Source organism: Hyla sarda, chromosome 5 (genome assembly GCF_029499605.1).
Source record: "Hyla sarda isolate aHylSar1 chromosome 5, aHylSar1.hap1, whole genome shotgun sequence".
In the NCBI taxonomy this organism is placed as follows: Eukaryota; Metazoa; Chordata; class Amphibia; order Anura; family Hylidae; genus Hyla; species Hyla sarda.
This window is the reverse complement of record NC_079193.1, coordinates 151,808,117-152,096,474: the sequence shown is the minus strand read 5'-3', so window position 1 is coordinate 152,096,474 and position 288,358 is coordinate 151,808,117.

Genomic DNA, 288,358 nt, shown 5'->3' with positions numbered 1-288,358 from the left:
GGCTGATTGGGACTATCGTGATAAAAACACAATGTCCCGATCAGCTAGGACGCGATCGGAGGTCCCCCTTACCTGCCTCCATCGTGTCTGATTGGCGATTGATTGCTCTAAGCCTGAGATCCAGGCTTGAGCAATCGACCACCTATAACACTGATCAATGCAAAGCTATGGCTTTGCAGGGATCAGTGTAAAAGATCAGTGTGTGCAGTGTTATAGCACCCTATGGGAGCTATAACACTGCAAAAAAAAAGTGGAAAAAAAGTTAAGAAAGGTCATTTTATTTGAATCACCCCCTTTTCTCATTTAAAAAAGCAAACTGTATAAATAAAAATAAAAATAAACATATGTGGTATCGCTGCGTGCAGAAATGTCCGAATTATAAAAATATATTGTTAATTAAACCGCACGGTCAATGGCATACGCGCAAAAAAATTCAAAAGTCCAAAATAGCGTATTTTTGGTCACTTTTTATATTATGCAAAAATGAATAAAAAGCCATCAAAAAGTCCGATCAATACAAAACTGGTACAGATAAAACTTCAGATCACGGCGCAAAAAAAAAGAGCCCTCATACCGGCCCGTACGCGGAAAAATAAAAAAGTTATAGGGATAAGAAGATGACAATTTTAAACATAAATTTTCCTGCATGTAGTTATGATTTTTTTCAGAAGTATGACAAAATCAAACCTATATAAGTAGGGTATCATTTTAACCATATGGACCTACAGAATGAAGGTGTCATTTTTACCGAAAAATGCACTGCGTAGCAACAGAAGCCCCCAAAAGTTACAAAATGGCATTTTTTCTTCAATTGTGTCACACAATAAATTTTTTTCAGTTTTGCCGTGGATATTTTGGTAAAACGACTAATGTCACTGCAAAGTAAAATTGGTGTTGCAAACAATAATCCATCATATGGAATTTTAGGTGCAAAATTGAAAGCGTTGTGATTTTCAGAAGGGGATGAGGAAAAAATGAAAACGCAAAAACTGAAAAATCCTGCATCCTTAAGGGGTTAACATATTATATGGATTTTTTTTATGATGGTCCCTTCAGGTATAAATAATATTTAGTATAGGCATGGCACTTTTTGGGTAATTTTGTTCTGCATATCATCTGCATACCAATGGCCAGGTAGAGAGGATGAATCAAAATTTTGGGTGATTACCTTCGTCATTTTGTCTCCGCATGACAGGACAATTGGACCAATTTGTTACCATGGGCTTAATTTTCCTATAACCACAGGGACTCTGAGTCTACAAAAAAAAACGCCAACATAAGAAGAAGATTCACTCTGATCTTCTCTCCTGGGGATAAAGTCTGGCTGTCTGCTTAATATATTCGACTGAAGATCCCCAGCTACAAACTTGGTCCTCGGTTCCTGGGTCCTTTTACGTCAAATTAACCCGGTCTCTTACAAGCTCTGTCTCCCTCCTTCTCTTTGTATACCGAATTCCTTCCATGTCTCTCTCCTTAAACCACCAGTCATCAACCATTTCTCCCGAGGTGAAGTCTCTGCTACTCCTATTTCTGGTGCAGCTGATGTCTTTAAAGTTAAAGAGATTCTGGCCACCAAGACTGTCAGGGGGAGATGGTACTTCCTCATTGATTGGAAGGATTTTGGTCCTGAGGAGAGGTCCTGGGAACCTGAGGAGAACATATTGGATCGGGATCTGGTACTCAGGTTTCTCCAGCCTAAAAATAGGGGGAGACCTAAGGGGTTAGGAGTCGCGCCACGGACAGACATGCTGGCCAAGGACACACTGGTACACTGCTGCCTGGTGTGGTCTGTGCTGCGATTTGCATCCCGCAATGCGATTACGCCCAGCCCACTGCCTGTTACCTTCCCCTTCGTCCCCGTGTCTCCTCTGTTCTTCCTGCCGACGTGCTTCCCTGCCTCCTAGAGCACGCGTGCTCTGGCTCTCTGAAATTTAAAGGACCAGTACTCCACTAATTGCTCCTTGTTGTTTCCTTCCCCTTTATATGTCTGCACTTCCTTTAACCCCTGCCGGATCTATGTGCCTTGCTGCCTTAGAGAAAGCATACCTCCTGTGTGTTCTGCTATTCCGTGTACCAGTTCCTTCAGCTCCGTTCCCTTACCATTCTCCAGTGCCGCCTGTCCTGACCTTCCAGCCTGTCCCTGACTATGAGTTTGCCCCATCCTTCCTGTACCACGCTACACCTTGGCAGCCTGTGTGGACGAGTCATATCAGGGGTAGCGACCTGGGTGCTGCCCCCCGCTGCAAGTCCATCCCGCTTTGCGGTGGGCTCTTGTGAAAACCAGTGGCACCATAGACTCTGCCCGCTGGTACAGCCCACCCCATCATCCACACAGGTTCAGCAGATCCACTTCACTGCGATCACGCCCCCCTCTATTCACTTCTATGGGAGGAGGAGTGATGGCTATGATATAGCCGTCACGCCTCCTCCCATAAAAGTGGAATGGACAGGGCGTGGCATCATGTACATGGAAGCTGCAAGCTTCCACGTTTCTGACACCACCGCTGCCGGCACGGAGATTGTGGGGTCCCCCAGCGGAGGGATCCCTGCTGTCTAACATCTTATCACCAATCCTTTGGATTGGGGATAAGATGTTTGCCAGTAGAGTAACCCTTTAGGTTTTTCAGAGCCATAATAGGTGCCTGGGGACAGATACCTGACCTTATTATATCTCTCTTTTCATTAGAAGCTTTTTATGAAGCATTCATTCAAAATCATTCTTCTACCTATGGTCTCTTGTGTGCCTAAACTCTTCATCTGGTCTGAGAGCCAGAGATCTAACACTGAGAATGTGAGCGTTCACTTTCTTTTGTTACTTTGCTTCTGATTTGATCACCATTTTACCGTGTTCTAAATAAATATACATTCTAGTTTGTGGATGTGAATATTCAATGCTGAAAAAAAGGACATGGAGAAACACAGATCGACATCAAAGAGCTTTGACTTGATCAGAGGTTCAGGCATCAACCTCACACAGTGTATGGAACTAGGGCTTCAGCCATTTAACTTTGATCTGCTTCAATCATCTTGACAGCTTTCTCCTCTGAGTGATTGCCTGACTCTTGGAAAGTATTTTGTTTTTCTTTAGCATGCTGTGCTTGATTATTAAATACCACAAGCATAAATAATGCCAAGTAAACCATGTGTTATGCAAACGCTAATAAAAAATACAAATAAAATTTCAAATATGTCTTAAAAAAACATCAATTTGATAGTCATGTTTAAACCCTGGTTTCCACATTTGTTGTAAGGAGTGCCTGACTGCTGAATGTTAGAGTAGAAATACAATATTTACTGTTAGCTTTAAAGTGGCTGTTACAGTTTGAATATATATATATATATATATATATATATATATATATATATATATATATATATATATAATCTATCCATTCTCAAAGGTTTGGTCACTCACAGTGCTTGCCTGCCACCTTGAAACTCATAGCCCTCTAGGCAGAGCCATGGACATGGAAAATAATTCTCAGTTAGAATGGTACAGTAACAAATGACCTTCTTTATGCTGTTCTTGTGTTATATTATGTTATTCTAGTAGATCCAGTAACACACCAAGCATACCACATTTCAGCTATTGAACCTTTCTTTCTGTAGACTTTCTGTTTTGCTCATTACAGAACAAATACCCATTGAAACCTTCACTTAAATTACTATAAAAAATGGCCCCACAAGTATCTTTGCCCAAGCTCACAAATTCAAAGGGCCCTCCCCTAAAACCTAGTATTACCAGCTGTGGGGAATGATTCATATGTGTCTGCTAGGAGTAGCCAAGTACTAGATGTTAGTTGTAGTCAGAGGTTCTCCTTACAAGGTGATTTTCACCAGTCTTCTATGTCTATGTAAGAACATGAAGAGGAAAGTGCCAGTGTCCTAGGAGCAGGTGGACATTTATACCAACACCAAGGGCAGGATAAGCTCTGTTAGGCTGAGTTCATATATGTCCGGCATACGGCAGGGGTGAACTCAAATCTTAATGCAACTGATGCCCCAACTGATGACAATATGTATCAGTTTTCATCAGTTGTTTAGCATCCGGTGTCCATTGTTTTTGTGTTCAACCGGCATGTTCAACCATCTGGCGTCCAATTTGAGATGCAGGATGATTGTGAACTGTCCCATTTAAATGAATGGGATCAGCTCTAGCATCAGTTTTCCTCTGGTGCACGTTGGAGGGAGACTCTGCCAGACAACTGATGTATGTGAAGGGGGCCCTAGTGTCCAAGAAAAAGGATTTCAAGTGCTCCTTAATATCTTAATATCAGGTTTAGAATTTAGTTGTTATCACCTTTGTCCACTAATTCTTATTGCTTTCTTTGTAAAGATTAAGGAGGGGGAACCCTAGGTGCCCACCTTTTTTGCTTACCTTTTATTCCATCCCTGAGCAACCCTGAATACTATCATTCATACTAAATCAGCATCAAAATGAAGGCAGTGAGACAGATTGGGGGTATGTAAGTAAAGGTTTTTTTTACCCTGAAGTCTCAGCAGTGTATTCATTTAGGAAAACATTAGGAAAAAAAATGTTTAAACAGAGAGAAAGAGGAGGCAGAAACAGGTCTCAATATTAATAATAAGGTAAAGGGCATAGTTTTTCAGTGGCTTTCTAGTGATGCCCTCATAATAACAGTTTAGATCTGGTCCAAAAGAAGAATTTATGTACTTTGTTCATTTCTCAGCATAAACAATGATTATCACTACAAAATTACCGTATTTTTCGCCCTATAGGACGCACCGGCGTATAAGACGCACCCAATTTATAGGTGCAAAATCTAAAAAAATAAAGATTTTGAACCCAATAGTGGTCTTCAACCTGCGGACCTCCAGATGTTGCAAAACTACAACTCCCATGCTGGGAGTTGTAGTTTTGCAACATCTGGAGGTCCACAGATTGAAGACCACTGCATAGGAGGTAATACTCCCGTGTCCCCGCCGCTCTGGACCCGTCACCGCTGCCCTGGATGTCGCTCCATCGCTGTCGCCATGTCGCTCCGGAACGTCTCTGCTGCCGGACGGGTATCCTCGCTCTCCGTCGCAGCCATCACGTCGTTACGCACACCGACGCACGTACGCGACGACGTGATCACGAGGAAGGAGAGCACCGGCCATACAGGGGATCCCTGAACGGAGAAGACACCGAGGAGGCAGGTAAGGTCCAACCCTGTGTCCTGTAAGCACTAACCCGGCTATTCAGTCGGGCTGTTCGGGACCGCCGCGGTGAAATGGTTATATAACTACACCCATCTGACTTACATTGCAAGGCACATTTAATAATGTTTTCACGATAATGCAAGTTGCAGGTTTTGTTAGGCTGGGTTCACATGTAATAAAAAGAGGAGTTGGGGGGCTCACAATAATATTTTGAATGAAGTGTATGCCGAGGTTTCTGCGTTACACGTAACCCCACGTGTAAAAAGTGAATACAATAAAAGAAAAAGGGTTGCAGACCTCAAGGTATATATTTACTATATGTAGAATGGATCACTGGGTTTTTAATAAAAGTATATAGTGGTTAAAATGGGATATATGTGTAATGGAATAGAATGTGCAGACTAGTTGTATAGATAACCAAAAAATGTTTATTGATTAATTAGTTACATAAATGGTCTCAGCAGGGCCCTTGCTAGAGACCAGTATTAAAAAACAAAATAGTATTAAAACAATGATGTAAGATAAAATAAAATAATAGTTTATAGCAGCCACCTCTGTACAACTTGGATTATATTTGGTCAAATCCAGCCGTTTCTGTTATCTGATTTGTATTATCGGCAGTCTTAGAATAACAGTAGCAATTAGAATAACAGTAGCAATAGGTGTTGTAATCCAGCAAATATTGTAACAAGTATGGATCCAGAGATACTGTAGCAAGTAATGATTGTTGGTGCTACTGCACCACTCACCGCTCCATTTGGGTCAGAATGGTAGCCCCTGGTGTGCTGGGCTCCTCATCGCAGGCTGGCTCGGATGGGCAGCCGGCACAATAGGTGTGTCTGCGCAGTGTCTCCCGAACCTCCTCCGGTGGGACACAGATGATTGCTCGGTCTTACGGATGGAATCACGGCAATCAGGCAGGTTGGTGAGTGGCTGCAGGTGATGCTTGTATGCACAGCAGTGTGCGCACGTCCTGAACAGTGGTCTCGGCAATGGGTGGTTCCAGCTGTTGCCAATGTTGGTAGTGGGTAATAGTTCCAGAGGGGGTCTGTGTGAAGTAGGTGCAGGGCTAGACGCGTTTCGGGGAGACCCCTTTTTCAATAGCTGGGTTCACATGTAACAGTTGTCTGACATAGTTTCCCTTCGGCGTGCACTGGAGGGAAACTGATGCTAGAATTGATCTTATTCCTTTGAATGGGACAGTTCACAATCATCCAGCATCCCAATTTTGAAGAAGGATGGTTGGACACGCCGGCCAGCATTGGACAGGGGAACGCAGCTTGCGGTGCCAGAAACAATGGACGCCAGATGCAGCACAACTGATGACAACTGATGCACGTTGTCATCAGTTGTGGTATCAGTTTTGGCAAGATTTAGGTTCACCTATGCTGGTTGCTGTAAATATGTAAACCCAGCCTAACACCTCCTTCCTTAAAGGGGTATTCCAGGAAAAAACGTTTTTATATACATCAACTGGCTCCAGAAAGTTAAACAGATTTGTAAATTACTTCTATTAAAAAATCTTAATCCTTTCAGTACTTATGAGCTTCTGAAGTTAAGGTTGTTCTTTTCTGTCTAAGTCCTCTCTGATAACACCTGTCTCGGGAAACGGCCAGTTTAGAAGAGGTTTACTATGGGGATTTGCTTCTAAACTGGGCGGTTCCCGATACACATATCATCAGAGAGCACTAAGACAGAAAAGAACACCTTAACTTCAGAAGCTCATAAGTACTGAAAGGATTAAGTTTTTTTAATAGAAGTAATTTACAAATCTGTTTAACTTTCTGGAGCCAGTTGATATATATAAAAATGTTTTTTCCTGGAAAACCCATTTAAGTTGTCTCTGTCAATTTAAACAAAAAATAAGAGAGATATCCAAGTTTCGATTGGTTGGGGTCTGAATTTTCCTACTACTATTGATTATTGGAATAAAAATGGAGAAGCATGTGGCTGTGAACTTCACTCCCCAGGTCACTGCAATCTTTGTCTAGTTGCATTGGACAGGCACCATTATAAGTCTATGCACAGTGGGGGTATAAATATAAACTGACCAAATAAAAATAACAGGGTCACTTTAGTTAAATTTACAGGGACACTTTGACTTTTTAATAGGACTATGAGCATTATTTATATATAAATACACAGAGCTATTAGGAATATCCACATTCTTAGAATGATACTGTATTGGCCTTTAACGGTAGTATATTTTATCCAGCCATACGATTTTAATTAAGAACCTTGAGATTACAAATGTTTTTGAACATTTCTCCGTAAAGAAACTTTATAAATAGTTAGTTTGTAACACTTCAAAATTTAAGACTCATAAAAGACATATGAATGATCAGTCTATTCCATAAACATTAATCTATAAAGATTTTTTTTAAACTACACAGGTGGGAAAAATCCCACTTCTTCATATTTATGTATGCAAGGGAGCCAGCAGGGTTCTGTGATTCATCTCAAATTTAAATTGACATCCCTTAAATAAGTTTTATTCAGAAGTAATGTGGGTGTCTCCAGAACATTTATAAAATTTAGCAATGCTTTGGAAGGATGACTCATGTATCTACCCAATATTATGCCAGCAGCAAAAGTATGAAAACACCTAAGCTTTAAGCAAAAATTTTAATATGCATCATCAAAGAAGGTCAAAACTATACAATGAATATAAGTCATTAATGTTGTTAACTTCAAAGGTAGAAACTTGCAAAGCTTATATTTTTTATATTTAGCACTGCATATTAAAGAGGAGCTATTGACACTGCAGATGTCTAAATAAGGATATTCCTTCAAGGCTTTAAGAGATAATTGCCCAGAAGTTTCCCCTACCAAGGAGTTTCCACCCCTCTAGCATTTGTTAGATACAAGATAAGTGAGTGTAATACAGATTATTACATTTTAAGGGGTTCTCTGGTGCAAAGCAAATGTTTTCAAATCAACTGGTGCCAGAAAGTTAAACAGATTTGTAGGTTACTTCTATTTGAAAATCTTAATCCTTCCAGTGCTTATCAGCTGCTGTATGCTCCAAAAGAAGTTGTATAGTTCTTTCTAGTCTGACCACAGTGCTCTCTGCTGACACCTTTGTCCATGTCAGGAACTGTCCAGAGTAGAACCAAATCCCCATAGCAAACCTCTTATCAAACTAAACCTTTTGCTCTAGACAGTTCCGGACACAGACAGAGGTGTCAGCAGAGAGCACTGTGGTCAGACTGGATAGAACTATGCAATGTTTTCTGTAGTGTAAAGCAGCTGATAAATACTGGAAGGATTAAGATTTTTAAATAGAAGTAATTTACAAATCTGTATAACTTTCTAGCATCAGTTGATTTAAAAAATAACAATTTCTCCAGTCCCCAAAGATGGCAATGCATTTCTGAGCAGATCTCCCAAAAGATCTACCCAGAAATGCATTGCAGTCTATGGGGGCAGCAATGCAGTCTGCTCGGTCCTAGCGCCGCCGGCTCGATCTCCGGCAGAAAGTGAACCAAGCCTAAGGGTCTTTTGACATGGCAGAATTTCTGCTACCAGAATTCCGCTTCACATTAAAGCCCATAGACTTCTATGGGATTCCGCACTCCCATTCACACTTCAAGCGAAATTCAGAAGCGTGAATGGGAGTGCGGAATCTCATAGAAGTCTATGGGCTATGATATGAAGCGGAAATTCTGACATGTGAATAGACCCTACGATGGAGACTGAAGGCTTTTCTGGCATCAGTTTATCTCTCTGAGAACAATGGGGTCAGGTGGTTAAAATGATCTGTTTGGGGGGGAGGAGGTTAGTCGGAAGGACTCCACACACATTGGTGACTCAGCTGAACCCACTAAATTTTCACAATGTGTATACACCCTGTTCCAAATTATTATGCAAATTCTATTTAAATGTCACAAAGATTAAAAATTTCAATTTTTAGTTTAACTCATGGATGGCATCGTGTCTCAAGGTTCTTTTGATCACTGAAAACAATCTCGGACACCTGTGATAATAAGATTGCCAGGTGAGCCCAATTTAAGGAAAAACTACTAAAGGTGGGTGTTCCACATTATTAAGCAGAGCACCATTTTCAAGCAATATGGGGAAGAAAAAGGATCTCTATGCTGCCAAAAAGAGTGAAATAGTTCAATGCCTTGGATGAGGTATTAAAACATTAGATATTTTACGAAAACTGATGTGTGATCATCGCACTATTAAGAGATTTGTGGCTGATGCAGAGCACAGACTGGTTCATCAGATCAAGAAAGCAGCTTCTAAAATACCATTACATAGCAGCAAACAGGTATTTGAAGCTTCCAATAAAGGGAGTCACTCACCAGTGTCACAGTGTCACAGAGAACTTTACTGGGGATGCAGTTTCACATGGTGCAAACGCGGACGTTGCATAGGGAACACAGCTTGTCAGCAATGAGCGGGATAACAGCTGTTGTGCGTGCGTCAGCATTCTTCGTCAGACGCCCCTCATGACATCACACCACACACCCTCCATGCATGTCTATGGGAGGGGCGAGACGGTCACCACGACCTCTCCCATACACATGAATGGAGGGGATGTGACGTCACGAGCAGCATGGCCTTGAAGTCACGATCACGACTGCCCACTCCAAGCATTCTGAACAAAATGTTCAAAATACTGGGGCACGGGAATATCCCTTTAAGCTCCTTTTAGTCAAATACAGGCTCCTGTAATAGGAATACTGTTACGCCGAGCGCTCCGGGTCCCCACTCCTCCCCGGAGCGCTCACAGCGTTCTCTTATTCACAGCGCCCCGGCCAGACCTGCCGACCGGGTGCGCTGCGATAATGTTCCCAGCCGGGATGCGATTCGCGATGCAAGACGCGCCCGCTCGCTATGCGCATCCCGATTCCCTTACCAGACCCGTTCCCCGTCTGTGCTGTCCCAGCGCGCGCGGCCCCGCTCCTTAGGGCACGCGCGTGCCGGGTCTTTGCAATTTAAAGGGCCGGTGCGCCACTGATTGGCGCATGAGGTTTTAATCAGTACCTTCACCTGTGCACTTCCCTACTTATACCTCACTTCCCCTGCACTCCCTCGCCGGATCTTGTTGCCATTGTGCCAGTGAAAGCGTTTCCTTGTGTGTTCCTAGCCTGTGTTCCAGACCTCCTGCCGTTGCCCCTGACTACGATCCTTGCTGCCTGCCCTGACCTTCTGCTACGTCCGACCTTGCTCTTGTCTACTCCCTTGTACCGTGCTTATCTCAGCAGTCAGAGAGGTTGAGCCGTTGCCGGTGGATACGACCTGGTTGCTACCGCCGCTGCAAGACCATCCCGCTTTGCGGCGGGCTCTGGTGAATACCAGTAGCAACTTAGAACCGGTCCACCGACACGGTCCACGACAATCCCTCTCTGACACAGAGGATCCACATCCAGCCTGCCGAATCCTAACAGTATATCATGCCATGGATCTCGCTGAGGTCCCGCTGCCAGTTGTCGCCGACCTCACCACGGTGGTCGCCCAGCAGTCGCAACAGATAGCGCAACAAGGCCACCAGCTGTCTCAACTGACCGTGATGCTACAGCAGCTACTACCACAGCTTCAACAATCATCTCCTCCGCCAGCTCCTGCACCTCCTCCGCAGCGAGTGGCCGCATCCAGCCTCCGATTATCTTTGCCGGATAAATTTGATGGGGACTCTAAATTTTGCCGTGGTTTTCTTTCGCAATGTTCCCTGCATTTGGAGATGATGTCGGACCAGTTTCCAACTGAAAGGTCAAAGGTGGCTTTCGTAGTCAGCCTTCTGTCTGGGAAAGCCCTGTCATGGGCCACACCGCTCTGGGACCGCAATGATCCTGTCACTGCCTCTGTACACTCTTTCTTCACAGAGATTCGAAGTGTCTTTGAGGAACCTGCCCGAGCCTCTTCTGCCGAGACTGCCCTGCTGAACCTGGTCCAGGGTAATTCTTCTGTTGGCGAGTATGCCATCCAATTCCGTACTCCCGCCTCCGAATTGTCCTGGAATAATGAGGCCCTCTGCGTGACCTTTAAAAAAGGCCTATCCAGTAACATTAAAGATGTGCTGCCCGCACGAGAAATCCCTGCTAACCTGCATGAACTTATTCATCTTGCCACCAGCATTGACATGCGTTTTTCCGAAAGGCGTCAGGAGCTCCGCCAGGATATGGACTTTGTTCGCACGAGGCGGTTTCTCTCCCCGGCTCCTCTCTCCTCTGGTCAACTGCAATCCGTTCCTGTGCCTTCCGCCGTGGAGGCTATGCAAGTTGACAGGTCTCGCTTGACACCTCAAGAGAGGACACGACGCCGCATGGAGAACCTTTGCCTGTACTGTGCCAGTACCGAACATTTCTTGAAGGATTGTCCTATCCGACCTCGACGCCAGGAAAGACGCACGCTGACTCCGCACAAAGGTGAGACAGCTCTTGATGTGAACTCTGCTTCTCCACGTCTTACTGTGCCTGTGCGGATTTCTTCTTCTACCTTCTCCTTCTCAGCTATGGCCTTCTTGGATTCTGGATCTGCAGGAAATTTTATTTTGGCCTCTTTCATCAACAGGTTCAACATCCCGGTGACCACTCTCGCCAGACCCCTCTACATCGCCTCTGTTAATAATGAAAGATTGGACTGTACTGTGCGTTACCGCACGGAACCCCTCTTAATGTGCATCGGACCCCATCACGAAAAAATTTAATTTCTGGTCCTCTCTAACTGCACTTCAGAAATTCTTCTTGGATTACCGTGGCTTCAACGCCATTCCCCAACCCTTGATTGAACCACCAGGGAAATCAAGAACTGGGGTACTTCTTGCCACAAGGACTGTCTTAAGCCTGCTCCCTGTACTGTCAGTCAAGACCCTGTGGTTCCCCCGTTATCTGGTCTCCCCAAGGCCTATCTGGATTATGCTGATGTTTTTTGTAAAAAACAAGCAGAGACTTTGCCTCCTCACAGGCCTTATGACTGTCCTATTGACCTCCTCCCTGGTACTACTCCACCCCGAGGCAGAAACTATCCTCTGTCTGCTCCGGAAACTCAAGCCATGTCAGAGTACATCCAAGAGAATTTAAAAAAGGGGTTTATCCGCAAGTCCTCCTCCCCTGCCGGAGCTGGATTTTTTTTCGTTTCCAAAAAAGACGGCTCCCTACGCCCTTGCATTGATTAACGCGGACTTAATAAAATCACTGTAAAAAAACGCTATCCCCTACCTCTTATCTCGGAACTCTTTGACCGCCTACGAGGCGCCCACATCTTTACCAAGCTGGACTTAAGAGGTGCATATAATCTCATCCGCATCAGGGAGGGGGACGAGTGAAAGACTGCATTTAACACCAGAGATGGACACTTTGAATATCTGGTTATGCCCTTTGGCCTTTGCAACGCCCCTGCCGTCTTCCAAGACTTTGTAAATGAAATTTTTCGTGATCTTCTATATACCTGTGTTGTGGTTTACCTAGACGATATTCTGATTTTTTCTGCTAACCTAGAAGAACACCGCCAGCATGTCCGCATGGTTCTTCAGAGACTTCGGGACAATCAATTTTATGCCAAAATGGAAAAATGTCTCTTTGAATGTCAGTCTCTTCCCTTCCTAGGTTACTTAGTCTCTGGCCAGGGACTACAAATGGACCCAGATAAACTATCTGCCGTATTGGATTGGCCACGCCCCACCGGACTCCGTGCTATCCAACGTTTTTTGGGGTTTGCCAATTATTACAGACAATTTATCCCACACTTTTCCACTATTGTGGCTCCTATCGTGGCCCTAACCAAGAAAAACGCCAACCCTAATTCCTGGCCTCCTCAAGCGGAAGACGCATTCAAACATCTCAAGACTGCCTTTTCTTCTGCTCCCGTACTCTCCAGACCTGACCCATCTAAACCCTTCTCATTGGAGGTAGACGCCTCCTCGGTGGGAGCTGGAGCAGTACTCCAACAAAAAAATTCTTCCGGGCATGCTGTTACTTGTGTTTTTTTTTCTAGGACCTTCTCTCCGGCGGAGAAAAACTACTCCATTGGTGATCGAGAACTACTGGCCATTAAATTGTCGCTTGAGGAATGGAGGCACCTGCTGGAGGGATCCAAATATCCAGTTATTATATACACTGACCACAAGAATCTCTCTTATCTTCAGTCTGCCCAACGGCTGAACCCTCGCCAGGCTAGGTGGTCGTTGTTCTTTGCCCGTTTTAACTTTGAAATTCATTTTCGCCCTGCTGACAAGAACATTAGGGCTGACGCCCTCTCTCGTTCATCGGATGCCTCTGAAGTGGAAGCTTCCCCGCAACACATTATTCCTCCGGACTGTCTGATCTCCACTTCTCCAGCTTCCATCAGACAAACTCCTCCAGGGAAGACCTTCATCTCTCCACGCCAGCGCCTCAGGATTCTCAAGTGGTGACACTCCTCTCACCTCGCAGGCCATGCTGGTATCAACAAATCCATCCAACTCATCTCTCGATTTTATTGGTGGCCTACCCTGGAAACTGATGTTGTTGATTTCATGCGGGCTTGTACAGTCTGTGCCCGGAACAAGACCCCTCGCCAGAAGCCTGCTGGTCTCCTCCATCCTCTGCCTGTTCCTGAGCAACCATGGTCTCAGATTGGTATGGACTTTATTACTGACTTACCTTTATCCCATGGCAACACAGTTGTTTGGGTGGTCGTTGATCGATTCTCCAAGATGGCACATTTTATCCCTCTTCCAGGTCTTCCTTCGGCGCCTCAGTTGGCGAAGCAATTTTTTATACACATTTTTCGCCTTCACGGGCTGCCCACGCATATCGTCTCGGATAGAGGTGTTCAATTTGTGTCTAAATTCTGGAGGGCCCTCTGTAATCAGCTCAAAATCAAATTAAACCTCTCATCTTCTTATCATTCCAAATCTAATGGGCAAGTAGAAAGAATTAATCAGGTTCTGGGTGACTATTTGCAACATTTTGTTTCCTCCCGCCAGGATGACTGGGCAGATCTTCTACCATGGGCCGAATTCTCGTACAATTTCAGAGTCTCCGAATCCTCCGCTAAATCCCCATTCTTCGTGGTGTACGGCCGTCACCCTCTTCCCCCCTCCCCACTCCCATGCCCTCTGGTTTGCCCGCTGTTGATGAAGTGACTCGGGACCTCTCCACCATATGGAAAGAGACTCAAAATTCTCTTTTACAGGCTTCATCCCGGATGAAAAAACATGCCGATAAGAGAAGAAGAATTCCCCCCATTTTTTCTCCCGGAGACAAAGTATGGCTCTCCGCCAAGTATGTCCGCTTTCGTGTCCCCAGTTATAAACTGGGACCACGCTATCTTGGTCCTTTCAAAATCAAGTGCCAGATCAACCCTGTCTCTTACAAACTCCTTCTTCCTCCGTATTCCCAATGCTTTCCATGTCTCTCTCCTTAAACCACTCATCCTTAACCGCTTCTCTCCCAAAGTTGTTTCTCCCACTCCAGTTTCCGGGTCCTCTGACATTTTTTCGGTGAAGGAAATTCTGGCATCCAAGACGGTCAGAGGTAAAAAAATTTTTTGGGTTGACTGGGAGAATTGCGGTCCAGAGGAGAGATCATGGGAACCTGAGGACAACATCCTGGACAAGAGTCTTATCCTCAGGTTCTCAGGTTCCAAAAAGAGGGGGAGACCCAAGGGGGGGGTACTGTTACGCCGAGCGATCCGGGTCCCCGCTCCTCCCCGGAGCATTCACAGCGTTCTCTTATTCACAGCGCCCCGGTCAGACCTGCCGACCGGGTGCGCTGCGATAATGTTCCCAGCCGGGATGCGATTCGCGATGTGGGACGCGCCCGCTCGCGATGCGCATCCCGATTCCCTTACCAGACCCGTTCCCCGTCTGTGCTGTCCCGGCGCGCGCGGCCCCGCTCCTTAGGGCGTGCGCGCGCCGGGTCTTTGCGATTTAAAGGGCCGCTGCGCCACTGATTGGTGCATGAGGTTTTAATCAGTACCTTCACCTGTGCACTTCCCTACTTATACCTCACTTCCCCTGCACTCCCTCGCCGGATCTTGTTGCCATTGTGCCAGTGAAAGCGTTTCCTTGTGTGTTCCTAGCCTGTGTTCCAGACCTCCTGCCGTTGCCCCTGACTACGATCCTTGCTGCCTGCCCTGACCTTCTGCTACGTCCGACCTTGCTCTTGTCTACTCCCTTGTACCGCGCTTATCTCTGTAAGCAGTCAGAGAGGTTGAGCCGTTTCCGGTGGATACGACCTGGTTGCTACCGCCGCTGCAAGACCATCCCGCTTTGCGGCGGGCTCTGGTGAATACCGGAACCGGTCCACCGACACGGTCCACGCCAATCCCTCTCTGGCACAGAGGATCCACCTCCAGCCAGCCGAATCGTGACAAATACCTTTAATAGATTCTTACTCTTTACTTGCATTCCTTGTCTCTGTGCCTTTGCTATTGACCAGACCTCCTGTGACCTGACCCTGTGCCTGTTTCCTGACATTGCCTTTTGCCTACTGCTTTGTACTATGCTACTCTTTGCAATTGTGTCTTTGTAGTATGTTGCCCTTTTTAGTCTGACTCCTGGCTCGTTTATGTTTACTCTGTGCCTGCTGCTTTTGTACCATCCTGCCTATATATGATTTGATCTGGACTCTTTGAATATTTTTGATGCCTCATTGGACTTAGGCCAATAAAGAGAATGTTTCCACTGGGTCCACTGTTTAAGACGAATCTTACAAGTTCATAGGGAATTGTCACGATTCGGCTGGCAGGAGGTGGATCCTCTGTGCCAGAGAGGGATTGGCGTGGACCGTGTTGGTGGACCGGTTCTAAGTTGCTACTGGTATTCACCAGAGCCCGCCGCAAAGCGGGATGGTCTTGCAGCGGCGGTAGCAACCAGGTCGTATCCACCAGCAACGGCTCAACCTCTCTGACTGCTGAAGATAGGCGCGGTACAAGGGAGTAGACAAGAGCAAGGTCGGACGTAGCAGAAGGTCAGGGCAGGCAGCAAGGATCGTAGTCAGGGGCAATGGCAGGAGGTCTGGAACACAGGCTAGGAACACACAAGGAAACGCTTTCACTGGCACAATGGCAACAAGATCCGGCGAGGGAGTGCAGGGGAAGTGAGGTATAAGTAGGGAGTGCACAGGTGAGAATACCGATTAAGCCTGCTGCGCCAATCAGTGGCGCAGCGGCCCTTTAAATGGCAGAGACCCGGAGCGCGCGCGCCCTAAGGAGCGGGGCCGCGCGTGCCGGGACAACACAGACGGGGAACGGGTCAGGTACGGGAGCCGAGATGCGCATCGCGAGCGGGCGCGTCCCGCATCGCGAATCGCATCCCGGCTGGGAGTAATATCGCAGCGCACCCGGTCAGCAGGTCTGACCGGGGCGCTGCGAATGAGAGAACGCTGCGAGCGCTCCGGGGAGGAGCGGGGACCCGGAGCGCTCGGCGTAACAGTACCCCCCCCTTGGGTCTCCCCCTCTTTTTGGAGCCTGAGAACCTGAGGATAAGACTTTTGTCCAGGATGTTGTCCTCAGGTTCCCAGGATCTCTCCTCAGGGCCGCAATTCTCCCAGTCGACCAAGAAGAATCTTTTACCTCTGACCGTCTTGGAGGCCAGAATCTCCTTCACAGAAAAGACGTCAGAAGATCCGGAAACTGGAGTGGGAGAAACAACTTTGGGAGAGAAGCGGTTAAGGATGAGTGGTTTAAGGAGAGAGACATGGAAGGCATTGGGAATACGGAGAGAAGGAGGAAGAAGGAGTTTGTAAGAGACAGGGTTGATCTGGCACTTGATTTTGAAAGGACCAAGATAGCGTGGTCCCAGTTTATAACTGGGGACACGAAAGCGGACATATTTAGCGGAGAGCCATACCTTGTCTCCGGGAGCAAAAATGGGGGGAGTTCTTCTTTTTTTATCAGCAAATCTTTTCATCCGGGATGAAGCCTGTAAAAGAGAATTTTGGGTCTCTTTCCATATGGTGGAAAGATCACGAGTCACTTCATCCACAGCGGGCAAACCAGAGGGAAAGGGAGTAGGGAGGGGAGGAAGAGGGTGACGGCCGTACACCACAAAAAATGGGGATTTAGCAGAAGATTCGGAGACTCTGAAGTTGTATGAGAATTCGGCCCATGGTAGAAGATCTGCCCAGTCATTCTGGCGGGAGGAAACAAAATGCCGTAAATAGTCACCCAGGACCTGATTAACTCTTTCTACTTGCCCATTGGATTGGGGATGATAAGAAGAAGAGAAGTTTAATTTGATCTTGAGCTGTTTACAGAGGGCCCTCCAGAATTTAGACACGTATTGGACGCCTCTATCTGAGACGATATGCGTGGGCAAACCGTGAAGGCGAAAAATGTGTACAAAAAATTGCTTTGCCAACTGAGGCGCTGAAGGAAGACCAGGAAGAGGAATAAAATGTGCCATCTTGGAAAATCGATCAACGACCACCCAAAGAACTGTGTTGCCACGGGATGAGGGCAAGTCCGCAATAAAGTCCATACCAATCTGTGACCAAGGCTGTTCAGGAACAGGCAGAGGATGAAGGAGACCAGCAGGCTTCTGGCGAGGAGTCTTATCCCGGGCACAGACAGTACAGGCCCGCACGAAATCAATAACATCAGTCTTCAGAGTCGGCCACCAATAAAATCGAGAGATGAGTTGCAAGGATTTTTTGATGCCCACATGGCCTGCGAGGTGGGAGGAGTGTCCCCATTTGAGAATCCCGAGACGCTGGCGTGGAGAAACGAAGGTCTTCCCTGGAGGAGTTTGCCTGATGGAAGCTGGAGAAGTGGAGATCAGACAGTCCGGAGGAATGATGTGTTGCGGAGAGACCTCTACTTCAGAGGCATCAGAAGAACGAGAGAGGGCATCGGCCCTAATGTTCTTGTCAGCAGGGCGAAAATGGATTTTAAAGTTAAAACGGGCAAAGAACAACGACCACCTAGCCTGGCGAGGGTTCAGTCGTTGGGCAGACTGGAGATAGGAGAGATTCTTGTGATCAGTGTATATGATAACTGGAAATTTTGATCCCTCCAGCATGTCCCTCTATTCCTCAAGCGCCAATTTAATGGCCAGTAGTTCTCGATCCCCGATGGAATAGTTTCTCTCCGCCGGGGAGAAGGTCCTAGAAAAAAAAACACAAGTCACAGCATGCCCGGAAGAATTTTTTTGTAGAAGGACAGCTCCAGCTCCCACTGAGGAGGCATCTACCTCCAATAGGAAGGGTTTAGATGGGTCAGGTCTGGAGAGCACGGGAGCGGAAGAAAAGGCAGACTTGAGATGTTTAAATGCGTCTTCCGCTTGGGGGGACCAGGACTTGGGATTGGCATTTTTCTTGGTTAAAGCCACGATAGGAGCCACAATAGTGGAAAAGTGTGGAATAAACTGTCTGTAATAATTGGCGAACCCCAAAAAACATTGGATATCACGGAGTCCGGAGGGGCGTGGCCAATCAAAGACGGAAGAGAGTTTATCTGGGTCCATTTGTAGTCCGTGGCCAGAGACCAAGTATCCTAGGAAAGGAAGAGATTGACATTCAAAGAGACATTTCTCCATTTTGGCATAAAGTTGATTGTCACGAAGTCTCTGAAGAACCATGCGAACATGCTGGCGGTGTTCTTCTAAGTTGGCAGAAAAAATCAGAATATCGTCCAGATAAACCACAACACAGGAATATAGGAGATCACGAAAAATTTCATTAACAAAGTCTTGGAAGACGGCAGGGGCGTTGCATAGGCCAAAGGGCATGACCAGATACTCAAAGTGTCCATCTCTGGTGTTAAATGCGGTCTTCCATTCGTCCCCCTCCCTGATGCGGATGAGATTATAAGCACCTCTTAAGTCCAGTTTGGTAAAGATGTGGGCACCTTGTAAGCGATCAAAGAGTTCCGAGATAAGAGGTAAGGGGTAGCGTTTTTTTACCATGATTTTATTAAGTCCGCGGTAATCAATACAAGGACGTAGGGAGCCATCTTTTTTGGACACAAAAAAAAATCCAGCTCCGGCAGGAGAGGAGGACTTGCGGATAAACCCCTTTTTTAACTTCTCCTGGATGTACTCCGACATGGCAAGAGTCTCTGGAGCAGACAGAGGATAGATTCTGCCCCGGGGTGGGGTAGTACCCGGGAGGAGGTCAATAGGACAGTCATAAGGCCTGTGAGGAGGCAAAGTCTCAGCTTGCTTTTTGCAAAAAACGTCAGAATAGTCCATATAAGCCTTAGGAAGACCGGATACAGGGGGAACCACAGGGTCACGGCAAGGAGTACTGGGAACCGATTTAAGACAGTCCTTGTGACAAGAAGTACCCCAGTTCTTGATTTCTCCTGTGGACCAATCAAGGGTTGGGGAATGGTGTTGAAGCCACGGTAATCCAAGAAGAATTTCAGAAGTGCAGTTGGAGAGGACCAAAAATTAAATTTTTTCGTGATGAGGTCCGATGCACATTAGGAGAGGTTCCGTGCGGTAACGCACGGTACAGTCCAATCTTTCATTGTTAACAGAATTGATGTAGAGGGGTCTGGCGAGACTGGTCACCGGGATGTTGAACCTGTTGATGAGAGAGGCCAAAATAAAATTTCCTGCAGATCCGGAATCCAAGAAGGCCGTAGCAGAGAAGGAGAAGGTAGAGGAAGATATCCGCACAGGCACAGTAAGGCGTGGAGAAGCAGAGTAGACATCAAGAACTGTCTCATCTTTGTGCGGAGTCAGCATACGTCTTTCCAGGCGGGGAGGACGGATAGGACAATCTTTCAAGAAGTGTTCGGTACCGGCACAGTACAGGCATAGGTTCTCCATGCGGCGTTGTGTCCTCTCTTGAGGTGTCAAGCGAGACCGGTCAACTTGCATAGCCTCCACGGCGGGAGGCACAGGAACGGATTGCAGAGGACCAGAGGAGAGAGGAGATGGGGAGAGAAACCGCCTCGTGCGAACAAAGTCCATATCCTGGCGGAGCTCCTGACGCCTTTCGGAAAAACGCATGTCAATGCGGGTGGCAAGATGAATAAGTTCATGCAGGTTAGCAGGAATTTCTCGTGCGGCCAGCACATCTTTAATGTTGCTGGATAGGCCTTTTTTAAAGGTCGCGCAGAGGGCCTCATTATTCCAGGATAATTCGGAGGCAAGAGTACGGAATTGGATGGCGTACTCGCCAACAGAAGAATTACCCTGGACCAGGTTCAGCAGGGCAGTCTCAGCAGAAGAGGCTCGGGCAGGTTCCTCAAAGACACTTTGGATCTCCGTGAAGAAGGAGTGTACAGAGGCAGTGACAGGGTCATTGCGGTCCCAGAGCGGTGTGGCCCATGACAGAGCTTTCCCAGACAGAAGGCTGACTACGAAAGCCACCTTAGACCTTTCAGTTGGAAACTGGTCCGACATCATCTCCAAGTGCAGGGAACATTGCGAAAGAAAGCCATGGCAAAACTTAGAGTCACCATCAAATTTATCCGGCAAGGATAATCGTAAGCCGGAAGCGGCCACTCGCTGCGGAGGAGGTGCAGGAGCTGGCGGAGGAGATTGTTGCTGGAGCTGTGGTAATAGCTGCTGTAGCATCACGGTCAGTTGAGACAGCTGGTGACCTTGTTGCGCTATCTGTTGCGACTGCTGGGCGACCACCGTGGTGAGGTCGGCGACAACTGGCAGTGGGACTTCAGCGGGATCCATGGCTGGATCTACTGTCGCGATTCGGCTGGCAGGAGGTGGATCCTCTGTGCCAGAGAGGGATTGGCGTGGACCGTGTTGGTGGACCGGTTCTAAGTTGCTACTGGTATTCACCAGAGCCCGCCGCAAAGCGGGATGGTCTTGCAGCGGCGGTAGCAACCAGGTCGTATCCACCAGCAACGGCTCAACCTCTCTGACTGCTGAAGATAGGCGCGGTACAAGGGAGTAGACAAGAGCAAGGTCGGACGTAGCAGAAGGTCAGGGCAGGCAGCAAGGATCGTAGTCAGGGGCAACGGCAGGAGGTCTGGAACACAGGCTAGGAACACACAAGGAAACGCTTTCACTGGCACAATGGCAACAAGATCCGGCGAGGGAGTGCAGGGGAAGTGAGGTATAAGTAGGGAGTGCACAGGTGAGAATACTGATTAGGCCTGCTGCGCCAATCAGTGGCGCAGCGGCCCTTTAAATGGCAGAGACCCGGCGCGCTCGCGCCCTAAGGAGCGGGGCCGCGCGCGCCGGGACAACACAGACGGGGAACGGGTCAGGTACGGGAGCCGAGATGCGCATCGCGAGCGGGCGCGTCCCGCATCGCGAATCGCATCCCGGCTGAGAGTAATATCGTAGCGCACCCGATCAGCAGGTCTGACCGGGGCGCTGCGAATGAGAGAACGCTGCGAGCGCTCCGGGGAGGAGCGGGGACCCGGAGCGCTCGGCGTAACAGGAATGGAACAGTGGTTGGGGTGAAATTCGGGTTTGCATTGTCCTACCCCAGACGTGACAAAATGGTCCAACAGATCATGGAAGCGGACAATGAAAAGATAAAGACAATAATTAGAAAATTGCTTGGTTGTTGAAGGAATAATGCCTCTCTTTGTGCACCCACACAATAATTTTGTCCCCTTTGTGTTAGGTATACTCTCCCCCACTAATAATGCCCCCATTTTTTACTAAGGAAGCGGATACAGCTGAACACAGAGTTCAAACGGGGGACCTGGAGAAGTGCCTTAAACTTTTGATACCTCTGGAAGATCCCCTTTACTGCTCAGCCAGAACTTAGTTGTTACATAACTTTTAGGGGGGGGGGTGAATGGAAACTCAGCTGCAGTGAAGCATTTTAAAGGGGTACTCACCTGGAAAAAATAAATGTAATCAACTGGTGCCAGAAAGTTAGACAGATTTATAAATTACTTCTATTAAAAAATCTTAATCCTCCTAGTACTTATCAGCTGTTCTATGCTCCAGAGGAAGTGCTTTTCTTTTTGAATTTCCTTTCTATCTGACCACAGTGCTCTCTGCTGACACCTCTGTCCATTTTAGGACCTGTCCAGAGTAGGAGCAAATCCCCATAGCAAACCTCTCCTGCTCTGGGCAGTTCCTAAAAGGGACAGAGATGTCAGCAGAGAGCACTTTGGTCAGACAGGAAGGAAATTCAAAAATAAAAGAACTTCCTGTGAAGCATTCAACAGCTGAAAAGTACAGGAAGGATTTTTTAATAAAAGTAATTTACAATTCTGTTTAACTTCCTGGCACCAGTTGATTTAAAAAAAAAAATGTTTTCCAGGGGAGTACCCCTTTAAGCTAAAAATCGGTAGCAATGGCAAACTTTACCTGTCATAATAAGGCATTGCATGATTAGATGTGAATATATTATGATTCTTCTAAGTTAGGATACAATATTCAGACACACATGCTCAACTGCTGCCAAGCACTTCTGCCAGTTTTGAGGAATGAGTTAATGTAGCCAGGCCATTTTTATCATTTGTTTCTATCGCATTCAAGATGTTTTAACTGGATGAACTGATTATAAATTTTCTCTGAAATGTTTGTAAATGCTTTCTGTAAGATGTCTTATTTGCACAGTAAATAATGTACATATGGTAAGCAATAATACATACAAACAATTTTATAGACTTTAAAGGGAAAGTAAAAATGTATGTTAACCCCTTCGCCACCTTTATACAGCGGATGACATGATTTCTTTGCTTATTCCACCGTATATAGGCAGCTTTCATTTAATGCTCGCTCCTGTGGCGCTGCTCAGGTTAATTAGCTAAAGACCACTCCCGACTAACACCCCTGGACCCCGTTTGATTAACCCCATCAGCCATCTGGTTTGCAGGGGTGGCGGATGTGTGGCGGGTGTGCGGTGAGATCGGTGGGTTCGGCGGGCACGCGGTGGTCTGGTGGTGACGTCCACGATGACGGGGGTAAGTGCCCTTCCCCTTACAAGTTGCAAAACTACAACTCCAAGCATGTCCAGACAGTCTGAGCATGGTGGGAGATGTAGTTTTGCAACATCTGAAGGACCACAGATTGGATACCACTGTGTAGTGGTCTCCAAACTGTGGTCCTCCAGATTTTGCAAAACTACAACTCCCAGCATGTCCAGACAGCCATTTTCTGTCTGGGCATGCTGGGATTTGCAGTTTTGCAAGATCTGGAGGACCACAGTGTGGAAATCACTGTGCAGCGGTCACTAAACTGTGGTTCTCCAGATCTTGCAAAACTACCAGCATGCCTGGCAACAAGCAGCTGTCAGTACATGCTGGGAGTTGTAGTTTTGCAACAGCTGGAGGCACACTGGTGGGTAACCACTGAGCTAGTCTGTTACCTAATTCAGAGTTTTCCCACCAGTGTGCCTCCAGCTGTAGAAAAACTACAACTCCCAGCATACACAGTCTGTCAGTTCATGTTTAGAGTTGTAGTTTTGCAATCATTGGAGGTTTGCACCGTAACCCCCCCCCCCCCCACCCACAATTTGAGTGAGTTTCACAAAGCAAGTTTGAGCTGCGGAAAATTTTCCACCGCAACTCAAACTCCCAGAGGGGAAACTCACTGTAAACCCCCACTGTGTGAATGTACCCTAAAACACTATCTACACTACACTACACTACCACAAATTAAAAGTAAAACACTACATATACACCCTTACACAATTACCCCCCCCCCCCCCCATAAAAACGTGTTTCCAAAACAGAGCCTCCAACTGTTGCAAAACAACAACTCACAACATTGCCGGACGGCCATTGACTGTCCAGGCATACGAGGAGTTTTGCAACAGCTGGAGGCACCTTGTTTGGGAAACACTGGTGTAGGGTATTTTTGGCGGCAGAGGCAAGAGTAACGCTTGCAACCGTGTATGCCCCTATGCAAATCCCTTATTTAGCCCTCAAATGCGCATGTCGCTCTCTCACCTCGGAGCCCTGTCGTATTTCACAGCAACAATTTAGGGCCGCATATGGGGTATTTCTGTACTCGGCAGAAATTGTGTTACAAATTTTGTGGGGCTTTTTCTCCTTTTATCCCTTATGAAAATGAAAAATTGGAATCAAACACCAGCCTGTTAGTAAATAACAAAGTTCTAGTATTATGCAAAAAAAACTCCCTTGTGCCTTTATGACACCCATAAGGGAGTGCAACAACTCCTGCCAAAAACAGGGGAACTCAACACATAGAAATTGTATACTTGAAAAGATATGAGTTCAAACAACACCTTGGAAGAAAAACAGGAAAAATCTTTATTAGAAATATTTTCTTTGAAAAATATATAGTATGCAGAGATGGAGAAATAACATAATGGGTATCCAATGCAAAAAACTGTTTTATAACTGGTTGTTATATAGTTGTGACACACCGTCCGAGCACCCAAAAATCATGTTTATTAAGTAATTGTGATATCCACCACATATATTATATCAATCAGAATATTCATTAAAGTGCATAAACCGAATACAAATATCTACCAATGTGAATCACCTATTCATGTAACATATAATAAGTAACGTTCAGATAATACTAGAGCAATACAGTATCATATAAAGAGCAGGTGCCTACATATTGAAAGTGAAGAGTAAATGCAGATAAATGTGCGGACAGTACATAGTAATTTCAATATGGTACAAGTATAACCTTACCCATGTGGGATAACAACCCCGACCCCTACGATCATTTCGGTTTCCCTTTCTCAAGAGGTACTGACTATGTGAGTGATCACTGGGCTACATATGGTTATTTAATGAAGTGAATTACTTACAGCAGTGTGGAATCATGGCGACGCCTGCGTAACACCTCGCCGGAACTAATGTTGGCCCACTTCCGGCGTCTCCGGCCCCAGGAAACTAATTTCCGAGTGTGCGCCTAGGGACCCAGTCACGTCGGAGGGCCGCGTCACAGGCGGTGAACGCGGCGCAGGCGCACTAAATGACAGTGCTGCGTGATACGGTATATCTAAGAGCTGTCTGCATTTACTGTGCTCATTTCCACATGCATGGAGGCAGATGTAAAGTGCAATTACAGTGCAGTCAGTGAGAAACAAATCAAAAACATATATAACAAATTTAGGAGTGCTAATCACACAAAAAATATTACAAAAATCTGAGAAATAGATTATAAACATTATGCAAATGTCGGTATCCTATATAACCCCAAAAAAAAAAATGTGAAGCAGTGTTATATAATTTAGGTAGATACACCTTTGTGATTTACAAACGTGCATTACCTCTATCAGTGTTAAGGTTATGACTGGACTGTGATACGTACATAATTGATGGAGATATATGTACTATTGCCATATACTCCATATTATAAAACATACAGATTCATAAGTGAAATGATCTTATCCACCAAACATAATGGGTGAGCCCTGTGACATGCATACATCTCTGTTCTAATTCCCAAAATTTTACTCAATAATGAGTAGAAAGATCTTTATCAATTTACCATTACAAAACCCCATGTGATATAGGATCCTGAAAAACAAACTGAGAATGCTCATTAAAGAGATGACTCACTGTTAAAAACAAGGTTATAAACCAATCATGGCATAAAATTTCAAACTGGAGACAGATGGATCCGACAAGCTAGGGCATTCCTTAAATATAAGAAGGGGATCCGCTACACAAGAGAATTAACCTAAATTGAACAGGTATTGCAAACTATTGTCAATAGAGAACAACTTCCTAGGAAAATTGTGGATTGTAGATCTATTCACTGGTGGATAACTCATTCTCATGTGATGTTACCCATTTCTTAAAAGATTATGACCGATTATATAACTAACCCCAACAACCCGCTAAAGCTACAGGCTAAGAGAGAGAACATTGTAAATTATCAGACTTCACCCCTACAGGGATATAGAGGTGTTGTTATCTGGATCCAATATCAATGGAGCTTACAGGAAGGGAGAGAAACTGAGTTGTTCGTTTAATCCGTTAGGAATCATTGTGTCTAACACAACGATCCAACGGCATTCTTTTTGTGCCAAGATTCGTTTCAAGTTTCCCCCATGCATGCCACCCTGTATTTTCTCTATCCTCTCACTTTTAACCCTTTCGGATAACATCCATGTTTTTCCCTAAAATGTCTAGGCAGTGTTAAGGTCGAGATATCAACACGATTTTTAGCCGACAGTATATCCCATGTATGTCCGCGTACACGGATACATAATTGTCTCGATGTTAAACCAATATAAATTTTAGAACATTCACATGTAGCATAATAAACAATGTGTGTGCTACTGCACGAGATGTACTGTCGGATTGTGTATTAGTAGTAATAATATTCGAGTTGGAGCAGGCTAGACAGTCCCCACAGGGGTAACACCCCACTCTTGGTGTTGTTTCTGTCAATGGATGGGAGATTTAAGGCTTTTAACTAAAAGATCTCTCAGGTTCTGGCTCCTTTGTGCAGTCATAGGAACCCTGTCTGTTACTTTGGTTGCTAATACTGGATCCATTTTTAAAATTCCTATATGTTTTTATATAGCATCCCGCATTTTCTGCCATTGACAGTTCAATGTAGAGATAAATCATGTCTGTTCTCAACCCCTACTTTCCTGTTTCCATTTTTCCGTAACAAGGAGTTTTTCCCTGGGGGTATGCCTGGTCCCTCTCCCAGTATCCCAGAAAGAGGTTGGCGTATGATGGAGCGCAGGATGTGCCCATGGCAGTGCCGGGTTTCTGTAGGTAGTAAGAATTTTTAAAAATGAAAAAATGATGTGTTAACACAAACTCCAATAACTGCAAGATCAATGTAATCAAATCTATTGGACTATCACTGGATTTTAAATAAAATCTAACAGCTCTTAATTTGTCTGAATGTGCAGTACACGTGTACAATGATTCCAAGTCTGCAGTGACAATCAACATGTCATCTTCCACTAAAATCCCATTGATCCTCCCAAGCATGTCCGTGGTGTCTCGTATATATGATGGTAAATAAATAAATATATCAATAAATTTACAGGTAAGGTCACAAATACCTTCTATTCCTGACACAATTGGAGGGCCGGGAGGATAGAGGTGATTTTTGTGGATCTTAAGTAACAAACTGTCAGTGTTTTGCAACCAATGTGCCTCCAGCTGTTGCATAACTACAACTCCCAGCATGTATGGCCTGTCAGTGCATGCTGGGAGTTGTAGTTTTTCAACAACTGGAGGTTTGTGAATTTACAGGGTAGTACAGTGAACGTTTACAGCAAGTTTTCTGCTTAAAGTTTGAGATGTGGCTAATTTTCCGCCGCAGCTCAAGCTCCCAGCGAGAAACTTACTGTAAACCGCCACCCATGTGAATGTACCCTAAAAACACTACACTACACAAAATAAAAGTAAAACACTACAAATACACACCCTTACACAGTCGTCGTCCCCCCCCCAGTAAACATAAAAAGCGTCTTGTACGGCACTGTTTCCAAAACGGAGCCTCCAGTGGTCTTTTCTTCTTTTTCCCCTTGTGAAAATCAAAAATTTGGGTCTACACCACTATGTAAGTGTAAAAAATACGTTTTTTCATATTCACAGCCTACTATTCCAAAAATCTTGGCATCACTTGTGGGGTGTATAAGCTCACAGTACTTCTTATTAATTTCTTTATGGGGTGTCACATGTGTGTGTGTGGGGGGGGGGGGGTGGGGGGGTCCCACTGACCTGGCCCCCTCACCTCCATTCAAGCCCATTCCACTCTCTAAAAGCCCAATGTTCTTCCTTCACTTCTGAGCCTGTTGTGCACCCACATAGCACTTTACATTAACATTTGGAGTATGTCTGTACTAGGGAGAAATTGTGTTACAAATATGGGGCTTTTTATCTTTTTTAAATTTGGATTTCAGCTCACATAGCACACAGTGCAGATAAGTAGGCACATTTTTGAATGAAGACCTAAGGAGAAACATTTTTTGCACCATAAAGTACAAATTAAGATAATGAGAAATACTTTCAAAGATATCCTTAAAGGGGTACTCCGGTGGAAAATATATATTTTTTAAACTGGTGCCAGAAAGTTAAACAGATTTGTAAATTAATTCTATTAAAAAAATCTTAATCCTTCCAGTACTTCTCAGCTGCTGTATAATACAGAGGAAGTTCTTTTTTTTTTGGATTTATTTTTTGTGTGTTCACGGTGCTCTCTGCTGACACCTCTGTCCATGTCAGGAACTGTCTAGAGCAGGAGAGGTTTGCTATGGGAAATTGTTCCTGCTTTAAACAGTTCCTGACAGGGACAGAGGTGTCAGCAGAGAGCACCGTGGACAAACAAAAAAGAAATTCTTTATTATTGTTATGATTCGGCTAGCTGGATGTGGATCCTCTATGTCAGCGAGGGATTGGCGTGGACCGTGTCGGTGGACCGGTTCTAGGTTGCTACTGGTATTCACCAGAGCCCGCCGCAAAGCGGGATGGTCTTGCTGCGGCAGTAGCAACCAGGTCGTATCCACCGGCAACAGCTCAACCTCGCTGACTTCTGAGAAGGCGTGGGACAGAAGGACAAGGCAGAGGCAAGGTCAGATGTAGCAGAAGGTCGGGGCAGGCGGCAAGGTTCGTAGTCAATAGCAATAGCAGAAGGTCTGGAAACACAGGCTTTGGACAACACTAAACGCTTTCTCTGGCGCAAGGCAACAAGATCCGGCAAGGAAGGAAAGGGGAAGTGAGGTTATATGGACAGGTGCACAGGTGGAAGCTAATCAGACTGATTGGGCCCGGCACCAATCATTGGTGCACTGGCCCTTTAAATCTTAGAGAGCTGGCGCGCACGCACCCTAGAGAGCGGAGCCGCCAGAACGTGACAGCCGGGGACCGGGACAGGTAAATGGCTTGGGATGCGATTCGCGAGCAGGTGCATCCCGCTATGCGAATCGCATCCCCATCGTGAATGTCAGTGCAGCGCTCCCGGTCAGCGGGTCTGACCGGGGCGCTGCAGAGAGGAGAACGCCGCGATCGCTACGGGGAGGAGCAGGGACCCGGAGCGCTCGGCGTAACAGTACCCCCCCCCTTAGGTCTCCCCCTCTTTTTGTCTCCTTGTCCCTTCAAATGAGATGAGAACATAGGGGGCGCCTCTTGAGTTTCCTTCCGAGGCAAAAAGAAGTCCTGGGTAGCTACATCAACAGCCGGTAGTCCAGAAGAAGTGGGGAGGGGGGGCAGAGGGTGAAGCTTGTCACGGGGCAGAGTGTCACCAGGATGGGGGCTATGAGGAGGCACGGCACAGTCCTGATAGGCCTTGGGGAGACCAGGCACAGGAGGAGACACTGAGGCCCGACAGATGGGACTGGGAGCAGACGTGAGGCATTTCTTGTGGCAAGCAGGACCCCAATTCTTGATCTCCCCGGTGGTCCAGTCAAGGGTGGGAGAATGATGCTGGAGCCATGGCAGACCGAGGAGGACTTCAGAGGTGCAGTTGGGCAGGACAAAAAATTAAATTTTCTCGTGATGCAGTCCAATGCTCATAAGCAAGGGCTCTGTGCGGTAACGCACAGAGTGCAGTACAACTTCACTCCGTTGACCGAAGAAATGTAGAGTGGCTTGATGAGACGGGTCACCGGGATGCAGAACCTATTAACCAAAGAGGCCAGAATAAAATTTCCAGAAGAACCAGAGTCCAAGAAGGCCACAGCTGAGAAGGAGGAGTTGGCAGAAGGAGCAATCCGCAAGGGCACAGTGAGACGTGGAGAAGCAGAATTCACACCAAGGGACGCCACTCCCATTTGAACAGGGTGCGTGCGTGCGTTTCCCAGACGTGGAGGACGAATAGGGCAATCCACCAAGAAATGTTCGGTACTAGCGCAGTACAGACATAAATTTTTATCTCTGCGGCGAGTGCTCTCTTCATGGGTCAGGCGAGACCGATCCACTTGCATAGCCTCCTCGGCGGGAGGCACAGGGGTAGATTGCAAAGGATACTGGGAGAGAGGTGCCCAGAGATCAAGGTCCTTTTCCTGGCGGAGCTCCTGGTGTCTTTCAGAAAAACGCTTGTCAATGCGGGTGGCCAAAAGGATAAGTTCTGACAGGTTAGCTGGAATTTCTCGTGCGGCCAGTACATCTTTGATGTTGCTGGATAGGACTTTTTTAAAGGTCGCGCAGAGGGCCTCGTTGTTCCAAGATAATTCGGAGGCGAGAGTACGAAATTGGATGGCGTACTCGCCTACTGAAAAATTACCCTGGACCAGGTTCAGCAGGGCAGTCTCGGCAGAAGAAGCTTGGGCTGGTTCCTCGAAGACACTACGGACTTCAGCGAAGAAGGACTGGACTGTGGCTGTGGCAGGATTATTGCGGTCCCAGAGTGGTGTGGCCGAAGACAAGGCCTTTCCAGACAGAAGACTAACTACGAACGCCACCTTAGACCGTTCTGTAGGAAATTGGTCCGACAATATCTCCATATGTAGGGAATATTGAGACAGGAAGCCACGGCAGAGTCTAGAGTCCCCATCAAATTTGTCCGGAGGCTAGGAGCGGCCACTCGCTGCGGAGGAGGTGCAGGAGCTGGCGGAGGAGATGGTTGCTGCTGTAGCAGTGGCAGAAGTTGCTGCAACATGGAGGTCAACTGCGACAGCTGCTGTCCTTGTTGGGCAATTTGCTGCGATTGCTGGGTGACCACCGTGGGTAGGTCAGCGAGACTTGGCAGCGGCATCTCAGCGGGATCCATGGCCGGATCTACTGTTATGATTCAGCTAGCTGGATGTGGATTCTCTGTGTCAGCGAGGGATACGCGTGGACCGTGTCGGTGGACCGGTTCTAGGTTGCTACTGGTATTCACCAGAGCCCGCCGCAAAGCGGGATGGTCTTGCTGCGGCGGTAGCAACCAGGTCGTATCCACCGGCAACGGCTCAACCTCGCTGACTGCTGAGAAGGCGTGGGACAGAAGGACTAGGCAGAGGCAAGGTCAGACGTAGCAGAAGGTCGGGGCAGGTGGCAAGGTTCGTAGTCAATAGCAGAAGGTCTGGAAACACAGGCTTTGGAAAACACTAAATGCTTTCTCTGACACAAGGCAACAAGATCCGGCAAGGAAGGAAAGGGGAAGTGAGGTTATATGGACAGGTGCACAGGTGAAAGCTAATCAGACTGATTTGGCCAGGCACCAATCATTGGTGCACTGGCCCTTTAAATGTTAGAGAGCTGGCGCACGCGCGCCCTAGAGAGCGGAGCCGCGCGCGCCAGAACGTGACAGCCGGGACGGGTAAGTGGCTTGGGATGCGATTCGCGAGCGGGCGCATCCTGCTATGCGAATCGCATCCCCATCGTGAATGTCAGTGCAGCGCTCCCGGTCAGCGGGTCTGACCAGGGCGCTGCAGAGAGGAGAACGCCGCAAGCGCTCCGGGGAGGAGCAGGGACCCGGAGCGCTCGGCGTAACAATTATATAGCAGCTGTTAAGTACTGGAAGGATTTAAAAAAAAATTTTTAAATCCACCTGAGTTCCCCTTTAACCTTAAAATGGGTTTTCCGGAACTTTTTGATCAAGGGTTTATCATAGGTCATCAAGCACTTATTTCCTATTGATATCAAATGGAGTCAAGCTGAAGTTACCCAGTGCCACCATGTTACAATGCATGCCACAGGGCTTCTGGTTCTATTCATTGTATAAGGTGGGGCACCACACAGCTGATCACCAAGGGTTGTGGCGGTCCGCACCCTACTGGGTATTGATCTGTCCTGGGAAAACCCTTTTAAGCTTAATGAGGACTGGGACTGCAGGGATTGCATTAAGGGACTGCAGTTTGCTCCATCTACAATTTTACTTAGAGCCCTTGAGGTCTGAAAAGTGTTTTAAAGGGATTTAAAAAATTAGTCAAATGGGCATGTACTTTATGGAAGGGGGGGGGGGGTGGCTAGAAAGTAAAAACACCCTTAGAACCAGGGCAGCCAAGAATATATATATATATATATATATATATATATATATATATATCCACTCCAAAAAACGAGAAGCCGCAGCACTCCAGTAAGGTGAATAAGATTTATTGACCCAACATCAGGAACAACGTTTCAACTGCCCAATTGCAGTCTTTCTCAAGCTCGAGATTGAGAAAGACTGCAATTGGGCAGTTGAAACGTTGTTCCTGAGGTTGGGTCAATAAATCTTATTCACCTTACTGGAGTGCTGCGGCTTCTCGTTTTTTGGAGTGGATGTCTATAGGACCCTGGACCTGGGACCTTTACCGCTTGCACCCATCGCTCTCTTTGGAGGTTGTGCTGCTCTACCCCTTCTGCTCGTCTATATATATATATATATATATATATATATATATATATATATATATATATATAAATAAATTGTATAATATATATATATATATATTTATATATATATTTTTTTTTTTTATTAAAATTTTTTTTTTTTAAGGATTATTTGACATTGAAAACTTAAAATGTCTGTCAGTGTTTAAAGGGGTACTTCACTGCTCAGCGTTTGGAACAAACAGTTCCAAATGCTGGAGTCGGGAGCTTGTGACATCATAGCTCCGCCCCTCATGTTGCCACGCCCCCCATAGACTTACATTGAGGGGCGGGGCATAACACCATGGGGGGCGGGGTTATGATGTCACAAGCTCCCAGCACCTTTCTCCAGCATTCGGAACAGATTGTTCCAAACGCTGAGCAGCGGAGTACCCCTTTAAAGGCTGTCAGGATTTTTATCAGATGAAGAATAGCTGCATTAACAAATATAACCAGATATTATTCTTCATATAGATACATCAATTTTTTTAATGTATTTTTTCTTACATGAAACAAACATTGTCTCAGTAACGGCTGCAATTAATTATCTTACAAAAAAAGTCCGAACTATTTTAGTTATTCATCGTGAACATGATCCTCTGAGGAGAATCCAAAGAAATTGGAAGGAAAGATTTGCAAGGAAAGCTTCTTAGATCCACCACATTTGTACGGAAGAAACATCAATCAAGGTGTACCATATAACTAAACCCTGTTATAAGAGCTCCTTCAGAAAGATCTGGAGAAATAGTTAGCAATGAAGGTTTGTACCAAGAGCATTAGACTAATCACTGAACTACTCCACAATATTCTTATTCTAGTAAAAAAAAAACTATAAAGCAATCTTTAAGAAGCAGACTTCTGGCAGGTAACTAAATCATACACTTTATTGGTCACACATGTGAACAATTGTCTGCCAAATTTTATGAATACTGTGAAAAATCTGGTACATCTGACTCAAAGGTGGCAATTATATGGGTGGCACAAACATTTTGCAAATGATGAGTTAGAATTTTCTATTAATAGAAAAAGTGCTGAATTCACCAAACATGTATTACTCAGAGGCCCATAGTAACTAAAACTGTCTTATTTTTAAATAAACACTGCCAGAATAAAAATCTTTAAAGAGTACCTGTCTCCAAACTAAACTTTTAATATATTGGGGAAGATTTGTCAAAACCTGTGCGGAGGGAAAGTTGCCCAATTGCCCAGTTGCCCATGGCAACCAATCAGATTTCTTCTTTCATTTTTAACAAGGCCTTTGCAAATTGAAAGAAACAATCTGGTTGCTATGGGCAACTGGGCAACTTTTCCTCTACACAGGTATTGATAAATCTCCCCCGTTATTCCTTATGTTATTATAAGACACTTTGCTATTTTCTTGCTGTTAAAATTCTCAACCTTTATATGTTTTTAAAGGTTCCCAAACAGTTAATTTGGTCTCCACCCAGACTTGCAGAAGTCCAAACTCAGGAAGTGTGTGCTGGGCATGGCACAGCTCTCGCAGGCTTCAGTGACATTGCCCCTGCTGGGGAACACCCACTTTCTCCTTCCTGGAGCTCACACTTTATGAGCAAGGGGAAAGGTAAGATACAGATATTTTTAAAGCTCGAAAATTCTTTTTTTTTAAAATTTTTAGCCTAAAGTCTATGTGCATGTTATACGCCAATACACCCCCAGGAAAGGCCGGGGGAGAGAGGCCGTCGCTGCCCGCTTCTCTCCCCCTGCCTTTCCTGGGGTCTAGAGCGCTGCTGCCGGCCCTTCTCTCCCCCTAGCTATCTGCGCCGCTGCCAGTTCTGTCCCCCTGACTATCGGTGCCGGCGCCCCATTGCCGGCGCCGATAGCCAGGGGGAGAGAAGCGGCGCCGACAGCCAGGGGGAGAGAAAGGGCAGCGGCACCCATTGCCGGCGCCGCTGCCCCATTGCCTCCCCCCATCCCCGGTGGCATAATTACCTGGGTCGGGTCCGCGCTGCTGCAGCCCTCCGGCGTGCGTCCCTGGCGTCGTTGCTATGCGCTGCACGGCGCGGCGCATGACGTCAGTGCGCCGCGCAGTGCATAGCAACGACGCAGGAGACGCGCGCCGGAGGCCTGCAGCAGCACGGACCCGACCCAGGTAATTATGCCACCGGGGATGGCAGCGGCGCCGGCAATGGGTGCCGCTGCCCTTTCTCTCCCCCTGGCTGTCGGTGCCGCTTCTCTCCCCCTGGCTATCGGCGCCGGCACCGATAGTCAGGGGGACAGAACGGGCAGCGGCGCCGATAGCCAGGGGGAGAGAAGGGCCGGCAGCAGGGCTCTAGACCCCAGGAAAGGCAGGGGGAGAGAAGTGGGCAGCGACGGCCTCTTTCCCCCTGCCTTTCCTGGGGGTATATCGGGGTATACACGCGCACACACGCACCCTCATTTTACCATGGATATTTGGGTAAAAAACTTTTTTTACCCAAATATCCTTGGTAAAATGAGGGTGCGTGTTATTGGCCGGTGCGTGGTATACCCCGATAAATACGGTATATATTGATTCACATATACAATATGTCTACTTCATGTATGCATCATAATGTTGAAATGTTTTTACTTTTGGAAGACATCAGAGGGCTTCAAAGTTCAGCAGCAATGTTCCAATTTTTCATAAAATTTTCAAAATCGGAATTTTTCAGGGACAAGTTCAGTTTTGAAGTGGATTTGAGGGGCCTTCATATTAGAAATACCACATAAATGAACCCATTATAAAAACTGCACCCTCAAAATATTCAAAAGGACATTCAGTAAGTGTGCTAACCCTTCAGGTGTTTCACAGGAGTAGCAGCAAAGTGAAGGAGACAATTCAAAATCTTCATTTTTTACACTCGCATGTTCTCGTAGAGACAGTTTTTGAATTTTTACAAGGGGTAAAAGGAGAGAAATCACCCTAAAATTTGTAACCCAATTTCTCTTGAGTAAGGAAATACCTCATATGTGGATGTCTGTAGGTGCACTAGAGGGCTCAGAAGGGAAGGAGCGACAATGGGATTTTGGAAAGTGAGTTTTTCTGAAATGGTTTTTGGGGGGCATGTCACATTTAGGAAGCCCATATGGTGCCGTATGGAGAACAGCAAAAAATAAAAATAAAAAAAACACATAGCATACTATTTTGGAAATTACATCCCTCAGGAAATGCAACAAGGGGTCCAGTGAACCTTAACACCCCACAGGTATTTGACAACTTTTCGTTAACGTTGGATGTGTAAATTCATTTTTATTTTCACTAACATGCAGTTTTTTCCCCAAATTTTAAATTTTTACAAGGCGTAATAGGAGAAAATGTCCCCCAAAATGTGTAGCCACATCTCTTCTGAGTATGGTAATACCCCATGTGTGGACGTCAAGTGCACTGTGGGCATACTACAATGCTCAGAAGAGAAGGAGTCACATTTGGCTTTTGTAAAGCAAATTTTTCTGAAATGGTTTTTGGGGGGCATGTCGCATTTAGGAAGCCCCTATGGTGCCAGAACAGCAAAAAAATTAATAAATAAATAAATAACCCACATGGAAACTACACCCCTCAAGAAACGTAACAAGGGGTACAGTGAGCCCACACCCCACATGTATTTGACAACTTTTCGTTAAAGTCAGATGTGTAAATGAAAAAAAAATGTTTTTCACTAAAATGCTGGTTTTTCCCTAAATTTTACAATAGGAGAAAATGCCCCCAGAATTTGTAACCCCATTTCTTCTGAGTATAGGAATACCCCATGTGTGGACATCAAGTGTTCTGCTGGCGCACTACAATGCTCAGAAGAGAAGGAGGGCCATTGAGCTTTTGGAGAGAGAATTTGGTTGGAATAGAAGTCGGGAGCCTTATGCGTTTACAAAGCCCCCCATGGTGCCAGAACAGTGGACCCACCCCCCACATGTGACCCCATTTTGGAAACTGCACCCCTCACAGAATTTAATAAGGGGTGCAGTGAGCATTTACGCCCCACTGGCATTTCACAGACCTTTGGTACAGTGGGCTGAGCAAATGAAATATTACATTTTTCATTTTCACAGACCATTGTTCCAAAAATCTATCAGACACCTGTGGGGCTTAAATGCTCACTGTTCCCCTTATTACATTACATGAAGGGACTAGTTTCCAAAATGGGGTCACATGTGAGGGGGGGGGGTCCATTGTTCTGGCACTATGGAGGCTTTATAAACACACATGGCCTTCAATTCCGGCCAAATTTTCTCTCCAAAAGTCCAATGGCGCTCCCTCTCTTCTGAGCATTGTAGTTCGCCCACAGCTCACTTTACATCCACACATGGGGTATGTTCTAACTCAGAGGAAATGGGGTTAAAAATTTTTTTTTTTCGTATGAAAAAAATTAGGGTAACACCAGCATTTTAGTTTAAAAAAAAATATTTTCATTTTCCCATCCAACTTGAAAATTCGTCAAACACCTGTGGGGTGTTAAGGCTCACTATACCCCTTGTTACGTTCCGTGAGGGGTGTAGTTTCCAAAATGAGGTAATATGTGGGTATTTATTTTTTTGCATTTATGTCAGAACCACTGTAAAATCAGCCACCCTTGTGCAAATCACCAATTTAGGCCTCAAATGTACATAGTGCCCTCTCACTCCTGAGTCTTGTTGTGTGCCCGCAGAGCATTTTATGCCCACATATGAGGTATTTCCGTACTCAGGAGAAATTGCGTTACAAATTTTGGGGGTCTTTTTTTCCTTTTACCTCTTGTGAAAATTAAAAGTATGGGGAAACACCAGCATGTTAGTGTAATTTTTTTTATTTTCTTTTTTATTGTTCATTCACACAGGCGGGGGTTTCCCGCTAGAAGTTTGCACTGCGGCAGCTCAAACTTGAAGTAGGAAACTCACTGTAAACCTGTCCATGGGAATGTACCCTGTACATTCCCATGGGGGTGCAAACCTCCAATTGTTGCAAAACTACAACTCCCAATACTGCTATCTATATATCATATTTATATCAATGATGGAGCGCTTAAGCCAGGGGAGGATAGAGACAGCAGAGGGCCCCTGTGCAAAGAATGTGCCTGGGCCCCCCAAGACATTGTGCTGCCTGGGTCCAAGAGTGAAAAAAAAAAATTAGGTAGCATAGTTTCCCCACATTAGGTAGCATAGATTCCCCACTTTAGGTAGCAGTTTCCCCACATTAGGTAGCATAGATTCCCTACATTAGGTAGCATAGATTCCCTACATTAGGTAGCATAGATTCCCTACATTAGGTAGCAGTTTCCCCACATTAGGTAGCGGTTTCCCCATATTAGGTAGCATAGATTCCCCGCATTAGGTAGCATAGTTTCCCCACATTAGGTAGCATATATTCCCCACATTAGGTAGCATATATTCCCCACATTAGGTAGCATATATTTCCCACATTAGGTAGCAGTTTCCCACATTAAATAGCATAGATTCCCTACATTAGGTAGCATAGATTCTCTACATTAAGTAGCATAGTTTCCCCACATTAGGAGGCATAGATTCCCCACATTACGTAGCAGTTTCCCCACATTAGGTAGCAGCGTTTCCCCACATAAGGTAACAGTTTTCCCCACATTAGGAAGCATAGATTCCCCACATTAGGTAACATAGTTTCCCCACATTGGGTAGCATAGATTCCCCATATTAGGCAGCATAGATTCCCCACATTAGGTAGCAGTTTCCCCACATTAGGTAGCATAGATTTCCCACATTAGGTAGCATAGATTCCCCACATTAGGTAGCCTTTCGGTAGCAGTTTCCCTACATTGGGTAGCATAGCCCCCCAACACACAGACAGACACACAGACACACACACAAACACACATAGACACACATACCTGGCCTGCGCTACTTACATCTGCCTGTGGGGACTTCCTGGCGGACGTGCGCGCTATAAGTGACATCATCGCACACGCTGTGCAGGATGACGGTGTCCCGGCATGGCGCCTGCGATGATGTCACTCACTGTGCGCACCTCCGCAAGGAAGTCCACGCAGGCAGATGCATGTAGCAGTTACTTACTAGCAGTTAAGTGACGGGGCAAGAGTGGTTGCACCATCATATCTGAATTTCTTCTGGCATTTAGCGCGGCTTGCCCAAAGCAGGGACAAATGCCTGAAGAAATCACCTGCCTGGCACCCAGAACTACATGTGCCGGGCGTCGGGCGATACAAATTCCACATACCTGCAAGGTGTCCCATGGTAGGGACGGCCCAGCGTGTGAGGGAGCCCGCTGCCCTTTCAAAGGGTGGCAGGGCCCCTTACACACTGGGCCCCTGGGCCGCTGCACAGGTGATATGTCTGCCCTTGGCTACAGTGCTGCTAGGATATTAACTTTACAGAGATATCATTGTACCAACTCTGCATCCATCACCATAGCGCTATCAATGCATTCATTTCTATCAAATACTAGTTGTCACTAGCAGTTTGAATCTTCAGATAAATATATTGATCTAATGCACTACCCTGCAATCCCTAAGTACAATAAACCTTTGTATCTTCTCTGAGCGTTACATTACATTATAATACATCACTCACCCGCTCCTCTTCTGACACCTGTCATTTCCATATCGCTCACTCACTTCTGAACAGTGCAGGCTCCTCCTGCCTCCCAATTGGCTAGTCACAGCCAGCTGTCATTTGACACGTTATTTCTTGGGCTCCAAATAATAAATATTAATAGCTACATATGTAACGGATCAGCTTCTTACCCCCGTTTATCAATATTGGAATATCGCTACACTAACATATTCTTCATGTTCTTCTCCTGCGCTCCACGGGTGTCTAAATCTACACCTCACTTCCACTATTTGTTATTCAAGCCTTGCTCTCAACTTTACGAACTTTCTTAAACATCTTATTCATTGCGATCCTTTTACCTATAGTACTATACATTAATGTCTACTACGCTGCTTTTTTAAAATTTATGTTGCCATTCATTGCTATTGATAAAGGAAGAATATACTCCTGAAACATGTCTTGCTCCTGTTTTTTTTTTTTTTTAGATGTGACAATAAAAATACATGATGCTATCCTTAATCTGACGCCTGATCTGTAGTGGTAGCGCCGGAGCAGTGCAAGTTTCTCCTATTTTTATTTAATTTACTACTGGCTCCATGGGCTTCTGGACACCAGATGCTAATACTGCTAGCCTGCAACCCAGGATCGCTTTGTACCCCAGGCACTTTGGAGTGAACCCAAGTGTCATTCCAGGTGAGAGACAAGACTATTTTATCACCTTACCAATATTCCTCACGGAATTATACGAGGTGCTGCCCTCTTGTTCTTTTGTTTTTATATATATTTATTGTCCAGCTGAAGCAAAGACTGGGAAAAGTCCAGTAAGTGAGGACAGGTTCCTCTGTGCTCACTGTCCTGTCTATTAGACTCTTGTCTGAAAACATAGAGGAAGGGGTTATAGAGTACCGTGTAGTGATTGGATGAAGAGACCCAGCACTGCACAGCAGACTAAGGGCAGAAATGAATGCATTGGGGGGGGGGGGACTCAATGCTTGCCTGGGACATGCCTGGGACATGCTCTAATGATGGCCCTTCATGAATACCGTATTTATCGGGGTATACCACGCACCGGCCTATAACACGCACCCTCATTTTACCAAGGATATTTTGGTAAAAAAAGTTTTTTACCCAAATCTCTTTGGTAACATGAGGGTGCGTATGTGGGCATGCATGTGACGAGTGACGTCGTTGCGTCTCGCAGCGCATATCAACAACGCAGGGGACGCACACCGGAGGCCTGAAGCAGCGCGGACCTGACCCCGGCAACAGGTAATTATACAACTGGGGATGGAGAAGGCAACAGGGCAGCGGCGCCGGCAATGGGTGCCGCTGCCCCTTCTCTCCCCCTGTCTATCGGTGCTGCCCCATTGCCGGCGCCACTCCTCTCCCCCCGATAGCCAGGGGGAGAGAACGGGCAGTGGCACCGATAGCCAGGGGGAGAGAAGGGCCGGCAGCAGTGCTCTAGACCCCAGACAGGCAGGGGCAGAGAAGCCGGCAGCGGTGGCGGTCTCTGCATCTGCAAAGCCGCTGCAGTTCATTGATTTAAAGCGCCTGCGTATGTACCGGCCTATAACACGCACCCTCATTTTACCAAGGATATTTGGGTAAAAAAAGTTTTTTACCCAAATTTCCTTGGTAAAATGAGGGTGCGTATGTGGGCATGCATGTGACGAGTGACGTGGTTGCGTCTCGCAGCGCATATCAACAACGCAGGGGATGCACACCGGAGGCCTGAAGCAGCACGGACCCGACCCCGGCAACAGGTAATTATACAACCGGGGATGGGGGAGGCAACGGGGCAGCGGTGCCGGCAATGGGGGCCGCTGCCCCTTCTCTCCCCCTGTCTGTCGGTGCCGCTGCCCCATTGCCGGCGCCGCTCCTCTCCCCCCGATAGCCAGAGGGAGAGAAGGGACGGCAGCAGTGCTCTAGACACCAGGACAGGCAGGGGCAGAGAAGCCGGCAGCAGTGGCGATCTCTGCATCTGCAAAGCCGCTGCAGTTCATTGATTTAAAGCGCCCGCTTTAAATCATTGAACTGCAGCGGCTTATCGGCGTATAACACGCAGGTAGACTTGAGGCTAAAAATTTCAGCCTAAAAAGTGCGTGTTATACACCGATAAATGCGGTACTTAGCCACCTCTGAAGTGATTTAACTGCAAAGGGAGAGGGGCTCAGAATTCATAGTGGGGTGTTGTTAGAGGAGTGGCTGGCAAGCCGTACCAGTGCACCTAGAAGACCCTTTTTTTTTTTAGTATCTAGAATGGCATGACATGTCTTGTTTTGCACAGTGATACAGCAAACGGTGATACAGCAAACTTTCCGATTCTCCTAGACCTCCGCAGCAATCCAACGATCTGATAAAGGTCATTCCAAGTGAAACGTTATAAATTTCTGTAACCAATGGATTGTTAATAAAATCTACGCATATCGTCATTATGAGTGCCAAGTATTTTGTATGCTAACTTTATCAAACGTTACAAAAACCCGTACAGAATGTTCAGAACACGTATTTTCCTCTTAAATGATGTTCCTTACATTCCCATGTGTGTATTTTAATCCACATGAATCATTTAGTAAGTGCTACCCCAAATCTGCTGCTTTACCTTCATGTAGGTGACATCATCCAAGGTTCTGCCTCCAACAATCTAGTTCTGTAACATTAGACAAGAGGCAACACATCTCATAAACTACAGTCAAGCACTAACCCTTCATACCTCAGCCCTCGGTTCCATGATCTCATGCCGTGCAGGATGTCTGTTTATTTAATGCAGCAAAACTAATTGCCTGAAGAAGCCAACATTTCACTGAAATGATAGAAAAGGTCAGTGTTATAGAAATAAGATTTGGGCACCATTTCAAATTATTTAACTTGTGAAATTTGCTGCTAACTTGAATAACATGGCCTTGCACTGACAATATGAAATATGACCCACATTTCTAAAGTTAGGAAAATAGATATTACATTGTAATTACAAGTTGAATAAGACGTTGTGGTGAATAAAGGAGAGAAGGTGATGCAGCCAAGAATTCAGCTTATCAAGGTGTACCTATCAATCTTACAAAGAACTACTTGCGCAGCATTAAAGGGGTATTCCAGCTTTATACATCTTATCCCCTATTCAAAGGATAGGGGATAAGAAGTATGATCGCAGGGGTCCCTCCGCTGGCGCTGTGCCAGGCGCTGGCTCCGAGACGAGGACGTGACATCACGGCCATACCCCGTAGTGATGTGACGCTGTGCCCTTCCATTCATGTATATGGGTAGGGGATAAGTTTTATAAAGCTGGAATACCCCTTTAAAGGAAAACTGTCAGTGGAACTGGTTGGTAGTACGGGGGAAGCTGATCAGTTTGATGCTTACCGTGCCCGGATTCGCCGTGCCGTTCGGCCGTAATCTTCGATTTTCGGTATATGCCAATGAGGTGCTAACTTGCACCAGTCGGGCTAACTGGCACTCTGACGTCAGCGCCGCTGGCTGCAGCGCCGCCCAGCTCATCAATATTCCTCCTCTCTCTTCATTACAGAGTGGGGAGAAGAGGGAGAGGCAGAGGGAGGGGAGGAATATTGGTGAGCTGGGCAGCACTGGGGCCAGTGGCGCTGACGTCAGAGAGCCAGTTAGCCCGGCCGGTGCCAGTTAGCACCTCATTAGCATATACCAAAAAATATACCAAAAAAGATCAAAGATTTCAGCCGAGCGGCGCAGCGGATACTGGCACGGTAAGTATCAAACTGATGAGCATCCCCCGCACTAACAGGCAGTACCGCTGGTTAGTGCCGGGGGAACAAGCTGACAGTTTTCCTTTAAAAAACAGTTTGTCTAGGTATTTTAAATATTAATAGGTGGAATCTTACTTTACAGTAGTATTGATGTACTGTATATCATATAGGACCTGATTACTAGTGTTGAGCAAACTGAACCCGCGAACCTGGATTTGGTCTGAACTTTGCAAAAAAGATTTGTCATGAATACAAACCTTAGGTGGTTTATTTTGACCACACTAGCTTACATGCAGTAAACTAGGGATGCTTTTGCATTGACAGCTTCCTGTAAAAAAAAAATCCTCAAGCCTGGCGCAGTGCATCCAACCCAGCCTGTTTAACTTTCTGGCACCAGTTGATTTAAAAAGAGTACCCCTTTAAAGTTAAGCATCCATAACTAAGCTGGGGTTTAGCATTAGCCAGCAAAACGGCTAATGCTAACTCCCTTCCCCATTATTACCCCAGTACCCACCAGCAACAGGGGTACTGGGAAGAATTGTGGTCTGTGTATGGAGCAGGTTGGTATCAGCCAAAACGAATTGCCCTTGTCACCCTGGTAATGCCAGACTGATGCTGGTTGATTTAGTACCTGCAATTGGTTTCCAGGGTCGGGTGCAGTGCAGTGCCAAAATATAGTAGTTGGGTCACAGGGAAACAGGGACTGTCAGGATGGTTGCAGTCCCATAAAAACAAAATGGTACCCATGAAAACTAAAGATCACAGTGCCAAAAATGAGCCCTTGTTCCGCTCCATAAATGAAAAAAAAATATGGCGAGAAAAGGATATTTTTAAGCATTCACATTTTCTTACAAAAGGTTAATATTTTTTTTAATTAGTAAAATAAAACAAAAACTATATACATTTGGTATCACTGCAATCATATGGACTAGAGATGAGCGAATCAAAGCTGACAATCCAAAGTCATTAAGAATTTCAGGAAAAATTTGATTTGCAACAAATGCAAATATCGCAGTGATTCGCTTCATTAAACTCCATTTAGTGCGGTCCATGCTCTAGGGCATCTAAAATGGCGGATCCACATGTGAGGACATGGGGCAAGGGACTCTGGAAAGGCGGGAAATCAAGGTGGGAAGGCGGGTAGGCGGGATGACCCAGAATCACATGCAGGATGCAGCCTATCAGCAGCCAGTCACCCCTGTGATGTCACAGCCATATATAATCGGCAGCCATATTGCGACCAGTCACTTCATTCATTACGCTGCAGAGAGATAGGACGGACAGCCTGTGTGTGTGTTACACAGAAAAGCTTTTTCCAGCAGCGTTTCACCCCCTAGTCACATCAGCGTTCTGGTGGACAGAGAGCATTGCTTTTTTCCACTGAAAATGATTTTTACTGCAGCCAGTAACCTCCCAGTCACTTTCCACAGCATTGTATTACAGAGATGGGAAGAGAGTTGTGTGTTGCCTCATACATTTGAACAAGCTGCCTCAACTTCATAAACCTTAGCAGGGGAGGCAGGAATAATTTTTCAGTGCAATTCTGTGTCTTTGATCCACAACAAATCATCTGCTGGTTATACTCGTCTGTAGACAGTATAATACCCAGCAGTCCATTCCTAATAGTCATTGACAGAGAGCAATTTTGGGTTTAGTACACAGTCCTTGAAAGGCATGAAAGGTCAGGCAAAAGAACTCACCGGCTGGTGTTGTACTTAGATACTTTTTTAAGCATACTGTAGCACATTTTTCTTCCCTCATAAGTGCAGACCACATACCTACATCTCAGTAGTGTACTATTTTGTACCTGTTAAACTCTGAAACTGTGAAAGGCCAGGCAAAAGTACTCACTGGCTGGTGTTGTACTCAGATACTTTTTTAAGTGTACTGTAGTGCATATTTCTGCCCTCATAAATGCATGCCACATACTTACATCTAAGTAGTGTACTATTTTGCTCCTGTTAATCTGTCAAGCACCTAGATACTGTGATAGGACAGCCAAAAGTAGTCCCTGGCTGGTATTTTACTCCAATACGTCTTTTAAGCGTACTGTAGCACATTTTTCTGCCCTCATAAGTGCATACCACATACCTACATCTAAGTAGTGTACTATTTTGTACCTGTCAAAATCACAACGGCCTAGATACTGTGAAAGGTCCAGCAAAAGGACTCACCGGTTGGTGTTGTACTCAGATACTTTTTTAAGCATACTGTAGTACCTTTTTCTGCCCTCATGAGCGCATACCACAAATGTACATCTAGTGTACTATTATGTACCTGTTAATCTGTCAAGGGCCTAGATACTGTGAAAGGACAGCCGGAAGTACACACCTGCTGCTGTTCTAGACAAATACTGTTTTAACCCCTTAAGGAAATAGGGCATACAGGTACACCCTGATGTCCTGGTAGTTAAGGACACAGGGCGTATCTGTACTCCTGTGGGAATTTTGTTCCCTCCCGCATGCCGGGCGGGGACCGGACCGGAATGCCGGCTGAAATCATTTAGCAGGCACCCTGTACAAACCCCTGGGGGAGTGCCGAGACCCCCATGTCGGCGATCGCCGCTAATCGACGGTCAATTCAGACAGGCGATTTGCGGTGATTCCAGGTCAATCGGGTCTCTGGTGACCCGGTGACCCAGAAAAAAAGGGTGAATGGGGCTGTCCGAGATAGCCCCATTCACCCTTACCCAGCAGGAGTGAGGTGGCATGGGTGCCACCTGTCGATCACGTGATTGGTCGGCCGACTACCCTGCTAAGCGGTGATTGGGGCATTGATTGGGGTGGTGATCAGGGCCGGCGGGGTCTGATACCTCTCCATGGCTCGGCTGGGGTCCCCTCAGAAGCGGCGGCAGCGACAGGAGCGGCAGGAGCGGTGGCAGCAGCGGCAGTCCTGGCGGCAGGATACAGCAGAATGTGAGGCCTGTTCACCTGCTGTTGCTTAACAACAGCTCTCAGCATGCACAGCCAAAGGGCATGCTGGGAGTTGTAGTTTTGCAACAGCTGAAGTTCCAACTACAACTCCCAGCATGCCCTTTGGTAGTCTGTGCATGCTGGGGGTTGTAGTTATACAACAGCAAGAGGCTGCAGCTTCAGAACGGTATCCCCCAACATAGTCTAATTTGCGACGTTGCCACACGTTGGAATTCCACCCTCCAAATGTCGGACCAACTATACCAACAGAGAAAAGCCAATCTCCGATTTCTTGATGATCCAAGCGGAAAGGGGGACTCCCCTGTGTAACTTCAATGTCAACCAGTGGCAGCTCATACGTGACACCTGCCCTTTGCTCAGGCCCTTTGAGGAAGCAACATTATTAGTCAGTCGCCAGGATTACGGGATGAACAACGTCATTCCACTGCTTCATTTCCTGCAACACGTGTTGGAAACGATGGCTGGTCAAGGCAAAGGAGACATGGCGCCTACATCTCACGGCCACATCCCTGTGGGGGCTGAACTGGAGGAGGAGGGGCACAGTGGAGCACAGTTTAGGTTTCGTGAAATGGGCAGTTTTTCTAGTCATCTGACAGGAGAGGAGGAGCAGGAGCAGGCAGAGGAGCTAAATGGTTATGAGGAAGGCGAGACAGAGGACCTGGACACACTGTGGCAGTTTGCAGTGGAGATGAAGACAGAGAGTCCCTTTGAGTCACTTGCACATATGGCACAATGCATGTTCACTTGCTTGCGTAGTGACCGCCGAATTGTCAACATTCGGCAGTGGGATGACTTCTGGCTCCCCACCTTATTGGACACTCACTACAGCCACAAAATGGGGGCCGTTTTCACACCCACAGAGAAGGAGGACAAACTGACCTACCACAGACACATCCTACGTAGTCAGTTGGCTGATGCCTATCAGCACCATCGTCAATCCTTTCGCAGGTCTAACTCGGGGGGCCCTCTGCGCTCACCTTCCACTGTCATGGCTCCTGGGGAGGGGTGGGGTGGCAGGAGCAGTACCAGCTCCATCAGCAGCAGCCTGAGTCTACAGTAGCTTATGAGTACCTTTCTTCACCCATATAGTGAAGCAACTCATTAGCAGCAGGTAGACCTGGAGCAGGACCTGAACCAGCAGGTGGTGGCATACCTTGACATGCCCATACCAACACACCTTGAAGATCCACTGGACTTCTGGGCAGCCAAACTTGATTTGTGGCTGAACTAGCAGAGTTTGCCCTGGAAAAGCTGTCCTGCCGGCCAGTAGTGTGGCATCAGAGCGGGTGTTTAGTGCGGCCAGGGCCTTAGTCACCTCAAGGAGAAATCGTCTGTCCACAAAAAATGTGGAGAGATTGATCTTTATGAAGATGAATCAGGGATGGATCAGCCAGGATTTCCACCCGACCAATGCCTGATGTATAAGAGCCACACCAACACTTCACAAATATGGATAGTTGCTGCTTCCAAGTTACAAACATTCCTCCGCCCGCATGAGACCTTTTTTCACCCACCTTCGTCATCGGGTACTAATTTTTTCCACCCACCGTGCCACTCTGTCACCGGGTCACTTTCAGGACTCCTGATGATGCTGCTGCCACCTTCAGACTGTCTCATTCAGCCACTATATCGTCTCCTCATGCTTTAGCCAACTCCAGGCTGTGCCATTTTGCAACTATATGGTCTCCTCATGATTCAGCCCCCTCCAGGCTGTGCCATTAAGCCACTATATGGTCTCCTCATGCTTCAGCCACCTCCAGGATGTGCCATTCAGACACTATATGGTCTCCTCATGTTTCACCACCTCCAGGCTGTGCCATTTAGCCACTATCTGGTCTCCTCATGCTTCAGCCAACTCCAGGCTGTGCCATTCAGCCACTATATGGTCTCTTCATGCTTCAGCCAACTCCAGGCTGTGCCATTCAGACACTATATGGTCTCCTCATGCTTCAGCCACCTCCAGGCTGTGCCATTCAGACACTATATGGTCTCCTCATACTGCTACAAACTCCAGGCTGTGCCATTCAGCCACTATATGCTATACTCATGCTACTGCCAACTCAAGCTCTGCCATTCAGCCACCATTTGTTATGCTTATGCTGCCGCCAACTCCAGCCTGTGCCCTTCAGCCACAATATGGTCTTCTCATGCTGCCACATACTCCAGGCGGTCATTCAGCCACTATATAGTCTCCTCATACTGATGCCACATCCGGGCTCTGTCATTGTGCCACCATGTGACATGTGACTCCTTGTTAGATTTGGTCCTTAGTAACCACACACTGGGGCCCGGGACATTATAACTTGGGAGTGTAATACTAAATTTCAATTTCAAAATCTTCAATTTCAACTTTAACCCCTTAAGGACCAGGCCCATTTTCGCCTTAAGGACCAGAGCGTTTTTTGCACATCTGACCTCTGTCACTTTAAGCATTAATAACTTTTGGATGCTTATACTTTTCATTCTGATTCCGAGATTGTTTGTTTCATGACATATTCTACTTTATGTCAGTCGTAAAATGTTGTTGATACTTGCATCATTTCTTGGTGAAAAATTCCAAAAGTTGAACATTTCTAATTTTGCATTTTTCTAACTTTGAAGCTCTCTGGTTGTAAAGGAAATAGACATTCCAAATAAATTATATTTTGATTCACAAATACAATATGTCTACTTTATGTTTGCATCATAAAGTTGACATGATTTTACTTTTGGAAGACATCAGAGGGCTTCAAAGTTCAGCAGCAATTTTCCAATTTTTCACAAAATTTTCAAAATCGGAATTTTTCATGGACCTGTTCAGGTTTTAAGTGGACTTGAAGGGCTTTCTTATTAGAAATACCCCATAAATGACCCCATTATAAAACCTGCACCCCTCAAAGTATTCAAAATGCTTCAAAATGACATTCAGTAAGTGTGTTAACCCTTTAGGTGTTTCACAGGAATAGCAGCAAAGTGAAGGAGAAATTCAAAATCTTCATTTTTTACACTCGCATGTTCTTGTATACCCAGTTTTTGCATTTTTACAAGGGGTAAAAGGAGAAAAATCCTCTCAAAATTTGTAACCCAATTTCTCTTGAGTAAGGAAATACCCCATATGTGTAGGTCACGTGTTCGGCAGGCGCAGTAGAGGACTCAGAAGGGAAGGAGCGACAATGGGATTTTGGGGAGTGAGTTTTTCTGAAATGGTTTTGGGGGGGCATGTCACATTTAGGAAGCCCCTATGGTGCCAGAACAGCAGAAAAACCCCACATGGCATAACATTTTGGAAACAACACCCCTCATGGTACGTAACAAGGGGCCCAGTGAGCCTTAACACCCCACAGGCGTTAAAGTTGGGTGTGTAAATGAAAAAAAAAATTTCACTAAAGTGCAGTTTTTTCCCAAATGTACCATTTTTACAAAGGGTAATGGGAGAACATGCCCCCCAAAATTTGTAACCCCATCCCTTCCAAGTATGGAAATACCCCATGTGCGGACGTAAAATGCGCTGCGGGTGAACTACAATGGTCAGAAGAGAAGGAGTCACATTTTGCTTTTGGAAAGCAATTTTTACTGAAATGGTTTTTGGGGGGAATGTCACATTTAGGAAGCCCCTATGGTTCCAGAACAGCAAAAAACAAAAAAAAAACACATGGTATAGTATTTTGGAAACTACACCCCTTCAAGGAACGTAACAAGGGGTACAGGGAGCCTTAAAGGGGTACTCTGGTGAAAACCTTTTATCTTTTAAATCAACTGGTGGCAGAAAGTTAAACATATTTGTAAATTACTTCTATTAAAAAATCTTAATCCTTTCAGTACTTATTAGCTGCTGAATGCTACAGAGGAAATTCCTTTCTTTTTGGAACACTGATGACATCACGAGCACAGTGCTCTCTGCTGACATCTCTGTCCATTTTAGCAACCATGCATAGCAGATGCAGAGCAGATGTGTGCTAAGGGCAGCATGTTGGCTCAGTGGTTAGCACTACTGCCTTGCATTGCTGGGGACTTGGGTTCAAATCCCACTAAGGACAACAATAAATAAAGTGTTATTGTTATTATTATAACGTCAGCAGAGAGAACTGTGCTCGTGATGTCATCAGAGAGCATTCCAAAAAGAAAAGAATTTCCTCTGTAGTATTAAGCAGCTAATAAGTACAGATTGATTTAAAAGAGAAAAGGTTTTCACCGGAGTACCCCTTTAACAGCCCACAGGTGTTTGACGACTTTTTGCTAAAGTTGGATGTGTAAATGAAAAAAAAAACATTTTTTTCAGTAAAATGCAGTTTTTTCCCCAAATTTAACATTTTTACAAGGGGAAATAGGAGAAAATGACCCCCAAAATTTGTAACCCCATTTCTTCTGAGTATGGAAATACCCCATGTGTGGACGTCAAGTGCTCTGCTGGCGCACTACAATGCTCAGTATAAGAGGAGCGCCATTGAGCTTTTGGAAAGAGATTTGTTTGGAATGTGACCCCACATGTGACCCCATTTTGGAAGCTACACCCCTCACAGAATTTAATAAGGGGTGCAGTGAGTATTTACACCCACTGGCGTTTGACAGATATTTGGAACAGTGGTCTGTGCAAATGAAATATTACACACCTGTGGGGCTTAAATGCACACTGCACCCCTTATTCCATTACATGAGGGTTGCAGTTTCCAAAATGGGGTCACATGTGGAGGTTCCATTATTCTGGCACTATGCGGGCTTTAGAAACACACGTGGCCTTCAATTCCGGAAAATGTTTTCTCCAAAATCCCAATGGCACTTCTTCTCTTCTGACTGTGGGGCGTAAATGCTCACTGTACCCCTTATTCCATTACATGAGGTTTGTAGTTTCCAAAATGGGGTCACATGTGGAGGGGTCCATTGTTCTGGCACTATGGGGGCTTTAGAAACACACGTGGCCTTCAATTCCGGAAAAAAAATTCTCCAAAATCCCAATGGCACTCCTTCTCTTCTGAGCATTGTAGTGTGCCAGCAGAGCACTTTGCATCCACATATGGGGTATGTTCTTACTCAGAAGAAATGGGATTTCAAATTTTGGGGGCTTTTTTCCTATTTTCCCTTTTGAAAATGAATAATTTAGGGTAACACCAGCATTTTAGTGAATTTTTTTTTTCATTTTCCCATCCAACTATAATGAAAATTTATCAAACACCTGTGGGGTGTTAAGGCTCACTATATGCCTTGTTACATTCCGTGAGGGGTATAGTTTCCAAAATGGGGTCACATGTGGGTATTTATTTTTTTGCGTTTATGTCAGAACTGCTGTAAAATCAGCCACCCCTGTGCAAATCACCAATTTCGGCCTCAAATGTACATAGTGTGCTCTCACTCCTTAGCCTTGTTGTGCGTCCGCAGAGCATTTTACACCCACATATGGGGTATTTCCGTACTAAGGAGAAATTGCGTTAAAAATTTTGGGGGTCTTTTTTTCCTTTTACCGCTTATGAAAATAAAAAGTATGGGGCAACACCAGCATGTTAGTGTAAACATTATTATTTTTTTACACTGACAGGCTGGTGTAGCCCCCAACTTTTCCTTTTCATAAGGGGTAAATGTAGAAAAAGCCCCCCAAAATTTGTAGTACAATTTCTCCCGAGTACGGAAATACCCCATATGTGGCTCTAAACTGTTTCCTTGAAATACGACAGGGCTCTGAAGTGAGAGAGCACATGCGCATTTGAGGACTAAATTAGGGATTGCACAGGGGTGGACATAGGGGTATTCTATGCCAGTGATTCCCAAACAGTGTGCCTCCAGCTGTTGCTAAACTCCCAGCATGCCTGGACAGTCAGTGGATGCCCGGAAATGCTGGAAGTTGTTGTTTTTCAACAACTGGAGGCTCCGTTTTGGAAACATTGCCGTACAATCTATTTTTGATTTTTATTGGGGGGGGGGGACAGTGTAAGGGGGTGTATATGTAGTGTTTCACCCTTTATTTTGTATTCGTGTAGTGTTTTTAGGGTACATTCGCACTGGCGGAGGTTTACAGTGAGTTTCCCGCTAGGAGTTTGCGCTGCGGCGAAAAATTGGACGCATCTCAAACTTGAAGCAGGAAACTAACTGTAAACCCACCCGTGTAAATGTACCCTGTACACCCGTGCATGCTGGGAGTTGTACTTTTGCAACAACTGGAGGCACACTGGTTTGAAAACCTTCAGTTAGGTTCTGTTTCCTAACTCAGTATTTTCCAACCAGTGTGCCTCCAGCTGTTGCAAAACTACAACTCCCAGCATGTACTGATCGCCGAAGGGCATGCTGGGAGATGTAGTTATGCAACAGCTGGAGGTACGCAACTACAAATCCCAGCATGCCAAGACAGCTGTTTGCTGTTTGGGCATGCTGGGATTTGCAGTTTTGCACAGTGATCTCCAAACTGTGGCCCTCCAGATGTTGCAAAACTACAAATCCTAGCATGCCCAGACAGCAATCTGCTGTGTGGGCATGCTAGAAGTTGTAGTTTTGCAAAATATAGAGGGTTACAGTTTAGAGACCACTTCACAGTGATCTCCAAACTGTAGCCCTCCAGCTGTTGCAAAACTACAAATCCCAGCATGCCCACACAGCAAACAGCTGTCTGGGCATGCTGGGAGTTGTAGTTTTGCAACAGCTGGAGGGCTACAGTTAAGAGACCACTGTATAGTGGTCTTAAACCTTAGCCCTCCACATGTTTTTAGGCAACTCACCAGCTTCCATAGGATCCAGGGAGCCGCATCGCTGTCCTCTTCTGTTGCCGACCACTGCCGCTGATCGCCGCCCATTGCCGCTGCGGATGGGTAAGTGGACCTTCGGCGCTGGTCCCTGTTCCCATTCTGCCCAGCCTACTGTGGGTGGGCAAAACGGGGGAACCGGAAGTTAACCCCCCCCCGCCTCCGATCTGCTATTGGTTGTCGCTTCTGGACGACCAATAGCAGGGATAGGAGGGTTGGCACCCCTGCCACCTCACTCCTGTCCCTTCAGGGGGATTGTGGGTGTCGCAGACAACCCAGATCCCCCTTTTTTTCTGGGTCACCGGAGACCCGTATGACCCGGAATCGGCACAAGTTGATGGTGTGATTTCACTGGCGATTTGCGGCGATTGCCGACATGGGGGGTCTAATGACCCCGCTGGGCACAGGGTGCACAGGGTGCCTGCATATATATATAAGCAGTCACCCCGTTCTGGTCCCCGCCCGGCACGCGTACAGGTATGCCCCTGGTCCTTAAGTACCAGCGACCAAGGGCGTATCCATATGCCTGTGGTCCTTAAGGGGTTAAAATTCATCTTTTAATCTTAGGGATTGTGAAGCCCTATTGTCTACTCATGCTGCCGCCTGCTCCAGGCTGTGCCATTCAGCCACTATATGGTTTACTGATGCTTCTGGGCCTGGGACATTACCTAAAAATATTTTATGGTAGCACTAGCTACCATAAATCTTCAATTTAAATTTTAAATTTCACCTTTTCTTAGGGATTGTGAAGCCCTATTGTCTACTCATGCTGCCGTCAGCTCCAGGCTGTGTCATTGTGCCATCACATGGTCTCCTTATGCTGTTAGCACCTTAAATTAAACTTTTAAAATTTTTATATATCTAAAATCTTCAATTTAAAATTTCAAAAATATCTTTAATCTTCTCTATTGCGAGGCCCTATGGTCTTGTCAGGCTGTTGCCACCTCCAGACTGGGTCGTTCTGCCACTATATGGTCTCCTCGTGCGGCCGCCAATTGTAGGCTGTGTCATTGTGCCAGATTATGGTCTCCTCATGCATCTGCCACCTCTAGGCTCTGTCATTGTGCCGCCATGTGACTCCTTTTTAGATTGGGTTTTGTGGTCATACAGTATTAGCTCAAAGTAAACACCGGGGCATTAAACTTGGGAATCTAATATAAATCCTAAATTTTAATTTAAAAAAATGTATGTAATCTTTTCAAGACTAAGGCCCTATGGTTGTCTTCATCATATTACCTGTGTAATTATCACAAGAATCCAATGAAACAGCTTGGTGCGATAACAATGAACCATAACTGATTAAATTAAACATTCACACTTTCATAGTCAGGGGGGCGCTGAAAGACAGGGGTTGGAATAGGTGGTTTATCGTCTGGCAGAGGAATACCAGCTCGATGCTCACCAGAATGGGTACTTAATTTTTTTTTCTATAAATTCAAATTAAATTAAATTCAAATTACATAAAATATCTCTTTATTCTCTTCAAATTTTGACACCATATGGTCTCCCTGCTGCCACATTGACGCTCTGCAGCAGTGATTCTAATAGCAATGCCTGTAATCTGCATTTCATACTGAATAACAGTATGATTTTACTAACACAGCACACTCCCTATGCGTGTTAGACAAGGCAAGTCGGTCCGAAACAAATTTTTGGGGAAAATTCGGCGAATCGTCCAATTCAAATTTTTCAAATGTTCGCTCATCTCTAATATGGACCTACAGAATAAATATGTTTAATTTTTACTGAAAAGTGCACTGTGTAGAAACAGAAGCCCCCAAAAGTTGCAAACATTTTTTTATTCTTTTTTTGTCCCACAAATAATCTTGTGGTAAAATGAATGTTTTATTTGCAAAGTACAGTAGGTGTGGCATAAAACAAACCCTCATATGGATCTTCAGGTAGAAAATTGAAGAAGTTATGGCTATTAGAAGAGGAGGAGGAAGAAATGAAAATGCTAAATTAAAAATGTGCTTTGTCCTTAACTATTCTGCTGGTGATTAGTGTTGAGCGAAAATATTCGAAATAAGCATTTTTACCACGAATATCGGCACTTTATGATTTTGTGAATATTTGGAATATAGTGATATATATTCGTAAGTACAAATATTTGTTTTTTTAATGAGAATTTATGCGAATATTTATGTGAATATTGGCACTTCCAGACTGGACACTGATCCCTGCCTTCTATTAGGTGAGATATAATTTCGCATGCACACCATGCAAATTTCATTTTGAATTTCCGCATTTAAAAAAAGAGAATGAACATAGCGAATATGCGAATTTCGCGAACATAGGATGAATATTCGTCCATTTATTCATGAAATATAGCTAATTCGAATTTGGCCCCTGCCACTCATTACTACTGATGAAGTCACTGTGCACATTCATTACGTTACTTATGCTTCACTGGTCTTGTGTTACATCCAGTATTATACTCCAGAGCTATACTCACTATTCTGCTGGTGAAGTCACTGTGCACAATCATTGCATTACTTATCCTGCACTGGTCTTGTGTTACATCCAGTATTATGCTCCAGAGCTGCACTCACTATTCTACTCGGGAAGTCATTGATCACATACATTACATTACTTATCCTACACTGGTCTTGTGCTACATCCAGTATTATACTCCAGAGCTGTACTCACTATTCTGCTAGTGGGGTCACTGTGTACTATTACATTACTTATCCTGTACTGATCTTGAGTTACATTCTGTATTATACACCAAAGCTGCACTCACTATTCTGCTGGTGGGGTCACTGAGTTCAATTACATTACTTATCCTGTATGATCCTGAGTTACATCCTGTATTATACACCAGAGTTGCACTCACTATTCAGATGATGGGTCACTGTATACAGTTACCTTACGTATCTTATACTAATCCTGAGTTGAATCCAGTATTATACAGCACTCACTATTCTGCTGGTGCCGTCATACTGAATACTTAGGAGGTGAGAGCATCAGGGTGCCTGGGAAGATGGGGAGAGAAGCAGGGGGTCTGGGGAGAGGATTCGGAGTAATGAAAAGCATATAAATTTGAAATAACAGCAACTATATCAATTACAAATATGTCGCTAATATGGGGGGTTGTACAATTTTTGGAAATGGGCTGTCAAGGGTTACTCTGGCAAAAACGGCTGGGAAGCACTGTAATAACACTTCAATTTCCATAGGAAACTCAGTCTTGTTTGTATAAGACTCAATAATTGCTGTAATTATTTAATGGTTTTCTGCCTATAGTTTCCTCACCTTTGGAACAATGCTCATTCATAGACTAGAGTAATATTGGCAATTGTCCAGTCATCTGGTACCCATCCTGACTCTAATGAGAGGTTACATTCTAATCTTATTACAGCAAGAATTTCATGTGTAATTTCTCTGAGATGCCCAGTTGAATATCATCTAAGATAGGTGATTTGCTAATGGTTTTCGTGTTAGAGCTTACATATATCCGAATGCTTGATTTCTCCTATTTTGTTACTAGGAAATTTAAACATCTACAATGCCTCCAGCAAAATAATTAGTCAATAACAATATACAATAGAGACAAACCAGTAACAACTATATAATACAAATCAAAATGTTGATCCTTGTAATCCTGCAATTGATGAAATTATAATAATTGACCATAGTCAGTGATTTTTTTGTAAGCTATCACACAATAGTGCACTGAATACCACTAAATACCAATAAAATAGCTTTACCAACTAGGGGCTTCTACTACTATTGAATATATTTCACATTGTTTAACCAGAATTTGAGCTAGGGGCTGTTATTTCAGAAAAATTGGGGGCGCTCTACTCAAGGTTTTGATAACAGGCCAAAATAACTGACATAGCTAAAATGGCTTTGCATTACCAGTTCAGGTGGAAGTTATAGCAGCGGTACACTTTCAAATAGTTTGTCAAAAAAAATATTTTACAACTAGGCCACCAAGTGTGCCTTACCCTTACCCCCTTAATAGTGTAACAAACAGCTAAGCACTTATATCTTTTCCCAGAACCCTAATTTCATTTAGAACCAAGACCAGATCTCTAACTTATTAGAGCCCAGACCAGATCTCTAACTTATTAGACCCCAGACCAGATTCTTAACTTATCAGATCCCAGGCCAAAACCCTAACTTATCAAACTCCAGAACAGATCCCTAACTTATCAGACTCCAGACCAGATCCCTAACTTGTCAGACTCCAGAACAGATACCAATTTAACAGACTCCAGACCAAATTCCTAAATACTCCGGCCCCCAGAAACCTAATTTTACCCCAGAGCAGACCCCTTAAAGGTAATGTTTTTCCTTCCTTTTGTAAATGGAGCAAGATACTTAAACATGTATCTGCCATTTCTATTTTTAGATTTTTTTTGTAATTTTTTTCTATTTTTTTGTATCCTATTATGGGGTAGCTATCTTGCCTGAGCTGTTGTTTACAACCTTTAGAGAGATGCTTTAGGGCGAGCCATATAGACATAGGCATCAATAGACTGAAGCTTTTCCAGTGGCTCCAATGGGAAAAGTGTCTGGATGTGATCTGTGACCTGTACAGAGGAGGAGAGGGAGACTGATCTCTGTGCAACAGTTATTGAGTGTACATTTGTTATCTATGCACTTTTACTGTGGTCCTGTCTGTGGTAAGAAGGGTACTGCTAGGAAGTGATCAGTACAGAACAATAAGTCTCAGCATAATTGTAGGCCTAATGACCAGAATGGAAATTGCAAAATTTTGGGATTATTTGAGGAAAAAAAACTTGGAAAAAAAACTCCATAAAAACTATTTAAACAATAGGTCATTTTATGATGACACATTAACTTTTAAAGGGAATCTATGAGCTCATATTTATGGTAAGAGCTGCAGAGACTGCTGCAGGTGACAATACAAATATAGTAAGCATACCTTTGTTAGTGCTAATGGGCATGCCCAATGGGGTTGTCTTTTAGACATGCCCAATTCTTGGAAGGTTTTATTTGTTTCATAACATTGTAGTTGCTCTTGTAGTTTTTTAATATCAATGCGGGTATTTCTCAGCGCCTCCTCCTCAAATTCTGTAATAAGCTTCATTAAGCGTAAGGAGGAATCCGTTAAAATATCATTCCATCTTTGGATAAAAACATCTGAATAGATGGTAGTGGGGATTCTCTTTAGGCGCAGACCTCTAGGAACTAAATTATGTTCAATGTATTTTCGGGTCATACTGTTATGAAACAAATAAAACCCTCCAAGAATTGGGGATGTCTATTAAAGATAAGATTACAGAAATGGAGGATATTATTGTAAAGGTGAAAACCAACAAATTTGAACGTGACAAATTATGAGTGGGGACGATGGGAAAAATTCCAACCAAGATCAATCCTCAAACAATCAAAAAGTCTATGTAAAAATTACAAAAAAATCACTAGTCAGAAAAATTTTACTTTCAGTCAAACGGAAACTGAAGATGACTCAACAAATGACCATAGTCAAATCTTAGATGTATCCACAGACAATTAAGTTAATGGAAAGAACATGAAATCGTTGTCTTATTATTCTAAATCTAAACCTAAATATGTGAAGAAAAAAAAAAAAATAATAATAATAATAAAAAGCCTTAAAAAACGCACAAGACGAGGAGGCCGAAACACTAAAAGAAGATACTCCCAACATGTGGAAGGCAAATACAAACATAAATGTGGTCAACCTGTCATCTTACATTATATCCGATGCCAAAGTTAATTTACTTTCCAAAGGACTTTCCTATGTTCTAACTTATAATTTTGATCTTTAACATACCATTAAAGATATCAACCGGTTTTCTAGGCTCCTCACTGTAAAGAGAAATTTTTTTGAAGAAAACACACAGGAAACGCAGTCAGTCCCTTTACTATCTGAACTCTCTCCATAAATAACATCACTCTTTTTTCAAGATTGTATTGTGTTGAATACTTTATTGTCTTTGAATGATGAAGCACCAGATGAAGATAAAATAGAGAATCGAGTGATGGGTTTTAAAAATCTGGCGTTCTATCCAATACAGTCCAGGTGTGAGGCGTTAGATCATTTTCATGAGCTTATATATGACGAACTTGCTATACTTTATCGAGAGATTAAAAATAACACCCAAGAGAGGGAACAACCCAAAGGAAATGTATCTAAGGCGGAAAAAACGCCATATCTGAATTGAAAGCAAATGATGATCTGCTAGTAAGATTGTCCGACAAAGGCGGAGCCTTGGTGTTGCTAAATAAGGAACTTTACATCAAATTAAATTAAGAAATGCTGAATGATGAAAAGACTTATGAAATCCTTCGGAAAGATCCCACCATGGACTACCAACTTTGCTCTCTTGAAAGGGCTTTGCATTAGCCGTGCTTACCCAAAAAGAAGTTGATTTTTTGTTTAAAGTTACTCCTGTAACACCCATTTTTCATTCTTTGCCAAAGATTCATAAGACCAATTCCCGCCACCTTTAAGACCTATTATGGCAGGGATTGGCTTTTTAAATGAATTTTTGTGCGAATGGGTTGACCAATTTTTACAACCTCTCGTTAAATGTACTTACGGGTACATCAGAGATACTAAGCATTTGCTTGGTAATCTGGATACTGTACAATGGCAGTCTCATTATAATTGGTTAACATGTGACATCGAAACTCTTTATACTTGCATTCCCCATAACCTTGCTCTGATAGCTATTGAGTACCACGTTGACAGATATTCCAGCTACACCCCAGATCTGAAAATGTTCATTCTTACAGTTATTCAATATTTGTTAACACATAATTATATTATGTTTAACTCTAAATATTATTTACAGCGGGTGGGAGCTTCTATGGGTGCCAAATATTCTCCTTCTTTAGCTATTCTTTTTGTTGCATGGTGGGAGGAATTATTTTTGTTTGATTCACTTAAAGGGGTATTCCAGGCCAAAACTTTTTTTTATATATCAACTTGCTCCGGAAAGTTAAACAGATTTGTAAATTACTTCTATTAAAAAATCTTAATCCTTCCAATAGTTATTAGCTTCTGAAGTTGAGTTGTTGTTTTCTGTCTAACTGCTCTCACTCATGTCCCAGGAGCTGTGCAGTTCCTATGGGGATATTCTCCCATCATGCACAGCTCCCGGGACATGACATCATCATTGAGCAGTTAGACAGAAAACTTCAGAAGCTAACAACTATTGGAAGGATTAAGTTTTTTTAATAGAAGTAATTCACAAATCTGTTTAACTTTCCAGAGCCAGTTGATATATATAAAAAAAAGGTTTTGCCTGGAATACCCCTTTAACCCTTTTCTGTCTGACATTTTGTAGTATGGCCACTACATAGATGATATCACCATTATTTGGACATCTGATGTGGTGGCCGTACCCCAATTTGTACAGTATTTAAACAGTAATCCCTGTGCATTAAAATTCACTCATGATTTTCACCCTACTATGATTAATTACTTGGATGTTAAATCAAAAGATTGTCACATCTACATTTAGGAAGCCTACTGCGGGTAATTCAGTATTGCATGCCAACTCTTATCATCCTAAACATATCATAAAAAATTTGCCATATGGAGAATTTATCAGAAGCAAAAGAAATTGCACTTCAGCTGATCTTTTTGAAACCGAAAGTGTTAAATTGTCTGAAAGATTAAAACAAAGAAATTATCCTGAAGGTCTGATAAATTCTGCAATTGACAAAGTATGTGCAATTAATAGAGAAGATCTCCTTCGAGATAAAAAAAAACACCATAACAGAAAATATAAAATTTACAATGCCAGTAAAGGGGTACTCCACCCCTAGCATCTTATCCCCTATCCAAAGGATAGGGGATAAGATGCCAGATCGTGGGGGTCCCACCACTAGGGATCCCTGGAATCTCCGTAGCAGCACCCTGCTATCATTACTGCACAGAGCAAACTCGCTCTGTGCGTAAAGACCGCCCATACAGGGGCCGGAGCATCGTTATGTCACGGCTCAGCCCCCTCATGACGTCACGGCCTGCCCCCTTAATGCAAGTCTATGGGAGGGGGCGTGATGGCTGCCATGCCCCCTCCCATAGACTTGTACTGAGGGGGCGGAGCTGTGACATCATGATGCTCAGGCCCCTATATCGCCGGTCATTATGCACAGAGCGAGTTTGCTGTGTGCAGTAATGATAGCGGGGTGCTGCAGCAGGGATCCCTGGGGTCCCCAGCGGCTGGACCCCCGCGATCTGAAATCTTATCCCCCATCCTTTGGATACCCCTTTAACAACGATAATAATAGATCTAAAGAGTCAGTTACTTTTGTTACTATATACAGCAAACAATATAATAAAATTAGGAACATTTTCAGCTAAACGCCCACCCAACTTGCAATCTATATTGGCACCTTCACATGTACAAGAAAACAATACCAATAATATTTGGCTTAACATGAAAGGCTGTTTCAGATGTGGCGGTAATCGATGCAGTTGCTGTGCGTTTATGAAACAAACTAAAGAATTCAATGAAACCATTGCGGGTACTTCATATATCATTTCATCCTTTATAAATTGCAATACTACTTGGGCTATTTACTATATACACTGTACTATTTGCAATTTAGGTTATGTGGGTTGCACAAGCATAGACTTAGAGAACACATCCTTCATAGACTTAGAGAAATCCTTCAAATGTCTCACATGCAGATGATGTTAGTACCCTCACAATCACTGGAATAGAAAGGGTTACTAAGCCACTACATGGAGGAGATAGACGTTCAAAATTATTGAACCAAGAAGGTTATTGGATACTAATGTTTGATACCTCATATTCGAAAGGCAGAATCATAGGCTTGATCTGGTTATGAGCTCTTGAACCTTTTTCTTTTCTTGATGTTTTTTTTTTATGTATTGCTTTGTTTTTGCTGATTACATTTTTGCCACTCCCAATATGGGTGGAGCTATATGCTCCTTAAAGGGGTCCTCCGGTGCTTAGACATCTTATCCCCTAGGATAGGGGATAAGATGCCTGATCACGGGAGTCCCGCCGCTGGGGACCCCCGGGATCTTGCACATGGCACCCAGTTTGTAATCAGTCCCCGAAGCGTGTTCGCTCTGGGTCTGATTACCGACGACCACAAGGCCGGCGTATTGTGACGTAACGCCTCTGCCCCCTTGTGACGTCACGCTCCGCCCCTCAATGCAAGCCTATGGGAGGGGGCGTGACAGCTATCATGCCCCCTCCCGTAGGCTTGCATTGAGGGCCGGAGCGTGACGTCACACGGGGGTGGAGGCGTGATGTCACACGCCGCAGGCCCTGTGGTCGTCGGTAATCAGACCCAGAGCGAACACAAACGGGGTGCCACGTGCAAGATCCCGGGGGTCCCCAGCGGCGGGACTCCCGCGATCAGGCATCTTATCCCCTATCCTTTGGATAGGGGATAAGATGGCTAAGCACCGGAGAACCCCTTTAAATACCTGGCAGTACTATCCCTTGTATCCATGATTAAGGCCCGGTAGGGCGGAAACGCATCAGAGGGGGAGGTTTTTTTACCGTGAACATGCCGGTGTGCACCTTTTTGTATCTTGTAGATTTTAAATGGATCTTCAATAAATGAATGGTTTTACCAGTGCTGTGAATCTTTGGACTTTTCATTCTGGAGACAGTGAGGGAGGACTGACTGCACCTGCACGGAGGAAGTGAGTGCTTTCCAATTTTTATTTTTATTGCCTATAACAACTCTTAGGTCACAGCCAGAGGTCAAGTCCTGGGAAAAAAAAGTGTGGGAACTTACCCAAGAACACTCAAGGGCTGGTCCTGCAGGACTCCTACTGTGGGAAAAATGCAGGGACTCCGTTACCATGCGATCCTGCTGGACTTGAGCCCTGATTACAGCAAATGTAAATAATGGTGCACTTTTTCTTAAAGGGGTTTTATGGACTTATACAATTGATGGATTATCCTGGAATGCCAACACCCAGCATCCCTATTGAAAGTGAGTGGTGCTGGAAGCATTTGGCTAGCTCTCTGTGCACTGGTAGTGCTCAGTATCAGGCTTCGCATAAGCATAGGCCATTAAATGAATTGACCTGAAATATTTCTTTAACCCCACCAGGATCAAGGGCATACAAGTACGCCCTCGCATCCTGGGACTTAAGGACCAAGGGCATACCTGTACGCCCTGGTCCCAAGAACATTAGTGGAGAACAGGTTAAACCCAGAGGGTCCCAGCCAGGACCCACGGCATGGCATTAACCCTTTAGACGTCGTAATTAAAGTGGATTGCAGCATTTAAAATGCGGGGTTAACAGTGTCGGTAGCTCAGTGGAGCTGATCGGGACATCCGCGGCGACACCTACCTCTGCGCCATCCGATCTGTCTACTGCTGCTTCTAGCCTGCTATGCAGGCTAGAGCAGCAGAGCGCCAATGACACTGACCAATGCTATGCTATGGCATAGCATTGATCAGTATATGCAATCAGACGATTGCATGTTATAGCCCCCAATGGGGGTTAAAATAAAAGTGTTAAAATAAAAGTTAATAAAAGTTAATTAACCCCTTCTCTATTGAAAGTTTAATCGCCCCCTTTTCTTATTTTTTAAAATAAAATAATGTAATAAAAAATAATCATATGTGGTACTGCCACGTGCATAAATGTCTGAACTATTTAAATATAAGGTTAGCTAAAGTGTACAGTCGACGGCATACATGTACAAAAATACCAAAGTCCAAAATTGTGCAATTTTGGTCACTTCATATACCATAAAAAAAACTAACAAAAAGCGATCAAACAGTTCCTATAAAAAAACTAATGGTACCGCTAAAAACTACAGACCACGGCACAAAAATTTGCCCTCATATAGCCCTGTATGGGGAAAAATAAAAAGTAAAAGGGGTCAGAAGATGAGAATTTTAAACAAACTAATGTTGGTGCATGTAGTTAGGATTTTTTTAAATTAGTAAAATAAAATAAAACCTACATGAATTGGGTATCCTTGTAACCATATGGATCTACAAAATAAATATCAGGTGTCATCAGTTACAAAATGGCGTTGTTTTTTTTTTTTTTTCAAATTCACCAGACAAATATATATTTTTTTGGTTTTGCTGTAGATTTTGTTATTAAATGATTGATGTAAATAAACAGTACATTTGGTGGCGCAAAAAACAAGCCCTTATATCGGTCTGTAGGTCGCAAAATTGAAAGCAGTATGATTTTTAGAACGAAAGTGCTAAAACGAAAATAAATTATATATTGATTCACATATACAATATTTCTACTTTATGTTTCCATCATAAAGTTGACAGGTTTTTACTTTTGGAAGATATCAGAGGGCTTCAAAGTATAGCAGCAATTTTTCAGGTACCAGTTCTGTTTTGAAGTGGATTTGGAGGGCCTTCTTATTAGAAATACCCCACAAATGACCCAATTGTAAAAACTGCACCCCTCAAAGTATTCAAAATGACATTCAAAAGGTTTGTTAACCCTTTAGGTGTTTCACAGGAATAGCAGCAAATTGAAGGAGAAAATTCAAAATATTCATATTTTACACTGGCATGTTCTTTTAGACCCAGTTATTGAATTTTTACAAGGGGCAAAAGGAGAGAAATCTTCCTAAAATGTGTAACCCAATTTCTCTCGAGTAAGAAAATACCTCATATGTGTATGTCAAGTGTTCGGCGGGCGCAGTAGAGGGCTCAGAAGGGAAGGAGCGACAGTGGTAATTTGGAGAGTGAGTTTTTCTGAAATGGTTTTGGGGGGGCATGTCACATTTCGGACACCCCTATGGTGCCAGAACAGCAAAAAAAAAAAAAACACAATGCATACTATTTTGGAAACTACACCCCTCAAGGCACGTAACAAGGGGTCCAGTGAGCCTTAACACCCCACAGGTGTTTGACGACTTTTCGTTAAATTTGGACGTGAAAATTATTATTTTTTTCACTAAAATGCTAGTTTTCTCTCAAATGAATTTTTTTTACAAGGGATAATAGGACAAAATGACCCCCCAAAATCTGTAACCCCATCTCTTCTGAGTATGGAAATACCCCATGTTAGGATGTAAAATGCTTTGCGGGCAAACTACAATGCTCAGAAGAGAAGGAGTCACATTTGGCTTTTGAAAACCAAAATTTGCTGAAATGGTTTTTGGGGGGCATGTCCCATTTAGGAAGCCACTATGGTTCCAGGACAGCAAAAAACAAAAAACAAAACACATGGCATACTATTTTGGAAACTACACCCCTCAAGGCACGTAAAAAGGGGTCCAGTGAGCCTTAACACCCCACAGGTGTTTAACGACTTTTCGTGAAAGTTGGATGTGTAAATGATTATTGTTTTTTTCCACTAAAATGCTAGTTTTCCCTCAAATGTAAAATTTTTACAAGGGGTAATAGGACAAAATGCCCCCCAAAATTTGAAACCCCATCTCTTCTGAGTACGGAAATACCCCATGTGTGGATGTGAAGTGCTCTGCTGGCGCACTGCAATGCTCAGAAGAGAAGGAGCGCCACTGAGCTTTTGGGGAAAAAAATTGTTTGGAATGGAAGTCAGGGGCCATGTGCGTTTAAAAAGCCCCCCGTGGTGCCAGAACAGTGGACCCCCTCACATGTGACCCTATTTTGAAAACTACACCCCTCACAGAATTTAATAAGGGGTGCAGTGAGTATTTACACCCCACTGACGTTTGACAGATCTTTGGAACAGTGGGCTCACTGTACCCCTTATTACATGAGGGGTGTAGTTTCCAAAATGGGGTCACATATTGGTATTTATTTTTTTGCGTTTATGTCAGAACCGCTGTAAAATCGGCCACCCCTGTGCAAATCACCAATTTTGGCCTCAAATGTACATGGTGCGCTCTCACTCCTGAGCCTTGTTGTGCGCCCGCAGAGCATTTTACGCCCGCATCTGGGGTATTTCCGTACTCAGGAAAAATTGCGTTACAAATTTTGGGGGTCTTTTTTTCCTTTTAACGCTTGTGAAAATAAAAAGTATGGGGCAACACCAGCATGTTAGTGTAAAATTTTAAATTTTTTTACACTAACAAGCTGGTGTAGCCCCCAACTTTTACTTTTCATAAGGGGTAAAAGGAGAAAAAGCCCCCCAAAATTTGTAGTGCAATTTCTCCCGAGTACAGAGATACCCCATATGTGGCCCTAAACTGTTTCCTTGAAATACGACAGGGCTCCGAAGTGAGAGAGCTCCATGCGCATTTGAGAACTAAATTAGGGATCGCATAGGGGTGGACATAGGGGTATTCTATGCCAGTGATTCCCGAACAGGGAATTTCCCAGCATGCCTGGGCAGTCAGTGGCTGTCCGGAAATGCTGTGAGTTGTTGTTTTGCAACAGCTGGAGGCTCCATTTTGGAAACACTGCCATACAATATGTTTTTTAAATTTTTATTGGGGGGGGACAGTGTATGGGGGTGTATATGTTGTGTTTTACTCTTTATTATGTGTTAGTGTAGTGTAGTGTAGCGTTTTTAGGGTACATTCGCACTTGCGTGTTACGGTGAGTTTCCCGCTAGGAGTTTGCGCTGCGGCAAAAAAATTGCTGCAGCCCAAACTTGAAGCAGGAAACTTACTGTAAACCTGCCCGTGTGAATGTACCCTGTACGTTCACATGGGGGGGGCAAACCTCCAGCTGTTTCAAAACTACAACTCCCAGCATGTACTGACAGACCATGCATGCTGGGAGTTGTACTTTTGCAACAGCTGGAGACACACTGGTTGGAAAACCTTCAGTTAGGTTCTGTTACCTAACTCAGTATTTTCCAACCAGTCTGCCTCCAGCTGTTGCAAAACTACAACTCCCAGCATGCACTGATCGCCAAAGGGCATGCTGGGAGATGTAGTTATGCAATAGCTGGAGGTACGCAACTACAACTCCCAGCATGCCGAGACAGCTGTTTGCTGTCTGTGCATGCTGGGATTTGCAGTTTTGCAACATCTGGAGGGCTTCAGTTTTAGAGAACACTGCAAAGTGATCTCCAAACTGTGGTCCTCCAGCTGTTGCAAAACTACAAATTCCAGCATGCCCAGACAGCAAACAGTTGTTTGGGCATGCTAGGAGTTGTAGTTTTGCAAGATCTGGAGGGCTACAGTTTAGGGACCACTATATTGTGGTCTCAAACTGTAGCCCTCCAGCTGTTGCAAAACTACAAATTCCAGCATGCCCAGACAGCAAACAGCTGTCTGGGCATGCTGGGAGTTGTAGTTTTGCAACATCTGGAAGGCTACAGTTAGAGACCACTGTATAATGGTCTTAAACTGTACCCTCCAGATGTTGCTAGGCAACTCACCGGCTTCCGTCGGATCCAGCCGCACGTCATCGCCAACCGCCGATCTCCGTCGCCCGCAGCCTCCGTCGCCTGCCCGGATCAGTAAGTGGAACTTCGGCGCCGGTCTCCTTTCGTTCCCTGTTCTGCCCCCCCTATTGTGGGTGGGCAGGACGGGGAAAACGAAAGTTAACCCCCCCCCCCCCCGCCCCCGATCTGCTATTGGTGGTCACGTCTAGACCACCAATAGCAGGGATAGGAGGGATGGCACCCCTGCCACCTCACTCCTATGCCTTCAGGGGGATCATGGGTGTCTTAGACAACAGCGATCCCTCTTATATTCGAGTCACCGGGTCACTATAGACCCGTAATGACCCGGAATCATGCAAAACGCAAGTGTGGATTCACTTGCGATTTGCCGCGATCGCCGACATGGGGGGGTCTGATGACCCCCCCTGGGCGTTTGCACGGGATGCCTGCTGAACGATTTCAGCAGGCATCCCGGTCCGATCCCTGCCCGGCGCGTACGTCAAGGGTCCTTAAAGGGTTAAGGTGAAAATGGGCTTGGTCCTTAAATGGTTAAAACACTACTTTGTGTTGTTATTCTGTTAGCCCTACTTGAAATGTGTGAATATATTAACAACTGTAAGTGACAATTTTTCATGTCAATAATTTGGAATAGATTTTAAAAAGACATGTTAAATGAAGTTAATAGCAAGGTAAGCCGGGCGTGCTACTCCAACTGCATAGCATGCCGCTGACGTCATGTTAACGGCTGCTTTATCTGTTCAGTGCATATATCTTCTTACATGCATGGGAAAACTAGGGAAATAAATCTTTTAACATAATAGTCTGTTTAGAAAAGTATATAACGTAATAAATGTAAAGAAGAGAAACATTGAAGATGAACATTTTTTACACAAGGTGCTTTGTAAAATGTAAGTTATCTGTTCTGTGTAGTATTGTCAGTCAAACGTAAAATAATATAAACAACTGAAGCAGAAGCTGAAACAGTTGATGTCCACAGAAATGCTACAAAGTAAAGGTATTTATTTAGTTAGTGGTCTGCGATGAAATTCCTTACACAGCCTGTCTTATCTGTGTACAATATGTTGACCATTCTAAATAAATATCTCAACCACCCTTTTCCCCCCTATTTTTTTTACTGCAGCACATCATTGATTCTGTCACATACAAAGAAAATGTTGTATAAAATACATGAGGGAGATTTATCAAGGGGCTTAAGCAGCTTTTTTGCTTACAAAAGTCACACAAAAAGTTGCACGTGCGCCTAAGCAATTTTTTGTGCGACTTTTGTGGGTAAAAAATATCAATCTGCCCTACCTAAGCAAAATTCAGTTTTTACTTTGCAGTGGTCCAGGTTTTATCATTGTGAAAGTCGCACGTAAGCAAATAAAAGTCACAAGAGTAAGCAAGGTCAGACCTTGCTTACATATCAGTTTCAGAGTCGGCACTCGTGTAAAGTCGTGGTGCACGCAGACAATTAAGTCAATAGTATAAAGGATAGGTCTCGGCACTCACTGTTCTTTGCAATTCTTTGTGTTTATTCACACATGTAAACGGTTTATAGACAGGACGCGTTTCGGCTAGCACGCCGTTATCAACTGTTATGTTCACAGGTCGATATACAAAGTAATTTATACAGGTAGAGACCAGCCCCTTCCAGTTGGCTACTCATTAGTCCTAATGCTATACAGGTAAATCTCTATTCTAGGTGAGAGATAAAGGATAGACACCCTATCTACTAATATATACAAAGCAACTAAAAAGAACATGAAAACCTGTACTCCAGGTCACTGCATCTTGACTGTATTTTTCTTATATTATTCTCTACGTTGTATCTAAAATAAAGGATACATTAAATATTCGTAACTAGACCATCATAAATACATCATGTTTACAGTATATTGTATTAAAGAACACTACACCAATCAAGGAGAGAAGAGGGAATAATTAAGATATCATTTATAGTAACTGGGTTATCTCATAACCACGATTCATGCCCCTTGGTTCCCCCGTATCCAGCTTATGAATCCAATAAGCTTCTTTTTTTAAATAAATTTCTTTAAATCTCCGCCCCTCCTCGGGAGCTCCACCTTATCTATAACCTGGTATTTTAATTGGGAGATGTTATGCCCTGCTTTTTCAAAATGATGGGGGATCGGATATAATAAATTTCTACACCGTATGCTTGAGTTAGGTCGATTTATGTGGTCTCCTACACGCTGGGTAGTCTCCCCAACGTATAGGAGACCGCACGGACACTTGATTGCATAGACTACGTTCTTAGAGTCACAGGTAGCAAAATGTTTTATTTTAATTTCCTCTCCGGCACAAGGGGAGCTGGGGCACTAGGAGATCACATCAAAATGCTAGAGTACTCCTTTAAGTATAATTTGGAAATAGTATGGTGTCATGTTTAACTGTATATTTTTACATTGTGATTATTAAAATTAATAATACAATTTCTATTATTCATTAATTTGTAGTAACACACTACATATAAATAAACACTAATAACTACACATATTTCTTAATTTGTAACTATGTGCATGTTTTGGGGCTCTCAAACATCTAAAGTATTTTTGATGTGGCTTATATGTTGTGCAAATTTGGCCAAACCTAAATTAGGTGATACATTCTCTTTGATGATAGCATACTGGCTACCTGCAGCCACCACTTTTAGTGCCTTAAAAATAGGCATGCCATGAATTTCCCCTAGTGGCAGCTGGAGGTGTATAAAAATGTACCAGTTAACTCTATGGATACAGTGTATATAAATAGTATTATACATACATTTCATGAGATACAGTGTGGACTACATCATTGATCAGGTACTAGTACCCAGAAGCTTGAAGGTCTCTGAATGCTCACTTAGATTTTTTTTAATAAAGTGGTCCCTCAACATATGATGATAATCCGTTCGAAATGGACCATCGTTTGTTGAAACCATCATATGTTGAGGGATCCGTGCAATGTAAAGTATAGGACAGTGGTCTACAACCTGCGGACCTCCAGATGTTGCAAAACTACACCACAGCATGCCCGGACAGGCGTTGGCTGTTTGGGCATGCTGGGTGTTGTAGTTTTGTTTGCCACATCTGGAGGTCCGCAGGTTGTAGACCACTGTTAGAGGAAGTTGTACTCACCTGTCCCCGCTCACTGCTCGTCACCGCTGCCCGGGATGTCGCCGCCCATCGCTGTCGCCGCGTCCCCGGGGTGTCCCCGATGCTCCAGCAAGGCCTCTGCTTCCCCGGCATCTGCGCTCTCCGTCGTCGCCATCACGTCGCTACCCACGCCGCTCCTATTGGATGACGGGACGGCATGCGCAGCGACGTGATGACGTCGATGGAGAGCGCTGATGATGCAGGGGATCCCGAAGAGGACACGCCGGAGCCCCGAGGACAGGAAAGTGATCGTCAGCGGACCACACGGAGCACCGTAAACGGGTATCCGGCGGCAGCTGAGGCAGTCAGCGCTGCCAGATAGCCGTTTATGCGATTGCCCCGACATACAATAGCATTGTATGTTGATACTGCCTTCAACATGCGATGGCCTCTGAGAGGCCATCGCATGTTGAAATTATCGTATGTCGGGAAAATTGTAGGTCGAGGGGTCACTGTATATGTAAAATATCACACTGACAGTTCCTACAGTACCTGATACAGTATACATACATACATAACTATACTGTGTAATCCACAACCCACAGTTAATTTACTAGTCTCAGACATTTACACATAACATTTTAACCTTTTTAAACCATATCTAGTGATCACACCTCATCAGCTATGAAAAATGTATGATTATTATTATATGAGCAGTGATGTCAGCTGTATTAAGAAGTTCACAGTAATCTTGAGTTAATGCTCTCCTCCTACACTCCACCACCAACCCCTTAGGGTATTCCTGTGTCTCAAACCACGAACACATGGTCTCAAGTCATTCCTTGACCATGTCATTGTCCGTCACTATTCTACTAACCCTCATAAGCTCGCTGTGAGGGAGAGAATCCAACATATTCTTAGGATGTGAACTATGAAACCTCAATATGTTATTACAATCAGTTAAAATACAAATCCATCAACAAGCAACCAACTCTTAAAAGAAACCCTTAAAGAGCTCACCAATGTAAATTGTAGTTTCTAATAGATATAGATGTAGCCATGGTTATCTTGAGAGCTTAACCTGACACAGTAATATGTTGTGTTGGGATATCCTAACGCACCAGGGATCAAGATAAGGCCAGTGATTGAGGAGAAATGTTAAACTCAGAGTTTTGAAACACATTAGGGTGACTTATCTTAACTTCAGGAGTGCAGTACAATTTCTTAATGCTCCAGGGATCAGGTGGAGTAACACGATCACTATGCAAAGGAAGACAATAGTGTATGGACTGGTGGGTGATTGAAGTACTCTGGAAGCTGGTATACCCCTCACAAATGGTACAGGTATGAAAATTGTGTGATGTGTGCAAACATAGGGGGTGAATTACTAAGATTGGCGTTTCACATGCCAGACTTAGTCAATTTTGGCGGCTGTAGTATTTGGCCTATTTAACAAAAGGCTGCAGGTTCCTATAGAATTAGGCATTGTATTCTGCACAGCAGACTTTGAAATTTGAGCCTTGATGTTTCTACACCTTGATTGGAGTTAATTTAGTTGATTGGACAGGATTCAGAAAGGTCTTATAGCTTGAAATCCAAATCAGAGCAAAAATCTAATCATGAGGAGAAAGGACTGTCTGTAAAGCTCAGAGACAATATTGTGTGGAGGTACAGTTGGGGTATAAAAGATTTCTTCTGCACTGAAAGTCCCCAAGAGCACAGTGACCTCCATAGTTCTCAAATAGAAGAGGTTTGGAACAACTAAGAGACTTACTAGAGCTAGCCGCCCCACCAAACTAAGTAATCAGGTTAAAAGCACCATGGTGAGAGGTGACCAAGGTTATTCCAGCTGAGCTCCAGTGATCCTGTGTGCAGAAGATCAGCCATCACTACAGCACTGCACAATATGGGCTCCATGGCAGAATGGAAAGAAAGAAACTCAGTTTGTAAAAAGCACCTAAAGCGATAGATACAAGATTCACTGGTCTGATGATACTAACATTGAACTTTTAAGCCTCAGTTCTAAGTGTCATGTTAAATGGAAACGTTCGGTGTCCTGTTTGAGAGACATGATTAGGACCGTCCACCGATGGTGGCCCCATCCAACCTGACAGAGCTTCAGGGGATTTGCAGAGGAGACTGGCAGAAAATCCCCAAATCCAGGTGTACAAACCTTCTGGTATCATACACAAGTAGATTGGAGGCTGTAATTACTCCAAAAGGTGCTTCAACTGAGTACTTAGTAAGACTTTGTTATGACATTATTCTGAAACATCGTTGTTACTTATGTGATGTTTGTGTTCAATGACAACACCACAATTTACAATGTATTTAAAAGTGGATAGATAATAGATAGATAGATAGATAGATAGATAGATAGATGATAGATAGATAGATAGATAGATAGATAGATAGAAATGAGCAGTTTTCAGAGTTATGTGATTTGTCTGGGTATTACATAGGGCCCACAGATGACAAGAACTCTGAGTAGTATTGTAAAATACACTTCCTCTGTTCTGATTCCAGATAAATAATTGTGTCTGTGTTATGTTTCGAGAAAAACATTTATTCACTTATTTTAAGAACAACCTATATAATGAACCTGAATGAATTGGTATAGTTCCATAGAATGAACAAAACCTCTCATCAAATAAAGTCCATTAGAGGCACTCTAGGCGCAGATGCATCGCTTGCATTATGTCTAGCCCTGTATTTACCCTTTTTTTCCATGGCATACTTGAAATTACACAGCTATCATTCCTATCAGATTGCTGGCAGTGACTTTGGCACCAAAGAGACTCAACAACAGATTTTAGCACATAATGACCCCACATAAAATAGCAACTCCTATGTGGCTAAGCTCATGGGAATGGACATTTAGAAATAAATATTTGAAGGTCAGTGTCTTTATAAAACAAACCAGTAGCTTAAAAAAAGTCTGGCATGCTACTGGTATTTGCAATGCTACAGTCCTAGCAAGTCTTTCTCTGAGGTGAGTACAATGAAATAAAACATAGAATATTAAACAACATTTATATTCATGATAAATACATTGTCATGTGGTGAAAAGATAGAATACTATTCTATTTGTGAAACAAAACAAGTATTTCATTTACATAAAACACTCCAACAAATATATCTTCTTTTGTCTCTGTTTATATATATATATATATATATAAAAAAAAAGCAGGGTGGGCTGCACCTCAAAGGAGTGTGAAGGTAGGTGCACGCAGCGGCTGGTCCCAGGTCCCGGGTCCGTATCGCTAGAAGAACAGATTTGCTGCAGCACACAGAGTAGTGACAAGTGGTTTATTTCATTCCAATTGCTACGTTTCAACCGCACATGCGGCCTTTTTCAAGCACAAGTGAACAGTGACCATAGAACAAGTTATATATGGTGTTCAATAAAACATCAATTACATAATTAAGTGTTACAAATATAAAAAAAAAACTTACAAAAAAAGTGTACAGGAGATACAATACATATGGTATCATAATTAAGTGGGTATATAATATATGTACCCATAAAGTGCATAACAATATATATAAAATATACATATAAAGTGCATAATAAGTTAAATAGTGCACCAGGTGAAAAATAATTAATCAAACAAATGCAGGAAGGAGAGTAGGCGGAATCTCGAGGCACTCACCCAATCGGAAAGAAGGACGTATAGATATCCTATAGACATCATCACACCCGCATGAGAAGCAGCGTGGTATAATGTATATACAGCGGCATTGCGGCGCAGCAGCAGCGCGCGCTTGTCGCTGTACTTCCGGGAATAGGGCGGCAGCCAATGGGATAGCGCCACGTAGGGCCACATGATCAAAAGAAGGATGACGCCCCATGAAGTCACTTGACTAGAGAGATGTTCACGTGACATACACGGACGCGCCTGCGCACAGCAAAGAAAATAAAGCCTAAATCTAGTAAGTAAACAGGCGCCATCTTGTAAATGGGCAAAAGTAAGGGCAAAATAGAATTACTAAAAAATAAAAAATAAAATGTGGAGGGATGATATAAGTTATATGTAAAGTAAAAGGGGTCAGCGCTTTAAATGCAGACATAGTAAAGCAACAGTCATTCCTGCACATAAGCCCAAAATATCCCGTGGGACTAACACTCCCAGCACACCTCGTCATCTACTTACATGGCGACAAATGTGTCACCCGTCGGACCCCCCCAGGTCAACTTAATGTACCGCAGGACAGTCCAACAGGTGGGAGAGAGTACCACACCTGGGACAATAGTAATCTTGAGGGCTGTGCAAATGCAGAATCAGTCACACACACAATAGCGCATAGACCCAGAAGTTGACTTATCAAGTCAGAGAGTATCTTTATTGATAACAAGTATTACTCCACACGAAAGGAGAGAAAATAAAATAAATAAAAAATAGGGAAAAAGATTTTTTTTAAAATAAAAAAGTTTTAAAAAAAAGTAATTTTCAAAAACATTTTTTGTGGCTCAAACGCGGGAAAACCATTGGCTGTCGTACATAATCCGGAAGTAATGAGTAAAGAACTACAATATGGTTTTAAACAGAGTGAGGAATACGGGTGGTGTCTTCTTAATCCGTCGACTCTCCATTACTGCAAAATAAAAAGAAACAAAAAAATATTAATACAAAGCAAAAAAAAAGGTCACATTGTACTGATCAAATAGAGGATAGCCGTACTATAGTATGACAGGGAGAGTTTATCTAGCATTATAAATGTCATTAGAAACCGTATAGTCTACATTGAGGCCAGTTGGACATAAAGATTTTAATTTAAAAATCCATTCCAGTTCTTTTCGTTTTAGTTTGCCCACTCGATCACCCCCTCTTTTTAATGGGGAGATGTGGTCGAGTAGGGCAAACTTGAGGTCTCTTTCTGTATGGTGAGCCTCCGTAAAATATCTAGAGACAGGAAGATCAAGTCTCTGCTTCCGTATTGTGTATCTGTGGTGATTGAAGCGTGTCTTGAAGTCCCATGTCGTCTCCCCCACATAGAGGAGGCAACATGGGCACATCAAGACATACACCACAAAGTCTGAAGTACACGTAAGGTAATGGCGCAGTTTAAAAATCTTGTTAGTTGCAGGGTGTACAAAGGTCGGACCCTTGAGCATATGCACACAATTTATGCATCGGCAACAAGGGTATGATCCTTTATTCTGAACAGATAAATATTTCTGGGTAGGTCTACACAAAGATACATCTGATTTCACAAGTTTGTCACGCAAATTACCAGCTCTGCGGTATGAAAGAAGAGGGGGACAATGAAATTCAGGTATGTCTGGATGACTACGTGTTAATAATTTCCAGTGTTTGTTGAGAACACTGGAAATTCGACCAGACATATTTCCAAAGGTGGATACAAAGGCAATGCGTGAAGAGGTATTACGTAGTCTCTTGTCATAAATCAACGCATGTCTATCCATAGTAAGTACTTTCTCTTTACTTTCTTGAAGAAGGGGCAAGGGATAGCCCCTCCTACGAAAATTGTTAACCATCGTGTTCAAAGTTGGTTCCAAGTCATCAGTCTCAGAGATGATGCGCCTTGCCCGAATCATCTGACTCGTGGGCAAGGACCGCACCATCGATCGAGGGTGGCAACTGGTATAGTGGAGTACAGAGTTAGTATCAGTCGGTTTTACATAGAGACCGGTGGTCAGCCTACCATCCCTAACATAGACCATTGTGTCCAAAAATTGTACATTGGAGGTTGAGGAGGTAAGAGTAAATTTGATATGGGGGGAAATAGAGTTCAAATAATCAAACAAAGCCTGTAACTCAAGATCAGAACCAGTCCAAATCAAAAAAATGTCGTCTATGTATCTCCACCACCCCAGCAAAAAGCTGGAGTGGTGGGACACATAGACGAACTGTTCCTCGAGCACAGCCATGTACACGTTGGCATACGTGGGTGCCACATTCGTGCCCATGGCCGTGCCCGAGGTTTGTAGATAATAAACATCATTGAACAAAAAATAGTTGTTGCGTAAAATTAAATTAATCAATGTAATAACAAAATCAACTTTGTGAGGGGATAATACACCAGTGATGGTGGAGGCAGTCAGGTCCCTTGCCCCTTCTTCAAGAAAGTAAAGAGAAAGTACTTACTATGGATAAACATACGTTGATTTATGACAAGAGACTACGTAATACCTCTTCACGCATTGCCTTTGTATCCACCTTTGGAAATATGACTGGTCGAATTTCCAGTGTTCTCAACAAACACTGGAAATTATTAACACGTAGTCATCCAGACATACCTGAATTTCATTGTCCCCCTCTTCTTTCATACCGCAGAGCTGGTAATTTGCGTGACAAACTTGTGAAATCAGATGTATCTTTGTGTAGACCTACCCAGAAATATTTATCTGTTCAGACTAAAGGATCATACCCTTGTTGCCGATGCATAAATTGTGTGCATATGCTCAAGGGTCCGACCTTTGTACACCCTGCAACTAACAAGATTTTTAAACTGCGCCATTACCTTACGTGTACTTCAGACTTTGTGGTGTATGTCTTGATGTGCCCATGTTGCCTCCTCTATGTGGGGGAGACGACATGGGACTTCAAGACACGCTTCAATCACCACAGATACACAATACGGAAGCAGAGACTTGATCTTCCTGTCTCTAGATATTTTACGGAGGCTCACCATACAGAAAGAGACCTCAAGTTTGCCCTACTCGACCACATCTCCCCATTAAAAAGAGGGGGTGATCGAGTGGGCAAACTAAAACGAAAAGAACTGGAATGGATTTTTAAATTAAAATCTTTATGTCCAACTGGCCTCAATGTAGACTATACGGTTTCTAATGACATTTATAATGCTAGATAAACTCTCCCTGTCATACTATAGTACGGCTATCCTCTATTTGATCAGTACAATGTGACCTTTTTTTTTGCTTTGTATTAATATTTTTTTGTTTCTTTTTATTTTGCAGTAATGGAGAGTCGACGGATTAAGAAGACACCACCCGTATTCCTCACTCTGTTTAAAACCATATTGTAGTTCTTTACTCATTACTTCCGGATTATGTACGACAGCCAATGGTTTTCCCGCGTTTGAGCCACAAAAAATGTTTTTGAAAATTACTTTTTTTTAAAACTTTTTTATTTTAAAAAAAATCTTTTTCCCTATTTTTTATTTATTTTATTTTCTCTCCTTTCGTGTGGAGTAATACTTGTTATCAATAAAGATACTCTCTGACTTGATAAGTCAACTTCTGGGTCTATGCGCTATTGTGTGTGTGACTGATTCTGCATTTGCACAGCCCTCAAGATTACTATTGTCCCAGGTGTGGTACTCTCTCCCACCTGTTGGACTGTCCTGCGGTACATTAAGTTGACCTGGGGGGGTCCGACGGGTGACACATTTGTCGCCATGTAAGTAGATGACGAGGTGTGCTGGGAGTGTTAGTCCCACGGGATATTTTGGGCTTATGTGCAGGAATGACTGTTGCTTTACTATGTCTGCATTTAAAGCGCTGACCCCTTTTACTTTACATATAACTTATATCATCCCTCCACATTTTATTTTTTATTTTTTAGTAATTCTATTTTGCCCTTACTTTTGCCCATTTACAAGATGGCGCCTGTTTACTTACTAGATTTAGGCTTTATTTTCTTTGCTGTGCGCAGGCGCGTCCGTGTATGTCACGTGAACATCTCTCTAGTCACGTGACTTCATGGGGCGTCATCCTTCTTTTGATCATGTGGCCCTACGTGGCGCTATCCCATTGGCTGCCGCTCTATTCCCGGAAGTACAGCGACAAGCGCGCGCTGCTGCTGCGCCGCAATGCCGCTGTATATACATTATACCACGTTGCTTCTCATGCGGGTGTGATGATGTCTATAGGATATCTATACGTCCTTCTTTCCGATTGGGTGAGTGCCTCGAGATTCCGCCTACTCTCCTTCCTGCATTTGTTTGATTAATTATTTTTCACCTGGTGCACTATTTAACTTATTATGCACTTTATATGTATATTTTATATATATATTGTTATGCACTTTATGGGTACATATATTATATACCCACTTAATTATGATACCATATGTATTGTATCTCCTGTACACTTTTTTTGTAAGTTTTTTTTATATATTTGTAACACTTAATTATGTAATTGATGTTTTATTGAACACCATATATAACTTGTTCTATGGTCACTGTTCACTTGTGCTTGAAAAAGGCCGCATGTGCGGTTGAAACGTAGCAATTGGAATGAAATAAACCACTTGTCACTACTCTGTGTGCTTCAGCAAATCTGTTCTTCTATATATATATATAAATATACATTTTTTTTTTACAATAAATGCTGCTTATACAGTATATACTTGTTGACTGTATACCATGCCTGCCATTTTTTTTTTTTAGAAAACATTGTCAGATTCACTTTTTAGAATAACGGAGAGAAATGTACATACCATATCATCCATACTAAATGGCACATTACCCCAATGTGCCCAAAAATGTGGTGTGAACACATCCATATGTGGAAAAGAGTGGGCACTCACTCCAATAAAGCTGTATTTTTATCCGTGTGTTGGATCATCCTTTTCTTCAGTAAACATATCCTTAGCCATTTCATTCTTCAATAAATGAACTCTTGTATGTCTTAAATTTTTATTTAGATATAATCAAAACTTTAATTATTATTAAATATATTAAATTACTTATTTGGTCTTGATCCCGAATATCTGCCTGCAACATAGTCCAACTGTGTGTCATTCACAATTTCAGGTACTGGAAAACATTAACAATAGAGATGAGTGAATGTACTATTACAGAGCATTGTTTATCTATTTCCAAGGGGTTACCAATAGAGAAAAAAAATACAAAAACATTTTTTTATACTCCTTTAGAGATGTGTTAATGGATGGGTACACAGTGAAGTATGATTACGAAGAATGTATTTTCGAGGACCTTATCTGTCCTGCATTATACAGATAAAGTATTCATTTCAATAGGCCTGTGTAAAAATGACACAACATTGTGGTGCCCAGTAAACAGCTCTATGTCGCATTTGTTCTGTAAAGGCTTTGCTGTGGTACTTTCTTTTTCTGTTGTCTGTGTAAGGGTACGTTCACACTACGTAATTTCCACGGAATTCTGCCTGGTGAACTTTAACACCCGTGTGAATGGGTCTTTCGCGAGACCTGTTCACACAGAGCAATTTCACCGCGAGCACTACATAGCTGTGAATGGTGAAGTATTGCCAGACTGAATCTCTGATATCTGCAGTGTGAACGCACCCTAAAAATGTGTTTCCTCTGGGGTGGTACTGCAGAGAATTTAAACCCTTAGTAGAAGATTTTCCAACAATTTACAGCTGATAACTTGTAGGTCTGGCTGGGAGACACTTTGCGGGAGATTTATCAAAAACTGTGTAGAGGAAAAGATGCCCTGTTGCCCATAACAACCAATCAGATCGCTTCTTACATTTTTAAAAGGGCCTGTACAAAATTAAGGAAGCAATCTGATCGGTTGCTGTGGGCAACTGATCAACGTTTTCTCTGCACAAGTTTTGATAAATCTTCACCTTTCAGATCTGTTTATTTTCAAGGGAACCTTCTAACAAGGAGGGATTATATAAAGAGGACCACCCCTTTAGGACACTGAAGAATCAAAAAGTGACCTGCATTAAAGTAGTTTGTCAATCCTGGTTGTGGAAGATTACATGTCCTCCTTCTTTAATGGATTGGTTTGCCGAGATAATTCACATCCATCGTATGGAAGAATTTTTAGATGATTCTCAAAAATGAGCAGTAGTACATGAGCTTTTGTGGAAACCATGGGAAAGATTGATCAAAACTTATGATTGCACTGTGGACATGGTGAATATCCACAATTGGGCGTTGACATAGTCCACTCAGAGACTCTGTTTACTAAATTTATCAAAACTTGTTATGGGGAAGAGTGGTGCAGTTGCTTATAACAACCAATCAGATTGCTTATTTTATTTTTAACAAGGCCTGTGAAAAATTTAAGAAACAATCTGATTGGTTGCTATGGGCAACTGCACCATTCTTCCCCTACACAGGTTTTGATAAATCTCTTGGTCTCTCTGACTACATAACTACTGATTCTTGTAGGGCGTTATGTGTTTCTTAGCTGTGGTTTGCTTGCCCTGTTGTATAGCTTTCTGAGTTGCTGCAACAATGGAGCAATGTTTATTGGGTCAACCTCATGTTTAGGCCTGAATTTATGCTATCATGAACTTTTTTTTTGTTGCGGCGATGGATATAAATATTTACCTATTGGATGTTCCTGGTTTATACAAGTAGGAGGACTAGACAGTGTGGAAATTATGTATTGTTCTATTACATACCATGCAATGCTACAGCACTAACTTGGAGGGGGGGGGGGACTATCCTGTACAATGCAGCTGCCTCTCATACAAACATGTAGACACATCTGCAGCAAGAAACAAAACTATTGTTGGCCAGGCTGACAGGGAAGTAGGGAGATTATGTATTTTTACTTAATGTAACAAATTCTCCCATTCCCTATGAATAGAGGAGCTGACTTTGACTTTAAAAAATATATGCCTTAAAAATGGCAATTGGTTTTACACATGAATTTGGAATGCTCCATGGTCAATCTGTACCATGACTGTAGATAAAACAAGTCCCTATAAGTAACTACAGTGCACAATATAATTGCTTAAAGCAAATCTTTAAAAGAGATATCCGGCGTAGACTTTTTCTACTCCGTCCTGCCCGGGCTGCAAAAAAAGACAAAACAAACTTTCACTTACCTCCATATGTTCTCCCGGGGCTCCGCAACAGCTGATCGGTTGGCCGGGCTGTTTACTTCCTACTTCCTTTTGCCCGGTACGTCACACGGCGCTTCAGCCTATCACCGGCCAAGGTGGGACATCGCTGCGTCCGGTGATAGGCTGAAACGCCGTGTGACGTACCAGGCTAAAGGAAGTAGGAAGCAGACATCCCAGCTGACCGATCAGCTGTTGCAGAGCTCCGGGAGAACATATGGAGGTAAGTGAAAGTTTGTTTTGTCTTTTTTTGCAACCCGGGCAGGACAGAATAGAAAAAGTCTGCGCCAGACATTTCCTTTAAGACCCTGCTTACAAAAGTTTATTAGTCTTAGTGAACTACCTGGCAACCATTTTTTTCTTCTTTTAGTTTCCCATGTTATAAATGCATTCTTTTCTGTGCCAATGCACATCAGTGTGTCTGCATTGGTCCTCTGGTGAGCTTTTAGAGGGGGATTTGTGCTCTCTAAATGGGCCATCAATTGAACATCCTTTTTAAATACTGAAAATTTTTAGACACTATGGCCCTCATTTACTACTGCAAACCCAACATGTTTGTGCCAGATTTTGAGCCAGAATTTGCGCCAGAATTGAAAAAACCCCGACTAACTCTCCATTTTGCTAAGAAAACCCGAAAAAAGGGGCATGTTCGTCAGTAAAAAGGGGGCATGGTCCCAAAAAGAGTCGTGTTCCCGACATTTTCATATAAACCCAACATATTTACTAAGGTTTCCACAGAAAATGTGATGGGCTGAGCTGAGGAAAACCCTACAGATCAGAGCATGTGTAAAAAAAAAGCAAAATGTAGGGAAAGTTGAAAATGTAGGGAAACCTTTGCAAATACCGTGGAAAATAAATTGTAGGGAATTAAAGCACACAAAGAAACCTACACTCCACTCTTAGTAAATTAGACCCTATATTGGGAAATTACAACAAATCTTGCTCACATTTAATTGAAAGCCCCATTCCCTACAATGGTTGCTTCAGGATAATGATATTGGCTGAAAAGTAATACCTGGGCAGAGGTCCTCTGCTTTGTCTAAATGAGCTGCCTACAATAGCAGTAATTCTCCTACAAACACCCCCATAGTTGCTCATTGTAACTTTTGATCGGTATTGTTTAAGAAATTACCACATTTAACTTGTAACAATAAATCCTCTGTTGTCTTTTTTGTTGTTGTTGCCTTGTTTCTAATTTGTTCTCTTTCTCAATGCAAGTCGGTGTAAATAGCTGGAACAAAGACTTAAACAGGCATAGATAACTCAGCTGTATTGTTTAAGAAACAGCAAGAATGAAAAACATGACAAATCTTCAATGCCACTCTGAAAGTTTGATACCGTACTTCCAGGGAATTTCAGTAGACAAATAAAGCTTCCCTTTACTTTCACACTGAACAAAGATTTACATTGTGCTTTCCCGGATTTGGGTTAATTACTGTCAATGTGATGTGGTCCCTCTGAGAAATGTCATAAACAAACCAGAGGCTAATAGATCCGTGTGGACCGTATCCAGCCATAGTAGGTTGGAAGTCAGGCTTCAGGATAGGCCATCAAACATCAATCTTACTGTTGTTGTACTTCCTAAGTTACCCTTCAGGTGAGTTATGACAGTGCTGCTCAGCTCTTATGATGACAAATAGGAAAAATCTTCAGCTCACCTCTGTTGTGTGCGAACCGAATCCCCACTTGACCAAGTGATAAACGTTGAATACAAAAAAAGAGTATATATCGATCCAGCACTGCTAAAATGCCCACTTTATTTGAAACTTTTTAAAATTACATAGAAATAGGAAAATAACACCACCATGTCACACTGATCAGCTTTAATGGATGCGTATCGGACGCATGCACGCCCTTCAGCTCTTATGATGCCTTGGCCAACAGAAGCTTTTGCTAAATTCTCAAACTTTCTTAGAGAATAATAAGAAACTCTGAAATAAAGGCACTATTCTAAAGATCTTGTTACGAGCAGCACTCCGGCTGGAATAAATGGCCGTGAGCACCCTCCCTCCCTTGTCTCCCGTGGCCGGGGGTTCGTGGTGCAGCATGCGCCCGCACGCGTGTCCCGAGTGTTGCCACAGGTAACGTTCTGGCCGTTCTTTCCGTCCGTGAGCGTGCCTCTGCTGTCTATATGGGTACATGCGTGCCTTGGGCATCTCCTCACCTCCTCCTGGTCCCTGCACGTCTCCTGCTCTGCTTTGCCGGCGCGCTCATCCCCTCTCTTTAGGGTGCATGCACGCTGGCGTTACTAAATTTAAAGTGCCAGTATGCCCATAATTGGTTCCTTGCTGAACGGACCCTATATTAGTCCAGCACCTCTCAATTAAGGTGCCAGATCTTTGTGCTTAGTGCTTTTGAGAAAGCGTCTTATTGTGTGTGCTATATTGTGTTCCTGACCTCCCGCTTGTGACCTGACCTTGATACTTTGCTGCCTGCCTCCTGACTTTGTGCCTGTGACCTAACTACGCTACCTTGCCACCCGACTCCTGACCTAGTGCTTGTGACCTGTCTATGCTACTTTGCTGCCTGCCTTCTAACCCGTGCTTCGTCTGCCTATGCCTATCTTCTGTGCCAAGCTACATCTGGGCAACCTGTATGGATAGATCGTGCCAGGGGTATCGACCTGGGTGCTGCCTGCCGCTGCAAGTGCATCCCGCTTTGCGGCGAGCCCTGGTAAAAACCAGCAGCACCTTAGACTCTGCTCCCTGGTACGGTTCAGTCATTGTCCACACAGGACAGCGGATCCACCTCTCAGCCGTTTATGGAAAAACCGTTACAGATCTTTTTACACTACATGTGGTGTACCTGTGTCATATGCATCAGGAAAGCTCCCGACAAATACAGTAAACATATTCATTGACCTCAGTCACCCATAGGAGGCCAAAACGATATATAGTTTGACCAATTTTTGGGTGGTTTCCATTGGGAATAGTGCAGAATTTCGAGATATTCTATAAAACAAGATCCTGTAAAGCACCTCAGTATCCAGTTTTATAACATGAGCGTCTATGTATGAGATCTGCCTTAATGTCCAAATCTGCCATATTTGAAGCATGATGGATCAAACCTAAAAAAATGAATGGATATAGCATGGAGCTTCGTTTAGGCTGTAAAGCTTGTAAAGGTTTCATAGTACCTGTAGCAAGTAGCCCTGAGTTATTATAATTATTATTAGAGATGAGAGAAGTTACAGTGATTCGATCCGTCGCAAACTTCTCGGCTCGGCAGTTGCTGACTTTAGCCTGCATAAATTAATTCAGCTTTCAGGTGCTCCAGTGGGCTGGAAAGGTGGATACAGTCCTAGGAGAGAGTCTCCAGCCCACTGGAGCACATGAAAGCTGAACTGATTTATGCATGCTAAAGTCAGCAACTGCTGAGCCGAGAAGTTTGTGACTAATCGAATCACTGTAATTTCACTCATCTCTAATTATTATACTCCAATTTAACAAAATGCTTCACTCATTCACTCACAAACAAACTAATAGACCAACAATAGACCATACTTGGTGATATGATTGATAAAAAAATATAGCGTACTTTAGCAAAATAATTTAGCAGTAGTGATGAGCGGCATAGGCCATATTCGAATTTGCAATATTTTGCGAATATATGGACGAATATTCGTCATATATTCGCAAAATTCACATATTCGTTATATTCGTTTTTTTCGCATATGCGAAAATATATGCGCATATTCGCGAATATTGAGCCCTCCCTTCTTTAATCGTATAAGTAACTGTGACTAGTGCATTAACTCCATGATTTTTTGCCCGTTGAAACTAATAGGCCCATTGTGGTCTATGGGGATCTCACAGCATGTAAAACAATAAGCTAAGCAGGACTATCTCGGCAGCGGGCTTGAGTTCCGGGGTGGGACAGCATTTTACAGTGTTGTGGCTTAACTTTACTTTCCTGGAAACGCTGCTGAGTTGCCCATAGCAACCAATCAGATTGCTTCTTTCATTTTTCACAAGGCCTCTGCAAAATGAAAGAAGCGATCTGATTGGTTGCTATGGGCAACTCAGAAATTTTTCCTGGAAAAGTTTCTGAGTTGTCCATAGCAACCAAACTACTTCCTTCATTTTTCAGAGGCCTTTTCAAAAATGAAGGAAGCAATCTGATTGGTTGCTATGGGCAACTGCACAACTCTTCCTCTACACTGGTTTTCAGCATATGCGCATATTCGTGAATATTGAGTCCTCCCTTCTTTAATGGTATAGGGAACTATGACTGATGCATTAACTCCGTGATTTTTTGCCCTTTGAAACCAATAGGCCTGCTGTGATCTATGGGGATCTCACAGCATGTAAAACAGTAAGCTAAGCAGGACCATCTCAGCAGCACAGTGGAGGGGAGACCACCATGGGTTCGAGTCCCGGGGTGGGGAAGAGTGTTACAGTGCTGTGATTTAACTTTACTTTCCTGGAAAAGCAGCTGAGTTGCCCATAGCAACCAATCAGATCGCTTATTTCATTTTTCACAAGGCCTCTGCAAAATGAAGGAAGCAATCTGATTGGTTGCTATGGGCAACTCAGAAACTTTTCCTCTGGACAGGTTTTGATGAATCTCCCTCTATGGGGGAGATTCATCAAAACCAGTGTAGAGGAAGAGTTGTGCAGTCGCCCATAGCAACCAATCAGATTGCTTCTTTCATTTTTGAATAGGCCTCTGAAAAATGAAGGAAGCAATCTGGTTGCTATGGGCAACTCAGAAACTTTTCCTGGAATAGCTGCTGAGTTGCCCATAGCAACCAATCAGATCGCTTCTTTCATTTTGCAGAGGCCTTGTGAAAAATGAATGAAGCGATCTGATTGGTTGCTATGGGCAACTCAGAAACTTTTCCTCTGGACAGGTTTTGATAAATCTCCCTCTATGGGGAAGATTCATCAAAACCAGTGTAGAGAAAGAGTTGTGCAGTTGCCCATAGCAACCAATCAGATTGCTTCTTTCATTTTTGAAAAAGCCTCTGAAAAATGTAGGACGCAATCTGGTTGCTATGGGCAACTCAGAAACTTTTGCAGGAAAAGTTTCTGAGTTGCCCATAGCAACCAATCAGATAGCTTCTTTCATTTTGCAGAGGCCTTGTGAAAAATGAAAGAAGCGATCTGATTGGTTGCTCTGGGCAACTCAACTGCTTTTCCAGGAAAGTGAAGTTAAACCACTGTACTGTAACACTCTGTCCCACCCCGGTACTCGAACCTGTGGTGGTCTCCCATCCACTGTGATGCCAAGACGGTCCTGCTTAGCTTACTGCTTTACATGCCATGAGATCCCCATAGACCACAATGGGTCTATTGGACTCAACAGGCAAAAAATCACAGAGTTAATGCACTAGTCATAGTTCCCTATACCATGAAATAAGGGAGGACTCAATATTCGCGAATATGCGCATATGCGCATAACATTTCGCATATGCGAAAAATCGAATATTCGTAATTACGAATATATAGTGCTATATTCGTAATATTCGCGAATTCGCGAATCTGCGATATTCGCTATTAAAAATTGAATTACAAATATTCGTGAGCAACACTATTTAGCAGTGTATACTTTTTGACATTTTCCTTTTTTTTTTTAACCTGCTTTACCACGGGTATGTATTTCAAGCATTGCAAGATACTTTTAGGTAACTTAATGATCTCCCAATAGTGGCTGTTTTACAAAGAACTTTATCTTTGTGTTCCGCTGATTCTGAAGCTGAGATAGGCTGCTATCATTGTGAACTGTATCTTTCCTTTCTATCCATCTCAAGGTTTCCTTCATTTTCTTCTTTGAAAATAGTACTGAAAGTATACTGCCAATGTATTTGGACACCTTACCAGATTGCCAGTGAAAATTAATAGAAGACAAAGGGCTTTTTGTGATTAGATAAATAGTCACTTCTCAGCCTGGCATATGCAACTGTGTATAAGTTCACCAAGCACTTGGGGACTCTGCCAACTACCAAACCGAGGATCAATCTTAAGATACTAGAACAGGAAGCTCCTTGGAGTTTGAGACATGAAAACTGACATACAGCCCTGAATAAATATATAAATGTATAGACTAGGCAGTCGGTTTTTGACATATCATATTCAAGAGGAATACATGCATAAAATACTAGTATATTCACCTTACATCTTACTTTTACAGCATACATGTAAAATAAATCTACATAGAAAATTGTGAAACTTAATAAATATATTACATTACTTAGCATGTACAAATCCTGACATGCAGCCTGTATTATAGCCAAGAGTTTCATTCAAAATTCTTCTTCTGAAATTAATGTTCTCGGAGTTTCTGTGTGTTAATAGACACAATGAAGTAATCTTCAGTAGGGAAAACAAACTGTCCTACTGCATTATAGGAGCCAAGCTAAGCTGTAGAAATGAGCAACACAACCGCCATGTGGACTGTTTTCAGTGACAACCAGAGCTTAGAATGTAGCTATGGGTCATGATACACAGATGAGGCCAGTGCTAAGGATGCCATGCTGGCAGGGCACCAGTGCAACACCTTTATTTTGGCTACAGTACACAGCTCTCCACAGATTGTATGTGTAGTGCCGATTCCCTGGGCCGGGCACACTGGGGGAAATTTATCAAAACCTGTGCAGAGGAAAAGTTGCTTAGTTGTCCCTGGTAACCAATCAGATTGCTTCTTTAATTTTGCACAAGCCCTTTTACAAGTGAAATAAGCAATCTGATTGGTTGATATGGGAAAATGGGCAACTTTTCTTCTGCACATGTTTTGATAAATCTCCCCCACTATGCTTAATCCAGGGAATCTATACCACTGGACAAGTTTGTGTGCCTGTGCATTAAGCAGAAGGTTACAGTAGGTAAGCCAGTGCTGGCTAACCTTGTCTGGTGATAAACATTCCCCAGATCGCAAACAGTTTACCCGGCCCAGAAAACCTTATAAACGTAAGGCATAAAGCCTCCTATTGCTTACTCTCCCTGTGCTTACTTCTACGACACCCTACGCTAATAGCGTAGAGGACCATGGAAACTATGCAGGGGAGCAGGGTTATCTGTCAAAGACATACTCTATATGCTGTAGCAGAGAGCGTTATGCTAATAGTACAACACATTTCACCACAGATGTAGTGCACCAATTGTAAATTTGACACTGGCCACATCTGTTAAATATGACCGATATGATAATGTTTCTCAGTGCTATAGACAGTAAAACCAGCTGTGTAAAAAATAAATAAAAGATATACTCATTATTAAGGTACCACACAACAGACATGGCTTACGAAGCATGTCTCCCTGTTGGTAATTATGTCTGTGGTCAATGTTCCTACTGTAGTCAGAACATGAAGGTAAAAAATATTAATTTAGGAGGTCAAGAAATTAAAATAAGAGAAGTTATCAGATATAGGAGTTCATACGTGCTGTATTGTTTATCACATGAGACACTATCATAATAGTGATCCCAAATTATTAAAGCTTGCAGGTATCCAATGAATTCCCGTTCCACACGAGGGTGATGATCAAGACGCAAGAAACCTGAGTGATAATAAGACGTAATGCTCTCGGTCACTTAGGTTTTAATGACCATGCTGAATTTGTGCCATTCTTGTAGTTATGTTTTTCATCATTTGTCTGTTGCTAATTTTAATGGTGTTTTCCCTCGCGGGTGGTAGCCCCTCTCCTGTGATATAATGCACGTGGGATGTAACACAACATTGATTGGAAGCCGGAAGAACCATCCGTTTGGTGTGAAACATTGCTCCAAGTTGTCCTGTTGACCTGTGTATGTCTCCCCGCTCTACTCGTTTTTATATGGAGATTTGAAGATCCAATAAAGAAGTATTTTTTAACGCAACATACATGGTGAATTTTCTGTCCATCACTTTTTTCTTGAATTATTGTTATAGTAAAGCCAGCAGTGGATTTCATAGGGGTAAAGATTCCAATATTCTAAATGGCAAAAGCTCTGTTAGATTACACAAATGATATATGCCTTGGCATAGTCAAAAAAGAGGTAAACACTGATCTAACATGCTAGAGGAGGATAGATTGTGACTAAATGTTTTGGCATTTGGTGCCATCTGTATAACAATTTACATCATGTTATAGGATGATTTATGTTTTTAGAATGCTTCAGAATGCCTTGCCTCAACTGTAAGATAAGAACTCTTCTGAAATCGTTTTCCCATTTGTTATTGCAGTCTGTCTTACGCGTAGTGTGATAGAGAACATAGAAACATGTAAAGAGATTCCTTAGCAAAGTTTAGAAGCATTATTATAGGAAACTTTTAACGATAGGTTGGAAATGTTGGGTGAAGCTGAGCCTGTTTTTTGCCAAGCATTTACAGTGTACTGTCATTTAGAACAGGAAAATCGTGAAAGAAAATCAAAGCAAAATTGAGTCAAAGTTTTCAATGGTTTTGATTAAGATTATCAGCTAGGAACCTGGCCTGCAGAAACAATGAACAGACACCAGATTCCTGTTTAATGTTAGAGAAGAAAGCTCTCTATGCAGACTTCTAGGGGAAGAGGAAATCTCAATGAGGACAGCAAATGGATCTTCAGTACAATGGAGAACTCCTGGGTTTAGTAAGACCTATGCATTTCTCTGTTATAACCAAAAGGTGAACTTGACTGATTTTATTGTTACAATAAACACCTTACAAGCTATGGGATGTATATGGCAGCAAGTGAACAGTCAGTTCTTCAGTTAAAATGTTAAAGCAAGAAAATTGGGCAAATATAAGGATAATTTGACAAGGTCTAAATTGCAAATGTTAGATGAATAGGTCAGAGCATCTCTAAAACGGCAGGCCTTGAATGTAGTGGTTAGTAGCCACCATAAGGGGTTTCAAGGAAACATAACAGGTGCAAGGACTATGGGCGCTCAATACCGTATTTTTCGCCCTATAAGACGCACCGGCATATAAGACGCACCCAATTTTAAAGGTTCAAAATCTAGAACCCAACAGTGATCTTCAACCTGTGGACCTCCAGATGTTGCAAAACTACAATTCCCAGCATGCCCGGACAGCCGTTGGCTGTCCGGGCATCTTGGGAGTTGTAGTTTTGCAACATCTGGAGGTCCACAGGTTGAAGACCACTGGTATAGGAGGTAGTACTCACGTGTCCCCGCCGCTCCGGACCTGTCACCGCTCGTCACCGCTGCCCTGGATGTCGCTCCATCGCTGTTGCCGCGTCCTCGTGGTGCCCCCAACGGTCTTCTTCCCCGGGATCCATGCTCTCCGTCGCCGTCATCACGTCGCCGTCATCATGTTGCTACGCACGCCGCTCCTATTGGATGACGGGATGGCGTGCGCTACGACGTGATGATGTCGAAACAGAGCGCCGGCCATGCAGGTGATCCCGGCACGGAGCAGACACCAAGGAGGCAGGTAAGGTCCCTCCCGGTGTCCTGTAAGCTGTTTGGGATGCCGCGATTTCACCGCGGCAGTCCCGAACAGCCAGACTGAGCAGTCTGGTTAGTGTCACTTTCGCTTCAGATGCAGCGGTCAGCTTTGATCGCCGAGTCTGAAGGGTTAATACAGGGCATCACCGCGATCGGTGATGTCCTGTATCAGCCGCGGGTCCCGGCCGTTGATGGCCGCAGGGACCGCCGCGATAGGTGTGTATTCGCCGTATAAGACGCACCAACTTTCCCCCCCCCAGTTTTGGGGAAGAAAAAGTGTGTCTTATATGGCGAAAAATATGGTACTTATTGATGCTCACCCAAAGCAAAGACTAGCCCGCTTAGTGCAATACACAGAAAAGCTTCAGTATCCTATTTGCTAAAAAACATAAAGCTAGCTATGATAAAAAGCTATCTGAACACACAATACATCACAACTTTTTGCGTGGGCTATATAGCTACAGGCTGGTCAAAGTGTCCATGCTGACACCTGATCACTGCTCAAAATGACTGTAATGAGTATGAACTTCAGAATAAGACGAAGAATGAAAGGGGGGAAAAAAAGTGGCCTGGTCTAATGAACCATGTTCTCTCTCACATTATGTGGATGACTGGGTGTGTGGGTGTCACTTACATGGGCAAGAGACAGACCCAGGATATTCCACAGAAAGAAGGTAAGTGGACAGAAAGAGTGTGATGCTTACTTAAAGGGGTACTCCTGTGGAAAACCTTTTTTTTTTTTTTATCAACTGGTGCCAGAAAGTTAAACAGATTTGTAAATGACTTCTATTGAAAAGTCTTAATCCTTCCAATACTTATTAGTGGCTCTATGCTTCACAGGAAGTTCTTTTCTTTTTGGATTTCTTTTCTGCCACAACCTCAGTGCTCTCTGCTGACACCTTTGTCCATTTAAGGAACCGTCCAGAGCAGGAGAGGTTTCATATGGGGATTTTCTTCTGCTATGGACAGTTCCTGATATGGACAGAGGTGTCAGCAGAGAGCACTTTGGTCATGACACAAAATAAATTCAGTAGTATACAGCAGTTGATAAGTACTGGAATGATTAAGATTTTTAATAGAGGTAAGTTATAAATCTGTTTAACTTTCTGGCATCAGTTGATAAAAAAAAAAAAAGTTTTCCACCAGAGTACCCCTTTAAATGTTTTGCTGAAAAATTGGGTTTTACTTTTAAATATTACTTTGACATTTACCACATACCTTACCTTACCACCTAAGCTGAACCATGTTTCTGTCCATACTTGCTTTGACTATCTTTCCTAAATGGTAGCCCCCAACTGGGTGACAGTCCCTACACTGGGCTAAGTGCACTAATGACATAAAAGTCCACAGCAAAGAGAATCAGATCTAGGTACCCTAGAATCAACATGTGTTACTCTGCTCCAGTTAAAAACCTGCCTAAAAACTGTTTTAGAACTGTGCCTACCTTGTGGAGGAATCTGTTTCTGGCTTTATCACTGCACAAAACCACCAAGGCCAACCCAGGGCACCAACACATTCACACAGAGTGCGTCCCAAGGTAACAACACTACCACGATGTTCCAGCCTACAAAGTGTGAGGATGAGGAGTCCCTGGAGATGTCTTCAAGCCATGGTGACTAATCAGCCACACATTGTGACTGAAATAAGGACTTTAAACCTCAAGCAACTCACAGGGCTTCTTCCTACTGTTCCACCTGAACTCCATCTGGGCTGATATCCACAATTCTGCAAGAACATTGCTGCAGATTTACTAAAGCCAACTAATATTTAGACAACCCTTTGAGGATGCAGGAATTTTTCATTTTAGTACTTTCATTTTTATCTCTCCTCACCTTCTAATAACTAAAATTCTTTCGAATTTTCAACCTATAGATCCATATAATGGCTTGTTTTTTGCACCACCAATTGTACTTTGTAATGACATTTTACCATAAAATGTATGGTGAAACAAGAAATTATTTGTTGGGGCAATTAACACCTTAAGGACGAACCCATTTTTTACCTTAATGACAGGCTCTTTTTTTTATTTTTTTTATTTGACTGGGTCTCTTTAAATGGTACTAACTTTAGAACGCTTTTTCTGAGCGGAGCAATTCTAAGATAGTTTTTTTGTGATATATTGCACTTTATATAAGTGGTGCATCTTTGTTGACACACAGCATTTTTTGTGAAAAAAAATATTGTGAAAAACTGGAAAATTTCTGGCGTGTTTTTTTTATAATTTTTTTTATGGTATACGCTGTGCAATAAAAGTGATGTTATATTTATTCTGTGGGACAGTACAATTATGGCCATATATAGCTTTCTATGTTCTTTTTCCTTTTCTGAGCAAAATTATTTTTCTGGCATTCATTCTCCAACCACGTAACTTTTATATTTTTTGTTCCACAATAGAGTAACAGAAAAGATATCCGGCACTGTTATAATTCCATCCTAAAATGTGAGCATGTGCTGCTAACTGAATGCTATAAGTCCAAAGATCAATGTAGGTGACAAAGCACCAAAGGGTGCGATACGGCTGTGACCCTGACGTCTGATTCCCCCCCCCCCCGTAACATCTCAGCCTCCCTGTCTTCCCACCGCCTGACCGCGATGCTACATGCCTGATCTCCTGGAACTGGTGAGTTGCTCCGCAATTCTTTCTCTTATGTGTTCAGTTTTATATTTTTGGTCCGATGCCATTGAGTGAGGGCTTATTTTTTTGTGGGATGAGCTGTAATTTTTATTGGTATCATTTTTTCAAAACGTGCTACCTTTTTATCTTTTTTATTCCGCTATTTGTACCAAAATTGGCGAATTTTGCTCTTTATTTTATTTTTTTTCACCGTGCGGGATAATTTACATAATAGAATATAATAACTGTGATAGAAAAGGAGGTACGGAGCACTCACACTGCGACACTTGAGCGAAGGCTGTCGGCTGAAGATGGTCTCAGTCCCGAATATCCATGGCGGGGAGGCGGCAGGTGTAACGAGGGGAGCCTCAGACGCCGGCCACGGACCGTATCACTCCCACTGGCGCTTCGTCAGGCCGTGTATACACACGTTGAGCACCTCCAGACACAAAGGTTCACCTCTCACTCACACCTCCGGAGTGGTGGTTATGTATCCACCTGCTAGTTGAGTGCACTGAGGACATTCACAATAGACTGAAAAACCGTATCACTAGTGCCGTCCCCATTAATTCTCTTTAAGATTGGATAATTTACATAATAGTTTTATAGTACACGTCATTACAGACGTGGCAATACCTATTATGTATATGATTTGCGTTTTTGATCTTTTTTGATGATAATACACAGCTTTTATTGGGAAAGAGGCATTTTTTTTACACTTCACACTTTTCTTGAAGAACTTTTTATAATTTTTTTTTTACTTTTTACAGGTTATACTATGCTGCAATACATTTGTACTGCAGCACAGTATGACCCGATCAGCTGCACTAAGTACAGCCTGCGCGATCCAGCCTGTGGATGGATCTCATAGGCTTCCGTAGCCGGCAGACAGGAGCTCATGATCTGACCTGCTGCCATAGCAACCAACAATGACCTGCGATCTTATTGTAGTGCCACCAGGGGGAGCACACTCCCTGTCAACACCATAGATGCCATTATCAGGATTGATTACGGCATCTATGGGTTAATGCTGCCGGGAACGGCACGATCGCGGCCCCCAGAGCAGCGGCGGGACTCCGGCTGGGATTGACAGCCAGGTCCCACCACTGATCTCCTGCGCTGCGGCAGTGCAGGAGATCGCTAGGACATATGCATATGTCCCAGCGAACGAACGTGTCGGGTGCTGGGATGTATGCATACGTCCTATAGCGAGAAGGGGTTAAAAAAAAATTGTAACTTGTTAATCTGTATTTTATTAATCTGCCTACCAAAAAAATAAAAATTAAATAAAAAAATCGAAAAGTCGTATGCATTCCAAAATGGTACCTTAAAAATAACCCTAACATAGCACTGTTAGGTGGTAAACAAAACATTTATGGATCTTGTGATGTGACAACACTAATTATGAATACTTAAAAAAAAAAAATTATGGCAATGTAGTAATAAACACTATAGAAATTTGATATCAATGTACTTTTACAGACCCACTGAATGAGGTAGTCGAGTGCTGACTCTCTATTTTGGACTTTGCCGTATTAGTAGTGATTTTCGTGATTGAAAGGGGCCTACCTAAGACAAGAGAAAATAGTGCAAGAGGGTCAACACTAAAGAGTAGAGAGTACCTATCTAATGGGGAGGGCTATTGGTGTAAAGGGGCAAATAATGGAGGCTTTACCTACCTGGTTCCCTAATGGGGAGTCTACATACTATATGGGGTGTCTACCTATCTGCTATATGGAGACACAAAGAGAAATAACTTTTATGTAGCAAGCAAACAAGGAGTTATTATCTGTGTGAGGGCATTAAGACTGGGCATTATTATCATTTGGGGCCCTATACATAAGGCAATTATATATAGATTGGATAGTACAGAAAAGTGAGGAGCCTAAGGTGTTTTTTGGTTGAAAGAAGTCTTCTTGGTGGTTTGGGCCAGAGGGCAAAGATGGGAAAAGTGAACGGCTACAATCAAAGAAGACGTCTCCTGTAAGTCTCTGGATGTAACTACACTGTAATCACTATGTGGTCAGCAGAGCCTGTGTAGTACTGGTTCCAATATATTTATCTTGGCAAGCGCTACCGTTTTAGGACATGCATTTCAAAGGGGAATACCTTGCTTAAAGGGGAACTTCACTGGAAAACATTGCATTTTTTTAATCAACTGGTTCCAGAAAGTTAAACAGATTTGTAAATTACTTCTATTAAAAAATCTTAATCCTTCCAGTACTTATCAGCTGCTGTATGATTCACGGGAAGTGCTTTTCTCTTTTAATTTCCTTTCTGTCTGACCACAGTGCTCTCTGCTGACACCTCTGTCCATGTCAGGAACTGTCCAGAGTAGTATAGGTTTGCTATGGGGATTTGCTCCTACTTTGGACAGTTCCTGACATGGACAGAGCTGTCAGCAGAGAGCACTATGGTCAGACAGAAAGGAAATTAAAAAAGAGAATAACTTCCTGTTGAGGACATAACAGCTGATAAGTACTGGAAAAATTAAGATTTTTAAAGAGAAGTAATTTACAAATCTCAACTGTGTAGAGACAGAGTAGTTTGGCACCACTACAGGATACTTCCCGTGCAATCCCTTTTGAAGTCCTTGTATATCGGGTGTAGCTGCAGTGTAAACGGAGGCTGATAAGTCGGTTATGTGGTGGTGCTATCCACAGGTAATGCACAAATCGCCATCCAATATTGTAGAAAGAGAGGGAAGGATGCACTCACCACTTCGTTGCCGGTAAAAAAGTGTTTTATTCGGACATAACTTCAGAGTGTGGAGGACAGGGGGTGCAGGACGCCAAACACGGACAGGTAACAGCCGTTTCACCCCCAAATGCGGGCTTCTTCAAGTCTGAAGAAGCCCGCATGCGCGGGTGAAACGGCTGTTACCTGTCCGTGTTTGGTGTCCTACACCCCCTGTGCAACACGCTCTAAAGTTATGTACGAATAAAGCACTTTTTACTGGCAACAAAGTGGTGAGTGCATCCTTCCCTCTCTTTCTATAAATTTACAAATCTGTTCAACTTTCTGGCACCAGTTGATTTAAAAAAAAAATGTTTTCCAGTGGCGTACCCCTTTAAAATGTATGTGCTGCCCAGAAAAGTGTAGCATATTTATATTTTGGCCCCCACCTACTGCCAAGTTGTTCAGGCCACATGTGGATATTTTTGTGCTGGATTGAATAAACTTTCTGACCCATCAGAATAGTAGGGGATCCCCCCTTGGGCTGAGGCCCTGACAGAATAATTCCATAATACAAAAGGGATGCAAAGATTCAACAAACGATGACATATTTAGTGCTGGTTTTAGGCCAATCCCTTTTAAGGCTTTACTTCTTTTTTGATGATATTCAAATAACCTATTAGACCTTACTGATCATATTTACATTGCGGGTAAAGATAACAACATTTATAGTTAAAATGAATTTGTATGATATAGATGGTGGGTTAAGCAGAATAATTTCTCTTGTGAGGATCACAAATCCAACGTCATGCACATGATTTCTTCCTAGTGGGTGACTTGCTTTAGACACCATCTTAGTATAAAGTTACCGGTGCTTGTAACTGTCCTGTTAAAATGTTGCTGGTACAAAAGCGGACACTGTCTAGCTGACAATTCAGCATTTCCATTCTCTTGTAATGTACAATTGGCACAAAGTATCGTTCACTTTAGATATGTATATATCAACAACATGGGGACGTTTTAATAAAATATTAATATATTTAATGGATGAATGGATGAATGAATATCTGACAATAAAGTGATGTCATTTCACCTGGAGAAATCCTGATATCATTTAATAAATGTACTTTCCAATGTCACGTTCCTCATAACACATTAGGGAATGTGTGAGTAAAAGCAGATGTGCTCTAAGTGTAAAAACATGCAGAAATGTTTCTAGATATTCAGCATAGGTACCTTAAGAGACAATACTCTCAGATCAGTCATCAAGCTCCAGAATGACAAATTGCTTCATTCTGTATGAAGCTTTGGGTTCCCATGTAGCCATTTTAGACTGTCCTTTAAATTGATGGTGCTGTGGTACTCTCGTTCTTTAATGCTTTATTTTATTCGGAAAAAAGATAAGTATAAAAGATAGACATCATCAACAGCATTTATCACCTTTCCACCTGAGAAATGTATGATCACTGGTGGGTCAACCACTGGGACCCTAAGGGATCTTGGCTATCTTTGGCAGTTGTGTAGAGATTGAATTTAGTGGCAGTAAGGCATTCAGTCAGGGGACAAGAGAGCCCCGCTCTTGTGATCAGTGGGGTTCCTGCAGTTGGACCATGCCAGCCATGCCAGTTCAACAATTTCAGTAGGGCATGGGACCCTGACACAGACATTTTTTTTTTTTTTCAAAGTAAAGTTTTTATTAAGTTTCAAACAGTAGGCAACAGCAGATGTTAAACAGGTCATCACCGACATTTCCATAACAGTGGTAAATGGTATAATATAGTAGGAACACAGGCCAGAAAAGTGGAACTGCCATTTAAACAACACAGAATAGCTGTGTCAGAATAGCATGCATATTGGTAGGTATATGGCATGACTAATCAAAGTAAGGCAGGGTCTGAATTACAATAAACTAGGACACAATAAGTACATAAAAACTATCACATCTCTTTACTTCGTCTTGTGTATTAACCGGATATGTATACGCACCCCATTAATGACCAATTGCAATAATCCAACATAGAGAGCGTAATATATCCGTGGGAGTAAAGAAACGTGGTAACAAAACCTATCAATTACTATATGCATGTGGAAAAGAACTCTAGGTTATGCTATTTCCTAGACCTGTCAAGGTTGGTGGCAAAAGGGATGGAACGAGGCTATGAGTAGAGAAATGAGTGGTAGGCATAGGGGGAGAAATGATAGTAGAATATGGAGGAATAAGCGAAGAGGGAGAAGGGTAGGGAAAAAGATAAGGAAGCAAAGAGGTACTAGTTATGTCTGAGGACTTACCAAGTCCATCGATGAGGGTTCAAACCACCGCGCCACTCGAGGCTATCCGTGAGACTGTGAGAGGTAATGTCTTAACCATGAGGCATATGGGGATATCAAGTGCTAGAGGGGGCCAAGGTAGTCATGGCGCGGAACATGATGCTGGGTGTATAGATGCGAACTCCCTAGAGTTAACAAATGAACTCCATGGGAGCCAGACCTGAGAGTATATGGCCAAGCGAGCAGGTGAGTCTGCTCTTAGCTCCTCCAGCCTGTGTATGTGTGTCAATTCTTGGAACCAGGACGAAAGGGTAGGGGGAGATGTGGACTTCCAAAGTCTGGGAATTATCGTCCTAGCTGTCAGAAGCAGAAAGGAGATTAATCGGGATGAGGATTTTGGTACATTTGGGGGTAATATTGAGAGGAGTACAACTTCTGGGGAGAGCGGGAGTCTGACGGAGGTGATGTGAAATATGGTGTCTATGACTCCATTCCAATAATCAGCTAGGGATGGACATTGTAACCAGATGTGTATCAGACACAGACATTTTTTTTTTTTTTTTACCGGTGAGGATGGTATTGATAGGTTCTTCGAAAACTGAGCTCCTGCTTTAACTCAGGGTGGGAAATCTTCTTCTGTCACGAGCCATTTGGATATTTTTGTGATAATTTGCAGGCTTTACATGATTAAAAGCTTATAGGGGTTATCCAGGAATAGAAATGCAGAGGTAAGTTCTTTCAAAAATAGCTCCACGTCTGTCCCCAGGTTGTGTGTGGTATGACAACTTGGCTCTATTCACTAAAATGAAACTGATCTGCCAAACCACACCCAACCTGGAGACAGATAGGGAGCAGTTCTTGAAAGAAATTAGCTCTGTTTTTCTATTCCTAGATAACCCCCTAAATTGAAAATTATTTGCTATATTTGGTCAAACTCTATCTCTAATGTGATGGCTGGAACTGCTTCTTTTAAGTGAGGCTTGTGATTTTAGTTTGTAATGATGATAATGCTTCTCACAACTACTTTTAAAGATTTGCGTTTATCAGTCTGGAGTAAAGATAATCAAACTTTGCTGATCTCTGGCAAAAATTTCTAGTTTTGGCCATATTAGCTCTGTCCAAACCTGAACTTTACCAATAGCCCAAAAATCTGTGTTTAGCACTGTTTAAGAGCCCTAAAAACCCTAAATCCTTGTATAACACTGTTAGGTCACGTGAGAGTATATCTGCGTACTTCTGAGACATTTTTTAAGACAAAGTTAAATTCAAAGTTATGGCAAGATGTATAGCTATGGGTAAACTGACGGTACCCTGTTGTAACTAATAAGCTGAACAAAGTCACACTGCACTAGCTGTTTTTTTTTTCATGTTTTTTTATGTTTTTTTTTTTAGGCTGATGTCTACTTTGGTTTATATTCACAGAGAGGTATCGAAAGAAGCAATGTTTTTTTCCCAAGGGGGCCAAAAAGTATCGCTTTTTGGAAGTAGAACCAGGTTTTGACCTTGGAAAGTGAAGAAGCAGTGGCATGTTTTGCCAGCTGTGACACATGATTCCCATTTTGGGGTGTAGTAACAGGATTGACATCCTTGATGCCAATGACACAAAACCCTCTGTGCATGACTTTTTCACAATAAGTGTAAAACAAAAACAAAAAATAAAAACTATCACACTTAACTTCCAATTAAAACTGATTCTGCACCAGTAAAACAGATGCAGAAAGCTCTCTCCAGTGCTGCTTTACTACAATTATTATATATGCGTGGTCCTTCTCTTATCTGTGTTGATTGCTTAGTGTCCCTCACAGAGATCTTCACCTAACACCTACTATCTCTATTATGGCTGCTGAAGCTATGTGTACTGCCTCCTGATTGGCTGAGAGAGCTGGTTGAAAGCCATTATGGGGTTTCCTGAGATCATGTGTAGTGATGAGTGGCATAGGCCATATTCAAATTTGCGATATTTCGTGAATATATGGACGAATATTCGTCACATATTCGGGAAATTCGCATATTCGTTTTTTGCGCATATGTGAAGATGTATGCGCATATTCGCGAATATTGAGCCCTCCCTTCTTTAATGGTATAGTGAACTATGACTAGTGCATGAACTCTGTGATTTTTTGGACAGAGTGTTGCAGTGTTGTGGTTAAACTTTACTTTCCTGGAAAAGTTGCTGAGTTGCCCATAGCAGCCAAACAGATTGCTTCTTTCATTTTTGAAAAAGCCTCTGAAAAATGAAAGAAGCGATCTGATTGGTTACTATGGGCAACTCAGAAACTTTTCCTCTGGACAGGTTTTGATAAATCTCCCTCTATGGGGGAGATTCATCAAAATCAGTGTAGAGGAAGAGTTGTGCAGTTGCCCATAACCACCAATCAGATTGCTTCTTTCATTTTTGAAAATGCCTCTGAAAAATAAAGGAAGCAATCTGATTGGTTGCCATGGGCAACTCAGAAACTTTTCCAGGAAAGTAAAGTTTAACTACAACACTGTAACACTCCGTCCCACCCTGGGACTCAAGCCAGTGGTGGTCTCCCATTCCACTGTACTGCTGAGACAGTCCTGCTTGTCTTACTGTTTTACATGCCGTGAGTTCCCCATAGACCACAATGGGCCTATTGGTTTAAACAGGCAAAAAATCACAGAGTTAAAGCACTAGTCATAGTTCCCTATACCATTAAAGAAGGGAGGGCTCAATATTTGCGAATATGCGCATACATTTTTGCATATGTGCAAAAAAGCGAATATTCGTAATTACGAATATATAGTGCTATATTCGCAATATTCATGAATTTGCGAATATGCGATATTCGCGATTAAAATTTGAATTGTGAATATTCGCGAGCAACACTAGTCATGTGATCCATGTTATTTTGACAGGTTCTGCCAAACCTACAGAAGTTTGAGTTCTAGCCAAACTGAGAAAACCGGAAAGTTCTGACTGAACTAGACTGGAGCACGGTCAATTCTTTGCGATGGCAAGTTTTGAAAAAACTGCCCACAGCAATAAGTTGTTCTGAACTCTTAAAAGTGGGAAATTTTTCATTACCTATGCAACACTTAAGAGATTGTTCTACCTAACTTTCAGCTGATCATCATTTTGCAGCTGGAAAATGTGTCTGTCCGGTCATGTACTCGTATGTGTCCTATCTATCCTATAATGGACATTTCTTTCTTGTCCCTCAAAATTTACATAATTATGTTTCACTTAATATAAATGTATGTTACTATGCAGAAAGCTCCCAGATTTATTGAGTTTAAGTCCAATCTGCAGGTGCCTTGTCAGGGCCAGGCAAAATGATTTTGTGGTCTTTATACGGCCTGCAAGCCGGACGTTTTACACACCTGCATTAACTCATAGATGCACATTAGTTTGAAAAATAAATTACTCCACTTACCTCATTAAGTGTCTGAATTTCAGTCCTTAACCCCTTGAGGACACAGGTTTTTTTCATTTTTGCACTTTCTTTTTTTCCACCTCACCTTCTAAAAATCATAACACTTTCAATTTTGCACCTACAGACCCATATAGGACTTGTTTTTTTGTACCACCAATTGTGCTTTGTAATGACATCAATCATTTCACCACAAAATATTATTTGTGGGGCAAAATAAAAATAAAAAAAAACTCAATTTTGTAAGTTTTGAGGGCTACCAATTCTACGCAGAGCAATTTTTTATAAAAAATTACACCTTATCTTTATTCTGTATGTCCATAGGGTTACAAAGCTACCCAAATTATATAAGTTTTACTTTGTTTTACTTCTTTTAAAAAAAATATAACTTTGTGTATGAAAATTAGCATGTTTAAAATGTCATCTTCTGACCCCCATAACTTTTTTATTTTACTGTATACAGGGATGTGTGAAGGCTCATTTATTTGTGCAGTGATCTGTAATTTTTATCAGAGCCATTTTTTGTTTTGATGGGACATTTTAATCACTTTTTATAATTTTTTAGGGTATACAAAGTGACCAAAAATATGCAGTTCTGGACTGCATTTTTTTACGTATTTGCCATTGACCATGCGGTTTTATATTTTTATAGTTCGGACATTTACGCACACGGTTATACCACATATGTTTATGCTTTTTGTTTACACTTTTTTATGGGAAAAGCGGGGTGATTCAAACTTTTATTAGGGAAGGGGTTAAATCTTAAACTTTTTTTTTTTTTTTACTTTTCTTCAACAATTTTTTAGCTCCCATAGGCGACTATTACATGCAATCATTAGATTGCATACACTGTTCAATGCTATAAGATTCTTCAACAAGAAAAAAAAACATCTGGCACTCCCTTCCCAATAAGACACTGTGCACACTTATGGAGGGGTAAGCTGTAGCAGCAGGACTTGCACTCTCTGCTTTGTGGTGCGGCTCTGTCACATACAGGATGTTATGGCCCGTTCAATGCTATGCCATTGCATAGCATTGATCAGTGTTATTGGTGCTCCATTGCTCCAGCCTGCTGAGGCTGATTTCCCCACGATGATCCCAAACAGCTCCTCTGAGCTGCCGGGAATGTATTGTCAGCATTTTAGACGCCAAGATCAACTTTGATTGTGGCGTCTAAAGAGTTAATGCCAGGTATTGGCCCGATCGCTTGTGTTCGCATTAGCCTTGGGTTCTGGCTGCTGATAGTAGCCTGGATAGAATGGATGTGGATTCATAGACCTGCCGCAGGCCCGCGTCATATATATATATATATATATATATATATATATATATATATATATATATATATATAGTGCAGGTCGTTAAGGGGTTAAGTAGGATATAGTGCATTTTATAATGGGTCCATCTGTATGTCTTCAGTACACTGTAATAAAGCTGTCTCACACTTTGTTCTTTTGAAGCTCATTATTTTCAAGTATTTACATAGTTACAATGCAAGTATGAATATTTCATATCATACAAGTCTTCCAGAAATTAATTTTGACATTGGTATATTCAGTGTTTTATGCCAATAGGTCATTTCCCCCCCCAGGTGGTTTACATAAAAAGGCAAAATGGCTCCAAGTCTAGTGATCAGATTACCTGCTATCCTTGGTAACTAATCAAATTTGACTGAAAAGGTACATTAAGAACACAATCAAGGCAAAAGGAAGATGAAAAAAAGCATGAATGTATTTTAATTTGTTTTATGCCAAGATACAACCTCTGCAAAATTCATTATAAGATTTACCATAATTCTCACTTACAAACTCATAATGTTCTTTCTTTGTGACAGTCCATATTTCATTCACACTTTTTCCATCCTCATGGTACTTGTCTGATTAAACATTACACAGGTCTGAATGGAGCGGTAATTGGGCAGAGTATTTAATATAAAGCAAATTTTACCTTTTATTCTTATGCTACCTATTAAAATAGAGAGAAAATCCAAGAATATAGTGTAACTCAATTTATTGCTATTATTTGACTGGTAGAAAGCTATAACATTTTATAAAAGTAACTACAGCTATTACATGGTTTGGCATTTAAAACAACTCAAAACAGGAATGGAACATAAACACAGACAAAGTAGAATGGGAAGATTTACACCTCTTCAATGTTTTGGACCCACTCCTGGTTTTGGCTTACATATACTGTCGCAGAGAAGTGGTCTTAAATAATTGTAACTACATTATTAACCCCTCTCTGCCCTGAAAACATAGATTAACCGCTGCACATTCACAGTGCAGTAATGAAGTACAGCTTACACCTTAGTGCAATGGTCAGGATCGGAAAGAACTAGCAATCTCATTGGCACCCCTTTGTTGCTCTTGGGATGCCGATAGTTTGTTATGCCAGCCAGAGGCCAAAGGAAGGCCTCCAGGTCTGCCATTTTTGTACAACTATATGACTCTCCAAAGGGCCTAACAGGGTACCTGTGAACATTACATGGAGAGTATTGCAGAGTTTCATAAAAACAAATTTATACAGAGCAGTTACAGGATAGGAGATCATTTTTTAACTGGAACTACTCTTTGTATCTAGCACAATCTAAACTCCCCCAAATCCTTCATTTTCATAGAGTTTGAGGATATAGATATACAATTTTATTTGGTTGATTGCCCACAATAGAGTTGATTTGTGTCTCAGAATAACAGAGATAAAACCAATGAATAAGATAACAAAAGCTTTCTCAAGACTACTACATAATCTGAGGTTGAATCTATTATCTAAGCTTCTAAAATTCCAGGTAAGGTACTTGAAAGAAACAACTATAGGGATAACTTTTGACTGAAGGAAACAATTCCACTCATTCATGTTGAAGACTGATTTATTTTCAGTTGTTTCCATGTGAATGTTGCTTAAATAATTTTCTAAAACTTCTATACTACTACTACTACTTCTCTAATAATATTAATAACAACAAATACAATAATAATGTTTCAATTAAGACAGTATATACAGTAATGTCAATGAGAGTCATTATGGTAATCAGTGATTGACAAGTACATTGAATATGCTTTTCTAACAATGAATACAATCTATTTGATATGAGACCAGCTTGATCCCTTACAGTAATCTGCCCAACATTTTATGGATCATGTTACTAGACAGGAACATATAGCTTCAGTTCAGGTGCATACCTTGACAAGGCTGGGACCTATAACAAAATACTGAATATACCCTTACCCTCACCCCCCCCCCCCCCCCACACACATACCCAGCAACAGAGCAGAGCCATTTCTAGGACATACAGCATATGGCCAGTTTTGGTTCAACACCTTAGCAATGCATTGCTAGAAATCAGTGCTGATGGGCCTATAGATAAATAGTCTCTTAAAAAGGAACAATTTATGTATAATAGTATACTGCTAAATGTTATAGTCATAAAGTCACCAAATAATACTTCTATAAATCGAGAATCACCATGCATATTACCATGTCACTCTCACTGCACTAATCCCACTATTCCAAGGCCAACATTACCGATAATAGCACTACAAGTGACAAATAATGCTGCCACATCATGATCAGCAGCAGATAACTTCACTAGAAGTCAAACTACACTTTTGCACAGGCATCAGGAAACAGGTGGAGCAGGGTTATATAGGTGTGTCCGGCAGAGATAGGAGGAGGATCCATTAGAGGAAGCACACTGGTAGGAACTGCAGCAATGGCAAAAACATCAGGAAAGAGTCCAGAGGAGGAAGCCTGGCACCCACAGTGAAGACATGGCACAAAGAATGCTGCTTGGCAGTGGTAAGTGCCAGGACACACAGTGCCTGTGGATGTCAACTAGCAATGTTACACAAGTGGCAGGTCCTGTATGACTGAACCCCTACAATTGACTCTGCTTATAGTACATAATGTTGTACAGACATCAATGCTATAAGATATATTAAGACATAAAAATGCACAGGAGCGCTTTCTTGTGACTAATCCTTGATATGGATGGCAGTTACAGTCGTGAGTATGAAACACACTCACCTGGCATGGTTGTGCATATGCCAGGCACAACACTTACTAACGTTTGATAGGATAAGTAGCTTTCAGCTGCTGCGTCTTTCCACACTGGTTGAACCAGCGCGCATCGGATCAGAGGAACAAAGGACGTAAGGTAGAAGCTGGAGATCGCACTGCAGATGTACGATACTGAAACAGTCAGGGTTGCATATAACTTGTTTATTGTACACACACAACATGTTTCAGGGTATTAATGACCCTTTCATCAGCCATGATACCAATACAAAGACTCAAGAGATTTATACACATAGAAAGATTACTTTACAAAGGAAGTGACATGTCAGACAACAGACATCAGGTGGGTGAATTCACCTAACATTGGATAAAGTGCAATCATGAACCAAAAAATGTACCAGTCACTAAAACGGAGTACAGACTAATAAATATAGATATACATATAAGTATAAAACAAGTAACTATGAAGACTAATATAAAACTGATTTTGCTCACAGTTCAATGGTCAGTTTTCTTTATACATTCATTTAATCCCTCAGGCCACATCGCGTTAAAACTGAAAATCCAGTAAGATTCTCTATTGATAAGCTGCAGGTATCTATTAGGAATATTCTTATTGATCGATTCTATAACGCAAACAGAAAGACAATCAGTTTCTCCAGGATGGGACAGAGTGACATGGCGAGAAACACTTTGCAGCATAAATTTGTTACCAATATTGGAACGATGCTTGTTCATTCTTGCACGTAAACTCTGTACGGTACGTCCAATATATTGGACTCTGCATTTACAGGATAACAAAAAAATAAATAACATATGAGAAAACACAATTATTAATCTCCTTAAGAGGAAAACTTTTGTTAGTAGAACGAGAACAAATAGAATGAACACCTGAAGTAGGGATCCACTTACAACATAGTCACCTCAATACTCCACATCTGAAGGTACCCAGTATTTTATTTTTTATTATATTTCTAGATTCAATATTTTTATCTATCATCTTTAGCCTACTGGGGGCCAAATGGTTATGGAAGGTTTTCGCTCTGCGGAATGTAATAGAAGGTTTCTTTTTGGCCTTGCTTCAGAATGGGATCGGCCAGCATAGGAAGCCTTGGAATTTGTTCAGAATATTAATTGTAAGGGTTGAGGATTAGTTTTTACACCCAATCTTTCATCCACTTCTACTGTCTTTCATCTTTAGCCTACTGGGGGCCAAATGAATACGGAGGATATTCACTCTGCGGAATGTAATAGAAGGTTCTTTATGGCAAAACTTGTTTCAGGATGGGATCTGCCAGGAGAATGGACCAGTGTATAGTTAGTATTCCACGTATTTGTTTAGGAAGATTATTATAAGTGGTTATAAAGCTGTATTTCCTTTTGTTATGAATCACTTGGCCATTAGTAGTTTTATTAATAATTTTCTCATTATTATATGGCTTCCCGACCAGATCTTTTTTGTGTTAAAGTGCTCACTTTCTTAAAAGCCGTGGATAAATTCCTTTCGGATAACCTTTCTTTAAAAACCTTATTCGAAGGATTTTAGACTGTGCCCGATAATCTGATTCACTGCTACAGTTTTTCCTGATTCAGTGGGGATCAAAAGTTTGGGCACCCCAGGTAAAGATTTTTTATTAATGTGCATAAAGAAGTCAAGGAAAGGTGGAAAAATCTCTCTCCAAAAGACATCAAATTACAGATTAGACATTCTTATGCTATGTCAACAAAAGTTAGATTTTATTTCCATCATTTACACTTTCAAAATAACAGAAAACAAAAAATGGCGTCTGCAAAAGTTTGGGCACCCTGCAGAATTTATAGCATGCACTGCCCCCTTTGCAAAGCTGAGACCTGCCAGTGTCATGGATTGTTCTCAATCATCATCTGGGAAGACCAGGTGATGTCAATCTCAAAGGTTTTAAATGCCCAGACTAATCTGACCTTGCCCCAACAATCTGCACCATGGGTTCTTCTAAGCAGTAGTTTAGAAATCCGAAACTGAAAATAGCTGACACTCACAAAGCTGGAGAAGGCTATAAGAAGATAGCAAAACGTTTTCAGATGTCAATATCCTCTGTTCGGAATGTAATTAAGAAATGGCAGTCATAAGGAACAGTGGAAGTTAAAGCAAGATCTGGAAGACCAAGAAAAATATCAGACAGAACAGCTTGCAGAATTGTGAGAAAAACAATTCAAAACCCACATTTGACTGCAAAATCACCCAGAAAGATCTGGCAGACACTGGAGTTGTGGTACACTTTTCCCCTATAAAGAGATACTTGTACAAATATGGTCTTCATGGAAGAGTCATCAGAAGAAAACCTCTTCTACATCCTCACCACAAAAATCAGCGTTTGAACTTTGCAAATGAACATATAGACAAGCCTGATGCATTTTGGAAACAAGTTCTGTGGACTGATGAGGTTAAAATTTTACTTTTTGGCCGGAATGAGCTAAGGTACATTTGGAGAAGAAGGGGAACAGAATTTAATGAAAAGAACCTCTGTCCAACTGTTAAGCATGGGGGTGGATCAATCATGCTTTGGGGTTGTATTGCAGCCAGTGCAGAGGGAACATCTCATGAGTGGAGGGAAAAATGGATTCAATAACATTTCAGCAAATTTTGGATGCTAACTTGATGCCATCTGTGAAAAAGCTGAAGTTAAAGAGAGGATGGATTCTACAAATGGATAATGTTCCTAAACACACCTTGAAATCCAATGGGGGATTACATCAAGAGGTTTAAACTGAAGGTTTTGCCATGGCCTTCACAATCTCCTGACCTCAACATAATTGAAAATCTATGGATAGACCTTAAAAGAGCAGTTCGTGACAGACAGACCAGAAATCTCAAAGAACTGGAAGACTTTTGTAAGGAAGAATGGGCAAAGATACCTCAAACAAGAATTGAAAGATTCTTGGCTGGCTACAAAAAGCATTTACAAGCTGTGAAACTTGCCAAAGGGGGCAGTACAAGATATTAACTCTGCAGGGTGCCCAAACTTTTGCAGATGCCATTTTTTTGTTTTCTGTTATTTTGAAAGTGTAAATGATGGAAATAAAATCTAACTTTTGTTGACATATTATAAGAATGTCTATTCTGTAATGTGATGCCTTTTGGAGATTTTTCCACCTTTCCTTGGCTTCTTTATGCACATTAATACAAATTTTTACCTGGGGTGTCCAAACTTTTGATCCCCACTGTACCTTGGTGGTATTGACCATATGGAACATTAATAATCCACTTGGGAAAGTGACAACTGTTAAAATTTAAAAATATATTTACACCAACTTTCTTGAAGTGTGTGCGTGTCTGTAGGTCATCAGTGTCATTTTTTACAATCTCAAGATCTAAAAAGACAGTAGAAGTGGATAAAAGATTGGGTGTAAAAACGAATCCTCAATCGTTACAATTAATATTCTGAACAAATTCCAAGGCTTCCTATGCTGACAGATCCCATCCTGAAGCAAGGCCAAAAAGAAACCTTCTATTACATTCCGCAGAGCGAAAACCTTCCGTAACCATTTGGCCCCCAGTAGGCTAAAGATGATAGATAAAAATAAAAATATTGAATCTAGAAATATTATAAAAAATAAGATACTGGGTACCTTCAGGTGTGGAATATCGAGGTGCCTATGTTGTAAGTGGATCCCTATTTCAGGTGTTCATTCTACTTGTTCTCGTTCTACTAACACAAGTTTTCATCTTAGGGAGATTAATAATTGTGCTTCCTCATATGTTATTTATTTTTTATCCTGTAAATGCGAGGTCCAATATATTGGACGTACTCGACAGAGTTTACATGGAAGAATGAACAAGCATTGTTCCAATATTGGTAACAAATTTATGCAACAAAGTGTTTCTCGCCATGTCACTCTGTCCCATCCTGGAGAAACTGATTGTCTTTCTGTTTGCGTTATAGAATCGATCAATAAGAATGTCCCAAATAGATACCTGCAGCTTATCAATAGAGAATCTTACTGGATTTTCCATTTTAACACAATGTGGCCTAAGAGATTAAATGAATGTATAGAGAAACCTGATCATTGAACTGTGAGAGAAATCAGTTTTATATTAGTCTTTATAGTTACTTGTTTTATACTTATATGTATATCTAAATTTATTAGTCTTTACTGCATTTTAGTTACTGGTACGTTTTTTTGTTCATGATTGCACTTTATAGAATGTTAGGTGAATTCACCCTCCTGATGTCTGCTGTCTGAGGTGTCACTTTCTTTGTGACGTAATCTATCTATGTGTATAAATCTCTTGAGCTTCCACCTTCTGTCCTTTGTTCCTCTCATAAGATATATGTAGTCTATCATGGTAAAATTTTTCTTTTTTCCAATAGATTGGTGCAACTTTTCTTCTTGCTGAATAAGCATCCTTGCAAGTAAAATACTCTTCCTAAAAGTGATATCATTACATAACTTCCAGATGAACAAGACAAGTTATACACAAGACATTGACATTTTAAGGTTAAACTGACAAAATTGAGATTTAATTTATGTGGTTATTTATTGAAAATAATTATCTCTCTAAAATGAATAATCAGTAAGAAGTTTCTTAAGACTTCCTCAGTGTGATGGAGAAAGTTTACCTGTCATACGGGAATAATATATCAAACATTTGCCCGACAGTGACAGCTGGGGATGTATAAATATTATTTTTCACCTTTGCTATCACACATGGAGCTAGTTAGTTTTTTGTGGGAAGGAATTTGAACTACCTAATCTCACTAGTCAAGTGCATTGTCAGAGGATGTACTGAGCATAAATATTAAGATGTACAAATGTTCCTGTCAGCAAAAGGAGATTCATAAAGCTAATCCTATGTAAGGACCAAGAATATAAGTTTATTCTGTTGGCATTTTGTCACCATACTTTTTGAATACACGATTTTAAAGGCTCCATAGTAGCAAGCATTGTGAGTCTTTATTTATTTTTTTTAAGTAAATTGTTATTCATATTGTATATAAAGGTGATCAATATAAAAAATAAACTGACACTGACCAAATGTCACTATTTATTACAAATTGTTTGTACATTTACGGATGGCTGTCAACAGTAAATCACAGATGCATAGGCATAGGGAGGGTGGGGGGAAAGGGGGGATGGGGAGGCGTGGCGACGGGGGGAGGTTAGGGGAACCCCCTGGGGAAAGTGTAGTTTGGTGTGTTTTTTTTTTTTTTTTTCTTCTCACCATTGTATTTATTGTTCAGCTGGATGGCGAGGGAATGACCGCGGATGAGTGTTAAGGTGGCGGTATGGAACGTACGAGGACTTGGGGATAAAATTAAAAGATCAGCGGTTATGGAAGTTATTATGAAGCATGCACCAGATATAGTTGGTTTAGTTGAGACGCATTTAATTAAAGAAACAGTAATGGTTTTGAAACGTAATGTTTGGGGACACTATTATCACTCTTGTCATACATCATTCTCATGGGGGGTTTCTGTATTAATCTGCAGAAATTTAAATTGGGAATTAATTGGAAAAAGGGTAGACGAGGAGGGGAGGTTTGTTTTTTTGCATGGGAGATTGGAAAATGTAATATGTGTATTAGCATTCATTTACATACCCCCACCATTCTCGTCTGCGGGCCTTCTTAAATTATTTGATTTTTGCGTTAGCTGTGGAGAATATCCAGTATTCGCCATGGGGGATATGAACTGCGTCTCTGACAAAAAGCTAGATAGATGGAGGGCAAGTGGAATTAAAGGAGACGCGGGTCGTACTCCCTTGGCGAAGCTATGTAATGAGTTGGGACTTAGGGATATTTGGAGGATTTATAACCCTCAAAAGAGAGAATATTCATGTTGGAACAGGACCTGCCAGACCATGTCTAGAATAGATATATGCTTGGGGAATTATTCTAGTTTAAATAAAACGGTAAAAATACATTATTGGGTTAGATGTTTGTCGGATCATGCGGCTCTGGAAGTGTCAATAAATACAGAGGAGGAGGTAAGAGATGGGTTTCAGAAAATTAACCCTCATTGGTTAAATCTAATTGAGAATGTTACAAGAGAAAAAAGCCTTGAGGAGTTTTTTGCAAACAACTGGGGCACTGCAAGTGACCCGGTCGTCTGAGATACCTGTAAGGCTTACCTAAGAGGGGAAATAATAAGTATTACCTACAAGCCCAAAAAAATAGCTAATGATGATCACTACAAGAACCTACAATACATTAGCCCAAAAGTTTTGCCAAAATATCAATCTTTATTAAACTATACAACAGGTAGAAAAAAAAACCATAAAATGACCCATCCTTAAAAGTCCCCCAACAAAAGCCAAGCAGGACACCACTGGGATATATAACAACGGATCAAAGTATATACCAATAATACAAAATATATAATGTAAGTAGAATCAGCACGCTATTACAATATCTTAAGCCAATACTTCACCTGATTGTGACATGCTGACGGATCCCTAGGTGGTTGTCCCGCTACCTCGACACGTGTTTCGGGCAATCCCTCTCTCAAGAGGCACTGTTTTGTTGGTGGAATTTTAAGGGTGGGTCACTTTTTGGGGAAATAATAAGAGCCCTAAAACGGAAAAAAAAAGAGTTTAAATCAAAAGAGGAAGGTTTAATAAGTAATCTTAGGGATATAGAGAGGGACTATATACAAAACCCATTGGAAGAGAATAAGGAAAAATTGTATAAGTTACAGGGAGAATTTAATGAATATATGTTGGAAAAGAGTAAAAATAAATACATTTTCCAAGGTCAGCAAAGATTTATACAAGCAGGAAAGCCAAATAAATATCTGATGGCAATTGTCTCAAATCAATATACTAAGCAAAGGATTTCTGGGATAAGGAATGAAGAAGGAGATTGGTACACAGAAAAAAAGGAAATAATAAGGGAATTTAGAGACTATTATGAGTTATTATATAGATCTGAATATAAAAAAGAAAGAAAGGAAATGGTAAATTATTTGGACCAGATGAAACTGAAATGATGAAACTCTAGATCAGATTAAGGGTAATACAACACCTGGAAGTGACGGACTACCTTTTGAGATTTACAGAAGGTTTGGCAGAATTTTGATTTCGGCACTATATAGAGTGTTTGAGACTAGCATAGCGTCCAGGAAATTACCGGATTCTATGCGAGAAGCCGCTACAATATTGATCCTGAAAAAGGGAAAAGATAAAGAGGATATTGGGTCGCATAGACCCATATAGTTAATAAATACGGATATCAAAATTTTCGACAAAGCATCAGCCATTAGATTACAGAGTAATATTACAGAGCTAATTCAGGAAGATCAGAGCAGATTTATTCCGGGAAAAATGGCCAGGCACAACATAAACAGAGTTCTAACGAATATTGACATAGGAAAGCTGCGGGGCGGGGGGTCCCACTCCATCCTGTCTTTAGATGCCACCAAGGCATTCGACAGGGTGGAGTGGGAGTTCTTGTGGGCTGTATTAGAAAAATGTGGTTTTGGTAAAGCATATATTGATATGATCCAACTGTTATATTCTGAACCTAGAGCAAGGATGTTGATTAATGGGAAATTATCGGAGCAATTTACTCTTTCAAGAGGTACTAGACAGGGATGCCCCCTCTCCCCCTTGGTGTTTGCTTTGAGCGTAGAACCCTTGGCTATTAAGATCAGAGAGGAGGAGGCGGTTAGCGGGTTTGGTGCAAGGGGGAGAGAGGACAAAATATCTTTATATGCAGACGATATTCTGCTCTTTTTGGAAAAGCAGTCGGATCTGGCAAGAGTGATGGAGATCATCAAGGAGTATGGGAGTTTCTCAGGATTAGAAATAAACTGGTCCAAATCAGTACTCCTTCCATTGGGGGAGAACAATACATTCATAGAAAACAAAATAAAAATATTAAAAAAAGACGAGCATTTCAAATATATAGGTATACAAATTTCAGGAAAATTAGAAGATCATTACAAACTAAATTTAGAACCCTTAATAAAGAACATGGAAAAGAAAATCCAAATATGGAGTGACTGTAAAATTTCCAAAGCGGACAGGTTGATATTAATCAAAACAATTATGCTGCCGAAGACACTATATGTATTTAGTGCATCACCCATCTGGTGTGACGATAAATTCTTTAAAAGAATGTTATCAATCTTTAATGCTCTGATATGGGGTCAAAGAAGAGTGAGGATCAAGATAGAATATCTATGCCTGCCCAGGAGGGAGGGTGGAATGGCATTCCCGGACGTGAAAAATTTTTTTTTAGCTGCCCAATTATATTTGATTAGAGATTGGAAGAGGTCTTATATGATAGAGTATTTGATGGAACGCTATAGAGGGTTATACGAGGATGTTTACCAGTTACTGGAGTCAGTGCAATTAGAGGAGGAAAGATGGAAACCCTGTATAACAATAGGTGCCTTGAAAAGAATGTGGAAAATGGTAAAAAGGGAAGTGTGAATAACTGGGATATTGGATATAGCCCTCATATGAAATAATAAAAACATAGTAGAGGAAGCAAATAGATTAGAGTTTCGAACACTAGCACAATGGGGCGTTAATAAGATAGGAGATATATAAGAACGGGAAGATTAAAACATGGGAAGAGTTAACAAAGGGTAGGATAGTAGGGGATGGGACGTGGTTTGAATATGTGAGATTAAGAGGTATAATAAAGGATACGGTAGATAAAGGGAAGAATGTAGAAGAAGAAAAAGGTAGCTTTTTTGACAAGATGGTGAGTATAGAGACAAGAAAAAAGGAATTGTCACAAATATATAGAGCACTTAACAAATTTTCCAAATTAAAAAGAAATCACTATAGTAAAAAAAATATGGCAAAAAGAATTGGGTGAGATAGAAGAAGCACAGTAGGGAAAAATATATGAAAGAATTAGTTATATTCCATCAAATGCAAATCATAAGATGATACAGTTTAATATTGTTTATAGGTTATATTATACACTTCTCTTTCTTTATAAAATAGGTAAAAAGAACTCGAGCGCTTGCTCAAAATGTGGACAGGAAGAGGCAGGGTTATTACATATGCTTTGGGCATGTCCAGAAGTAAAGAAATTATGGGGAGAAATCAGACAGTCTATTGAGAAACATTGGAAGATTAGAATAAAACTAACACCAATAAATGCGATCCTGGGTGGTGATATTGGGATAGAAATAAATAGGGAATGGGGAAAAAAATGAAGAAATTGTATAGAATGTTGTTCTATCTTTTTGTAATCTGTGGTAGTAATAAAGCATTTAAAAAAAATATATATGTGCAATGTAGATAAAGTGACACGTTCATGAATCATACCATGATTGACACTTGTCTTTTCCATGGTTCATCTATGGTCTTTATCCATGGTTTTACTTTCAAAGTCTTATTAAAGGGAACCACATAAATGGACACAACTGTAATCTGGAGAAGACACCAGACGATATAAGAATGCCAATGGCCGAAAATAATGTAACCAATGCTGATATGGAGGAAAAGACAATGATACATATTATATATGCATACAATACATGCAATCATGAAAAATAAAAAAAAGAGGTCTGGAACCTATAGACCAGGAGAGGGGGGCTATAAAAGAGGAACACGGTGAATATGATGGTGAAGATGGAATTGAAGATATCCTAGATGGAGGGAAATGCAGAGTCATAAACAGAGTAATAAAATTGATAATTAAAAACACAAAATGTTAAAAAAGTGAGAGCTCATATGACGGTTACTAATGGATCGGATCAGGATTTAATAGTAAACTCAAACAACAATAGCACAATGATTAGGCGAGAGATGCTAATATTAGAAAGCAAGTTCAAAGGAAAGGAGCGAAGCTGGTGAATCATTGAGAACCAAAGGGGAAACTGTTTTGAGTCTGAAGATCCACTGAGCCTCCTTCTGTGCAAACAATTTTTTCCAGTTGCCACCCCTGGATTCCAGAAAAATTAGATCAATTCCGGGGAATTGGAGGCCCGAAGGATCGCTGAATTGTAGTAACTTGAAGTGACGTGGCAGAGTTGTCAAAGAGGCGGTGTCATCTTGGTCTCTCGCGGCCAATATACCAAAGACATGTTTGCGAATCCTTCTCTTGAATTCTCTTGTGGTGAGACCTACATAGATAAGACCACAAGGGCAATTCGCATGGTATATGATGCCGATTGTATTACAGGTTATCGTATATATGTAATTTTTTTATTGCTTTGATCTGCTGGAGTCCCAGAAATTAGTGTCCGTCACTAGCTTGCAGCATGCCACACAAGATCCACATGGCTTGCAGCCCCATGTAGGACTCTTGGAGCCAAATAATCTAGTGGGCATTTGACAACCATAATGGCTATGGACCAGGGTGTCTCTTGTCCGTGATGGATGGATGGGGTTGCAAGTACAATTTTAGAATAAGATCAACCATAAAAATATTCCAATATTTTTTCATTACTTGGCGGACAAGATTGGATTGCGAGTGATAGGTCATGATAAATCTCACCTGATTGTCAGTATGTTTAGCCAGTCTCTGCTGGAGAAGTGCATCTCTGTTGGTAAATTTTTCTCTCTTTGCTCGTTTGATGCATGTCTCATCGTAACTACGATCCCAAAACATTTGGCTGAGTTCCCTTGCTTGCTACTCAAAGGATTCCATAGACGAACAAATCCGTCTTGCACCTAAGAATTGACCGATGGGTATACTACAAATAAGTTTCATTGGATGGGCCAAACTTGTGTGGAGGAGTGCATTAGTGGAGGTAGGTTTTCTGTAGAGATCAGAATGTAGGAGACCATCATCATCAACATTAAATAAAATGTCTAGAAATTCCATATTCCGTCTGCCGCTTTTGTAATTAAGCCTGATGTTACATTGGTTCATGTCCAAATCCTTGATGAAGTCATCAAGTTCAGTCTGGGGACCTTTCCATATCGTAATGATGTCATCAATATACCTCGCCCATGGGTGGACATTGGATTGCTGAAGAAAATCTCCCTCTCCCAGGCCCCCAAAAACAAGTTTGCATATGAGGGCGCACAAGTCACCCCCATTGCGGTCCCCTGTAATTGCAAATAATGGGACTGACGAAAGAAAAAATAATTATGGGTGAGAGCAAAATGCATCAGTTCTACTATGAACTCCCTTACTTTGGTAACAAATTCAGACATCAGGAAAATGGTCTTGACTGCTTGAATGCCGTCCTCATGTTGGATGGATGTATAAAGTGACTCCACATTGCAGGTCACAATCATCATATCCGGGTCCAAGTGTATCCCTTCAAGTTGGCGTAAGGCATCTGTTGTGTCTTTAAGATAGGATGGCATGGTGTCATCCATTTGTCTCAAAATACAGTAAATCAGTTTGTATATTTTATCACATATATTGTTGCATCCTGAAAAAATCGGTCTCCCCGGTGGACAAGAGGCATGCTTGTGTATCTTGGGAAAGAGGTATAATGTCGCCTCTGTGGGCTTGGGCACTTGTAAGTAGACAACCTCCTTCATAGTCCTTCATGCCTTTGGTATGCTTGTTGGTTAGAATTGTTTTCAATTCAGCCTGAAATTTAATGGTGGGATTAAAAGTTAATTAACGATAGCAGGTAGGATCACGCCATTGTCTTAACGCTTCCTTCTCATATGGGGGCCTGGCCATGAAACTATGTTGCCCCCTTTGTCTGAGGGTTTGATGACAGTATCAGATAGGGACTGCAGTTCTATGATAACCTTTCTTTGAGCTGGAGTACAGTTGTCTGTAATTTCTTAGATACGACTTGTACAAACATGTCAATGTTAGGACAGATTTGCAAAGGTGGAAACTTACTTGATTTTGGGGTAAGTGCAGCAGGGAACCACTTCTCAGTCTGTGGGTTGCTTTCTGTGTTGAGATCCTCAAGCAACTATAGTACTGTCATGACCTGTCTGCTATCGCAGATACTTGCTGGTGAATTCTGATGAAATATTTTCTTGAAAACCAATTTCCTGGCGAACAGATGTAAGTTTTATAGTTTTGAAAACATTAATGCTGGATGTTGGAGAGAAGGAGAGACCAAGCTTCAGTACATCAAGTTGGGCATTGGACAAAACATGTTTGGTAAGGTTGATTACCTTAAGTGATGAATGCTGAAATTAATTGGCCACAGGAACGTCCACATCTGTCTGGTCCTCCATGATTGTCTTTTTTCCTTTTTAAGGGGTGTGAAGCTCCCCTATGGGTACTGGTTGATGAAGAATCTGATTCCTCTCCATAGGAGGCATTGGAAGAGATGGACTGAGTTCTGGAACGAGAACTGTTAGTGGGCTGCGTGGTGTATTTCCATTTGTAGACTTTTTTGCTTTGGAAATCAACCTGATCCCTGTGGAATTTTTTAGCTTTACTGGACTGTATCTGTTTTTCCCAACCATCGTGAGCCTCATCAAGCTCCTTTTTATATGACTCAATATCTGTAGTAGACAAGCTATCACAAATTTGTTTGGTCAGGACATCAATTTGAGTAGATAAGTCTGCTAAACTTCTAGTATTCAAGTCTATAATCAATTGTATGAACATGGCTGAACATTTATTACTGACCTCTTCCCATTTAGAACAGAAATCCTCACCCTGACGTCCATAAGACAGGAATGTTTGTATGCATAATCCACGTGGAATAAAATTATTCGCTAGATATTGCTCTAAAGTGGAACGATTCCACCAGATCCTCATGCGTTTATGTAATAAATTCTGTAATAATGTCTTATTCAGATATATAGAGTCCTGATCCGATCCAAAACCTGTAGCAGAGCTATAGCTACATTTTCATTTGTCATCTAGTCTGGTAGAGGAGTCCCGTTCAAGCACGAATATGTGGCTCTCACAGAAGGGCTTTTATAAATGTGGACATAATATATGCCGCACTTGCAACTATGTTAAGGTGGTAAAGGAGTTTGAAAATGCAGAGGGCATCAAGAAATATGCAATTAAAAACTACATGAATTGTAATAGCAAAAATGTAATTTACATGATCGAGTGCATACATTGCAAATTAAAATATATAGGTTATACTACCCGTAAATTAAAAATGCATGCTCTAGAACATCTTAATGATGTGGGAGCTTTAAATAGAAACAAATCTGCTGCCTCCCTTCATTTCCAAACAGTACATGGTGGCAATATATCAGGATTCAAAATATATGGTATTGAGTTGGTAAAACTGGACATAAGGCAAGGATGCATCAGAATAAAGTTGGAACACAGGGAAGCCTTCTGGCAATTCACTCTTGGCACGCGTGCCCCGTTCGGCATGAATGTACAACGTGAATTGTTGTTCCATTATTGATGTAGCACGCACATCGGATAACTGAACAAGAAATTTTATGATTGTACATTATGGATAGAAAATTATGTGTTGCCAAGCATATGGTGTTGAATACAGTGTTGTTATTTTATAACCCAAATGTGTGTTTTGAAAGATACAAAGTCTCTACCCAGTTGTGAGATCTAACAGGGAGCTATAAGTAACCTGAACGGAGGTGAGGTAATTAATTATTCCTCACCTGTGTAGGTACAAATAAGAGGAAGAGGAAGAGCGCGCATGCGCTTGAAACGCGTATGACTGTGGAGGGAGTCGGTTTTACTGTGTGATGTTTGTTCATTTTGATACAGAGAAAATAAAGCTGCAAATCTTAAATCAGGTGCCGGATCATCGTTTGTTCTTCTGCCTTGAATATCAGCACTTTGCCGAGTGTGGACCCGTGCACAGAAAATGGTGGAGGTGAGCTGTACAGAATTATTTCCTTGTCTGTCAGAATGCTAGTAATGGCTGATGGGTCAAGCACAAGCATGAGCCATAAAAGGAGCAGCATTAAATAACACTGCCACGAGAAGGGTGCAAGGCACCATAGATCAACAATAAGATGAATAGGATGTATAGGAGGTGCCAGACCTTACCCACCAGACCTCAACAATTGTTTAGCTTCAAATGCTTCCTCAGGGGGCGTGACTAATGCCACATCACCATCCATTAAATAATTAGAATCAACCAATCAAAAACATACTTTTTGACCGACAGGAGAAATCACCCAATCAATGATAACCAACCTGCCCCCACTGCAATAGTATATCCTACCTCCTGTATGATTACATGTAGTGGAACAGGTGCCATGAGCGGCGACTGCCTGCATACCGGAGTACACAGTAAGCACTTCCGAGTAGTGTCCAACATCACACGACCTTGCGGTCATGTGATTGCACCAGATACCCTGTGATAATGCTGTGCAAACGTGCCCGAGAACGCCACGTCATACGGCAACATCTCCAGCCACGTGACCCGGCATCACAGAGCGCCTCCACATTGGACAGTAGCTACGGTGTCTGACTGTGCCTGCGCACAGGTACAGAAATGAAAGGAATGCAGCACATGTGGGGAAAACAGACAGGACAAACAAGTAGTGAGATCAGTGCTGCAACCAAACAAGTGTGAAAACGTACAATGTGAATATGCAGTGAACAAAGTGAAACACTCAGTGCTAGAAGACAAATACTAGTTTATTCTTAAATATATATTTGGTGACATCAAAAATAATGAAAATGAGAATGATAGAATGAATAAAAAAGAAATAAAATACATGTGTAAAAAGGGGGATAATAGAGATAATAAAATAGGTAATTAATAATAAATAAGTGCATACATTTTTTTTTAAATAATAGTCATAAATTGATAATATTAAATAGGGATACGTGGGACACGTGTAACATAGTTGAAAAAAAAATAAATATATATATATATATATATATATATTTAGTGACGTAACATCCAAAAGGGTTAGATTTTAGATTTTCCATCAGGAGACTGTCATATGAATGTTTGGAGAATATGAGACCGGCACCACAGCGTTCTGAATACTGACCGGCACCACAGCGTTCTGTTCAGAACGCTGGGTTTTGTGCGGCCATGGTCGTGATATAACACTACGCCCCCTCCATTCATGTCTAAGAGAGGGGGCTGAGGTCACTCATCATGCCACCCCCCATAGACATAAATTGAGGGGGCATGGCGTGATGTTACCACCATGGTCACTGAACAAAAAAGTTAACAACGCCGGGGTGCCATCTGGAGATCGCAGCCCTTTGTAAAAGACCCTTTAAGGCCCTTTTACACAAGAAAATGCAGGCCCATTCAATAAGACCCCAATAGCATTCATTGTTTTCTTGGGATTTATCTGAAATGTTGGCACATTATGATGCCACATAGTGATGCCCACCAGAGGAGCTCTATCAGAAGCACATGCTGACCACTGATGTAAAGCTTGCATTTCCCCAGCTAGGTTGACCAATTCTGATGAGCAGAAACATTTTGTTTTACTATAACCTGGTCAGCCTGGAATACATTTTACTTTTCAGGCACTTACAACTTTATGATATGATGTTTCAAATGATTTACCTTTTCCGCTTCTGTGGGTTTTTTCCTGTTCACTCTTTTCCATGAGTCACACTAAAGGACTGTGAGTTCTCAGCCTAAAAAATCCCATAAGTCAAAGGTGTCTTGATCGCCAAAATATATAACTTTGCATTTAGTCGCTGTAAATCACAAATATCAAAAATAAAGCAATATCCTTCCTTACTCAATATGGATTTGATGACAGAACTTTTGGATATTTTAAACATATGTGTTTTTCCTTTTGCTCTGTCAGCTTATCAAGACACAACTACTTCCAAGCTCATTTTATAAAATGAGTGATAAATATGGCTGGATGAGACTCACATATTGATTTAATGGGAACAGTCCTTTCCGATTATATGCTTGGCTTAAGAAACAAGCAGTGTTTTTGCACCTGGCTATCCCAGCTAATATATCTATGTTAAACAGGCCAGTGATGGTTAAGATTGTAATCATTATGACTGATCACAAATCATGGCTAAGTCAACTTCAATTGTGATCAGCGCTGGAACCATGAGCCACAAACCACCCACAAGTTTAATACATTTCAACAAAATAGGTCTAAAACTGGAAGGATTAAACAAAACATTTTCACCACAGTACCAGATGGAAACAGTTTTTGTTCAATATGCTAATCCCTTAAACTATAAGGGGTAGAGGTACACAGGGTAGATTTGTTGCAGACATTTCTGACACTAAAAATCAGTTCCATTCATCTAGGATTGTTTTGGTGGCATGCACATAGGTTTCTTCAAGCCCCATACAAAAGAATAGGAGAGTCACAGGACTTTCCTCAACAAATTTACCACATATGAATTGATAACTTAAGACTAATATAAATTGAAAATAAAACATTGACATGCACACATGTATAGGGATGGACCATACTTTTCTATAGGTAAAAAATAGTGAAAATTTTAGAATATTTAATGTCATCTTGTAAGTTCTGAACAGTAGAAATTTACCCAGGTTTTAAACTTGACTTAGAATTTTTACTTATATTCCCCTATGGATCATATTTTACACTAAGAAATATCATTTTAAAACAGGAGGACCCATAAGTGTAAAGTTTTAAGCAAACTTATACTATAATGTACTGATCACAAAAGATGTCATTCTGTAGTTCACAAAAGGCAGGCAGACCCAGAACAGACCACTTCCTGACACACAGAACTTATTTAATTTTTTGGTGGTCTGAGTGCTGTTCACATGACCCAGTCACAGTAGTGAAATGTATGAAAGCAGCAGAACTGGAATAAAATAGATAGCACTGTAGAAATAGTGGTGATGAGCGTGCACTGAAAGGGAGAAAAACAACAAAAACTAAAGTGTTTCTTAAAGCATATGGGTTTCTACAAGCATCATGGATGAAAAAAACACAGACATTTCTGCAACAAATCTGCTATGTGTAAAAATACCATAATTGGTACTGGCTTTTGACATAAAAATTATCTTTTTCGTGTATTTTGTAATCTCTGTGCTATACACTACCCACTCTGGGTAAGCTAGCTATCCTATACTCAGCTAAGCTTAGTTAGAGAATATGCGAAGAAGCTCTTTCTTATGTAAAGGACACATTTTGTAACCATTGCCTACATAATTGTGTTTATTTTTACACTTACAATGTGGTTAATGTGACCACTTACTACATACTTAGATAAATATACAGTACAGACCAAAAGTTTGGACACACCTTCTCATTCAAATAGTTTTCTTTATTTTCATGACTATGAAAATTGTAGATTCACACTGAAGGCATCAAAACTATGAATTATAGACATAACAAAAAAGTGTGAAACAACTGAAAATATGTCATATTCTAGGTTCTTCAAAGTAGCCACCTTTTGCTTTGATTACTGCTTTGCACACTCTTGGCATTCTCTTGATGAGCTTCAAGAGGTATTCACCTGAAATCGTCTTCCAACAGTTTTCATTGGGTTCAGGTCTGGTGACTGTGGAGGCCAGGTCATCTGGCGCAGCACCCCATCACTCTCCTTGTTGGTCAAATAGCCCTTACACAGCCTGGAGGTGTGTTTGGGGTCATTGTCCTGTAGAAAAATAAATGATGGTCCAACTAAACGCAAACCAGATGAAATAGCATGCCGCTGCACGATGCTGTGGTATCCATGCTGGTTCAGTATGCCTTTAATTTTGAATAAATCCCCAACAGTATCACCAGCAAAGCACCCCCACACCATCACACCTCCTCCTCCATGCTTCACGGTGGGAACAAGGCATGTAGAGTCCATACGTTCACCTTTTCTGCTTTGCACAAAGACATGGAGGTTGGAACTAAAGATCTCAAATTTGGACTCATCAGACCAAAGCACAGATTTCCACTGGTCTAATGTCCCTTCCTGGTGTTCTTTAGCCCAAACAAGTCTCTTCTGCTTGTTGCCTGTCCTTAGCAGTGGTTTCCTAGCAGATATTCTACCATGAAGGCCTGATTCACACAGTCTCCTCTTAACAGTTGTACTAGAGATGTGTCTGCTGCTAGATCTCTGTGTGGCATTGACCTGGTCTCTAATCTGAGCTGCTGTTAACCTGCGATTTCTGAGGCTGGTTACTCGGATGAACTTATCCTCCGCAGCAGAGGTGACTCTTGGTCTTCCTTTCCTGCGGCGGTCCGCATGTGAGTCAATTTCTTTGTCGCTCTTGATGGTTTTTGTGACTGCACTTGGGGATACTTTCCACCTAGAATATGACATATTTTCAGTTTCACACTTTTTTTATGTCTATAATTCCACATGTGTTAATTCATAGTTTTGATTCCTTCAGTGTGAATCTACAATTTTCATAGTCATGAAAATAAAGAAAACTCTTTGAATAAGAAGGTGTATCCAAACTTTTGGTCTGTACTGTAAATGTTTAAAACAAAAATCAAAAGTGTAAAAAAATGTATTCACATTTAAAGTGAAACTGACTTTCTATGAGGAAATCAAATTTAAAAAAGGACATTTCAACAAACAGTCCTTAAATAACACTAGATAAGAAAGGGCGATGACCTGTGTACCTTTCTTTAAAAGACTAGGTACAAAAGCCTAATAGAACATTGAACCTATGGATGTTTGTTAACACTTTTCAATGCTTATATGTTAAAAAAAAATTAGGATTCCCAAAAACTATAGACAGTACAGTTCAAGGAAGATAGTCATCCTGTCATTCACCCAATCTAATCCCAATACACTGGGTTATAGTGTGGGTGAACAGGAGACCAATGAGGGGTCAATGAGTTAAAAATACATACCTGTAGTCGGGAGTTGTGTCCCTCCGAAGATGCTCTCCTATTCCAGCTGAATTGTGCACAGGAGGAATTGCCCGCCAGGTGAATTTGAATATTTATTGGCGCTGGTCACATAAACTCTTGCACCTATTGAGTGCTCATGTGATCAGCGCCAATTAATATTCAAATTCACCTGGAAGGCCCGTCTCCTGTGCGTAATTCAGCGGGGATAGAAGAGGACATTCCGAGAGACAAAGCTCCGGACTACAGGTACGTATTTAACTCATTGACCCCCTCATCAGTCTCTTGTTCATCCACACTGTAACCCAGTGTATTGGGTTTAGTGTGGGTGAACAGGATGACTGTTTTCCTTTAACCAAATTAACCCTTTACCTTCATATGTCCTTTGTGATTCTTTTCTATCACCTGTAGAGCCCAAAATAATCAGATGCTATCAATACTTTCAGAAACAGATGTTTATATCTTCAAAATGGGAAAGAAACAATGCAAAATTATTATTTTCCCTCCTTCATATGAATTCATGACATTTCTTTTCATTGAAAATTTGATTAGAATAAGCTGAGCTATACAGGAAATGCAGCTAAAATGAATTTGCTCTAGAACATATATCAACCAATGCTGGATTTCCATAATATGTTTCCCAGCAGTTCCTAAGGTTCTCAGCAAAATGACTCTTATGGAACAGGTTTGTACAATTTAAAAGTCTGTTTAGTGTTTTGAGAGAACATCCAGAATGTTATATAATTAATGTCCATGAAAATATCCTAGTCCTAATTTTTCAGGCATAATTGAACATGAAACTATATAATGAAAACCACTGCATTATATAACCACAAATCAGTTTGAACTACAATGTCCAAGAAAATAACAAGTCATTATTTTATATTATAACATATGTTACGGCTCAAGTCCAAAATGAAATAATGTGAGTACATCTTTGTGTGTGGCAATGGGGAGGACTATAACATTAGCAGTAGTAGTTGTAGTAGTAGGAGTACATCTCTCTATATCTAAAGGAATCTATCAAACAAGGCTGACGGAAAGGGGTAAAGCCACAGCAGACTGCTTATTTACCTGTAGTTCAGGCAGCAATGTGACAGGTTCCACTAAAGAAAAAGGTTGTTACCAAAAAATATGTGGCTATCTGAGAACCACTAGCATATGCAACACCCTCACCAAAATAGAGAACCATATGAAAACAGGTATATATCAAGAATTAAAATCTTTATCGAAAAAATGCACAGAATAAAAACACATAAAAAACATGTGATGAAGCCAATTGAGCGAAAACGCGTTTTCAGGTGCATGGGCTTTGCCTGGTTGTATTATTGATCATGTGTTGCATTTCTGCTGCTTTTTCGTTATGACATCGACCTTTCGTCTGTTGCATTTTAAGTTAGATAGCTATTTGCTTTATACTTGTGCTATTGTATTACTGTACTGACAGACACTACCTTTGAGCTACCACTTTCTGTTCAAGTCCTGTTGGCGATAGGTCCACATTGTCGGACCATCACCTTTTTTATTAAGTATTTAAACTTGTTATCATCCATATTATAGCGCCCTCATCTCCATCGTTCTGCCTGTAAATTTGTAGTACAGATTCCTTACATGTTTTTTATGTGTTTTTATTTTTTGTATTTTTTCAATAAAGATTATAATTCTTGATATATACCTGTTTTCATATGGTTCTCTATTTTGGTGAGGGTATAGAAAAAGGTTACTTAGAGGCATTGATGGGTTCCCATACTTCTATTTTGAGCACATCATTTTGGACCTGCAAAAATCATGTCATGGCAAAGATCACTGTATAGTCACAACCTTAAGAGATGAAAATATACAGAATCCTTTCCACTCCAGGCATGTTGTTTTACCTTCCTGATCAGATACAGTGCAATATTCATTTTATTTTAATACCTGTAGATTCGAAAGCTATAATTAGGTACGAGCGAATCGAATCTGACGAATCCAAATTTGTTACGAATTTCAGGAAAAATTTGATTCGCAATTAATGCGAATATCGCCACCATTCGATTGTTTAGTGTGGTCCAGGCTCCAGGGCATCTAAAATGGAAGATCCAAATGTGACTACGTGGGGAAAGGTATCCTGGGAAGGTGGGTAGGTGGGATGACTGTTAATAACATGCAGCATACAGATTTTCAGCTGCCTGCCACCCCTGTGATGTCATAGCCCTATATAATTTGGCAGCCATCTTTTGGACAGACACATCAGCATTCTATTACATAGAGAGAGGGACAGAGAGCAGTGTGTGTTGCACAGAAAAGCATTTAGGGTGCAATTTTGGGAGTAGTACTCACTGCGTGCTGCAGCACTGGTGTGTACAACAACTGAAAAGTTAATAGTAGCCAGCCAGTTAGGATGAGCAGAGCACTAAAAGCATATTGTCCTCTATTAAGTGTAACCTGTGCGTACATCTAAGTGGTGTACCATTTTTTTTCCTGCTAAAGTCTTAAGGACCTAGATACTGTTAAAGGCCAGCCAAAAGTACACACCTGCTGGTGTTGTAGACAAATACTGTTATAAGCATAGTGGAGTGAATAGTACTCCCCTTATATATGCACTAAGTATTTCAGGCAGAGAAATGCCAGGACATGCACAGAGGAGTGGCAGAGGCCTAAATTCATCAGGCAGAGGTCGCAGCACACTAGGATCGAGTGGCAGCAGGAGCCACAGCAAGAGGACTGAGCTACTGGTATCAGCTAGCAGTCGTGTCTCGACCAGCAACCCTTCTGCCATCATCGATTGGTTAATACGGTCATCCACTTCTTGACAAGTGACATCTGACACCATCAGTCAACAGTCGGTGGGTTCCTCAGACACAACCCTCAGTTGGCATAACCTGGGAGCAGTCCCTGTCCTCCCATTGTCTATATCCTATGCTGTTCCCTCCTCCACAGAAGTATCTTATGCTGTTAGTTCAGCTCCACTATTTAGTGAGGACGATCTACTAGAGGACAGTTAGCAGCTACTGCCCAGCCAAGAAGTGGAGGGGACAAGATGGGCAAGTAGTGATGAAGAGAGTGGCGTGGGAGGTGGTGTTGCGAGCGATCAATCTCCTGATGGAGACACTTTTGAGGAACCTGAGGAGGACATCAGTGACATGCAGACACAACTCGATGATGATGAAGCCGATCGGACTTGGAAGCCAGGTGCAGAAGGGACTTCATCATCATTAGAAGAAGAGGGTTGCAGGTTGCCCGTAAGGCAGCAGCTGTGCCAGCAAGGTGGTAGCATGGTTGGCAGTCAGCATGGTGGCAGAAGTGGAAAGTCTGGAGCCAAACGTGCCCAGGGTAGACCACCAGCTTTGTGGCAGCTTACCTTCCCGGGAGGTAGTGAAACAGGGGTTCCTGGAGTCGGCAGCAGTAGCAGTCAATCAGTGCGGACTGTTGGTGGGAAAATCAGCTGCTCGGCAGGTGTGGAAGTTTTTCATCAAGCGTCCGGAGGAGGTTAACCTGGCCACATGCAAGAGGTGTCGTCAGAAGATGAAGCGTGGACAGGGTCCCAATGTTGGCACCCTGGCCCTGCGTCAACATATGCAGCATCACCATAAAGTGGCATGGGAGAACCGTGGCTCCGATGTAGTGGTCCAGCCTGTTGCATCACCCAGTGGCACGCCGCTCCCAGTTTAAGCCAGCCAAAGCTCCACCACCTCAGCCGAAGGGAGCTGTGTGTCACACCCATCTTCTGTCGCTTCAGATGCTCCTGCTCCTCCTACTTCGAGTCAGTAATTCCGCCAGCAATCCATCGGCGAGGCCACATCCAACGGCGCAGAAGCTAAATGTGCTCCTGATGGCTTGTGCCGAGCCGGGGTGGAGAGTCCCAAGCCATCATTTCTTTGCGAAAAAGGCACTACCAGCCCAGCACAATTATGTGGAACAGAAGGTGGGCCAGTCCTTAAGTCTGTCGTTGTGTACTGAAGTGCACAGCAGCGCCGACATTTGCAGCTGTAACTATGGTCAGGGAGAATACATGTTCTTTATGGCCCACTAGGTAAATGTGGTTCCTGCACAGCCACAACAGCAACTTGGACAGGTCACGCTCTCAGGCAGTTGGTCCTGCAACAGTGTTCAACTCCGCCCCCTCCACCGCCCCTTCAGGATACCATGTGTGCAGGGCACGGTGGTGTCATGCTGTTCTTCACATGTAGAGATGAGTGAACTTTTGAAAAATTCAATTTGGCCCATTCGCAGAATTTTTTAAAATAATGTGGTTTGATTCGAATTTATTTGCGGCAAATCTATATTAAAACGGCTATTTCTGGCCTACAGAGAGCCTCAATAAGGTGTAGAACACTTTGCTGTGTTCTAACACGCATATGGAGTGTGCTGGGGTAGTGAAATAATACTGTTATTCAGTATAACATGCAGATTGGAGGCATCACTTTCAGAATCACTGCCGCAGAGCGCCACAATGACAGAGCCTGAAGGTGGCATCAGTATGAGTAGACCATATAGTGGCTGAGTGACACAGCTTGGATGTGGCTGAAGCATGAGGAGACCATATAGTGGCTGAATGACACAGCGTGGAAGTGTTGGCAGCATGAGGTGACCATTAGTGGCTGAATGACACAGCGCGAGGTGTTGGCAGCATGAGGGGACAATATAGTGGCTGAATGGCACAGTGTAGAGGTGTTGGCAGCATGAGGAGACCATATAGTGGCTGAATGGCACAGCCTGGAGCTGACAGCAGCACTCTAAGATTAAAAGATGAATTTTGAAATTGAAATTGAAGATTTATGATAGCTAGTGCTACCATAAAAATGTTTTAGGTCTAGGGCCAGGCCCAGCAGCATCAGTAAACCACATATTGGCTGAATGATACAGGTTGGAGGTGGCTGAAGCATGAGGAGACCATATAGTGTCTGAATGGCACAGCCTGGAGTTTGGAGCAGCAAGAGTAGATACCAGGGCTTCACAATCCCTAAGAATAAAATATGAATTTTTAAATTTAAATAGAAGATATAGGGTAGCTAGTGCTACCATAAAAAATTTTTAGGCCCAGACCGAGGCCCAGCAGCATGTAACAGCCTGCTGGCCGTGAGCACGCTGTCATGTCTCTGTTGCCGGCGGATCTCGAATCCGCATCGTGGGACACACCCGCATGCAAATCCCAGCCCGTCACTCACCTCCCTCAGTCACTGCCTTACTGTGTTCCTGTCCTCGCAGCTCCGGAGCTCTGTTTTTTAAAGGACCAGTGCCCAATTAATTAAAGTAAATACACCTGTCCCCTGGTCCATATATTCCTGCTCCTCCCTTGCTTCTCTGCCGGATCTTTGGTTGTTTATGCCATAGTGAAGTCCTGTGTCTTGCTACTGTGTACCTGTTCCCTGTTTTCCTACCTGTACCTGTGCACCTGCCTGACCTTCTGCCATCCCGCCATGTTCTGCCGTGTCACTCCACCCCCCAGTAACCTGTGTGTACGAGTCATGCTAGGGGTAACGACCTTTGTGCCACCTGCCGCAACAAGACCATCCCACTTTGGGGCAGGATCTGGTGAAAACCAATGGCACCTCAGACTCCGCTCCTTGGCACGGCTCAAGTCTCCATACACACAGGCCCAGAGGATTCACCACCTGCTGTCCACCTGCCATGATTCCTAACAGTTAGATCCAGCCATGGATCCCGCTGGGGTGCCTTTGCCAGATGTCTTCCCTCCATCGTGGCCCAGCAGTCGCAGCAGTTAGCCTGTTAGGCGCAACAACTGAACCAACTTACAGCCATGATGCAACAGCTCCTTGCTTAGCAGCAGCAACCACCTGTTCCTGAGCCTCCTCCTGTGCCTGTAGCTTCTCCTGGGACTCAGCTCCATTTTTCCTTGACTACTAAGTATGACGGAGACCCCAAGTTGTGTAGAGGCTTTGTGACACAGTGTTCTGTCCTTCTCAAACTCATGGCGGATCTGTTCCCGACGGAGCATGTTAAAGTAGCATTTGTCTTCAGTCTGCTTTCCGGAAAAGCCCTGGTCTGGGCTACTCCTCTCTGGGATCGTAGAGATTCGGTCTCCTTGAACCTGTCTGAATTCCTTTCTGAATTCTGCAAAGCTTTTGAAGAACCCGCCCAAGCCTCCTCTGCCGAGACAGGTCTACTGAACCTTTGCCAAGAAACTCTCCCATTGGGGATCATGCGGTTCAGTTCCGCACTCTTGCCTCAGAACTTTCCTGGAACGACGATGCCTTGTGTGCTACCTTTAAAAAAGGACTCTCGAATCTAGGATGCTCTCACAGCATGTGATTCTCAGAATAACCTGAGCAAATTTATCCATTTGGCCACCCGTATTGATGTGCGTTTTGCCGAGAGGCAGGAAGAACTTCTCTTGGAAGGAGAACCTGCCCGAACACGGAGATTACCCCGACTGGCATCCGTGTTCCAACATTCACCTCTACTTTCCACTTTGCCTCCTGCCGAAGAGGCTATGGAAGTGGACCATTTTCGCTTAACGCCACAGGAAAGATCCCGCCGACACAATGAGAATTTGTGCTTACATTGTGCCAGTCCGAAGCACTTTCTCAAAGACTGTTCTGTTCGCCCTTCACTTCCGGGAGATCACCCTTATCTTGGTCAAGTTGGAGTGGCATCCCTTGGTGTGAATTTTGCCTCTCATCGCTTGACCCTCCCGGTTCAAGTGTTCACCTCTGCCAGAACCTCTTTCATTGCTTCTGCTCTTTTGGATTTCGTTTCCGCTGTTAACTTCATTGGTGCCTTCCGGGTCCATAAATATCGTCTTCCAGTGTCACGTCTCGCCAAGCCCTTCTACATCTCTTCTGTAAATGGACAGAACCTGAATTGTAAGGTGCAATTTCACACGCAACGCCTTGACATGCATTTGCATAAAGAAAAAATTGTGTTCTATGTGCTACCACAGTGTACTTCAGAGCTTCTTCTTGGTCTTCCTTGGTTTCAATGCCATTCTCCACCTCTCAACTGGAAGACCAGAGAAATCACTTCCTGGGGACAATATTGCCAAGATCACTGTCTTGATCCTCCTGTGATTTCTTTTTTACCTGTTAGAAGACAGAAGACTCCTCGACAGAAGCCTGCAAGTTCCTTACAGCTTTTGCCCATTTCTAACATCCCTTGGTCTCATGTGGTGGGGAACTTTTTTAGTTCCAAAGAAAAGGTGGAGACCAAAGGGGGGGTACTGTAACAGCCTTGCTCTGGCCAGACAGGCTGGCCATGAGCGTGCTGTCATGCCTCTGTTGCCGGCGGGGCTGGGATCCGCATCGCGGGATGTGCCCGGTCCTCGCAGCTCTGGTGCGCGTGCCTCTGACTTCTAGGGAGCTCTGTTTCTTGAAGGGCCAGTGCCAAATTAAATAAAGTGATTACACCTATCCCCTGGTAAATTCCTGCTTCCCTTGCTTCCCTGCCGGATCTTTGGTTGTTTATGCCATAGTGAAGTCCTGTGTCTTACTACTGTGTACATGTTCCCTGTTTTCCTACCTGTACCTGTGTACCTGCCTGACCTTCTGCAATCCCACCACATACTGCCAGCCGCGTCCTGCCAGTCTCTCTGTCATGCCACTCCCCCAGCTACCTGTTTGGACGAGGGGTAGCAACCTGGGTGCCCCCTGCCGTAACAAGACCATCCCGCTTTGCGGAGGGCTCTGGTTAAAACCAGTGGCACCTTAGACTCCACTCCCTAGCATGGTAAAGTCTACATCCACACAGGCCCAGAGGATCCACCACTTACTGTCCACCTGCCGTGATTCCTAACACAGCATCAGTAAACTATATATACATATATGCATTTTATTTTATTTTCCTTTTTCTTTAACTGAATACAATGGAATCATAAGTATAAAGAAAAATTATGATATACAGAATCACAATAGATATAAAGAAGAAAAATAACAATAGATATATATGTACCAACAATATATCAACGTCTACATAAAAGAACAGTATTAGGGCATTTCCACAGAGATATACATGTGAATTCAATAAAAAGAATAATATACCAGCCTAGAACCTAGAGCCAAGTTAAGTCCGTGCACCTATAATGAGCATAGAATAACAGAAGTCACGTACCTGAGAATCTCTAAGTGTTTGCGCATTTCAGTATGCGCAGGTAACATACGAATGCGCACACGAGATGTGTGCGAAAGGGCACGGAATATAAACAATGTCCCTGCGCAGCTGAGACTGCGCATATGACGTCTCATATGACGTCGCAGATAAACAAAAGACAGGATTGGCCGGCCAGTCTGACACAATTCACATGTGATATAATGTACAAGTGTGGGAGCTCTACGTAAAATATAAGAGACCTAAACCGAGGATACTGTGTTGCACATACCCATGTGCTAAATAGATACTGATTTAAAAAATTGAAAAATAGCAGTCCTACTAGGCTAGGAAGAAAATTTTTAACATTTTGAATAAGGCAGAATAAATAGAGATAAATAAGAAAGAAAGGAAGTGTCATAATAAGATATAAAATATAATTACATTTACTGAATATGTGAGGCCTGGGGCAGGGTGATGTTAAAATAGTATTGCACTTAAATGGTGGGACAATGGTGGGGGTTTATAGTCCAATGTATGTAATAGGATATGTCTAATAAACAGTTTTTGCAGCACTGGAGGCTTGCAGCGCTGGAGGCTTGCAGTTACGAGCCCACTGAGTATACTTGTATGGGCAATAGCGCTAAAGATCTATCCTCTATACCCCGACGGCACGGGGACAAAGTACAAGAGGGAAAATAGATCAAAGTCAGGCACCTAGTGCCTCTTACTGGCTCCAGCGAAAGCAGTTATATGCGCATAGCAGCGCTTAACGATAATCCAGATTGATGCCTCTCAGCCCCGGCAGCACGGGAAAGGTGTAGGAGAGGTGAAGATATCCGGTGCAGATGTCTATTGCGTAGTCCGCTGGAGCGTATGGCAGCGCTGGAGGTCTTTGGTGTGGGATCCCTCTCTCCCCCGACGGCGCAGGGAGAAGCTGAGAGGGCAGTAAAAGACCAATAGTGGTGGACAAAAATCCAAATAGTCCCGACTCCTTGTGCAAAGGCAGTCTTGGACCAGACAGGTTTCGGGGAGCAGCGTCCCCCTTTTCAATGGTGGATATGCAAAGACTGTGTGAACTGTGCTGGGAATTGCAGCCTTATATAATCAGTTTTTTGCAACATCATTCAGGTAAGATCCAAGAACTGGTCTTGGATCCTAACTGGCAAGTGTTAGGGCTAATTCAAAGTTTTAGACACAAATAGAAAGGAAAAAAAAATGATACATTTATTAGACACAGATAGAAAGGGGAAAAAAAGGGAAAAAAAGGAGAAAATGGAATACAAGCATAAGTAGAAGGAAGTGCAGGGTACAGGAAAGTACAAAGATAGGGATAGTTACTGTGAACTAGCACTGTTGTACAGAAGTTATATAACTGTACAACACGTGGATAGTGTATTGTTGCAATCCTGGTTTAACTCCGCATAATATGCATTATACAATGTTGCAAATCTGATATTCAAAGTGTAATGTAGGGTATATAGAATCTTTTATAGTAGATATAGTGGTTTCAAGTTGCAGGTGCAAGATGTGGGACCGATTGAAATGTGGAACTTATTGTGATAGAAAACATTATTTATTATAAAAACTTATTGTGATAGAAAACAAAAGTATAAATAAAAATACAGTGTAGATTGGTTTTGGTTGAATCAACCAAATGAATGATAAAATAGAGGAGTAAGTAGTGGTTTAATATGTATATGTAAAAATTGGTGTATAGTGAATATGATAATGAAAGAAAGCAGATGGTGATGTAGGAATAGGGATAAAGATTAGGTAATAGATAATTAAATAAAAACTATTATGAAATAAAATAAATAGACAATAGAAAAAGTAACATAAAATAAACTAAGAATAAAAGAAGAAATAATAATAATAATGAAAATAAATATAAAAGTAAAAATAAAGATTGAAGGGAAAAAGAACAGGCCAAGGGTAGAAAACGAATTGAGGAAATGGGAGTAGTCAACCTGGCTGGTAGTGGGTAGTGAGTAAGGGGGTGGGGATGGGGAGAGGAGGTGTGGGACAAGTTTTGGATTGTTTTTGTATTAATGTGTTATGTAATGCGATAAAAACTGTTAATAAAGAAAATGGAATATAAAAAAAAGGAAAGGAAATAAAGATTGAAGATGTAATGAAAATAGAAATGGAAATAAAATAGAATAAAAGTAGGTGTATATGTTCTAGTATGGGGTTTAGGTTATAATACCTTGGAGGCGGAAAATACGTGGAATTTATTGAGTGTAAAAACAGATTGTGTATATCGATGCATGAATTAGAATATAAAGAATATAAACATATAAAAGTATAATATTATGGCCTAAAAATGTGCCGTATCTGACCAGTGAAAGGAGAAAGGAGGGCACTGATTGGAACAAGTATATGACAAACTAAATAACAGTCCTATCATAGGAATGGAGCATGGACCGAACACCCCATTGGACAAGAACAGATCGAGTTTCCTGTCAGTGATGTAACAAACAGAGTCTATAAGAATGGCAGACACGGCATCCATGCTCAGATGCCCACCACCTCTAGATAAAGCTACTTTGTAGCAAAACATGTCGAGGGGGGCAGAGTAGGATAATTTTAACTAAGAATAGTGCTTTTACTCAGTAATAACAGAGTGTGACCTGCAGGCACACTCGGTTTCTATTTGCTAGCAAGCCAGCAATTAATAACAGAGTCTCTTGTGAGACAAATAAGAATTCTGTACAATAATACAATAAGGGTATACAGCGCTATTGGTTTTTAAACTGTGTAGAAAATTAATAAAGCTTATAGGAATTTACATACAAAAGAAAAAAAAAAGAATATGGGAAACTAGGGTCTTATTGGATTTCCTCAAGGGGAATCTATTGGAATAAATTACGAAGTTAACCCTCCATATACTGGTCTTGACCAGTTATGGTGCATTTTCTCTTATTATCCCTTGTAAAAAAAAGATAAAATTGGGGTAACACCATAATTTTAGCATTAAAAATCAAATTTTCCATTTTCACGTCCAAATTCAACGCAAAGTAGTCAAACACCTGTGTGATGTTAAGGCTCACTATACCCATTGTTACGTTCCTTGAGGGGTTTAGTTTCCAAAATAGTGTGCCATGTGGGGGTTTTATTGCTGTTCTTGCACCCTGGGGACTTTCTAAATGCAACATAGCCCCCAAAAACCATTTCAGCAAAATTCTCTTTCAAAAAGACAAATTTAGCGCCTTCTCTTCTGAGCATTGTAGTGCACCAGCAGAGCACTTAATGTCCACATATGGGGCATTTTCTTAATCAGGAGAAATTGGGCTTCAAGTTTTGGGGTCCATTTTCACCTATTGCCCCTTGTGAAAAAGAAAAATTTGGGGTAACACCATCATTTTAGTGTTAAACATCACATTTTCCATTTCAACGCAAAGTCGTAAAACACCTGTGAGGTGTTATGGTACACTATACCCCTTGTTATGTTCCTTGAGGGGTGTAGTTTCCAAAATAGTAAACCATGTGAGGGTTATTTTGCTGTTCTGGCACCATGGGGGCTTCCTAAATACAACATGGCCCCCACAAACCATGACAGCAAAATTTGTTTTAAAAAATCCCACAGTTGCTCTTGTCATCTTGAGCCATGTTGTGAGCCCACAGAGCACTTTATGACAACATATGAGGTATTTCCATACTCGAGATAAATTGGGCTACAAATTTTGGGGGGATTTTTCTTCATTTACCACTTTTAAAAATGAAAAAAATTAGGCTACAAGAACATGTTAGTGTAAAAAATGCTGATTTAGATTTTTCTCCTCCACTTTGCTGCTATTCTTATGAAACACCTAAAGGGTTAACAAACTTTCATTACAAGCAGAGAGAGTTTCAAAGTAAGAAAAATTCCAAATTTTCAAAATTTCCATTTCATTTTGGGATTTTTCACCAAGAAAGGATGCAAGTAACAGGGAAAATTAGAATATGTCACGATCGCCGCCTTGGCCCCGCGCTATCATTACTGCACAGAGCGCGTTCGCTCTGCATGTAATGACGGACAATACAGTGGCCGGAGCATCGTTACGTAACGGCTCCGCCCCTCGTTACATCACGGCCCGCCCCTTCAATACAAGTCTATGGGACTTGCATTAAGGGGGCGGGCCGTGATGTCACGAGTGGCGGAGCCATGACGTTACGCTGCTTCGTCCCCTGTATCACCCGTCATTACACACAGAGTGAACTCGGTAACTCAGTAATGATAGCGAGGTGCTGGAGTGGCGATCCCAGGGGTTGAGACCCCGGCGATCTGACATCTTATCCCCTATCCTTTGGATAAGGGATAAGATGTCTAGGGGCGGAGTACTCCTTTAAGGGGTTAAGGTGAGTAACACATGCCAAGAAGGGAATTAATAGGTTGAGAGTAGGGCCTTATAAGGGAAGTTTTTACCCCTACCTGCTACAAGACATTCTTCAAAAAGGTGGAAGGGAACAAGTTGTTCCCTTCCAACTTTTTGAAGAAAGTCTTACTCATCTTAAAAAGGGCAGCCCCACACAGGAACCAATCCCGATTTCCCCCTAAAGACCCTGGGAAATGGCAGTGTTTGTAGGTGGAAATAGGGAGAGGTTCCTGTGTGGGACACTGGCCAAGAAAGGAATTAATAATGCGAGAGTAGGGCCTTACAGGAAGTCTTTGCATCACATCAATGCTTGGTGGTATAGGTGCACACCTTTCCTTTTGTTTGATTTAAAAAAAAAATTTGGGTCCATATATTTGATCCTAAGCATATTATTAGAAGTTAAGTTTTGCTTAATGCATATCCTCAATACTTACTTGTGCACACTAATACTTTTACAAAAGAGACCGTTTTCTTCTGCCTACCGGCCTCAGCTACTATTCTGATCATGCCACCCGCCTAATGCCACACATCTGATGCCAAGTTCTCCTTTTTTCACCCACCTTCGTCACCGGGTACTGGTATTGCCACCCACCGAACCATTCTTTCACCTGGTCACTTTCAGGATTCTTGATGCTGCTGATGCCACCTCCAGGCTCTCTCATTCTGCCACCATATGTTCTCCTCGTGCTGATGCCACCTCCAGGCTGTGTCATTCTGCCACCATATGTTCTCCTCATGCTGATGCCAGCTCCAAGCTTTCTTATACTGCCACCAAATGTTCTCCTCATGCTGCTGCCACCTCCCGACTGTGTCATTCAGCCACTATATGTTCTCCTTGTAATGAACAGCGCTCCGGACGGACATACCGTCCGTGAGTTCATCTTTCCCCATATGTCGGCTACCGGCGGGGATGGGAATTGCATCACAGGACACCCCCACATGCTAGTCCCAGCCCATCACTCACCTCCGTCCCTGTCCTCTGTCCCTCAGCTCCGATGCACGTGCCCCCTGCCTTCTAGTGCACGCGTGCCGGAGCTTTGAAATTTAAAGGGCCAGTGCGCCCGTAATTAGTATTCACACCTGCGCCATTGTTATAAATTTTAGCTCCTCCCTACCCTTGTCGGATTTTTGTTTGCCTTACGCCTTAGAGAAAGCAGTCTAAATGTTTCCTTGCTGTGTATCAGACCTTTGTATTCCGTGACCTGACCGTGTTTCTAGCCACCAGTCAATTGACCTTCTGCTACCCTACTGACTACGCTCCTGTACCACCTGCCCTGACCTCTAGCCAGTCTGACTACGTCCTGCCTATTCCTTCGGTGCCACGCTTCACCTCAGCCACCTGTGTTGTCAAGTCGTGCCAGGGGTAGCGACCTGGGTGTTGCCTGCCGCAGCAAGTCCAACCCACTTTGCGGCGGGCTCTGGTGAAAACCAGCGGCACCTTAGACTCTACTCCCTGGCACTGCCTGCGTCATCTGCCACACAGATCCAGCGGATTCACTACATCACCCGCTCAGTGGCGGATCCAGGGGGGGGGGGCAACGGGGCAATTGCCCCCCCCCCCCCGAGATTTCTGCCCCCAGATTTCTAACATGGTGGAGCAGGAGCTGTCAGCTCCCGCTCCACCATTTGCTTATTAATTTACCTTTCTCGCCGCTGGAACGTGATCGGCGATCAACGGCAGGCCGGCACGATGACATCACATTATCGCGCCGACGCCTGAAGATCCCGTCACCGCGGCTCGCCGCTCACCAGTCTGCACAGTCTGTGCAAGTAAGAAGAGAGCTGCTCAACGCTGGAACGTAATATAAGTGTATGTATTTTTTCTTTACTGTTTGGCACTTCTATATGGCACTGGGTGGGCTCAGGGGGCAATTAAAAAATATAGGGGGCACAAAAAAGGATACATTTGATGTGAGGTGACCGTGACAGGGGGGCATTATATGTGAAGAGCACATGACAGGGGGTCCCCTGTCATGTGCTCTTCACATATAATACCCCCTGTGCTGTGCCCCTCACATATAATGCCCCCTGTGCTGTGCCCCTCACATATAATGCCCCAATCATCATCATGTGCCCTTCAGATATAATGCTCCAGTCATGTGCCCCTCACATATGATGCCCCCTGTGGGGCAGGACAGGGGGCATTATATGTGAGGGGCACGTCGCAGGGGGCATTATATGTTAGGGGCACAGGACAGGGGGCAGTATATGTGAGGGGCACATGATGAGAGCATTATATGAGGGACACAGCACAGGGGGCATTAAATGTTAGGGGAGCATGACGGGGGCATTATATGTAAGGGACACAGCACAGGAGGCATTATATGTAAGGGGCACAAGACAGGAGGCATTATATGTGAGGGGCACAGGACAGAGGACATTTTTATTATGTGGGGGGGACAGGACGGACATTATTAATATGTGGGGGGTGCAGGAGGGGCCATAATTATTATATGTGGGGGCACAGGATGGGGCATTATTACTATATGTGAAGGCACAGAGTGTTTTGCATTTTAGATGTATGGGGGGAGATTTATCAGAACCTGTGCAAAGGAAAAGTTACCCAGTTGCCCATAGCAACCAATCAGTTCGCTTCTTTCATCTTGCAGAGGCCTTGTTAAAAATGAAAGCAGTGAGATGATTGGTTGCTATAGGCAACTGGGCAACTTTTCTTCTGGACAGGTTTTGATAAATCTCCCCCATGGTGTATATTATAAAGGAATTTCAGGGTTGGTACGATTTTTATGGGCCACAATACATTACAGTATTGTATTCAGAGGGTGCACTGCACGGCAAGGTTATATTCAGATTGTACAGTGTGTGGTAGTATTATATTCAGAGAACGCAGTATGTGGCAGTATTATATTCAGAGGGTACAGTGTGTGGTAGTATTATATTCAGCGAGCGCAGTGTGGTAGTATTATATTCAGATGGTGCAGTGTGTGGTAGTATTATATTCAGAGAGCGCAATATGTGGTAGTTTTATATTCAGAGAGCGCAGTATGTGGTAGTATTATATTCAGAGAGCGCAGTGTGGTAGTATTATATTCAGATGGGGCAGTGTGTGGTAGTATTATATTCAGAGGGTGCAGTGTGTGGTAGTATTATATTCAGAGAACGCAGTATGTGGCAGTATTATATTCAGAGGGTACAGTGTGTGGTATTATTATATTCAGAGAGCGCAGTGTGGTAGTATTATATTCAGATGGTGCAGTGTGTGGTAGTATTATATTCAGAGAGCGCAGTATGTGGTAGTATTATATTCAGAGAGAGCAGTATGTGGCAGTATTATATTCAGAGAGCGCAGTATGTGGTAGTATTATATTCAGAGAGCGCAGTGTGGTAGTATTATATTCAGATGGTGCAGTGTGTGGTAGTATTATATTCAGAGGGTGCAGTGTGTGGTAGTATTATATTCAGAGAGCGCAGTATGTGGTAATATTATATTCAAAGAGCGCAGTATGTGGCAGTATTATATTCAGAGAGCGCAGTATGTGGCAGTATTATATTCAGAAAGCGCAGTGTGGTAGTATTATATTCAGAGAGCGCAGTGTGTGGTAGTTTTATATTCAGATATCACAGTGTGTGGTAGTTTTATATTCAGAGAATGCAGTGTGTGTTGGTTTTATATTCAGAGAGCGCAGTGTGTGGTAATTTTATATTCAGAGAGCGCAGTGTGTGGTAGTTTTATACTCAGAGAGCGCAGTGTGTGGTAGTATTATATTCAGAGAGTGCAGTGTGTGGTAGTATTATATTCAGAGGGTACAGTGTGTGGTAGTATTATATTCAGTGGGTACGGTATGTGGTAGTATTATATTCAGAGGGTACAGTGTGTGGTAGTATTATATTCAGAGAGTGCAGTGTGTGGTAGTATTATATTCAGAGAGCGCAGTGTGTGGTAGTATTATATTCAGAGGGTACAGTGTGTGGTATTATTATATTCAGAGAGAGCAGTGTGTGGTAGTATTATATTCAGAGAACGCAGTATGTGGCAGTATTATATTCAGAGAGCTCAGTGTGGTAGTATTATATTCAGAGAGCGCAGTGTGTGGTAGTTTTATATTCAGAGAGCGCAGTGTGTGGTAGTTTTATATTCAGAGAGTGCAGTGTGTGGTAGTATTATATTCAGAGAGCGCAGTGTGTGGTAGTATTATATTTAGAGGGTGCAGTGTGCGGTATTCAGAGGATACGGTGTTTAGCAATATTATAATAATTATTGTTTTCATATAGAGGATTAGAATCCTATGACAAATTAAGGAGCCATCTGGGTGTCATTTTCTGCAGAGAGAAGATTTAGCTGACAAAGTCACAGCGGTATGTACCATCAAAGCTGTCACCTGTAGTCACTGATATCATTGTGTATTCTCCTCACTATGTCCCTTCAGAGCTGTAGTCACTTGTAAGTTTTGCAGTTTTCATCGGTGAAACAACAACTCCCAGCATAACGTTACCACTACTTAGGTCATACTGGGAGCTGTAGTTTTAAATGGTAAAAACTTATTTAGCACTTTTCCATTCTGTGACAATTGGTATATTTGATTAATATGCTGGAAATTATTTTCTGCAACCTGCTACACTGGGGGCATCACAACTATACTGCCAACCTAATGTGGGGGAACTACAACCTAATGTGGGGGAACTATACTGCCAACCTAATGTGGGGGAACTATACTGCAAACTAAATGTGGGGGAACTATACTGCCAACCTAATGTAGGAGGACTATACTGCCAACCTAATGGGGGGGGGGGACTACATCCTAATGTGGGGGAACATACTGCCAACCTAATGTGGGGGAACTACAACCTAATGTGGGGGAACTATACTGCCAACCTAATGTGGGGGAACTACAACCTAATGTGGGGGAACTATACTGCACACCTAATGTGGGGAAACTACAACCTAATGTGAGGGAACTATACTGCAAACTAAATGTGGGGGAACTATACTGCCAACCTAATGTGGGGGGACTATACTGCCAACCTAATGGGGGGGGGGGAACTACAACCTAATGTGGGGGAACATACTGCCAACCTAATGTGGGGGAACTACAACATAATGTGGGGGAACTATACTGCCAGAAAAACAAAACAAAGTAGTCTCAAGGTGATAACAGGTGCTCAACCCCAAGTGCAATTGTGCACACATACAATGGGGTAGAGAACCCGCACCTATGGACAAGAGTGGGGTTTCAATCCTGTGGTAAATATATACAATGATATTAGCTAATCCTCAAAACTGATGTAAAAATGAGACATTAGCCAGTATATCCTTATATGAAGGACATACCTGAGCCCGCACACCACGCCAAGGTTTCTCATGTGATGCGGGACCTAACCACTAACCTTTTTTGCCTGGCCAGATGCATAGAACCAGGAACCAGATATACAGCAGCCTAAGGTCCAACTTGCAGACTGCTCCCCAGTCGCCTCCAGTGTGAACTCAGCACACATACAATGGGGGGGGGGGGGGGAGACAGGTTACAAGCCCCACCCTTGCTGGTCTAGATATAACAGGCCTCACAGGTGAAACGCTACCCAATAAGATAAAAGGGCACATTGGTACAAGCCTTAAAAGACACTTGCCGGCTTATATTTGCATGGACATGGCTAAAGCAGGAAACTCAACCCCAAGTGCAATTGTGCACCTTCGCTGGGGTGGAGGTCCTGCACTTGTCAACCGTTGCTAAGGGCGATGTCCCCAGCAAAAATTGCATACAATGGAGAATGCCTGCAGACGGTCACAAGTACCACAATCACATCCTGACACCTGATAAACGTGTATATGGATGCGTACAACATGACTAACTTTAAACAGAAAAACAAAACAACGTAGTCTCAAGGTGATAACAGGTGCTCAACCCCAAGTGCAATTGTGCACACATACAATGGGGTAGAGAACCCGCACCTATGGACAAGAGTGGGGTTTAAATCCTGTGGTAAATATAAACTATACTGCCAACCTAATGTAGGGGAACTATACTGCCAACCTAATGTGGGGAAACTACAACCTAATGTGGGAGAACTATACTGCCTACCTTATGTGGGGGAACTACAACCTAATGTGGGGGAACTATACTGCCAACCTAATAGGGGGGGACTACAACCTAATGTGGGGGAACATACTGCCAACCTAATGTGGGGGAACTACAACCAAATGTGGGGGAACTATACTGCCAACCTAATGGGGGGGGGGATGGACTACAACCTAATGTGGGGGAAGTATGCTGTCTACCTAGTGTGGGGGAACTACAACCTAATGTGGGGGAACTACAATCTAATGTGGGGGAACTATGCTGTCTACCTAGTGTGGGGGAACTGGAAACTATGCTGCCTACCTAGTGTGGGGGCACTATGCTGCATACTTAAAGGGGTGCTCCACTGCCCCAGCATTCTGAACATTTTGTTCCAAACCCTGGGTGCAGGCTGCGGGGGTTGTGATGTCATAGCCACGCCCCTTGTGACGTCACACCACACCACCTCAATGCAAGTCTATGGGAGGGGGCGTGTCGACCAGCGCCTGATACTCTAATAGTGCCCCTCCTAGACTCTGGATCCGCCCCTGCATCCACTTCAGACTACCGTGGTATTACGGATCTACTGCTCCCTGGGTACCTGCCGTCTGTGGTGAGTCATACACTCCTCATGCTGCCGCAAACTCCAGGCTGTGTCATTCAGTGATTATATGCTACTGCCAACTCCAGGGTGTGTCATTCAGCCACTATGTTGTCTCCTCATGCTGCCACCAACTCCAGGCTGTGTCATTCAACCACTATATGGTCTCCTCATGCTGATGTCACCTCCATGCTGTATCACTCTGCCCCTATATGGTATCCTAATGCTTCCGCCACCTCCAGGCTGTGTCATTCAGCCATAATATGTTCTCCTTATGCTGCCGCAAACTCCAGGCTTTGTAATTTAGCTACTATATACTGATGCCAACTCCAGGCTGTATCATTAAGCCACTATGTGGTCTCCTCATGCCTGCGCCAACTCAATGTTTTGTCATTCAGCTACTATATGTTCTCCTCATGTTGCCGCCACCTCCAGACTGTGTCATTCAGCCAGTATATGGTCTCCTCATGCTGCCGCCACCTCCAGGCTCTGTCATTGTGCCACTCTGCGGCAGTGATTCTAATAGTGATGCCTGTAATCTGCATGTTATTCTGAATAACAATATTATTTTCACTAACCCAGTACACACCCTACAGCAAAGCAAAGTGTTCTTCACCCCTATTGAGGCTCTCTGTAGGCCAGAAATAGCCATTTTTAATAGCGATTCACCGCAAATAATTTCAGACAAACAATTTTTTTTGAAAGATTCAGCGAAATGGCCAAATTAAATTTTTCAAAAAAAATTTGCTCATCTCTAGCTATAACACTTTCAAATCATTTCAAATCATTCTTCTTGCCATTCTTCTTTTCTGTGCTACATTAAGCTTTTATTTTAGTTTTTAATTTTCAAAAAAAATTGTTGATAGCACAAAGTGTTTTTTTTTATTTTTTATACCCTTTCAATTTGAGATTTGTTTTTCCATTTAGGAAAGGTTTATGGAGAGCCATTAGCTTTCATTTGGATATTTTTTGTTGTTGTCATAATTTGCTTATTTCCCCTGTAACTGCATCTGACAAATTAGCCCCAAGAGAAATGCAATCACTGCAGGGCTGATGTGGATTTGCTAAGACCCAGCAAAATTACTACAGATACCAGCACCAAAGATTGCATTATAATGAGGGTAGGAAGCCGTATGGGTTCTGTGGATATTAGGAAGACAGGAATGGTAGTAAACCTGCAAAACTCTGCAAAAATGTTTTTAAACATTCTTGACTGTTCGGACATTTAAAGTCAAATGGGGGGGGGGGGGGGGGTTGTGTCAGCAAGTGGTTGAATACTGATGATCAGCCATAAGCCTTGTTTTCAAAAGATTGAGAAGTTTGTGATCTGTAAAAAAAAAAAAAAACAATATTAGTTAAGGTATTTTCTTTTTAACTATGTCTCATCTTAGGTTTAATCACACAAGTATCTCTTTTATCATCCACACAAGTGTCGTGTAGATTCATCTATTTTCAGACTCTGACATATAGAGAAATCAGAGTCATTTTTATTGCTCAACAGGTTGTCACATATCCCTTAACACTTTTAGCAGCACTCCTACTGCTTGGATCTTTCTGCCAGGTTTTAACATAGTAACAAAGTAAACTGTCTGGGTTGGACAGCTAGGCAGCCGTTCAACCGTATTGGAACAAAAGTCAAAATGGAAAAAGATACCTATACAAATCAAACTCTTGAAAGATCAAAAGAATAATCCAGCTTCCCAGCTTTCTAACTGCTCTTTCCTCTGTTCTGCACAGTTATTTTATTTTCCCCAATGTTTTACTTACTAGAAATGTATCTGCATTTTGCATTTGAAACTCCTGTCTTTGTACAATAAGTCAATTGCCCCGAGTGTATGTTTTTCTGAGTTTTTTTTACCCTATTCTTTTTCTTGGTTGGTTAATACTTTATTATTATAATTTTTTTAATGATATTAGGTTAATGATGACTATTTATTAGCAAAAACTAGTCAGAACACCAATAATTTTCAGATAAAGTTGTTAGGTTCATGGGCCAAGGTGCAGAAGCTTGGGCCCACCTATATATTGTCTTATAGATATTCCTATCTATCTATCTTTACTTATGTTCATAACGAGATGCCACCGAAGAAGTCTGGCAACTGCTTCCCAGCTCCCCTCTCTCTTTCCAAATACATCAACGCTTGCCAATACCTAGCTCCCCACTCCAGCAGTATCAATAGGGAATCAAGTATAGGCCTCTGTAGACTTATGTAGCTATGCAGTCTGCTGTTTTAGCCATCACACTTTTTTTATATAAAAATACTAAATCCATGCCACCCAAGGGCAGCAGGAGAGAGGGCATGGAGGTCCAGGAAATGTAATGCTAATTTAGCCCTGGTCAGTCTATATAATAATTACAAATGATTCATTTTTAAGCCTTCTTTGTGAAAACATAGGCAGATACCACATACAGAGTGCTGAAAAATGGGGAGGAAAGGGTAAACACATTTACAGCTCTTATCTTCTTTTGCCTCAGTTAGTGCAGCCACTTGTTTTCTGAGTTTACTCCTCCGTCCTCTGACCTGTTTGATACCTCTTCTTCTGTCAGTGCTGCTGCATAGACCTCTGTATACTGCTTGACATTGAAACTGAGTCACAGCAGGTCAGGAAGAGGCATTCAACCATATCTGCTTTAGGGTAGTGTCAAATGGAGCGCATATGCAGCATATCTCACCCTGCAGGTGTGCAGACGGCAGTCACAAGACAGAGCTCCCTGCCGTGGTCAGGTAGCTCGACAGATTTCCCGCTGTAAACAGATTATTATAGTAAAAATACGTGGAAATAAGTGGAAATTATATCTATGCCAGCAATTAGAGGATCCATTGCTTGCATTGCTTTTATTTGCACCCAAAACCAGCCTAATACATTACATAACCCATAACCCATTACTTATGAAAGCCTTTGTGACCCCTCAAATTTCTGCTCTCACCATGGTAAGGAAGATAAAGGGTTACTAGTATCAGTATCCTTGATGATGAAAAGGTCCCCATACAGGTTCAATAACTATTTGGCTGACAGCTATCTCACCCGACCCCACATACAAATAAATGTTTGGTATGGAGTAAAGGTAAGATGCTGCCAGACTGAAAGTCTAGGGCAGAGATTAAAGTGGGAGTCCAGAGAGGCTCTCCTGCCTATTCTATACAGATTTGTGCAAATAACACTGGGTGGAACAGTTATCAAGGCATCCGATCGATGCCCATAAATGTCCATGCATGAGTCCTTTTTTGATAAACGGGATTCGCATGGAACTTGCTGGGCATCATACGGTTGCTTCGATAGCTGAACTCCCCAGTGTCAGCTGTTTCTCCCCAAACCGATCTGTGCAGAACAGGCAGGTAAGCAGCCCTGGATTAACACTTGAATGTTTGCATGCCTGATTGTCTAGGGCAGAAAAGGGTTCATCAAAATCCCATGTTTTTGTTAAGGTGAAAGCTCAGGTATCAGACAATACCTGAGCAGTGAGAGTCCTTAAAGGGATATTCTCATCTTGCCCTTTTATGTAATATCAACAGGACAGATGTATCTGTAGATGGAGGTAGTCAGAATGATGAAAACAGATGAGCAGCCTGTTTATGTGTTTACATAATTCCCTTAAAGAGTATTCCAGGAATCCAAAAACATGCATTTTTTTCTTTCAAAGCCCGTTGCTAGGGGCGATACCCAGCATAAAAATGCACCTACATTTCTGTATTGTATTCTAATTGTTACACATCCACACCGTTTATCTGGTGTAGGATTCTATTGTGGCACTTGTAGTCCACTGCAGGCATCCTCCATTGTATGCATTTTTATGCTGGGTATCGCCCCTAGCAACGGACAACAAGGGCAGGATCTGCTCCCCCAGTATATATGCACAACTGCATTTGGGGTTGAGCCCCTCCAGCCATTTGAGACCACGTTTTTTGTTGTTGTTTGTAAATTTATACGTGGAGGTGTGTAAACTCCATATGTTAATGCGCCTTGAACATTTTCCAGGCAGCATTAGGGTTGCACCTGTGAGGCCATGCACCTATATCAGCCAACTTGGGTGGGGCTTGTAGCCTCTCTCCCCCCTTCCATTGTATGTGTGCTTAGTCACGCTGGAGGGAACTGGGAGCAGGCTACATGTCGACCTAGTGCTTCTGTAATGTCCCACTGGCCCCTGGTTTTTGCTTATTACGCACAGGTAGGTTAGCGTTAGGTCCCGTGCCATCTGAGAAACCTTGGCGTTGGTGTGCGGGCTCTGGTGTGTCCTTAATATAAGGATACACTGGCGAATGTCTCAATTGTAACATCAGTGTTGAGGGATTAGCCAATGTCATTGTATACATTTACCACAGTAGTGCACCTACATTTCTGTATTTTCTTTTATTAGAGCAACCTAGTTCAAGAGTGCCTCATACAAAGGTATCTCTTATCATATCCACCTTAGGCCAGTGTTTTTTTTTTGGTGCTGAATATTGATTGTGATACAGTTATACTTGATGTGGGTGTGGATCAATGGAATACATACACTGGATCACATCTATCATTTTGGTTAACTAATGGCCATACACTACACTGGGATATATAGTTGACATTGTTGTATTAAAGCAAGGTTGTACTTAACTATCATGAGTATTTATCTTGGGGCTAACTAATGGCTTTACCATTTAGCAAATCATGCTGTAGGGCCTTATATACTTTATTTACATGAGATGTGTATTGTATCCTGTATGTGGGCCACTGTTTCTGTATACTTACTATGCCAACAGATACCAAGCCTACATTTGCAAACAAAATTTGCCATACTGTTATCCTGATCCCTGATGAATCGGCCTCATCCACACTGGGGAAACGCGTTGGATGATTTATAACTTACGAATTATAATGAGGGTTTGGATAACATTTGCTGTCCAACACAATTTTTGGTAAATGCATAGAGATATACCGACCATCTATTAGGGTATTATCTCTCCTTTTATATATTTTTCGCATGTTTTGCACATTGGGCACATATTTTTTTTTTGTAAATTTTTGAGTGTCAAGCTAGGGGTTAATTATATCCATTATTGTTATCAGACCATTGTACTATATTAACTTCTGTTATGACATCGACCGCTGAGGTATACTGACTTCTCTACCAACCCTGCCTTACCATCTCCTGTCTCATCCCCCCTCCCTTCTGGCCAACAATTTTAATTTTTTCCGGAGCACATTATCAACAGGGAGGGAACGTCACCATGGTTGAGGCCATCCAATTAAGGAGATGGGTCCCTCAAAAGGCAGGGACAGTATGAAATGGGGCCTGTAGTGTTTAGGGTGGGCATTTCCCTTTTCCATCAGTCCATCTGTGAACCTGATAGAAACCCAATGCTACTGCGACACTATCCAGTTATCATCCTGCTTCTACCCCATTAATATTTATTCATCTCAACACCTACCTCTGACACTTTCTCACCATCAATCACGTCTGAGTTCTTTATTATTTTTGAATATTTTTGATTATTTTTGCTTAGTGCCTGATAGCTTTTGATATTGATATTTAATAAAGTATTTTTATCTTCCCTAGCCACGGGTAAATTTTATAATCAGCTTGACTGTAGTTATTATCATTAGGAATGAGCAAATCGAATCTGACAAATCCAAATTCGTTACCAAAGGCTCAATAAAACTCCATTTAGTGCGGTCCAGGCTCCAGAGCATCTAAAATGGCAGATCCACATGTGAGGACATGGAGCAAGGAATCCTGGGAAGGTGGGAACAAGGGTAGGTGGGATGACCCTGAATCACATGCAGCATGCAGCCTATCAGCAGCCAGCCACCCCTGTGATGTCACAGCACTATATAATCAGCAGCCATCTTGTGGCCAGTCACTTCAGCCTTTCATTGCAGAGAGATAAAAAGAGACAGACAGCGCTGTTTGTTGCACAGAAAAGCATTTTCCAGCAGTGAGAAAGTGCAATTTTGGGTGTAGTACACAGAAACTGTGTGCTGCAGCACTGGTGTGTACTGCTGGTGTTGTACACAAATACTGTTTTAAGTGCACTGAAGTGCATTGTTCTCCCCTCATAAGCGCATACCACATACGTACATCTCAGTAGTGTACTCTTTTGTTCCTGTTAAAGTCTTAAGCTCTTCAGGACCCAGGGCGTATGGATACGCCCTCACACCCTGGGCCTTAAGGACCCAGGGCATATCCATACGCCCTGGTGTTTTCCGTTTTCCGCCGCTGGCCGGGCGGAGATCGGAACGGCATGCCTACTGATATCGTTCAGTAGGCATGCCGTGCAAATGCCGAGGGGGGTCTCGGGACCCCCACATGTCGGCGATCGGCGCTGATCGCGGACAAATTCACGTCCGCGATCTGCGGCGATTCCGGGTATTCAGGTTACTTGTGACCCAATGACCCGGAAAAAGAAGGTGATCAGTGATGTACGAAACACCGCCAATCACCTCCAGTTGCTGGGGAGCGGTGACAATACTGTCACCACCCCAGCAACGCTGCTATTGGCCGGCGATCGTTGGTCAATAGCAGTGCAGCAGAAGAGGGATTAACGGTCCCCTCACGCAGCTCTGCGCGCTCGCTGAGTTCAGTCAGCAGGCTGAGCTATGTGAAGAGGACCGGAATCCAAGCCTCGGAGCCCCCTCAGAAAGAAGAAGAGCCCCTAGATCAGGGTTAGCTTGTTGCAGGGAAAGGTAGGGTAAAACAGTAAAACAAAAGTGAAAGTAAAAAAAAAAAAGTAACCCCCCCCCCCACCCTGACCCCCTAATAGGTCCCCAAGGGTCCTCCGTGACTTGATTCGTGTGACCCCGGGCCCTATTAGGGGTTCAGGGTGCTGCGTGTGCCACCACTTTTTTTGTTTTTGGCCGCAGCTTTTTTTTTTCTGTTACAGTTACACCAAGCACCACACACTACATACTTCCCTGCCTCCCCCCCCGCACACCCCCCCCCCCGCCACTGTCCCACCCCCGCCACCGTGGAAAAAAGGCGGGGGTGCCCACCGGGCATTTTCGGCAGCGGAGGCTTACGCTTTTTTAGCCTCCGACTCCGCAAGTGAGGACAAGGAATTTCCGACTTTTTTGTGTTCTTCCTCGCCCTACTCATCACCTAGTAGTGATGATGAGTCCCCTGTACGGCTGCGGAGACGCCACCCCCCATAAGAGTGACCCAGTGGCCGACACTAGTACGGGTGGCAATGCCGCACGTAATAGGAGTCCGGCCCCAAAGACTGTACCCACTGTACCCCATATTACGGGCCTCTGTACACCAGCTGTCTACCCCAGTGGCGGCCCGTTGTCCCCCATAGTGTTCCCCCATTTTAGGGCTCAGTGCTCCCCCCATTAACGCTCCTTGAGGGGGGTCCCACATCCTGGCTGCTATAATAAGCTCAAGGCCCCTGACTGACCTCCCACTCCAAGACCTGGCGTGCACCCATGGAGCGAAAATCATCAAAAATGAAGGTATGTCCTTACTCCCCAAAAATATATTTACAAATTTTGGGGGGGTCTTTTCTGCTATTAACCCTTGTAAAAATGTAAAATTTTGGGTGAAAACCCACATTTTAGTGAAAAAAATTTTTTTTTACATATGCAAAAGTCGTGAAACCCCTGTGTTTTTTTTTTTTGCTGTCCTGGCACCATAGGGGCTTCCTAAATGCGACATGTCCCCCCCATTTCAGCAAAGTTTGCAAATGTGACTCCTTCTCTTCTGAGCATTGTGGCGCTCCTGCAGTGCACTTCAGGTGCACTTATGGGGTACCTCCATACTCAGAAGAGAATTGGGGTTACAAATTTTGGGGGGTCTTTTCTGCTATTAACCCTTGCAAAAATTTGAAATTTGGGGGGGAAACACACATTTTAGTGAAAAAATAATAATTATTTTTTACATATGCAAAAGTCGTGAAACCCCTGTGGGGTATTAAGGCTCACTTAATTCCTTGTTACGTTCCTCAAGGGGGCTAGTTTCCAAAATGGTATGCCATGTGGTTTTTTTTTTTTGCTGTCCTGGCACCATAAGGGCTTCCTAAATGCAACACGCCCCCCGAGCAAAATTTGCTCTCAAAAAGCCAAATATTACTCCTTCTCTTCTGAGCATTGTAGTTCGCCCGTAGTGCACTTCAGGTCCACTTATGGGGTACCTCCATACTCAGAAGAGATGGGGTTACAAATTTTGGGGGTCTTTTCTGATGTTTACCCTTGCAAAAATGGGAAATTTGGGGGGAAACACACATTTTAGTGAATTTTTTTTATTTTACATATGCAAAAGTCGTGAAACCCCTGTGGGGTATTAAGGCTCACTTAATTCCTAGTTACGTTCCTCAAGGGGTTTAGTTTCCAAAATGGTATGCCATGTGTTTTTTTTTGTTTTTTTTTTTTGCTGTCCTGGCACCATAGGGGCTTCCTAAATGCAACATGCCCCCCGAGCAAAATTTGCTCTCAAAAAGCCAAATATTACTCCTTCTCTTCTGAGCATTGTAGTTCGCCCGTAGTGCACTTCAGGTCCACTTATGGGGTACCTCCATACTCAGAAGAGATAGAGTTACACATTTTGGGGGGTCTTTTCTGCTATTAACCCTTGCAAAAATGTGAAATTTGAGGGGAAACACACATTTTAGTGGAATTTTTTTTTTTTTTTTTTACATATGCAAAAGTTGTGAAACATCTGTGGGGTATTAAGGCTCACTTAATTCCTTGTTACGTTCCTTAAGGGGTCTAGTTTCCAAAATGGTATGCCATATGGTTTTTTTCTTGCTGTTCTGGCACCATAGGGGCTTCCTAAATGCAACATGCCCCCCAAAAACCATTTCAGAAAAACGTACTCTCCAAAATCCCCTTGTCGCTCCTTTGCTTCTGAGCCCTCTACTGCGCCCGCCGAACAATTTACATAGACATATGAGGTATGTGCTTACTCGAGAGAAATTAGGCTACAAATGTAAGTATAAATTTTCTCCTTTTACCCCTTTTAAAAAATGCAAAAATTGGGTCTACAAGAACATGCAAGTGTAAAAAATTAAGATTGTGAATTTTCTCCTTCACTTCGCTGCTATTCTTGTGAAACACCTAAAGGGTTAAAATGCTGACTGAATGTCATTTTGAATACTTTGGGGGGTGCAGTTTTTATAATGGGGTTATTTTTGGGGTATTTATAATATGAAGACCCTTCAAAACCACTTCAAACCTGAACTGGTCCCTGAAAAAAAGTGAGTTTGAAAATGTTGTGAAAAATTGGAAAATTGCTGCTAAACTTTGAAGCCCTCTGGTGTCTTCCAAAAGTAAGTGCATACCACATACGTACATCTAAGTGGTGTACTATTTTGTTCCTGTTAAAGTCTTAAGGGCTTAGATACTGTGAAAGGCCAACCAAAAGTATACACCGGCTGGTGTAGTACACAAATACTGTTTTAAGCTTACTGGTGCACATTGTCCTCCTCTTATAACTGCAGGCCACATACATACATCTCAATGGTGTACTATTTTGTTTCTGTTAAAGTCTTAATGGCCTAGATATTGTTTTAAGCGTACTTGAGCGCATTGTCCTCAGAGTTCCCCTCACTCAGGTTTAAGGAATGGACTGTTGCAGATTTTCTACAACTTAAACTGCCCCCCATTTTAAATCCACCCTTGATGACCTTGTTACATATACTGCTACCTCTATTATGACTTTTTTATCACAGATTTTTGTGTTTTTTGAAGTTTGTGTTTTTTGCACTTCTACGTTCTGTAATCAAGCTGTAGGAAATAGGGCGCAATTTTTATTTTTATTTTTTCTGCCCAGGCATGCGCACCTGTGAGTCACAGGCATGCAGTCCAGGCGGGAGGGAAGTCTGTGTGCAGTGCCGGGACGGGTGATGCTGCAGCTCCAATTCTTGTGTATCCTCCTCTCCTGTGGAGCATCTCTAGACTCTGGATTCTCTCTGGTCCCTCAGCAGAATGATGTGGATGGAGGAAAGGAGCAGGGGCAGTGCTGACAGAGGCCTACTCAGCTTCAGGTAGTGCACCCTCACCCTTCTTTCACTCCTCTACACCTCTCTGTCACCTCTCGTAATCTCTCTGTAACCCCTGGAAACCCCTCTGTTATCCTGTTCACCCTTCTGTCACCCCACTAAACCTCTCTGTCACACCTGTATGCCCCTCTGCCACCTATGTACACCCCTCTACACCCCTGTCTCCCATGAAGATACACCCTTCTATCACTGTGTGGGGTAATGAAGGAGGCATTGTGTGTGCTTGGGGGGGGGGGGGTGGCTGGAGGCATTTGAGTGAGGCTGGAAACATTGGGGAAGATTTATCAAAACCTTTGCAAAGGAAAAGTTGCCCAGCTGCCCATAGCAACCTATCAGATTTCTTATTTCATTTTGCATAGGCCTTGTTAAAAATTAAAGAAGCAAGCTGATTGGTTGCTATGGGCAACTGGGCAACTTTTCCTTTGCACATGTTTTGATAAATAACCCCCCTTTTGTGTTGTGGTAAGGCTGGTGGCATTGTTCTTGGAGGAGGCTGGAGTCATTTGTAGGGAAAAGTGGAGGATAATGCTTGAAAAGTGCAGAGTCTAATACTGATATGTTTGTGTGGCAGGTTCCGTGGTGTCCTGTGCCAGATGGGGAATAATAAAAAAAAGAGAGTGATTCTGGTTATTTAGTAAGGGTGTCCAACTAATTTTTTTTTTCAAGAGGTGTCCCAAGCCAAAATGGATGGGTGGGGGGGATGGGGGGCACAATTTTCTGTTCTCCCCTAAGAAGCAAAAAGAGCTAGCTACAGCTCTGTCTGTAATGCACATCATGTAACAATGTTTAGCACTTAGCTGATCACTGTTATTTTCTGTTCTTGCCTCAGGAGCAAAAAGAGCTAGCCACAGCTCTGTCTGTAATGCACATCATGTAACAATCTTTAGCACTTAGCTGATCGCTGTTATATTCTGTTTTCACCTCAGGAGCAAAAAGAGCTAGCTACAGCTCTGTCTGTAATGCACATCATGTAACAATTTTTTGCACTTAGCTGATCGCTGTTATAAGAGCCTTATAGTTTGCAGACTTTGTTTAAAGACGTTTTATAATTTATGAAAAGTGACTTGTAAATTTTTAAATAATATTTAATATAATTTAAATAAATAATTGATATACATAAAAGCCAGGTAAGAAGTCCAGAATGGAAAGTAACTCTTGTCACTACATTCTCAAGGCATAAAGGACATTTCCAAAAGAATCTGCAAGTCATACTGAATAACAGAGTTATTTCACTAACCCAGCACACACCCTATGCATGTTACAGCAAGGCAAAGTGTTCTACACCCCTATTGAGGCTCTATATAGGCCAGAAATAGACATTTTTAATAGCAATTTGCTGCGGATAAATGCGAACCAACAATTTTTTTGGGGAAAATTTGTTGAATCACATTTTTCAAAAATTCGCTCATCCCTAATTATCATATAAGCCATCTCTGTGAATGGTTTACATCCTGTGGCTATGCCAGAAATGTTGGGGAACTTCTGTAAGCTGTGTGGACCTGGTTTCATGCAACTATATGAAGGCATTGAAATATTAAATGTTGGACTTTGAGTGGCTATGGGCCCCCTGGGAGCCTCTGGCCTTAGCAGCTTCTCAAACTGCCCTTCTTATTATTTGTTTAACTATTTTTGTATCAATTTACTGTTATCTTCTTGTATGACACAGTAGCCCTTTGATATTAATTACTTATTCTTTACGTACTGACTTTTACATTTTATATTTGTGCAAACTTAAAACAGTGATAAAAAAGCATCTACTGATCCTTAAATGAGTTCTTAATAATGTGTTAATTGTACATTTTTTTGTTTGACATTACAACACATGACTATTTTAGTCTTTTCTCTATTTTATCCAAGAATAAAGAGTTTTCAAAAAAGAATGAAGCATATTGGGGATAACCGTGGCAAAGAAACACCATCAGTCAGAAAATACATTTCTTACAGTTCAGTTTAGAATTTATTAAGTCGTTTTGGATGAATTGCCATTTTATTCACTGTTACCATATGATTCCAAAAACTATAATTATCATTCTTAACATAAAGGCTGAATAACGTAGAAGATGAATTAAAACATAATATGCTCTTTGAACACCCACTGTGAGGAGGAATTATTGAAGTCTGGATTGTTGTAACTTATTATGCCAAACCTGTAAGTACTATGGTAATATATTATTTTCTTTGAAGAAGCTTTGCATGAGCTTCTTGGTCTTGTTCCATGTCCTACATTCTCTAATAACCATTAACATGGCTTGCAAGATAAGAAATAAATATGCTTTGGGGTTAGCTCTTTTAATACAGGTATTCGATCAGCAAAATAAATAAAAAATTTAAATAATAATAATTGTAGAATGTTCTACCCTTGCACTGATATTTACTCTTTGAGTAACCACATTCAAATACACATTATCATGGAAAACATATTTTGGCATACTTGCTATACGTATGCTTAGGTCTACATATACCTGACATTAGACATACGATATATTGATAATTATACATTCCAGAAAAGGGAGATTTGGATAGAGAAGAATATTTTATATAAGTTTATATAAGTGAGGGCACCTGCTAGACCAACTTGTTGACACATCCATTTAAAGCAGTCTTTGCAATACTCATGCCATTTTTTTTAAAAGATTTATTTAGAGGACTATTTTAAATGATTGTTTCCAGTCCAAAAGCTCTCTTCAACATTTAGTGTTTCACTTTTGAAGTATAAGATTTCTCTTCAGATGTCTGGGAAGCAGTGGAAAGAAAACAAGCTATCAGGATATCCATCCAAATTACAGATTCGTAGCAGATTTATTTGAAGAGAAATACACATGGACAAATCTGATTTTAAATATTCTTCTCTATTATCAAAGCTTCAAACTGGGGCCCAAAGGGGTATGGGCCTGGCCTAGTACAGTAGTGGCTATAGGATCATGTTTATCTTTAGAATTGGCACAATGCAGCTGGGAATTGCACACTAGTTTGTGAGCCCCACTGGTAGGTATTGCACTACCAAAATGACTGATTCAAGGAAAGAAAATTGTGAGCCAAGCAGTTAGATAACTGCACCTAAGAAGCTAAATACTGAAAAGCCTAGAGAGCTAAGTGGAAAACCTAGATTGCAAAAAAATAAAATAAAAAATAAAATAAAATAAATATATATATATATATATATATATATACACACATACACACACACACACAAATTACTCAGTTCAAAGTACAGCCTACCTAAAGTCAGTGTTAAGACCATGCCACCATTTTCTTTTTTAAACTGTTTGTTTATTAAAGAATTTTTCTTTAAGACAGATATTTTTGACAGACTATGCCTCCATTTTCAAGTGCTCATGTTAACCTTCAGTTTGCTGAGCAAACATAACTTTGGGTTCTCCTGTCTCTAGTTTTTGCATGTTACTACTTCAACCTACATCAGCCAGGAGACATAGACACAGGTAGTGCTCCAAGAGACTACTACAACCCTAATCCCAAGTACAACTTCCTTTTCATTGCACAAGTCAAATAAGTGTGGAGATCTGGAGGAAGACTCCCAGCCACTGTGACCAATGTAACCAAATTGTGACAACTGATGACTACAACTCTCATCATTCCTCTACCTAAGCATTTCACCATTGCATTTCCTGCAAACATCAATTTGGAGCCAGCATAAAAATCCCACCCTGATTCCCTAAAAGGTATACATAAGTGGAAATGATTTTCATTGTATTAAAATTAGTTTTCAAAACAAAAAAAAAGGTAGTAAAAAATCTATTTTATGAAATATTCAGAAAAATATTCTTCATAGTTATCACAACATCCCAGTGATAAAGTAATATCTCTAATTTATTTGATAAAAAGATCATTTTCTATATGCATCATATCTACATTGGTCATGCAAATAGAGCTGGGATGAATGGATTACTTGTCCCATTTAGGTGACATTAAGCGTCTGGCTACATTTAATGTATGAGAAACCAGTCTCTTGTACGGTATTTTAATATTAACACAGCATATTCGGTTTCTCTTTCATTCACAATAAAACCATTTTGCAGAATGGAAGACAGTTAATTTCTTGGCTCAAGATATAAGGTAGAATTTACGTAGTATTTCCTCAACCTCGCAGTTGTTAAATGGGGAAGCAGGGAACGGAGACTAATTCAATCCTCACAGCTCATGTAAAAATCTGTAACTTCCATGTTGATATGATTTACTTAGTGTCTTCCAGACTTGTACTGCCCAGAGGGACCTGATCTATAACCACAGAGGGAGGATGGAAAATTAGCTGGGATGCAAACCAATCTTCAAACTGACTGCTATAGTAATTTATTTTAATGCCCTTCTGAGTGACATTAGAACTCATACATCCTCCCACAAGAACACATAGAAACGCATGCACTTGTCATGAAACCTGAAGACGGATTTTTAAACAGATTATTTTATCTGACAACTTTACATTTAAACTTTCTACTAGACACCATACAGTATAATTCCTTTGTAGAACACATCTAAGTATACTATAACATAAGGTTTTTCAAACATTTGGTTTAAAAAAGTGTTTCACAATATTGGGTTATTTAGCAATGTTCTCTCTGTCGTGGTTCCACATAGCCAGGAAAAGTGTTAAGTCACCGCAACCACAGAAACCCCTGATGATAAACATCAAATGACTAGGCTCCTTAATGTGGTACTGGATATGGATATTGTACCTGTGTGTGTCAGACTACTAGTGACCCGGCTCCATGGGATACACTACATCAAACACTGACACGTGCTTATCATAAAATTATACATCCTCAAAGGATGTTTAGCATAGGAATATACAGTAACTATTAAGATAAATGACCATGCTAGGATTTATTAGTCAATTTTCTCATATAATGTAGTTATTACTCATGGCTCAATACTGTTTAATAAGAGAATGATTTTAAGTATTAAAACTATAAACATCTTAGAAAATGAAATTATTTTCATAAAAAGGTATTTACAAAATGTAGAAATTGTTATATGGTTTTTTATGATAACATGTATTTTCAATGCTTAAACATGTATCTGGAAAAAGATTTATTTTCCTACCTTTCTTTGGTAGCTTCGGCTTCTGGTGCAAACTGTCTGCTCTGTGGCTACCTACATAGCTAGCCATTTACCTGGCTACTTATCTACTTGGCTACCCACCCAGCTAGCTGCCTACCTGGCTATCTACCTACCATAATATTTACCAACTTCGGTGAGTGGGAATCAACCTGTCTACATGCCTGCCTACCTACCTATGTAAGGAAGTACTTACCTATTAGGGGTGACCTCCTAACAAAGGAACACATTACTGTTGGACATACTTACCTAGTGGGGAAACTAACTGCCTACTTAAAGGGGTATTCCAGGAAAAAACTTTTTTAAATATATCAACTGGCTCCAGAAAGTTAAACAGATTTGTAAATTACTTCTATTAAAAAATCTTAATCCTTTCAGTACTTATGAGCTTCTGAAGTTAAGGTTGTTCTTTTCTGTCTCAGTGCTCTCTGATGACACCTGTCTCGGGAAACGCCTAGTTTAGAAGAGGTTTTCTATGGGGATTTGCTTCTAAACTGGGCGTTTCCCGAGACAGGTGTCATCAGAGACCACTTAGACAGAAAAGAACAACCTTAACTTCAGAATCTCATAAGTACTGAAAGGATTAAGATTTTTTAATACAAGTAATTTACAAATCTGTTTAACTTTCTGGAGCCAGTTGATATAAAAAAAAGTTTTTTTCTGGATAACCCCTTTAATGGAGGACCTACTAACCTATCCACTTTTACTGTGTTGGGCATCGGGGGGGGGGCATCATTACAGTTTGAGGGTCTATAGATGGGGAGATTGTATAGTAATGGGGAGGGCACCAAGAAAATGTGAAGGCCCTCTTTACATGCCAGATCTTCTGTATGGAATTCTGCATGAAAACTTTCCGTGAATTTATAGCCAATACACTTCAATGGGATTCTGCTGTCCCATTCACACAGCAGAATTTCCACAACAGGAATGCCATGAAGTGAATGGACAATTCATATCTTTGGAACTTACTGTATCATTTTCATGCAAAAATATGTGCAGATATTCTGCCGTGTGAAAAAAGCCTAAGATGTTTGTCCTACAGATGCTGAAGAGATGAGTTTTAGCTGGAAGAAGTTTATAATATTGGTCTCAGTATGCAGAATTTGGTCCATAACAAATTGATGGTAATATGTATGGTGATAATATTCCTCCTTGTATACTGGTATTATTGCCAATATTGGCCTCAGTATGCAAGATTTAGTTGGTAACAGTTTAATGGTAATATGTATGGTGATAATATTTCTCGGTCACTTCAAAATAGTTTTGATTGGTCGGGGTCTGAGTATTCTAGAAGAAGAGCATACTAAGCAAGAGAACTTACAATGTATAACTATGGGATTGTCTCAGTTAGCCAAGATTTTCTACCTGCTCCTTCTAACAATTGGTCAGTGTCTGAACACTTAAAGGGGTTATCCACCATAAGGTGATTTTAGTACGTACCTGGCAGACAGTAAGGAAGGATTTGCGCTTGTCTTGGGGCTAAATGGCTATGTTGTGAGATTACCATAACACTGTGGCTAGCTTTTGTGAACTGGAATTTCCCGTTTGAGTTTTCTTCTTTGCCTACAAATCCCATAATTCCATTTTCCTTCCTTCCACACATCAGCCACGCCACCCATTTGAAACATAAATAAGCTGCATCCATTCAAAAGACCAGTGGTCTTCAATCAGGGTGCCTACAGCTGTTGCATTAGTTGCAGATTGATCTCTTTCCCACCAAGTGCTCCCTCCACGCATTGAAGCAGACAGGCTCCCTGTCATCAGCTGACTAGTGAGTCAGGTTTCAGAAGCATTGCAGCCTGGGAAAAATCTGAGACAACAGTCATTTTGTATGCTGTTAAAAATAAATATTGGGGTGAAAATCACATAGGAATTGTGAGAAAACGTCACACACAGGTACAGATGCTATATTATGAACTACACTAATTTTACAGCCCCTGTAGCATAGTCAAATAAAAAATATTCCAGGAATACCCCTTAAAACCCCAACTGATTAAATTTTTTTTTTTTAAAGCAACAGGTATACTTTAAGTTTCACTGCTACATGTTTATCCTATGCAGAATTACGTCTCATAGATGGTGCATTGCAGCTTCCTACAAATCAATGTCCATGGTATTAGAATCATCCCACATTTTTCAATGAATTTATGGATTCATAAATCACCATTCCCTTTTGGAAAGTGACCTCTTCTTATTTATGTCTATATAAACAGATCCATAAAACTGCCTTCAGTGATGATTCACAAATATTTAATATATACATAAAGTAGATAAAAAGAACATTTGTATATACATTTTGGTGTGTATAATGTGCATATATTTTACTAGCAAATTATTAGCAGAACATTATGTTGAAAGTCATCTTATCAACTGTTTACATGACACAAATGAAATGTTGGAAGCATTTTTTCATTGCAAAAATAGTCTTAAAAGCACTAAAGCACTTCCTGAGGAGTCTTGTAAAGTTTCCTGAGTTGGCTCATGACCCATCATATAGGTGGACAGTAGCCTATAGATTACCTGGTCTTCTGCCCGAAGACCCTTCCATTTGCACTTAATTTGCACAGTCGTGATTCATTATTTACCGTGGAATGTAAAAAGGACGCCAGTTTGTCTGTATATTTTCCTGACACTTTAGCAGACTAAATAAGCAGAGTGGAGTAAGGAAGAGAACATTTGAGATCATGTATAAGAAGAGTTCAAAGAAGTTAAAAAATTACAGTAGGAACAGACAACGGGCATTGAGACTTTTATGTATCATATTTCAGAAAGAATAAGACAAAAAAGTCAACTTCCACCCTAGTTTTTTATTTTTTTGTTTTTTATCTAAATGGGTCCAAAATCCTGTTAAGATTTATATCTGATAAAAAGTTCCGAGTCTCCAGAGAACCAAAATATCCTGTGTAGACCAGAATAGAGAGTTTATACTTATTGCATATTGTTTATACACTGAAGTAAATAAGAATAATGTAATATTTAGAAACGTCCTAAAATCCCAATATTGCTGACTGCTGCAGGCTATAATGTTAAAAATGTCTATGTTAGGCAGGGGGGAACCTCTTTCTGTCAATGGGCATTTGGATAAATTTGATAATGTGCGGGCCATACAAAATGATCAACTTAAAAATTTGCAGAAAAAAATCCTAAAATCCACACAGTATAAATAAAGGACATTTGAAAATATTACCTATGTTATACATAATATTTTACAAAATATTCAATGTATAACACATTACACACTTTACACATAAATATACCTTCTTCTTATGATAATTAGCTAGGTGCAGTGTACATACAGAAGATCCATAGATGGCAAACCAGCAGGCTGATATGCGTGGCAGAAGTGAGACTGGGAGCCTTACGTGTCTGCAGACATACCCACAGCAACCGCAATATAAAGTTATAGTTCAAGCTAGTGTTTCAGAAGTGCATTTTAACACTTTAAATGATTTAAAGTTTGCTATGCCTCTGTGTGAGTTTAAAAATAATCATTTGTCATATACAAAAAGAATCTGTGACTTTCTAGCAGGAGGCTGTCCCCTTACAAACATCCAGAGTTAATGTACAAAGTTTCAATGATAAATTTAAATGGGTACTCCGCCCCTAGACATCATATCCACTATCCAAAGGATAGGGGATGAGATGTCGGATCGCGGGGGTAGCGCCGCTGGGAACCGCTGGGATCTCCCTGCTGCACACGGCGTTCGTTTAGGGTGTCTGGTTCAGCGCCAGAGGCACGTGATGTCACGGCCACGCCCCTTCAATGCAAGTCTATGGAAGGGGGTGTGATGGCCGTCACGCCCCCTTCGATAGACTTGCATTGAGGAGGCATGGCTGTGGCATCATGAGCGGGGCATGACTGTGATGTTACGAGCCTCCGCCCCGCATCGCCAGTAATCCGGCAGGGAGCGACGTTCGCTCAATGCACCGGATGTCTGGGGTCCCACTGCTGGGGACCCCCGTGATCAGACATCTTATCCCCTCTTCTTTGGAAAGGGGATAAGATCTCTAGGGGCAAGGTAGCCCTTTAACTGTCCTATTCAATAGGTAGTCAGTGCAAACCTGGCTCCAAATATGTTGCCCTTTATTTCAGATGTATGCCTGCACAGGTAACAGTTTATACTCTGCTCTCCTTCCCTCATGGGTCCATTAAATATATAGTATGGACCAAAAAATGGATATGCATCATATTATTTTTCTTTATTTAAAAATTGGTGAAAATTGAGAAGAAAGGACACAATAGCCAGAGGCTCTGATCTTTTACCTGTATGGGGTCCAGATATCTGTAAAGGTGGCTGTCACGATGCCGGCTGGCAGGTAGTGGATCCTCTGTGCCAGAGAGGGATTGGCGTGGACCGTGCTAGTGGACCGGTTCTAAGCCACTACTGGTTTTCACCAGAGCCCGCCGCAAAGCGGGATGGTCTTGCTGCGGCGGTAGTGACCAGGTCGTATCCACTAGCAACGGCTCACCTCTCTGGCTGCTGAAGATAGGCGCGGTACAAGGGAGTAGGCAAAAGCAAGGTCGGACGTAGCAGAAGGTCGGGGCAGGCAGCAAGGATCGTAGTCAGGGGCAACGGCAGAAGGTCTGGAAACACAGGCAAGGAACACACAAGGAACGCTTTCACTGGCACTAAGGCAACAAGATCCGGCAAGGGAGTGCAGGGGAAGTGAGGTGATATAGGGAAGTGCACAGGTGAACACACTAATTGGAACCACTGCGCCAATCAGCGGCGCAGTGGCCCTTTAAATCGCAGAGACCCGGCGCGCGCGCGCCCTAGGGAGCGGGGCCGCGCGCGCCGGGACAGAACAGACGGAGAGCGAGTCAGGTAGGGGAGCCGGGGTGCGCATCGCGAGCGGGCGCTACCCGCATCGCGAATCGCATCCCGGCTGGCAGCGGAATCGCAGCGCCCCGGGTCAGAGGACGTGACCGGAGCGCTGCCGCGGGGAGAGTGAAGCGAGCGCTCCGGGGAGGAGCGGGGACCCGGAGCGCTCGGCGTAACAGTACCCCCCCCTTGGGTCTCCCCCTCTTCTTAGAGCCTGAGAACCTGAGGAGCAGACTTTTGTCTAGGATGTTGTCCTCAGGTTCCCAGGATCTCTCTTCAGGACCACAACCCTCCCAGTCCACTAAAAAAAAATTTTTCCCTCTGACCTTTTTGGCAGCTAAAATTTCTTTGACCGAGAAGATGTCCGAGGAGCCGGAAACAGGAGTGGGAGGAACAGATTTGGGAGAAAAACGGTTGAGGATGAGTGGTTTGAGAAGAGAGACGTGAAAGGCATTAGGGATACGAAGAGAGGGAGGAAGAAGAAGTTTATAAGAGACAGGATTAATTTGACACAAAATTTTGAAAGGACCAAGATAGCGTGGTCCCAACTTGTAGCTAGGGACACGGAAGCGGACATATTTAGCGGAGAGCCATACCTTGTCTCCAGGGGAAAAAACGGGGGGGGGCTCTTCTTTTCTTATCCGCGAACTTCTTCATGCGTGATGAAGCCTGTAAGAGAGAATTTTGGGTCTCTCTCCATATGATGGAAAGGTCACGAGAAATTTCATCCACAGCGGGCAGACCAGAGGGCAAGGGAGTAGGGAGGGGGGGAAGAGGGTGACGGCCGTACACCACGAAAAATGGGGATTTGGAGGAAGACTCAGAGACCCTGAAGTTATACGAGAATTCGGCCCATGGGAGGAGATCTGCCCAGTCATCCTGGCGGGAGGAAACAAAATGTCGCAAATAATCACCCAAGATCTGGTTAATCCTTTCTACTTGTCCATTGGACTGGGGATGATATGCAGAAGAAAAATTTAATTTAATCTTGAGTTGTTTACAGAGAGCCCTCCAGAATTTAGACACGAATTGGACGCCTCTATCCGAGACAATCTGCGTAGGCAACCCGTGAAGACGAAAAATGTGTACAAAAAATTGTTTAGCCAACTGAGGCGCAGAAGGAAGACCAGGAAGAGGGATGAAATGTGCCATTTTGGAGAATCGATCAACGACCACCCAAATAACAGTGTTGCCACGGGAAGGGGGTAAATCAGTAATAAAATCCATACCAATCAGAGACCAAGGCTGTTCGGGGACAGGCAGAGGATGAAGAAAACCAGCGGGCTTCTGGCGAGGAGTCTTATCCCGGGCACAGATAGTGCAGGCTCGCACAAAGTCCACAACATCCGTCTCCAGAGTCGGCCACCAATAGAAGCGGGAGATGAGTTGCACAGATTTCTTGATACCCGCATGACCTGCGAGATGGGAGGAGTGACCCCATTTGAGGATTCCGAGGCGTTGGCGAGGAGAAACAAAGGTCTTTCCTGGAGGAGTCTGCCTGATGGAGGCAGGAGAAGTGGAGATCAGGCAGTCAGGTGGAATGATGTGTTGCGGAGAGAGTTCAACTTCTGAGGCATCCGAGGAACGAGAGAGAGCATCGGCCCTAATGTTCTTATCGGCAGGACGAAAGTGAATCTCAAAATTAAATCGGGCAAAGAACAGAGACCACCGGGCCTGGCGAGGATTCAGCCGTTGGGCAGACTGGAGGTAGGAGAGGTTCTTGTGGTCGGTGTAGATAATAACAGGAGAACTTGATCCCTCCAGCAGATGCCTCCATTCCTCAAGTGCTAATTTAATGGCTAGAAGCTCTCGATCCCCGATGGAGTAGTTCCTCTCCGCTGGAGAGAAGGTCCTAGAGAAAAAACCACAAGTGACAGCATGCCCGGAAGAATTTTTTTGTAGAAGAACAGCTCCAGCTCCCACTGAGGAGGCATCAACCTCCAATAGGAAGGGTTTGGAAGGGTCAGGTCTGGAGAGGACGGGAGCCGAAGAAAAGGCAGACTTGAGTCGTTTAAAGGCGTCTTCTGCTTGAGGAGGCCAGGACTTGGGATCAGCATTTTTTTTGGTTAAAGCCACGATAGGAGCCACAATGGTAGAAAAATGTGGAATAAATTGCCTGTAATAATTGGCGAACCCCAAAAAGCGTTGGATAGCACGGAGTCCGGAGGGGCGTGGCCAATCTAAGACGGCAGAGAGTTTGTCTGGATCCATCTGTAGTCCCTGGCCAGAGACCAAATATCCTAGAAAAGGAAGAGATTGGCATTCAAACAGACATTTCTCAATTTTGGCATAGAGTTGGTTGTCACGAAGTCTCTGAAGAACCATACGGACATGCTGGCGGTGTTCTTCTAGATTGGCAGAAAAAATTAGGATATCGTCCAGATATACAACAACACAGGAGTATAACAGATCACGAAAAATTTCATTGACAAAGTCTTGGAAGACGGCAGGGGCGTTGCACAGTCCAAAGGGCATGACCAGATACTCGAAGTGTCCATCTCTGGTGTTAAATGCCGTTTTCCACTCGTCCCCCTCTCTGATGCGGATGAGGTTATAGGCGCCTCTTAAGTCCAATTTAGTGAAGATGTGGGCACCTTGGAGGCGATCAAAGAGTTCAGAGATGAGGGGTAAGGGGTAGCGGTTCTTAACCGTGATTTTATTAAGACCGCGGTAGTCAATGCAAGGACGTAGGGAGCCATCTTTTTTGGACACAAAGAAAAATCCGGCTCCGGCAGGAGAGGAGGATTTACGGATAAAGCCCTTTTTTAGATTCTCCTGGACGTATTCGGACATGGCAAGAGTCTCTGGGGCAGAGAGAGGATAAATTCTGCCCCGGGGTGGAGTAGTGCCCGGGAGGAGGTCGATAGGGCAATCATAAGGCCTGTGAGGAGGTAGAGTCTCAGCTTGTTTTTTGCAGAAAACATCCGCGAAGTCCATATAGGCCTTAGGGAGACCGGTTACTGGAGGAACCACAGAGTTACGGCAAGGGTTACTGGGAACCGGTTTTAGACAGTTCTTGGAACAAGAGGACCCCCAACTCTTGATCTCCCCAGTGGACCAATCCAGGGTAGGGGAATGAAGTTGAAGCCAGGGAAGTCCAAGGAGAATTTCCGAGGTGCAATTGGGGAGGACCAAAAGTTCAATCCTCTCATGATGAGATCCGATGCTCATAAGAAGGGGCTCCGTGCGGAAACGTATGGTACAGTCCAATCTTTCATTATTTACACAATTGATGTAGAGGGGTCTGGCGAGACTGGTCACCGGGATGTTGAACCTGTTGACGAGAGAGGCCAAAATAAAATTTCCTGCAGATCCAGAGTCCAAGAAGGCCACTGTAGAGAAGGAGAAGGCAGAGGCAGACATCCGCACAGGCACAGTAAGACGTGGAGAAGCAGAGTAGACATCAAGGACTGTCTCACCTTTGTGCGGAGTCAGCGTACGTCTTTCCAGGCGGGGAGGACGGATAGGACAATCTCTCAGGAAGTGTTCGGTACTAGCACAGTACAGGCAGAGGTTCTCCATACGGCGTCGTGTCCTCTCTTGAGGTGTCAGGCGAGACCGGTCGACCTGCATAGCCTCCACGGCGGGAGGCACAGGAACAGATTGCAGGGGACCAGAGGAGAGAGGAGCCGAGGAGAAGAAACGCCTCGTGCGAACAGAGTCCATATCTTGGCGGAGTTCCTGACGCCTTTCGGAAAAACGCATGTCAATGCGAGTGGCTAGGTGAATAAGTTCATGTAGATTAGCAGGAATTTCTCGTGCGGCCAGAACATCTTTAATGTTGCTGGATAGGCCTTTTTTGAAGGTCGCGCAGAGGGCCTCATTATTCCAGGACAATTCTGAAGCAAGAGTACGGAATTGTACGGCATACTCGCCAACGGAAGAATTACCCTGGACCAGGTTCAACAGGGCAGTCTCAGCAGAAGAGACTCGGGCAGGTTCCTCAAAGACACTTCGGATTTCCGAGAAGAAGGAGTGTACAGAGGCAGTGACGGGGTCATTGCGGTCCCAGAGCGGTGTGGCCCATGACAGGGCTTTTCCGGACAGAAGGCTGACTACGAAAGCCACCTTAGACCTTTCAGTGGGAAACAGGTCCGACATCATCTCCAGATGCAGGGAACATTGGGAAAGAAAGCCACGGCAAAACTTAGAGTCCCCATCAAATTTATCCGGCAAGGATAAGCGTATCCCAGGAGCGGCCACTCGCTGCGGAGGAGGTGCAGGAGCTGGCGGAGGAGATGACTGCTGAAGCTGTGGTAGTAACTGTTGTAGCATAACGGTCAGTTGAGACAGCTGTTGGCCTTGTTGCGCTATCTGTTGTGACTGCTGGGCGACCACCGTGGTGAGGTCAGCGACAACTGGCAGAGGAACTTCAGTGGGATCCATGGCCGGATCTACTGTCACGATGCCGGCTGGCAGGTAGTGGATCCTCTGTGCCAGAGAGGGATTGGCGTGGACCGTGCTAGTGGACCGGTTCTAAGCCACTACTGGTTTTCACCAGAGCCCGCCGCAAAGCGGGATGGTCTTGCTGCGGCGGTAGTGACCAGGTCGTATCCACTAGCAACGGCTCACCTCTCTGGCTGCTGAAGATAGGCGCGGTACAAGGGAGTAGGCAAAAGCAAGGTCGGACGTAGCAGAAGGTCGGGGCAGGCAGCAAGGATCGTAGTCAGGGGCAACGGCAGAAGGTCTGGAAACACAGGCAAGGAACACACAAGGAACGCTTTCACTGGCACTAAGGCAACAAGATCCGGCAAGGGAGTGCAGGGGAAGTGAGGTGATATAGGGAAGTGCACAGGTGAACACACTAATTGGAACCACTGCGCCAATCAGCGGCGCAGTGGCCCTTTAAATCGCAGAGACCCGGCGCGCGCGCGCCCTAGGGAGCGGGGCCGCGCGCGCCGGGACAGAACAGACGGAGAGCGAGTCAGGTAGGGGAGCCGGGGTGCGCATCGCGAGCGGGCGCTACCCGCATCGCGAATCGCATCCCGGCTGGCAGCGGAATCGCAGCGCCCCGGGTCAGAGGACGTGACCGGAGCGCTGCCGCGGGGAGAGTGAAGCGAGCGCTCCGGGGAGGAGCGGGGACCCGGAGCGCTCGGCGTAACAGTGGCATTGCAGATACGACTTCAAGAACAGGTTGTAAACTCACCCACATCTAACTGTAGACCTACATTGCATTTGGAAAGTCCTCAGATCCTTTCACCTTTTTTCACATTAAGTTTTCTCTTATCATTCTGCACTCAGTCCATCTTGAGAATGTGAAAACAGAATTTAAAATGTTCTTTTGCAAATGTATTATAAAGGAAAAACTTAAATATTACATTGACATAACTATTCAATCCCTTTACCTAGTGTTTACAGTAGTTGAAGCCCATTTGGCAGCAATTATTGGTATCCAGTCTTCTTGGGTATGATTCAATACCATTTACACACCTGGATTTGGAGATGTTCTGCCATTCTTCTCTGCAGATCTGTCAGGTTGGATGGGGATCATCGGTAGACAGCCATTATATGGTCTCTCTACAGAGGTTTGACCGATTTTAAGTAAGGCCCCTGGCTGGGTCATTCAAGGATATTTACAGAGTTGCCCTAAGTCACTCCTGTGTTGTCATGGCTGTGTGCTTAAGGTCATTGACTTGTTGGAAGATATACCTTCGGCCCAGCCCAGTCGAAGAGCAGTTTGGATCAGATTTTATTAATAATATCTCTGTACTGGTGCTCCATTTAGCGTTTCCTCACATCATGATGGGGCCACCATCATCCTACACTGTAGAGATGGAATTAGGCAGCAATGAGTAGTGCCTCATTGCCACCATTAATAATGCTCAGAATTAAGGCCAAAAAGTTAAATTTTGGTTTCATTTGACCAGAGAATCTTCTTTCTCACAGTCTAAGAGTCCTTCATGTCCTTTTTTGCAAACTCCAGGCAGGCTTTCATATGTCATGTACGGAGGAGAGGAGAGGCTTTTTTTTTAGCCATTCTGCCATAAAGCTTTGATTGGTGGAGCGATGCAGTGATCATTGGCCTACTGTAAGTTTCTCACATCTGCGCACCATTGCATTCCTAGTCACCTCTTTTACAAGACCCTTCACCCCTAAAAAATTCATTTGCTAGGACAACCAGCTCAGGGAAGAGTCCTGCTTGTTCCAAACCTCTTCTATATTAGAATTTAGGTGGCCACTGTTCTCGTGAGAACCCTCAGTGCAGCAGAATTTTCTAACCCTTTTCCAGATCTTTGCCTTCACACAATCCTGTGCTCTACAGGCATTTATTTGCACCTGATCGTTTGGTTATTGCACTGATTTGAATTGTCATCTGTGAGACCTCATATAGACAGGGCTGTGTCTTTCCAAATCCTGTCCAATCAGTTGACTTTACCACAGGTGACTCCAATCAAGGTGTATAAACATCTCAGAGATGATCACGAGAAATGGGAGGAGCCAAAGCTACATTTCATTTGTCTGAATGCTTATGTCCATGCAAAATATAACTTTTTCTTTTTTAATCAATTTGAAAAAAATTATAATTCTGGACCATTGGGTGGACTATTGACTATTGAGTGTAGATTGACAATAAATTGAATGTTAAATCTCAGAGCTTATTCTCATATGTATTGTCATTTTACACTAGTGTTGCTCGCGAATATTCGCAATGCGAATTTTATTCGCAATGCGAATTTTATTCGCGAATATCGCATATTCGCGAATTCGCTAATATTCGCGAATATAGCACTATATATTCGTAATTACGAATCCTTTTTTTTTTCACAGTACACATCACAGTGATCATCCCTCTCTGCTTCCAGCTTGTGTGGTGTAAAGAAGGCTCTAATACTACTGTGTGAGACTGGCGTGCGAATTTTCACTTATGCAAATTTTTTGCTAATTTCCGCATATGTTAATTTTCGCATACGCGAATTTTCGCATATGCGAAAATAAAACGAGAATATTACGAATATGCGAATTTAGCGAATATATGACAGATATTCGTCCATATATTCGCGAATATTCGCGAATTTGAATATGGCCTATGCCGCTTAACACTATTTTACACCAGTACATTACAGCATAACTCTATTATTACTCCAACTAGTACAATCACTGTGTCTGTCGGGGTGTGTGTATCCATTAAAGGGGTATTCCAGGATTGTTTTTTATTGTCTGCAATGGGTGGAGTGATCGCTTGGTGGGAGAGAGATCAATCTGCAACTATTGCAACAGCTGTATGCACCCTGATTGAAAACCACAGGTCTTTGAATGGATGCAGCTCATTTATGTTTCAGTGGGTGGGGTGATGATGTGTGGGAGGGAGGAAAATGGAATTGTGGGATTTGTAGTCAAAAAAAGAAAAGTCAAACAGGAAATACCAGTTAACAAAAAGATAGCCACAGTGTTATGGTGATCTCATGACATAGCCATTTAGCCCCAAGACAAGTGCAGATCCTTCCCAAGCATGTTCATTACTGCCTTCCAGGTAAGTACTAAAATCACCTTATGGTGGATAACCCCTTTAAGGCCCAGATTTATCAAACTGTGTGAGAGAAAAAATAGAGTGATTTTCCCACAAGAACCAATCACAGCTCAGCTTTCACTTTACCAGAGCTTGTTAGCTGAGCTGTGATTGGTTGCTGGGAGAAAATCAATCTATTTTTTCTCTTACACAGTTTAATAAATCAGGCCCTTAGTGACCACCCACAGTACAGGTTTAGATTGGGGGTTTCCACTGCTTCTATGTTCTCTAAGCACTTGCTTTGTTATCTTTCGGCGGTCAAGTGATTGGTTAAATAATCATCAGGATGTTAGTACTAGGAGGTTGTTGTTGGGTTTAACTAGACTGAGCATAGTCCTAACAGAAACAATAGTCACTATAACAGGCAGCTAGGTAACTGGGTCTGTATGATACATTCCAGCAGGCATGTAATAGTATAGGGCTTTTGTGGCACTGGTATTTGGCAAAATACTTTGAATCATTATGTAATGCAAGAACAAGGATAGATAAGAATAGGATATTGATAGAGAAAAATCACCACATTTGAAGAAAGAAGTAAGGGAACAACACTATATAGTAGAGAAAAATGTATTACTAGGCAGGTCATGCTCACCTACCCCATCATAACCTTGGGTGTTGTACATCGTAAAGCTATATAAAAAATGGGTCTCAAAATCCACTGTAAGGATAAATGCTGCAACATGGAAAGAAAGGAGGTTAAAGTATGGAAAATATGAGGCATGGAAGACAGAAACTTTCAAATTGTTGTACATTAAGATTATATAGCAGTAACTTTTGCTATATTTCAATATTATCAACTTTAAAATATGTATGGAGAATATTTACCTTAGATGGCTTTAAATCACTAAATACAGTCGATAAAAAAATGTATATTTTGGAATGTTTTAAGGGCAATTTCAAATAAAAAATAAAATTCATATTGCTCTGCTGTGGAAAGTTCAGGCCAGGCGTGTCTGCCAATTTGTCTACTCAGCCATAAGGTCAAAATTATCAAAAGGCTTCATTTCTCCCTCCGAATCCTTCCTGTCTTGTCTGCTTCAGCGGAGCAGCCGTCCTTATAAAAATATAGAAGGCACAGATGCAACCTTTCCAAAGACATCTCAGTAAACAATCTAAATTGTTAAATTCCTACAGTCATTTTAATATGAGAGGAGGTTTTCATGATAACTCTTGCTGTCCGGAATACCAGAGGAATTAATAGCGGTTAAGCCATTATCAGATTGTATTTACTGTGTATGCTAAAGACATGGTTTAACATCTGCCTTCAGAAAAAAGACAAAAACACAAACTAAAAAAGTATATAAGAGCAACAATATATTTATTTACAATGATTTCATTGTCTATCAGATCTGTTATTAGCATTCATAATGTAAACAAGCCACTATATATGCCATGAACAAATACAGTGCTAAGAAAAGTACCTATCCTCTTTCTGGTATCACTTATATTGTAAAATTGTCATCTTGGGTTTCTGATCTTACTTCACAACCCCCATCCACATGCCCAAGAATTAGGGTATATATAAATGATAGAGGTGCACCCATTCCTCTTCAATGAGCCCCTCTGTTTATGAGCAGTGTCCATTCTCATGGACCCAAGCTATCCTAGTATGGAGGAATAGCCATTGATCTAAATGACTGAGAAATACCAGGCTGGATGTGACTTTCTTTAACAAGATAAGCTGGTGATGTCGGTGCTGGGAGTGAGGTCAGTAATGATCAGCTGATCGCTCCAAAGAGGTGTCAGTGGTTGTCTGAATGGACAATAGTGAACTGTGGGGACCTGGTGACTGTGGGAATGGGGGAGGCAGGAGATGTTATTTATCAATCTGTTTTTTTATTTGATTTGCTCACAGCAACCAATCGCAGCTCAGCTTTCATATCTTAACAAGCACTGGTAAAACCTGTGACCCCCCTGTTTACATTAGCTTTAATATACAGTGTAATGTTCCATTAAACTTAAACATGATCCTTCTATTTGCAACATTATCAAAAAATCTATTTGCTACAATGAGAGCTTTTAGCTTCTCCATATAGGATTTTCATGCCCTAAGAACATGACCCCATGATCAGACAACAGTTTGTTAAATGTCTGTTACCATGGAGATACATAAACATGATTAGGAGCTGTGGACAAAAAACATGTATAATATTTTTAATAGTTGTCAAGTTCCTTTGTTTTAGTTTTTTTATGACAATAAATGTATTAGGTTTTAGACTAAGCTGCCATAACATTGGGATACATATGCTGTCTTCAGTGGTCCAGCCTATATGCTGCGATGTACCTGCCCACCCACCAGTGATTGACAGATCTCTCCCTATATACAGTAGCAGAGCAAAATCTTTCTAAAATTGACAGGGGACCAGGGCCATCTTTAATTTTGATTGGACCCTGGGAAAGCATTTTTTTTGCCAAAGGACCCCCCCCCCTTCCCCCCGCCTGACCGAACAAGACACACTACAGACATACACTTACAGACACACGCTAACAAACATACACTAACAGACACACACTACAGACAGATACACTTACAGACACACACTACAGACATACACTTACAGACACACACTGCAGAAATACACTTACAGACACACACACTACAGACTGATACACTTACAGACATACACTACAGACATACACTTACAGACACACACTACAGACATACACTTACAGACACACACTAACAAACATGCACTTACAGACACACACTACAGACATACACTTACAGACACACACTGCAGAAATACACTTACAGACACACACACTACAGACAGATACACTTACAGACACACACTACAGACATACACTTACAGACACACGCTAACAAACATACACTAACAGACACACACTACAGACAGATACACTTACAGACACACACTACAGACATACACTTACAGACACACACTACAAACATACACTTACAGACACACACTACAGACATACACTTACAGACACACACTACAGACATACACTTACAGAAACACACTAACAAACATACACTTACAGACACACACTACAGACATACACTTACAGACACACACTGCAGAAATACACTTACAGACACACACACTACAGACAGATACACTTACAGACATACACTACAGACATACACTTACAGACACACACTACAGACATACACTTACAGACACACACTACAGACATACACTTACAGACACACACTAACAAACATACACTTATAGACACACACTACAGACATATACACTTACAGACACACACTGCAGAAATACACTTACAGACACACACTACAGACAGATACACTTACAGACATACACTACAGACACACACTACAGAAATACACTTACAGACACACACTACAGACATACACGTACAGACACACACTACAGACAGATACACTTATTTACAGACACACACTACAGACAGATACACTTATTTACAGACACACACTACAAACAGATCCACTTACAGACACACTACAGACATACACTTACAGACACACACTACAGACATACACTTACAGACACACACTACAGACATACACTTACAGACACACACTACATACATGCACTTACAGACACACACTACAGACAGATACACGTACAGACACACACTACAGACAAACACTACAGACACACTACAGACATACACTACAGACAGATTCACATACAGACACACTACAGACAAACACCACAGACACACTACAGACTTACACTTACAGACAAACACTACAGACAGATACACGTACAGACACACACTACAGACAAACACTACAGACACACACTACAAACACTACAGACACACAATACAGACAGATATACGTACAGACATACACTCACAGACACACACTACAGACATACAGTTACAGACACACACTACAGACATACACTTACAGACACACACTACATGCATACACTACAGACACACTACAGACATACACTTACAGACACACACTGCAGGCACACATTACAGACATACACTTACAGACACACAATACAGACATACACTTACAGACACACACTACAGACAGATACACTTACAGACACACACTACAGACATACACTTACAAACACACACTCTAACAGACATACACTTACAGACACACACACTAACAGACATACACACACTACAGACATACACTCACAGACACACACTACAGACATACACTTACAGACACACACTACAGACATACACTTACAGACACACACTACATACATACACTACAGACACACTACATACATACACTTACAGACACACACTACAGACATACACTTACAGACACACACTACAGACAGACACACGTACAGACACACACTACAGACAAACACTACAGACGCACTACAGACATACACTACAGACAGATTAACATACAGACACACTACAAACACTACAGACACACACTACAGACATACACTTACAGACACACACACTAACAGACATACACTTACAGACACACACACTAACAGACAAACACTTACAGACACACACACTAACAGACATACACACACTACAGACATACACTCACAGACACACACTACAGACATACACTTACAGACACACACTACAGACATACACTTACAGACACACACTACATGCATACACTACAGACACACTACAGACATACACTTACAGACACACACTACAGACACACACTTACAGACACACACTACAGACATTCACTTACAGACACACACTACAGACAGATACACGTACAGACACACACTACAGACACACTACAGACATACACTACAGACAGATTCACATACAGACACACAACAGACAAACACTACAGACACACACTACAGACATACACTTACAGACACACACTACAGACAGAGACACGTACAGACACACACTACAGACAAACACTACAGACACACACTACAGACAGATACACGTACAGACACACTCTACAGACAAACACTACAGACACACACTACAGACACACTACAGACATACACTTACAGACACACACACTAACAGACATACACTTACAGACACACAGTACAGACATACACACACACTACAGACATATACTACAGACACACACTACAGACAAACATTACAGACACACATTACAGACAGATACACTTGCAGACACACACTACAGACATACACTACAGACACACACTACAGGCAGATACACTTAGAGACACACACTACAGACGTACACTACAGACACACACTACAGACATACACTACAGACACACATTACAGACATACACTTACAGACATACACTACAGACAAACATTACAGACATACACTTACAGACATACACTACAGACACACACTACAGACAGATACACTTAGAGACACACACTACAGACGTACACTACAGACACACACTACAGACATACACTACAGACATACATTACAGACAGACACACTTACAGACACACACTACAGACATACACTTACAGACATACACTACAGACACACATTACAGACATACACTTACAGACATACACTACAGACACACACTACAGACAGATACACTTAGAGACACACACTACAGACGTACACTACAGACACACGCTACAGACATACACTACAGACACACATTACAGACAGACACACTTACAGACACAAACTACAGACATACACTTACAGACACACTACAGACAGATACAGTTACAGACACACTACAGACATACACTTACAGACACACACTACAGACAGATAAACTTACATACACACTCACCTGGCTGTCCGTGGTTTCTTCTTTCCTGCGGTTGCTGGGACTGACGTGTGACGTCACTAACATCCTCCTGCGCAGGTCTGGCTCACTGTTTTAAAGGCCGTGGCGCCACTTTAGAACTGCATACCTCTTAACTTTTGCTGAAATCATAGAGGGACAAGCCACTCCCCTAACCACACCCATTGTCATACCCTAACCCCACTCTCAGTCCCACCCTAACCACGCCTGCAGCTGCAGAATAGGAATATGTCTTTAACAGCAATAATATTGTCAGTCTGTCACCTAAGTTTAGGAGAATATTCTATCCTGACAGACTGACAACAACCCCCATCATTACCACTATAGACCATATAAGAGATTACATACAGTTATATCAGGTGATGTCTTCTCTGATTGGAGTTAGAAGCCATGATGATTTCTTCCGGCTATGACTACTCTCTGGGGAACATGGCGGAAAAATCTAATTTTTAGCTCTGCCTCTTTTTCAACAACTACAATGCCCCAAACTCTAATAATTCCCCCCTTAGTAGTCAGAAAGTCCCTCCTATTACATAGATAGGTTGTTCCAGTAAGTACACAGGCCCCTTCAGATAGTTACCCCATCACATAGGTGCCCCGAGTAGGTAGGACCCCCCAGAGAGAGAGTTGTCTCGGTAGGTAAATCCCTCAGATAGCTGTCCCCTGTATTAAAACTCTTATATGAAGGTAGTAGGTAGCCCCCTATTAGTTTGGTAGTTAGTCTCAATAATAGCTTGAAGGTAGTAGATAGCCTCCCATATTTGCTAGGCAAGAGCGTAGTAGATAGCCCCCTATATTAGGCATACAGCAAATTCCCCCATACTAGGTAACTGTTTCCCCCATAATAGGCAGAGGTCCCCTCATAGTTGGCAGCAGTTTGTTAAATAGTGGCAGGAGTCTCCTCATAGTAGCAGCAGTTCCTCCCATAGTAGCAGCAGCCCCCCCCCCCCAGTAGGCAGCAGCAAAGTCACCCCCCCAGCAGGCAGCAGCAGAGTTTCCCCCATAACAGGTAGCAGCAGCGTTTCCCCCATAATAAGCAGCAGCAGAGTTCCCTCATAGTAGCAGCAGCCCCCCCCCAGTAGGCAGCAGCAGTGTTTCCCTCCATAGTAGGCAGCAGCAGAGTTTCCCCCATAACAGGTAGCAGCAGAGTTTACCCCATAGGAGGAGGCAGTCTCCCCCCACAGTAGGCAGCAGCAGGGCCCCCCGATAGTAGGTCCCCCCCCACAGTAGGTAGTAGCAGTAGGGTCCCCCATAGTAGCCCCCTCCCCACAGTAGGCAGCATCAGTAGATGTCCCCATAGTAGGTCCCCCTCACAGTAGACAGCAGTGGCAGGCTCCTCCATAGTAGGTCCCCCCAAAGTAGGCAGCAGCAGGATTCCCCATAGAAGGTCCCCTCACAGTAGGCAGCAGCAGCAAGGTCCCCATAATAGCCCCCCCCCCCCCCACACTGTAGGAAGCAGCAGCAGGGTCCCCCATAATAGCCCCCCCCCACACACACACACAGTAGGCAGAAGCAGCAGGGTCTCCCATAATAGGTCCCCCCCACAGTAGGCAGCAGCAGCAGGGTCCCCCATAATAGGTCCTCCCACAGTAGGCAGTAGCAGCAGGGTCACCCATAATAGGTCCCCCCCACAATAGGCAGCAGCAGGGTCCCCTATAATAGGTTCCCCTCACTCACAGTAGGTGGCAGCAGCAGGTTCCCCCATAATAGGTCCCCCCCACAGTAGGCAGCAGCAGGGTCCACCACAGTAGGTAAACGCCGGTCTAGCATACTTACTGTCTGCAGGTTTTCTACCTAGTTGACTCCTGCCTCCTGTTGTCTTTGGTCCTCTTTAATTTTGAAAATTAACAAAAAAGAAAGATATTTTCTAAGTAATGTAGTTAGAATATTATTTTTCCCTAACTCAATAGCCCTGAAAGGACGCAAGACATTATAATTAAGGAGCATTCCATTGCTTAAGTAAATAGAAAGTAATGAGTTTAGACTAGATTATAATCTTGGATGTTTTTATTCATCAAAAATCTGTCCCACCAAAGTTTTCTAAACATAACTTGGCTTTCATTGCAAAATTCTTTCCATTTCCACATAGAATTTGAATGTCCATTATTTGAAGTGTTATACCTGAGAAATGAATATTTATATTCGCTCTATACAGTAGTATTTTAAATAATAAAAGAGATATGTAGTACTCAGTTATGGGATGTTTCCTTCTTGAATCCACACTTATGCCCAAAACAGGGGTCCCCCAACCCTTATATTGTCTGATGACACAGAGAAAAAATGGAGAGGTAGCCATGCGCCTGTCAGCTTTCTTTCTACATTCCTGTGAGAGTGAAGGAAATTGTCAAGTAGACATAGTAAAGTGCTCAGGTGAAAGGTGTGGGTCCTGGAGGTGGTTGTGTTTTAACTATATTGCTTTTTATGAGGCTTAGTAAAACAACTCTTTTCATATCACTTCATAAACACTTATTGTGATCACAGGAAAAACAATGCTTGACAGTAGTAATGAGCCCATTGGTGAACAGGTGTGACAACAAACTATTGAAAACCCCATTTGAGACTGACAGGTGCCCTGCTTACTAGTGTCAATGCCTAAAAGAGTGAAGGGAAGCAGCTGCAGAGACTTCAGATGCCAGAGAGCTCCTAGAGCAGGAGACAGACGAGTGTGGCATCAAGTACCATCAGTGACATCTGATGGCACCTAAATAAGTGGCACTAAGGTAGCCCAGAGACTGAGCATTGTTAAGTCTGGAGTGAGGCCTACATTGACAAGGAAGAGACTGTAGACTGAAGTAAGTCTGGGGTGCTAGGGCCTTGTAATGGATCACACCCTTGATTTGAGGGTGCCATCACACTCCACCCCCTCAATGCTCCGGGCGTGATGGTAACTGGGTGATGGGCGGGACCCCGGCGATCAGGCATCTTATCCCCTATACTTTGGATAGGGGTTAAGATGTCTTAGCGCCGGAGTACCCCTTTAATCAAAGAATGTTGGACTTACAATAGTTAGGATTTTTAGTACCAGAGAACAAGGCATTATGGAAGCTAATTTCACAGTAAAAACAAGCAATCTCCAGGTAGTGTCAATGCCTAAAAGAGTGAAGGGAAGCAGCTGCAGAGACTTCAGATGCCAGAGAGCTCCTAGAGCAGGAGACAGACGAGTGTGGCATCAAGTACCATCAGTGACATCTGATGGCACCTAAATAAGTGGCACTAAGGTAGCCCAGAGACTGAGCATTGTTAAGTCTGGAGTGAGGCCTACATTGACAAGGAAGAGACTGTAGACTGAAGTAAGTCTGGGGTGCTAGGGCCTTGTAATGGACAGCAAAAAACCCTCACATGGCATACCATTTTGGAAACTAGACCCCTTGAGGAACGTAACAAGGAATAAAGTGAGCCTTAATACCCTACAGGGGTTTCACGACTTTTGCATATGTAAAAAAAAAATATTTTTTTTTCACAAAAATGTGTGTTTCCCCCCAAATTTCACATTTTTGCAAGGGTTAATAGCAGAAAATACCCCCCAAAATTTGTAACCCCATCTCTTCTGAGTATGAAGGTACCCCATAAGTGGACCTGAAGTGCACTACGGGCGAACTACAATGCTCAGAAGAGAAGGAGTCATATTTGGCTTTTGGAGAGAAAATTTTGGTCGGGGGGCATGTCGCATTTAGGAAGCCCCTATGGTGCCACAACAGCAAAAAACCCTCACATGGCATACCATTTTGGAAACTAGACCCCTTGAGGAACGTAACAAGGAATAAAGTGAGCCTTAATACCCTACAGGGGTTTCACGACTTTTGCATATGTAAAAAAAAAATATTTTTTTTCACTAAAATGTGTGTTTCCCCCCAAATTTCACATTTTTGCAAGGGTTAATAGCAGAAAATACCCCCCAAAATTTGTAACCCCATCTCTTCTGAGTATGAAGGTACCCCATAAGTGGACCTGAAGTGCACTACGGGCGAACTACAATGCTCAGAAGAGAAGGAGTCATATTTGGCTTTTGGAGAGCAAATTTTGCTCGGGGTGCATGTCGCATTTAGGAAGCCCCTATGGTGCCAGGACAGCAAAATAACCCCCACATGGCATACCATTTTGGAAACTAGACCCCTTGAGGAACGTAACAAGGTGTACAGTGAGCATTTACCCCCCACTGGTGTCTGTCAGAACTTTGGAACAGTGGGCTGTACAAAATTTTTAATTTGCACAGCCCACTCTTCCAAAGATCTGTCAGACACCTGTGGGGTGTAAATTCTCACTTCACCCCTTATTATATTCCGTGAGGGGTGTAGTTTCCGAAATGGGGTCACATGTGTTTTTTTTTTTTTTTTTGTGTTTGTCAAAACCGCTGTAACAATCAGCCACCCCTGTGCAAATCACCTCAAATGTACATGGTGCACTCTCCCTTCTGGGCCTTGTTGTGCGCCCCCAGAGAAGTTTGCGCCCACTTATGGGTATCTCCGTACTCGGGAGAAATTGCAGTACAAATTTTGGGGGGCGTTTTTCCCTTTTACCTCTTGTTAAAATAAAAAGTAAAGGGCAACACCAGCGTGTTAGTGTAAAAAATTTATTTTTTTACACTAACACGCTGTTGTAGACCCCAACTTCACCTTTTCATAAGGGGTTAAAGGAGAAAAATCCCCCCAAAATTTGTAACACAATTTCTCCCGAGTACGGCGATACCCCATATGTGGCCCTAAACTGTTGCCTTGAAATACGACAGGGCTCCAAAGTGAGAGCGCCATTCGCATTTGAGGCCTGAATTAGGGACTTGCATAGGGGTGGACATAGGGGTATTCTACACCAGTGATTCCCAAACAGGGTGCCTCCAGCTGTTGCAAAACTCCCAGCATGCTTGGACAGTCAACGGCTGTCCAGCAATACTGGGAGTTGTTGTTTTGAACAGCTGGAGGCTCCATTTTGGAAACAGTGGCGTACCAGACGTTTTTCATTTTTATTGGGGAGGGGAGGGGGGCTGTGTAGGGGTATGTGTATATGTAGTGTTTTTTACTTTTTATTTTATTTTGTGGTAGTGTAGTGTAGTGTTTTTAGGGTACAGTCACACTGGCGGGGGATTACAGCGAGTTCCCGCTGCGAGTTTGAGCTGCCGCGCAAAATTTGCTGCATCGCAAACTTGCAGCCTGATACTCACTGTAAGCCCCTGCCCATGTGAATGTATCCTGTACATTCACAGGGGGGGGACCTCCAGCTGTTACAAAACTATAACTCCCAGCATGCACAGTTTATCAGTGCATGATGGTAGTTATAGTTTTGCAACAGCTGGAGGCACACGGTTGGGAAACACTGAGTTAGGAAACAGACAATGTTTCCCAACCAGTGTGCCTCCAGTTGTTGCAAAACCACAACTCCCAGCATTCTCAGACATGCTGGTAGTAGTAGTTCGGCAACATCTTTAGAGCCAGATGTTGCCGAACTACAACTCCCAGCATGCTGGGAGTTGTAGTTTTGCAACATCTGGAGGACTACAGTTTGCAGACCACTAATACAGTGGTTCCCAATCTGTGCCCTTCCAGATGTTGCAAAACTAGAACTCCCAGTATGTCAAAACTGTCCAGGCATGCTGGTAGTTGTAGTTCTGCAACATCTGAAGGGCCAGATGTTACAGAACTACAACTCCCAGCATGCCTGGACAGTAAGGGCATGCTGAGGATGTGTAGTTTTGCAACATCTGGAAGGGCACAGTGGTCTCCAAACTGTGGACCTCCAGATGTTGCAAAACTGCAACTCCCAGCATGCCCAGACGCCAAGGGCTGTCTGGGCATGCTGGGAGTTGTAGTTTACAGGGTCCCAATACAGCAATGCATGTCGCTTTACGGCGACGTGCATTGCTGTAAAGGGCCCGACCGCGGCTGAAGATATACTCAAATGTCGCCGCCGCCGCCATCTTCCTCGCCGGGATCCGGGTCTTCAGGGACGAGGTAAGTACCGGGGCCGGTCCCCAGCACTCCCCCGTCCCCCGCCGCGTCCTCCGGTCTTCCTCCCGTCCTCTCCGGACTTCAAGGGGCCGGGCAGGACGGGAGGAAGTAACCGCCCCCCCTCCTGCGATTGGTCGGTTAGTTAACCGACGGATCGCAGGGGATCGGAGGAGGTGGCAGGCTTGCCACCTCGCTCCAATACTTCAGCATGGTCCTGGCTGTCTGTGACAGCCGGGATCATGCGAAATTACCGGGCGGTCGGGTCCCAGAGACCCGATCAGCCCGGTATCGCCGCAGATCGCAAGGGCGATTTCCCTTGCGATTTGCGGCGATCGCCGACATGGGGGGCCTACATGGCCCCCCTCGGCGTTTGCCCTGGATGCCTGCTGAAGGATTTCAGCAGGCATCCAGTTCCGATCTCTGCCCGGCGAGCGGCAGAGACCGGAAATACAACAGGACGTTCTCTATCGTCCTTGGGCATTAAAGCACAGGTAGTGGGGACGTTAGAGAACGTCCTATGTCCTTAACAGGTTAAGCAAGAAATGTGTGCCAAAATTGTGACCCATTTTTGGAGCACAATATCACACTCCCCACTGTCACGATTCGGCTTACAGGTAGTGGATCCTCTGTGTCAGCGAGGGATTGGCGTGGACCGTGCTGGTGGACCGGTTCTAAGAGGCTACTGGTGTTCACCAGAGCCCGCCGCAAAGCGGGATGGTCTTGCTGCGGCAGTAGCAACCAGGTCGTATCTACTAGCAACGGCTCAACCTCGCTGACTGCTGAGAAGGCGTGGGACAGAAGGACTAGGCAGAGGCAAGGTGAGACGTAGCAGAAGGTCGGGGCAGGCGGCAAGGTTCGTAGTCAAGATGGATAGCAGGAGTTCAGGTAACACAGGCTTTGGACAACACTAAACGCTTTCACTGGCACAAGGCAACAAGATCCGGCCAGGGAGTGCAGGGGCAGTGAGCAGATATAGCCAGGGAGCAGGTGGAAGCCAATTAAGCTAATTGGGCCAGGCACCAATCATTGGTGCACTGGCCCTTTAAGTCTCAGAGAGCTGGCGCGCGCGCGCCCTAGAGAGCGGAGCCGCGCGCGCCAGCACATGACAGCCGGGGACCGGGACGGGTAAGTGACTTGGGATGCGATTCGCGAGCGGGCGCGTCCCGCTGTGCGAATCGCATCCCCGCCGGCAATGTCAGTGCAGCGCTCCCGGTCAGCGGGTGTGACCGGGGCGCTGCAGGGAGAGAGACGCCGTGAGCGCTCCGGGGAGGAGCAGGGACCCGGAGCGCTCGGCGTAACAGTACCCCCCCCCCCTTAGGTCTCCCCCTTTCTTTGTCGGGCAACTGCTTCCCATGGGATGAGGACACCGGGAGTGATTGAAGGGTTTCCTCAAAGGCAGGCCGTGCAGCAGGAGTGGGAATGGGGAGGGAGGGCAGGGGGTGAAACATGGCACGGGACAGGGTGTCACCAGGACGGGGGCCATGAGGAGGCAAGGCACAGTCCAGATAAGCCTTGGGGGGACCAGGTGTACGAGGAGGCACTGAGGCTTGCCTGACGGGACTGGAAGGGGGGGAGAGGCATTTCTTATGGCAAGCAGAGTCCCAGTTCTTGATCTCCCCGGTGGTCCAGTCAAGGGTGGGAGAATGAAGCTGGAGCCATGGCAGACCGAGGAGGACCTCAGAGGTGCAGTTGGGAAGGACGAAAAATTCAATCCTTTCGTGGTGGGGTCCAATGCACATTAAGAGGGGTTTTGTGCGGTAACGCACGGTGCAATCCAATCTAACTCTGTTGACCGCGGAAATGTAGAGCGGCTTGACGAGACGGGTCACCGGGATGCAGAACTTATTCACCAAAGACTCCAAAATGAAATTCCCAGAGGCACCAGAGTCCAAGCAGGCCACGGCAGAGAGGGAGGAGTTGGCTGAAGGAGAAATCCGCACGGGCACCGTGAGACGTGGAGAAGCAGACTTTGAACCAAGAGACGCCACACCCACGGGAGCTGGGTGCGTGCGTGCGTTTCCCAGACGTGGAGGACGAATAGGGCAATCCACCAAGAAATGCTCGGTACTGGCACAGTACAGACAAAGATTTTCTTCCCTACGGCGATTCCTCTCTTCCTGGGTCAGGCGAGACCGATCCACTTGCATGGCCTCCTCGGCGGGAGGCCCAGGCGTAGACTGCAAAGGATGCTGTGGGAGAGGTGCCCAGAGATCTAAGTCTTTTTCCTGGCGGAGCTCCTGATGTCTCTCAGAAAAACGCATGTCAATGCGGGTGGCCAAATGGATAAGTTCTTGCAGGTTGGCAGGAATCTCTCGTGCGGCCAGCACATCCTTGATGCTACTGGATAGGCCTTTTTTAAAGGTCGCGCAGAGAGCCTCGTTATTCCATGATAATTCGGAAGCAAGAGTACGAAATTGGATGGCGTACTCGCCCACTGAAGAATTACCCTGGACCAGGTTCAGCAGGGCAGTCTCGGCAGAAGAAGCTCGGGCTGGTTCCTCGAAGACACTACGGACTTCAGCGAAGAAGGACTGGACTGTGGCTGTGGCAGGATCATTGCGGTCCCAGAGCGGTGTGGCCCAAGACAAGGCCTTTCCTGAAAGAAGGCTCACTACGAACGCCACCTTAGACCGTTCTGTAGGAAACAAGTCCGACAACATCTCCATATGCAGGGAACATTGAGACAGAAATCCACGGCAGAGTCTAGAGTCCCCATCAAATTTGTCCGGCAGGGACAAGCGGAGGCTAGGAGCGGCCACTCGCTGCGGAGGAGGTGCAGGAGCTGGCGGAGGAGATGGTTGCTGCTGTAGCAGAGGCAGAAGTTGCTGTAACGTGGCGGTCAACTGAGACAGCTGCTGTCCTTGTTGGGCAATCTGCTGCGATTGCTGAGCGACCACCGTGGTAAGGTCAGCGAGACTTGGCAGCGGCACCTCAGCGGGATCCATGGCCGGATCTACTGTCACGATTCGGCTTACAGGTAGTGGATCCTCTGTGTCAGCGAGGGATTGGCGTGGACCGTGCTGGTGGACCGGTTCTAAGAGGCTACTGGTGTTCACCAGAGCCCGCCGCAAAGCGGGATGGTCTTGCTGCGGCAGTAGCAACCAGGTCGTATCCACTAGCAACGGCTCAACCTCGCTGACTGCTGAGAAGGCGTGGGACAGAAGGACTAGGCAGAGGCAAGGTGAGACGTAGCAGAAGGTCGGGGCAGGCGGCAAGGTTCGTAGTCAAGATGGATAGCAGGAGTTCAGGTAACACAGGCTTTGGACAACACTAAACGCTTTCACTGGCACAAGGCAACAAGATCCGGCCAGGGAGTGCAGGGGCAGTGAGCAGATATAGCCAGGGAGCAGGTGGAAGCCAATTAAGCTAATTGGGCCAGGCACCAATCATTGGTGCACTGGCCCTTTAAGTCTCAGAGAGCTGTCGCGCGCGCGCCCTAGAGAGCGGAGCCACGCGCGCCAGCACATGACAGCCGGGGACCGGGACGGGTAAGTGACTTGGGATGCGATTCGCGAGCGGGCGCGTCCCGCTGTGCGAATCGCATCCCCGCCGGCAATGTCAGTGCAGCGCTCCCGGTCAGCGGGTGTGACCGGGGCGCTGCAGGGAGAGAGACGCCGTGAGCGCTCCGGGGAGGAGCAGGGACCCGGAGCGCTCGGCGTAACACCCATTTTGTGCAAAGCTTTGTCCCATTTATGTCTCATTTAAGCCCCCCCCCCCCCCCCCTCATCCTGCATGGAAAATAGCCCTTTTCTTTTTGTAAATCTTGTTTGAAGTTGTGTCTAAGAAAACCTACTTTTTTGGTGCAAATGACACTTTTATTTATACCCCCCAATGCTTTTATTTTTTATTTTTTTGCCTTTTCTTGCATCTGATATCTGGTGTGGCATGTTTTCTTGCATCTTTCTTATAGTTTTCTCTATAATATATGAATAGTGGTAGGAAAATACATGTACAAAATACAGAGTACAGCATGTCACAAACAATGAATGCACATCACATACAACAAAATTACATTTTAAAATGCATTTTTTATGCATTTAAATGTTAGAAGACAAGACTGTGGAGAAGAAAAACACAGAGCAAAGCTGAAACATTATGTAAATGTCTGGGGAGATGAGAAAGGAACAAAAACAAATACAGAGTATGGATAGTGTAAATTACATATAACAGTACAAAATAAGCAAAATAAAATGTTTAGAAAAGTAACTTTACTTTTTATAGAGACTGAAACTGTAATTTACATGGGCCTGACAGCATATTTGAAGTATGGCAGATACAGTTTTAACAGATCTAACATTGTGCATAGGATATAAATAATACAAGGGAATTTCCAAAGTGATGCTAATATTTATTTTTTCTTAACAGAAAATGATACTGTACCATGTTTTGCTGTAGTCAGGATGGCTAACTTCTGCCATATTCTTTTGTCTATCTGCAGTGATCAAGGCTATTTCAGTGAGTGTCTGGGGATGAATTCATGTAACATGAAACAGACAATCTTATCCAGGAGAAGTTCCCAAACTTAACAATGAGGCACTGGTCCAACCTCTGGCACAACTAAGTCCAGTGTGAAGACAATAGAGTCCTTGTGCATCTTAAGTTATACCCCTTGGAAACATGCGCAAGAACTGATTAATCCTTGCAGTGGGACTTGTACTTGCTAGACAATAGGCGTGGCTTGATGGTAGACAGGACAAGAGAACCTGTATGGCCTATTTATAGGAGGTAAGCCTAACTTTAGCTTGACATAGGCTCATTACTCTGAGCAGCCTCATAAAATGTGAGAGAGGATTGCAAACTTACATACCCTCAGACTAAAGGTCAGGCTCTGACTAAACTAACTAAAGAGATACTGGCTTCATCTCTTCCCAGACCAGGCGGGCGGAGTAGGGACAGCTCCTGCATTTATTGGCTAGGAGCTTTTCTGTGACTAGATTCTGCTCTCAACACAGAGAAATACACTTTTGCAAATGCAATGCAAGACAATTTTAAGCGAGATTTAATTGGTTGCTTGCTGGAAAGCTGGAGTGTATGCATGTGATACCAGACAAATTAATGAAAATATATTTGAAGAGATCTTAGTTATATAGACCTTTAACACACACATTTTATTGCCCTGCAAACCTTTATATTCACTTCAGCTACTTGACTAAAATTGGCGCAGAAGCTACAACAGCCATCATACTTTAACAGATCCATTGTGTACCCTCAATGGATTGCATCGAAAAACTATACAAACATTTCAACTGGTGCTAGCTAGAATGCCTGCCATTTTATTCTCTAGATACTGCAACCAATAGAGATTGTTATGGGCAGCACTCCGGCCATTCATTCTGGCCGTGAGCGCTCCCTCCCTGCCGGTACCAGTGGCTCCGGGACTTGCGCTGCAGGACATGCCCGCATGCAAGTCCCGGGCATCTCCTTACCCCGCATTACTCCTGGCCTCTCTCTGTCTGCGCGCGTAACCTTACCTTAGGGCATGATCACTGGCGCTGCTAGATTTAAAGGGCCAGTGCACCCTTAATTGGTTTGCTGCTGGGCGGACCTTATTTAAGTTTGGCACCTCCCTATCATGGTGCCAAGAGAAAGTGTTTCTACTGTGATTGCCTATTTTGTGTTCTTGACCTCCTGCTTGTGACCTGACCTTGCTTCTTTGCCATCTGCCTCCTGACCTAGTGCTCGTGACCTGACCTTGCTCACGATCTATGCCAAGTTACATCTGGGCAACCTGTGTGGACAAATCGTGCCAGGGGTAGTGACCTGGGTACTGCCTGCCGCAGCAAGTCCATCCAGCTTTGCGGCAGGCTCTGGTGAAAACTAGTGGCACCTTAGACTTCGCTCCCTGGTACGGTTCAACCATTGTCCACACAGGCCAGTGGATCCACTACCCAGCCGCTTACAGTAAGATCTGGCCATGGATCCAGCCCAAGTTCCTCTGCCAAGTGTTGCCGACCTCACTACCATTGTTGCACGACAGTCTGTGCAGATTAATCAACAAGCACAGCTGATTTCCCAGCTTTCTGTACTTGTGCAGCAGCTCCTAGCTACATAACAGCCTCAACCCACGTCGACGGAACCATCTGCATCTTTTGCTCCTGTGTCTTCTGGTGGCTCCAAGATTCGCCTGTCTCTTCCCACCAAATATAATGGTGACCCAAAGTTGTGCAGAAGCTTCGTGACTCAGTGCTCTATGCATCATGAACTTCAAGCGGGTCAGTTTTCTACAGAGCGTTCTAAAGTGGCCTTTATCATCAGTCTTCTTCCCGGGAAGGTATGGCCTGGGCTACCTCGCAGTGGGACTCTTTGTCCTTTAATATCCGGACTTTCCTTGCAGAATTCCAAAATGTATTTGAGGAACCGGCCCAGGCATCTTCGGCAGAAACTGCCTTACTGAATCTCTGCCAAGGAGACTCTTCTGTGGGTGAACACGCAGTACAGTTCCACATCCTGGTCTCTGAGCTTGCCTGCAACAATGAGGCTTTGTGTGCTACCTTTAAAAAAAGGTCTCTCAAGTAGGATCAAGGATGCCTTGGCGGCTCGAGATCTTCCATCTTCTCTGACAGATCTCATCAATTTAGCCACTCGAATTTTCTGAGAGACAGGAGGAGTTACGCCGAGAGAGGGAGCCAGTCCGGTCACAGCGCTTTCCCCGTTTGGCTCCTTTGTTTAAACGTCCTCCACAACCGACTCCAACAGCAGAGGAGCCCATGCAGGTGGACCGTATTTAAACTTTCTTCTCAAGAAAGAACCAGTCAACGCAACGAGAACTTGTGCCTCTATTGTGAGAGTCCTGAGCATTTCTTTAAAGAGTGTACTCTACATCCTCAGCGTCAGGGAAACACTTGCACCTAGGAAGCATCAGGGAAACACTTTCACTAGCATGTAGGAGAGGCGTCTCTGGGTTAGAATAGTTCCTCTACCCTTTTGACCATGCCTGTTCAAATCCACACTTCTACAAAGTCTTCGTTCTCTGCCTCTGACTTTTTGGATTCCGGCTCCGCTGGAAACTTTATTGATGCTACCCTAGTCCAAAAGCATAATATACCAGTGTCACGGCTTGCTAAGCCACTATATATTTAGTCTGTCAATGGAGAGTACCTGAAGGGTACGGTCTTATACCGCACTGAACCTCTCACCATGCAAATAGGAGTGTTACATAAGGAGAAGATAGAGTTCTTAGTGCTTCCTCATTGTAACTCTGAACTCCTTCTTTGACTACTTTGGCTTCAGCCTCACTCTCCGCAATTCTGGAGAAGTTTCTCATTGGGAAACTTTTTGTCAAAGTCACTGTCTGGAGTCCATCTTGCCTAAGGTTGAACCTTCGCCTATTGTCAAATCGGGCATACCTCCGCCTTATCGTGATTTTGCTGATGTATTATGCGAGAAACAGGCAGAGACTCTCCCACCACATCTTCCTTATGGTTGTCCCATTGATCTCCAACCTGGCACTACACCTCCCCAGGGAAGAATTTATCCGCTATGGCAAAATATATCCAAGAAAACCTTAAAAAGGTTTCATTCAGAAATCCACCTCTCCAGCTGGGGCATGATTCTTCTTTTTTGGAAAGAAGGATGGATCTCTCCATCCTTGCATTGACTATCGGGGACTTAACAAGATCACAATCAAAAAATGCTACCCTCTGCCCCTGATTTCTGAACTTTTTGATCGTCTACGTGGGGCCAGAATCTCCACCAAATTGGATCTGCGGGTGGCATAAAATTTAATCCACATTGGTGAATGTGATGAATGGAAAATGGCCTTTAAGTCTCCCATTAAGGACTACAGATGGATCCAAGCTTTCTGCAGTATTGGACTGGCCACGTCTTTCTGTTCTATGGGCTTTTCAACGATTTTTGGGGTTTGCCAATTACTACCATCAATTCATTCCTCATTTCTCTTCTTTGGTTGCCTGATTTGTAGCCGTTACAAAAAAGAACAGTACCATCAAAAAATTGGTCTACTGAGGCTGAGGAGGCTTTCTCTCGGTTAAAATCGGCCTTCACTTCAGAACCTCTTCTCTCTCGAGACCTGATCCTGAAAGGCTGTTCTTTTTGGAGGTAGATGCATCGTCTGTAGAAACTGGTGCAGTTTTGACTCAGAAAACCCCTAAGGGCAAAAAACATTAGTTGTGTTTTTTTTCCCAAGACCTTTTCTCCTGCAGATAGGAATTATTCTATTGGCGATCGGGAACTCCTCGCCATTAAACTTGCCTTAGAAGAATGGCGCCATCTTTTTTTCTACACATCCTGTCAGCATATTTACAGATCACAAAAACCTCTTCTACAGTCTGCACAACGCCTGAATCCCTGTCAGTCAAGATGGTCACTCTTCTTCTGCCGATTCAACTTCTTCATTCATTTTTGTCCCGCTGAGAAGAATGCACTTTCGAGATCCTCCGACATTGTTGGTCAGGATTTCATTCCTCTTCATATTATTCCTCCTGAGTGCCTGGTTACTGCGGCCCCAGCTTCTCTTCTTCAAGTCTCACCTGGGAAAATGTTTGTGCCTACTCGTATCAGACGTCATCTCCTCGCTGCTGGCTGGTCACTCGGAGATCAAGAAATCTTTTCAGTTAATCTCTCAACACTACTGGTGGCCACATCTCAAACGGGATGTCACTTACTATGTCAGTTCCTGAACTACCTGTGCTCGTGACAAGACTCCACGGTTAGAATCTGCTGGACTCTTATAGCCCTTGCCAATTCCGGATACCCCGTGGACACATAGCCCTTCCTTCTGCTCCTCTGTTGGCCAAAGATTTTCTTCAACAACTCTTTCGCCTGCATGGTCTGCCTTCTCACATGGTCTCTGATCATGGGGTACAATTTGTTTCCAAGTTCTGGTGTGCCCTTTGTTCTCCTTTAAAAATCAGTCTGGACTTTTCTTCCGCCTATCACCCACAATAGAACGGGCAGGTGGAGAGAGTTAAGCAAATTCTTGAGGACTACCTGCGACATTTTGTTTCGGCTCAACAAGACAATTGGGTTGATCTTCTGCCTTGGGCAGCGTTCTCTTATAATCACAGAGACTCTGAGTCCACGAAGACTTCTCCTTTTTTTGTTGTCTACGGTCTTCATCCTTGTCCACCTCTTCCCCTGCCAGATTCCTCTGGAATACCTGCTGTAGATGCTCTAGTCAGAAATGTTGTATTCATCTGACAGGAGACTCGGCGCTCGTTGCTTTCCGCTTCCTCTCAAATGAAGTCTCAGGCAGACAGGAGGAGAAGGTCTCCTCCATCTTTTTATCCTGGTGACAGGGTTTGGTTCTCCTCCAAGTATATTTATTTCAAAATTCCCAGTTACAAGTTGAGTCATCGTTACCTGGGTACTTCAAAAGATCAATCCAGTGTCTTACAAACTATGTCTGCCCTCCTCCGTTCGCATTCCAAATTCTTTCAATGTTTCCCTGCTCAAGCCTTTGGTCATAACTCAGTTTTCTCAAAAGGTCATTGCTCCTACTCCTGTCTCTGGTTCTTCTGAAATTTACGAGGTGAAAGAAACTGTAAGAGGGAAATGTTATTTTCTTGTTGACTGGAAGGGGTTTGGTCCTGAAAAGAGGTCTTGGGAGTTGGAGCGTCCCCTTTCACCTTTCCGGCACTGCTAGATTTAAAGGGCCACTGGGCCCTTAATTGGACTCCTGCTGGGCAGACATAATTTAAATCCGGCACCTCCCTATCTTCGTGCCTTGTGCCAAGAGAAAGTGTTTATACTCTGATTGCCTCTTTTGAGTTCCTGACCTCCTGCTCGTGACCTGACCTTGCTCTTTTGCCGCCTGCCTCCTGACCTAGTGCTCGTGAACTCACCTTGCTCATCATCTGTGCCAAGTTACATCTGGGCAACCTGTGTGGACGGATCGTGCCAGGGGTAGCGACCTGGGTGCCGCCTGCCACAGCAAGTCCATCCCGCTTTGCGGCAGGCTCTGGTGAAAACCAGCGGCACCTTAGACTCCGCTCCCTGGTATGGTTCAGCCATTGTCCACACAGGCCAGTGGATCCACTACCCAGCTGCTCACAGAGATTATGCTAGTTAGACATGGAAGAGGGCCCATCAGAACCTCCACATCTGCCAATTACTGTATGTAAGTCTACTATTCCTTGTTAGAGGCTGTTGGAGGTAGAATACTGATCAAAATGCTGTGAAAATGAAAAAATATATCTATGTAAATTTGGTATTGCTTTAATTCTGTTGGCCCACAGAATAAAGTCAAAGAAATTCGGTCAGCTACAACTTCACTTCTAAACTGCTGACACTATCAGATAGTTGTTAGGGCAAGAAGACACATGGTACCCCCAAAACTGTATAGAACTGCAAAATCTGCTGGCACTAAATAAACAAAAATGATAGCAATAATAGTAATAAAAATAATAGTTCATATTATTATCACATATCTGTCTGTGCTTCTATAACATGCACTACTCTATGCAGTGTGAAGTCACATGAGCATTTTTTAAGTCTCTATTTTGTCTGTTCTTTGCTATCAGTAATGCCAAGCTAATGTTAATCCATGGGCCATTCACAAGCACTTATAATATGCACACATATTTTAAAATAACAGCATATGCTACTTTCATCCATTTTGCAGATGGAATACACCCAATGAAGTCTATGGAGAGGAAATAAGCATATATCTGTATTTTATTCATATTTCTATTACAATGATGTGCCCTAAGGCAATTTCAATTAAAAACTTAAAGGGGCATTCCAGGCAAAACCTTTTTTATATATATATCAACTGGCTCCGGAAAGTTAAACAGATTTGTAAATGACTTCTATTAAAAAAATCTTAATCCTTCTAATAGTTATTAGCTTCTGAAGTTTTCTGTCTAACTGCTCAATGATGATGTCACGTCCCGGGAGCTTTGCATGATGGGAGAATATCCCCATAGTAACTGCACAGCTCCCGGGACGTGAGTCATCAGAGAACAGTTAGACAGAAAACAACAACTCAACTTCAGAAGCTTATAACTATTGGAGGGATTAAGATTTTTTAATAGAAGTAATTTACGAATCTGTTTAACTTTCCAGAGCCAGTTGATATATATATATATATATATATATATATATATATATATATATATATATATATATATATATATAAAAGTTTTGGCCTGGAATACCCCTTTAAAGTAGTACTAAATGCTGAGTAGTTAGCACAGAAGTGGGCATCACAGTGGGCACTTAATATTGCAATTTTAAAGGATAATTGACTTTTGGTCACTAAACTAACACATTCAAAACACAGATAGGGATTCCCCACATCAAACTCAATTTAGTCCAGCCTGGCTCAATGTGATCCTTGGAATAAAAACTGGCAGTGGGTAGATTTTTTCCTATTTACTTAAATAACTGATGTTTACCCACTTTGATGTACTGTATATACTGCAGATTCTCTGCACGAAAAACCAAAAACCTTTCTGAATTATGATTTTGAATTAAAGGGGGGGGGGGGGGGCTTGCCATTTCAGTTTTCTCCTCAGGAAGCAGACAAGCTAGAAAGGGCCTGGATAAATGTCTGTATTACAGATTTGTATTATGTATAAAAGCAGTTATTATTATTAGTTTGCTGACAGATAATTGTTGTACAGGAAATACTGACAATGTTTTTTTCTCTTCATTGTTGTGTCTTTTGTTTTAGTAAAACCAAGAACAAGGAAGAACTAACTGTTCAGTGATTTGTAAGGAATACCACCCATTCTGAACATGTAGAAGACTCTCTTATCTAATGTATTACCTTGAACTAAAATACATTAAGACATTTTTCATTCTGAAGTTTCAGAATGACTACACCACTTTGGCAGACAAAACCAGTTAATAAAAGTTATGACTACATGTAACTGTGCTTGAAGGGGCCAATAAGTTGTTTTCCTTTTAATTATAAATAAAATTGAAGTTTGAGTTTCAGTTCATCGAGGCTTGCCCAGTTATTTTTCTAGTCAGTTGCTGAAGCATTTACTTTTAAGACACATTTTCACAGTGCAATGAGTATAAACAGTTACATTTTAATACTGGATGGGATACATAAGAAGTAGCCAGCAAAAATGTTTAGAATTGTTTCAATACCTCTGATCTCCATTAAATGTGTCCTGTATAACTTAAAAGGAAATGGAGAGAGACGCCTTAAAAAGACTAAAAATAGACAAGCCACTGAGTCCAGATGGCATACCAGCCTCGAGTTCTTCAAGAACTAAATACTGTGGCTAGACCGACCTCTTTTCCTAAAATGTTTCTCCCTGTCAGGACATATGTGATGACAGTAAGTAAACAGATAGCAATATAAAATATTAGCATCATGGCTGGATTAGGCCAGATAATCCTGATGTGCACCAAGGCTTTAAATAATGTAAAGGCCAATTCAGGAGAACCTAAAGATCTCAATGAAACAGATTAGTCAATGTTGGAATCTTCTGTACTTTTATGATCTGTGTATAGTATGTCATGATAACAACAGCATGTATGCAACAGATAAAGTCAATTTTAACAACACTTGTATGGCTGGCATAGCTGTATACTCTCATTCCTTTTTTTTCTGCCTGGTATACCTATTCAGAATATGTTTGTACTAGGAAAAACAGGTAAATAGCACCTTTGATGTACAATAGTGCAACCACCAACCAATAACTAGCACAGTCATATAGAAAGGGAACCTGTAATGCCATCCAAAAAAGCTACCCTTCCCAAATTTTTCTAACCCCCCCCCCCATTCCTTAACAATCAGTACCATTAGTTTCAGAGCCTGATATGCTAAATATGGCCAATACTGTTAAAGGGGTTGTGCGCTGCCCTAATTTTCGGAGCTCCGCTCACAGCGTCCGGAAGTTCATTACTCTGAATGCTGTGTGCGGGCTTCCGTGTTCGCGGCCACCGTGATTTAGCATCTTCGTTTTTTCCTCCTTACATTTAAAAAATCATAACCCTTTCAATTTTGCACCAAAAAAATCTATATAATAGCTTATTTTTTGAGCCACCAATTCTACTTTGCAGTGACATCAGTCATTTTACCCAAAAATCCACAACGAAACGGAAAAAAAATCAGAAACAAACACGGAAACAAAATTTAAGAAAAAATGCTATTTTGTAAATTTTGGGGGCTTCCGTTTCTATGCAGTACATTTTTCAGTAGAAATGACACCTTATATTTATTCTGTAGGTCCATATGACTAAAATGATATCCTACTAATATAGGTTTGATTTTGTCATACTTCTGGAAAAAATCATAACTACATGCAGGAAAATGTATATGTTTAAAATTGTCATCTTCTGACCCCTATAACTTTTTTTTATTTTTCCATGTATGGGGTGGTATGAGGGCTAATTTTTTGCACCGTGATTTGAAGATTTTAGCAGTACCATTTGTATTGATCAAACTTTTTGATTGCTTTTTATTCATTTTTCAATGAAATTAAAAGTGACCAAAAATATGCTAATTTTGGAATTTGGAATTTTTTTGCGCATACGCCATTGACCGTGTGGTTTAATTAATGATATATTTTTATATTTCGGACATTTCCGCACGCGGCAATACCATATATGTTTATTTTTATTTGTATTTACACAGTTTTCTTTTTTAAATGGGAAAAAGGGGGTGATCTTTATTCACTTTTTTTTCACTTTTTTTTGCAATGTTATAGCTCCCATAGGGGGCTATAACACTGTACACACTGATCTTTTACATTGATCAATGGTTTCTCATAGAAAACCATTGATCAATGATACAGGGGCTGTAAAGTTACTGTAGTTCATAATATAGTGTCTGTACCTGTGTGTGACGGTAGTGTCACAATTCTTCTGTGATGATCGCCCAATATTTATTTTTAACAGCATACAAAATTACACATGCCTCAGGATTTTCCAAGTTGTGCATTGAGACCTGACATCACTAGTTGGGTGATCATAGGGAGCCAGTTCTACTTCAATTTTGCAACAGCTGTAGGTCCTCTGATTAGAAAACACTGTATTTCAATGGGTGGGGTGGCTGATGTGTGGGATGAAGGAAAGTGATCTCAAACTTTCAAGCATGGAACTATGGGATGTGTAGTTTAGAGAACAAAATCCAACCGGAAATACCAAGTTCTGGCAGGTAATTACTAAAATCACCTTATGGTGGATAACCCCTTTAACCTTTGAATTTGAAAAAAGAGACACTTTTTGAGTATGGCACCTGGACCCTTCCCCAGTGCAGCCAGAAGCCTGTCTTACATATGCTGGTCATGGCAAAAGATGGCAGGGAACCATAATGTCTCCACTCGTCAATTTTCTCAGTGAGAAGTAAACCTAAGTGCTCTAAGGTTCACGCTACTGCCTAGTAAAAGTCATTTAGAACCCCTTTATCTCTTTGTGTCCAAAATATTTTGGACTATTCCCAAATATATTTTGCAATTCTTCCAGCTGCTTGATATAGCACCAAGGTCACACTCAGATACTGTATCTCTCTTGCAGCTTGTAGATGCCACACAAAAAAGGATGGAATACGACTAGAGCAGCTCTAGCCAATCCATTAGAAATTGGTTGAATATTGCTACTTACAAAAGTCCATTAAGAACAAGCGTTCGGTATAACATGTAAAAATCCACAGAGCAGTGGCACACGCTTCCTCTCTGCCTGACCCTGGGATTCGCGTTCTGGTTTTGTTTCTGTAGCATGTCTTTGATTGAAAACTCTGCGTCAGCGTCATAACCTGCAGATGCCTGCTTCTATCAGCAGCTGACATCTGCTGGTAAGGACAGACATTGTAGATTACTCTGATGTCAGTCATTAAAATGGTTAAATACCACAATCTATACAGAGACACTGTGGTTGTTAAGGTCCCCCCTCCCTTCAATAAAAATTTAAATCACCATGTTTCCTATTTTTCAAATAACACACTGTAAAAAAAAGTATTAAACTATCAAACTATTACTTTACTGATACTGCATAGTCAACGGCATAAATGCAAGAAAATTTCAAATGCCAAAATTGCTGATTTTCTACCACATCCCCCCAAAAATGTAACAAAAAGGGATCAAAAAGCCAGAGCCACACAAAAGGGGTACCGTAAAAAAATACAGCTCATGGCACAAAAAAGGGTCAGGTTTTTTTTTTTTTTTTTTTTTACTGTAAAATGAAACATATATGATCACAGTTTGGTATGATGAGGATCATACTGACACATAAAATAAAGGAAGTATGTAAGTTTTACCGTATTGTGAAAATGATTGCCCCACAAAATTGTGCAAATCCATATTGTTTTCAGTTTTGCCCTACATATAATTTTTTGTGGTTTTGTAATTCATTATAGGATAAAATAAAGTGTGTCAATAAAAAAAGGACAGCTTAAATGGGTACTCCCCTGGAATATATATATATATATATATATATATATATATATATATATATATATATATATATGTATATATATATATATTTTTTTTTTTTATCAACTGGTGCCAGAAAGTTAAACAGATTTGTAAATTACTTCTATTAAAAAATCTTAATCCTTCCAGTAATCATCAGCTGCTGTATGCTCCAGAGGAAGTTCTTTGCTTTTTGAATTTCCTTTCTGTCTGACCACAGTACTCTCTGCTGACACCTCTGTCCATTTTAGGAACTGTCTGGAGCAGGATAGCTTTGCTATGGGGATTTGCTTCTGCTCTGGACAGTTCCTAAAATACGCAGAGGTGTCAGCAGAGAGCACTGTGGTCAGATAGAAAGGAAATTCAAAAAGAAAAAACTTCATATGGCGCATATAGCAGCTGATAAGTAATGGAAGGATTAAGATTTTTCAATAGAAGCAAATTAAAAATCTGTTTAACTTTCTGGCACCAGTTGATTAAAAAAATAAATGTTTTCCAGGGGAGTACCCTTTTAAAGGACATTTGCAGTGAAAACAACTTATCCCCTATCCACAGGACCTCAGTGCAGATGACGGTATGACCCCCCCCCCCCCATTCTAGCTCTATCGGAGAGGCTGGGAGGCACCAATGCTGCACCAATGCTGCATCCCCGCCTCTCCCATAGAAGTACACGGAGGGAGCATGTCGGACACTTATCCCCTATCCTGTGGATAGGGGATAAGTTGTTTTTGCTGCCTATTTCCTTTAAAATTAGAGGGGGCGGGAAAGGGTTAAGGAGTCCATGGGTGATCCTATCATTTAGCGACACTGTCTACAAGACACCTAAGAACAGAAAGAGCAGAAAGTGTTAATCAAATCTTTTCCAACAAAGATATACATCAATCTGCGGAGCTCCTTCTGTTCTATAACATGATGCTAATAGATTACATAGCTTTTTCATGGCAACAGGTTCCCTTTAAGCAATCGTCATTTCTACAAAAGGGACTCTACAAATTGTCCTGCTGCAAAATTCAGAATGAATAGTGTCTGTGTAGTAGCAGGGGTAGAGATACAGAGTGAATCTCCCCATGTGTCTGCTCCTCTTTGGAGAAGCAGCAACTTGTCTCTAACTTTTTGACAATAAACAAAAATTTGGTTTGATCCAAATTTATTCACGGTGAATCTATATTAAAAACGACTATTTCCTGGCTACAGAGAGCCTCAATAGGGGTGTAGAATACTTTGCCTTGCCGTGACATGAATAAGGGAGTGTGCTGGGGTAGTGAATTAATACTGTTCAGTATGGGCATTCAGTATGGGCATGCAGATTACAGGTGTCGCTATTAGAATCACTGCTGCTGGACGGCACAATGAGTCTGGATGTGGCAGAAGGGTCAGGAGACCATATGGCATCACAATTGAAGAGATTAAAGAGATTTTTGAGATGTCAGTTGAAGAGTTTAAAGAGAATAACAAGTTTAATGTGCCATCAGCAACAGAAGATCACATGGCTGCACAATGATACAGTCTGGAGGTGGCGGCAGCCTATGTAGGCCACAGAGCGGCCCAATGAAAGAGCCTGGAGGTGGCAACAGCAGGATGAGACCATAGGGCAGCACAATAAAAGAGCCTGGAGGTGGCAGCAGCATGACTAGACCATAGGGCGGCACAATGACAGTGCCAGGAGGTGGCAACAGCATGAGGAGACCATATAGCTGCAGAATGATACAGCCTGGAGGTGGCATCAGCATGAGGAGACCATATGGTGACTGAATGACACAACCTGGAGGTGGCATCAACATGAGGAGACCATATAGTGGCAGAATAACACAGCCTCGAGGTGGTATCAGCATGAGGAGACCATATAGTGGCAGAATGACACAACCTGGAGGTGGCATCAGCATGAGAAGACCATATGGTGGCAGAATGACACAGCCTGTAGGTGGCGGCAGCATGAGGAGACCATATGGCAGCACAATGACACAGCAGGGAGATGGAAGCAGCATCAGAAGTCCGGAAAGTGACCCGGTGACAGAGTTGGGTGGTGGGTGGCAAATTTACTAGTACCCGCTGACGAAGGTGGGTGAAAGAAGGAGAACTTGGCATCAGATGTTTGGTATCAGGCGGGTGGCAGGATCAGAATAGTGGCTGAGGCAGGTAGACAGAAGAAACTGTCTCTTTTGTCAAAGTGTTGGTGTGCACAAGTAAATATTGAGGATATGCATTAGCTAATAGTGTTGCTCGCGAATATTTGCATATGCTAATTATCGCATATGCAAATTGTCGCTTATGCTAATTTTTGTATATGCTAATGTTCGCATATGGTAATTTTCGCATACGCGGATTTTCGTATATGCGAAAATAAAATGGGAATATTACGAATATGCGAATATTCTCGAATATATGACGAATATTCGTACATATATTTGCGAATATTCGCGAATTCGAATATGGCCTATGCCGCTCAACACTATTAGCTAAAACGTAACTTTTAATAATATTCTTATGATAAAATATATGGACCCAAATTTTTTTTTTTTTAGCAAACAAAAGTAAAGGTGTGCAAAAAAAAATTTAAAAATGTGCCACCTACACCACCAAGTATTGATGTGATAAATAATCTCTAAAAGGTGGAAGGGAACAATGTGGGGTCCACTGTAACAGGTGGAGGTAAAAACTGACCCTATAAAGCCCTACTCTTGCCTTATTAATTCCCTTTTTGGCAAATGTTACTCGCCCTAAAAAAGGCAGCCCCACACAGGAACCGCTCCCTCTTTCTCTTTGAAGCTGATCCAAGCCTAATTCCTCTTGACAAAGGTCAGCTTCTCCACATTTTTGGTGGACAGGCCAGTTCTCCTTTGGGTTACTTTGTCCCCCGCTGCACTAAACACCCACTCTGTCCGGGCAGGACAGCTCTTCCAGGGCAAACTCTGCTAGTTGTGGCCAGGAATCCAGTTTGGCTGCCCAGAAGTCGAGCAGATCTTCAATGTGGGTTGGTGGGGTCATGTCAAAGTATGCCACCACCTCCTGGTTCAGGTCCTGCTAAATGACAACTTGCTGCTGAGTTGTTTCACTATGCGATTGAAGAAAGCTACTCATCAGCGACTGTAGACTCAGGCTGCTGCTGATGGAGCTGGCACTGCTCCTGCCACCCCACCCCTTCCCAGCAGCCATGGCAGTGGAACGTGAGCACAGAGGGCCCCCTGATTCAGACCTGTGAGAGGATGGACAATGGAACAGATAGGCATTGGCCAACTGACTCTGTAGGATGTCTCTGTAGTACTTTAGTTTGCCCTCCCTCTCAGTGGGTATAAAAAAGGCCCCCATTTTGTGCCCGTAGCGAGGGTCCAACAAGGTGGAGAGCCAGAAGTCATCTTGTTGCCGAATGGTGACAATTCGGCAGTCACTACGCAAGCGAGCATGCATCATGACATTTGTGCAAGTGACTCGAAGGGACTCCCTGCCTCCATTCCCACTGCATACTGCCACTGTGTGTCTGGGTCCTCTGTCTATTCTTCCTCATCGCCCTGTAGCTCCTATGGCTGCTCCTGCTCCTCCTCTGCTGTCAGATGACTATAAAAAACATTCATTTTGCTACACATTGCCTGTGCTCCACTGTCCCCCTCCCCCTCCTCCTCCTCTTTCAGTTCAGCCCCCACAGGTCTCATGAAGCCGTGAGATGTAGGCGTCATGTCTCCATTGCCCTAACCAGCAATCGTTTCCACCATCTGTTGTAGGAAATGAAGCAGTGTAATGACGTTGTTCATCCCGTAATCCTGAAGACCGACTAATAATGTGTCTTCCTCACAGGGCCTGAGCAAACGGCAGGTGTCACGTATGAGCTGTCACTGGTTGACATCGACGTTACACAGGGGAATACCCCTATTCGCTTGGATCATCAAGAAATCGTTGATGGCCTTTCTCTGTTCGTATAGTCGGTCCAACATATGGAGGGTGAAATTCCAACGGGCGAAAGCATTGCATATCAGACTATGTTGGGGGATGCCGTTCTGACGTTGCAGCTCAAGGAGGGTGTGCTTTGTGGTGTACGAGTGGCTAAATTGCATGCAAAGTTTCCTTGCCATTGTTAGGATGTGTTGCAATTGGGTGGAAGACTTTAGGAAACACTTGACAACCCCAGATTGAAGATGTGTACCATGCAGGGCACATGGGTCAGCCTTCCTTGACGCAGCTCAGAAAAGATGTTCTTCCCGTTGTCGGTCATCGTGGTTCCCATTTCCAGTTGTTGTGGAGAAAGCCACGATTCGATTTTTTCATGAATCACTTTCGACAGTTCCTCCCCTGTTTGACTCCTTTCGCCAAGGCAAACAAGGGGAACATTAGCGTGACACTGCTGTGCCCTGCACACATGGTATGCTAGAGGGGCACTGAGACTTGTCCGTGCAGTGGATTCTGAGGACATGGCGGAGGATGACGAAGCAGAGTTGGACATTGTCGCAGGACCAACAGTGTGAGAGCATGGAGGTGGAAGCGGTGTGACCTGGCCAAGTTGCTGTTGTGGCTGTGCAGGAACCACTTTCACCCAGTGGGCCGTAAAGCTATTGCCCCTGACCGTAGCTATAGCTCCACACGTCTGCGCTGCCATGCACTCTGGTACACACCGACAGGCTCAGGGATTGAACTACTTGTTTGTGCAGGGCTGGTACTGTCTTTTTTGAAAATAAATGACGGCTTGGGACTCTCCACCTCGGCTCGGCACAAGCCATCAGTTCTTTTCAAATGGTGGACTCTACACCTTTCAAAGAGAGGGGCTGCAGCACCAGCAACTTGGACAGGAGCATATTCAGCTTATGCGCCATTGGATGGTTGGGCACATACCGCTGTCTCTTGGACATCGCTTCTGTGATGGATTGCTGCCGGAATGACTGATAAGAAGTAGGAGGAGCAGGAGCATCTGGACCAAAAGAGGATGGAAATGACAGACAGCTCCCTTCGACTGAGGTGGTGGAGCCTTGCCTGGCTGAAACAGGGAGCAGTGTGCCACTCGGTGAGGCAGCGGCTGGACAACTGTATCGGAGCCACTATACTCCCAGGCCGCTTGAAGGAAAAAACATAGGAAAAAACATAAAAGCGCTGAGTGTGTATATATTACACTTAGGATAGCAAAATACGCCCCAGTAGTGTTATACCTGAATTAGGTGTTAAAAGCAGGTGTGTAGTATTATGGCCTTTAATATAACTGGCCCCTATGAGTTTAGCAGGAAAAAACGTAAAAGTGCTGAGTGCGTATGAATTGATTCGCCACTGTAAAGATCTTTTTTCTCAGTAACACAACAGACAGACACTGTCTGCTCTCTCAGAAAAAAATCCCAGCAATGCCTATCTTCAGCGATGGCTGCCGATTATATAGAGCTGTGACATCCTAGGGCTCGCTGGTTGCTGATAGGATGCATGCCGCATGTGAATCAGGGTGATCCCACATACCCGCCTTCCCAGAGTTCCTTGCCCCATGTCCTCACATGTGTAGTCGCCATTTTAGATCCTGGACCACACTAAATGGAGTTTAATGAAGTGATTTGTTTTATCGAATCGCGGCGATATTCGGATTAGTTACAATCAAATTTTTCAGGAAATTTGTAACGAATTCGGATTTGTCCGATTCGATTTGCTCATCTCTACTAATGATTAAATAAAACAAAAAGTTGGAAACCTGACAGACTCATTAGACACCAATAGGATTTATTATTAGACATAAGGATCTGCATTGAAATGGAAGACAGTTTGCAATACACATAGCAAATACATTATAATGAATTTAAGAGGGACATCAGAGCTGGATAACTGTAAGAGACACAGATCAGATGCCTATGTTGAGTTTGCCTCAAAGCCTGTAGGGGATATTTATCAAAGAATTTAGACTGTTTTTTCCTGTTTAAATTTGTCGCACAGAATGTCCCGGTCTAAATATGTGCGACTTTCCTCCGACTTTTGCTTTAGAGGATTTTTAGAACATGATGAATTCTCCTCTATTTTAGCATTGGTGCTGAATTTATCAAAAGTGACTTTTCAACGACAAGTTGAATCGGCTGAAATTACGTCGAAATGTCAGACCATGCAGGAGCAGGTTTAAATACAGTCTAAAGCATAGATCCCAAAGTCTGTGCACAGAATTTATCCAGAGCCGTGTGACTTTTGATAAATTAGGCGCACAATAGACCAGACTAACCCTCTGTAGTTTGGTCTATATTGATGCGGGACATAGACTGTGTTGATAAATCTTCCCCTGTGTGTATTCCAGTGGCACAGGGGAATATTGAAATAATGGTAAATAACAAAACATTGAAAGTGTCAGCGAAGTATAATGAACAGAAAACAATTCAACCTAATGAAAATTAAGAAATTAAATATTATTCAGTGTTTACTACTTGGAGATCAGATCAACCCATCCAAGTTCTCAATTTATGTAAAAGTCAATTGGCTATACAGATGTACTATATCCTCTACTCCTTTAGATATTCCCTTCAGTTATTGAGCAATAAATAATCCCATCCTTTTCATGACTTGTCAAAAACCACTTTGAGTCACCTTTTTCCTGAGCTTTGGAGATTTACATTCTTCCTTTCTTCACAGTAAAGTGACACATCCTTGGTTATTGGGAAGCTCTTTCTTGTGGCTTCTGCCGATTCGCTCTCAAGCCCACTAACTAGCTATTAAATGTAACATTATTTTATTACGTCTGTAATGTAATACCCCATAGGCTTGCTGTGTTAGTAATATGGTGCAAGGAAACAAATACTAAGGGAACATAAAATATTTTACTATATAGAGTTTTATCTCAAGCCGTGATAAAAGTGCACATATTACACATGTACAAGTCAATGTCAAGTGTTTTGTATATAATCTGAGATATTTGTGACAGAAATGTTAATACACTGTCAAGGACGTCCGTGGCTTCCTTTAGGTCAGGCTGATACTACTGTTTAGAATGCAATGAATGCACAGTCCCCATTGATGGCAATTCAGTTCTATTCTGTCTGCTGCCAAAAGAATGTGTTTATTCTATTCTATTCTATTCAGTCCTGAATTAGAATTTCTGTGGCTGAAATTCTGTGGCCATGGAACGTGTCGACAGTGCAGCAGAATCCCCCTGAGGGCAATGGAGGAAAATTCTGTAGTGTGCACGGGCTGAATGGTACCAACCAGTTGTCACTTCATTAAAGGGGTTATCCAGGAATAGAAAAACAAAGCTAATTTCTTTCCTAAACAGCTTAGCGTCTGTCTCCAGGTTGGGTGTGGTTTTACAACTTGGCTCCATTCACTTCAATGGAACTGAGCTGAAGAACCACACCCAACCTGGAGACAGACAGGGAGTGATTTTTGGAAGAAAGCAGCTATGTTTTTCTATTCCTGGATAACCCCTTTAATACATTTCCAGGAGTTATAGTACAATCTGAAGCAAATCTTCACCTGCATTGTTGTTTTATAGAGAATGCAAGTATTTATTATCAGAAGAGATGGCGGGTCCTTTTTAAAGAAAAAAAAATATATGTATGTACTGTATGTGTACTGTGTTAGACAGTAGATAAAAATATAAAACAATTAGCATTTTCAGGAGTTAATACCTGTTAGCACAACTGAAAAGATGCTGCCAAAATGCAAGCTTTCAGGACCACCTATGGTCTCTTCATCAGGCAGGGTTTAGTGATTTTGCAGCATTTGTGATTGACTAGACTTACCTTGAATAAGACTCCAGTCTTCTTATTGCACCCTGTAGATCCAAGTTGCATTCTTTCAACTTCTTCAATTTTTATTTTACCTTGTCAGTTTAAATTTTTTAACAAGACTGCTGACTAGAATTAAGCAAGCTGAGCCCCATGAACCCGAATTTGATCTGAACTTTGGGGTTGATACGCGGCTCACCAATTTTCGAACACTGCCAGGTTCGCGCAATACCAGCAATCTTTATATAGACGGCTGTATAATGTATACAGTAAAGAGAGATCTACTTACCCCCTCACTGGTAGTCCAAGCCTCTTCTTGTGTAGCCACACCTCTAGTGATGATGTCACTAGGGGCAGAGCTAAACAACAAGAAGCTCACACTGATAGGCGCTAAGTATGGCATTGTTCACATTATGTCTTAAAGAGGAAAAGCATGCTCAAGTCAACTGCTGACCTTATACCTGATGCTTGTCACCAGCTGTCTTTCGTAATACTAGTTATTCTCACTCATCAAATAATGGTGTGCAGTGTAAAGGGGATGTCTGGGCATGTCTATTATCATACTCACAAGGGGGATAAATAAACAAAAACATAACTTCCTCGCTCATCTGATGCTTTCAGTCTGGTCCCTGTTGCGTAGTGCTACCAGGTTCGTGGACATAATGTCACAGGCCCGCTCAATCAATTAGTGGCTATGTTGGGTCACAGCTGTGGCCAATAATTTTCTTAGAAGGCCTGTGACTTAACGTACTTAAACACAGAAGTGCTGTGCAGAATGAAATTGCACATGCGGTCCTATGCATGATGTTCTTGCAGCACATGTGATTATGCAGTTGAGAAAGGTGGTTGCCAAAACACATTTATCTGTAAACAAAGAAAAAAGAGAAGGCCCAAGGAGGCGCCTAGTCCATTACCCTAAATATTGAATCAAAACCCCACATAAAGTGGGGACAAGTAGGGGGTCTGATGAATGGCCACTCACCTGGAGCGTATATTATATACGCATATAACCTCAGTCTGAGGTAATAGTAGAGGAATCCGTGCAAACCCGCAGGTCTTCAGGATGGATTCAAAGGGAGATCCTGTTGGTGAACTTGGTAGTGGAAAAAATTACCTTTAGCCAGGCGCTTGGGGATCCAAGGAGATCTCACAACCAAGTCATGGAGGTGGATATAGATTAAAGCTTGTAGAAGTGGACAAGCAAGCACTGCTCACTATTACACATGTGTAATAGTGAGCAGTGCTGGCTTGTCCACTTCTGCAAGCTTGAATCTATATCCACCTCCATGACTTGGTTGTGAGATCTCCTTGGATCCCCGAGCACCTGGCTAAAGGTCATTTTTTCCACTACCAAACACACATTTATGTTTCTGTTTGCCTGATGCATAAGTGAAAGCAAATCTTATTAAAGATAACATGAATGCCTGGATTACTTCTATTATTTCTGAGCAGCAGGGCCTGTAGCTCAATGATACTGATGGTGGCAGGGGAAGGTAAGTTTTTGAACAATACAAGAGGAAACAGGCGTCCTGCACTCACCGTGTAAGAACTGGTCAAACGACTCCCATCTCGGGTGATTCCTCCGGAGGGATGCTAAAGACTGTGCGGGGCGCTCAGAGGCGACTGCCGGCGGTTTCACACAATGAATGTGCTTCGTCCGGCCTCGTTTTACGTCATTGCGCTGTGCGAAGGATATAGTGAAGCTGGTGGTCACATGACCGTGAATGAGCTCACTCCGGAGCTGGTGAGTAAAAAAAACTTTATAAACAAATCCAACTTGATGCATGCAAAAAAGTAGACATAAATGTAAATAATATGGCAAAATAAATATGAAAAAATATATGAAAAAAGAGGCTTAATACTAGTGAGTATATCTATACTCCTAACTAACACAGCCAATTAATTCCTAAAATCGATCTTTTAAAGAAACGGAGAAAGATCCAGGCGGTCATTTAACCCTAGCGGACCCTAGGCGTCCAACCGCAGGATCTAACGGGCTTCTGCTTTTAACAAAGTCCTGCATCTGTCTCCTCCGTTTAGGTCCCGAGGGGTTAACTCTAAACCTCCAATTCTCAGGGAACTACAGTTTCTGTTGTGATGTGCTACCATATGATTCACAAATCGTGGAGACCCTCCGCCTTTCCGCACTGAGTATAGATGTTCTCTGAATCCTCTCCGTCTTTCCAATGTAGAAAAATTATTCCTTTTCAGGCGTAGAAGCTTATGCAATCCCTTATAGCCAGCTTCTATGCCTGAAAAGGAATAATTGCAAACACAATGACTACCTGGAACAAGCCGATGATTTAATAACAAGATTCAAGCAACGCCAATACCCTAATTCTGTATTGTCTAAAGCTTATAGAAGAGCCGCACACAAAGATAGAGCAAGCTTGCTATACACCAAGAAGCCAGAGGTTGCTAAGGATGACGGCAGCCAGAAGAGATTCGTCTTTGCGTTTAAGAACAGTCCTCTGAATGAAACAGTTAAGTCAGCTATTACTCAAAACTGACCTTTGCTTTCAGCGGACCCAGATATAGCTGTGACAGTGAGTAACACACCTATAGTAACCTTTAGAAAAAATGCTACTATTGCTGACCATTTGAAAAAATTGACTTCCAGAAACAGAATGAACCCTAATAAATCATGGCTATCATTCAACCCACCTAAAGGCAACAAGAAGTGTGGATTTTGTCCTCAATGTCCCTTCAACTTAAATGCTCCAGTGGGAAATCTAGGAGGTTTCAACCTTTTAGTTAATAATTTAATCACTTGTCGTAGCACTTTCGCAGTGTACTTTATTATTTGCAGTTGCAAAATTTTCTACATTGGAAAGACGGAGAGGCAATTACGTCTAAGATTCAGAGAACATCTATACTCAGTGAGGAAAGGCGGAGGGTCTCCACGATTTGTGAATCATATGGTAGCACATCACAACAGAGACTGTAGTTCCCTGAAATTTGGAGGTTTAGAGTTAACCCCTCGGGACCTGAACGGAGGAGACAGACGCAGGGCTTTGTTACAAGCAGAAGACCGTTGGATCTTGCGGTTGGACGCCCAGGGTCCGCTAGGGTTAAATGACCGCCTGGATCTTTCTCCGTTTCTTTAAAAGATCGATTTCAGAATTAATTGGCTGTGTTAGTTAGGAGTATAGATATACTCACTAGTATTAAGCCTCTTTTTTCATATATTTTTTCATATTTATTTTGCCATATTATTTACATTTATTTCTACTTTTTTGCATGCATCAAGTTGGATTTGTTTATAAAGTTTTTTTACTCACCAGCTCCGGAGTGAGCTCATTCACGGTCATGTGATCACCAGCTTCACTATATCCTCCGCACCGATGACGTAAACGAGGCCGGACGAAGCACATTCATTGTGTGAAAATGCCGGCAGTCGCCTCTGAGCGCCCCGCACAGTCTTCAGGATCCCTCCGGAGGAATCACCCGAGATGGGAGTCATTTGGCCAGTTCTTACATGGGGAGTGCAGGACGCCTGTTTCCTCTTGTATTGTTCATTTTGCTGACTACCGTTTGCATTGTCCTAGCACCGCCGAGTAAGGTTGTCTGGTCTTCTGCCTGGCGTGAGTATATCCATCTCGTGGTTAAGGGTCTTAGGTATCGGTGCCACTGTTTGTCTCTTTAGTTTGGAAGGTAAGTTTTTGTTTCTTTGTTTTTTATTTATTTTTTTAACCCCTCTTTGAGTATAATTGTAAAAAGAATACTCTGTCCCAACAACCCCTTTAAAGGTGTACTCTGGTGAAAAACTTTTTTATTTTTAAATCTACTGGTGCCAGAAAGTTAAACAGATTTGTAAATTACTTCTATGAACAAATGTTAATCCTTCCAGTACTTATTAGCTGCTGAATACTACAGAAGAAATTATTAACTTTTTGGAACACAGCGCTCTCTGCTGACATCATGAACACAGTGCTCTCTGCTGACATCTCTGTCCATTTTAAGAACTGTCCAGAGTCAGAGAAAATCCCCATAGCAAACATATGCTGCTCTGGTCAGTTTGTAAAATGGACAGAGATGTCAGCAGAGAGCACTGTGCTCGTGATTCAGCAGAGAGCACTGTGTTCCAAAAAGAAAATAATTTCCTCTGTAGTATTCAGCTGGTAATAAGTACTGGAAGGATTAATATTTTTTAATAGAAGTAATTTACGAATCTGTTTAACTTTGTAGCACCAGTTGATTTAAAAAAAAAAAAAAGTTTTCCACCGGAGTACCCCTTTAACTTTTTTAATCCCCAAAAACCAATGAGACTCAATGAAGTGATTGACCGAAGGGTCATTTGAACCGGGTTCACTCAAACATTCGCGGATTAGACTGGTATACATACTGATTCTGTCATTCTAGTTTTGGTTTGATTATACATCCTGTTTACATCTCTTTATTTATTTCCAGTCTATTCCTTATATTAACCCTTGTCCATACTTTGCTCAATTTACTAAGGCTTAATGGTAAATGTGAAGGCTTTGTCAAACAATGTACAGTACAATAACATTTATGGTCTTCATCAAAGACATTTATTTTCTGGTGCGGTACATTGGAGTGTACCTTCATTTTGCTGACAGTGAATCATAATGTATATACTGAGGAATTGCAATAACCAGACCCCCTCGAATAATACTGTATTCTCTGTATTAAAATAAAGGTTTTTCTCTCATTTCCATAGAGCTTGAATGAAGTGGTAGAATACATGCCTGATTACTAACAAAGGAGATACAAATTTAACCCCTTAACGACGAAGGACGTAAATGTACGTCCTGGTGGTGCGGTACTTAACGCATCAGGACGTACATTTACGTCCTAAGCATAACCGCGGGCATCGGCAGTGGATGTCTGCCATTAACCCCTCAGATGCCGTGATCAATACCGATCACGGCGTCTGCAGCATCACGGTCACTTAATTGGATGATCGGATCGCCCGCAGCACTGCCGCGGCGATCCGATCATCCTTCACGGCAGCCGGAGTTCCCCTCACCTGCCTCCGCTGTCTTCCGGGAGTCTTCTGCTCTGATCTGCCTTCCCGAAGACCAGAGCAGAAGATGACCGATAACCCTGATCAGTGCTGTGTCCTATACATAGCACTGAACAGGATTAGCAATCGAATCATTGATTTAAATAGTCCCCTATGTGTACTATTAAAGTGTAAAAATAAAAGTAAAAAAAGTTAAAAAAAATAAAGTAATAAAATGTGAAAAAAACCTCCCCCAATAAAAACGTAAATTGCCCCATTTTCCCTATTTCACCTCCAAAAAGTACAGATCATGGGGCAAAAAGTTAGCCCTCATACCGCCGCTTATACGGAAAAATGAAAAAGTTATAGGTCTTCAAAATAGGGGGATATTAAACGTACTAATTTGGTTAAAAAGTTTGTGATTTTTTTTAAGCACAACAGTAATAGAAAAGTATGTTATCACGGGTATCATTTTAATCGTATTGACCCAAAGAATAAAGAACACATGTCACTTTTACCATAAATTTTACGGCGTGAAAACGAAACCTTCCAAAATTAGCAAAATTGCGGTTTTCTTTTTAATTTCCCCACACAAATAGTATTTTTTTTGGTTGTGCCATACATTTTATGGTAAAGTGATTGATGGCATTACAACGGACAACTGGTCATGCAAAAAACAAGCCCTAATACTAGTCTGTGGATGAAAATATAAAAGAGTTATGATTTTTTGAAGGCGAGGAGGAAAAAATGAAAACGTTAAAATAAAATGTTCTGCGTCCTTAAGGCCAAAATGGGCTGCGTCCTTAAGGGGTTAAACAGTCTTTAAAAAAAAAAAAAAGGTTTTTCAGAAAAAAAAAAAAAAAGAATGCTCAGCACTTCACCTCACTATTTAAGATTCGTGGGGGAGAGAGAAAGTGTCAGAATGGTAGCAGTGGGAGATTAGGTTACGTGGGAAACATATTTTTGTTTTTTTAAGCCAGTTGCAGCACAACCCCTTTAAATGGGCACTGTAATAATCATAAACTATTTATATGTTGTACAGCTAAGGAAAATATAAACCTTTCTAATATACTTCAAAAGAAAATGTTATCTCCTTTTTATAGAAATCATGGCTTGTAAAAAAAAAACACTAGGTGTCCACATATCATCCAGAACACAATCCTCTCCAGCTTCAGCATCATCTTTGACCCAGCTGAAGCATAGGCTGGGACATAGTTCAGTAAGTGATGGTGGGGCTAGCCCTCCTCTGTGCTCTCTCCTGTCCTATTAGACTGCAGCATGAAAAAAGAGAGAAGGTATGTAACAGAGAAGCCTGCAGTGATTGGATACTCAGCACAGCACAGCAGACTTATGCAACAAGTGAAAGAATGGTGAATGAGGGCAGGCTCAGTGATTACCTTGGGCACATCCCTTCCTGAGCAGTGGATGTCAGAATAAGTGAGCAGCAGAACAGAGGGATTTGTGACCCAAATACAGAAGGTCGACACATAAAAAGACATGAAAAACATCTGCATCTGCACACTTTAAGACTAATAATTGGCAAACACCCATAGAAAGTAAGGGAATATGTTGACTAAAATCTGTGAATACAGGAATCACAACATTACAAGCATGACTCACGTACAACAATCTTAAACAAATAATAACAACATTCCTTGAAACACTCTACTCACTACATCATTGCATTGGAACCTGCATTTAACAGCTTTATATTGTTGTTTCTTTGTCCTTCACCTTTTCACATTCTGTCATGCTGAAATAAATGGAGCTGGACATAATACGCTGTTGAGGACTCTTGAATGCTGTGCATTACTACATTGCTACTCATATCTCACTACATTAATCTGCAAGCACACCTTTACGAGATAAAAATACTTTACACTTACATCATATCCTTGTGTTAATCTCTTTAAACCCAGCACTTACAACTAAATCTCTTATCGCATATCTGCCTACATCTTCTTTCTACACAGGTTATTAATCTAGGGGAAAGCAAACACATTTTTCACAGTATTTTTTTTTTTTTAAGAAATGGTACAAAAAAAAACAATGACAGCCTTGGTTGTTTCTGGCTTTCTAACCACCTCCAGCATCCACAAACTGGCAAAAGGGGTCTGGGAAGCCTTAAAGACAAGATGGTCTTTATGCGGTCCAAATTTATTCACGGCAAATGGCTATTAAAAATGGCTATTTCTGGCCTACAGAGAGCCTCGATAGGGGTGTAGAACACCTTGACTTGCTGTAAAACATCTAGGGTGTGCTCTGGATTAGTGAAATAATACTGTTATTCAGTATGACATGCAGATCAGAGTCATCGCCATTAGAATCACTGTCGCAGAGCGGGACAATGACAGAGCCTGAAGGAGGCATCAGAATGAGGAGAACATATAGTGGCTGAATGACACAGCATGGATGTAGCGGCAGCATGAGGAGAACATATAGTGGTTGAGTGACACAGCCTGGAGTTTGTGGCAGCATGAGGAGACCATATAGTGGCTGACTGACACAGCCTAGAGTTGGCGGCAGCATGTAGTGGCTGAATGACACAGCCTGGAGTTTACGGCAGCATGAGGAGAACATAAAGTGGCTGAATTACACAGCGTGAAGGTGGCGGCAGCATGTGGAAAACATATAGTGGTTGAATGACACACCGTGGAGGTCGCAGGAGGATGAGGAGAACATATAGTCGCTGAATGACACAGCGTGAAGGAGGCGGCAGCATGAGCAGACCGTATAGTGGCTGAATGACACAGTGTGGAAGTGGCTGCATCATGAGGAGACCGCATAGTGGCTGAATGACACAGCCTGGAGTTGGCAGCAGCATATAGTTGCTGAATGACAAAGTGTGGAGTTTGTGGCAGCATGAGGAGAACATATAGTGGCTGAATGACACATGGTGGAGTTGGTGGTAGCATGAGGAGAGCATATAGTGGCTGACTGACACAGCATGAAGGTGGTGGCAGCATGAGGAGACCACATGGTCTCACAATCCCAAAGATACATTTTCAAATTTTAATTGAAGATTTATGGTAGCTAGTGCTACCATAAAAATGTTAAGGTGATGTTCCAGCAGCATGAGTAAACCATATAGTGGCTGAATGACATAGCGTGGAGTTGGCAGGATCATATGGTGGCTGAATGACACAGCCTGGAGTTGGCGGCAGCATGAGGAGAACATATTGTGGCTAAATGACATAGTGTGGAGGTGGCAGCAGCATGAGGAGAAAATATAGTGGCTGTATGACACAGCCTGGAGGTGGCAGAAGCATGAGGAGACAATATAGCCTCAATAGGGGTGTAGAACACTTTGCTTTGTCCTTTCACGCATAGGGAGTGTGCTGTGTTAGGGAAATAATACTGACATGCATATTACAAGCATTGCTATTAGAATCCCTGCCGCAGAGCATCTGGATGTGGCAGCAGGGAGACCAGATACCACCTGTTCCAGCCCCTGCCTCTCAGAGCCCCCTTGACTGTGAAAGTGCAAATGTTTCATTTAATAAGTTATGGTTTATTGTTATCGCTCCAAGCTGTTTCATTGGATTCTTGTGGTAATTGCCCAGGTATGACGTTGACGACCATAGGGCCTCAGTCTTGAAAAGATTACATTGATTTATTTAAATTTAAGATTTATATTAGATTCCCAAGTTTAACATCCCGGTGTTTACTTTGAAATGATACTGTATGACCACAAAACCCAAACTAACAAGGAGTCACATGGCGGCACTATGACAGAGCCTAGAGGTTGCAGCAGCCTGACAAGACCATAGGGCCTCACAATAGAAAAGATTAAAGATATTTTGTAAAATTGTAATTGAAGATTTTATATAAGTGAAAATTTTTTAAGTTTAATCTAAGGTGCCAACAGCATAAGGAGACCATATGGTGGCACAATGACACAGCCTGGAGCAGCATGAGGAGACCATTGGGCATAGGGCCTCACAATTCCAAAGATTAAAAGATACATGTTCAAATTTTAATTGAAGATTTTTGGTAGCTGGTGCTACCAAACAATTTTTAGGTAATGTCCCAACGGCATGATGAGACCTTAGGGCCTCAAAATCCCTAATTTTAAAAGATACATTTTCTAATTTTAATTGAAGATTTTTGGTAGCTAGTGCTACCATAGCATTTTTTAGATAATGTCCCAGCAGCATGATGAGACCATAGGGCCTCACAATCCCTAAGATTAAAAGATACATTTTCAAATTTTAATTGAAGATTGATGGTAGCTAGTGCAACCATAAAAATGTTAAGGTAATGTCTCAGCAGCATGAGTAGACCATATAGTGGTTGTTAGGGACCGACCGGGAGACAGGGAGAGTGAGCCCTAAACTGACCCTAAAACTGCTCTCCCTGCCTACTTGCCCACTCACCCTAAATCGACAACTTGGTGCCAGTCCCTCCCTGAACTAAAGAGCTGGGGCCTAATTAAAAACACACACTAATAAATAGACGGTGACCAACCGGAAAACTAACAGGAACATACAACTCTATAATATATAAGTTCAGAGGACACAGATCAGTGAGCAGCACAGAGGACACCCTCAGCGGACATGAACAGAGGACACTAGATCATTGGACATTAACAGGGGGTGCAGTGGCCGTGAACAGAGGACTTTATAGATCTGTGGTCATGAATACAAGAACTAATAAACATAAAGTTCAAAACACTAGACAGGAAAGCAAATAAGTCAACAGACTTCAGGAACAGACAGGAATATGAACACTACAGGGCAGAATATGGTGAATTAGCAAACAGTTCATAAACCGGATATCAGATTAACTGCAGACATGCTAAAATGAACAAGACTAGACATAATATAAGTAAACAGCAAATCCAGGAGATGAAGGGGTGAACCAGAAGAACTGAGAGCCAAAACACTAAACCGAACGGGATCTATAGCTAAACAGGAATATACGTCAAGGTAGGAGGACAGTACTAGTTCCTGCTCTTATGCCCGTGACCATCCGGATAACGAGTCCAGATACAAAACATCCAAATGGTGTAGGTCACAGCAAGAAGTATGCAGACTCCCAATATCAAAAAGGCTGTGGTCTTTATTTAGGTCATCAGCAGTGCAACGTTTCGGCTATAGTGTAGCCTTTGTCTGCTTGACAAAGGCTACACTATAGCCGAAACGTTGCACTGCTGGTGACCTAAATAAAGACCACAGCCTTTTTGATATTGGGAGTCTGCATAATTCTTGCTGTGACCTACACCATTTAAACAGGAATATAAATACAGGACACTGTTCACACTGGACACACAAACTGGACACTCCACTCCACTATAGGAATAGCCATTAATAATAAATCCAAATAGACTACTGACCATGCTGGCCCAGTAGGAAAACAGAAATATAAAACACAGAACTTCACATAAACGGATATAAGAAAATACACAGTGTGCACAAACACATAACAGAAAGGATAATAAAATCCTAAAACCGACTAAACAAACACAGCTATACATCTACTAATGCATGCCAAAAGATGACTAGAATCTGAAAATACAAAGGTACATGGCAGTAGCAAGCTAGCAGCATGTCAGGATATATCTGTAATCACCAGCAACCAGAGACTAGCCTGGGCTGACAATAAATAGACACACCCTAGCTGCTATTGGCTACCAGAGGCCTGGGCTGAAAACAACCAGAGACAATTAACTCTTCCCTACCCAGGGAAGATAAAACTGTTCACAACACAGCAATACCAATAGGCTGTGTGTGAATACAGACCAATACAGACATGACAGTGGCTGAATGAAACAGCGTGGAGTTGGCGGCATCATATAGTGGCTGAATAACACAGCCTGGAGGTGGCAGCAGCATGAGGAGACCATATAGTGCCTGAATGACACAGTATGGTGTTGGCGGCAGCATATAGTGGCTGAATGACACAGCCTGGAGTTGGCGGCAGCATGAGGAGACCATATAGTGGCTTAGTGACACAGCCTGGAGTTGGCGGCAGAATGAGAAGAACATATGGTGGCTGAATGAGACAGCCTGGAGCTGGCATCAGCATGATTAGAACATATAGTGGCAGAATGAAACAGCCTGGAAGTGGCATCAGCATGTGGAGAACATATGGTGGCAGAATGAGACAGCCTGGAAGTGGCATCAGCATGTGGAGAACATATGGTGGCAGAATGAGACAGCCTAGAGGTGGCAGCAGCATCAGGAGTCCTGAAAGTGACTCGGTGACAGAGTGGTGCGGTGGGTGGCATTACCAGTACCCTGTGACGAGGGTGGGTGAAAAAAGGAGAGCTTGGCATCAGATGTGTGACATCAGGCAGGTGGCAGGATCAGAATAGTAGCGGAGGCAGGTAGGCAGAAGAAAACAGTCTTTTTTTGTAAAAGTGTTAGTGTGCACAAGTAAGTATTGAGGTTATGCATTACATAAAACTTAACTTTCAATAATATGCTTACAACGTATGGCCATTGTAAATGGGAGGGGTAAAAACTTCCCCTATAAGGCCCTACTCTCGCCCTATTAATTCCCTTCTTGGCAAGTGTTACCCTAAAAAGGGCGGCCCTACCCAGGATACTCTCTCTATTTCCACCTAAAGACCCTGGGAAATGGCTGTGTTTGTAGGGGAAAATAGGGAGAGTTTCCTGTGTGGGGCTGCCCTTTTTAGGGCGATTAACACTAGCCAATACTTGGTGGTGTGAGTGGCACATGGTGTTTTTTGCACACCTTTCCTTGTTTGATTTAAAAAAACATTTTGAATACGTATAGTTTATCCTTAGAAAATTTAAGTTTTAGCTAATGCATATCCTCAATACTTACTTGTGGTCTGATGGTGAGGAATGTCTGTAACTGGGGAGTAGTGATGAGCGGCATATGCCATATTCAAATTTTCAATATTTTGCGAATATATGTACGAATATTAGTCCTATATTCGCGAAATTCACATATTCGATATATTCGTGGTTATTTTCGCATGCGCATTTGCGGATAACTATCTACCTATCTATATTATCTATCTATCTATATTATTTATTCAAGAGGTAGGCAGCACAACCACAAAAGTAATGACAATGTCCCGGAGTGCAGGCAGACACCTGCAGTCCCAGTCGCAGACTGCTCAGATAATGCAACCAAAGAATTTTCAGCAGCACACCCGTAAGTACCAGTGAAGCAGTAGGATTTTTATTAACCCATATCAGATACAACATTTCAACTGCATCATGCAGTCTTTTTCAAGCATAGTGCACAGATTACAACTCTCACAATATATCAGGTGTCTAATTAACAATCCAATTATTATAAAAATCATTATAAAAATTATCGAATACAATATACATAAAAATCTAAGTGCATATCCCATTGTGCAAACCACAATATACATCATACAATAGCATGATCATTCAATAATATACAAAACACCATTATATTCTATAAATGCATTATACCATGTGTTAAAGTTTCAGGTGTAAGGTGTCTTGTGCTGATTAAAAACAAATAAAAAACAAATCTCTACCTGGAGACAGATCCACGTTCTACTATGTACTCTGTAGTCGCCATTACGGCATCCCATACTTCCTGGTCGGCATCTCAGAGTCATGTGACTGTCATGTGATCGCCAAGCGTCACATGATCGTAGCTCTCCGGCCAGAGAGCTCAGCGCCTGCACACATGACACCTGAATGCCGACCCTATTATAAATCTCATGTTTTTAAGTAGATTGAAGTAACAACCCATATACTATATATAATATTGGGGTATGAGGAACCATTTATAGGCTATGTGTGTGATTGGCGCTGTACAGAATATAAGCTAGCAAGTTATGTGTATGCTTATGTCACACACTTTAGATACTGTTGCATAATTCGACTTTTAAAACTATATACTATTAGAATATAAGTGTATTCAAAAAATGTGAATGTAATAAAACAAATGTGTGTTCTAAAGATAACGAAGTTCACAAAAGTGCATCAATAGCGCATCAGAACCGCATCTAATGTGAATAGTGTTGTATAACTAATTATATGATGAGAGACATATACCTCTCTCTCACCACCTTAGTACTCTGTGGCTATAATATATAGACTATGTGACATCATTTATGTGCAGTGTGTAACTACGTAACAAACGTGTGCAAGTATCTCAATAAAATAAACAAAAGTGAAAAAATGAAAATATGAAGAGATATGAAGGTAATAAATAATAAGTGAATTATGAATATTGTAAAAACTGCATATTACAAGAATCTTTTTACTATAAAAATTTTGAAAAAGAATTCCAACAAAAATATATATAGTAACTATAAATTTTATTTCCTATAGTTATATGACATATTTAAAAACACGTAATATAAGAGTAAAGTCAAGTACATTTGGTGGATCTGTCTCTTCAGTATGATAAATGCTTTGAATCTAGGGAAAAGAAGAAAAAAGTTAATGAATAAATATTCTGTGTACAAGACAAAAAAAAATGTCATATATATATGTGTACACATATAATCACCGTCTACATATTCGTGCATTGTTTTCTACATGAGGACAAAAAAGGTTTAGGCCTTGTAAATAGAAGGAGTTACCACAAAATCAACATTCAATCCCTTAGGGTATAGGGTACCTAACTTATAAATCCAAAATAATTCCCTCATTTTCAAATGACTTATTCTGTCGCCTCCACGTTTTGATGTCGGAATGTGATCTATTAATGTATAGCGCAGATCATTTTCCGTGTGCCCCGCCTCAACGAAATGTTTCGACACCGGTAGATCCATCCGGGCTTTCCTGATGGAGTACCGGTGTTGGTTGAGGCAGGTATGGAAATCGAGGATTGTCTCCCCCACGTACAAGAGGTGACAAAGGCAAGTAAGTACATCGATAACATAACTTGAAATACATGTTAAGTAGTATTTAATCTTGTACTCACAATTGGTTTTGGGATGGATAAATGTTGGACCCTTATTCATGCTGGGGCAGTTAATAAAGCCCCTGTATGGAAACGAACCTGTTTGCTAAATAGTCAGATACCTCTGGTGATCAGCCGGTTTCAAAGATACATCGGTCTTCGCCAATTTGTCCCTTAAGCTGGGTGATTCGCGAAATGACATTAGGGGCATTATCTGGAATTCTGGGACCATCGGAGGACAGTCCTTAATAATGGACCAGTGCCTGCGAATCACATTAGCAATTTTCCAAGAGCAAGAATTGTATGTAAAGATATAAGATACTCTAGAGGGCCTGTATTCCTTATGTGTCTGGTGTATAAGTTTCTTTCTATCTATTCCAATTACTTTCTGTTTACTCTTATTCAAAAGATCTAAGGGATAACCCCTCTTTGAAAAATTAGAGATCCTTTTGTCCAAGGCCTGTTCCAGTTTTTCATCAACCCCCACCACACGATGGACCCTCATCATCTGGCTAGATGGGAGGGACCGAATCATGGGGTGGGAGGGATGACTGTCATACCTTAAAATTCAGTTGCTGTTGATTGGTTTCACATACAAGTCAATAGATAAGTGTTCACCCTCAATGATAACTAATGTATCTAAAAATTGTACCGATACTGGGGAAAAAGTCAAAGTAAATTTAATGCGATTATTAACCTGGTTTAAATAACAAAAAAATTCCTGAAGTTGCATTTCAGTGCCTGACCAGATGAGGAAGATGTCGTCAATGTAGCGCCACCACCCCAGCACATGGCTGAAGTGGTGGCACCCATAGACCACATCTTCCTCCAGGACCGCCATGAACACGTTGGTGTATGTGGGCGCCACGTTCGTGCCCATGGCGGTCCCTGCCAACTGTAAATAAAAAGTGTCATTGAACATAAAATAATTGTTTATGAGAACCAATTCCAATAGTGATAGTATAAATTTACATTTCTCTTCTGTAAAATCTGGTGTAATAGCATTTTTTACAACTGACAATCCTGCCTCATGTGGAACAGACGTATACAAAGATGTAACGTCCAAAGAGGCCAGGATTGTCTTGGGAGGAATTTTGATTTTCTCGATCTGTCTGAGAAAATCCAAAGTATCACAAATAAAAGATTTAGATCTTACTGCGTATGGTCGCAGTACACGGTCCAAGAAAACTGAGATGGTACTTGTAATAGAACCCCTCCCGGAGACAATGGGTCTACCGGAAGGGTCCACAAGGGATTTGTGAATTTTAGGCAAGATATGCAAAAAAGGAATGGTAGGATGTGTAACATACAAATAATCAAATAATGCCTTATCAATTAGACCATCCTGTAATGCATGGGACAAGTATTCTACAATCCTCCTATTGATATTACTTCTAGGGTCTGTATTTAATACTTGATAGATCGAGGTATCAGAGAGCTGTCTGTACACCTCACCCAGATATTTAGATCGATCCATGACCACAACCCCACCACCTTTGTCAGCCAACTTGATGATGAGGTTCTGGTCATGGATCAATTGATTAAGTGCCGTATACTGTGCCTTGGACAAGTTAGAGCGAATACATTCATTGTCTTCCAGGCGGAGTCTGTCTAGATCCCGCCTGACTAGAGTGCAGAAAGTCGCAATAAAATTAGAACCAACCTGTGGGTTAAAGTTGCTGGGGACTTGTAAATCATAGTCAGCAGCCCTGAAACCCACAGGCTGGCTGTCAACAGAAATACTTCTAGCCTGCCCTGTGTTTATCCGCAAACCAGGCTTTTAGTTTTAATGTCCAAAAAAATTGTATACAATCGAGTTCAATTTGGAACCAACCAGGCCCATTAGTGGGGCAAAAACTCAGTCCCTTTCCAAGTAATTGAAGCTGTACATTGATAAGTTCAACAGAAGAAATATTTACCACTTCTTTCTGGAATTGGGTTTGCTCTGGGATCCCTTCTGGGTGCGATGTCTGGTCTTGATGTTGCCGCCTATGGCGCCGGCCTCCTAGTCGGGTGGGATATTGCTTGTGTGTTGATGAAGCTCTAAAAAATCTTGTGAATTGTGGCTTGATGATGCAGATGGTTGTGGTGTATTCATTTTCTCATGCTGGGTATCTGTTTTCCAATCAAGGGGTCTTTTTGGAGATCTTCTGGTGGTAGACGTTAGTGTACCCCACAGGTACACACGGCCATTAGAGTAATCAGTGGAATCCCTGAACCATTTGTGTCTCTTGGTGCTTTCCACTTCCGATTTTAGCTTTTGCAAAAATAGAGTATGTTTAGAGTGTAGCTTGTCAAAATCACTATCCGTAAGTAGTGTTTTTAAGGTGATTTCAGCATTCTTGATTTTATCTTTTATAGTCACTATGTCTCTCTGTAAGAATTCCATATTTAGCAGTATCAGATTGAGAGAATATCTGTTAGCAATCAATTAATAACGCTGACGGAATTCTAGATTTCCCATATAGGCGTTGTCTCTCGGTTGGATTCGCATGCCTCTTGGGACACGTTGGGCTTTGTAGTACTCTCCAAGTGTGGACAGATATAATGTGAGGGAGATAAGTCGTTGAATTCGAGTAGAATACAGACATAGCGCACATCTACAATCTTGTATAATGATCTGATTGCTTCTCAGCACAATATCAAAAACTAACAGGTTGTTAGTATACATTTTTGATCAAAAAGTACAAGCCCACTCGTCACGTCAAGGCCACCTATTCAGAGTGGGTCCCTAACGTCCCTAGCATAAAATGGCATAGCACCGGGCGGCGACCACCACCGCCGCGACACAGGTGCCCACGGGGGGGAGCGACCCACTGGCAGAGCGGCCCCAATGCCTCTCAAACCAGTCTATAGGCCGCACCCGCCCACAGACACAGCGCCACGGCAGCAACGGACGCCGCCCCGCACCACACCAGTGTGAACAAGGTGTAATGGCTCACTTACCTTGCTCTCCCAGTCAGACTGGGAGGCTGCTAGGAGTGAAATGGCCCTAGTGTGGCTAATTACCACCTATATGGGTTTGGGCTGAGGGGGTGGGGAAGAGTGCAGCACATGTTAAAAAAAAAAAAAAAAAAAGAAAGGATAGAAATCACAATATGAATTCCAGTAGAATACAGACATAGCGCACATCTACAATATTGTATAATGATCTGATTGCTTCTCAGCACAATATCAAAAACTAACAGGTTGTTAGTATACATTTTTGATCAAAAAGTACAAGCCCACTCGCCACGTCAAGGCCACCTATTCAGAGTGGGTCCCTAACGTCCCTAGCATAAAATGGCCTAGCATCGGGCGGTGACCACCACCGCCGCCGCGACACAGGTGCCCACGGGGGGGGAGCGACCCACTGGCAGAGCGGCCCCAATGCCTCTCAAACCAGTCTATAGGCCGCACCCGCCCACAGACACAGCGCCACGGCAGCAACGGACGCTGCCCCGCACCACACCAGTGTGAACAAGGTGTAATGGCTCACCTAACGTCCCTAGCATAAAATGGCGTAGCACCGGGCGGCGACCACCACCGCTGCCGCGACACAGGTGCCCACGGGGGGGAGCAACCCACTGGCAGAGCGGCCCCAATGCCTCTCAAACCAGTCTATAGGCCGCACCCGCCCGCAGACACAGCGCCACGGCAGCAATGGACGCCGCCCCGCACCACACCAGTGTGAACAAGGTGTAATGGCTCACTTACCTTGCTCTCCCAGTCAGACTAGGAGGTTGCTAGGAGTGAAATGGCCCTAGTGTGGCTAATTACCACCTATATAGGTTTGGGCTGAGGGGGTGGGGAAGAGTGCAGCACATGTTCAAAAAGAAAAAAAAAAGAAAGGATAGAAATCACAATAAGAATTTGAGTAGAATACAGACATAGCGCACATCTACAATCTTGTATAATGATCTGATTGCTTCTCAGCACAATATCAAAAACTAACAGGTTGTTAGTATACATTTTTGATCAAAAAGTACAAGCGAGTGGGCTTGTACTTTTTGATCAAAAATGTATACTAACAACCTGTTAGATGTGTGCCATGTCTGTTTTTCTACCCGAGATAAGTCGTTTAGTTTCATTCTCAAATTGCCTCTGTACGTCCATAGAAGTAGGTACATGTAAGAAAGCAATATCGCCCTCCACAGAGCCCAAGATCCTATTTAAGTCCTCAGTTGAGAAAGCTGAGACATGGGGTAGCTGTAGTATTATCGCTAGGTAATTCCATGTTACTTACAATCAAAGGGTGCAAGCCTTGTAAGACCGGGTAGATATCAATCCAAGAGGTAGGCAGCACCACCACAAAAGTAATGACTAAGTCCCGGGGTGCAGGCAGACACTTGCAGTCTTTTTTTGTAAAAGTGTTAGTGTGCACAAGTAAGTATTGAGGATATGCCTTAAGTAAAACTTAACTTTCAATAATATGCTTACAACTTATGGCCATTGTAAATGGGAGGGGTAAAAACTTCCCCTGAAAGGCCCTACTCTCGCCCTATTAATTCCCTTCTTGGCAAGTGTTACCCTAAAAAGGGCGGCCCTATCCAGGATACTCTCTCTATTTCCACCTAAAGACCCTGGGAAATGGCAGTGTTTGTAGGGGGAAATAGGGAGAGGTTCCTGTGTGGGGCTGCCCTTTTTAGGGCGATTAACACTAGTCAAGAAGGGAATTAATAATGCGAGAGTAGGGCCTTGCAGGGGAAGATTTTATCCCCACCGGTTACTATGGACCATGTTACGCCGAGCGCTCCGGGTCCCCGCTCCTCCCCGGAGCGCTCGCTACACTCTCCTCACTGCAGCGCTCCGGTCAGTTCCACTGACCCGGGGCGCTGCGATACCGCCTCCAGCCGGGATGCGATTCGCGATGCGGGTAGCGCCCGCTCGCGATGCGCACCCCGGCTCCCGTACCTGACTCGCTCTCCGTCAGTCCTGTCCCGGCGCGCGCGGCCCCGCTCCCTAGGGCGCGCGCGCGCCGGGTCTTTGCGATTTAAAGGGCCACTGCGCCGCTGATTGGCGCAGTGGTTCCAATTAGTGTTATCACCTGTGCACTTCCCTATATCACCTCACTTCCCCTTCACTCCCTCGCCGGATCTTGTTGCCATCGTGCCAGTGAAAGCGTTTCCTTGTGTGTTCCTAGCCTGTGTTCCAGACCTCCTGCCGTTGCCCCTGACTACGATCCTTGCTGCCTGCCCCGACCTTCTGCTACGTCCGACCTTGCTTCTGTCTACTCCCTTGTACCGCGCCTATCTTCAGCAGCCAGAGAGGTTGAGCCGTTGCTAGTGGATACGACCTGGTCACTACCGCCGCAGCAAGACCATCCCGCTTTGCGGCGGGCTCTGGTGAAAACCAGTAGTGACTTAGAACCGATCCACTAGCACGGTCCACGCCAATCCCTCTCTGGCACAGAGGATCCACTACCTGCCAGCCGGCATCGTGACAGTAGATCCGGCCATGGATCCCGCTGAAGTTCCTCTGCCAGTTGTCGCTGACCTCACCACGGTGGTCGCCCAGCAGTCACAACAGATAGCGCAACAAGGCCAACAGCTGTCTCAACTGACTGTTATGCTACAACAGTTACTACCACAGCTCCAGCAATCATCTCCTCCGCCAGCTCCTGCACCTCCTCCGCAGCGAGTGGCCGCTTCTGGACTACGACTATCCTTGCCGGATAAATTTGATGGGGACTCTAAGTTTTGCCGTGGCTTTCTTTCCCAATGTTCATTGCACTTGGAGATGATGTCGGACCAGTTCCCCACTGAAAGGTCTAAGGTGGCTTTCGTAGTCAGCCTTCTGTCTGGAAAAGCCCTGTCTTGGGCCACACCGCTCTGGGACCGCAATGACCCCGTCACTGCCTCTGTACACTCCTTCTTCTCGGAAATTCGAAGTGTCTTTGAGGAACCTGCCCGAGCCTCTTCTGCTGAGACTGCCCTGTTGAACCTGGTCCAGGGTAATTCTTCCGTTGGCGAGTATGCCGTACAATTCCGTACTCTTGCTTCAGAATTATCCTGGAATAATGAGGCACTCTGCGCGACCTTTAAAAAAGGCCTATCCAGCAACATTAAAGATGTTCTGGCCGCACGAGAAATCCCTGCTAATCTACATGAACTCATTCACCTAGCCACTCGCATTGACATGCGTTTTTCCGAAAGGCGTCAGGAGCTCCGCCAGGATATGGACTCTGTTCGCACGAGGCGTTTCTTCTCCCCGGCTCCTCTCTCCTCTGGTCCCCTGCAATCTGTTCCTGTGCCTCCCGCCGTGGAGGCTATGCAGGTCGACCGGTCTCGCCTGACACCTCAAGAGAGGACACGACGCCGCATGGAGAATCTCTGCCTGTACTGTGCTAGTACCGAACACTTCCTGAAGGATTGTCCTATCCGTCCTCCCCGCCTGGAAAGACGTACGCTGACTCCGCACAAAGGTGAGACAGTCCTTGATGTCTACTCTGCTTCTCCACGTCTTACTGTGCCTGTGCGGATGTCTGCCTCTGCCTTCTCCTTCTCTGCTGTGGCCTTCTTGGACTCCGGATCTGCAGGAAATTTTATTTTGGCCTCTCTCGTCAACAGGTTCAACATCCCGGTGACCAGTCTCGCCAGACCCCTCTACATCAATTGTGTAAACAATGAAAGATTGGACTGTACCATACGTTTCCGCACGGAGCCCCTTCTAATGTGCATCGGATCTCATCACGAGAGGATTGAACTTTTGGTCCTCCCCAATTGCACTTCTGAAATTCTCCTTGGACTTCCCTGGCTTCAACTTCATTCCCCAACCCTGGATTGGTCCACTGGGGAGATCAGGAGTTGGGGGCCCTCTTGTTCCAAGGACTGCCTAAAACCGGTTCCCAGTAACCCTTGCCGTGACTCTGTGGTTCCTCCTGTAACCGGTCTCCCTAAGGCCTATATGGACTTTGCGGACGTTTTTTGCAAAAAACAAGCTGAAACTCTACCTCCTCACAGGCCTTATGATTGTCCTATTGACCTCCTCCCGGGCACTACTCCACCCCGGGGCAGAATCTATCCTCTGTCCGTCCCAGAGACTCTTGCCATGTCTGAATACGTCCAGGAAAATTTAAAAAAGGGCTTTATCCGTAAATCCTCCTCTCCTGCCGGAGCCGGATTTTTCTTTGTGTCCAAAAAAGATGGCTCTCTACGTCCTTGCATTGACTACCGCGGTCTTAATAAAATCACGGTTAAGAACCGCTACCCCCTACCCCTCATCTCTGAACTCTTTGATCGCCTCCAAGGTGCCCACATTTTTACCAAACTGGACTTAAGAGGTGCTTATAATCTCATCCGCATCAGAGAGGGGGATGAATGGAAAACGGCATTTAACACCAGAGATGGACACTTTGAGTATCTGGTCATGCCCTTTGGCCTGTGCAACGCCCCTGCCGTCTTCCAAGACTTTGTTAATGAAATTTTTCGTGATCTCCTATACTCCTGTGTTGTTGTATATCTGGACGATATCCTGATTTTTTCTGCCAATCTAGAAGAACACCGCCAGCATGTCCGTATGGTTCTTCAGAGACTTCGTGACAATCAACTCTATGCCAAAATAGAGAAATGTCTGTTTGAATGCCAATCTCTTCCTTTCCTAGGATACTTGGTCTCTGGCCAGGGACTACAAATGGATCCAGACAAACTCTCTGCCGTCTTAGATTGGCCACGCCTCTCCGGACTCCGTGCCATCCAACGTTTTTTGGGGTTCGCCAATTATTACAGGCAATTTATTCCACATTTTTCTACCGTTGTGGCTCCTATTGTGGCTTTAACCAAAAAAAATGCCGATCCCAAGTCTTGGCCTCCTCAAGCGGAAGACGCCTTTAAACGGCTCAAGTCTGCCTTTTCTTCGGCTCCCGTGCTCTCCAGACCTGACCCATCTAAACCCTTCCTATTGGAGGTTGATGCCTCCTCAGTGGGAGCTGGAGCTGTCCTTCTACAAAAAAACTCTTCCGGGCATGCTGTTACTTGTGGTTTTTTTTCTAGGACCTTCTCTCCGGCGGAGAGGAACTACTCCATCGGGGATCGAGAGCTTCTAGCCATTAAATTAGCACTTGAGGAATGGAGGCATCTGCTGGAGGGATCAAGATTTCCAGTTATTATTTACACCGATCACAAAAACCTCTCCTACCTCCAGTCTGCCCAACGGCTGAATCCTCGTCAGGCCAGGTGGTCTCTGTTCTTTGCCCGATTTAATTTTGAAATTCACTTTCGGCCTGCCGATAAGAACATTAGGGCCGATGCTCTCTCTCGTTCCTCAGATGCTTCTGAAGTTGAACTCTCTCCTCAACACATCATTCCTCCTGACTGCCTGATTTCCACTTCTCCAGCCTCCATCAGGCAAACTCCTCCAGGAAAGACCTTTGTTTCTCCACGCCAACGCCTCGGAATCCTCAAATGGGGTCACTCCTCCCATCTCGCAGGTCATGCGGGCATCAAGAAATCTGTGCAACTCATCTCTCGCTTCTATTGGTGGCCGACTCTAGAGACTGATGTGGTGGACTTTGTGCGAGCCTGCACTATCTGTGCCCGGGATAAGACTCCTCGCCAGAAGCCCGCTGGTTTTCTTCATCCTCTGCCTGTCCCCGAACAGCCTTGGTCTCTGATTGGTATGGATTTTATTACTGACTTACCCCCATCCCATGGCAACACTGTTATTTGGGTGGTCGTTGATCGATTCTCCAAAATGGCACATTTCATCCCTCTTCCTGGTCTTCCTTCAGCGCCTCAGTTGGCTAAACAATTTTTTGTACACATTTTTCGTCTTCACGGGTTGCCTACGCAGATCGTCTCGGATAGAGGCGTCCAATTCGTGTCTAAATTCTGGAGGGCTCTCTGTAAACAACTCAAGATTAAATTAAATTTTTCTTCTGCATATCATCCTCAATCCAATGGACAAGTAGAAAGAATTAACCAGGTCTTGGGTGATTATTTACGACATTTTGTTTCCTCCCGCCAGGATGACTGGGCAGATCTTCTACCTTGGGCCGAATTCTCGTATAATTTCAGAGTCTCTGAATCTTCCTCCAAATCCCCATTTTTCGTGGTGTACGGCCGTCACCCTCTTCCTCCCCTCCCTACCCCCTTGCCCTCTGGTCTGCCCGCTGTGGATGAAATTTCTCGTGATCTTTCCATCATATGGAGAGAGACCCAAAATTCTCTCTTACAGGCTTCTTCACGCATGAAGAAATTCGCGGATAAGAAAAGAAGAGCTCCTCCCATTTTTTCCCCTGGAGACAAGGTATGGCTCTCCGCTAAATATGTCCGCTTCCGTGTCCCTAGCTATAAGTTGGGACCACGCTATCTTGGTCCTTTCAAAATTTTGCGCCAGATTAATCCTGTCTCTTACAAACTTCTTCTTCCTCCTTCTCTTCGTATTCCTAATGCCTTTCACGTTTCTCTTCTTAAACCACTTATCATTAACCGTTTCTCTCCCAAATCTGTTCCTCCCACTCCTGTCTCCGGCTCCTCGGACATCTTCTCCGTCAAAGAGATTTTAGCATCTAAAAAGGTCAGAGGGAAAACCTTCTTTTTAGTGGATTGGGAGGGTTGTGGTCCAGAAGAGAGGTCCTGGGAACCTGAGGACAATATCCTGGACAAAAGTCTGGTCCTCAGGTTCTCAGGCTCCAAGAAGAGGGGGAGACCCAAGGGGGGGGGTACTGTTACGCCGAGCGCTCCGGGTCCCCGCTCCTCCCCGGAGCGCTCGCTACACTCTCCTCACTGCAGCGCTCCGGTCAGTTCCACTGACCCGGGGCGCTGCGATACCGCCTCCAGCCGGGATGCGATTCGCGATGCGGGTAGCGCCCGCTCGCGATGCGCACCCCGGCTCCCGTACCTGACTCGCTCTCCGTCAGTCCTGTCCCGGCGCGCGCGGCCCCGCTCCCTAGGGCGCGCGCGCGCCGGGTCTTTGCGATTTAAAGGGCCACTGCGCCGCTGATTGGCGCAGTGGTTCCAATTAGTGTTATCACCTGTGCACTTCCCTATATCACCTCACTTCCCCTTCACTCCCTCGCCGGATCTTGTTGCCATCGTGCCAGTGAAAGCGTTTCCTTGTGTGTTCCTAGCCTGTGTTCCAGACCTCCTGCCGTTGCCCCTGACTACGATCCTTGCTGCCTGCCCCGACCTTCTGCTACGTCCGACCTTGCTTCTGTCTACTCCCTTGTACCGCGCCTATCTTCAGCAGCCAGAGAGGTTGAGCCGTTGCTAGTGGATACGACCTGGTCACTACCGCCGCAGCAAGACCATCCCGCTTTGCGGCGGGCTCTGGTGAAAACCAGTAGTGACTTAGAACCGATCCACTAGCACGGTCCACGCCAATCCCTCTCTGGCACAGAGGATCCACTACCTGCCAGCCGGCATCGTGACAGACCATATGTTGTTCCCTTCCACCTTTTAGAGGTCTTTGCATCACATCAATACTTGGTGGTGTGAGTGGCACATGGTGTTTTTTGCACACCTTTCCTTGTTTGATTTCAAAAAACATTTTGAGTACATATAGTTTATCCTAAGAAAAGTTAAGTTTTAGCTAATGCATATCCTCAATAATTACTTGTGGTCTGATGGGGAGGAATGTCTGTAACTGGGGAATAGTGATGAGCGGCATATGCCATATTCGAATTTGCGATATTTCGCGAATATATCTACGAATATTCGTCCTATATTCGCGAAATTCGCATATTCGATATATCCGTGGTTATTTTCGCATGTGCATATGCGGATAACTATCTACCTATCTATATTATCTATCTATATTATCTATCTATCCCCTAATATTCTTTAGTGACGATATTCGCGAATATGAGGATGTTATCATATTTGCGAAAATTCGCTCTTCAGTCTAATACAGTAAATAGTATAGGAGCCTTCTTTAGACCACAAGCTGGAAGCAGGGAGGAATGAGATCACTGTGAGGTGTTCTGTGGGGAAACAAAAATTATGAATATTCGTAATTGCGAATATATAGTGATACATTCGCGAATACGCAAATATGGAAAATTCGCAACAAATATTTGAATTGCGAATATTAGTGCTCAACACTACTGGGGAGCAGCACCTTAAACATGTTTTTCACTATCCATATTTGTGAAGTGTTGGTGTGGCACCATGGTCAATCTGTTCTGATGCATTAGGCATTGGTGGGTGGAAATCCTGGCCCATTCATCTTCACAAAGGTCAGTCTCAAAGGTCAGCCTCTCCACATTTTTCGTGCACAGACGAGTTCGCCTTGGAGTTACTATTACCCTCGCCACACTAAACACCTGCCCTGATGGCACACTACAGGCTGGGCAGGACAGCTTTTCCGGGGCAAACTCTGCTAGTTGCGGCCACAAATCAAGTTTGGCTGTTTAGAAGTCCAGCGGATCTTCAAGGTGTGTTAGGATAGTCCTGCTCCAGGTCTACCTGCTGCTGATGAGTTGCTTCACTATGGGAGTGAAGCAAACTACTCATCAGCGAATGTAGACTCAGGCTGCTTCTGATGGAGCTGGTACTGCTCCTGCCACCCCACCCCTCCCCAGCAGCCACGGCAGTGGAAGGTGAGCACAGAGGGCTTCCCGAGTCAGATCTGCGAGAGGATGGACGATGGCGCAGATAGGCATTGGCCAACTGACTACGAAGGATGTCTTGGTAGTAGGTCAGTTTGTCCTCTCTCTCAGTGGGTGTAAAAAAGGCCCCCATTTTGTGCCGGTAGTGAGGGTCCAATAACGTGGAGAGTCAGAAGTCATCCCGCTGCCAAATGGTGACAATTTGGCGGTCACTACGCAAGCGAGCATGCATCGTGCCTTTTGTGCAATTGACTCGGAGGGACTCCTTGCCTCCATCTCCACTGCATATTGCTACAGTGTGTCAAGGTTCTGTGTCTCGCATTCCTCATAACCCTCTAGCTGCTCCTGCTCCTCCTCTCCTGTCAGATGACTAGAAAAAATGCCCATCTCGAGAAACCTAAACTGTGCTCCACTGTGCCCCTTTCCCTCCTCCTCCTCCAGTTCAGCCCCCACAGGGCACAGGTGGCTGTGAGATGTAAGCGCCACATCTCCAGTGCCCTGACAAGCAATCGTTTCCAACACGCGTTGTAGTCGATGAAGCAGTGGAATGATGTTGTTCATCCTGTAATCCTGGCGACTGACTAATAATGTGGCTTCCTCATAGGGCCTGAGCAAACGGAAGGTGTCAAGTATGAGCTGCCACTGGTTGACAATTAAGTTACACAGGGGAGTACCTTTATCTGCTTGGTTCATCAAGAAAGCAGTGATGGCTTTTCTCTGTTTGTATAGTCGGTCCAACATATGGAGGGTGGAATTCCAACGTGTGGAAACGTCGCAAATCAGATTGTGTTGGGGGTCCGTTCTGATTCTGCAGCTCAAGGAGGGTGTGCTTCGTGGTGTACGAGTGGCTGAAGTGCATTAAATTTCCTTCCCATTGTTAACATGTCTTGCAGATGAGGGGAACACTTTAGAAACCGCTTGACAACCAGATTGAACTCATGTGCCATGCAGGGTGCATAGCTCAGGCTTCCTTGTCGCAGTGCAGACAAGATGTTCTTCCCGTTGTCAGTCACCATGGTTCCCATTTCCAATTTTTGTGGAGTAAGTCATGATTTGATTTCTTTATGAATAACTTTTTGCAGTTCCTCCCCTGTTTGACATTGTTCACCAAGGCAAAGCATGTTAAAAACAACCTGACACCGCCGTGCCCTGCACACATGGTTTGCTAGAGGTTTTCAGCTCCTGCGCCGTTGGATGAGTGGTAGCTGGTGGAATGACTGACTCAAAGTAGGAGGAGCAGGAGCATCTGGAGCGACAGAAGATAAGTATGACACACAGCTTCCTTTGGCTGAGGTAGTGGAGCCCTGGCTGGCTGAAACAGGGAGCAGCGTGCCACTGGGAGATGCAGCAGGCTGGACCACCACATTGAAGCCACCGTTCTCCCAGGCCGCTTTATGGTGACGCTGCATATGTTGACACAGGTTGGACCACCACATCGAAGCCACTGTTCTCCCAGGCCGCTTTATGGTGATGCTGCATATGCTGACGCAGGGCTGTGGTGCCAACATTGGGACCCTGGACATGCTTCACCTTCTGCCGAATCATCTTGCATGTGGTGATGTTAACCTCTTGCTTGAAGAAAAACTGCCAAACCGCCAAGTAGCTGATTTTCCCACCAACAGTCCGCACTGACTGACTGCTACTGCTGCCGACTCCAGGAACCCCTGTTTCACTACCTCCCAGGAAGGTAGGCTGCTGTGAGGCAGGTGGTCTACCCCGGGCAAGTTTGGCTCCAGACTTTCCACGTCTGCCACCATGCACCCGGCTCCCAAGTGCAATCGGCTTCATCATCATCAAGTTATGTCTGTACGTCACTGATGTCCTCCTTAAGTTCCTCAACAGTGTATGCTTCAGGAGCTTGAACATTTGCTACACCGCCTCCCATGCCACTCTCCTCATCACTACTTGCCTGCCTACAGGAGGAAGCGGCGGATGTCTCCTCCATTTCTTGGCATATGCCATATTTGAATTTGCGATATTTCGAAAAAAATATGTACAACTATTCGTCCTATATTCGCGAAATTCGCATATTCGATATATCTGTGGTTATTTTTGCATGTGCGTATGCGGATAACTATCTACCTATCAATATTATCTATCTATATTATCTATCCCCTAATATTCTTTATTGACGATATTCGCGAATATGAGGATGTTCTCATATTTTGCGAAAATTCGCTCTTCAGTCTAATACAATAAATAGTATAGGAGCCTTCTTTAGACCACAAGCTGGAAGCAGGGAGGAATGAGATCACTGTGATGTGTTCTGTGGGGGAAAAAAAATTATGAATATTCGTAATTGTGAATATATAGTGATATATTCGCGAATACGCAAATATGCAAAATTCACAACAAATATTTGAATTGCGAATATTCGTGCTCAACACTACTGGGGAGCAGCACCTTAAACATGTTTTTCACTATCCATATTTGTGAAGTGTTGGTGTGGCACCATGGTCAATCTGTTCTGATGCATTAGGCATTGGTGGGTGGAAATCCTGGCCCATTAATCTTCACAAAGGTCAGTCTCAAAGGTCAGTCTCTCCACACTTTTCGTGCACAGACAAGTTCTCCTTGGGGTTACTATGACCCCCGCCGCACTAAACACCTGCCCTGATGGCACACTACAGGCTGGGCAGGACAGCTTTTCCGGGGCAAACTCTGCTAGTTGCGGCCACAAATCAAGTTTGGCTGCCCAGAAGTCCAGCGGATCTTCAAGTTGTGTTGGGATGGTCCTGCTCCAGGTCTACCTGCTGCTGATGAGTTGCTTCACTATGCGGGTGAAGAAAACTACTCATCAGCAACTGTAGACTCAGGCTGCTGCTGATGGAGCTGGTACTGCTCCTGCCACCCCACCCCTGACTGCTACTGCTGCTGACTCCAGGAACCCCTGTTTCACTACCTCCCAGGAAGGTAGGCTGCCGCGAGGCAGGTGGTCTACCCCGGGCAAGTTTGCCTCCAGACTTTCCACGTCTGCCACCATGCTACCACCTTGCTGGGTCAGCTGCTGCCTCATGGGCAACCCTCTCCTCCTGATCATGATGAAGCCCCTTCTGCACCTGACTCCCAAGTGCAATCGGCTTCATCATCATCAAGTTATGTCTGCACGTCACTGATGTCCTCCTTAAGTTCCTCAACAGTTTATGCTTCAGGAGCTTGAACATTTGCAACACCGCCTCCCATGCCACTCTCCTCATCACTACTTGCCCACCTAGAGGCGGATGTCTCCTCCATTTCTTGGCTGGGCAGTAGCTGCTGACTGTCCTGTAGATTGTTCTCACTAAATAGTGGAGCTGAACCCACAACATAAGATACTTCTGTGGTTGAGGGAACAGCATAGGACAGAGGCATTGGGAGGACAGGGACTGCTCCCGGGCCATGCCAACCGAGGGTTGAGTCTGATAAACCCACCGACTGTTTACTGGGGGTGTTATATGTTACCTGTGAGGAAGTGGATGACCATGTTAACAGTCGATGATGGCAGATGGGTTGCTGGTCAAGACACAACCGCTAGCTGATACCGGGGGCTCAGGCCTCTCACTGAAACTCCTGATGCCACTCGCCCCTAGTCTGCTGTGACCTCTGCCTGATGAATTTAGGCCTCTGCCACTCCTCTGTGCAAATCCTGGCACTTCCCTGCTTGATATACTTAGTGCATATATGAGAGGAGTACAATATGCTTAAAAAAGTATTTGTGTACAACACCAGTTAGTTTGTCCTTTTGCCTGCCCTTTCACAGTATTTAGGCCCTTGAGACTTTAACAGGAACAAAATAGTACACCACTGAGATGTACGTATGTGGTATGCACTTATGAGGGTAGTACAATGTGCTCCAGTACGCTTGAAAAAGTATTTGTGTACAACACCAGCTGATGTCTACTTTTGCCTGGCCTTTCAAATTATCTAGGCCCTTGAGGCTTTAACAGGAACAAAATAGTACACCACTGATATTTTACGTATGTGGTATGCACTTATGAGGGGAGTACAATATGATCCAGTACGCTTCAAAAAGTATTTTGGTTCAACAACAGCCGGTGTGTACTTTTGCGAGGCCTTTCACTGTATCTAGGCCCTTGAGACTTTGACAGTAACAAAATAGTACACCACTGAGATGTACGTATGTGGTATGCACTTCTAAGGGGAGTACAATGCACTCCAGTACACTTAAAAAAGTGTTTGTTTAGAACTCCAGCGGTACACACAAGTGCTGCAGCACACAGTCACTGTGTACTTCACCCAAAATTCTCTCTCAATCTCACTCCCTTCCCTATTAGTGCTTCTAGGCAGGATTTGGGCTTGAGCTGAATCGTCGCTGTTCTGTGCAACACACTGTGCAACACATTGCTCCCTGTCCCTCTGTGCAACAGAACACTGATGTGACTAGGAGGTGAATCACTGCTGGAAAAATGCTTTTCTGGCCAACAGACAGCACTGTCTGTCCCTATCTATATCTCCGCAATGAAAGGCTGAAGTGACTGGCCGCAATATGGCTGCCAATTATATAGGGCTGTGACATCACAGGGGTGACTGGCTGGTGATAGGCTGCATGCTGCATGGGATTCAGGGTCATCCCGCCTATCCTTGTTCCTGCTTTCCCAGGATTCATTGCCCCATGTCCTCACATTTGGATCTGCCATTTTAGATGCCCTGGAGCCTGGATCGCACTTAATGGAGTTTAATGAAATGATAATTTTTCCTGAAGTTCGTAACAAATTTGGATTCTTCAGATTCAATTCGCTCATCCCAAAAAATCAACATTGACCTCATTTATTAAAATTGGAAAATCAAAATATAGAAGAGGAGGTGATATAAAATTTGACTTTTATTCTAATCCAATAAAAGCAACAAAGCACGCAATGTGAATAAATTGCAGGGGATACTGATGATGGTCACCTGCTTAGGTAAGACACAATGTATAACACTAACAGTTAAATGATGATAGATAGAATGCTAAGAAGCACTCTGCATCACATCAATAAACACTATCTGTTGCACCAAAATATCTCTTGGCCCTACGCGTTTTGGAACACAAGTGTCTGTGCCCTCTTCAGGGGCTAGATAATCAATAGATAGATCAATAGATAAACAGTTATCAGAAAGTTACAGATATTAATCACAAATAATCAGCATCAGATAAATATTGTATATAATCAGCCCTCCATAAGTCACCCAAGCTGTGGCTATCACAAGGCAACAGCTTGGTAGACATAAAGCAGTAGTGTGGAGTAGATCACCGTTCTGACCATAATAAGTCAGTCACGGCGTCCGTACAGTCTCCTGCGTGCAACCCGCAGTGGCAGGGAGCCATGCTGCACTGCCAGCTCAAGGTGCAGAGATAGAGAGATGAAATGTCCACTGTGACTGGTTGTAACCAGTGTGGCCAATTGATCCACTGGCCTTGGAATATACTTCACAAAACTATCACCTAAAAAAAAAAAAAGCATGTATTTATTATACTAAGCCTCAAAACCATTACTAAATCTCTATTCGAGGCATTAAAGGGGCATCCTGGCCCATAGACATCTTACCCCCTATTCAAAGGATAGGGGATAAGATATCTCATCGCGGGGGGCCCATTGCTGGGACCCCCGTGATCTCCGTGCAGCACCTGCATTCTATGCTCGTGACATCATGCCACACCTCCTCCATTCATGTCTATGCCATCACGCCCCCTTCCATAGACATGAATGGTGAGGGCGTGGCATAGCATCAAGAAGGGGCGTGATGTTTTGTCACATCTCCAGTCCCTGAAACACAGAGTTTACTGATACTGGAGCAGCAGCCCGGCATAGAATGCGGGTGCTGCACCGAGATCCTTTGGATAGCTGCTACAATGTCTATGGCCAGAATACCCCTTTAAGACAATTACTTTTTTTTTTTTTACTATGCAGTGGTAAAGATGGCAGAAACAAGAGCCAGACAATCATACACATTTACTTTCCTGTCATGTGCAGACTTCAGAGCATTTGTTCAATAGAGTGCCAGGACTTGACATCTTCTTTAGGGAATGTTGCATTGGCAACACGATGTCAGCATACAGACATAGAAGGAGAGCTGTGACCTGATGCAACAAAGCAATAATGGAAGACGTAAACCATCACTGGATTGGTGAAGGCACTCATGCCTAAGAACCAGACCTTTCCATCAGCACATGCCATGACAACATGAATTATGAAAACATATTTTGTTGTCCATTGCAACCAATCACAGCTCAGATTTCATATCTTAAGAAACTCTAGTAACATGAAAGGTGAGCTCTGATTGGTTGTTATGGACAACAAAGACAAATATTTTGGTAGTATTTTATGTTTGTAGATGGCTAGAAAATGATATCGTGTTATACAGTTCATGGTAGATGTTGACAAGTAACAATGTGACACATTGGGGATCCACTTTGAAAATTAGATTTCATGGAATGAATGTAAAATTATTTGTTGGGAGAGTAAAAAGTACACAAAAGTATAAAGTAAAAAATACAACAAAAAATTAAAGATATTTCATTATACAATGCAATAGCATTTACCTATTTAGAGTTAAAAAAGGAAAGAGAATTTAAAAAGTTTATAAAAACTTAGCCTTTCCATTTAAAGAAATGGAAATGCCAAGTTTTTATAAACTTTTTCAATTATCCACTTTTTTTTTAAATCTCGAAAGTAGTTAAATTATCTTAGATAAAAAGAAACGGGTGAGAAGAAGAAGGAAACGATGGGAAATTAAACCACAGAAAAAGATACAATTGCACATAGTGTAGTAATAGAAAACAGTTTGAAGTTAATGAAAAATGGGAAAGCAATGTACTTATGTCTTGTGTAGATGCTTGTGAATCCAATTGTGGCTAACAATCAATCAACCAATGACATATTATTGTCATATTATTCCTACATACAGTATGATTGAAGAACTAGACTGGTGACACAGGGGACGTAACAACATAAGTCTATATAGCAAGCTTTATGCGCGATTCATATGTGATCCACCAACAAGTGATCTAAAGGAAAAACTAAGGCAATTATGACTCCTTCATTTCGTAACTTAGCCAGTAAACGTGTTGGTCACATTTTTTCTATGTAAACCTTAATAATCCTATACTTCCTGCAATGGTTTTGAAAGATAAAAATTTGGATGAAATGCATAGTATGATTGTTAAATTTAACCATTTCACTAACTGAGGGCTGCCAGCAGATTGCCCCGCTATTTAAAAAGCTTGAGATGTGACACGCAACTGATAAGCTCTTCTATTGTGAAATGATTTTACTAAATACACCAATAAATATAGGAGCCGTGTCATCTTGACGCACAGTTTTTGAAACAATTATATATCAATTGGTTGCTGTGGGTCTGACTTGTAAAAGCAGCTGAGTTGCAGAGCTGAAGAGAGTAACACACTTAGGGGGAGATTTATCAAAACCTGTCCCGAGGAAAAGTTGCTGAGTTGCCCATAGCAACCAATCAGATCGCTTCTTTCATTTTTGAAAAGGCCTCTGAAAAATGAAATCTAGAGAAAGGAAGGAAGGCGCCTCATGTGCGGGATCAGTAGATCTTGCAGGTGGGGGTGGGGGACAGTAATTCCCAAGCCGCTTACCAAAGTTGGTTGTGCGCCCACACACAACAAGGTTAAGAGCAGAAGAGGTATGGAAGCCGGTCCACTGCAGCCCTCCTGGGTAAATGTGGAATTAAAAGTGGATGACCAGGGAGTCAGGAGTTTGTCTGGCGCAGAGAGGAACCATCAGACAGCCAAGCAAAATCAATGGATTTATTAGATGCAACGCGTTTCGCTGCGCATGCGCAGCTTCATCAGGCATGACAAGGGAAGGCTGGTAACAGGTATATATACCTCCAGGAATTAACCATTAGAGTGCTTTTTAAGAAGAGTTGTTACAAAGAATTGCATATCCATATGACAATGTATGAAAAAAATATATAAATAGATATAAATAAATATAAATAGATAAAACAGAAATCACAAAAATAATAGTAGATTATAATATTTATATATATATACTGAGGTGCTGACCGCCATCAGTGTCGGACATCAAACAACATGGCTCTATACTTTTGATGAAAGAAAATGGCCTAATATGGTTTCTGAAGACCTGGCAAAAGAAACGCGTCGAACCTAGACAATGTGAACTGCATCCTTGATCTACACCAGGTTTTTCTTTCCATTTGCACTTTTTTCTATTGACCTCTCTAAAACAAGATATAAGGCAATGCATGCATGCAAAGTGTAAATGGATTCCTGTGGGAAAGGAAATATGATACTAAGTGAATAATAATTACGGAACACTTGTATAAAATATATCAAATATGCAAATGGATAACAAAAAGAAATAAGTGCATATTTAAATATATCAATATGATAAAGGTCATAAGTTGCTGACAATCGCATTATAGACTGTGCATACCAAATACAACTACAATCAATGACTATTAACGTTTGAACTCTACAAATTATTAAACTGGATAATATCCTCATATCTGCAATTGGCTCCATATATGCTGAACAATATGTGTGACCGCAATACAATGTGAATAGAGTCTTTACGTACTCAGAGGTTTATATGCAATCGTCCAATCATACCTGAATCTATTTGTGCATGAGTAACAAAAAGGCTACAAATTGTGTGAAATATGCATGTGGTGATTTATTGGTACTGTGATGATTGATGGGTCCACATACATAGTAATATACGCACTACAAGTAATAGTGAAGAATCGAGGTGTATGAATTACACCCTGAATATTCACTATATAGAGCTCTACAGTGCAGTGAATATATACACCTCAGTATAATAATAATGAATAGATAACACTGTATGAATGAGGTGCTGTGGTGACTGCGAATGTCTCATGTAGAGGGTTAAAAAAGGCTGAGACATGAATACATCAATGTGAACAGAAAGCTAAAACCTAATAACGCAGAGTGGATATTAGAACTACAAAAATAAAACAAATACGAGGACGAATAACTAGGACCGTACATGTTCATATGTGAATTAAATTAATCCCAATCGGAGAGTGTTATACAGTGAAGGATATACGCCTCAGCCGGTGATAAAACGATTTATTTAAGAACCTTAATCTGAAAACTATTCAAATATCACAACCAGTAGGAGTGTGAATAAGCACCTACATAAGGTGTTGGACATACGCCCAGAAGGGCAATCAACCGGCAGCAGTGTGAACAAACACATACATAGGGGTTCGCACATATACCCAGATTGACGATCCATTAGCAGGAGTGTGAACAAGCGCACATATAAGGTGTTGGATACACGCCCGGGATGGTGATTAACCCTGTGTACCAATGAACACACCCATGTGGGGTACGACCAATATATCGCAACCGGCATGAATGTGAACAAGCATATAGCAATATGGGATTAATTGTAATTTAATACAGCACTATGAGCAATATATTACGGAATTGTTGTTGTAATGTACTGGTATTCCAATGTGGATGCGTTTACTACATACCGAAATAAGAAAAGGAGAATAACGCAGGCACAGCGGCTACCTATGTGAATAGGCACCGATACTGAGATTGATCGATAGACCTTTAACACACAGGAACTTATGAACATTGTTTGAACTCTCAGAATTATTACGGAATTATGAACATTGTTTGAACAAAAGTAAATCATATACACTGGTGGCGGTCAAGAAAATAATTTTTTCAAAAAATTTTTCCAAAAAAATCTTTCATTCATTATTTTGTTTTTTTGTTTTTTGTACATTTTTTAAAGGATAAATTAAAAGCAATATTTTAAAGGTTCCCTTTACGAAAATTCTTTCTAATCAAATTTGGGAGACCTAACCTACGCAGTGGTCAGTACCACAAAAAACTTTTCTTTATATATATATATGTTTATAGGATTGCATTGTGCGTTCATATTGCTGTCTTACTATTATTTTTGTGATTTCTGTTTTATCTATTTATATTTATTTATATCTATTTATATATTTTTTTCATACATTGTCATATGCATATGCAATTCTTTGTAACAACTCTTCTTAAAAAGCACTCTAATGGTTAATTCCTGGAGGTATATATACCTGTTACCAGCCTTCCCTTGTCATGCCTGATGAAGCTGCGCATGCGCAGCGAAACGCGTTGCATCTAATAAATCCATTGATTTTACTTGGCTGTCTGATGGTTCCTCTCTGCGCCAGACAAACTCCTGACTCCCTGGTCATCCACTTTTAATTCTGAAAAATGAAAGAAGTGATCTGATTGGTTGCTATGGGCAACTCAGCAACTTTTCCTCTGCACAGGTTTTGATAAATCTCCCCCTTAGGGCCTATGCACACTATGGATATTCTGCTGGATTCCACCAAAAGAATGAATATGTTCAAAAAGCCCAATGGTCAATGGGTGTTTTCCAATGGGTGTTTTCTTTCCAATGCTTATTTCTGCGGTTAAATTCTATTGGGGGATCCACTGATGAAATACAAGGAAATTCCTAAATTGAGTCATTAATAATATTGTATCTCTAAACTATGACTTTTAGAGGGCACATGATCAGAGATGAGAAAAAGGGTGGATAGGGAACTTAAAGTTGCCTTCTTTGCTGCTCTGCTTGGTAATCATTGTTGCTTGTTGGGTCTTTTCTGCACTTCATAATAATCCTTTGCGGCCTTAAAGCACAGACATTCTGTTCTTTGCATATCCAAAAGGCCAGGGCCCACTGTTGTTCCTCCACCAATAGCCAGTTGTCTGAACAGTTAGGGTCCACAGAACCAGTGAGCTGCAATGGTTTATTTATTTTTTTTTGTATTGTTTTCCAAGTTTGGATCTGGCTTTTTTTTTTTTTATCAATCTCTTTATTTACTGTCTGCGCTGACATTCTACCTGCTGGCAGCATTTGACCAAACTTTGCCTGACAGTACCATAAAGGGGTTATCCAGGAATAGAAAAACAGAGCTAATTTCTTTCAAAAACTGACCTCCTGTCTGTCTCCAGGTTGGGTGTGGTTCTACAGCTGTTTTGGAAATTAGCTCTGTTTTTTTATTAGAAAGAAATAGAAACACAGTCGGCACTGCACCTATTCCCAATGTACACCACCTCTCGTGTGAACACGAATCTAACTATGCACTGCCACTTCTATATATGCATCAATCCATACAGTGCTCTGTGATGCAACAAGGAAAGGCTCTAAGTCCCAATGTAAGTAAATGAAGAAATTAACTCACGGCACTCGATGTAGATGCAGTTTCAAACTTTTATTCCCGAAGGAGGCATACACAGACATCGGGAGGGGGAGAAGAGATGGGACAATGTCCGTTTTGCAGCCTCCGCTGCTTCCACTGGTCCCTACGTCACTACTCCTTCCTCCATTCATTTAACACAGCATGATCATTGCACCTGTACAGCTCAGAGGTTAACCCTTCAATTCCACTGAGCGATACTGATCTCTGTTCTGCAACAACTAATTCACATTATGCGTTTCGCATATCAGTAATTGTTAATTAGAAAAATTAATACAAACAAACATAAGGTAAAACCTATATACATTTTTCAATAACAGGGTATTAAAATCCCCTCCTCTCAGGATTCCATCAATACGTACAAGCCCCATAAAGGACATGGCAGAAATATCACCTCCATGGATCTCACGAATATGTTTTATTAATCTTGGAGACCATTTCCCGTGGTTATGGATCTAGCATGCTCGGAGAACCTGGCATTCAGAGATCTTATCTTCTTGCCAACATAGAACATGTGTTGGTTAACCCTAAAAGATTCACCAACCAGTTGTACCATCTTGCTCGGATACATATAGCTACACCAATTACATGACCTGCAACTGAAATTTCCTGTTGGGGCACATTTCATTAACCAATTCGTTTGGGCTGAATTCACACATCCCCTCACCAACCTATCCCTTAAGTTCATAGTTCTGCGGAAAGTGATGAGTGGTTTCTTTTTCACCACGTCCCGCAGAACCTCGCCTTGGGCCAATAATAAACAATGCTTATGAATCACATTTTTTAATACACGCTCCACACTGTATTCAAACAAAAAGATAAACCGTTTATCCTTAGAAGCCATGTTGCCACGCTTTTTCTTCTTTTTTCCAGAAGTTTGGTACGATCCATGGCCCTAGCCTTATTGTATGCTTGTTGCAGCATGGCTTCAGGATAGTTTTTCTGCTGTAACCTTTCCAACAGTTCCTTGCCTGAGAATTAAAAACCGCAATGTCTGAGTTAATTCACCTCAAACGGACTAACTTACCAAATGGTAAAGAATTTTTCACATACGTGGGATGATAACTATTGTGATTCAATAGTGAGTTCACCGCTGTACTTTTGCGATACCCCTTGGTGAGGAAATGACCTGTGGATGCATCCAGTTCGACATCTAAAAAGGTTAGCACCTTGTCACCAAAAATGCTGGTGAACTGCATATTGTGCATATTGCCAGGTTCTCCGAGCATGCTAGATCCATAACCACGGGAAAGGGGTCTCCGAGATTAATAAAACATATTCGTGAGATTCATGAAGGTGATATTTCTGCCATGTCCTTTATGAGGCTTGTACGTATTGATGGAATCCCGGGAGAAGGGGATGTTAATAACCTGTTATTGAAAAAAGAAACGGCTGTTATACTAAAGACAAAAGCCTTAGGGCAACTGGGATGGAATGATCATAAGGATATAAATGTATTCAATGTTTAATGTATCCTTGTACATGATATGTATTGAAAAACAATGAAACGATTGGACACTATGGCCCAGATTTATCAAACCTTGTCACAGTAAAAGTGGAGTAATTTCCTCACAGCAACCAATCACAGTTCAGCTTTCACTTTACTAGAGCTCATTAGCTGAGCTGTGATTGGTTGTTGTGGGAAAATCACAAATTTTTTTCTCTCACACAGTTTGATAAATCTGGGCCTATGGCTTGTATATAGGTTTTACCTTATGTTTGTTTGTATTAATTTTTCTAATTAATAATTTCTGATATGTGAAACGTATAATGTAAATTGGTTGTTGCAGAACAGAGATCAGCACCACTCAGCGTAATTGAAGGGTTAACCTCTGAGATGTACAGGAGCAATAATCATGCTGTGTTAAAGGGGTACTCTGTTCCCTTGCTTTCGGAGCTCCTCATGACATCACGCTCGCCCCCTCAACGAAAGTCTATGGAAAGGGGACGTCACGAGTGGGCAGGCGTGATGTCACGAGGGGCGGCCCTGAACACGGAAGCCCGCACACACATAGTTCGGAACAATAACGTCCGGACGCTGGGGAGCGGAGCTCCGAAAGCAAGGGAACAGAGTACCCCTTTAAATGAATGGAGTAAGGTGAAGGGACATAGGGACCAGTGAAAGCAGTGCAGGCTGCGAAACAGACATTGTCCCGTCTCTTCTCCCCCTCCTGACATGCATGCATGCCTCCTTCAGGAATAAAAGTTTGAAACTGCATGTATGTCGAGTGCCGTGAGTTCATTTCTATGTTTACTTCTGTTTTTCTATTATTGGATAACCCCTTTAACTAATTTAACTATATCTTCAGTCTGCTCCTACAAAACCATGCTTGGATACATCAGCTGTTGTGATTGTAGACCAGGTAGTGACCTAACCTGCAAGTTGTTTGTATAGTGCTGAAAGAATAAAAACCATGGGACCTCTAAGACTCAGTTCATCCCAGTATCAAATGTGAAGAAACCTAATGGGTTGATTAATGCTGCCAGACAAGCCTGGTGTTAAATGCAGCAGAGCTGCATACCCATACACCTATAGACAATCCACAAAAAGCCTATACCATAAATAAAGCATATTTTCCAAATTCAAAACAGAAATACCACACAAAAAGCAAGTTCATAAAATAACAAGAACAGCAACCCAAATACATTACCGAAATACAACACAAGAACTAACTTCAGTGCAGAAATAACACAACAGAAAGGTCTTGTTACAAACATACAGCACCGGAACCAAGCTCAATCTCAATACTGAGATCAATTGCTAACTCAAGTTATCTTGCTAGAAAGTTTGTTTGAAACTACGCATTCCCACTTTAACCTTATAAATTGTAAAGGTATGCTCGGAGATCAGTCAGAAGCTGAATAAACATTCACATTCAGTGACTCAGAGGTGACATTTTCTCTGTCTGGAGATTAACTTTCCCTTTTCTTCTCCATCTGGTTCAGGCCTACTATGATGACCTCTGCAGATTTTGCTGTCCAGATGTCTTCTGTTCCTCGATTTTGCAGCATATCTCTACACATCTCTGAAGATATCGGTGTCATGTTGTGCAAACCTTATTGTCCACTCCAATGTTGGTGCATCCATTGTTCCCCTGCACATAATAAAAGTGACTCAATAGTGTCTCCTCACAAAAAATGTAATAATAATAATAACAATAATAATACTCTGTTTCCATAACAAATAGAGGATTCCACAGACCTCTTTGAGTTTGACAAGCACAATGACACAAGTCACTTCATTGCTAAAGACCGGAAAGGTCTTAAACATTAAAATATTATATTAATATTATGTTGTAATAAGACAGAATGATTTTTAACCAAAAATAATGAAAAAAAATCAGTTTCAAATACGCGACACTGTATTTCCAGAGATCTATCAGGTACTGTAAACTTTCTATTATGAACAGAATGGGAAACTGGAAGTAAGTTCCTTTTTTAAAAAATCAATAAATGTCTCTATTAGATTTGGGACATTGACACCGGTTCACTTGGATAGCAAAAGTCGTTTTAGGATTTTGACCCAGAGCAGGATTGTGGCAGATTGATTTGTCAAAGTCCTTAAGTCCTTTGTCCACTCTTACACGTCACTGACAGTATATATGAAAAAAGCTATAATGCATACTATAGTACAGTCTTAGAGTTTACCAATATTTTATTAATAAATGCATATACATTAATAAAATAATAATAATAACAATAATAATGTTTGCCGAAAGTAAACATCCAGCAGTTATATAGCTTTGAATCATATTCACTGCAGAAGGTTTCCGGGAGCCTATATCTCACACTATCCATACAGATCATGAATATAATGTCATGAACATATTCAGTGTATCAGTGGCCTGCAAGATACCCTCGACTTTTTGCTAAACTACAAGTCCTAGCATGCCTGCAACTTTCATTGCAAATTGGAATTTGTAATCCAGTGCACAACAACATGAGATCCACAGGTTACAGACCTGTATACTGCACTGTCTATACCCTCAGCAATCTGTGGTAGATGGTAGAATTTTACATGTACCAGCAAACAATCTCTGAAAAATACTGCAAGATAAAACACTAGTTAGGCTTGGATATTATCTAAAAGCAAATAACACAGAGATGAGAAAAAACGACAGCGTGTTCCTGTCTGATTAAGAGGCGGTTATTTCCCTTGATATGCATTGGACAAGGACTGCAGCATCCTCCTGTGGTCAAGTGAGAAACATGTATTTTTGTCAAATTAACATATTGATTTTATCTAATTAAACATATAACAAATCATTAATTGTGAATTACATAGAAGAATGAGGTTTAATGTGCCCAAACACAGAGACCTGAAGGTATTTTTTGTTTGCTACAGTAAAAATATATTTCTCTGATGGAACAGTTGCTATAAACACTTATTTTAATTACAGGCAATGAAAACACACTTGCTACCACTCTTTAACCGCTTTCCAACACCTCATGTTTATTCTCATTATTGAGCCATTGAAGGGGTTATCCAGCAAAATGTTTTATTCCCCCATTATACTGCAATTAAAATATTAAACTTTGATATAAATTTCCTCAGCCTGGGCATAATGGGTGAATAAAAAAATTGTGGGATGACCCCTTTGGGGTCTATTCACACGTAAAGTATCCTGCACAGATTTGATATGCAGGATCTGAAGCTGTATTCCGTCATTTAGTTTACATTGAAATCTGCAGCATAAAATCAATCCAATCTGCGCAGGATACTGTACGTGTTAATAGACCCTTAAGGGAATATAAAGAAGGCTTTGGACTTGAGTCTGCTCGTCACCTGGCAGCACCCAGTTGCTTTCAGTACATAGGTTTGCTGCTACTTGCTGGCATGGAACATTCTCCACTGTCACTTATAAACCATTTAAATGCTGCTGTTAAAGTTGACAGTAGCATCTAAATGGCAATTGCAACTGTCATTAGTGGTGCAGTTGGCTGGATCTGCTACCTGCTATCGTAGCAGCCCAAGGATTTTGCTAGGCCTACGTAGCCACTGGGACTCTGTTATTGATAAAAATAGCCAGGCTCTAGCAATAGAGTGCAAATCTCATGGATCAATGCAGGACATATGTACTGCATTGATCTGTATAAGCAATCAAATGATTGCACTATAAAAGATGGAAGGGAGAAGGGTATATATTATAAAAGGCAGGGGTGAGAAGGGGATGCACTATAAAAGATGGGGTAAGGATGAGATACACTATGAAGGAATGGGGTGAGGAAGGGATGTACTATAAAGGATGGCGGTGAGGAGGTGATGCACTATAAATTATGGGGGTAAGGCGGGGATGCACTATAAAGAATGCTGGAGGCATGTTGGTTGGGAAGCACTGCTATATAGAAAAGCAGCTTTCATCAAAACATAGTGTCATTTGTTAAAAATCCACATGGTAAGTGCTGCGGACTTATTCCCAGGGCTATATTTACAGCCTATGATGCCCTAGGCATTTGGACATAATACACTCCATTAGGGTAATTCCACATGTGTCAGAATTTTTTCATGCAAATTTGCTCCAAATATGCCACAAAAAATGCATGTGCTTTTTGTTGCAGATTCACTGTGGATCTCTCCACCAAACAAAGAAATCCAAAACATAATGAGCGGCTGTAGCTGCAAATCTGCAGATAAGTTTAAGCCATGTGAACTCAACCAAAGTGTGTTTTTTTATTTTCCAGGCCACAGTATGGTAGCGGAAGCTTTATAAAAAATGTTTATCTTTTTTTTAAACTTAAGTGCCGCCCCATCAACACTTTTGCCCAAGGCTCCAAATACGGCCCTGATCGTGCAAAAACACTTTTTCATGCTTTTTAAATCAACTGGTGCCAGAAAGTTAACCAGATTTGTAAATTACTTCTATAAAAAAAATCTTAATCCTTCCAGTACTTTTTAGGGGCTGTATACTACAGAGGAAATGCTTTACTTTTTAGATTTCTCTGATGACATGACCACAGTGCTCTCTGCTGACATCTACTGTCATATTAGGAACTGTCCAGAGCAGCATATGTTTGCTATGGGGATTTTCTCCTGCTCTGGACAGTTCCTAAAATGGACAGTAGAGGTCAGCAGAGAGCACTGTGGTCATTACATCAGAGAAATCTAAAAAGTAAATAATTTCCTCTGTAGTATACAGCCCCTAAAAAGTACTGGAAGGATTAAGATTTTTTAATAGAAGTAATTTACAAATCTGGTTAACTTTCTGGCACCAGTTGATTTAAGAAAAAAAAAAAAAGTTTTCCACGAGAGTACCCCTTTAAAAAGATATTTTCTGCTGCAGAAATTGTATTTTCAGCCAATTTCATGTCTGTAGAGCAAGGAGTAAAATCTGCTGCAAATACAGAATAAATCAGTTTAGAAGCAGAGCAGACTAGAAAACTAGCAAAAGAATAAAAATAACCTAATGTGACAATGGGCCTTGATTTACTAAGAATGGAGTGTTGTTTTCTTGGTGAGTTTTTTTCCCAGGGAGTATTTTTCCACGGTCATTACAAATTTTTCACTATGTTTTGCTTTTTTTTTTTTTTTTTTTTACACATGCTCTGAGCTGTAAGGTTTTCCACAGCTCAAATCCATCACATTTTATATTGGAGCATTAGTAAATGTGCTGGGATTTTTTTTAAATGTTGGGGATACGACCCCTTTTTGGTGACCATGCACCTTTTTCTGATAGCCACACCCCTTTTCAGGTTTTCTGAATAAAATAGAGTTTTGGTTTGGTTGGTTGGATTTTTTGGTGGTAAATTCTGGTGCACAAAGCGTGTATTTTCCCATCATCTTAGTTGTTAAGCTGAGAAGTGGTTAAAGGACTTATCATAACTTATCCTCTATGAACCGCATAAGGGATAACTAGCTGAACAGTGAAGATCTTACTGCTACAACCTCCACTGATCACAAGATTGCAGGTCAACTGTGTCACAAGTGAATGGAGCATCAACATGCATGCTCGAGCACTGCTTCATTCATTTTCTACTGAACTTTTTAACATTGCCAACTAGTGAACTCGGATATGTTCACAAATCCCATAGACAGTGAATGGATCGGTGGCTGAGCATGCACACTGCCATTCCATTCACTTTGGAGACAATAGAGCTCCATTGTCATGATCATGGGGGTTCCCAGCTATTCTCTACTAATCAGCTAGTTATTCCCTATACTTTTGATAAAAAGATAATAATTTCATCCCAATAATTTTGGGATAACACCTTTCAGTTGGATTGTTGAGTTGCAGTGCACTTGCTGTTCTAAAACTTCTGACACTATTGTCTTCAAGGGCTTCCCAATTAGGCCAAATTGTTTGTATTTGTATCCCAAGGCAGAAGTTTATTCTAAACAATAATAGCCTCTGTAAGCAAGACAAAAGTGTGGACTACTGAAGGTAGTATTTTTTCATGCCTTATAAATACAGTAGCAGTCAATCCAATTGTAGTCTAGATATAGTAAAGCCATCTTGAATTGAAGCAGACCACAGTGAACTGTGTCGTCCTTGGTGTGTCATTTATTCTTGGGAATTGGCCACTGACAAATCCTGAACCTGCTATGTTGTCTGCTTCTCCTCTTTACAAAGTACTGACAATTTGGTCCTCGCAAAAGTCACACAGAACCTTATGCTTGCCCATTTTTCTACTTCTAATGCCTTAACTTCAAGAATAAATGTGATGCCACACGAGGGGCTAGCAAAATCATGCTTCTAATGGGTGCTGCAATATCGCTGGCTGTATGTGAGAGTCACCTTTACTGTTAACTTGCTGTTTAACATATCCCACCCCTGACAGGTGCTACTGTAATGAGAAAATCAAGGTTATTCACTTCACCTGACTTTAATGTTATGGCCAATTGATGTATAAAAATGATACAAACACATCCCAAGGGTTAAAAAATAAATAAATAACAATCGCATTACATACATTCTGACCCAGCAATAAATCTTGGAATGACGTACTCCTGTTTAAAATGTTTTCCTAAAAGGATATCAAGCGTATACCTATAAATGGAAGCTAGGCATTGTACACACAGTTAAGATGACATCACTATGGTATGAGAGCTATGCAATGATTTTAGAAAGCTGTAAAGATGTCCCTCCTGTAAGGGTTTTCTCCCCCAGGCCATGACAACAAAAGAGATAAAAGTAAAGTCACTAGTTGTTAGACACTTCATATTCATTCTGAGGGATCTTAAAAACACAGTAATGTAATCTTTTAAGTGAAAGCTCAATTGTGGAAAAAAGACAGAGCAACCTATTATGAGCATACTAATAGGTCAGGCACGTCACGCATTTTCTTTCTTAAGGGATGACATCTTTCATTACTTGGTGGTGAATTTAAAAATAACTGAACAACTTGTCAAGTGCACGAATATATATATATATATATCTATATATATATATATATATATATATATATATATATATATATATATATATATAAATACCATATATACAAACCTCTTGGGATACTCCTGTCAAAGAGACATGTCAAAAGTTAAGCTCTTGCACCTCATTCCCTGGCTGTAAATCAAATCTGACCTTCTTTCTGTAGAAGTCTATGCCATGAAAAGGTCGGTCTGACAGCTTACCGGGGAGTGGAGAGTTCTGACAACCATTTCACCGGTTTAAACTTTGTGGCGGCAGTAGGTCTCAAGAGTAAGAATTGGAATGATCTCAACTTGTTTTATATGACACCAATGCTAAATCACTCAAATTCAAGTGTTTTGTTAAGTTTTGGGCAGAGCTCCTCATGGGACAAGTACCGTTTGGTATAGATGGTGAAGGTGAGAGAATATTTACACAAGTGACTGTATGCTGCTCACCTTGCTCGGTTGTGTAATAGACGCAACCACACATGCTCATGTAAAAGTACCAGGTGCCTCCCGATGTCTGGCCAGTGATCCTGGCCGAACAGCATAAACTCGGGAATAGGAGGAAATATAACCGGGTTTCTGGCACAGTCCATCAAACAGATGAATCAAAGTATCCTTAAAGTAGTTTTTATTAGCCTGACATGACACCCTTTGGAGCCAAGGAGCTCCTTCTGAGCGAACTTACAGTAAATTCAATTTGTCACGAACTTCTCAGCTCGGCGGTTGCTGACTTTTCCTGCATAAATTTAGTTCAGCTTTCCGGTGCTCTGGTGGGCTGGAAAAGGTGGATACAGTCCTAGGAAAGAGCCTCCTAGGACTGTATCCACCTTTTCCAGCCCACGGGAGCACCTGAAAGCTGAACTAATTTATGCAGGAAAAGACAGCAACCGCTGAGCTGAGAAGTTCGTGACAAATCGAATTTACTGTAAGTTTGCTCATCTCTAGTTATAGGCCATGCCCACTGGGCATGGTCAAACCTTACATCCCATCCTAAAACAAATAAACATACATTGAACAAGTAATGTAAAAACCAGCATTAAAATTGTATGGATGCCATATGTGAGACCAATTGTTACAATGTGTGGTTATGATAAACTGTTATGGTAACAGAATAGAACGCAGTGGGGCAAAGTGGCGGGATCCCCCATTGCGAATGCGCCTGCTCCGAGGAGAAGAGGCCGGGGCTGCATGGAGGGAGGCATCGAGTGTCGCAGATCGCGGGCTACTAAGCGCATGGACCGACGGGGCAAAGTAAGGGCGAGATGGTATTCGCCTGCACAGGTGGAAATGGAGCTTCAGCCATGTCCTGCACTGCACATGCATCCAGTGCATAGAGGGAGAGAATATAAAGGCTGTGTTGAGCCTATGTGATGTCTAATTGAGAATAAGGAAAGGGGGCTAAAGTGATAGGGATGGGTAAAATGATATTATTAACATAAAAAGGTCCAAAGGAAAAATAATAGAGGGGGAAACGAAGGGGAAAATATATGTATAAAATAATGTGCATATGGACTGCAATGGTAGGAGAGGGGATAGAAGTGGTGGAGTGGCATATGAATGTACAACATATATATATATATATATATATATATATATATATATATATATATATATATATATATAAAATATGACAAGGACATTAGAATAGTCGATATGTGAATGCACAGTAGAAACTGATTATTAAAAACCGTTGAGGAAATGAATAATATAGTCTAAATTTTGTACCTACTAGGACAATACATGGGAATAAATGTGTATTGACGTGAAAATAAAATAATAATAATAAAATAATAATTCTCATGACCGTTTTCAAGATCAGTAAAAACTCCACAAGTTGAGATCTGGCATGGAGCCCATGATCAAGAAAAAAATGACATCTTTGGACAGCTCTTTGGTCTTGACCATGGCTAGGAGTCTGATTGCTTTGCGAACAGGTGTCTTTTAAACAGATAACAAGCTGAGATTTGGAGCACCCCCTTTAAGAGAGTGCTCCAAATCTTAACTTGTTCCTGTATGAAAGACACCTGGGGTTCAGAAACTTTGCTGATTGATGGAGAATCTAATGCAAAAATTTTTACTCAAGTCATAATTTATTTGAAATTATTTTTTGGGGATTTTTGTTGGTCTTGTTATTCTGTCTCTCACCATTCAAATAAACCTAACTCACCATTAAAATTATAGACTGATAATTTCTCCATAAAGAAACATAAAAAATCAGCAGGGGATGAAATAAGTTTTCCTTTACGGTATGCACAGGAGCAGAATATAGTGGGTGAGAGAAGGACACACTTCTATGCTGTTGAACCACCACCAATGGTCTACAAACCATCAAGTGGTATGTTACTTGTTCTGTTACAATAGTTAGTGTTATGTATGAGGGCTAAAGAGAAGTCAAGATTGAAAAACATACTCCCAAACAAATAGTGGAATAATGTGCAGTAATACCAGGAAGAAAAAAAAAACTACGCGTCACCACAAGTAAAACATTTTTTTACACAAATCTTGTCTAGTCCAAACCGTACTTGGTGACGTCCATTGTAAATTACTTGGCATACAGTAATCCAGCAGGACCAGAGGAAATGCAGTAGAATTTGTTTATACTTGCCGAGAGCTGCATAATCCATGGTGCTGACTGATGGCATAGACAATGGATAAACAGGAAAAATGAGGCCATATGATTGTGCCTTAAAGGGGTAGTGTACTTTAACAACTTCTTATATACACCTTCTATTTTCTCTCTTGCTTTTGATCTCCTCATTGCTCTTGATGTTACTATGGTAACTTCAGAGCAAGCAGTAAACAATATTTATGTTTACAATGCTGCTGCCTCTAGGTTGCCATGATAGCAATAAGCCGACAGACTAACACTTTTGGACATGAGCATCCTGTATAAGACTACATTCAGACTATGTTCAAATGATGTTTTGGTAAACAATCTGTATAGATACAAATTGTGTTTTCTGTTTATTTGTGAACTGTAGAATGACTCAAAAAACACTGTAAAATCGACTCCAGTCACTTTAAGAAGACATATTTTAAGGGCCAGCATCAATTAGAAATACCATATACTGTATTATTACAGGACATGGTGTGAACAGTCTGTGTCCTGTGACAGACACCATGGTTACCCAGAGCAAGTAGTAAGAAAAATATTTGTATTATCGCAGTAATTTGGGGATCAAGGAAATCTAAAAGTCATCCTATGTCTATAAGGTGGGAATCATACATGCCGATATTGCATGGATACAGGATATTGTTGTATTAAAAAGTCATGGCATTGATGAACTAGGAACATAATATTAAATTTTTATAAAGCATTGGTGCGGACTCACCTAAAATATGCTGTTCAGTTTAAGGCACCAGTTCATAGAAAGGATGTCCTAGAGCTGGAAAAGGTACAAAGGCGACAACTAAACCAATAAGGGGCACGGATCATCTTAGTTATGAGGAAATAAAAAAATTTAACTTGTTCAGTCTTAAAAAGAGATATTTAAGGGGGATATGAGCAACCAAAATAAATCTACCGTATATAAATGGATCAAACAAAAAATATGATAAAAAAAAATGTTACAGGTACTACAAAGTATTTTTCAGCATAGGGGCATATATGAGGGCTAATTTTTTGTGCCGTGGTCTGTAGTTTTATCGGTACCATTTTTGTTTTGATGGGACATTTTGATCGCTTTTTATAAAAAAAATGTATGGTATTTGTAGTGATCACAAATGTCCTGTTTTGAACTTTGGTGTTTTTTCACATTTATGCCATTGACCTTGCGGTTTAATTGACCTTATTTTTTTAATAGTTCAGACATTTACACACGCGGCAGGACCGCATATGATTATGTTTATTTTTTATTGCATTATTTCATTTAAAAAATGGGAAAAGGGGGAGGGAATTAAAACTTTTATAAGGAAAGGGTTAATTCACTTTTCTTAACTTTTTTTTTGGTTTCCATAGGGGGCTATAACATTCAATCTTACGATTGCATACACTGTTCATTGATCAGTGTTATCGGTGCTCTGCTGCTCTAGCCTGCCATGGCTGGCCAGAGCCTCAGAGCAACGATCTGACGGCAAGGAGGCAGGTAGGGTAAAGCTGATTGGGACCCGCAATTTCTTTGTGGATGTCCCGTGGATGATCCTGGTAAGGGGATTAGGGTGTACAGGTACGCCCTGTGTCCTTAAGTACCAGGACCAAAGGGATTTAAGATTGTAGTGATACATGTAGCAGATTTGTTGAAGAAATTTCAGTCAGTTGCATTCATCTGAAAGTTTTTTTTTTGGCAACAAGCAAATGGCTTCCCATTTCAGCTTCAAATGAATTCTCCAGTAAAGTGGAATGTCAGAGGAAAACCACAAATAAGAAAGACATGGTGGCACATACACATTTATATGTTGTTCTATTGTTACTCATCACAATCTCAAGAACTTCATGGGGGAAAGCTTGGATTTTTTTTTTTTTAGCATAAGGCTGCAAAACAACAAGAAATGAAAAAAATGTGAGGGTCTAAAGACTTTTTGAAGGCGCTAAAGATTACTAGAGAATATAATTAATTTGAGAGTGAGAGCAGTGATATAGCTTGAATTTGCAGAACTTGGTCAAGGCAACTATCGTGCCCCTAACCCAAACAATACATTTGGTCAGTGGATGACTTGTAATAGAATAAAGAGGAAGGCCTTATTCTGTAGCTTTGCTTTGGCTGGTTTAATTGTGTATTAGTTCAGAGAGGCTATACAGATGTAGTGGTCACCATTACTAAGATGTTTTACTGCCCACTACTCTGTTTCTGCGGAGCACTGCGCTATTGATGTAGTACACCATGAAATGCACCAGGGACTCCTATCTATTGTCAAACTCCCTGCTCCTGTACAGTAGTAAGTGGTGATATAAGCTATGCCTCTCACTCAACGTTCACTGGGTCATGTGTTCTTGCAAATGCATATTATATTGTATATAGTGATGAGCGGAAGGGGCCATATACGAATTTGCAATATTTTGCGAATATATGGATGAATATTCGATGTGTTTGTTCCCTTTTTTTTTCCATGTGAAAATTCATAATGAAATTCGCATAGTGTGCATGTGCATATATATCCTTTGCAAGAAAATTCGGTCTGATCCAAATTAATTTGCATTGAATCGCTATTAAAAATGGCTATTTCTGGCCTACAGAGAGCCTCAATAGGGGTGTAGGACCCTATGCATTCCTGTAACACACAAAGGGTGTGTGCTGGGTTGGTGAAATAATACTGTTATTCAGTATGGCATGCAGATCAGAGGCATAGCTATTAGAATCACTGTCGCAGAGCGGCACAATGACAGAGCCTGGAGGCGGCATCAGTATGAGGAGTCCATATAGTGGCTGAAAGACACAGTGTGGAGGTGGCGGCAGCATGAGGAGACCATTTAGTGGCTGAATTACACAGCGTGGAGGTGGCGGCAGCATGAGGAGAACATATAGTGGCTGAATGACACAGCCTGAAGTTGGTGGCAGCATATAGAGGCTGAATGACACAGCCTGGAGTTTGCGACAGCATAAGGAGAACATATAGTGGCTGAATGACACAGCCTGGAGGTGGCGGAAGCATAAGGAGACCATATAATGGCTGAATGACACAGCCTGAAGGTGACAGCAGCATAAGGAGAACATATAGTTGCTGAATGACACAGCCTGGAGTTGGGGGCAGCATGAGGAGACCCCATAGTGGCTGAATGACACAGCGTGAAGGTGGCGACAGCATGAGGAGACCACATAGTGGCTGAATGACACAGCCTGGAGATGGCGGCAGCATTTAGTGGCTGAAAGATACAGCCTGAAGTTCGTGGCAGCATGAGGAGAACATATAGTGGAAGAACAAGACAGCCTGGAGTTGGCGGAAGCATGAGGAGACCATATAGTGGCTGAATGGCACAGCCTGGAGATGGCGGAAGCATGAGGAGAACATGTAGTGGCAGAATCACACAGCCTGGAGGTGGTGGCACTATGAGGAGACCATATAGTGGCTGAATGACACAGCGTGGAGGTGGCGGCAGCATGAGGAGAACATATAGTGGCTGACTGACACAGCCTGCAGTTGGCGGCAGCATGAGGACACCATAGGGTAGCTGAATGACACAGCGTGGAGGTGGCCGAAACAGGATGAGACCCTATAGTGGCTGAATGACACAGCGTGGAGGTGGCGGCAGCATGAAGAGAACAAATAGTGGCTGAATGACACAGCCTGGAGGTGGTAGAAGCATGAGGAGACTATATAGTGGCTGAATGACCCAGCGTGGAGGTGGCAGCAGCATGAGGAAACCATATAGTGGCTGAAGGACAAAGCCTGAAGGTGGCGGCAGCATGAGGAGACCACATAGTGGCTGATTGACACAGCCTGGAGATGGCGACAGCATATAGTGGCTGAATGACACAGCCTGGATTTTGTGGCAGCATGAGGAGAACATATAATGGAAGAATGACACAGCCTGAAGTTGGCGGAAGCATGAGGAAACCATATAGTGGCTGAATGACACAGCGTGGAGTTGGCGGCAGCATGAGGAGAACATATAGTGGCTGAATGACACAGCCTGGAGTTGACAGCAGTATGAGGAGATCATAGGGTGGCCGAATGACACAGCGTGCAGGTGGCAGAAGCAGGAGGAGACCATATAGTAGCTTAATGACACAGCATGGAGGTGGTGGAAGCATGAGCAGAACATATAGTGGCTGAATGACACAGCCTGAAGGTGGCAGAAGCAATAGGAGATCATATAGTGGCTGAATGACACAGCTTGGAGTTGGCGGCAGCATGAGGAGACAATATAGTGGCTGAATGACACAGCGTGGAGGTGGCAGAAGCATGAAGAGAACATATAGCTGCCGAATGACTCAGCCTGGAGGTGGCAGCAGCATGAGGAAAACATATGGTGGCAGTATGAGACAGTTGGGGTTGGCATCAGCATGAGGAGAACATATGGTAGCAGAATGAGAAAGCCTTTAGCTGGCATAAGCATGAGGAGAACATATGGTAGCAGAATGAGACAGCCTGGAGGTGGCATTAGCATGAGGAGAACATATGGTGGCAGAATGAGACAGCCTGGAGGTGGCAGCAGCATCAGGAGTCCTGAAAGTGGTGTGGTGGGTGGCAATACCAGTACCCGGTGACAAAGGTGGGTGAAAAAAGGAGAACTTGGCATCAGATGTGTTGCCTCAGGCGGGTGACAGGATCAGAATAGTAGCTGAGGCAGGTAGGCAGAAGAAAACGGTCTCTTTTGTAAATGTGTTAGTGTGCACAAGTAAGTATTGAGGATTTGCATTAAGTAAAACTTAACTTTTGATAATATGCCTAGGATAAAATATATGGACCCAAATTTTTTTTTAAATCAAACAAAAAGAAAGGTGTGCAAAAAAAAAAAAAAAAAAACACCATGTGCCACCTACACCACCAAGTATTGATGTGATGCAAAGACCTCTAAAAGAGGGAACAACGTATTGTCCATTGTAACTGGTAGGGGTAAAAACTTCCCATGTAAGGCCCTACTCTCGCATAATTAATTCCCTTCTTGGCAAGTGTTACTCGCTCTAAAAAGGGCGGCCCAACACAGAAACCTCTCCATATTTCCACCTACAAACACTGCCATTTCCCAGGCTTTTAAGTGGAAAAGGGATTGGTTCATGTGTGGGGCCGCCCTTTTTAACACGAGTAACACTTTCCTCGAAAAGGTGGAAGGGAACAACACATTTTCCATTGTAGCAGGAGGGGGTAAAAACTTCTGCCGTAAGGCCCTACTCTCGCCCTGTTAATTTCCTTCTTGGCAAGTGATCTTGGCCCCACACAGGAAACTCTCTTTATTTCAACCTAAAAATGCTGGGAAATGTTTGCAGGGGGAAATAGGGAGAGGTAACAATTGCCAAGAAGGGAATTAATGTGAGAGCAGGGCCTTACAGGGGAAGTTTTTATCCCCACCCATTAAAAAGGACCATACATTGTTCCCTTCCACCTTTTTGAGGTCTTTGCATCACATCAATACTTTGTGGTGTAGGTGGCAAAAAGATTAAAAAAATTGGGGTACATATTTTATCCTATGAAAAGTAAAGTTTTAGGTAATGCATATCCTCAAAACTTACTTGTGGTCTGATGCCGAGGAATGCCTGTAACTGGGGAGCAGCACCTTAAATATGTTTTGCACTATCCATATTTGTAAAGTGTTGGTGTGGCACCATAGTCAATCTATTTTGATGCATCAGGCATTGGTGGGTGGAAATCCTGGCTGATCCATGCCTGATTCATCTTCACAAAGGTCAGTCTCTCCACATTTATCATGGACAGACGAGTTCTCCATAGGGTTAATATGGACCCCATCGCACTAAACACCCGCTCTAATGGCACACTACTGGCCGGGCAGGACAGCTTTTCCAGGGCAAACTCTGCTAGTATCGGCCACAAATCAAGTTTGGATCTTCAAGGTGTGTTGGCATGGTCATGTCAAGATATGCCACCACCTTCTGGTTCAGGTCCTGCTCCAGGTCTACTTGCTGCTGATGAGTTGCTTTATTATGCGGGTCAAGAAAGCTACTCATCAGCGACTGAACACTCAGGCTGATGCTGATGGAGCTGGCACTTCTTCTGCCACCCCTCCCCTCCCCAGCAGTCATGGCAGTGTAAGGTCAGCACAGATGGCCCCCCGAGTCAGACCGGCGAGAGGATGGACGATGGCGCAGATAGGCATCGGCCAACTGACTACATAGGATGTCTCTCAGTGGGTGTAAAAAAAGCTCCCATTTTGTGCCAGTATCAAGGGTCCAATAAGGTGGAGAGCCAGAAGTCATCCCGTTGCCAAATGGTGACAATTCGGCGGTCACTACGCAAGCAAGTGAGCATGCATTGTGCCATTTGTGCAAGTGACTTGGAGGGACTCCCTGCCTCCATCTCCACTGCATACTGCCACAGTGTGTCTGGGTCCTCTGTCTCGCCTTCCTCATAACCGTCTAGCTCTTCTGTCTTCTCCTGCTCCTCCTCTCCTGTCAGATGACTAGAAAATCCGCCCATCTTATGAAACCTAAACTGTGCTTTACTGTGCCCCTCCCCCTCCTCCAGTTCAGCCCCCACAGGGCTTATGTGACCGTGAGATGTAGGGGCCACTTTTCCAGTGCCCTGACCAGTCATCATTTCCAACACGTGCTGTAGTAGATAAAGCAGTAGAATAACGTTGTTCATCCCGTAATCCTGGTGTCACGTATGAGCTGGCGCTGGTTGACATTGAAGTTACACAGGGGAGTCCCCCTATCCGCATGGATCATCAAGAAATCGGTGATGGCTTTTCTCTGTTCGTATAGTCGGTCCAACATATGGAGGGTGGAATTCCAATGTGTACAAACATAGCATATCAGACTATGTTGGGGGATGCCGTTCTGATGCTGCAGCTCAAGGAGGGTGTCCTTTGCAGTGTACGAGTGGCTGAAGTGCATGCAAAGTTTCCCTCCCATCGTTAGAATGTCTTGCAGATGGGGGGAATGCTTCAGGAACCGATTGACAACCAGATTGAACTCGTGTGCCATGCAGGGCGCATGTCTAAGCCTTCCTTGTCGCAGCGCAGACAAGATGTTCTTCCCTTTGTCGGTCACCATGGTTCCCATTTCCAGTTTTTGTGGAGTAAGCCATGATTCGATTTCTTGATAAATTTCTCTAGGCAGTTCCTTCCCTGTGTGACTCCGTTCACCAAGGCAAACCATGTGAAGAACAGCGTGACACCGGCGGTGAAGGATGAGTAGGCGGAGTCGCACACTGTCAAAGGATCAACGGCCTGAGAGCGTGGAGGTGGAAGCAGTGTGACTTTTCCAAGTTTCTGTTGTGGCTGTGCAGGAACCACATTCACCCAGTGGACCGTAGTTACAGTATCAGATGTCGGCGCTGCCGTGCACTTTGGTACACACCAACAGGCTCAAGGACTGGCCCACCTTCTGTTCCACAAAATTGTGCAGGGCTGGTACTGCCTTTTTGGCAAAGAAATGATGGCTTAGGACTCTCCACCTTGGCCCGGCACAAGTTCTGGACTTTGCACCTTTCAGTTCTCTGAAAGGTGCAGAGTCCATCACTTGAAAAGGAAGGGACTGCAGCACCAGCAACTTGGACAGGAGTACATTCAGCTTCTGCACCGTTGGATGAGTGGTCACATACTGTTGTCTCTTGGACATGGCTTCTCTGATGAATTGCTAACGGAATGACTGACTCAAAGTAGGAGGAGCAGGAGCATTTGGAGCAACAGAAGATGGGTATGACACACAGCTTTCTTCAGCTGAGGTGGTGGAGCCTTTGCTGGCTGAAACAGGTATGTGGCGGTGTGCCACTGGGTGATGCAGCAGGCTGGACCACCACATCGGAGCCACGGTTCTCCCAAGCCACTTTATGGTGAAGCTGCATATGTTGATGCAGGGCCGTGGTGCCAATATTGGGACCCTGGCCATGCTTCAACTTTCTGCCGACACATCTTGCCTGTGGCCAGGTTAACATCCTCCAGATGCTTGATGAAAACCTTGCGGAAAGGTAGACTGCCGCAAAGCAGGTGGTCTACCCCGGGCATGTTTGGCTCCAGAATTTCCACTTCTGCCACCATGCTGACTGCCAACCATGCTACCTACTTGCTGGCTCACCTGTTGCCTCACATACAACCTGCAAACCTCTTCTCCTGATGATGATGAAGCCCCTTCTGCACCCCGCTCCCAAGTGCAATTGGCTTCATCATCATCGTCACTAATGTCCTTCTCAGATTTCTCAACAGTGTCTGCTTCAGGAGCATGAACACTCACAACACCACCTCCCACGCCACTCATCACTACTTGCCCGCCTAGCGGAGGAAGCGGCAGATGTCTCCTCCAGTTCTTGGCTGGGCAGTAGCTGCTGACTGTCCTCTAGTAGAGAGTCCTCACTAAATAGTGGAAATTAACCCACAGCATAAGATACTTCTGTGGGGGAGGGAACAGCATAGGACAGCAGTAATGGGAGGACAGGGACTGCTCCCGGGCCATGCCAACTGAGGGTTGTGTCTGAGGAACCCACCGACTGTTGACTTGGGGCGCCAGATGTCACTTGTGATGAAGTGGATGACCGTGTTAACCAATCGATCACAGCAGATGGGTTGCTGGTCAAGACAAGACCGCTAGCTGATATAGGAGCTCAGGCCTCTCGCTGCGACTCCTGCTGCCACTCGCCCCTATTCTGCTGCGACCTCTGCCTGATGAATTTAGGCCTCTGCCACTCCTCTGTGCACGTCCTGGCACTTCTCTGCCTGACATACTTAGTGCGTATATGAAGGGATTACAATAGGCTTCACTACGCTTAAAACAGTATTTGTCTATAACAACAGGGGGTGTGTACTTTTGGATGGCCTTTCACAGTATCTAGGCCCTTACGACTTTAACAGGAACCAAACAGTACACCACTTAGATGTACGTATGTGGTATGCACTTCTGAGGGGTGGACAATGCGCCTCAGTATGCTTAAAACAGTATTTGTGTACAACACCGGCAGTACACACCATTGCATGACATAAGTATTTGATCGCCTACCAACCAGTAAGAATTCTTGCTCTCACAGACCTGTTATTTTCACTTTAAGACAGGGGCATCACCAGGCTAAAACATACGGGGCCCGTACACTCAATGTAAAGCCAGGTGACCCGAATGTCAGCAGGGCCCAGACCCAGCAACCCACATCCATTTTAAAACTGGGACATCCCTCCTATTATAACACAGGCATGTCATGCAGCACTCTGTCAATTTTATAATGTTGTCGGGAGGCAGCACATGCAGGGCAATAGGGAGCCTGGGCAATTGCGGGAGCCTGGGCAATAGGAGCAGAGGAGCACTGCGGAGCGGGAGGAAGGCAAGGTAATTACTCAGGAACAGCACGCCACCTTCGGTGCTCCGACCACTGCTTCTATAGTCCAGGGAGCTACTACTATAGCCCTACTATAGTGGTCAGAGCACAGACATACTGCCTCCAGCCATATGCTGTATATGGCTGGAGGCAGTATGTCTGTGGGGGCACAGGGGGCCTATAACTACTTATGGGGCACTGGGGGACTATAACTACTGTGAGAAGGTGAAGGGCATTGTGATTGATGGTCGGTATGTGTCACCTGGCCACCTTGGGGAAGTAAGTAATTGTCCAGTGTCTGTGCTGCGATGCAGACTGACACTGTTGCTGTAGTATGGCTGGAAAGCCAATCCTGGACGGCTCTTACTGGGAATGGTCAAATGTTGGGTGGCCATTCCCCACAAACCAGGCCACCTTTTGTTGGCCTTAAAAGACGGCTGCCCCACCAGCTGAGGGGGATTTGTATGTTGCAGCTCACACTGCCAGAGAGCTAAGTTTTGAGATCTTCCTTGTGGAGTGTGGAAGCTGGTGAGCAGAGTGCCTGGAGGCTTGGAAAAGACTTGATTGATGCCACATGGCATGGACTCGCAGGTGGACTTTTGCTACTTTTTCTTTGATCTGCATTTAAGACTGTTTGCTGTTTGCCAAGTGTGAATAAAACACTGAACTTTTGATTTGAAATGTCCTGTTTCTGTGCCTCTATACTGCAACAGCACCTGTCTGCAAGAGCGAGTCATCACATTTGGTGGAGGATGCGGGCAACACAGTGAGGTCAGCGATTAAGTTGCAGCACGCTGTTGCTAAGAACCAAGCCTGGGATAACTCGTCTGAGTTGTTGCTAAGGGCAACAATCCTGCCGTGATTGTCAGTACTGCAGTGGTGTTTTCTCCAGTGAGTAAAGGCAAAGTAGTGTTGCAGTGACCACAGTGTTGCCAAAATGGAGGCTGTTATAAAAGCGCTCATGGAGGCCAACTTGCAACAGCGGGAGTCCACCAAGCAACAGCAGGAAACCAACCAGCTGTTACTACAGCATGTAATTGTCACGATGCCGGCTGGCAGGTAGTGGATCCTCTGTGCCAGAGAGGGATTGGCGTGGACCGTGCTAGTGGATCGGTTCTAAGTCACTACTGGTTTTCACCAGAGCCCGCCGCAAAGCGGGATGGTCTTGCTGCGGCGGTAGTGACCAGGTCGTATCCACTAGCAACGGCTCAACCTCTCTGGCTGCTGAAGATAGGCGCGGTACAAGGGAGTAGACAGAAGCAAGGTCGGACGTAGCAGAAGGTCGGGGCAGGCAGCAAGGATCGTAGTCAGGGGCAACGGCAGGAGGTCTGGAACACAGGCTAGGAACACACAAGGAAACGCTTTCACTGGCACGATGGCAACAAGATCCGGCGAGGGAGTGAAGGGGAAGTGAGGTGATATAGGGAAGTGCACAGGTGTTAACACTAATTGGAACCACTGCGCCAATCAGCGGCGCAGTGGCCCTTTAAATCGCAAAGACCCGGCGCGCGCGCGCCCTAGGGAGCGGGGCCGCGCGCGCCGGGACAGGACTGACGGAGAGCGAGTCAGGTACGGGAGCCGGGGTGCGCATCGCGAGCGGGCGCTACCCGCATCGCGAATCGCATCCCGGCTGGAGGCGGTATCGCAGCGCCCCGGGTCAGTGGAACTGACCGGAGCGCTGCAGAGAGGAGAGTGTAGCGAGCGCTCCGGGGAGGAGCGGGGACCCGGAGCGCTCGGCGTAACAGTACCCCCCCCCTTGGGTCTCCCCCTCTTCTTGGAGCCTGAGAACCTGAGGACCAGACTTTTGTCCAGGATATTGTCCTCAGGTTCCCAGGACCTCTCTTCTGGACCACAACCCTCCCAATCCACTAAAAAGAAGGTTTTCCCTCTGACCTTTTTTGATGCTAAAATCTCTTTGACGGAGAAGATGTCCGAGGAGCCGGAGACAGGAGTGGGAGGAACAGATTTGGGAGAGAAACGGTTAATGATAAGTGGTTTAAGAAGAGAAACGTGAAAGGCATTAGGAATACGAAGAGAAGGAGGAAGAAGAAGTTTGTAAGAGACAGGATTAATCTGGCGCAAAATTTTGAAAGGACCAAGATAGCGTGGTCCCAACTTATAGCTAGGGACACGGAAGCGGACATATTTAGCGGAGAGCCATACCTTGTCTCCAGGGGAAAAAATGGGAGGAGCTCTTCTTTTCTTATCCGCGAATTTCTTCATGCGTGAAGAAGCCTGTAAGAGAGAATTTTGGGTCTCTCTCCATATGATGGAAAGATCACGAGAAATTTCATCCACAGCGGGCAGACCAGAGGGCAAGGGGGTAGGGAGGGGAGGAAGAGGGTGACGGCCGTACACCACGAAAAATGGGGATTTGGAGGAAGATTCAGAGACTCTGAAATTATACGAGAATTCGGCCCAAGGTAGAAGATCTGCCCAGTCATCCTGGCGGGAGGAAACAAAATGTCGTAAATAATCACCCAAGACCTGGTTAATTCTTTCTACTTGTCCATTGGATTGAGGATGGTATGCAGAAGAAAAATTTAATTTAATCTTGAGTTGTTTACAGAGAGCCCTCCAGAATTTAGACACGAATTGGACGCCTCTATCCGAGACGATCTGCGTAGGCAACCCGTGAAGACGAAAAATGTGTACAAAAAATTGTTTAGCCAACTGAGGCGCTGAAGGAAGACCAGGAAGAGGGATGAAATGTGCCATTTTGGAGAATCGATCAACGACCACCCAAATAACAGTGTTGCCATGGGATGGGGGTAAGTCAGTAATAAAATCCATACCAATCAGAGACCAAGGCTGTTCGGGGACAGGCAGAGGATGAAGAAAACCAGCGGGCTTCTGGCGAGGAGTCTTATCCCGGGCACAGATAGTGCAGGCTCGCACAAAGTCCACCACATCAGTCTCTAGAGTCGGCCACCAATAGAAGCGAGAGATGAGTTGCACAGATTTCTTGATGCCCGCATGACCTGCGAGATGGGAGGAGTGACCCCATTTGAGGATTCCGAGGCGTTGGCGTGGAGAAACAAAGGTCTTTCCTGGAGGAGTTTGCCTGATGGAGGCTGGAGAAGTGGAAATCAGGCAGTCAGGAGGAATGATGTGTTGAGGAGAGAGTTCAACTTCAGAAGCATCTGAGGAACGAGAGAGAGCATCGGCCCTAATGTTCTTATCGGCAGGCCGAAAGTGAATTTCAAAATTAAATCGGGCAAAGAACAGAGACCACCTGGCCTGACGAGGATTCAGCCGTTGGGCAGACTGGAGGTAGGAGAGGTTCTTGTGATCGGTGTAAATAATAACTGGAAATCTTGATCCCTCCAGCAGATGCCTCCATTCCTCAAGTGCTAATTTAATGGCTAGAAGCTCTCGATCCCCGATGGAGTAGTTCCTCTCCGCCGGAGAGAAGGTCCTAGAAAAAAAACCACAAGTAACAGCATGCCCGGAAGAGTTTTTTTGTAGAAGGACAGCTCCAGCTCCCACTGAGGAGGCATCAACCTCCAATAGGAAGGGTTTAGATGGGTCAGGTCTGGAGAGCACGGGAGCCGAAGAAAAGGCAGACTTGAGCCGTTTAAAGGCGTCTTCCGCTTGAGGAGGCCAAGACTTGGGATCGGCATTTTTTTTGGTTAAAGCCACAATAGGAGCCACAAGGGTAGAAAAATGTGGAATAAATTGCCTGTAATAATTGGCGAACCCCAAAAAACGTTGGATGGCACGGAGTCCGGAGGGGCGTGGCCAATCTAAGACGGCAGAGAGTTTGTCTGGATCCATTTGTAGTCCCTGGCCAGAGACCAAGTATCCTAGGAAAGGAAGAGATTGGCATTCAAACAGACATTTCTCTATTTTGGCATAGAGTTGATTGTCACGAAGTCTCTGAAGAACCATACGGACATGCTGGCGGTGTTCTTCTAGATTGGCAGAAAAAATCAGGATATCGTCCAGATATACAACAACACAGGAGTATAGGAGATCACGAAAAATTTCATTAACAAAGTCTTGGAAGACGGCAGGGGCGTTGCACAGGCCAAAGGGCATGACCAGATACTCAAAGTGTCCATCTCTGGTGTTAAATGCCGTTTTCCATTCATCCCCCTCTCTGATGCGGATGAGATTATAAGCACCTCTTAAGTCCAGTTTGGTAAAAATGTGTGCACCTTGGAGGCGATCAAAGAGTTCAGAGATGAGGGGTAGGGGGTAGCGGTTCTTAACCGTGATTTTATTAAGACCGCGGTAGTCAATGCAAGGACGTAGAGAGCCATCTTTTTTGGACACAAAGAAAAATCCGGCTCCGGCAGGAGAGGAGGATTTACGGATAAAGCCCTTTTTTAAATTTTCCTGGACGTATTCAGACATGGCAAGAGTCTCTGGGACGGACAGAGGATAGATTCTGCCCCGGGGTGGAGTAGTGCCCGGGAGGAGGTCAATAGGACAATCATAAGGCCTGTGAGGAGGTAGAGTCTCAGCTTGTTTTTTGCAAAAAACGTCCGCAAAGTCCATATAGGCCTTAGGGAGACCGGTTACAGGAGGAACCACAGAGTCACGGCAAGGGTTACTGGGAACCGGTTTTAGGCAGTCCTTGGAACAAGAGGGCCCCCAACTCCTGATCTCCCCAGTGGACCAATCCAGGGTTGGGGAATGGAGTTGAAGCCAGGGAAGTCCAAGGAGAATTTCAGAAGTGCAATTGGGGAGGACCAAAAGTTCAATCCTCTCGTGATGAGATCCGATGCACATTAGAAGGGGCTCCGTGCGGAAACGTATGGTACAGTCCAATCTTTCATTGTTTACACAATTGATGTAGAGGGGTCTGGCGAGACTGGTCACCGGGATGTTGAACCTGTTGACGAGAGAGGCCAAAATAAAATTTCCTGCAGATCCGGAGTCCAAGAAGGCCACAGCAGAGAAGGAGAAGGCAGAGGCAGACATCCGCACAGGCACAGTAAGACGTGGAGAAGCAGAGTAGACATCAAGGACTGTCTCACCTTTGTGCGGAGTCAGCGTACGTCTTTCCAGGCGGGGAGGACGGATAGGACAATCCTTCAGGAAGTGTTCGGTACTAGCACAGTACAGGCAGAGATTCTCCATGCGGCGTCGTGTCCTCTCTTGAGGTGTCAGGCGAGACCGGTCGACCTGCATAGCCTCCACGGCGGGAGGCACAGGAACAGATTGCAGGGGACCAGAGGAGAGAGGAGCCGGGGAGAAGAAACGCCTCGTGCGAACAGAGTCCATATCCTGGCGGAGCTCCTGACGCCTTTCGGAAAAACGCATGTCAATGCGAGTGGCTAGGTGAATGAGTTCATGTAGATTAGCAGGGATTTCTCGTGCGGCCAGAACATCTTTAATGTTGCTGGATAGGCCTTTTTTAAAGGTCGCGCAGAGTGCCTCATTATTCCAGGATAATTCTGAAGCAAGAGTACGGAATTGTACGGCATACTCGCCAACGGAAGAATTACCCTGGACCAGGTTCAACAGGGCAGTCTCAGCAGAAGAGGCTCGGGCAGGTTCCTCAAAGACACTTCGAATTTCCGAGAAGAAGGAGTGTACAGAGGCAGTGACGGGGTCATTGCGGTCCCAGAGCGGTGTGGCCCAAGACAGGGCTTTTCCAGACAGAAGGCTGACTACGAAAGCCACCTTAGACCTTTCAGTGGGGAACTGGTCCGACATCATCTCCAAGTGCAATGAACATTGGGAAAGAAAGCCACGGCAAAACTTAGAGTCCCCATCAAATTTATCCGGCAAGGATAGTCGTAGTCCAGAAGCGGCCACTCGCTGCGGAGGAGGTGCAGGAGCTGGCGGAGGAGATGATTGCTGGAGCTGTGGTAGTAACTGTTGTAGCATAACAGTCAGTTGAGACAGCTGTTGGCCTTGTTGCGCTATCTGTTGTGACTGCTGGGCGACCACCGTGGTGAGGTCAGCGACAACTGGCAGAGGAACTTCAGCGGGATCCATGGCCGGATCTACTGTCACGATGCCGGCTGGCAGGTAGTGGATCCTCTGTGCCAGAGAGGGATTGGCGTGGACCGTGCTAGTGGATCGGTTCTAAGTCACTACTGGTTTTCACCAGAGCCCGCCGCAAAGCGGGATGGTCTTGCTGCGGCGGTAGTGACCAGGTCGTATCCACTAGCAACGGCTCAACCTCTCTGGCTGCTGAAGATAGGCGCGGTACAAGGGAGTAGACAGAAGCAAGGTCGGACGTAGCAGAAGGTCGGGGCAGGCAGCAAGGATCGTAGTCAGGGGCAACGGCAGGAGGTCTGGAACACAGGCTAGGAACACACAAGGAAACGCTTTCACTGGCACGATGGCAACAAGATCCGGCGAGGGAGTGAAGGGGAAGTGAGGTGATATAGGGAAGTGCACAGGTGTTAACACTAATTGGAACCACTGCGCCAATCAGCGGCGCAGTGGCCCTTTAAATCGCAAAGACCCGGCGCGCGCGCGCCCTAGGGAGCGGGGCCGCGCGCGCCGGGACAGGACTGACGGAGAGCGAGTCAGGTACGGGAGCCGGGGTGCGCATCGCGAGCGGGCGCTACCCGCATCGCGAATCGCATCCCGGCTGGAGGCGGTATCGCAGCGCCCCGGGTCAGTGGAACTGACCGGAGCGCTGCAGAGAGGAGAGTGTAGCGAGCGCTCCGGGGAGGAGCGGGGACCCGGAGCGCTCGGCGTAACAGTAATGGCGCTACAAGCTGCAGTGACAATCCAGAACACCCCCGACACCCAGATAGCTGTACGGTTGGCGATCCCCAAGATGACCCCCTCGGATGATGTCAAGACCTACCTGGTGGTCTTCGAGAAAGTGGCCACGTGGGATAAGTTACCCCGAGAACAGTGGGCCGAGGTCATTGCTCCGATCCTGACATCCGGAACCCAACACACATACTTCGACTTGCCCGACGACCAGGCTGTTGACTACGAGGTCATCAAGGGTGAGATCTTGGCAAGACTGGAGGTGAATGTGTTAGTCCAGGCCTAGCGGGTTCATCAGTGGGAATACAAGCCGGCTGAGTCTGCCAGGCCGCAGTATTACGACCTGTTGCACCGCCTGCAAAAATGGCTGCAGCCAGAGGTGCTAATTCCCCACGCTATGCTGGACCGTCTCCTGGCCTAAATATTCTGGAAGGCTTTGCCTCATTTCCTCCAAAGCTGGATTGGCCAGGTAACCCCTGGCAACGCACTTGGGATGGTGGACGTGGTGGAGAGGTTCGAGGCCACCATGAAACTGTGGGAGGGGGCGGTGAAACCCAGGAGGTCCCCACCCTTGCTAAGGCAGCTAGAAAGCCATAAAAGTCCCTTGGAGGTGCTTCCCAAAGGCCCGTCCTGTTGCTGTGTTGGGGTTGTCAACAACCGGGACATGTTTGGGCCCACTGTCCAAAGCGGGAAGTGCCCATGGACATGAACTATGCTCTCCGACCATCCATGTACACCCAGAGACTGTGTTCTACTGGTGTTCCCAGTGCAGCGGACTCTGGTTATCTCTGCCAGGTCAAGGTGGGAGATAGTGTCGTGGTGGCCATGATAGATTCTGGTAGCATGGTGTCACTGGTGAGATCCAACCTGGTACCGCCCACCGAGTATACAGGCCGAAAAGCAGGGGTGGTGTGCATTCACGGGGACTTGAAAGACTATCCTACTGCCCTGGTAACTTTGTCAACGGCGACCAGCTGGTGGACTCATGAGGTGGCCGTTGCACACGAAGTTGCCACATGAGTTGATAATTGGGAGAGACTTTCGAGGGTTCACGTCTTTGTGACCTCAGACAGGAGTCCCCAAAACCCGTGAAGCAGGGGTGAACCCAATAGACTGGCCATACTCAGGGGTGACCCCGGAACCCTGGGAACCTGAGTCAGAAGGGACAGCAGTTGGGGTAACCAGTGTTGTCTCCAACCAGTTGGGGTCACCAGTGTTGTCTCCAGTGTAATGGTAGGAGATGTGGATTAACTGCTGTCAGGACCAGAGCTGGCAGACGTCAATGTCTCAGGAGAAAATTTTGGTACAGCACAGCACCAGGACCCGACTCTATCTCGGGCCTTGGAAAATGTGTTAATTGTAGAAGGTGCATCACAACAATCAGGAGCCAAGACTGTATACCCCCATTTTGTGGTCCACCAAGGGATGCTGTACAGGGTAAACCAGGTACGGGGTGAGAGTGTGGAACAATTGTTGGTGCCTAAAGCATATCGGAGGCTTTTGTTTGAATTAGCCCACCAACATGTTCTGCGGGGGGCACCTGTGCCAGCAGAAGACGCAGGACCGAATTTTGCTGGTGTGGTTGAGTATGTCACTAAGTTGCAAGAGCGGATGGAAACAGTGTTGCCCTTAGTTAGGGAACATATGGAGGCAGCTCAGCGAGCCCAGAGTAGAGTCTATAATCGGATTTGGCATTTTAACCCGGGGCAAGTCTGTAATGGTGCGTTGGAACGAACAGGCAGAGCAGGCATTTTCCGCTCAAAAGGGAATTTGTGGTACAGACCAATGCCTCTGAGGTAGGTCTCAGTGCTGTACTCTCCCAGGAAGTCAACGGGGAAGAGCATCCCGTTGTCTTTCTAAGCCGCAAACTGACCCCGGCTGAGACCAGGTATGGTATAGTATAGTGGAGAGAGAGTGCGTGGCCATTAAGTGGGCACTCGACTCTCTCCGCTATTATCTGCTGAGGAGGAAGTTTCGTCTCATGATGGATCATTCCCCCTTAAGTGGATGTGCCAAGCCAAGGACAAAAATGCCAGGGTCACCAGGTGGTTTTTGTCCTTGCAGAATTTGAAGTTAAGGGTTGAACACAGGACGGTTTGGTTGCTAGGCAACGCCAATGCCCTATCACGAGTCCACTCTTGCACAAGTGTTCACCCCCTCGGGGTTGAAAAGGGGAGGTATGTGAGAAGGTGAAGGGCATTGTGATTGATGGTCGGTATGTGTCACCAAGGCTCCTGGCCTTGGTGAAGGGCCGATAATTGTCCAGTGTCTGTGCTGCGATGCAGACTGACACTGTTGCTGTAGTATGGCTGGAAAGCCAATCCGAGACTACTCTTACTGGGAATGGTCAAGTGTTGGGTGGGGGTCATTCACCACAATCCAGGCCGACTTTTGTTGGCCTTAAAGGCCGGCTGCTCCACCAGCTGAGATGGATTTGTATGTTGCAGCTCACACTGCGAGAGAGCTGAGTTCAGAGATCTTCCAGGTAGTTCTTAACGCTAGTTCTTAACGCACCAGGATGTACATTTACGTCCTATGCATAACCGCGAGCATCGGAGCGATGCTCGTGTCATGCGCGGCAGGTCCCGGCTGCTGATAGCAGCCAGGGACCTGCTGCTAATGGCGGACATCCGCTATTGCGCGGATGTCCGCCATTAACCCCTCAGATGCCATGATCAATACAGATCACAGCATCTGCAGCATTGCAGACACTAAAATGGATGATCGGATCACCCACAGCGCTCCGATGGGCGATCCGATCATCCAGCATGGCAGCCAGAGGTCGACTCACCTGCCTCCGCTGCCTTCCACGAGTCTTCTGCTCTGGTCTGCGATCAAGCAGACCAGAGCAGAAGATGACCGATAAACTGATCAGTGCTATGTCCTATGCATAGCACTGGACAGTATTAGCAATCGAATGATTGCTATAAATAGTCGACTATGGGGACTATTAAAGTATAAAAATAAAAGGAAAAAAAGGAAAAAAAAATGTTTTTTTAAGCGCAACAGTAATAGAAAAGTATGTTCTTATGGGTATCATTTTAGTCGTATTGACCCAAAGAATAAAGAACACATGTCATTTTTACCATAAATTGTACAGCGTGAAAACGAAACCTTCCAAAATTTGCTAAATTGCAGGGTTTTTTTTTTCTTTCCCCACACAAATAGTATATTTTTGGTTGCACCATACATTTTATGGTAAAGTGAGTGATGGAATTACAACAGACAACTGGTTGCGCAAAAAACAAGCCCTCATACTAGTCTGTGGATGAAAATGTTAAAGAGTTATGATTTTTTGATGGAAAGGAGGAAAGAACGAAAACACAAAAATCCTTAAGTCCTTAAGGCCCAAATGGGCTGAGTCCTTAAGGTGTTAAGACTGTTTGCCAAGTGTGAATAAAACACTGAACTTTGATTTGAAAAGTCCTGTTACTGTGCCTCTATACTGCAACCGCACCTGTCTGCAGGAGCTAGTCATCACACTACTTAAGAGGGGTACTGGGGGGCCTATAAATACTTATGGGGCACTGGGGGCCTATAAATACTTATGGGGCACTGGGGGCCTAAAACTACTTGTGGGGGCACTGGGGGCCTATAACTACCTATGGGGCCACTGTGGGCCTATAACTACTTATGGGGGCACACTGGGAGCCAATAACTACTTATGGGGGCCTATAACTGCTTACGGGGGCTATAACTACTTATGGGGGCACTGGGGGCCTATAACTACTTATGGGGGCACTGGGGGGGGGGGGCTATAAATACTTATAAGTCACTGGGGGCCTATAAATACTTATGGGGCACTGGGGGCCTATAACTACTTATGGGGCACTGGGGGCCTATCACTACTTATGGGGGCACTGGGGGCCTATAACTACTTATGGGGGCACTAAGGGCCTACAATTACTTATGAGGGCACTGAGGGTCTACAACTACTTATGGGGGCACTGGGGGCCTACAACTGCTTATGGGGCACTGGGGCCTACAACTACTTTTGAGGGCACTGGGGGCCTACAACTTCTTATGAGGGCACTGGGGGCCTACAACTACTTATGAATGCACTGGGGGCCTACAACTACTTATGAGGGCACTGGGGGGTCTACAACTAATTATGGGGGCACTGGGGGCCTACAACTACTTGTGGGGGCACTGGGGGCCTACAACTACTTATGGGGGCACAGAGGGACCTGCAACTATATACGAGGCACAGAGAAGGCCTATAACTATATATGTGGGCACATAATCAAAATCTGTGTAGAGGAAAAGTTGCCCAATTGCCCATTGTGACCAATCAGATCACTTCTTTAATTTTTCAGAGGCCCTTTTAAAAATGAAAGAAGCAATCTGGTTGGTTGCTATGGGCAACTGGTCAGCTTCTTCTCTACACAGGTTTTGATAAATCTCCCCCAGAGTGTCCTACAATGATATTTGTGAGTACTTTTGTCAACAGTAATATTACTCACATATATAGTTGTAGGACACTCCGTGCCTATGTATATAGTTACAATATACACATATCAGAAGCAATCTGGTTGCTATGGGCAACTAATCAATTTTTCCTCAGGACAGGTTTTAATAAATATCCCCCAAGGAGTTTGTATAGAGGTGAGGATTGTGCTGGAGAAAGGAAACTAAAATATTAGTCTGGCAGGTTTTGTGGAGACAAGTCATGGCGGAAAGAAGTCATCATATGATGGTATTGGCCGAATAGAAAAGAAAAGTGAACTCCTCCGATCAGAGAAGACTCCCCCTGTGATTGACTCCGAAGACTCCCCCTGTGATTGACTCAGAGAAGACTCCCCCTCTGATTGACTCAGAGAAGAGTCCCCCTGTGATTGACTCAGAGAATACTCCCCCTGTGATTGACTCAGAGAAGACTCCCCCTGTGATTGACTCAGAGAAGACTCCCACTGTGATTGACTCAGAGAAGACTCCCCCTGTGATTGACTCAGTGAAGACTCCCCCTGTTATTGACTCAGTGAAGATGCCCCCTGTGATTGACTCAGTGAAGACGCCCCCTGATATTGACTCAGTGAAGATGCCCCTGTTATTGACTCAGAGAAGACTCCCCCTGTGATTGAGTCACAAAAGACGCCCCTGTGATTGACTCACAAAAGACGCCCCCTGTGTTTGTCTCAGAGAAGAAGTCACCTGTGATTGACTCAGAGAAGACGCCCCCTGTGAGTCTATAATATCATGCTATATTCTCCTGACTGTGTCCCATCAGCACTGAAGTCACTTGTAAATTCTGCAGTTATGATTAGTGGAACAATTACTCCCAGAATTCCCTTACCAATGCCTATATCATACTGGGCATTGTAGTTTCACATGGTTAAAACATAGTATTTTTCCCTTACTTGGCAATTTATATATTTGAATTTAGTTGAAATAATTTCCACAACGCTCTACACCACGAGTGCCCGTCACACCAAGTAGGGAATCTGTCAAAAATGTATTGCTGCTACTATCACCTGAGCCCCACCTCAGCTTAGTACATAGAGTGGCCTCAACTAATACATCTGTACTACGGCTCTAATGGCTTGAAGTAGCATCTGCTGACAGCCAATAAGACTAACTCCTCTCCTGACCCCTATGCTTGGAATAAAATTTTGTATTGTCATGCAACATTGAGTAGCCTGCCCCCTTGGCCCCTCCTTTTTGTGGCTCAACCCTCAGTCATGCCCATGGCCTGTGCCCTGGATCTTTTGGAGACCAAGTAATGCCCCTGCTTTAAGAAGCTCCTGTTCTCTACTCATTACCTGTATTAACTGCAGCTGTATAAAAGACACCTGTCCACAGAATCAATCAACAGGCTCCAACCTCTCCACAATGGCCAAGACTAGAGAGCTGTGTAAGGACATCAGGGATACAATTGTGGGACCACAGTCTCCAAGAAAACCATTAGTAACACACTACGCCATGGATTGAAATCCTGCAATGCACACAAGGTCCCCCTGCTCAAGCCAGAGCATGTCTAGGCCCAACTGAAGTTTGCCAATGACCATGTGGATAATCCAGAGGAGGAATGGGAGAAGGTCATGTGGTCTGATGAGACAAAAATAGAGCTTTTTGGTCTAAACTACACCCTCCGTGTTTGGAGGAAGAAGAAGAGTGAGCACAACCCCAAGAATACCATCCCAGCCATGAAGCGTGGAGGTAGAAACATCATTCTTTGGGGCTGCTTTTCTGCAAAGGGGACAGGATGACTGCACTGTACTGAGGATGGATGGGGCCATGTATCGCGGGATCTTGGCCAACAACCTCCTTCCCTGAGTAAGAGCATTGAAGATAGGTCGTGGCTGGGTCTTCCAGCATAACAACGACTCGAAACACACAGCCAGGGTAACTAAAGAGTGGCTCCGTAAGAAGCATCTCAAGGTCCTGGAGTGGCCTAGCCAGTCTCCAGACCAGAACCCAACAGAAAATCTTTGGAGGGAGCTGAACATCCTTTTTGCCCAGCGATGGCGGTGTATCAAATGATTGTTCTCCCCACTGTAAGTGGTCACTATAACAATGGGCCTTTGGTATGTACAACTAAAGAAATCAACCAACATGATCAGAACTAACATTTTTCTTTGTAATTTTCTGTTACACTTTAGGAGCCCTGATAATGTATCCTTAACTTGTTTTGTGGTAGCTACTAGCATATGCCAATACAGGTGATATTCAAAAAAGAAAAAACATCCTCAACATTTTTTTGTTGGAAAGAACTAGTTGTGTTCACGGAAATTCCAAAGCTCCACCAACATTTTTATGTTGGAAGGATTGGCACAGGGGCTTCATAAATATGGCGGTTGGCCCAGAACTATATTTTTCTATATAGTCACTGCATAAAACTGACAAAAAAATCCATCCCAATGTGTTATGCATTAAGATAATATTCTAAAATACTTTGAATACACATTTTAAAAGAAACAAGTGATAAAATCTTTGGGAACTTCTCAGTATCTATTACTGCCTAAATAACCCAGTTGACTTGGCAAAGAGCTCATTTTGCTAAGTGCTCATTTGGAGGGATGTGTAACACATTTCCTATATCATGGATTTACAACTACAAAACTATTGTGTATTTTTCATTAAAAAAGCATTCTTAAAATGATTACTGTACAGATGTGAGTAGAGATCAGTATCACCCATGCCATGATGGAAGCTTATGAGAAACATGTTTTGACTGGCAGTAGTTAGCTCTGGTCGCACAGCATTGCCTATATCAGATAAATATGACATTGAGATAAGTGGATATTATTAGATGCTGAAATTACAGTGCACTTCTTCAATTACACATTAGATCTGCTTGGCTGACCAAGTAATTTAGCACAATTATTAAAACAACATATAGAAAATTGCTATGTACACATGGGATACTGAAAAGGAAAATATGTGATATTGTAAAAAGAGAACATATACAGTAGCAGAGAAAGATTTGGCTATGCTTATTGCAGGAAGCAAATTGGTCTACTATGCACATGCCGATCAAGCAGGGCCGAAGCGGAACATTTCCATAACAACTGGTTAAAGAGGGCAATACACTATATACGCTATAACAACTGGTTAAATAGGGCAACACAGGTTTACTAAGTTCATGCATGCTTAAAACAGGGCCTGTGGGGGCAATCCATGGCAGAGGGGATTTCTCTTTGGTGCCCTTTGAATCTCTGTGGCATACACCTCTGCCTCATGTCTTTCCCTAGGAGACTAATACATCATTTAATAATTCTTCTATTTATAAGCTCAACACTAGACTAAACAAAAATTTGTCCCCAGTGCCTTACAATGCATTCAGAAAGTTTTCAGACCCTTTCACTTTTTCATATATTGTGAGGTTGTGGCCTTGTGCTAAAATAGAAAGAAATGTGTTTAGAGGGGATTATTTTAGCTAAAGTGGAGTACCCTTTCACCCCTTAAGAAATTTAACATTTTTGCACTTTAGTTTTTTTCCTCCTTTCTTCTAATAGCCATAAGTAACACTATTTTTTTCACCTACAGACTCATGTGAGGGCTTGTTTTTTGTGCCATTAATTGTACTTTGTAATGATATTACTCATGGTACCACCAAATCAAAGGTGAAACAAAAAAGAAACACAAAAAAAAATGTGAGGCTTAATTGAAAAAAAAAATGCAACTTTTGGGGGCTTTGATTTTAGGATCTTAAGGGTTAATGCCTGATTGCTAATGTCAGTATTAGCCATGAGTCTTCAGCTCCTGAATGCGCTTCATAAAACAGTAGCGGGCTCAGGGCATACATTTACCTCTGTCCTTTAAGGTGAAAGGTTAAAGGGGTACTCCGGCCCTAGGATGTCTGAGTGCGGAGGTCCCGCTGCTGGGGACCCCCGCAATCTCTCATGCAGCACCCACCAATGATCGCTCCATGTCTGAAGACTCACGACCCCCGAGCCAGAATATTATAACGTCATGACTCTGCCCCCTTGTGACGTCACACCCCGCCCCCTCAAAGCAAGTCTATGGGATGGGGCGTGACAGCCGTGCAGCTGAGACAGGTGGGTGCTGCATGAGAGATTGCTGGGGTCCCCAGCAGCGGGACACCCACAATCAGACATCTTATACCCTATCCTTTGGATAGGGGATAAAATGTCTTAGGACAGGAGTAGCTCTAGGTGTTTTTTTGACACAATCATAATAATAAGGTATTTTTCTCTGCCCGCATAATCTATATCTGGCATGATATTTCTTTGTATTTGTCTAGTTTTTTTTTTCTAAATTTCATTCCAAAAATATTCTTCTTTATATCTTTTTACTCATATAAATTTTGACATTTTCAGTAATAAACAGTATTTGAATGACTCTTAATGTTTATTGCACAACAGTGTGCCATTGTAGTGCATTTATGTTCTTTAATAGTTTTCAGATTTTCCTCAAGCATCAAGTTATTTCTTCTAAAGTATTGCTTCACTCACTGTTTTATTACCCTTTATAATTACTTGCGGCATCAAAGGCAATGACTAGAAAGTCACTTGCACAGACTTACACATGTTATTAAAATAATCTTATATTCAGAGCCCAAATAGCGTGCTGGTACATGGAAGTTTTCATTCCTTCAGGTGGCGGTATATCAAGTAGTGGCAAATCAAAGTCATCGTGAACTCATAACTCATTCAAGTGGTTACCATTGTTCAACTAAGTTCTTCCTGTCAGAAAATGATATCCAAAGTGAAAGTTTGTTGGACCTAGGCCCTGGACCATTTCCTAAGCTTGAACCCCTAAACCTCTATTGCCCAGGCATTCCATGTATATTTTCAACATAGCCTTTCTATATATCATGTCTAGTTCTGGTCACACAGTGTGCTCTTCTTCTGCTTATATAAATAAACTGACAACTGGCTGTTACCATTATCCTTGTAATGGGTCTGTATTCTGACACATCCAACATACCATCTACACTCAGTAAGTAAGGGAGATTAAAGAGGTGCTCCGGTAGGGAAAAAAAATGTTTTCAAATCAACTGGTGACAGAAATGTAAACATATTTGTAAATTACTTCTACTTTTAAAATCTTAATTTTCCAGTACTTATCAGCTGCTGTATGCTCCAGAGGAAGTTGTGTCGTTTTTTCAGTGCTCTCTGCTGACACCTCTGCCTGCGTCAGGAACTGTCCATAGATTTGCTCCTACCCTAGACAGTTCCTGACATGGACAGAGATGTCAGCTGAGAGCACTGTGATAAAGAACGACACAACTTCCTCTGAAGTAGAAAGCAAGTGATAAGTACTGGATGGATTGAGATTTTTAAATAGAAGTAATTTACAAATCTGTGCATGAGAAAACAAAGAAAAGTCGGCACTCACCGGGTTTCCAATTCAGCAGATTTTATTGCACGTTACTCACAGCCGTAGTACATGGTATAAGGGGAGCCTCTCTGTGGTACCCCCCTTATACCATCCTCTCCCCGAGAATTGTACTACGGCTGTGAGTAACGTGCAATAAAATCTGCTGAATTGGAAACCCGGTGAGTGCCGACTTTTCTTTGTTTTCTCATGCACTGATGGTATATTCTACGTGAGTCTGAGCACCACCGTATCCCCACTCCGCTACAGCGACTTAGTGTCCACCCGCTTTCAGGTTCAGAAGTTAGCAGTGCCGAACTACTCATCTATAATTTACAAATCTGTTTAACTTTCTGGCACCAGTTGATTTGAAAATATGTGTTTTCCATTGGAGTACCCCTTTTAAAGCCTGGGAGGAGTTGAAATGTTCTTTCAAGCTTTAAGCTGTGTTTAACTTTACTCACTCACTTTGGTGATAATTTATACATTTTTGACACCAGAAAACTAGTGAAAAAGTTTTTTAGAGCAAATTTTTTGAGCAAAACATTGGAAAAGTTTCAAAAGGTGCCAAAATTTGTGATGTTTTACTGAACCAGATCTACTTTAATTCCTTTTTTACCTCCAATTTGAGGGATATTCATTGGCTACTGTAAAAGAAAGCAAATACTGTTCTGTCATTTGTCTTATAACAGGTAGCAGAAAAGTGTTGAATTGAGTAATGTGGCTCCCAGGAATTATATAGCTGATGGATTAATGTGACCAAGCTAAGCAACAGGCTCCACTTTCCTCATGAGGCTTATTTCACACTGTGTTATGGAGTCCATCAGCATGCTGTCAAAAAGAGATGCTGAAATATTCTGTTGTTTACAACAGTGTGCCAAAGCACTTTAATGACCCAATTGTAGTTGGCTAGTGACTAGATTCAGGCCAATTCTCGAATGTATATGTTTATTTAGCAGGATGCAAAAAGTATGGTTCCTGCTAACATTCAGGAACTGGTTTGCATGTAGTCACTAGCTGATTACATCCGAGAAGTTAATGTGAAATGGCCTGCTGCAGTACTCCACAGTATCTGTCCGTATCCCTTTTATTGACAGAAATCCATTATATACCTAGGATGGACTCGTTAAGGGAATGTGAAATGTGCCTCATTGTTGCAACACTTGTAATCCTCCTAGTTCTAAAGAATGAAACTTAGATCGACAGAGGATTCTAGAAGCTCTATGTATTATCGCTGTAAGATGGACACAAAAATATGGTTTTGTTACTACAATCTTAAACCAAACTTATTGCTGTATGTGAATTATTACAATAATCCCAAGACTACTGAACTGTGATACCTGCCTGTTTGGGTCTGTTTACTTGCTGGCAAGACTGTTTTAATGGTCCAGTTATCTATCTATCTATCTATCTATCTATCTAACAAATTAGAATAAATCCGCAGCACACAAGTCCAATTAAAGTGGAAAAATGAAAACATTTATTCCATGAACAGGTGAATGTTACAGCGACGTTTCAACCAGCTCTCCTGGTCTTTCAGGAGAGCTGGTTGAAATGTCGCTGTAACATTCACCTGTTTATGAAATATATTTTTTCATTTTTCCACTTTAATTGGACTTGTGTGCTGCGGATTTATTCTAATTTGTTAGATAGATAGATAGATAGATAGATAACTGGACCATTAAAACAGTCTTGCCAGCAAGTAAACAGACCCAAACAGGCAGGTATCACAGTTCAGTAGTCTTGGGATTATTGTAATAATTCACATACAGCAATAAGTTTGGTTTAAGATTGTAGTAACAAAACCATATTTTTGTGTCCATCTTACAGCGATAATTTTACTTTTTTGCCCAAGTGCTGCTTCCCTCTTCAGTTTATCTATCTATCTATCTATCTATATATAAAGAGAGAGTCATGCTTGACAAAGGCTAATCCATAGCCGAAACATTGCACTGCTGGTAACCACAGCCTTCTTTACATATTAGAGTCTGCTGCTTTTGTGCTGTGACCAATTCTGCTTGGATATATATATATATATATATATATATATATATATATATATATATATATAGACACACACACACATCTTTTTTTTTTTTTTTACGTCAGACGTTAGATAGAAGAAAGGAGAACAGTATACGAAAAACTCAAATGTATATCCTGTTATATATATGGCAAGATTAGATAAAGTCTGTTTTAAAGCTAAATCGCTGAATAAAGTACAGGAAGGAATTCCAACAGTGCTTTAAAGTGAAGGAACTTTTCCAAGTACTGTTGCTAAGCTAACTGTATTGTGTTGGTAATGACATGTTGCGGGGGAAGTGGTGGTTTTCCTTGGATGAAGAGAGAAGGAGCTTTGTTTGATTGATGTAGCATATGGGGGTCAAACCACAAAATCACTAAGTTACTCACTGGCCAACTGAGTAGAGTTGGGTTACTCATGTTTCCAAAAGTTACTATAGATTTGTAGCAAGTGGCAGTATTTCACAAATTAAATATGTTTCCTCCTGAGGGCTTCCTCTACCCGTAAATTTACTTTCCACTTGTTTGTAATAGGTTTCACTAATCTCATGCTGAGTCCACGCTGAAAGTATAGATTGCAGTTCTAAACAGGCCACCCATGGTAATAGACAAGTGCAACCAAGATTGAAAGAAAAGGTCAAATTTATACGGCACAATTTGCCAACTAATTTGAAACACAAGGCCTGAATTTTACACTTCATTTGGATATTAGGAAAATATTGTTTCTGTATCTATGAATTCTAATGTATTTACTCCATTAACATGAAACAAATTATTGATAACAGTTAAAAATTAAAATTTGTCATTATATTTTGGTGTTGCTTTTTTTTTGTGCAGATTAGACTGTAATTATGTTTTTCTAGCTTTCTACCGATAACTGAAATTGTCGGTGACCTGTCATTTCTTTACCCACAAATACCATTCTTTATTCACTTTAGGAGGGAAAGAAAATACAGTAACCATTACAAACATTGGGGCAGACTTACTAAAACTGTCACTTTGTCACTTGATTACATGGAGGGGTAAAAATATAACCTTTTTTTATATACTATGTGCACAGACAACCACTTTCCCATAGACTTACATAAAGCATTCATTTTGAAAATATGGACGTAAAATTTTCCCGATATTATGGGCATATTTTTTTATATAAAACTTGCCTGAAAATACCCTGTGTGAACATATATTTTTAGGCCAGTGATGCTTCCTTATAGATATGTAACCAGAAAAAAGAAAAGTACAGAGGTGTGTAGTGAGTAATTGGCACTGGAGAATATAACACAAATAAATACACTGCTGGATGAAGAGGTGGTGTTCAATGTCCGATGTGAATCAATGACGGTGCATCACGTATAAAGCAACTAGTAATTCATAATATACGAAAGAAAAGGAGACAGAGCACTCACACAATCGCTGTCCTTCGGATCAAATTGCTAGAATGGAGGTCCCAATTTTGGTGACTTATGCAGGAAGGCGATGGTGGAATTGGGATAGCTCAGACGCCGGCCACGGTCCGTATCACGCCAATGGGTGCTTTGTCAGGCCATACAGCCTGACAAAGCGCCCATTGGTGCGATATGGACCATGGCCGGCGTCTGAGCTCCCCCAATTCCACCATTGCCTCCCTGCAGAAGTCACCAAAAATTGGGACCTCCATTCTAGCAACTTGATCCAAAGGACTTCCTTATAGATACTTTTGGCCTTATCTTCTCCAAAATTTTACAACAGAATTTTGGCCGGATTTTGGTACACGTTGTAATACCTCAATTCATATCCCCTTACTGGTAAGCCCTGCCTCTTTACTTAGAAGCTATACCCCCTTGCTGGACATGATGTAAAAACTGTTTAAAACACATAGTAAATATGGTACATTTGCTTTTCCCACAGATTGCACCACAATTCTGGGATATTTGTAAGCCCGGTGCAGCGTGTTGTGCTACATAGCTACACTGCAACAACAACTCTGCACTGACATTTGCAAGCAACCAGAGATGAGTGAAACAAAAGTATATGACCAGTCCAGACGTTATCTGTGAATGACTTTTTATTTGTGCAGAACTGGTGTGTGACCATTATTTAGTGACTGCATTATTTAGACGTAAACTGCAACAAATAGGGGAAAATTTATCAAAATCCGTGCAGAGAAAAAGTGGTCCAGTTTCCTACAACAACCAATGATTTAAAAAATAAAAAGGCTATTGAAAAATAAGAAGCGATCTCATTTGTTGCTATGGGCAACTGGTCAACTTTTCCCCTGCATAGGTTTTTATAAATCTCCCCCATAGAAGAGCTGAGCTGCTGATGTACTGCCATGTTATGTTCTATATAGCTTGGAATTGTACCTCTGTTTAATAGAAAGAAATTGGGAACACCCCCGGCATATTACAGATAGGCCCAGGGGAAGAGGGGAATGGATATGCAGTTACAATTTTTCACCAAAGCCATTGAGCCTTTACATTTAGCCCTGTTCTATAGACATCCTGCTAGCATATTTTCAGCAAGTAAGCAATAGAAAGGCAATAACCTGTTTTTTGTTATGATGATTATTAATATTGTTATTTTTAATAATAATAATAATAATAATAATAATAATAATAATAATGTGTATTATTTTTAAATGCATAACATGAAAGCACAGGTAACAACAAAATTGAAATATAATAAAGTGGCAGTACTTTATGTTAAATAAGTCTCCATTCAATATATCTAGAAGAGCGATTGAACCTTACATTTCATTATATAAAATAAATCAAACCTAACTGTACTCTGTACTCAAAAATCTATGAAGGCAATATATAATAGAGGGGGTGACAATAAAAATTACAAGTTTATTGGTTATTTAAAAGCCACTAGAAGAAAAGTGAATACCAAGAAGTGTAAGATAAACCTACATTTTCAACCCAAATGTATATGGTCACAAAATTCCACAAAATGAGCTACTCGCTGTGTTCAAAAGAACAGTAGTTATTAATTGTGGTAAATTATAACCACATTTGTCAAACACGTTTCTATTCGCATGCTTTGTAATGTGCACGGGGACATCCTCAGGGGAACCTTAGCAAATATAGCTCATTTGATATGTTAAAAAGTCATGCATCTAGATTATAGTATTATGCATTCCTGGTTATGGGTACCTACTGGCTACATGTGGCTGTCATCCATGCAGACATTCCTATATTCAGATCGGAAGTCCAGTATAAACGTGGAAGATCCAGCATGCAGCGCCGAATAGTAAGAACATACAGGTCCTGCAATGGAAGGGAGCCGGGGAAGTTGCCCCGCTTTCACGTGCGACTCATGGTGAAGCCGGCGCATGCAGACAGAAAAATGTTTGACTAATCTGGTTATAATTTACCACAATTGATAACTACTGTTCCTTTGAATACAGTGAGTAGCTAATTTAGTGGAATTTTGTGACCATATACATTTGGGTTGAAAATTCCAGGTTTATCTTACACTTTTTGGTATTCACTTTTCTGATGGCTTTTAAATAACCAATAAACTTGTAATTTTTAGCGACAACCCCTCTATTTTATATTGCCTTGATATATTTTTGAGTATTCCGTCATCTGTGGGGTTTAGACTGGCTTGTACGTGGCCTTAACTGATCACATTATATTATTATTCTAACTGTACTCTGGCAACTGTTGAACATCAATGACCATCATGTGCGATCTCTGTTTCTAACAATAAACCAGCATTATCACATTTCCAGAGCTGATATTGTGCGGTTGTTTCTGTTAATGCGGTATGGCTTGAACACTCTAATGATGCCGATCTCATGGTGCATAGAACTGTTCTATTTTCACAGCTGCTGAGATTTGGGATAATTGGTAGCATATGGACCTTGGGGAAAGATACCTTTTGCATCTGGTGATCCTCGGAGACCTGAGAATGAATGTTTAATGGCTTTCAACCCTCATATTGTAATTATGATTTCCATTTCACACTTTTTTAATTCTATTGGTAATATCTCAGTAAGACTGCCAGTGTCAGCCGTATGGAACACATAACACATGCCAAACTGGTGGAAGACTTGTCTCTCTCCATGTGGAAGGCAGCACAGGGTGATTGTCTGGGACATTATTTCTTTTTTTCCCCCCCAACTTCTGAACTTTGGTAGAGGTTGACAAATAAATCTACTTACAAGGCATCCTAAGTAACAGAGATCACAATGTTCTGGGAATTACACCTAATTCTGTTTTCTTCATTCAACATTAAGAGTGCATGCACATATAACAAGTAATAAATTATGTTTTCCTTGGACTAAGCATAATACAACACTATGTATTTCCTCCTATTAGTGCAGTATATTAGATATACTCGATTTTAAAATGCTATTTTTGGCGCTTGTATATTGAAAGAATCTGGAGAGGATTTTGGTTTGGTGTTACTGGATCTATTTGGCCTCTTTTGGGATCAAGAATGATATACAGCACAGTAAGTAGACTTTTGTTTCCTATTATATGGTATTTTGTGTGGTTTTTGTAATCTATCTGCATTCATACAAATGGTAGCATGATCATTTAGAAAATGACAGCACTCTGAAACACAAAGACAATATTTAAAGGAGTACTCCACCCCTAGACATCTCATCCCCTATCCAAAGGATAGGGAATAAGATGTCTGATCGCAGGGGCCCCCCGCTGGAGCCCCCCGTTTTCCAGCTGCACAGAGCGACGATCGCTCTGTGGCTGATGGTGGGCGATGCAGGGGACGGAGTAACGGGACATCATGGCTCTGCCCCCTTGTGATGTCATACCCCACCCCCAGTTGGAAAACGGGGGTGCTGCAGGAGAGATCACAGGGGTCCCTAGCAGTGGGACCCCCACGATCAGACATCTTATCCCTTATCCTTTGGATAGGGGATAAGATGTCTAAGGGCAGAGTACCCCTTAAACTATCTATCCACTTGGCATTTTTTCCTTTGGTGTTTTTTCACTCTTCTTGGGAGTTTTTTTCTCAGTGGCAGTTTTGCAACATCACAGCATGCTGGGACTTTACTTTTTATTATTATTATTATTATTGGAATTTTTTTCCCATATAAGTTTTTGGGATGCAAAAAATACCATAAAAAATTCTATGTGGGTTTAGCATTGGTGTTTTTACTGCATTTGTCCCCCAATTCTTCAATAGAAATTCATGATGACAGAATCACATGTAGTTTTTTCTGTATTAAAAAAAGTGGGTTTTAGCCTCACCATTTTTTTCTTTGTGTTTTTTTTTAATTTTTTTTAGAAAAATGCTGTGAAAAAAACACAAAAGAAAAAAATGATGAGACTAAAACACACTTTTTTTTTTTAATACAGAAAAAACTACATCTTGGGACAGGGGCATTGCTAGGTCTCCAAAAGATCCAGGACACAGGCAATAGGCGTGGCTGACGGTGATGCCACAAAAAGTAGGGGAGCAAGGGGGCGGGGCTACTCAATGTTGCATGACTCTACAAAATTTTGCTCCACGCAGCTGATGCTACTTCAAGCCAGGGAACACAAGTGCCAATGAGGGGCATTACAGCACGAATGTATTAGGTGAGGCTACTCTATGTTCTAAGCTCAGGTGTGGCTCAGGTGACAGCAGCAGCAGGGGATTCAAGTTTTTGACAGATTCCCAACTTACACCAATTGCCAAGTATGGGAAAAAGGCTAAAGATATTTTAACCATGTGAAACTACAATGCCCAGTATGAAATAAGCAGTGGTGAGGGAATGCTGGGAGTAGTTGTTTCACTAACCATAACTGCAGCATGTACAAGTAACATAATCAGGAGAATACAGCATCATATAATAGACTCCCATGGGTGGCTTCTCTGAGTCAATCACAGGTCATCTTCTCTGATCAGAGGAGTTCACTTTTCCTTTTCTTCTCTATCTGGTCAAGACCATCAAAATTACTTCTCCCGACCATGACGAGTCTCCACAAAATCTGCCAGACAAACATTTTAGGCTCCTTTCTCCAGCACAATGCTCACCTCTATACAAACCCCTCATTTGTATTGCCCAATAGTAATAGTGCCGATATATATAGTTGTAGGCCACTTTGTGCTCCCATATATAGCTGTAAGCCCCTCTGTGCCCCCATATACAGTTTAGGCCCCTGTTTGCCCCAATATATAGCTGTAGGAACCTCTGTGCCCCTGTATATACTTATAGGCCCCTCTGTGCCCCATATATAGTTAAAGGCCCTCTCTGTAATACAGGATATAACTCAGGATCAGCACAGAATAAGTAATGTATGTACACAGTGACCCCACCAGCAGAATAGTGAGTACAGCTCTGGAGTCTGGCCACTAGAGGAAGCATCTTCCTGTTTGGGTTTGCTTTGAGCGTTTGGTTTGCTCGGCTTGGAAAGAGATCCATCTGTCTCCCAGGAGTGACTTTCCTTTCCCCAGAAGGAGAGTTTGTTTCCTGGTATGAGCGAGTAGTGGAGAACCCCAACACCTGCCCCCTGAAGTAGGTCTGCAGGGGGGCAGAAGGAGCCAGCGACCAGTTGCAGAGGGACCAGTGTCAGGAACTGCACCAGAGGTCTCCGGGCATCTCCAGGTGCTCTGCCAGGAGATGCAGCAATGTATTTCTAGCACCTCCTGAGCCCATGAAGATAAAGAGTAGCCGCAAGGCTGCTCTGAAAAGCAGCGAAGTTACAAGTGCTACAAGTTCTGGAAGTGCAAGTACTGTGAGAACAAACCTGGACTGTGATACTCCTCCTGGAGCAAAGCTAAATGCCCATGGAGGTGTGGAGGAGGATTGGGGAATGCCTAGGGCCCGGGTGGCAGAATACATTTGTGGGTATGAGGAAGCAAGGAACAGCTTGTATAGGCTCCAGGAGGAGGTACGGGAGGCAAAAGCCTTGATGGACACTGTGCCCAAACACCAGAAAGCTGAGCTGTCAGCCAGGATTAAACAGCTGAAAAATGATATTAGGAATCTGGAGAAGAAGAGAACTTTTATTTTAGAGAACAGTGGGCCATTTAAAGAAAAACTTTTAAATGATGACCGCTTTGAAACAATGGAGAGAGAAAAGCAGAGACTGCTGAGGGGGCTTCAGCCAAGGGTGGAGGAGGAAGGAGATGCTGCGGAGGCCAATAATGTTGAACCGAATCCACCCGGGGGTCTGCAACATCTGACCCCATACAGTGGGCTCCCTGCAGGGCAAGTGGAAGGAAAAAGAAGAAGCCAAAGAAGACCAAGCTCCAGGAACAGGTAACATTTGTATATACCCCCTCCCTGAGCACCCGGACTGGCCGTAGGGTCAGCTCACTGTGTGAACTCTATTTATCAGCCCAGCTTGAGTTCTGTTGTGGACTCAGTGCAGGAGAGGGGGGAGAGTATGGAGTCTAGGGTGGTGTTGAGCTCTGTCGCTGTTTGCAGTAACATTGGTGGAGCAGACAATGTATCGGCTGTGAGGTCGGACAGTGATATTGGCCCAGCGATGGGCAGTAAAGGCTCTGGCACATTAGGTTGCTCCCTAACGGGAGGGGGGTGGCTTTTCACCAGAGTTGGCTGCGGGAGCTCCGGTGTCTCTGCGCGTTGGCACTGTTGTTCCTTTGGAGCAGCGGTGTCATCATGAAAGAGCTGCAAGGGCTAAGATGTCTTCGCCTCCCAGAAAGACTGGACTTAAACTTTTATTTTGTATTGGTGCCGCTTATCCGTGTCAGCGTCGCTCAGGAGCAGAAAGCTCCAGTACTGATGAGGTGGAGGGTACCAGTAAAAACAGGGCTGGGGCCGCTAATAAACAGAATAGGCAGGCTCTTTATGAGGATCAAGCCCTGTCTTTTTACAAGTCGGCACATGGTCTTTGGAGGGGACTTTAATGCTGTCACAAGGCCCCAAGACAGGGGAGTTTCTAGAGACAAGCTGACTTATGATATCGTCGCCCTTAATAGCATAGCGAGTGAGGCTTGCCTGGTGGATGTCCACATCCGACACACCCCAAGCCACGCGGGATTCACCTATCATAGGGGTAGTGGTAGGTCCAGAATAGACATGTTTTATTTAAAGGAGGAAGCTGTCTCTTCAGCAGTGACTGTTGTTGAGGTGGAATTCTGTTTTTTCTGAATGTTACAGAGAACCCCCGTATGTGCAGAGGCTATTGGAAGCTCAATTCGTCTCTCTTGGAAGAAGCAGATATAAGACAGTCCTTTGAGGATTTTCTTCATAGCCAGGTACCATTGCTGGGCCTTAAGTCAGAGTGATGGGAGATGTTAAAAAAAAGAATTGCAAGATTCTTCCGCCAGCTCTCGAGCCTCAGAAGCCTAAACAGGTACCGCTTGTACCAGGGCCTGAGGAAGAAACTTGAGCACCTTGTCTCGACTGGAGGGAGTCATGATGATATCTCCAGAGTGAAGTCTTTGCTGATAAGGTGCCAGTATGACAGACACGCATCTTTGGTTTTTGAGAGGGATTACGGGAAGTACCGCTCTCCAACCCTTACAGAAACTGCAAGATGTCAGTAAATAGTAAAGTAGTCTCAGGACTGATTGATAGTACGGGATCCTTGAAAAGGTCCAGATCAGGGATCCTGGAGGTCTTCAGATCCCTTTACTCACACCTCTTGGGAAAGAAGAATCTAGATTGAGATAAGGTATCAGCTTTCTCAGCTAAAACCATCCCTGAACCAGGAGTAGACCCCTGAAGAGGATGTCAGAATGGTGATTGATGGGCTTGCCCTCAAGTAGTCACCCGGCCCAGATGGCTTAACATCTGAGTTCTATAAGACCTTTAAGGACACTGTGGTTCCCCTCTTGACTGAGGTATTTAATAGGGGTGTGAATCGCCAAGAATTTGGCGATTCGATTCGAATCGCGATACCAGTGTGGCGATTCGATATATCGCGATATATCGCGATACCGTCTAGGTGACGATACATCGCGATATATCGCCCACCTGGGAGCATTCATAGATCCCAATAGACGCCGCTGTCAGCTTTGACAGCGGCGATCTAGTACTCCGGTGCTGCAAAATAAAATAAAACACACTTTATCTTACCTGCCAAC